This window comes from Podarcis pityusensis (assembly GCF_964106645.2).
Source record: "Podarcis pityusensis genome assembly, chromosome: 5".
NCBI lineage: Eukaryota > Metazoa > Chordata > Lepidosauria > Squamata > Lacertidae > Podarcis > Podarcis pityusensis.
The window spans coordinates 30335016-30552515 of NC_138032.1; the positions used below are offsets into that span (position 1 = coordinate 30335016).

General features: G+C 44.1%; 6 protein-coding genes and 1 long non-coding RNA gene across 10 annotated transcripts in view; 4 read left to right on the forward strand and 3 right to left on the reverse strand.

The window, feature by feature from the left end:
• Positions 1-14791: 14791 nt before the first annotated feature.
• On the reverse strand, positions 14792-39420 carry MOGAT1 (monoacylglycerol O-acyltransferase 1). Its single transcript, XM_081006949.1, has 6 exons — positions 38490-39420; positions 24561-24739; positions 23318-23522; positions 21399-21573; positions 18700-18899; positions 14792-15677 (listed from the first exon to the last, which is right to left on the reverse strand). The coding sequence occupies exons 1-6, from the start codon at positions 38989-38991 to the stop codon at positions 15523-15525; spliced, it is 1416 nt and encodes a 471-aa protein (XP_080863075.1). The 5' UTR covers positions 38992-39420; the 3' UTR covers positions 14792-15522.
• A 4853-nt stretch (positions 39421-44273) lies between these two features.
• Positions 44274-85361, forward strand: FARSB (phenylalanyl-tRNA synthetase subunit beta). Its single transcript, XM_081006927.1, has 17 exons — positions 44274-44424; positions 45683-45738; positions 46399-46553; positions 53992-54064; positions 54605-54720; positions 55945-56095; positions 57466-57574; positions 58068-58138; positions 58646-58707; positions 65120-65171; positions 65743-65804; positions 69393-69600; positions 70000-70080; positions 71249-71341; positions 72158-72275; positions 73909-74061; positions 84594-85361. The coding sequence occupies exons 1-17, from the start codon at positions 44367-44369 to the stop codon at positions 84743-84745; spliced, it is 1770 nt and encodes a 589-aa protein (XP_080863053.1). The 5' UTR covers positions 44274-44366; the 3' UTR covers positions 84746-85361.
• Positions 85362-89401: 4040 nt separating this feature from the next.
• On the reverse strand, positions 89402-119442 carry SGPP2 (sphingosine-1-phosphate phosphatase 2). Its single transcript, XM_081006966.1, has 5 exons — positions 119126-119442; positions 109843-110001; positions 95951-96130; positions 94538-94627; positions 89402-90021 (listed from the first exon to the last, which is right to left on the reverse strand). The coding sequence occupies exons 1-5, from the start codon at positions 119336-119338 to the stop codon at positions 89479-89481; spliced, it is 1185 nt and encodes a 394-aa protein (XP_080863092.1). The 5' UTR covers positions 119339-119442; the 3' UTR covers positions 89402-89478.
• Positions 119443-133148: 13706 nt separating this feature from the next.
• LOC308477657 (uncharacterized protein) lies at positions 133149-138947 on the forward strand. The gene has a single exon (XM_081006386.1). The coding sequence runs from the start codon at positions 133532-133534 to the stop codon at positions 134330-134332; it is 801 nt and encodes a 266-aa protein (XP_080862512.1). The 5' UTR covers positions 133149-133531; the 3' UTR covers positions 134333-138947.
• Positions 138948-142294: 3347 nt separating this feature from the next.
• On the forward strand, positions 142295-144828 carry LOC308477936 (RING finger protein 228-like). The gene has a single exon (XM_081007043.1). The coding sequence runs from the start codon at positions 142634-142636 to the stop codon at positions 143594-143596; it is 963 nt and encodes a 320-aa protein (XP_080863169.1). The 5' UTR covers positions 142295-142633; the 3' UTR covers positions 143597-144828.
• An 18324-nt stretch (positions 144829-163152) lies between these two features.
• On the reverse strand, positions 163153-190321 carry LOC308477930. 2 transcript variants are annotated; one of them, XR_013986764.1, is made up of 4 exons: positions 190194-190321; positions 189742-189799; positions 176756-176918; positions 163153-163329 (listed from the first exon to the last, which is right to left on the reverse strand). It is a non-coding gene; the product is annotated as an uncharacterized lncRNA (long non-coding RNA). The 2 variants fall into 2 exon arrangements; XR_013986765.1 differs by lacking the exons at positions 189742-189799; positions 190194-190321 and adding an exon at positions 181959-182075.
• Positions 187277-217500, forward strand: part of PAX3 (paired box 3) — a 104492-nt gene continuing 74268 nt past the window's right edge. The window contains exons 1-4 of one of the 3 annotated variants that reach the window (XM_081006946.1): positions 187281-188058; positions 190265-190500; positions 192793-192922; positions 195510-195644. In XM_081006946.1, the coding sequence (XP_080863072.1) occupies positions 187974-188058; positions 190265-190500; positions 192793-192922; positions 195510-195644 (586 nt within the window). In that variant the 5' untranslated portion in view covers positions 187281-187973. Of the gene's footprint in view, positions 188059-190264; positions 190501-192792; positions 192923-195509; positions 195645-217500 lie in introns of all 3 variants that reach the window. The other 2 variants (XM_081006947.1, XM_081006948.1) reach the window with 2 other exon arrangements.

The following is a 217500-nucleotide window of genomic DNA, read 5'->3' on the forward strand; positions in this document are numbered from 1 at the left end:
CAGCAATGTGCATTCATCCTTGTTTTTGCTTGCCTGATGCTTATATATATTTTTTAAAATAATTTTTATTAACCGACCAATCAAATCAAATCAAATCACATCACATAAATTCCGAATTACAAAGCTGAATTTTAAATTTTTGTTGAGGGGACCCATATTTCAAGATCCGAAGGGGGATTCTGATCATCTTCTTGCTACTGCGTTAATATCCAAATCAGTCCAAATAAAGTTCATAATTCTATCCAGTCTTATCTTGCTGTTTCCACATCTCATCTTGTTCGTATATTTTTTCTTTTTTTCTTTATGATCTCTTCTGATAATCTCCATAAGCAGATAAACACCAATTATATCCTGTGTGGATTTTTCCGTTCATCCAATCCTCATATCGAGATGGTTTCCATATATCCTCACTTTCATAAATAACATCGCTCTTTCCATCATTAATCTCAGGATCTGTCGTTCTTAAGTCCCACTGAGGAGTCTCACTCACAATATAAAAAACATCTCTTTTTCCTCCTCCCAGACTCAAGTCCTCCGACAGAGCTTGCCAACATGGCGACGGTATTTTTAACTGCGTCATTCCAAAGCTCTTAAACTTTACCACGCTCTTCTTAAAACATGCTTTGGTTAGAAAATTCATCTCCACACAGTCGTAAATCCACAGCTTAAGTCATTAAAACGGCATTTCTGACTTGTGAGGGGGGCGATTCTTGTTTAATCACATAGAGGAAAGAAAGGAAAGTTTTTCCCCTCTCCCATCCAGTCCCTTTGCCATACCGAGTCTTGGCATATCTTCTCATGATTGATTCTTGTTCCTCCGACTCGTCTTATTTATCAGAGAACTCTTCTGTTAGCAGTCTTTACTCCCCATCCTTCCTTGAAATATGTGCATTCGCTTCTTCCTAATTGTTCCTTTTGAAGTTCTTGCAGCTAGCGGCGCGGATCAGAGACAGCGTCCAGGAGCACTGAGATCCACAGGAGGGCATTCTGCCTAGTGCCCCCATCCCCACAAATTCGGGGGTGGTATAGGGCACAGCAGGCAAGGGCAGCCCCCCCCCAATCCTGGGGGGGTAGGGAGGCTATTTACTCCCATCACTGCCTCCTAATTACCTCCTGTGGGTCGGAGAGATGTTATTGTCAGCCATCTTCCGATGCGCCCCTAGTGGCCCCTAACTATATGTCCTCTTGTTCATTATGTGTTTTTCTGCATTTTTCACTGCATTGCCCCATTTCTTTCCTAACTGTAGAAAGTTGTTTTTTAATGAGTTGGGCAATGGAGTACTTTAATCCACTTTATTTGCTTCAATGGGTATGTTCTAATCCCTCCTGCAAAATAATGACAGTCTGGAGGTGACTTAAGAACTGGTTGTCGAGTCCCCCCCCCCCACTTCCTCTCACCAGATTCATAAAGTGTAATGTTTGCATTATCACCAACAATTATTGTGTCAATTGTCACTATAACTATTTTGCTTTTATGTAATTATCACTGTAGGTTTTATCTTGCTTTGCTTCACACTTAATTTCTCTCTAACCCCACTCCTCTTTATACTTCCTCCCCCAATGCCTGCCAATTTAGGATTGCACTTAATGCATTTGATGAACTGTTCATGATACATTATGTCAGCCTTTTTTGTTTCAGACAAGAATGGAGTCTGAAACTAAAGTTTTCCTACCAATAGTTTAGAAACTTGTACCATTTTGTAACTAAGCTACATTTTACTGCCTGTGCAACTTATTCAGACTCCTGTATGGAAAAGCACCTGAATCTGACATTTGAAGGGTTTTGTAAGTAAACCATTTTATAACTTATTAAATATGTGGTCTGGGGATGTGGAGGTTCACTGGAAAGGGGACATTTTTAAGGTTTTACATCCTATATTTCCATGCTTTTCTATACTGCATGTTTTGCAATGTTAAATCTCTGCTGGGGATCTCTCACCAAGGAGTACTTGCCCCAAACTTGGGTCTTGGCTTCCAAGTTTTCCAACAACCATCTTGTTTCCTTGCCCGTCTGTTTGCAAATAATTTCCAAAAGTCTGTCTCTCACACTGTAAGGCCTTAACTCCAACAGCACGACAGTAATTTTCCACCTGAATGGATGGCACAAACCCCAGAAACAGCCCTTTGAAGCATGGTGAGACCTGTTTTGCAAGTTGCCTTTTGAAGACTCAGATGTCAACAATAAGTGAAGTGTGGTCAGGAGGAAAAAACAAATAGCTTATTATACTATTTATAATTTTACCCTCCATTCCCTAGATTCTCAGATTAACTAGGTAAATGGCTAGTGTTGGACAACACCAGCGGTGATGAACCTTTTGCCCTCTAGAAGTTGTTGGACTGCCACTCCCATCAGCACTAACCAGCATGGCCAATGGTTGCATATGATGGGAGCAGTACCCCAGCAAGAGTAGAGTAGACTGGGAGGAGGGGGAGTGACATTTTAGCAGCTTTCACTTGCAAATATGATTACTATTTAGTAGCTGGTGAGCTAGATATCATTTTTAGAAAGAAGAGCTGGTACAAATTTATTCTACTTAATCATATCCTACCATTAAGAAAATATTTGTACAAGGCTGGTTATGACAGGGCCTAAAAACAGAAAAGAGTTTTGCAATCACAGAACCACAGTGGTGGAAAAAGTTTGAGTGTATTTGCGTGTAGTTAAATATAGCACTTGTGTCATGTTAGAACCAAGCAATAAGAAACGTGGTTAAGGTAAGGTGGTATGTTGCAATTTGAACAGAATTCCACTAGCCAAATCAGTGAAAAGTCATTCTGTAGTTATGATAGCTGCAATTTCTCCATTACAAGTTCATAGAAATTCAGCTATAAGATCTTCGGGGCAAGAACATATTGTTGGGAGTTTTTTGTGGGGAGGGTGTCAATCTGTATGATGCCTGGATCGCTTCTCACTCCTGGGGTCCTGGATCCAGCAAGGGTTAAAATGTAATGGAGGATTCCATTGTTGAACTAGCCAGGCTAGTTTCTTCGTGAGTGAATGGTCCTGAGGACCGTCATTAGTATAACAAAAGAAGTGGCTCTGAGCCAGAGAGCAAATGGGTGGACCCCCTCACTCACCTGGCTGGTAGTGAGAAAGACAAAAGCTGAGTGTACAGTGGTACCTCGTGTTAAGAACTTAATTCGTTCCGGAGGTCCATTGTTAACCTGAAACTGTTCTTAACCTGAAGCACCACTTTAGCTAATGGGGCCTCCCACTGCCGCCGCGCCGCTGCTGCACGATTTCTGTTCTCATCCTGAAGCAAAGTTCTTAACCCGAGGTACTATTTCTGGGTTAGTGGAGTCTGTAACCTGAAGCATCTGTAACCTGAAGCGTCTGTAACCTGAGGTACCACTATATATGAGCTGAGAGTGGGCTGCTGGCAGAAGCCAGATAGTGAGAGCCATGCTTGATTTCTGCCAGAATCCAAGACTGTGACTATGGGAGAAGCAAGACCTTCTGGGGCAGGCTTCCTCAAACTCGGCCCTCCAGGTGTTTTGAGAATACAATTCCCATCATCCCTGACCACTGGTCCTGCTAGCTAGGGATCATGGGATTTGTAGGCCAAAAACATCTGGAGGGCCAAGTTTGAGGAAGCCTGTTCTGGGGTGTTAGTGCTGTGAGCCTCTGGGGTTGTGTATATGTGTAAATAAACCATAAAGGCACCACAGTCTCAGCTGTCCCTCATTCCAAGGAAACTGAACCCTGCGTAAGCGCCTGGAACCCCTGGAATTTGTACTGTTCAGAGATTAGGGTGGGGTATGTAACAATATATTTTACATACTTTACTTGGAAAAGCACCAAATCCATCTGGAGTCTTCGTTTATTTCATGGCAATATCAGGCACCTTTCTCCAACAGAGTTAAATGTGATATGTGTAAGGATTTCCATATGCAGACCTGATTAGCTCCACCAAGGTTGCTATATTATGGGTCTTAAGACCATAGCATTGGCATTGCATGCCAACATAACTCTAAAGATAGTCCCCTAAGTGAAAAATGAAATATCAATAATCATGCCTTTTAACTTTTACACTGATGAAGCCAACAAGTAACCATTCAGCGCTAGCGGCTTTCAAAATCAACACTTGCCACCTTCAGTCCTTTGTTTAAAGCATAAATATTAAAATACTCTCACTATTTCAGAGTAAAAAACTGAAACAGTGCACAACACTAGATGCGCTTCACAGACTATCCCTTCTTATCTTCACTTGGTCCCATCACCTCCTGGCAAATAGAAGGGGAAGAAATGGAGGCAGTGAGAGATTTTACTTTCTTGGGCTCCATGATCACTGCAGATGGTGACAGCAGCCACGAAATTAGAAGACGCCTGCTTCTTGGGAGGAAGGTGATGGCAAACCTAGACAGCGTCTTAAAAAGCAGAGACATCACCTTGCCAACAAAGGTCCGTATAGTAAAAGCTATGGTTTTCCCAGTAGTGATGTATGGAAGTGAAAGCTGGACCATAAAGAAGGCTGATTGCCGAAGAATTGATGCTTTTGAATTATGGTGCTGGAGGAGACTCTTGAGAGTCCCATGGACTCCAAGAAGATCCAACCTCTCCATTCTGAAGGAAATCAGCCCTGAGTGCTCACTGGAAGGACAGATCCTGAAGCTGAGACTCCAATACTTTGGCCACCTCATGAGAAGAGAAGACTCCCTGGAAAAGACCCTGATGTTGGGAAAGATGGAGGGCACAAGGAGAAGGGGACGACAGAGAACGAGATGGTTGGATAGTGTTCTCGAAGCATGAGTTTGACTAAACTGCGGGAGGTAGTGGAAGACAGAAGTCCCTGGCGTGCTCTGGTCCATGGGGTCACGAAGAGTCGGACACGACTAAACGACTAAACAACAACAACAACAACATTGAGTGGGGTTAGGATTTCTGCCTAAATCAGCTTGACACTTCTGGAGTTACTGAATATGCTAATATAGCACAGCTTGCAGAGCATTGCTGAAACAAAATAATAAAGGTTGTGTTTGAATATGTCAATGTTTCTATACCTCGTGCTCAAACAATATTGTTTTATTGACTCTAACATGGTGCCGTTACCAAATGAAGATCATTACTCTGTGGTTAACTGTGCAGTTATTGTAACTGTTCTATGCTTATGGCACTACCCAGTTCATTGTTTGCAGAAGAACAAGTTTCTTATTTAATTTCTTTTAAGCTTTGTGTGCTCTTTATTTTATACCAGAAAAACGCCCGTGTCATAAAACAACTCTTCTCTGTTGCTGGGCAAGGCCCACTAGGCACACAGACTCTGCAGGTACTGGGGATTCTCTCCCCCCCCCATCCCACTAGCTGTGGAGCAGCTCCAAGGGTTTAAATATATGGGATTTTCGTGTATAAGCAGAATCCTTGGAACTGAACACCCACATAAGAGTGGGTACTATAGTTAAATAATGCAGAATTACCAGTAGCAGCCGTTTCATCTTACCATCCCACCTATGCTTGTGGCTTGAAAAGATTGGATAGAAATGAATGGAACTTCATTCTGAACAAATCATTTTCGGATCAAGCTATCCTAAAACACGGATGGTGCTGTGGGTTAAACCACAGAGCCTAGGACTTGCTGATCAGAAGGTTGGCGGTTCGAATCCCCATGATGGGGTTAGCTCCTGTTGCTCGGTCCCTGCTCCTGCCCACCTAGCAGTTTGAAAGCATGTCAGAGTGCAAGTAGATAAATAGGTACTGCTCCGGCGGGAAGGTAAACGGCGTTTCTGTGCGCTGTTCTGGTTCGCCAGAAGCAGCTTAGTCATGCTGGCCACATGACCCGGAAGCTGTACGCCGGCTTCCTTCGGCCAATAAAGCGAGATGAGCGCCACAACCCCAGAGTCGGTCACAACTGGACCTAATGGTGAGGGGACCCTTTACCTTTATCCTAAAACTGGTTGGTTTTCTTAAGCAACTCTGTTAAGGATGCCATACTTTGCCTATATTGATATGTCTTCAACTGGCAAAAACGCCAGGGATATAGTATAGAAAAATATGGGGCACCTTAATGGTGGTAGAGACAATTTGTACTTCACACTATGATATACCCAAGCCCATCCTTCCAAAAAGGGATTCTGGCCTGTGAACTAGAGCTTTGGATTACAGCCATGATGATTCACTTGGCATACAAGCAACCATTAAGAACAACTGCCTACATTTTGTAGAGCTGGCTTACTTTTAAAACAGGTTGAATCTTGCAGCAGGTGGAAATCGATGGAAGTCAGAATGTGTATTTTGCAGATGTGTATTACACACACCCATACCTTTTTCTCAGACAAATGCTGCAATACTCTCACCCGTAAGATTAGAAATAGCTGTCCACGTGCACTCTTAAGCAACAGCTGTCTGCCTCTTTCCCCAGATTTTCAGACCAAGGAATCCTTTAATTTGATTGGTTTGGAACATTCAGTACAGAATTTTCATTCTTCTCTGTGTTTGTGAATGGTTGCCAAGAACACCGGTCAGCGAAAAAACATAAAGGAGAATTGCCTAAAGAGGGGCCAGATCTGGATGTACAAGCATTGCAGTGGTTGTTTTGACAGAAGTGGATTATATGTTTTGTCAGAATCCCTATAACATTGTTAGCTCAAAGCACTAGTACATGAGTAGGCAACTAAGGCACGGGGGCCGGATCCGGCCCAATCGCCTTCTAAATCCGGCCAGGGAACAGTCCGGGAACCAATGTGTTTTTACATGAGTAGAATGTGTGCTTTTATTTAAAATGCATCTCGGGGTTATTTGTGGGGGCCTGCCTGGTGTTTTTACATGAGTAGAATGTGTGTTTTTATTTAAAATGCATCTCTGGGTTATTTTGGGGGCATAGGAATTCATTTTTTGTTTTGTTTTTTCAAAATATAGTCCAGCCCCCCCCCCAAAAGGTCTGAGGGACAGTGGACTGGCCCCCTGCTGAAAAAGTTTGCTGACCCCTGCACTAGTATAATGAATGCAGCTTAAATGTTTTCCAATAGAACTCTATAACGTTTTCTCCAGTAGTGTGCGTGTCTCTGCCTGCCCACTTCTGTACCTTACAGGCTATCCTCTGTCTGCTGTAAACAGGCAGCAAGCAGTCTCTAGTATCCGTGAATGAAACAAAACAGCAACAAAAAAATCCACCCCACTTGATGTCAGAGGAAAAAAATATAGCAAGCCTCCAGACATGCTCTGTAGACTCAGTCTGTAACCATGTTCAGCCTCAAAGGGCAGAAAGATCATTAGTCAAAGTCCATGCAAACTTGCATAGTTACAAAAAAGGTGCCCAATTGAAATCTTATCTTGAAGGAACTAAGTTCAGTGGGTGAGAGTTCACCTGATAAGATGGCAGTATTGGCCAATCCCCAGATGTGGATTTCTCTGTCAGGGCAGTAAAAATACATTATATTTGGCATACAATTCTTGGAACGGCTTAGTGGGACTTGATATGCCTATGTGGGCAGCTCCTAGGAAAGTCCAGTTAATCTTTTACATTGGTCAGTTTCCCCCTCAACATTTATACCCTAATTTGTGGTCAATATTACATTAGTCTGGGCACAACCAGTTCTCCCCAAGGGTCAGAGTTTGGCAGTAGCATTTGAGTAGGACAGGGGTAGGAAATGTTTTCCAGCCTCAGGGCCACATTTCCTCATAGGTATAATTGGGGGGCAGGGACCAGAGGCAAAAATCAGCAGGGCAATGGATGCAGTTTATATTTGTATGATAGGATACATTCAACTCATGCTGCAGCTGGAGGTTTTGAGACCTTTCCATCAAGGAAAGCAAAAAGCATTATCACAGTCCACAAGACACTTTCTAGTCAGTCAAAAGAAATCCAAGGCTAGCATGGAGTAGTAGATTGAGGAACATGGCATGGAAAGAGTCCCATGGGCCAGTTGAAGAGGTATTGAGGACCACATTTGGTTCATGAACCAGAGGTTCTCCACCCCCAGAGTAGGACATTGGAAGTAATCAGGTAGGCATTATTGGCAAAGTTGGTTGCCAATCATTGACAGACTTTATTGGCAAGTGTGTCTCAGGGGTGGGGTGTTGTTTCATTTTGTTGGATTAATGAAGTTGGAACAATTTACAGTTAACTTCTAAATTCAAGCATTATGACATCCTGAATGCCTCTTCCCTGCTGCTTGTAAGAACTGTCTTTGACTTGCATGTAAGTTCAGAAGAAACATAAAAGGTTCTGCAGTGCAATCCTACGCATATTTGCTGAAAGGTAAATCCCAGTATCAGCATCTTAAAAAGTAGAGACATCACCTTGCCAACAAAGGTCCGTATAGTAAAAGCTATGGTTTTCCCAGTAGTGATGTATGGAAGTGAGAGCTGGACCATAAAGAAGGCTGATTGCCGAAGAATTGATGCTTTTGAATTATGGTGCTGGAGGAGACTCTTGAGAGTCCCATGGGCTGCAAAAAGATCAAACCGATCCATTCTTAAGGAAATCAGCCCTGAGTGCTCACTGGAAGGACAGATCGTGACGCTGAGGCTCCAATACTTTGGCCACCTCATGAGAAGAGAAGACTCCCTGGAAAAGACCCTGATGTTGGGAAAGATGGAGGGCACAAGGAGAAGGGGACGACAGAGGATGAGATGGTTGGATGGTGTTCTTGAAGCTACCAGCATGAGTTTGATCAAACTGCGGGAGGCAGTGGAAGACAGGAGTGCCTGGCGTGCTCTGGTCCATGGGGTCATGAAGAGTCGGACACGACTAAACGACTAAACAACAACAACAACAAATCCCAGTATGTCAACAGGACTTTTTCCCAGGGTAACTGTGTATAGGACTGCAATATGTTTGCTTCTACATGAAATCAATTCATGTACTTGGGGGTTTAATGGTGGTATATGCAAGTCTGGAAGGGGAAGAGGAGCAGGATCACCAGTGGAATGCAAACTAAATAGAACGGATTGGTTTGGGTAATGAGATATCTTAATTAGCTAATCTGTGATCATATGTTGCTGTTTTTTGCACCAATATAGGTTGTTTTTTGTTGTTCTAGAGCAGTGGTTCCCAATTAGGTAGGGTTGCCATATTTTTAAAAGTAAAAATACGGATACTAGCAAAGTTGTTGAGGTGTTGTTTTTTTAGCTAATTGGGAATCACTGTACTACAGGATATTCATTCTTGCTTTTCATTCCTCTAAAATGAACGAATTATTGTAATGCAAGGAATACTGCCTGCCTTTCAGTATTCCTTACATCACAATATAAAGAATGCCTTGGGTGTACTAAATGCCCTAAAGGGCTTATGCAAGTTAATTACTCAGCCTGGTTAATCCTATGTAATACAGATTAGCACTGTCAAATATTGCTCCCATCAACTGGCTGTCTGTCAGTTCTTTTAAAACTAGACAACCATCTATCAATACAAGTATGAACATAGAAGAGGGGGGACTGGGGGGACAGGCTAGTATTTTCCCCTCCTAAACTGGTAGCTTTTCTTAATTTAGTTGCAAGGCTGCTTTATAAGCTTACAACTTCATCTAATCACCCACTTGATTGTTAGAATCACCAGTCATTAAATACAGATATAATTACACACACATATGTCAATCATTCTCATCATACAACTTATGCAAGTTGGTGCATATACCCAATTAGCATTTACTTAGATCATAGCGTTACAGATATAAGCTTTAAGAATGAAGCATGCTGTGTTGCATCGCTCACATATTTATTTATTTTTGCACTAGATGGTTTAAAAGCAACTGTTATGCAACAGGATTGTACAGCAGGACCATTAGTTCTGGTGTGTTTGATGGAAGGAGGAGGCCTTGAACAACTGCCTTGTAGAGTAGGCCAGATGTGTATTGACTATCTGGTAACAGTTGCCACACCACTGTCTCTCAAACTTGCAGGAGCAGGATCCTGGCATGCTCAAGAAAAACGGGGGGGGGGGGAAGGATCCTGAGACAACACACCCTGCATTTTCCAGCCAGATCCCTCTTAGTTCACTTGGGGAGTGAAGCCAGCACTTAGCTCTTAAACTCTCCCAGAGATCAGAATAGCTTCCTTTCCTCTAACACCCCAAATCTTATACCAAGTAGAATGCACCCAGCAGTTCGGGCACATGGGAGATTACAAAAATCCTTGAGTTTAGCAAACACACATTCTGGACTCCAACAACCCAATTAAATAAAGCTTTATTAAGAATAGAAGGGATGAAGGCAGATGGACAAACAGCTCAAATCCACCTACACTGACCTAGGAACTTACAAACAGGCTTCTTACTCCTCTCATGAGTAACAGAGCAAAGACGGTCAGTTGCAGGGTTTCTTATGATTGGCGTTGGATAATGGAATGGACCTTGGTGGAAGAAACAGGGGCAAAGGCTATATACCACAGCCCAATTTTGATGACTTTCTCCCTTATGTTGGTTTAAATGGCACCTGGCTCCTTGCTTAGCGGAAATAATCTCTAAGGTTTTTAAAATTTCTTGCAGACAGCACCTTTGTGGATTCAGGAGTTGGCTATGTACATTATTGGCCTCGTTCTTGGTGTTTCTAACATGAAACTCTGGTTTCCCTTCAGACCATAGGAATATTTTACTAATGTGAAAATCATACCCATAAGCCACTGCTCATGACACTGAAAGATGATTTAGCATAGGAATAGAAAGGGGTTTGCTTTGATGTTACAAAAATGAAGCAGAGAGTAGGTTTTCACTTTCTCCTCTCTCCAGGCTATTTCTTTCCTTTCCACAATTTGGCGAATAACAAATGGATGGTGAGAAAGGAGATATGCCATCTAGTGGAGCTAAAGAAATATAAAGCAGGTGTGTTTGTCTTGCATAACTGCAGGCAGAACCTTTTTTGTTGTTGTTGCTGTAAAATATGAGGTATACTGATATACAGAAGTGCTGCAGGTGCCAGGACAAAATACTTGCCATGAGGGACCAAAAAAGAGGTGCTGGTATTCTATACCAGTAAGTACTGTCTCAAAAAGCCCTGGCTGCAAGAAATGACCCACTCCGGCATTACTACACAAAGGTAAAGTCAACATGTTCCTTGAAATATGAGATTGGTTAGTTTTCTTCCTCAACATCAGGTGTGGAAACCTTTGGCCCTCCAGATGTTACTGAACTATAATGCTCATATGGGGCGGATGGTTCTGTCACTTTCAGTTCTCTTACTTGCTCATTTTTCCATTCTCAAATTCAGTTCTCTGCATTTCTGCAGCAATTTGAGATTTTTTCCCCCAGGAAGAACCTATCATGATTTTTAAAATTGCATTTTAATGTAAATTTCTCCTGAGCCCGGCTTCAGCTGGGGAGGGCGGGATATAAATAAAATTTATTATTATTATTATAAACACATTTCGTATGCTGTTTTGACCACTGTTTGGTTGACCTTGGTTGGTTGGAAAACTACACCGCAAAATTCAGTTAACTGCAAATTTCAAAGGATGCCTGTGTTTTCATATTGTTTCAGAAAGCTCAAATTCGGCTTTACATGCTACCTGAATCAAATATCTCCCCCATCCCTACTCCCATCATCCCTAGCTAATGGCCAGACTCACTGGGGCTGATGGGAGTTGGAGTTCACCCACTTTACTTCACTGAATATATCATAAAAGAAGTTGGTCAACAGGCTGTGTTTGCTTCAGAATCCAGCCACAATAGGAGGATAATGTTGTTGCAAAGGATAACATATTTAATATTTAAGACTACTTTGAAAATACACAACACTAATAATATTATCATCCCCTTCTCATATTCCAAATGACAATTCACTCTCTCCACTTCCATAGCAACAAGCTGCAATGTTGATCTTCCATTATTAAATTTGAGAGCCTTATACTAGGAAGCAGCTGTTCCTTTCCTTCATTCATTCAGTAATGAGACACCAATACATCAAGACATTTACACTGCATGTCTACTCTGAAGTAAGCCCCAAAGAGTTCAATGGGGCGTCCTGCCAGGTAAGTGGGAATACGATTGTAGCCTTAATCAAACCTCTTTCTTGCCTTTTCTTCATTTTCATTATATTACAGCATGCTGCATACATGCCATTGTGGAAAGAATATGAAAATCACCAACACCCAGCTCCTTTGAATGGAGCGGAACTACATGATGTGTCTGCAGATTATCTTAGTGGACTGGCTGCCAATATAAATAGCATAAAGATATTATGATAAACCCATGATGGAAAGACATTGGCTAAGCTAAAACCGCATGAAGCTAATCTCTTCATCAATGGGCTGCTAGATAATTATGAAAGAACACACATAAAAGATTGAGTAAGCACACCCACATATTCATATCAAAATGGTTTGTTCTTCTTAAGCTTCTGTTCAACAAAATAATCAATCTGTATTTTAAAAAGCCATAATACAGCAACAAGGCTGGAGCAGCGGAAAACAGCAGGTTGCATGTATGTATTTTGCAAAAGTGTTCAACACACTGCAAGGCCTGTAGAAGGGCTATTCTTGATTGTAGAAGGGCTATTCTTGATTGGCTAGGATTACCTATGTGATTAGTATAGGAAGCAATACTCCCACTCTGAACTGCTTTCACTTGGAAGGTAGCAAGTTGCCTTTTGCTAAGTCAGACTGCTGCCATATCTAGCAAGTGGTCACTCTCTTCTGGGAGGGCTTGGAGATGGTAAAAGAACTGTTTTTCCTTGGGGGTTTTAAGGGAAAGTGTGGGCAGTGGAGATGGGTCCATTAGAATGAACGGGACACTGTCCCACCAACATCAATCTGCCCTTAACCACTGCCACGTGTCAGCTTCCTTCTCTTCAGTTTCCCATGTTGTCCTTGTAAAACTCAGCAGAAGACTGGGCAGAAAACTAGAATGAGATGGCTCTGCTTGTCATTGACTCTGCCTACTGTCAGACTCCCTGCCTTCCGTTCTGCCAATCTCAGTGGGGCCAACCATCATTGATGTCTTAGGTATAGGGCAATCAGTGGCTGTAAGACCCATGACCCATGACCTCTCTCTCTCTCTCTCTCTCTCTCTCACACACACACACACACGCACACACACACACACACACACACACACACACACAGAGCTCCTTTTAAGTGAACTGGTGCATGAGGAAGTAATGAGCTTTGAATAATTTTGTGAACCAGCAGCGCTGAGAATGACATCAGAACCAAGAATGTGGTATCAAGGGGAATTTGAAGCAAATGCTGATAGCAAGCCAACCTTCTGTGTATAGGGAGAGCAGCTGCTAGGATGTCCAGCCTTAGCTAGCTTGTCCCTCAGCAAGCGTTCTCATCAGAAACTAAAAGGACTGGAGCAGACAATATATGCTCTTTTCTCCCCACTTCCAGCCTCCCTTTTCAAGCATGAGTGGTTCGTAGAGGGAAATAATATTGGCAAATTTTCATATTATCTCTTTATTTTCCTCTCAGTCTTGTTTAATTAAGTTCTTGCATTACATCACTCATGTCAAGCAGCTGTTCAGTTGCACTGGAATAATCTCAGTGCCTCCAAAGCATGATCCAGTTGTCTGGGGGCTCGATTCAAATGAAAAACTATAGCTACATGCTTGGTTAGTTGGTGCAACTCTCAGCAACTCTAAATTAGGAATTTAGAATTTGTGTGTACGCGTGTGTAATTCTGAACTGACAAATGCTTCCAGTGGAACTAATGCCTGAAATTGTACACATTCAGATCATAGAATCATAGAACTGTAGAGTTGGAAAGGATCACAAGGGTCATCTAGTCCAACCTCCTGCAATGCAGAAACCGTTTTGCCCAATGTCGGGCTTGAACCCACAACCCTGAGATTAAGAGTCTCAGGCTCTACCGACTGAGCTGTTTCACCAGCTCACTTTTCATGGTTTCCATTGATAATACTTAGACTTAATTTCCCCTCTGCAAAAGCTTTTTGATTACTAAAAAACATGCTTTTGAAAGAACAAAAAAATCAAGCAGATTTGATGGGGTCACTCATGTGACTTAACCAGGAAGCATTATCCTGTTTCTTAATTGATCCCAGTGCCATCCAATACACTGCTGTATTTAATTGGTTACAGGGAGAAGGAATATCGGACCCACAGGCCAGTTGCAGCCATTCAGGCCTTTATTACGGTATCTTGTTCTTGGGACTTTCCCCAGCCACCCCACTTGGCCCTCATCAGCACTGCTTTGCAGCCTCCTTGGAGTTTTTGCCTGGCTGGAATGTGTCCTTGAACTCATCTAATGCCTGGATGGAGCATCGTGAGGAGTGTAAGAGTGAGTGTAAAATCTAGCCTACTGTGGAAAGGTAATGAATGCCATCCATTGCTCTGGCCCTCTTCACCACTGTCATGTGACCCCCCAGAGTGAATGCAGGCTGGGAGCTGAAAAAGGTTCCTTGTCCTTGGGCTGCAATGATGTCATCCTGTTTACTCAATACTCTACTAGTGGGAATCACTATGTGACTTAAATGAGGAAAGACAGCAGTGCAGAGTGAGCGGAAATAGGTGCAAAAGCACTTGCCTCCAGGGAAAACAGTAATACAGAACAGAAAGGGGGGGGGGAGTGATTGTTTACAAATACTTTTTTCTGTCAAAATATTTCTGCCCCACTGAAATTGTTGCTCTCAACCTGAAAGCTAGAGAGTATGCAACACAGTTCTAATATTTTAAAAGTTACATTGCAAAGTATTAATTGCACCTCTTCCCTCCTGTCTCTTTGGTGAATGAGCTTTGAAAGGGAAAAAATCACAATGCATGGCTCCTTTAGAAGCAAAAGTGGTTTGTTTTCCTCTATTATCATTATCATTTGGGGGGGGGGTGCTGTGAAAAAACTTCCCAGAGAATCATCAATTTTGCCTCATCACACTACTCTTCTAAATAAATGCACCAATTACAAAAGTACAAAGTTCCCGTCCCGTCTTTGGCTTATTAAATCACTTCAAGTACAATACCATATGGCTTAGGAACGCCTAATATGCCACATATTGCATTGCATAGTTAAATACAGATCAATAGCTAGGCAACAAGCCATACACGAGCATTCATCAAAAACATTTAAAATTATTCAGTCAACTCAGATGGACACAATACACTTCTCTTTCAAAAAAACAAACAAACCAAAGGCTTCTCTGCTGCAACCACTCGGATACTAACTGAACTCTGCAAGAGCATACCTCTGCAAAATCCCTGCCTGTTTCAAAGGTAGGAAAAATTTCCTGGAGGAACAAGACTGAAGACATGGGAGCCCTAGACTTATTCCACGAGCGCTCTCTTCACATAGTACAGACCAATCATCCCTGCTTACAGATTGAGTCTGTCTCGGAAAAAGCACAAGATTAAAAAGCATTAGGATTCTTTGTAGATTTGCAATGTTTTGTTACAGAATTGCATCCATTGAGAGAAGGAATAAAAATGCATTTCCAGACAATAGAGCAAAACAGTATACAAAAACACAGAGAGAACTGCAAATCATTTTTTTTAAAAAAAGCAAATGCGTCACATTGTACCCAGCTACACAAGAAGACTGTAACTCTTGTAAGTTGTTGGAGAGAAGGGTTGGATGGGGTAAAAGGTTGCTTTTCACCAGCAAGCAACTCTTCTGAATCAGATTCTCCTTGTACTTGAACCTGCATTTAGGTAAATGTGAGAGATGCGTGCTCTGATATCCCATACTTTTCTTTGTTTTTGTCAAATAACTCCTGGAGTTCCTGCAGATATTTCTCATGAAGTTGATTAATTTCTTCAATGGTGGGATTCAGATTCTGTTTCACCGCAATAGGGTTCCCAACTGCAAAATCAAAAACAAAATAAGAAAATCCCAGTGAGAGTCATCTGTGTAATTGCTCTGATCTAACTATCTAATGATCTTTCATAAATTGTAAGGGACCTCTAGAGCTATCCAAATTCTAAACTTTCCTGCGTTAGCAGAGCATCACAAATGACCCTGTCAAATGTGGACAGTGGGAATATCTACCTATTGGTTTTTCAGTACAACTCACACTGAGGCATGTGGATACCCTTTACTATGTTGGTTTCCTGAATACATTTTTCAAAAATGGTTCTGTGTGATCATAGTACTGCAGAGCAACAGCAATGTCCAAGGAGGAAATATTGGCGAAATTGGTAGGATCAGTGTCACCACTTCATTAGAAGCTGTTAACAAAGATCTATACAACCTGGCTGCTTACAGCACTTCTTCATGTACATACAGTATGAATGGCAACAACAATTCGCAAGTGAAAACAAACAACATGAATGGTCACATGAAAAGTAAAATTCCCAATTTTATTTATTTATTTCGTAAAAATTATATACTGCTCGATATTTTTTTGTTGTTTTTTTAAAAATCAAAGTGGTTTACATCCAACGAACTGCTTTTCCAAACAGTCTCACATACTGAAGACAGATTCTTTTGCCGAAAGGAAGCCATTCTGAAAACAGAGTATGTCAATATGTCCAAAGAAAATAGATTTGCAAGTGGGAAGGACTTCTGCTGCAGCTCTGTTAATTACAGGCAACTGCCTATTAAGGAATGGAAGTATAGTGGTACCTGGGGTTAAGTACTTAATTAATTCCAGAGGTCCATTCTTAACCTGAAACTGTACTTAACCTGAAGCACCACTTTAGCTAATGGGGCCTCCCACTGCTGCCGCGCCGCCGGAGCACAATTTCTGTTCTCATCCTGAAGCAAAGTTCTTAACCTGAGGTACTATTTCTGGGTTAGCAGAGTCTGTAACCTGAAGTGTATGTAACCTGAAGCGTATGTAACCAGAGGTACCACTGTACTTTATTGGATACATTTTCCTTATTCAGTATTTATAATCAAATGACTGCTGCTATCTGAACAACCTGTTTCTTTATGGTGCCATCTAAACCTAGAACTAGTTTGTAAATTTGGGACACTATTATATGCATGGGATATGTTTACAAGTACTCAAAGATACAAAGGCATAGAAAACTTCGTAGAAGTTGTCCTTCTACTTACCTAGACGTTCACAGTTTAAAATGACCAGTATGCCAATTGATCACCTTGTGTTCTTGTTTAACAGAACTGTGTCTTTGTTGCAAATTGTTCTTGTATACTTATCAGTTTCCAAAAGTTAGTTATTTTGTTCAATCACATCCACCCTGCATTTCTTTCTCGCTATTTTTAAATCACTTTCATAAAGCAACAGGTTGAATCAGCACCTGGAACCTGCTCCACCCTAAAAGGCTCATGCATCAGTCAGTTTAAATTAAGCAGTCAGTGCACAAAGTAATGCACCTGTCCTTTTAAGTTCTAGTGTTTTTGCAGTTAGCATTCTTTCTTTTCTTAGCCTCTTCTCCTCTCTCCTACACCTCCTCGAATGATCTCTAACTTGTATTTACAAATGCAAATCTACCTCTCAACATATTCTGTGGCGTATCATACTGTAGCAAGCAATATGCCACTTTTTAGAAGAGCACTTCTCTTAATCAAAAGTTGAGCCAGAAGTGGTTTTCAGTCCTCTCTTCACTCCTGACAAAAGTGGTTAGAACATATCTTATGATTCTGTTTACATTTTAAAGCAGCTGACATAATACTTGCAGAAGACCTCAAGAATATGGTGTGTTGCTAGAAGTTTGCCATTTGAAAACTACGCAAAGTACAGGAATGGTGGAAGGCAATAAAGGAAAAAGTACAAACCGCTCAACATATTATCAAACTCCTGCAATAACCTGGTTTTGGTAGATAACCAAATGGGAATGTAAGTGGACATTTTTAAATCACTAATTATTTGGAGCTCAAGGAGACATGCATGGGGATTATTCCATTTTATCTTCATAATTATCCTATATAGTAAGTTCAGCTGAAAGATAATGGGATCTGTAATCATGCTGGGATATAATGGGATCCACAATCACTGAAGTGTACCCAGTGGGCTTCTTGGTTGAGTACAGTAGGAATCCAAATCTCTCTGGTCCAAGTCCTCCTCCTCCTCCTTTGGCGATCACTCATATCTGAGTAAGATTGTCTTCCATGAACATGGTCTTAACGGTGAGTCCGTAAGTGACTGTGGAGGCCAGTTCTGGATCCACATGTCCTTCCACAGTGGGAACATAGGTTTCCTGGCAGGAGTTGATCATGGGGAGGTTTTGCCAAACGTGCCATCCTCTTAGCACGTTTCTCCCTTTCATCCTGAGTTTGAGCATCTTCAAAGTCCATGACAATTTTGGTAAAGGCTGTTCTCCAATTGGAGCGCTCGTGGGCCAGAGTTTCCCAACTGTCAGTGTTTTATTGGATATGCAATCAAAGTATTTATTATCTCACTGCTGTATTGAAGTTACAAGAGAGCTTTGGTGATTTTAATATATCATCTTATTTGATTTGTTGTTGCAGTTGTTTGATTTGTATTTTACTTGTGAACTGCTCTGGGATCTTGTAAGAAGAGCAGTATATAAAAGGAAATAATAGTTAACACACATTTGGTCTGATCCACAAAGGCTCTTATTATGTTCTTAACACAACATACCACACCAACCGTACAACATAGGGATGCGGGTAATAAAGTATGAACTGAAGCATGTTATGTAGATTATTTTCTGCTGACAAATTCTATGAGCTACATATAAACACAACACAGTCAAAGGGCAGGGGGAGAGGAGGAAACCTATAAATAAAAGATCAGGAAAGAGACAAATGCTTATTTCAAACTTCTTCCTCTTCTGCATTTGGTGCTTAAATGGTATATGGAACCGTTTGCAAAGGCTAAGTGGCTACTATTTCTTGACACAGATTTGTATATTAAACATGTGCATATGAGATCAAAAAGAGAGCAAAAAGAACTTACCAATAGTGTGAACAGGTTTCCTGTAAGGCATCACCCCAAAGCTATATTGAAAGATTCCTCTGCCATGAAACAAAGGCAATGCAAACCCCATAATCTTCTGCAGTTTCTCTTGCAATGTTCTGAGCCTTGATCCTTTGGGGTTTGCAACTTGTTTGAACAGTTCATTTTCCCCAAAAGAAAACACTGGGACCAGTTGAGCTCTGCCAGAGAAAAGCAACAACGCAGTTGACATAACTCATGTCAATGGGTTGACAAGTATACCCATTTAAAGGAGCTGGAACATAAAGAAGGCTGATCACGAAAGAATTGATGCTTTTGAATTATGGTGCTGGAGGAGACTCTTGAGAGTCCCATGGACTGCAAGAAGATCAAACGCATCCATTCTTAAGGAAATCAGCCCTGAGTGCTCACTGGAAGGAAAGATCCTGAAGCTGAGACTCCAATACTTTGGCCACCTCATGAGAAGAGAAGACTCCCTGGAAAAGACCCTGATGTTGGGAAAGATGGAGGGCACAAGGAGAAGGGGACGACAGAGGACAAGCTGGTTGGACAGTGTTCTCGAAGCTACCAGCATGAGTTTTACCAAACTGCGGGAGGCAGTGCAAGACAGGAGTGCCTGGCACGCTCTGGTCCATTGGGTCATGAAGAGTCGGACACGACTAAACAACAACAACAAATAACTTTGGCACTAAATTCATGTTGCTACCTACTGCCTCCTAGGAAAAACAGGCAATAGGACTAAGCCTCCATTTACACAACTAAATGCAATATTAGTCCAGGACTAAACCAGGTTAGTCCAATGGGACTAACTAAGCAGATGCCATACATCTAGGGCTTTCTTTCAGCCAGAACTCAGTTCTAGCACCTCTCAGGTGGACGCCATTTCCATTCTAAGAGAATAAGGGAGGTGTTCATGGTGAGTTCCAGCACCTGTTTTTCTAGAAAAATAGCACTGCATAGATCAGAGGTCAGTGGCTAAGCTTATTTTGGCCTGAGGGCCCCATTCACCCTTGGCTAACCATGTGGAGACCACATGCCAGTGGGGACTATTGCCAAACCTAAGCATGGCCAGCCCATACGCTTGCATAAAATTTCTGGCATGGACACACAGGGCACATGCCCAGGCAGGCAGCCCTCTCCCCAGCCAAAATCAGTGAAGTATTGACCGCAGGGCAGAAAAAAACTTGCATGGGATTTTTACGAAATTGTAGTTGGTTGCCTCTTTTACCAAGATATAAAGTTAGAAATGACAGTAAATGCAAGAAATGTTGAAATCGGGAACAATAACCACAGGAAGGGAATGGCCCATAGGACTGCTGTTGGCTAATAGCTCACTTACAAAGAAATATTGCAAGCACACAGTAAAAAAAAGTCATGAAACAGGAAGTTGCTACAAGTGCAATTTCATACTTACGTATTAAATGACTCTTAGACATATATAGGACAGCTCTTTTCTGTGTGTGAATATTTGGTTCTTGTTATTGGAGGGGGGAATCTATTTCACAACACTGCACTTCTTCCCTCGTTTTTATATATGTGGGGTGGAGGATAATTTTAATTCAATTCACACTTAAAGCCAAATTGATCAATTTCTGACTTTCCAAAACAATGTGAGAATTCTTCATAATTTGCACTTATCCAAATTCTGGGATGCAATTCTGCAACCAACATTTACGAAAAGGCACATATTGGAGTGGGGGTGGGGTGGAGAGGGAAGAATATACTAGTGAAAATAACATACAGAAATGTTTTATATTAGGAGAAATTGTTTGCAAAAGTTGAAACGCCGTACAAAAACGTATTAGGAGAAATTCACATTAAAAGGCTGATGAATTTTCACGATGATTTTAAAAAGTCACAGATTGCTGCAGAAATATGGAGAACTGAATTGAAGGTGGGGAAAATAAGAAACTGAGAGAACTGAAATTGACAGATTTTGTATGCAATTTTCTCTAGCAATTGTAACGCATGTCAACGCACATAGTAGCACAGCAGGTGTGCTTTCATACTATGATGTTACTTGGCTGGGGAACTGCATTGCAAAAGTTGGAAAATGCCTTGCAGACAACCCCAGTGCTAGAGACAGACAGACAGACAGGTTGTGTATCCGCAGCAGTGACCAGAGGAGGGATGACTGCTGGGGAGGACTGCAGAGAGAAGAAATGCCATGGTGCAACTGCAGCGGCACAACAAAGCATGTCTATCTCATATCAGTCTCTACAGCACTGTAACTCTCCAACCATTTGACTTCACCCCCAAAGACGCACTCCTCCATTGTCTCCTGAGACAGACGGTGGCCAACGACAAGATATAGAATACTATCAAGTACAGTGGTACCTCGGGTTACATACGCTTCAGGTTACATATGCTTCAGGTTACATACTCCGCTAACCCAGAAATATTACCTCAGGTTAAGAACTTTGCTTCAGGATAAGAACAGAAATCGGGCTCCGGTAGCGCGGCAGCAGCAGGAGGCCCCACTAGCTAAAGTAGTGCTTCAGGTTAAGAACAGTTTCAGGTTAAGAACAGACCTCCGGAACGAATTAAGTACTTAACCTGAGGTACCACTATAGTTCATTTCATGTTTTGGGTACCTACATTCCATCTTATTTCAATTGACAAGTTCTCTAGATTCCCAGTTAATGTCCTGTGTGTTACCACTTTATCCTTAATGGGTGAGGTCTACACATAGAACTTACCCATGTTTCAAAGCCACCTTAATGAAGCCTTTCCTTTTGAGGATGCTAAGAGTTAAGCTTCCAGGACGGGCATCTAAAGACTCTTCTGCTCCTCCAATTACAATCACAGCAACATTTCCACCGCCTTCGTGGCTGAGCACATGAGACACACTCTTCTTGGATGCTGAAACCAGCCCTGAAAGTGTGAATAAATAAATAACAGAATACCCAATCAACCGATCAGTGTTGCATAGAAACCATTAGTCAGGTGGAATGAAAAAATCTGCTGAAGTTAAATTTGTGCTCCGTACAGTAGTTAATTCTTTATTATAAACATGCAAACAGTCTACAAATGACATATTACATAATGCAATCTAATAGTCACTAATTTACCGTTTATTTTGAAAAAATCCTGTATTAAGATTGTGCCCTTAATGAATTATAAGACAAATATAAATATGTTTTCTAAAAACTCATATTACAGTTTATTTAAATATCTACAACATAAATGATCATATTATTTAATTGAATATGATAGCAGTGGGAAAAGCTTAAAAAAAAATTAACTGAGGTTCTCATTTCATGTACTTAAAAGGGGCCCACTGACTCTCAAATTGCTCATTTCTCTGTCTACCTTCCCTTAAGCATACCAGCTCCATTAATTCTGTCACTGTGGCAGGCAAAAAAACCCAATTTTTATTAAAACTATTTTTGTTCTGTGGGAATTATGGGAGTACACCACTTAGCTGCTATTAATACTCTGATTAGATTTCAATGTTCTGCTCTTATGTCCTTTTTTTAAGCTATCCCAAAAGATGGTGGATTCATCTGTAGTTGATATCCAATTATTTCTTATATATGCTCTGTAACAAACTACCGTTTTAACTTATGAAACAGTAAAGCCTACATGTTGTTACTACTGAATTTGATGACCCCTGTTTGGGTGTTTCCCCCTCATGCACAGGGCCAGATTTAGGTTTGATGAGGCCCTAAGCTACTGAAGGTAATGGGGCCCTTTATATGTCCAGCTGTCCTTTGCCAACAACAAATTGTCTCTTTTTTGTTGTTGTTGAATATATGCTATATGGTAATTTATGGACCTAATAGGTATCTAACCAGTGATATTTTAGGGAGCAGGCTAGCAGGCGGGGCCCATTACTTACATCATAGGAGCCTACACAACACGAAACACTTGCTGTATGTATGTTTTGTTTTATTTGTTTTTTATCTTATATTTTGGAAATGTACATCCAGTTTTATTTTCCCTTTAAATTTTTTGGGGGCCTTCAAGAGAGAGGGGCCCTAAACTATAGCTTGTTTAGCTTATACGTAAATCTGGCCCTGCTCATGCAATTAATAATCATGTGAGGGGGTGACTGAAGCTAAATCCTTCTTCCCCATCTGCAACCCCCTACCCTCTCACTACCCAGACCTGAGGAGTACATCTGTAGAGCGGAATCTCCTCTTTCTGCATCCTCTGGTGATGTGGAAGATGGAGAACACCTGAATAGGGCTGTGAGAATCAGGCCACGTCCCAGAGCTTACTTTACGAAGTGAACAAAGTGTGCCAGTGAAAGCATTACATTGCTTCAAATGGCTGGTGAAGACGTGGCTTTTCGAAAAGGCCTTTGGTGAATGATCTTTTTGCGAGCTCAATTTCTGATGGCTGTTTTACAGTTCTGAATCTTTGTGACTTGTATTTTGGTGTATGGGGGCAGCAGAGGGGAATAATGTTCTGCTGCACAAGGAAAACTCCTGAAACTGGCAGAACATTCTCCTTAGTGATATGTTAAATACAGCCCACTGTTATTATCTGATTTGCTAAATGTGTTCGGTTGCTTTGGAAATCAGGTAGGGTCGCATTTTTAAAAAAAATACTGTACATCAATTCCATTTTTTGAAAAACAGACACATCTGAATTACTAGGGTTTACTGCTTACCTGCACACATAATATAGTCTCTGAAGAAAGGACACCTGAACCAGAAAGGCAAGATGTGTAGGTATGGAGTCAGACCAGGGAATAACTTCTTAAAACCTGTGTATTCTGTGCAAAAGTTTCCAAAAGCTCCAGCGACAAGGACGCCATGAGGATGAAACCCAAAGAGGTAGTTCTGGCTTGGATCCAAATCCGAGGTTTTTATGAGCTGAAATAAAGGCTCAGTAAGAAGTTCACTCTTCATTTAAAAGTTGACTGGCAATTGCATTCTGGCCAATTCAGATCCCACAACGAAAGCTAATTATTGCTTTTGCAAAACAAACCTGCTCCCCACCCCTCAGACATTTTTATGAGATGGAAAGTTATGGGGAAATGCTCTGGAAAGTGTGGGGTAAGAAGAGTTTGGATGAAGAGTTTGGATTTGATATCCCGCTTTATCACTACCCGAAGGAGTCTCAAAGCGGCTAACATTCTCCTTTCCCTTCCTCCCCTACAACAAACACTCTGTGAGGTGAGTGGGGCTGAGAGACTTCAAATAAGTGTGACTAGCCCAAGGTCACCCAGCAGCTGCATGTGGAAGAGCGGAGACGCGAACCTGGTTCACCAGATTACGAGACTTCCGCTGTTAACCACTACACCACACTCTCTTGATGTCCTGTTGCATAACCTCCACACCCACAAATAAGAAAGATTGCTCAAAGAACAGCTTCTCTGGAAGCGACCTCAATTTGGGTTAAAAATAAGAAATGGAGGTGGAACTTGTAGAGTATATAGACATAGAGATCTCAGCTCCATAGTGTTATAATGCAATCTATGCACATTTACTCAGAAATAAGTCCTGTTGTGCTCAAGCTGTTTCAAGTCAACCATAGTTGGTTTGTTAGGATTGCATAGCAAGCTGTAGTTAAGCAAGAAAAGGATTGAAAGCTTTCAAAACCATTTCTTCCAGTCACATTGGAGGACAGAAAGGGAGTGTGCAAAGCCCAAGGCTTATCTAGGACCATAATGTGGTGCTCAGCCATTGTTTAGTGCAACGTGTGGCCATGTTTCTGTGATGGCCTCTTCACATTGGTCATCCACACGTGCAAAGTTTCAGCACAGGAATAATAATGGAACAAAACAGAAGTGGAATCCTAACGAGATGCAAACTACATCGGCTTTCCTCACCATGCTCTGGGACATACGCAGAGTGCACAAGCATGCACACACAAACACATTAACTTTCACTGCAAAACACTTCACTCACCTGAATTGGAAAGTATTCCTTAAAGTATCTCCACACAGTCCAGTTTCTGACCCACTTGGATCTTCGCCCCCCAGTTTGGGGGGTTTCCCAGTCCAGGTAGAGCCAGAGCGCATAAAAAGCTGAGATAAACCAGTAATCTCCAAACACAAAGATCATGAAGATTCCACAGCAGCATTGTGCTAAAAACAGAGACACAGAAAACACAAAACATTTCATACGATGAATGCAACTCATAATTTTACCTCCTTGCCATTTTCTTCTCCTTTCCCATCATGATCCCTATGGCTGGCCAACAGTAGCCTCTTGAGGGTTCTCTCCTTGTACCTAATCCATGGAGGGTGCTTCCCCCATAGCCACACCAGCTTGCTGCTTTGCTTCTCTGCAACTCTCTGCTCTCAACTCTGACATACATCCTGCTCTCTGCCCCAAAACTCGTAACACTGCGATATTGCTGTTGACAGCAGTGGAAGGTTCTATTCTATCCTTTGCATTCCTGCAAACCCCCTGCTGCTGCTGCTGCTGCTGCTGCTGCTGCGCGATTTCTGTTCTCATCCTGAAGCAAAGTTCTTAACTCAAGGCACTCTTTCTGAGTTAGCAGAGTCTGTAACCTGAAGTGTCTGTAACCCGAAGCGTCTGTAACCCAAGGTACCACAGTATACCCTTTGAAATCCTTCATCAAATGCTGGGGTTTTTATTTTACCCTTTCAAAGGCTTCTCCTTTATTTTGTTTCATTTTTGTCATTCTGCCTGATAAAACGAGAAATCAGAGCACGGAGGCATAATGTCCTGCCTTGGATAATTTAAAATGATAAATATTAATCATTCTGCTGAGAATATGTGGTTCGGTACTACAATTCCATGATACTGTAGTTTCAAGCTGAAGCTGGGCAATAATTTATTTTTAGCTTTGGGAATAAAAAGGAACCTTTCAACCACACTAATGGTAAATTATTCTAATCCTGACATGTATACATGAATAGATGCAAAAGTCACTTTTCAGATATCCACAGTCAATATGCAGGTGTCAGGGGCCGAGTAGGGCTAACACGACAGTGGCAGATACAGCAAACAAGAGCCTCAGGAAAATAGGCAGCCAACAGTGCTGCCCTGTTCATGTCTACTCAGAAGTAAGCTCCATTGCTTTCAATCCTACATCAATTCACTTAGGGGTAAGCTCATTTAAATCAATGGAACATATTTCTAAGTGGACGTGGATAGGAATTCACCATTTTAAGGGAAATGAACTTGAGAAGAAATTACCTAAAGCCAAATTTTGTTTTTTTAAACTCTCAATTTTCTTTCTCATCCAAATCAAATACATTTGTTTCCCGTAATATAGCTTGTATCCAAAATGCATAATCCGACACAATTTAGAAATTATTTGGCAAGAGACAAGGAGACAGAAAGGAATTGGAAGAGTGGAAGACATGGAAGGCCAGATCTTTCTTGAGTAACACACTTTCAAAAGAGAGAGTCTTCTCCCAGTGCCAAACTTTAACAGATTTAGAGCCTGCACAATAATCCCATGTACGTGCAGAACTTAAAGCAAAGGGATCCTGAGAACATTTCAGGGGAGAGGACAGTTATGATAAACTTTCCTCTTGATTTATCAAGCAAGTGGTCACGAGTTCTTGTATTACAAATATCTTGCAGCACAAGTTTTGCAACTTATTCCCAAAGCCGAGATGTACGTATTCCATTTGTGGCTGAGCAAGTTCCTGACATGACAATGACTCAATATAGTCTCACTTGGCTTGACAGAATCACTACCCTTTCAGCTCCTTGGCAGGATTCCACATGGCTTAACATCAACATGACCTTGAGGTATGAAAGTCACACAAAGTTTGATGACTAGTACCTGGCAGGGCTATTCAAAGACTTCACAAAGGCTGCCACACAGTCCAGATAGCAACAAAAGCTGATAGGATAGGTTTGCTTTTGTACTAACCAAGGGCTTACCCTGAGATGTGCGTCCTGCTTTCCTTAGGGTAGGAAGCCAAATGAACTCAGAAACGCTAAGGCTCAAACTAACACACCCACTGTTCTTTCTGTGTTTGTCTGAATGACCTGTTAAGCAAAGTTAACAAAGCTCATGGTGTTAAAAAGATCAACAACAAACACACGAGAGAGTTCTTAAGCAGCTTTGATTAAAAGCAAGTTGAAGACCAAGTTACATAAACCTTGGACAACAACATATTTTTGGTGAAAGGCAACACAGTGACACAGGCAGTTCAACTGGTCAATCTCTGCATGTCACTCTGAGCAATGTTAGGGACCTGAAAGAGTAAATGGTCAGCCATTTAGACTACAACTCCCACCAGCTACACCAGCTACAACTCCCACCAGCTCCATCCAGGATGAGCTAGACCACCACTCTTGTTTGCATTTAATTTCAGTTTAGTTCCTGCACCTTCCCATTCAATATATCCCTGACTTTCTCCACATGCGTGATTTCTCCTACCCAATTGCAGGCTTTGGTTTTCCCCAGGGGTCAAACCCCTGCTAAACACCATGAATCTTAAGCAGGTGGCCTTGGACCAGTCACTATCTCTGTCTAAACTACCTCACAGGGTTGTTGTGAGGATAAAATGGGAGATGGAGAGGGTAGTTTGTTAAGGGTTCTGGGAACTCTAGCTCTGCGAGGGGAAAACTACAATTCCCAGAATTCAATTGGAATGGGGGTGCTTTAAAGGTGTACACAACCTAAATGTGCTTCCCATGACCAGAGACACTTTCCCTCAGATATTCCAAGACAGGGACTTATTATTGAAAATGCATTCTGAAGTTATCCCTCTGCTGGGTTTCACCTCTAGCACAAATGAAACTGAGGGCAGGGCACAAGCATCTTGTGGTTTGGGCAGGGTTTTTTCCCCTCTTTTTACAAAAGAGATTTGCATCAGCTTTTACGTCCCTAAGGGAAACAGGGTGGCTTGAAGGAAACAGGGCCATAGGTGACACATTAATGGCCAATGAGGAAGTGAGACTGAAATAAAACACCCCACATGACCTAGGAGCAGGAGTGGGGAAACTTTTTCAGACACCCCAAGGATATTCTGAGGGCTGTGGGTTAGGGAACCAAAAACACAATGACTTTAGATGTACTGTGTGTTGCAACAAGCTGTCTATAAGGAAAGAAGAGCTCAAGGATTCCAGTGTGTTTACATGTGTGCTCCTTAGCCTAGATCTTGCAATTCCTTCACCTGAACCAGAGTTTGTTGCTCCCTGCTGAATACTAGACTCACCAGCAGATGACAGCCTTGTAAAGTCCTTAATATATGTTGCTATGATTATGAACTTTGCACCCTCTGTGGTTTCCAGTACAGTCATACCTCAGGTTGAAGTAGCTTTGGGATAAGTATTATCAGGTTGCGTGCTGCGGCGACCCGGAAGTAACAGAGCGCGTTACTTCCAGGTTTTGATGATCATGCATGTGCAGATGGTCAAAATGACATCACACGCATGCATGGAAGTGGTGAATCATGACCCGCGCATGCGCAGATGTGCGGACGTGGGTTGCGTTCGCTTCTGGATGCGAACAGGGCTCCAGAACGGATCCCGTTCGCATCCAGAGGTACCACTGTACCTGTTCCTAGTAAAAAACTGTCTCTCGGGGGCTTGGCAACAATTTTGAGGATTCCCTTTAAATAAAGAGTAGTGGCCAGTTCACAGAAGAGCATCAGCTTCACTTCCATTCCTGATGTAAGTGTTTATTCATATAATAAACATATATAATCAGCCAATAATGGCAACATTCACAAACAAGAAGAAGATAGTGGGCTGGGGACCCTGCAGTGTGCAAGGGAAAAGCCTAGGAAGGGAAGTGATTCACAAACAAACCTATGAGAACTAAGGACTCAGCTACACTGGCAAAGAAAAATCACTTTATATGCATTGTTTATGCATTTTAACACTATGACACCAGATGGTGATGTGGAGTTCCATTTTTGCTAACCCGATTTCTCATACAAAGTTTGCAATGCGTTTAACTGAAATGCTTCTTCGATGTGTCTAGATCCAGCCCAAGTGTGCTCAGTGGCTGTGGATTGCGAACTGCCCAGGGTGGTGGAAAAGAATGGAGCAACGGGAATCCTGAATAGGGAGCCCAACACACTGCAACATTTATTTGCACTGCAATACCCACTTGTTATATTAGATGGCATACGCAAGCAGATTCATCATGAGATTAGAGATTCCCCAAGTTTAAAAAGAAGATAACTGTGCTTCTGTTACATGGCAGGAGATGTCATTGCAGAGCTTTCAGCAATGTGCAGTGATGGAGAGAGCTGTGTTGGCATTCAGACAACACCCCTATTTTCACCCTCAAACTGTATGGAACTGCAACATACATGAAAGCAAGCGCTTGGAGCCAGACTTCCAGTTTGGCTCACTTGTATAGCTCCTCATCTAAACAGCCTGACTCCAGTCAGACATACAACATAGGCGCAACATTATTTAGGATCCAACGCATAAAAGAAAAACCTAACAGAAAAGCACCACACAAAGTCATTGCACTGAAGCAAGTTGTCTCCCTTGTGCTTAATCCGCGCTGGGTGTTCAGCAAACAAAACATTATTACACTAATTGGATTAAGCAGGAAACACTTGTCCGAGGCTGTGCCTCTAGCTTCTATTAATGAATAATAAATGGTTTAGGAGCTGTCAGAGCATTGGATGGAATGACAGAAAGCCAATTCATCCTCACTGACAAAGAAGCGAGCCGTTTGGTAATTTTAGACTCCAGGCTTAATGGTATAAGAATGTGGAGAGGTGGGATTGCAATTCCTTTCGATGGCCGTGTTTCAAATGTGGCAAGCCAACCTTGCTGCATTTGAGGCAGGGGGCTCCTCCTCATTCTGCTGAGTGAGGCCCTGAACTTCTGCCCAAAGTCCTGCCCTGCACCACTGGGCAAGTTGAGTGGCATAATAATAATAATAATAATAATAATAATAATTTATTATTTATACCCCGCCCATCTGGCTGCCCCAGTCACTCTGGGCAGCTTCCAACAAAGTAGTAAAATACAGTAGTCTGTTAAACATTAAAAGCTTCCCTAAACAGGGCTGCCTTCAGATGTCTTCTAAAAGTCTGGTAGTTGTTTTTCTCTTTGACATCTGGTGGGAGGGCGTTCCACAGGGCGGGCACCAGTACTGAGAAGGCCCTCTGCCTGGTTCCCTGTAACTTGGCTTCTCTCAGTGAGGGAACCACCAGAAGGCCCTCGGCACTGGACCTCAGTGTCCAGGCAAAATGATGGGGGTGGAGACGCTCGTTTCAGGTATACTGGACCGAGGCTGCATACTGTGGTAAAGATTCAATCTTTTTTTTTTTTTTTTTTTTGCCAATTATTTGCAACATTTTATTCTCTTGTATGGAGTGTATGGGGGGTTAGGAGGAACACCTCTGGCGGGAGACGCATTGTGCTACTTCTGGGGTAGCTTGCCCACCTTTGGTCCCCATCCTGCACTCAGCTCTCACCTGTGGCTGCTAGAAGCTGTCAGCATGAGACAGCAGCCACATTCTGGGAAATGTTCCGACTGGCTGACTAAACCAGGTGAGGGTAGCCAATGGGTCTCAAACCCTCAGTGGGTTGGGGACTTCCCCTGCAGACAGGCTCCAGCAGATTGAGCAGACAAGACCAGTAGTGGGTCCAATGGTCAAAAAGGTGGTTTCTGCACGCGCCATAGAGGGAAGTGAGGATCAGGTGTGGCTCATCAACCCAGGAAGGTAGCCCATCTAGGCGAATGAAAATTCTGGTCCTAATTTTCCCTGAGGAAAAAAAAAATCTGTACCTGCTACCCTGTGGGGCATCTGCAGGAGAAGAAAAGGCTAAGGAGCAAATTCTACACAAATCCAGAATGGAGTCCCTAAGATACCTGGATGGTGTCTTGCATACCTCCTTCTGGCAACACCTGCAGCCAAGCTGGTGCCAAATGTATTGCTCTGCTTTCCTTTGGACCACATCAGTGAGGCCAAGAGAGGGGAATTGTCATCTGGACAGTCCAAGACCTCCATAATAAACACTGCCCAGGCTTGCACCCCAGAGAGGTCACTTCAGTGCTGCTAATGCAACAAAAACAACTTGGGAAGCAGCAGTTAGGAGTTACCGGTCTCTGCAGCCACAGCAGACGTTGTGATCTTCCAGCGGTTTGATTTCACCCCCGAGGCAGACTCCATTGACTCTTGAGACAGACAGATGCCAATAATTCCCTAGCAGTTATTCCGCTACATAAACCATTAGTAGATCTGGAAAAATCTATGCTCAGTAAGGCCCCATCCATATACAGAAACTTGCCTGAGCCGAGCAGGAATGATAGGAGACTTGATTTCTTTCATCTGCATGAAGCCCCATGCAGTTGCCTTCCTCATGTCACCATGTCCTTGATCTTTACAGATGATTAATAAGAGAACAACTGCTATCTTTGTCTGTTCTGCTTTGGAGAGCAGCCTCTGGCAGAAACTACATGTATGCTAGGACAAATGAGCCACAAGCTGAAAGTTCCAAGAGAGTATTTTCACAAATTCATGCAAATGGCTTTTTGCTATATTAGTCATGGAGAAGTGTTTCATAAGGACACAAGAGCTCTGCTATGAAGGGGACTCTTGCAGCTCTGACTGCTCCTATACTAGCCACACTGGTTGAAGGAAAGGTGCCTCCTGGTTGTTCATTCAGGCTCAGACATACAATGCGACACTCCACACATCACACACTTGGAATTTGGAAGCCAAGTTCTGCATTCTCTCCAGTGAGAAATTGCATTTGTAACATAGGCTCAAAAGTCTGTTGTAGTACTAACAACCGGAAAACTCCACACCAAGCTGTTCACAATTTACAGTGTGTGTGAAGCCATACTAGACTTCTCTGAAGTAAGTCCCTTGATTGGCGTTCCTCAGGGCTACCCCTCGCAAGGTAAGCAGCAGCAATAAAAGTAATGTAAACATCATCAGCACAATCTCTGGATGCTTAAGACTTTGGTAAATACTACATTTTGCTTTATTTGTTTTTTCAATAGTAGTAGTAGTTATTATTATATACCCTGCCCATGTGACTGGGAATACCTATTTGTAACAAATAATCACGAATGTTGCCAAATAAACTCATATTTAGTGGGAATGTGTCAACCATGGGATTGTTTGGTCATAAAAATAACAAACGGCCCCAAAGAAGCAAAGTCGGTAAGGTCCACATCAACCCTGGTGGCACATATTTTATGAGTCAAGCTTTTTTGGAAATGATAAAGAAGATGACTTTTTTAAAGCAATGGATCTATAGAATAACAAGATGCATCCTTCCACCCTTGACAGATCACTAGATGAGGGGCAAGCAACAGATATATAGAATTAATGGCTGAGAAGTAACGTCAGAATTGGCCATCAAAATTGGATGAGGCATAACTTAGCATCCAGGGCAACCTGTTTGCCAACAATAATATCAGTTTCAATTACAACCTGCTTTCAGAACTTTGGTACATAGTTTCATGTCACCACATATGTTCCTTGTACCTTACAACTCCACCAGCATAAGGGGGAAACAATATGTGCTGCTCATGCCAAGGTACTTTGGTTAATTTCTGCCCTACAGAAAATTACCATTTTTTCTGTGTAGAAGAGGCCCCCATGTATAAGATGACTCCTACTTTTGGGAGCCCAAAATTAAGAAATCAGTCTTTTAAATCACCTGAATGACCCACTGCCCTGGTTGATGGAAGTAGTGCTGTATTTTCACTGCATAATGGCAGGAGCCTGCATCTTGCTTCCCTCGCCTCGGCTTGGCTCCACAGCTACCTCCGCAGCCCAGCCTCATTGACTCAGGAGCTGCCAGGAACCCCTGAGCTGACGCATAGCTCACCACAGACTTACGGTAGAACTCCGTGTATAAGACGACCCCAAAGTCTGGACTAAAAAATGGAGGGGGGTGTTGTCTCATACATGGGAAAGTATGGTATGTAATTTAGCTCCTCCTGCGATCCTTTTGTAGTATAGTCAAATTGTGATAGAACACATATCGTACTTCAAACTTCCTCAACTGAATTGCCAAATGTCCAGTGCTTCACTTTAATGAAGAATGCAATTCAGAGCATGAAACAATTAATTAGCCTTTACAGTATTTGCTATGCTGCTGAGGGAGTAGTGTACATTTAATAAAACCACTAATTAGTTGTTTTTAGGTTGCTTCCATATGTAATAGTGACCTAGTAACCTATCCTGCTGAGTTTTGCTTTATACGTTTATGCTTAGGAAATGGATCACATTTCTTGTTTTGCAATCCTAAAGACATTCAATTGGAAGTATTTTCTGAAACCGGTAGGACTTACTCCCAGATCAATGGGTTTAGGACTGCAAAACTGAACAGCTGTACATAACTCATATTGGCAAAGATGATAGCTTCTCAAAAGGAAATCTACAAATCTTAATTTCCTATATATACAAAAAAGATTTAGCATATTGTGTTGACATTTTGTGTCCTCAGAAAACCTCAGTCATCATCAGGGCCTTTTTTGGAATCTTTTAAGCAAGAGATTTCAGAAGAACTATTTCAACAGTTATAAAACCTTTAGGACCCACATATCTATGGGACCGCCTCTCCTGGTATGCCCCGCGGAGGACCTTAAGGTCCACAAATGATAACATTTTGGAGTTCCCAAGTCGCAAGGTGGTTAGATTGGTCTCAACTAGGGCCAGGGCCTTTTTGATACTGGCCCCGACTTGGTGGAATGCTCTGTCACAAGAGACTAGGGCCCTGTGGGACTTGACATCTTTCCGCAGGGCCTGCAAGGCAGAGCTGTTTCGTCTGGCTTTTGGTTTGGACTCAGTCTGACCCTTGTTTCCCTCCCCTTATGGTTTTGATCTATAGGCTACTTTTAAAATGAGGCTGCATTTTAAATTGAATTTTAACCTGTATTTTAAATTGGGTTTTTTTCCTATTATGTTTTTACTGTAATTTTACTGGTGTTAGCTGCCCTGAGCCCGGCTCTGGCAAATTGCAAGTGGGCAGAGTGCTGTTGTGCTCCCATCCAGCTTGCAAGCTTCCCACAAGCATCTGGTTGGCCACTGTGAGAACAGAATGAAGAACTAAATGAGCCATTGGCCTGATTCAGCAGGCTTACTTTTCGTTCTTAAAAACTCTGGTGTGCAGGCAGCCAAGAGTGACCCAAGTTTATTCTCCTTCCCATTCTTTTCCATGGACTTTATTTAGAAAAATGTCTAGCCTAGTTTTCCAAAAGTGCGGGGTAGTTCACAAAGCAAACTTGTGGCTTTGGAAAAGTTTTATTTCCCATCAAAGGAAGTGCTTTCAGAAAGACAGCTTTTCAAGTCACAGGTGGGCTGTGCAGATTTTGTTGGTCCAAGCAGTAGACTGGAGACTAGCAGGATCTTTTCCATCTGGATGGTTGTATATAAAACTCTGCACTGGTTGGTATGGCTATTTTTAGTAACTCTTCTTTGCCCTGTTTTCAGTTAGTAGTACAGCATCAAACGATCTATGGTAATTCACACAAAAACTACTCTTAAACATTACAGCTAAACTGAAATATACTCAGAGTCGAGTGTGGATTTCATGCTCTTTATTCAGCTCATAGTAGTGAGGAATGAAAGTTTCCCCAAAATATCTGCTTTATATACATTATTTACACAATGGGTCGTACATGATTGGCTAATTCTGGGATTCTCCTGTAGGCCAATCAGGTTGCGGATTCACTTCCACCTGGAGCTGGATTGGGTGGCTCCTGCGGACCAATCATACTGCTGCATTGTTCTAGGACCAATCAGACTGCTGCTTTTTGGATCCTATTCAACTCAGTACATAACATAAATTGTAGTTGAAGCTTTAAAAAAAAAATCCCCAAGAAGGTGAAGGGAGGAAAGTAATGTGACAGAGAAGTCTCAGCGAACCAATACTTGGTTGGAAAATTGAAGCTCTGACTTCAGTTTGCTGTAACAAATGGCTCAACAGCTATGGTGAAGGATCTTAGAAGGTTATTTCCGATGGATAATGAGCTGATTAGTAGCCACTGGTTATGGTTATGTTATGTTTTTATAGGGGAGAGGAGGAAGGCTTGGCTACCGAAGCCCTGCACAATGAAGGAACAATAAATATTTGCTTTGCATGTTTTTTTGAAGCATACCTTTCTTAATGCCATTTCTAGTCATCATTCAGGAGTAGGGCATGGGTTATACTGTAGCACTTCACCATGGCGCTTCTATTATTTTTCTTTCCTTCTCTCCCCGCCCCCCCCCCCCAAATAGCTGCATCTGATCACGCAATAACTTTGGTATCTCTGACTCCACCTCTTCTCCATATTCTAACTTGTAAGATTAGTTTCTCCTGTTAGAAATTACCATCCTACACACACACACACACACACACACACATACTAGCTAAATAATTCCAGTACGTCTAGTACTGTTTCTAGTATGTCACAGAAGAGTCCTAAAGTCAGGCAGTTATAAATTACTCAGGGGGCAATCGTATGGCAAGAGTCACCTGGATGAGCTGCTTAGAATGCAGGTGAAGATATGCTTGCAAGTGGAATGTGGCTATCTCCGAATTTGTTTGTTTTTAAACATATTACTTATTTTTATTTATATCATGAAATTTATATACCACGTGATTGTAACTGCTGCCGCCCCCCAAAAAAACCCCAAGGCAGTTTACAGAAAGAATAATAGAATGAAATTATTAGTGAAAACAATTAAAACATCCAAAGAATTGGAAGCAGCAATAAACGAAGAACACATCAGCATTCTCAATATCTGGGTAAACAAAAATGTTTCTAGCAGGCAGCAAAAAGAGTACAACGAAAGCCCCTTTTCAACAAAATGACTCACCGCTCTGACTTCAGAAGCAGATTATAAGAAAAACAGTTGTAATCTTTTGTATTGTTAACCGGTTTTAGGCTGTAAAACTTAACAGGGCTTTCCTCATTTAGCTATTTGCTTGAAATATTTTCAGCCCACCCTTCTTCACAAGGGACCCCAGGGTGAGGTGCAGTAGCTCCATTTGAAAAAGAATAACCATCATCACAATGATAATCAGCACTCTTGCATCTGCTTGCCAGACAGGATTTTGGGTGGCTCTGAATTTCACAGGTTCCTTTTTATCTGAGAGGTATTGTAGCTCTGAATGCAGTGGTGTGTCCCTGCCTTAAGAAGATCTCCCTGGGCTCAGTAGTTAAACAACCATTACACTGGCAAATAGCCCCTTTGGGCACAAAGCACTAGAAAGGGCGGCAACAGTCCAGGCTTGCTTGGAGGCAACTTGGATACGTTCTAGTCTGGCTTCAGGGCTGGTCATACCACTGAACCTGCCTTAGTAGCCATGGTAGAAGACAGTTGTTGGGAGAAAGATAGGTGGAATGTGACCCTGCTTGCTCCCCGTGATGGACTGGCAGTTTTCAGTACCATGGTATCCTTTTGGAGCATCTCAGGGAGGTGGGAGTTGGGAACCCTGTGCTTCAGTGGCTCTGCTCCTACCTCCAGGGCCATTTCCAGAAAGGAGTTATGGGAGGCTGAGCACCATGGGAATTGTCCTGTTGTGCTCAGCAGGGTTTCATCTTGTTCACTAAAGCAGCGGGTGGCAACGGCAGTGTTAAGTTACCATCTGAAAAGAACTGTGATTTTTTGCTGGCTGGGTGGAGGGAAATAGTTTATTGTTATGAGAAAGTGACCCTCCAAAATTAATAATCCTTGGGTGGCGATGCTGCTGTGAAGTGTTAGGGGTTTCTTGACCACCACAAAAGTGAGAGGGAACCAAATTGCTGCCCTTAGTTGGAGATTTGGGGGTTGAACGCTCGCTGAAAAGTAAAGCCCGGCCCTTGGGAGAAGTGGATGGAAAGCTATTCTTTTTTTTACCCTGCTTACTCGGGGAGCAAGACAGCAACTGGGTGACATTGCAGAGATTGTCATCTCCAAGCCGGGCTGAGAGGCAAGACCTGCTTCTGGGGTGAAACTGACAGTGGGCTTGTGCCCAGTTTCGAAGCCTCCTCATTCTCTAGAGGTCTGTGACATCTCCTAATCGATTTCCACTTTGGGAATTTGATGGTGCTCTGGCTTTCAGACTGAGATCTGGTACAAGGCATGATGGACACGTCAACCCGAACCTGCGGAGCAAAAGGGGCACGAGGCGTCTTCTCGCAACCAACCCGCTTGACTAAATGAAGCGACTCCGCCTGCCCGCACGTGGCCAACTGGCCCCGACCCGCCCAATGGTTCCCCGGGATCCAAAATTAATAATTTGGAAATGTGTCACTAGGTGCAGACCAGTACTCTAGCAGTTTTTACTTCTGGGTATAGATAGTCCTATAAATATGTCCAAAAGACATCTCTGCTGATCATGGAATCCTAGATCATGATCTTTTGGTAATACAGTGGTACCTCGGGTTACATACGCTTCAGGTTACAGACTCCACTAACCCAGAAATAGTACCTCGGGTTAAGAACTTTGCTTCAGGATGAGAACAGAAATTGTGCTCCGGCAGCATGACAGCAGCAGGAGGCCCCATTAGGTAAAGTGGTACTTCGGGTTAAGAACAGTTTCAGGTTAAGAACGGACCTCCGGAACGAATTAAGTACTTAACCCAAGGTACCACTGTACTGTAATCAAAATGTCTTTGCTTAACCCATCAATCACCTAAATGGCACCACCTGACCTTAGTACGCCACTGAGGATGGCGCACTCCTGATTTCTCTTTGGGAAGGGGAAAAGTGTGCATCGCCACCCCTTCCATCCAGTGATGCTGTTTTCCCTGGTGGCGTTCTGATATGTTATTTTACCTGGCACAATCTGTGTGCTGCTTTCCCTGGCGCGATTGGTGGTATGTTTTTAGCAGTGCGAGACTCCCTAAAAACAACTTTGGGGGCGCCGGGCGGAAAATTTGCACCATGGCACTGTATATGCTAAAGATGGCCCTGAATAATTTTCTCATCCCAGCTCAGCCATTTGAAGTGAGGCCAAATGCAACTTCCAAAAAGGGTCATTCTGGGTGTGGGACCAGAGAGGAGGGACTTAAATTGGAGCCTGAACCTATTCAGCTCAGTCACATGACTTGTGGGGTAGCACTTAACACTGCTTTCCGTCAGCTTCTGTGCATAGGATTGCTCTCTTAGAATGCTAGAGCCTCACATCATCACAACCTTTCCGCGAGAGTGCGCAAAACTCATTGCAAATGTATAAAGTTCCAGTAGGCAGTTTTCCAAATCCCCACGTGGGACACTGAACGCATCTTGCCTGTTTCTAGATGGTGCAGTCTGAGCGTAAAGCACTTTTACTCTGAAGCAAGCCCCACTGCTTTAAATGGGGATTTCGTCACAAAGACGTGTGCACTGGCTTGCTGCCTTACTCTGGAGTAAGTCACATCAAGTGAGGAGGGGCTTATTTCCTAGCAAAAGCGTTTAGAACAGCAAGCCAACAGCCAGACTCTGCTCAGGTTTCCTAAATCCCCCTTTGTTTCAGTGCTACTTACTCCTTAGTAAGGCAGAAGGCTTACAACATAGCTGCTTGGAGCTGAACCTCAGCTTAGTGAGACTGACTTGCGAGTCAACTTGCACCGTGCATGAGCTCGAACCCTGCCCCACCCTATGCATGTTTACTCAGAAGTAAAACTTACTGAGCTGCCTGCACAGAATTCCATTATAGCCCGATCGTATATGCATCCCCTTCGACAGCTGGGTTAACTTAGTCGGTACAGTATGAGATTCTTAATCTCAAGGTCGTGGGTTCGAGTCCTACTTGGGTAAAGAGATTCCTTCATTATAGGGGGATGACCCTCGTGATCTCTACCAACTCGACAATTCCCAGCTTCAACCAGGCTCAACTCTCAGAAAAGCAAAAAAAATCACTAGCCTGGGGCGCGAACACATTCGTTTACTGCAGTTTCTGTTTACGTCCAAGCGAACTAGGCGAGGATCGGGCACCTAGACGGGGCGCAGACACGCTTACCTAGCAGCAGGAACGAGAAGACCCATTGAAAGACGGCGGCCGTCTGCAGCCTCCTCGCCAGGGGGATGTTGAGCGGGGCGAACTCGACCTTCATGGCGCGCCGCCGAAGAGGCTTCACGCCAGACGGCGCCCAAAGGGCAACGGTGAGCGCGGCTTCTCGCCTCCCCCGGGGTGGGTCCTCCTCGCGGGCCGGGCTGCGCCTGGCCAGTGGAGAGAGCCCATCGCCCCTTCCAAGTTTGGAGATCCCGAGGCGGGGCCCTGCCGCCGGCACGATCCCTGGAGCCAAGCGGGATCGTGAGTTGGAGACCTCGACGAGAGCTTTGCGCCTCGGTCCGCGCCTTCCCCGGCGCCTAAGCTGCAAGGATCCGCCCTGGCTGCCGGCCGGCAGCAAGGAGAGCGCTGCTTCCTTGGGCCGGTCGCGGAGTCCCTCGGAGGCGGTGTTGCTCGTGGGGAGGGAGAGCCTGTGGCCGGGGCAGGGGAGAGGGCATACGCGGCACAACATGGACAAACTAAGTTGGGAGGGCTTTCTTAGATCTCCGATCTATTTCACGCTGCCACATGATCCATTCCCTGAAGTCCTTATTGTAAGCAAGGAAAGTCCTGTTGCTTTCGAGGCAGTTAGCGTCCCAGTAAGCCCGTTTAGGATTGCACAGCCTTAAAAAAATAAATACAATCAGTTTATCCATTGCTATCATTTGTAATTGAAAAGTGTTTTTCATTTCATTCCAACAACGGGATGGGGTCAGTTACTTGTTGGGCGCAGCTCTCCCCCTCCTGCGCTCTTTTCTGGCTCCCCCATGCAATAAGCCGTCTCTTAGTTCAAAGATCCAATAATTTGTCTGCAAATGCAATTTGCTTCAGGGGCGTCGATTACTGCTGCAGAAAAGACAAATGTGTCTTGTTCGTGTTGCAAGCATCCCTCCTTGAAAGGGCAGATTCACAACATACATTTAAACATGGCTTCTCCCCCACCCAAAGAATCCTGGGAATTGTGGTTCGTTAAGGATGCTGGGAATTGTAGTCCTGCAAGGGGGGAATTACAGTTTCCAAGAGTCTTAAGAGGGGGAGGCAAGTGCTTTAAATGTCTGTTGACTGTGCTTTGAAGGTATGGTGAGGATTTGCCCTTTGTCATTCCTGAGGATGACTTACACCACAGAGTGGAAAGATGGTGGGATGACCAGATTGGTTCTCCTGGACCTCTTAGCACTGACTGGCCATTTGAGCTGGGCTTAGGAGGCTTGGTGTTAATGGAGACCGGTGACATGGGTCTGGGGACAATTTTTAATTGGACAACGTTGAGGGTGCAAATTTCCCTTTGCAAGTATATTGATTGACCTTGTATAAAACCATATCATAGGAGCCAACTCCTGGGGCCAAGGCCCATTCGCCCTCCCCAATAAAATAGTTGAAGAGGCTGGGCCACCCCAAAGTTGATGGGCATTGCCATTCAAATGGTGTGGGTGCGCCCCATCAATTATGAAGAGCGGAGCTTACTTGGCCTCCATCCAATATTTTATTCAAGTTGGCACCCCTGAACCATATACAGGCTCCTCCCTACTCATGCATGATCAGAACGCGCTTGACTGCTGACATGTGCCATTTGTGGCACCCAAAGGGGGCAGTTTGGAGGCAGACTAGATGGCACATACACTCATCCCACTGACACAGGTGGTAGCCAGTAATGGAACCCTCACATAAGTGGGGATTCCCCTGTACACAAACAGTTGAGGAGAATAAATCCATATATAACTTCATGAAGGCTGGCCAGTGTCTGCATAGCAATGGATTCCAGGTGATATTACAAGTTGGCTCAGTTTGCCTACCGATGGAATGCCCTTTCCCCTGATTTAGTTATCTTGACTTTATTCCTTTTGGGTTAATAGGAAATTTGGGAAGACATGAGGTTTTGCAAGTTAGTTGCATTCTCCTTTGTGAACATTTTAAAAAGAAATATACATACGTAGCATTGGAACTATGTATTTACAGTTCCAAAATTGAAACAAAAAGCTTCTTTATCTTGATCCTTGGCTAATTTTATCAGTAGCAACTCAGTATACCTTAAACAATCTTCATCTGCATGATTCAGCCTACTTGCTTAAATGCTTTGCATGATGACCTAAGTTGGGTTCTTCCTGCTTCCATTCATTGTCACTTACGCAAGGACTCATGCTCACACACTTCCCCTCTGCTACTGATCCACAAACCTGTCCACAGCCAAGGCAGGGAATTACATTTGCTTCTTCCCCATTTTGACTCCTGACTTCTCCTCTGCATCTTCCCTTATGTGGGGCTAATAGACGTGGAATCTGGGGGGAAACCAATAGTTTGTGCTTTTTTAAAAAAACACACCCAATTCTGGTCTTCTTATGCTCTAAAAATGTCTTTTTGCATCAAGTGCCAGAATGTAGGTGGGAATGCAAATTCAAATTGAAAGCAATATAATGCAAATCAATAACAAAATATTGTGGCACCTTAAAGACTTAAGAAATTGATTATGGCAGAAGTGTTCATGGACTGGAGTCCATCAGATGTAACTGATGGAGTGGACTGGAGTCCACAGAAGCTTATCATGACATAATAAATTGAGTTGCAATGTCACTTGGTTGTGTTTGCTGCACCAGACGAACACCTCTGCCTCTACAAAAGTTTCTACAATGTGGTAATGACATCCAGACTCAATATATTCATTATGCGTCCAGTTCCTAATCTGACATGTGCAGTCCAACACAGATCTCTTTAGGTCAGAGGTGGGGAACCCATGGTCTTCCAAATATAACTGGACTACAATTCTCTTACATGTTGGGAACTGAAATACAGTGACCCCCAACTTACATGCATTTAACTTGTGTGCATTCAGCTTAACACACTTGGCAAAAAATGTTTTTTGTTTTTTAAAAAAAGGGGGGGGGTGCAGAAACAGGGCAGGTGTCCATGCAAAAAAAACCAACCTGGCAATTCCACATGCCACTGAACCCAATGTTTTTACTTTTTTGTGATTATGGCTTTAGGCGTTACCCCTGGAACGTAACCCCCACATAAACTGTGAGCTTGTGGTACAACAGCATTGAGGGGGGACAATTTCACCACCCCTCCTTTAGGACTGGGGCAGATAACAGTGAAATCTAAAGCCAAAAAATGGCAATCCTACTTTGTTTTCAGGGCATTCCTCAACAGGCTTACTCAGAAGTAACTGTTGCTGAGTTCAATTAGATTTCCTAGTAAACGTGTTTAGAATTGCAGCATTACTGTGGGGTAGGGGAAAGTAACAAACTACAGTTCAGTGGTAGAGCACCTGCGTTGCATGCATGTGGTCATAGGTTCAGTCCCCAGCAACTTCCCAAAAGGTTGGTGAAGTTCCCTGATTGAAATTGTAGAAATGTGCTGTCAGCATAGGCAATACTGAACCAGATGGAGCAATAATATTACTTACTCCATGAAAACAATAGGACTGTAGACTCGGCTGCAGAGCATTGCTTTGTGTGCAGAAGGTTCCAGGTTCAATCCCTGGTGTCTTCAGGTAGGGCTGGGATTGTTATCTTTGGAACCCTGGGGAGCTATTGTCAGTTTTGACAGTACTGAGCTGGTTGGATCAGTGGTCTGACTTGGTATATGGCAGATTCCTATGTTCCTTACAAACAAATCAAAATACTATCATGTTATAGCTTTGGGAATTCTGTTTCTTACAGTGATTGTGTTCCCCCAAATTGGAGAATTGGGGACCATCCTGCTCAATGTGGAAAAATCAGAACGAGAGTGTCCCCAACAGAGGGCTGTTCACTCTCTGCTTGAAGACCCCCAGTAAGGGAGTTCGTCCAATTTTTCTACAGAAAAGTTTTACATAGGAAAGAAAGAAATGTGTGTGTGTGTGTGTGTGTGTGTGTGTGTGTTGCAGCATGGTAAACCAGCACAGGCATAACAATTAAGACTTGTTCTTTGGGCTATGGATGAGATTTCTTGGTTATTTCCTGACACTGTGGCTCTCATTGTTATGAGATCAATCAAGGATGGAATAAGGAACAGAAAATGCTGAGACATGTTTCAGTCTTATGACTTTAATGCTACACTGATTGGTACCATTACAAACATATCCATCTCACAAAATAGTAGAAGCAAAGACCAAAGTTTGCACTCGTCCATCAAACTTGTTCTAATGCATTTTAAAGATTTGAATTTTCTGTGCCCCCCCCCCCCCAGTTGTCTGGCAAATGCTTCCTGCTGCAGGAGAGGAGAAATAAACTCTCCAGTGCTGTTGTCTCCATACATGGTGTGAAATGGGTGTGATGTGAAAGAGAGGCTGAGAGATACGCGGGTATTTTGTGGGGGGGGGGGAGGCGGGGAGCAACAAGTATGGTAAGAGAAGCAGACTGGCTTATGAGGGTTGTTATCTTGACATTGCAGGCTGGGCTGGAACTGAAGCTGAGTGGCATATGACAACCCTATAATGCAAGGTAAATGCAATGTCACCTGCTGCTAATACCCTCATGTGGTAGGTTGGAAGAGGGTTTTAAACCACTTTCTATTAAAGAGCCAGGGCTAGCCCTACCTTTAAGAGGAGTAGCTGGTGCTTTGGGGGTGGGAGAGAGAGTGGTGGCAAGTGGCTGGCCCTGTGCTCCCTAAGCTATCTTGCTGTGCTCAGGAGCCTGCTGCCCTGTCACCAGTGCCGACATAAGCATCAAATGCCAGTTCAGTTCAATCAGTTTCTATATGTAGAAATAGGTCCGTACGCAAGTGCACCATCTTGTTCTTCACTTTGAACACTAAATTCTATTGATTTGGCCCTGGGGCTGAGACTGAAGGTGGCTGACAGCAGCTGTCATATAAAAGTTTTAAAAACTATTGCTGGCTCCATTTTTCTGGTTGAAAGAGAACATTTCAGATACAGGATTCCACTGCAAATGCCTATCAGGACATAGACACTAGAACAAAAAAATGGTTCAGTAGCACCTTAGAGACCAACTGGGTATAAGCTTTCGTGTGCATGCACACTTCTTCAGATACGAAAGCTTATACCCAGAACAAACTTAGCTGATCTCTAAAGTGCTACTGGACCATTTTTAAATTTATTTCGACTGCGTCAGACCAACATGGCTACCTGCCTGAAACTAGAACAAATATAACAGGATATAGAGACGTTTCACGTGAATTCAGTTTGCTAACTAATAAAGGCTGCACACCTTTAGCCGCTGGCCTGGGAGTAAGCCCCGCTGAACTCGATGGGGCTTCCTTCCTAACAGACATGCCTAGGACCGCACGCTGTCAATCATCTGTACCCATCCCACAACCACGATGAAAACACACTGGGGTACAAAAGCAGTTAATGCATAAAGTTCAGCCAAAAGCAAAACACAGCAAAGTTAAATTAACAACTCCCTCGCAGCTCTCTGCTCCGCAGCCAGCACGCAGCTAAATGCAGATCCGGTTCGCTCTATACATTTGCACGCAGAGACAGACACGTTGCCTCACTTCCAGGCGGCGGAACTAAATGAGTCCGGAAGCCGAAGTGGGGGGGGGGGGCTGCCAATTCACTTCCAACCCTACATAGGTCTATGGGCAGAGCGCGTTGCTGATGCAAACGTTATTTAGTTGTCCTCATCTTGCCTGATCAAAGGTCACCCAAACAGCAGGCGAATTCCCATCTGCTGACGGAGGTGTCGCGATAATGATCTAGCCCCTCGACTATCTTCATGACAGCCCATGTATGCGCTTGGATAAGCCGGGCGAGCTGGGAGGAATCGGAGCGCCGCGGAGCGGATCAGGCACTGATTTAGACAGCGCTCGTTAAAGAAGGCCCGACCTGGCGAAAGGGCTTTGCTTGCAGGGGCGCGCTTGGCGCACGCGCAGTGAGGTGCTCTTGCCCCGTCGTCTCTTCTGCCGACCATGCCGACTGTCAGCGTGAAGCGGGATTTGCTTTTCCAAGCGCTGGGCAGGAGCTACAGTAAGTGCGGAACGGCGGGGGCCGAGGGTGGTGGTGGTGGTTCTCGCCCCAGCGGGGTTTGGGCATCCCTCGATGCCGAGGGAATCTAGGGAGACGAGCTGGGGGAAATGTGTCCAGGATCAGGCCTTGAAAGGCTGCTGGGGGTCCCTGGCAGGGAAAGGGAAAGCAGGGAAAGGACAGGCTCCTGCAGGTCTGTCGGTTGGTGTGGGGTCTGGAGAAGGGAGAGGCTGGGTCCTGGTGGGTGGGTTGTGCGTGTGCCCCAGTCAGCTGCCCAGAGTGGCTGGGGCAACCCAGCCAGATGTGTGGGGTGTAAATAATATATTTATTATTATTATTATTATTATTATTATTTATTTGTTAAGATGCCTTTAGCTTCGGGTCAGACTGAAATCGCAGGCGTGCCTCTACCTTTCATAGAAGGAATGAAAGAGGTTTGGTTCATTCATTCCACAGCCAAAGGAAGGAAGCATTGAATTCCTGGACTGGATCTGTTCCATAGCTGTCAATGTTTCCCTTTTTTAAGGGAAATTCCCTTATTCCGAATAGGATTCCTCTCAAGAAAAGGGAAAAGTTGACAGCTATGATCTGTTCATGCAACTGTAGGAGTTGGGAAAAGCAAAAGGCGTCTTGCCCAGCCCTTGTTCTCGTAGAATCATAGAACTATAGAGTTGGAATGGTCCCTGAGGGCCATCCAGTCCAGCCCCTTGCATTGCAAGCAGGCTCAACACCAGGGGTACTTTTCCCATCTTCTTATTTTGAGGTACCAGTGGTTGAAAATCACAGCTGTACATACTTGGAAGTAGGTCGTAGCTTCATGTGCCTTTTGTTGTTCTTTTAGATTCAGATTTGTTTATGGTAGCTGTGGGCTTTCCCATTCTATAATAGAAACTGCACAGGTAGTAAATGTAATTAGCACAATGAAGAGGGAAAGAGGTATAATATAGAGTGTGAAAAGGGCTAGATGAGGAACACAAATGGGAGGTTATATGTAGCTGATAAGCATACTTGTCAACTGGCAATTAGTAACCATATGTTAAATTACTATGCTAGGAAGCACAAAGAGAGATACTATACCAAGTTGCAAAATGATATGTATGGATTACGTATAGATACCTTCAATGTTTTAAGGTAGGAGTGGGAAGTTAGATACTTTGCAACCGAGCAGGTGAAATCAGTTACCCTTTTCAAGGACTGAACCATTTTGACTTACTGTAAATATTAGCACATGCCAGAATTAATGAAACAAATTCCTTTCCAGCGGATGAAGAATTTGATGAACTATGCTTTGAGTTTGGATTGGAACTTGATGAAATTGTAAGTAATTATTTTTATTAACATATCTACTTGCAAAGACATTTAATTTATGGCATTTGTTGTGTAATCCAGCTGCCATGCTACAAAACTTTATTCCTGAATATTTAGGACCCTCTTCAATGAACAGCCTACTAGTATAGTGAAACTATACTTTTAGTACTTTTTATTCCATATAATATTTCCTAAGTTCAGGCTGTAGTTGAACTTGATTATAGTAAGTTAATGACTAAAAGTTCCTCCAAATGGTGAGGTCTGAAAAACCAGTCTGTACAGTATTATTCTTTTGCTGTCAAACTTAATAGTGTGTTAATGAGTAATGACTGCAATTAGTTGTCAGTAGAATTTATAGACTTCTTTTTTAAAAAAGGTCTTTGGCTTGTCACTGTTATGTAGTTGCTTCACTATACAAATTTTGCTAAAATATAGTTGTAACATATTTGGTATTCTGAGTAAAAGTAGTTAGGGTTGTGCTGTCAAACATTTGTATGTCTCTGGCTGGTATAGACAACCATTTCTTTTTAAAACTTCAGTACAACTGTGTTTTATTAGTGATCTGCATGTTTGTATGAAAGTCACATTAACCAAACTCATTTTATTTTTCCATATATGTATTACTGATTTCAAAACAGTTTCCTGTGAAGTATGCTTGTTTCATTTCAGACTTCTGAGAAGGAAATAATAAGCAAAGAGAAAGGTGGTGAAAAGGCTGAGGGTGCATCAGAAATCATTCTCTATAAAATTGATGTTCCTGCTAACCGATATGACCTTCTTTGCTTGGAAGGTCTCGTCAGAGGACTTCAGGTCTTTAAAGAAAGGTACCTTAGTATTTGGAGATGTTGCAAACCTGTTTTATTGGTTTACTAATAAGGGCTGAGGTAAAACACTTCCATTTGTTCTATTCCTGAACAGCATTTGTGTAACTAGGCCGTAGATGCTGAAGTTTCTAAAGCAAGTAAAGCATATCTACAGAGCACTCCAAATGCACTGCAATGCGTTAGGAAGCAAGAGTATTGACTTGCACACATACTCTTAAGTCCAACTCACACTATTTTCTAATGTTTTCAAGGAAAAGTTGAGTATTATTAGAAACTTGGTGATTTTACTCTGTTGTTCTATTTGTTTTATGTAACTTGTGTTTGCATTCATTGGATATCTGTTTATATTTGAGCAACATTTTCCTGCAAAATAATGTGTTGATAGTAGCACCCATTATATCTTACACACATTTCCTCAGCCACTTATTGAATCCAGTAAGACTTACTCTCTAATCATAGAATGATAGAATTGTAGAGCTGGAAAAGACCCCAGGAGTCATCTAGTTCAATCCCCTGAAATGTAGGTGTCAGGGGTTCAGGAGCAGAGGCAAGGGCAAGGGAGGAAACAGAGAGCGAGGGGGAGGAGGCAGAAGAAAAGATGAGTGATGACGACGACCCGAGATCTCCGAGTCTTTCCAGTGAATCAGAAGATTCACAGAAAGGAGCACCAGTGGCCAGGGCAAGGGGGGAGCCTAGGGGGACACCCCAGGAAGATAGAGCCAGAGGGGACTCAGAGGGGAGCAGTTGGAAATCGGGACCAGCGTCACCGCCAGAGAGCAGGGAAGAGGAAGGGCGCCAGGGATCAAGCGCTGGCAGCTCACAACAGGGGGGAGGGCACGAGTCAGGAGTGGCCACACCTCCATCGGGGAGCGAAGAAACGGTCAGACGGAAGGTGGAAGGTTGGGCGCGCGCGACAAGTTCAAATGCACAGGAAGGTGGCGCAGTAGGCAGCCCGGAAAGGGAGCCAGGTCCTAAAGCCCGCCGAAAGGAGGGAGAAGAGTCAGGGGGGTCAGCGTCAGAGGAATCCCGGAAGGAAGAGACCCCGGGGGGCAGAGGGACCCAGAGAAGAACAGTCAGGCGGAAAAGGTGGAGCAAGGCTAGGATATTAAGTTGGTGTACAAGGGGCGGAGACTCAGATGGAGCTTCGCCGATCTAACCATGAGACGTAGAGTTGCACGCAGCAGCTTGAGAATGGAAACTGTAACTCAATAAAGACTTTTATTTAATGATCGCTGGCTAGCGTGATCCTCTGTGAGCTAGGATCTGGAAGCAGCTCTGACAGTAAGCTCCATCCCTAGATTGTGGGCATCTACGTCCTCGCGGAGAGGAGAGAAAGCGGGTGCCTACTAGCGAGCTCACGAACGGCAGACAACATGACGGCCGAACAGCAGATAGTGGAACTCAGAGAAGCAGTGACACGACTGAATGCCGAGGCTCTTGCATCCAGGAAGAGAGAGGAGGACGCAGCTGCCGCCTACAGGGATCTCCAGGTCAGGTTGGAAGTGCTTACGAAGCAAGGGCAACTGACACCCAAACCGGAGGGGATTGGGTTGGGGAGACGAACAGGCGGTCTGGTCTCTCACTTCGATGGGAATTTGCAACAGTACCCCAACTTTAGAGCAGATGTAATGTGTGCACTGCAACTGCTGAACAAAGACTTTAGAGATGAGCAAGAGAAGGTGGGATTCATCATGTCCCATTTGCATGGAGATGCTAAAGCATGGCTGCGCAATTTGTGGAGAGATAAGGATCCGGCGCTCCAAAATGCGGATGCCTTTATTAAAGCGATGGATGGGTGCTTTTTATCAAGCATTGACGTGGATCTTGCTCGGCAGGAGATACATGGACTGAAGCAAGGGAGGGCCAGCGTAAGGCAGTACCATGCCCGCTTTTTCGCTTTGGTCAGTGCCCTGGAATGGGACAGAGATTCGGCTCCTGTAAGAGACCTGTTTTGGGAGGGATTGCACGGCTCGGTTAAAGATGAAATTGCGAGGGGGGAGAGACCCCGGACCACGCAGGAGATCGTTCAGAGGGCGCTGGCGGTGGGGGTGCGGCTGGAAGGACGTCCGTGGAGCAGGGACGAAGGGCGTGGAGGGCGCGAACCAGCCAGGGGCTCCTCCTTCCTTCCCAGAGAAGCAGCGCGTGCGCAATCCACGCCTCCGCCAGGAGGAGGAGCGGAACCTATGGAGGTTGGAGGTGCAAGGGCTCAGTCAGCAGCCAGAGCCCTAGCACCGGCAGCAGTGAAAGCGAAGCCTCCTAGAGGGAACAGGAAGTGTTACATCTGCGATGATCCACAGCATATGGCGAAAGAGTGTCCCCAGAGGCTCCACAAGCACACTGCAGCCTCAGCAATGGTAACTGCAGCAACGCAGCAAGGACAACCACAGCAGGGAAACGAAGGAGTCTGGTTGGAAGAAGAGGCACTGGGGCCCAGCCAGACGTGTCAGTGAAGCAGTCCCCAGAGATTTTACAGCCCATGGACCCCCTCCCGCCCAAACCGGTAGTGAAGCTCACCGCGTCGCTCCAGCTGCCCAATGGAATCACCATGGACGTGCCAATCACCATTGACTCCGGAAGCAATGCGGACTTTATAGGGCAGGACTTTGTCGACCGGCACGCTATACAGTTGCTGCCTGCCACGCTGCCCCTGCAGGTTGTCACGGTGGATGGCAGGGAGCTGCTAGGGGGGCAAGTGGTGAAGCAGACGCCACCAATGGTGATGCGACTTGGGAATCACAGGGAAATCATCAGCTTCAATGTCACTCAACTATCGGACACGCCCATTGTATTGGGCATGAGTTGGCTGGACAAGCACAGCCCGACGCTGGCTTGGTACCAGAGGCAGCTGACCTTCAGCTCTTCCTTTTGCGCTGAACACTGCATCGTGCCCAGGCAGGAAGGAGGGGAAGAGGAGTCACAGCTGCAGCTAGGCACGCTGCAAGCGGTTCCCCACAAGTACGCGGAATTTTTGGAGGTTTTCTGCGAGAAGGAGGCAGACAGGCTACCCCCCCACAGACCATATGACTGCAAAATTGACCTGCTGCCGGGGGCGGCGCTGCCCAAAGGGAAGCTGTATTCCATGTCTGAGGACGAACTGCAGGAACTCAAAGAGTTCATAGATCATAATTTGGAGCGCGGTTTCATCCGAGAGTCCAAGGCAGCGGGGGGCAGTCCGGTATTCTTTGTTAAGAAGCGGGACACGCCCCAAAAAAGACTTGTAGTGGACTTTCGCATCTTGAACAGTGTGACCAAGCCATCGGACTTCCCCATGCCCCGAATCGACGACCTCCTCGCAAAGGTACGGAAGGGCAGAGTGTTCACCAAGTTGGACCTGCGAGGGGCATACAACCTCATTCGCATGCGGGAAGGAGATGAGTGGAAGACAGCCATGTTCACGCCCCTGGGCACCTACGAATATAGAGTTATGCCTTTTGGATTGCAAAATGGCTCCCACGTTTTTCAAGCTTTCATGCATCACGTGTTGGCGGGGCTCCTCTACAAGACGTGCGTCTGTTTCTTGGATGACATCCTGATCTTTTCGGAATCGCAGCAGGAGCATGACAGACACGTCAAGGAAGTGCTGAGCAGGCTACAGCAACATAGGCTTTACGCCAAGCTGGAGAAGTGCCAATTCGACGTGACGGAGGTGGATTTCCTGGGCTACAAGTTGTCTGATAAAGGGCTCGCCATGGACAGCGCCAAGGTCCGAGCAGTGTTGGATTGGAAAAGCCCACGCAACCGGAAGGAGGTCCAACGGTTTGTCGGCTTCGCGAACTTCTATCGCAAGTTTATCAAAGGCTTTGCGATGCAGACAGCGGCCATCACGGACACGCTCAGCTCCAAGAAAAAGAAGTTCATCTGGACAGAGCAGGCGGAGCAGTCCTTTCAGGCACTCAAGCGTCTCTTCGCGTCGGAAGAGCAGCTGCTTCATGTCAACCCCAGCAGGCCGATGAGGGTGGAGACAGACGCTTCAGACAGAGCCGTGGGAGCAGTCCTGCTGCAGAAAGACCCGCAGGGGGTTTGGAGGCCGGGAGCATTTTACTCAAGGAAGCTCAACAAGTCCGAACAGAACTACACCATCTGGGACAGGGAGTTGCTGGCCATTCATGCAGCGTTCAAAGCGTGGAGGCACTTCCTGATCGGCGCCAAGCACACGGTGCAGGTCTGCACGGACCACAAGAATCTAGAGCACTGGCGCACGGCACAGTTCCTGAACCAGAGGCAGATACGTTGGGCTGAGTTCTTTGCGAATTTCGACTTCCGAATAGAATATGTCCCGGGGGACACCAACATCATGGCGGATGCTCTCTCCCGTAAGCCACAGTATCTGGAGGAGGCAACGCCAGCGGCCGCCATGCACATCTTCGCACCGACAGTGTGGGCGTGCGCGGCGGCAACAGTTGACCTGGATGCGGTGCGACGAGCGTTGCAGGATGACTCCTTCGCGCAAGCAAAGATGGCAGAGGTGCACAGGGGCACGGCAGCGACCGACGAGTTCCAGCTGCGAGATGGTTTGCTCATCCGTAAAGGGGCCATCTACGTGCCGGGAGACGAACTTCGCGCCAAGGTACTGCAGCAGCTGCACGACGCGCCCACTGCCGGGCACTTTGGCAAGGAGAAGACGGTGGAATTAGTAGCCAGAGACTTCTGGTGGCCCGGAATGAGAGGGGAAGTCGCGGACTACGTGGCGAGGTGTGACACCTGCCAGAGGGCCAAACCAGTGCACAGACCGCCGGCCGGACTGCTGGAACCGCTGCAAACTCCGTTCGAACCATGGGAGAGAGTGGCCCTGGACTTTGTCACGGATCTGCCCAGCTCGAGGGGCAAGACGGCTGTGCTGGTGGTGGTGGACTTGTTCTCCAAGATGGCACATTTCATTCCGTGTGCGAAGGTGGCCACGGCGGAACAAACCGCCAAACTGTTCATAGACCACGTGTTCAAGGTTCACGGTCTGCCGCGGTCTATTCTGTCCGACCGAGGGCGACAGTTCATCTCGAACTTCTGGCAGAGGCTGATGGGCTTCCTGAACGTCAAGATCAACCTGGCGTCGGCTAGACACCCGCAGACCAACGGGCAAGCGGAGCGGGTCAATGCCATCATGCAGCAGTACCTGAGATGTTATGCGAATCAACAGCCTGCGACGTGGGTGGATTACCTGCCTCTCGCCGAGTTCGCCTACAACAACACGAAGCACGTGTCCACGGGGGTCACGCCGTTCTTCGCCAACAACGGGAGGCACCCCAGAACCTTCCCGGGACTGGAAAGAATGGGGGAGGGGGAGCCGCAGACAGCAGATGCGTTCGCGTCGGAGTTGCAGGAGGTCCACGATCAGCTGCGGCGGCACCTGGAGCTGGCTAAACACGCATACAAGGTACAAGCGGACAAACACAGAAGGGTTGGCGAAGAGATCCATGTGGGAGACTGGGTCTGGTTAGCAGCCCACGCAGTGCCGGCCAGGTCGTTGGCGAAGAAGAAACTAGGGCATAAACAACTGGGGCCCTACCAAGTCGAAGAACAGGTCAACCCGGTGGCTTTCAGGCTGGCTCTTCCGGAGGGTTCCAGAATGCATCCGGTGTTCCACAGATCGGTGCTCACTCCCTACAAGGCACCTCACAGGTTTCAGGAACCAGGAACGGCACCGGGTCCGCTCCGAGAGAGAACCGGGCAAGGGGGAGTGGCACAGGAGGAGCGCATCAACGAAGTCACGGAGATTTTGGACTCCAGATGGGGGGAAGAGGGGGTAGAATACCTTCTCGCCAAGGAGGGCACCCCGGCCAGTGCCAACAGCTGGGTGCCGGGCTACGCTTTAGACGAACCTCTGCTCAAAGAAGAGTTTCATGCCCTCTTCCCACACAGGCCAATGCCAGCAGACTTTTTCGACGACTGGCTTTTCACGCCCACGCTTTCAGCCAGCACGTTCCGGGGGTTCGACTCGGACGAGGAACCGACACGAGACGCCCGTTCCCCGGAGGGGTCACCCTCGGGATCTGCTTCAGAACCCTCGTATTGGTGGGATGATCGACCAGAGGAGCAGTTCCGCAGAAGGTGGCTGGAGGGTCCAGGACGAGCAACGTCTCCAGAAGGCAACGAGGGAGAGATGGACATGGACGTTTTCGGGGACGACCCGGGTTTCGAGCACGGCGGCACAGAGATGGAAGCGGAGGTGACCGTCGTCAACGAGAGCAGGGAGGAAGAACCGGAAGACTTCGGATGGCGGCCCGCCACGGGAAGCGAACTGTATCCGACATTCGTCCCCCTGACACAGCAGCACCCAGATCCCGCACCGGAAGGAGGGGAGGGGGGAAGAGGGGGCTTCGAGGGGGGGATGGATGTCAGGGGTTCAGGAGCAGAGGCAAGGGCAAGGGAGGAAACAGAGAGCGAGGGGGAGGAGGCAGAAGAAAAGATGAGTGATGACGACGACCCGAGATCTCCGAGTCTTTCCAGTGAATCAGAAGATTCACAGAAAGGAGCACCAGTGGCCAGGGCAAGGGGGGAGCCTAGGGGGACACCCCAGGAAGATAGAGCCAGAGGGGACTCAGAGGGGAGCAGTTGGAAATCGGGACCAGCGTCACCGCCAGAGAGCAGGGAAGAGGAAGGGCGCCAGGGATCAAGCGCTGGCAGCTCACAACAGGGGGGAGGGCACGAGTCAGGAGTGGCCACACCTCCATCGGGGAGCGAAGAAACGGTCAGACGGAAGGTGGAAGGTTGGGCGCGCGCGACAAGTTCAAATGCACAGGAAGGTGGCGCAGTAGGCAGCCCGGAAAGGGAGCCAGGTCCTAAAGCCCGCCGAAAGGAGGGAGAAGAGTCAGGGGGGTCAGCGTCAGAGGAATCCCGGAAGGAAGAGACCCCGGGGGGCAGAGGGACCCAGAGAAGAACAGTCAGGCGGAAAAGGTGGAGCAAGGCTAGGATATTAAGTTGGTGTACAAGGGGCGGAGACTCAGATGGAGCTTCGCCGATCTAACCATGAGACGTAGAGTTGCACGCAGCAGCTTGAGAATGGAAACTGTAACTCAATAAAGACTTTTATTTAATGATCGCTGGCTAGCGTGATCCTCTGTGAGCTAGGATCTGGAAGCAGCTCTGACAGTAGGAATCTCAACTAAAGCATCCATGATGGATGGGCACCCAACCTCTGCACTTTAATACTTTCTAGCAAAAAAAGGTACCAACTGTTTCCAGTTGTGTTTAGATGCTTTAAAATATTGAATAACACTTAAAGTTTGGTTCTATTTATAATATTTAAGGCACAGACTGGCTCTTGTCCTATGTGCATGTGTATGCACAGCTGACTAGAAGGTGGCAGAAGGGAGTTCCGTATTTAGGAGTTGCATATGTTGTTTGGAGAACAACACGGATCCATGGTTCAGTGCTGTTACTTTTTTTTGGTATATGTGTTAAAATTGTTCTTGAATGTTAATCTCAATGCTTAATATTTTAGAATTAGGGCTCCAAGATACAAGAAGATCACACCACCTAATGGTGAAATTCAAAAGCTGACCATCACTGAAGAGGTAAATAAAACACAACTACATCTCAACATAACACTTCAATGAATATTTGTCATAAGTGATGATGATGGGGCCTCTCTTTAGGAATTCTGAAGTCTATGCTTTATTGGATTTAAAGTAAAATTTGGTGTTAGCCGTACTAAGGCTTTTGGTCACCATGTGTGTCTTCAGGAATATATGCATGTGAGAGGACAAATTAATCTGGATGTCATTTACTGTGAATATTGGCACAGTTTAAACCCCAAGCAAGGAGTTTGTACTGTCTCAGTGAAATGTTCCCTTGATAAAAAGCAAATGTAAAGCATCCTTGAGGGATCCCAGAGCTCATTCCGTGGTTCTTTGGATCCTGGTCAATCTTTTCTTGCTCCTAGGTAGAGTTTCATGATAGACTATGGTAATTTTTTCTTTGTGGAGTCCACCCCCCAAAGTGAAAATTAATTGCAAGATATTCTGTGTTTTGGGATCGCTTTCTAGTGGCACAATAGAACCCACCCCGCTTTGTCAAATTCCCTAATCTTCGTAATGCACCCTTACACATTGCAGACTACTCAAGTCCGTCCTTATGCTGTGGCTGCAGTGCTTCGTAATATAACTCTTGACAAGAACCGCTATGATAGCCTTATTGATCTACAAGAAAAATTACATCAAAATATATGCAGGTTAGTTGGCAAATCAAATCAAATCCGTTTATTGTGAGGACCATGCCTGTACACAAACATCAACACATCAATAGTTAAAAAATATTAAAATTCATTACATACTACGCCAACAAAACCTTCATCCCACAAAATAGAAAGAGAGGGAAAACAAGCAACGAGTTAAACAGACGATGAAGGGGTCTTTACATTGTCATCCATAAATCTTTCCCTGGCTTTCATGGCCTTCATCACAAAAACCGCTACCACATGGGTAATATGTGGGTTTGCACAGGTTAGTTGGCAATAATGCATACAGTTGAACAAATTACATTGTTGTTGTTTTAAATGATGAATTATCAGTCATTGGCAGCATTCACACATTGTGTAAAACCATATTTAAGCTTCACTATAATGTAAAGGCGGACACACATCAATCTTGTGTACAGTGTGCAAATCACTGCTGCTTCACTCCTCCCTTGCCATGTTTCTGGGAGCTACATCATGGTTTGGTTTGACATTAACACCCAATCCTGAGCTCACAATTTGTTTTCCTCAAGCAAGCCAGGAGCAGTAAGTCAAGAACAAATGGTTGCTACTGCTTATGGTATAGTCAGAGAGAGAGAAAAAAGCCATGAGCCTGGGTTCAGATACAGTGCTGCCTCACAGCAGCAAGAGTGGGGGACGAGCAACTGGATCAATCTCTTGGAAAAGTTCTGATTGAAGAAGAAGGTGGTCTTTTATGTTTTCATTATATTTTAAAGCAATTAGCTATTTTTTAAAAAAATCAAGGCTAATTGGAGAAGCTTCTTGGATAAATCTTTTTTTTAATGGTCTCTTTTGATATGCATATTATTGTGTAACATTGAAGGCTGTTTAAGACAGCTGGACCACTGAGCAGAAGTGATTTAATATTTCTATAAAGATGATTTATTTATTTATTTATAACCCACCCATCTGGCTGGGTTTCCCCAGCCACTCTGGGCGGTTCCCAACCGAATATTAAAAACACAATACAGCATTAAACATTAAAAACTTCTCCAAACAGGGCTGCCTTCAGATGTCTTTTAAAAGTCAGATAGTTGCTTATTTCCTTGACATATGCTGGGAGGGCATTCCAAAGGGCAGGTGCCACTACTGAGAAGGCCCTCTGCCTGGTTCCCCTCTGTGGTATCTGTATATTTTAATGAGGAATTTCAGGAGTGGGTGGAATCTTCATTGCTAATTTGTCTTGTTTTCATTTTATAGGAAAAGATCATTGGTAGCAATTGGTACCCATGATCTTGACACAATCTCTGGCCCATTTACATACACAGCTAAGCCACCATCTGAAATTAAATTCAAACCTTTGAATCAGGACAAGGAATACAATGCTTCTGAAATCATGGATCTGTACAGGGTAGGTGACTACAAATCTATAAGATGTATCTTTAGGAAAAATGCAGGTCTAGAGACACATTGTTCACAGTCTAGAATAGGGTGGTCTGTGAGGCCTTTTTTGCCAGCACTCAGCGGCATTCAAGAAAAAAAAAATTAAAGCATTTAAAATATATTTTTGTATCATTCATGAAAGCACATTTATTTGTGTATTTAATTTGTTTAATAAATTAACTATATTGTTACATGTGTATGTTTGTACACACACAATATTATTCATGTATATTAATATTACATATATTGTGAGCTTTTTAATTTATGATATGGAAATTTAATCCAGTGTGTGTTGAACTACTCTTGTGGCCCACTTGGTATGAAAATTTGGACTGCCCTAATTTGGAAGATCATGCAACTAGTTCTCTGTGTACAATGAGATTTAACCCCCCCCCCCCATTAGCTCCCCATACTACATAGGAAACCAGTTTTGGAACTGATAGGGAGTTTAAGAAAAATATGACTGAAGCAAAATACATGGAAGCACTTTACATTGGTGAACCAAACATCATAATGATGCTCAATTCACATTTTTTCCTCTGGAGAAACTTAAGCATATGTTTTTTTCTTCTTTTTTGTCCTGGGAATGAAACACATCTGTTAGAAGCAGCAGTGTTATGTTTTACGTTTGTTTAAATAATATCATGCTGCTACAACCGCAGGATGATACTGTGGGAATGTTCAGGGATGCAGGAGAGGATATATTGTTTGATTATATCCTTATCCAACTTGTGTTAACAAGTTCCACAATTTCAGCAGAGTAACATTCCGCTCTTTTAAATTTGCAGTGGGTGCGTTTTGCTCAGGCTCGCTAAAGCCTCTATAATAACTGTTCTGGTATTTTCCCCTTATTCCCTCATAAAATATAAGACACGACAGTCTTCTATAAAAGTATAAAAAGAGTTTACTCACATTCTGTTCACAATCAGATCCCAGAAGGCAGACTTAGCTTAGAAAAGTAACATACACTTGGAAACTATTCCATAAGAAGACAGTCCCTCTTGGCTGGAAGCCAAGAGGGCATCTTTGGCTAAGTAGTTGTTGCTTCTTTGATGCATGTGGTGAAAGAGAGAGAGATGGCTGCCCTGCCCTGTGGTTTTGTCATTACCTGCACAGGTGAGGCCACACCCACCTCTAGTTACATGCAGAGGAAGTCTGTCCCAGCCCAGAAGGAAACAGGAAGTTTACCTGCTGGCTGGACAATCATTCCTCCCCATGCGCAAACATGTTCACTCTAGGAATATTGTACTTGACTGCTCCTGTGTTTCACATCCCACAGATACCTTGCAGTAACTGTTTAGGAAAGAAATGTAAATATTTCTGCTTTATTTGTTTTAGACGGATAGTCATCTGAGGCATTATCTACACATTATTGAAAATGAACCCCTTTACCCAGTTATCTATGATAGGAATGGTGTTGTGCTTTCAATGCCACCGATAATTAATGGTAAGATTGTGCTTTTCTTATTTTGTGTTTATTTAGTATTGTCTATCTGCTACCTCATGACTTTCTTCTTCTGTTAGGGTCTGGTGAAGTTCATTATTTTGCTTATACCAATACAGTTATGATATTACCTCTTTGCTGAAACCTGTGTTGCATAGTAACCTTTTCTGTTTTTGAGAGTGTTTTTAATCTATTCTCACGGTCTGATTCTCTCAAATCTATATTAAAAGAAGAATATTAGCTCTGTTTTAAAAGTGTAGAAATCTGAGAAAATGAAATGTAGATTGTAAATGTGTAACAAAGTGTTGTTCAGAAATGTACATATTACCTCAGTATGCCTGTCAGGACCAAATTGTAACTCTAATTTCAGTGTTGAGGTGAAGTCTTTGCTGTATGGGGGAAGAAATTGGCAAGGTCTAGAAGCCTGCCCATATTTTAAATAAAAGCACTCCTGCAGCATCAAACAACTTCAAATGTCTGTATCTGTTTTTTCCAGGTGACCATACAAAAATAAGTCTTAACACCAGAAATGTGTTCATTGAATGTACAGCCACAGATCTTACCAAGGTAAATAAGCTTGATAAAGCAGCAAGATGCTGAACAGTATAATTCTGCTGAAAGTATAATTCTGATTTGCAAAGTAAATTGGAAATGGTTCATCTTTGAAGCTGACCTAAGCTGCTAGCATACATTAATCTCTAGAAATATATATTCGGCAAAGTCCATATGAGAGTTTAGGATGGTGTTTTACAGAGTCACCAGATCCTACAATCTCATAGTTGTTGGGCCGATTGTTCCTCTGGACATTTAATTTTAGAGCGATAATCCACTTGATGCTCTCGTCTGCCAGCCACAGGCATCTACTCACTTCATCTTCAGGAAAATCTGTTGACTTCAACCAATGGGATTGGGTTGGGTAACTCTTTATTGCCTCACTTTTTGGGGTTGAGGGGAGCAGTTAGTTTTAAAAGGCGATACACTGCTTTAGTATCTTATTGTGAGCTAACATTGTAGTCTTGTATTTTAAATATGTACATGAAACTAAACAGTATATATATAAAATATTTCTTAAAGGCGAAGATCGTCCTTGACATCCTTGTCACAATGTTCAGTGAATACTGTCAGAAGCCATTCACGTGAGTTAACCTTTTTTAAAATATATACATATATGTATATATATATATATATAGTATTAAGTTTCTTTTCTCATAACAAATAACCAATAACATTATTAAACAAACATTTTCCAATTTTCTCCCTCCCTGTTGACTTCCCTCAACTACCATTTCTGGTTTGTTACATCAAGTGATACATTCTGCTGTTTATATACTATAATATGTTTATTTAAATCCAGCCAACGAGACCATTTCTTCTTGTTTTTGCAAATATATTGTAAAAGGTTCCCATTCTTTTTCAAAGTCACTATTGTCCTTTTCATGCAATTTGTCTGTTAACTTGGCTAGTTCTGCATAGTTCATCAACTTTTCTTGCCATTGTGCTTTTGATGGTACTTCTCCAGTCTTCCAGTTTTGAGGTATTAAGATTCTTGCCGCTGTTGTCACGTACATAAATAGATTCCATTTTTCTTTCAGCAATTTTTGTCCTAAAATACCTGTGATGGGACGATGAGCTGCTTGTGTGTAAAATCCTAGTCCCTCAGAGTTTGGTCAAGTTTGCAAACCTCTGTCTGTAACGGAGCCCCTTAAACATGGCTCCGTCAGTCGCTGGCAGATTCCGACAGTGGTTGCTTTCGGAATCGCTTCCAACATAAAAGCTCCTTAACGGAAACACGTCTTCTGGACTCTCTGCGTGACAGTTTCCGGCGAGGAGTGGGTGTCCCTACAGGAGGTCCTGAAACCTCCCCACTGTTTTCGCTGGAAGTGTCTCTGAGCCATCCCTCCAGCTCCCTTTCCCTCAGCTCAGCTCCTCTCCCCCTACTGGTTCCCTCTTCAGCTGCTGAGTCTCTCCCAACCTGTGTGAGCCCTTTCACTTCCCTTCCTTCCGATGGCAGTTCCCTGACATCCACCTCCCCTCCAGGGCCCCCTTCATCCCCTCTCGCCCCCTCCTCTACGGGCGGTGAGGAGGCAAAACCCCGGAATGAACTTCCTTCATCTTCCGATGTCCCGAACACTTCTCTCCACCTGTTGCGGTTCCTGGTCTCGAAGTACTCCTCCTCCTCAGAGTCCATCTCCCCTTCCCCTTCCGATTCCGAGAATCCTTCCAACTCCTCCTCCTCATCGGTGGTCCCAAAGTATTCCCTCCGGAACCTCTCCACAGGCTGAGGTTTCCTTGGGAACCTTTGATGGAACGTTTCTATCAATACCTCGTCATTGATATCTTCTGCCATTACCCAAGTGTTTTCTGACTCCGGTTCTCCTTCCCACGCTACCAAATACTCCACCTGATCCCCCTTCCATCTGGCGTCGAGGATTTCTGCCACATGGCTGCTGCATTCCCTTTCTTCTGTGACCGGTCCCCGAGTGGCCATCCCTTCTCGTCCCCCCTCATACGGTGACAGTAACGACCTGTGAAATACTGGGTGCAGTTTCATGTGGTTGGGTAACCGGAGCCTGAAAGCCACTGGGTTGACCTGTTGAATGACCTCAAAGGGACCCAATCTCCTGGGTCTTAATTTCTTACAACCTCCTTTGAACGGCAACCCTTGGGTTGACAGCCACACCCTATCTCCCACCCTTATGGTTTCACCTTCCCTTCGGTTCTTGTCTGCCTGCCTCTTGTATTCTTCCTTCGCCCTTTCTAAGTTGAGTTGGAGCTGACGATGGATTGCTTCCATTTCTTCTACAAAATGCTCGGCTGCCGGGACACCCCATCTCTCCCCTTCTCCCCCTGGGAAAGCCCTGGGATGACACCCATAATTAGCCAAGAAGGGGCTCATCCCTGTGGACACATTCTCGGCATTGTTGTAGGCAAATTCCGCCAGCGCCAACTTTTCTACCCAGTCATTCTCTCTGTCATTGACATAACACCTCAGGTATTGCTGGAGGACCCCGTTTGCTCTTTCCGCCTGCCCGTTGGTTTCAGGGTGCCGGGCAGTCGAAAAGTTGACCTCCACCTGCAGTAAGCTCATGAGCTTCCTCCAGAACCTGGAAGTAAATTGTTTTCCTCGGTCTGAGACCACCCTCAATGGCACCCCGTGCAACCTAAAAATGTGTTCTACAAATAACTTCGCTGTCTCTTCCGCCGTGACTGCATGCGAGCAGGCTACAAAGTGGCACATCTTTGTTAGTAGGTCTACCACCACCATGATGGCTGTTTTCCCCTTGGACTTCGGCAGATCAGTCATAAAATCTATCGACACTGCCTCCCAAGGTCGTTCTGGGGTTGGTAAGGGTTCTAATAGCCCCGCCGGTGCCCGCCTCTCCCCTTTGGCTCGCTGGCATTGCTCACACCCTCTTACATACTCCCGTACATCTTCCCTCACCTTAGGCCACCAAAATTCCCTGGTGACCAACCACATGGTTTTGTGTTGTCCAAAATGCCCCGCCGTGGGGCTGTCGTGCAACTGCTTGAGTACCCTCCCCCTTAAGTCTCCTTCAGGGATATACAGTGCCCCTTTGTAATACAAAGCTCCATTTCTTTCCTCGAAACCCCCTGGTTCCTCTCCCTCACCCCTAAGACCTCTGAGCTTATTCTGGGCGTATTCATCATTCTCTGTTTCCTCTACCAGTTCTCTTTGTCCCACCAATGCCCCCCCCCACACCCAGCGGTCCTCTGGAATGACATGTCTCTCTTCGGGTGCTCCCTCCCCCTCCAAATATTCAGGTTTGCGTGAGAGAGCGTCCGCCCTAATGTTCTCTGGGCCTGGCACGTAACAAATCTCAAAGTTAAATTTGGAGAACTCCTGGGCCCATCTCACTTGCCGTTGGTTGAGCACTCGTGCCGTCCTCCAATACTCTAGGTTCTTGTGGTCAGTGCACACTTGCACCTTATGTTGTGCGCCAATTAGCAGGTGCCTCCATCTCCGGAACGCCTCATGAATGGCTAGTAGTTCTCGGTCATACACCGTGTAGTTCCTCTCGGATTTGTTCAGCTTTCGCGAAAAAAAGGCACACGGTCTCCACTCTGACTCCTCCTTCCCTGGCTGCAGAAGCACCGCCCCAATAGCTCTGTCTGATGCGTCAGTTTCCACTCTCATCGGTTTTTGTAAATCCACATGCAGGAGTTGTTGTTCCGAGGCGAAGGCCCTTTTTAGTTCCTCAAATGCTCGCTCCGCCTCCTCAGTCCAAACGAACTTCTTCTTACTGCTGAGACAGTCCGTAATGGGCGCCGTCAGGTGGGCAAAGTTTCGGATGAACTTACGATAGAAGTTCCCAAATCCTAGGAACCTCTGCACATCCTTCCTTGTTTTGGGTGTTTTCCATTCCAGCACCGCCTGGACCTTGCCGGGATCCATGGCCAATCCCTTGTCTGACAGGCGATACCCCAGGAATTCCACCTCCTTGGTATGAAACTGACACTTCTCCAGTTTCACCCACAGCTGGTTGGCTTGCAGCCTGCTCAACACTTCTCTGACATCTCTCACATGCTGCTCCTCATTCTCAGAATACACCAACACGTCGTCTAAGAAGGCCACACAATTCTTGTAAAGCAAAGGCCCCAGGACATGGTTCATAAACGATTGAAAGCACGCGGAGCCTCCTTGTAGGCCGAAGGGCATAACTAAATATTCAAATGCCCCCAAAGGGGTGAACATGGTGGTTTTCCATTCATCCCCCTTCCTTATTCGTATCAGGTTGTACGCCCCCCTTAGGTCCAGTTTAGTAAAAATCTTTCCCTTCCTGACCCTTGTCAAAATGTCGTCAATCCTGGGCATAGGGAAAGCCACTGGTTCTGACACTGCATTTAAGGCCCTGAAGTCACACACAAGCCTCGGCTTGTTCGTGTTTTTTTTATCCACAAAAAACACTGGGCTGCCCCCCACCGCCCTGGACTCTCTGATGAACCCTCTCTTCAGGTTCTTGTCAATGAACTCTCTTAGCTCCTGCATCTCTCTGTCTGACATGGCGTACAGCTTGCCTACAGGGAGCTGTGCCCCAGGGAGTAAATTGATTTGACAGTCAAAGGGTCTATGCGGGGGTAGTTGGTCAGCTTCCCTTTCGCTGAAGACGTCGCGGAGATCTGCGTATTGTCGTGGTACCTTCACGTTCTCCGTTACTTCAGTCCCTGCTAGGGTGGCTTGGGCCCCTGCCAAACCCTTTCCCTCTTTGCAGTGTTCTAAGCAATGTGCTGAACCAAAAGAAACCACTCTCTGATGCCAGCCCACCAGCGGATCATGTAACGCTAGCCAGCTCATCCCCAATATAATGGGAGCTCCTCCCAAGGTGGCCACATTAAACGCTATCAGTTCGGTGTGCCTTGCCACCTTCATTATCATTGGGACGGTCTGCAAGCTGACTTCTCCTCCCAACAGCTCCCTGCCATCGATCGTGGTCACCTGCAGGGGGTTGCTTAAAGGGATCGTCTGTATCTGGTGTTCAGCTGCAAACTCTTTGCTCATGAAATTGCAGGAGCTGCCTGAGTCCAACAGCGCCTTTATCTTTAGAGGGTGTCCGTTTGGCAGCTCTAGCGCCACTTCTATCACTAGGGCGGGTTTAGGAGGTTCTGGCGTGGGCACTTTCACTGCTCTTTGGCCTGGCTGCTGTGCCCCGACGGTGGCAGCCAGGCGTTGGCTTTTACTTGCTTCGGTATTTCTTCCTCTCTTCCCTCCACAGCTCCTACCATCCCTTGCCATTCCTTCCTCTGGGGGCAGACTCTGGCAAAGTGACCTGGCTGTTGGCAGAGATAGCATTTCCGGGCGCCTTTTCCCTCCTTCTTTCCCCCCTCACTGGGCTTTGAAACTGCGCGCGCGCGCGCTGTTCCGATTTCCATCGGCTCTGCCGGCGGGAAAGTTGGCTCTGGAATGTCTGGAATGCGGAACTCCTTCCAACGTTCCCCCTTCCCTTCCCGCCTCTCCAATGCTCTCGCCTCCTGGCGCGCTCCTATGGTCAGCGCTGATTTGGTCAGCTGGTCCATAGACTCCGCCCTGGGCGCCCGGGAAAGTTCGTCTTTCACAGCCGAAGAAAGCCCTTCTTCAAAGAGCATTTGAATGGGTTCCGCCGATAGATCCCACCCCAATTTATGGATCAACATGGTGAACTCAGTCCAGTACTCACGGACAGATCGGCTCCCCTGTTTGCAAGCCATTAACTGTCTGCGGACCACTCCCTGTTCAATATCGCTGGAAAACATCAGATCCATGGCGCGAAAGAACTTCATCGTGTCCTTTAGGACGTCACTATTCGCTGCCATCAGGGGTCTAACCCAGTCTCTCGCCCCCTTTTCAAGATGCCCAATCACGAAAGCCACTCGTGATTCCTCGTCAGGGAATTCATCAAACTGCAGATTGAGGGCATATTGCATCTCTGTCCGAAAGCCATGATAGTCTTTGGGCTCCCCCCCAAACTTCTGCACCAATCCTGGTACCTTTCTGACGAGCTGGGTGTCTTTCCCCTTTTTGTCTGCATCCTGAGCCCTCCTCTCCTCAAGCCTCGCCGTCTGCAGCGCTAGCTGGACCTCCAACACCCGGTACCTTTCTTCCAGGCTTGGACCCGCTCCAGCTCCTGCTTCTCCGGTTCCGGCTGGGTTGCTCATGATGCCTTCTCCTGCACAAGCTGCTCACGAAGACTGTCGGAATGCTGTGATGGGACGATGAGCTGCTTGTGTGTAAAATCCTAGTCCCTCAGAGTTTGGTCAAGTTTGCAAACCTCTGTCTGTAACGGAGCCCCTTAAACATGGCTCCGTCAGTCGCTGGCAGATTCCGACAGTGGTTGCTTTCGGAATCGCTTCCAACATAAAAGCTCCTTAACGGAAACACGTCTTCTGGACTCTCTGCGTGACAGTTTCCGGCGAGGAGTGGGTGTCCCTACAGGAGGTCCTGAAACCTCCCCACTGTTTTCGCTGGAAGTGTCTCTGAGCCATCCCTCCAGCTCCCTTTCCCTCAGCTCAGCTCCTCTCCCCCTACTGGTTCCCTCTTCAGCTGCTGAGTCTCTCCCAACCTGTGTGAGCCCTTTCACTTCCCTTCCTTCCGATGGCAGTTCCCTGACAATACCTAAGAGAAAAGCTTCTTGTTTTTTAACAAATGTAATCTTAAACATTTTTTAAATTCATTATATATCATTTCCCAAAAGTTTTTAATGATTCTGCAATCCCACCACATACGATAAAATGTACCTTCCCCTTCCTTACATCTCTGACAGTTTTTTTGTTCTGTTCTATACATTTTTGCCAGTTTTACTGGTGTAATGTACCATCTATACATCAGTTTCATGTAATTCTCTTTCAACAATATACAATTCGTAAATTTCAAATTCACTTTCCAATGTCTTATCCAGTCTTCAGATTGTATATCATGACCTAAATCCTGTGCCCATTTAATCATTACTGATTTGACTTCACATGAGTTAACCTTAGCACTAAAAACCAAAACCAAAAATGTTCGTGTCTTCTGTATCCCGCATGTTGAACATTGTTTGCTTTTCCCTCCTCCAGTGTTGAAGCAGCAGAAGTAACTTACCCTAATGGAAAAAGCTACAATTTTCCAGTGAGTATTGCAGAAGTGCTGTAACCGGAGCTTTGTTTTCATAAATGCAAACTAATAAATACACATTGATGGACCCACTTTTTGAAAGGAGTCATAAGACAGGGTGTATTTTCTCTTTCTCGGCTTGCATGTCTGCTTCAGAGCACTTTGGGTATCAACCCTTGCTTGTTCCCTTGCACTTCATAGAGTTCTTTTACTGGGTAATGTTCCAGCTATTTCCCCAAAACTGTCCCACTTACCATCTTCAAGTGCAGTGCCAGCCCAAGACGCTTTGCTACCTGCAGTGGAGCCTAAATAGTTCCCCACAAGGGCCAGTACTTTAAAATGACCTGTTGCACCAGCCTGTGTATTTTGCCACTCCCACCCCTACCTTCATCCTGCCACCACAAGCAGCTTGCTTCACTCTGTCCAGGTAGGCTTTCTGGTCTTCCGCCAACATGCTCTGGATTTTTCTTCTGGGTGCTGAGTGGCACATAAATCCCCTGTAGGTTTTTAATTATGTATGTAGGAGAGTGATACACTTAGAGAGAAAATCGATTTCTATACTTAAAACTCCCTCCCTTCTTTGCAGGAGCTGGCTTATCGTCGGGAAAAGATAAAGCCTGAAATACTGAATAAGAAAATTGGAATTAGGTATGCTAAATCTCTTAGCTGTCTTTGAAGGGTGCACATAGTTCCATTGACAGCATTTGTGTCACATTTTTAACGCTTGTTAGGTTTATACATTTTTAGGATCTGGTAAGAATACAGAGAGGTGCTTAAACCCTAGAGATCCATATTTTATTATGATATATAACCCACTTTTTGGATATACAGTTAAATATCAAAATACAACAAAAAAATCCAACTAAAATAAAATAGTAGCAGAATGAAAATTTGTTTGGTAGAGCCACAAATGCCGTAGATACCATTTTATTTAAACTTCAAGTCTGTTGTACATATTAATGAACTCAGTGCGTGATGCTACAGGCTAGAGAACTATCATGATGATGTTACAAAATACCACAGTGCCAACTAGTGCTCTGAATAAATGTTGCACCCACCATTCAGTAATCGTTCTCCTTGGATAGTTCTGAATGGATGTGTACTGTTGCTCCAAAGCTGTACCTTTTTATTTGTTGTTGTTGCTGCTTTATTTACATATCACCCTTTGTTAAAACAAAGGAGTGGTTGAACAACATGCATAACCTTAAAATGAGAAACACAGTCTTGATGCATCACTGAAACACAACCATACCAAACCTATATGTTGTTGTTGTTTAGTCGTTTAGTCGTGTCTGACTTTTCGTGACCCCATGGACCAGAGCACGCCAAGCACTCCTGTCTTCCACTGCCTCCCACAGTTTGGTCAGACTCATGTTTGTAGCTTCGAGAACACTGTCCAACCATCTCGTCCTCTGTCGTCCCCTTCTCCTTGTGCCCTCCATCTTTCCCAACATCAGGGTCTTTTCCAGGGAGTCTTCTCTTCTCATGAGGTGGCCAAAGTATTGGAGCCTCAGCTTCACGATCTGTCCTTCCAGTGAACACTCAGGGCTAATTTCCTTAAGAATGGATGCGTTTGATCTTCTTGCAGTCCATGGGACTCTCAAGAGTCTCCTCCAGCACCATAATTCAAAAGCATCAATTCTTTGGTGATCAGCCTTCTTTATGGTCCAGCTCTCACTTCCATACATCACTACTGGGAAAATCATGGCTTTAACTATACGGACTTTTGTTGGCAAGGTGATGTCTCTGCTTTTTAAGATGCTGTCTAAGTTTGCCATCACCTTTCTCCCAAGGAGCAGGCCCAAACCTATATAGCATCCCGTAAAAACATTCTAAGGTGCCATGTACCATATCATGATATTCCAAAGCACTTGCCATGTGTCATGTTAGTGGAACTCATTTGGGGACAGAAATGCAAGGTATAGTTTTCCTCATCGGGAGGAGCAAAGACAAACACTTGACAATGAAGTCAAGTATGGACCCATCCTGTCGGAATCAGGGGGTCAAAAGGCCAGCTGGCTCGGCCCCAGCTGGAGCATCTCCCCTCAGCCTTGCCGATGCGGAGATTCATTGACCTCTGCTCCGATGTACATCAGTGACTCAAGCTTGCAGACTTGAGCACACTTTACTCAGTGTGAACTGTGCAACAGAAGAGGCTTGAGGCTGTAGGCACATACTAAACTACGCATTTATTATACATAAATCAGGACAAAGAAAACATGGTATCTCTCCTTGCTGTCTTCTCGGAGAGAGACTAAAAACAAAAGCAATACAGAGCGGAAGTTCCGCTCACACAGGCAATCTGTGCTGGAATGTAAACAGACATGTGACAGGTAAAAAACCCATGTCTGCAGCAATGGGTGGAATGGAATCCCAACACATCCAACATTCTCTACTTGTATTACTGTTCCACTGATATACTTCTTTAGCTATAGCATTGCTACCAGGAATTCTGTCAATCAGTAGTGGCTCTATTTGTGGAAGGCTTTCCCCACCCTGGCACCTTCATTATACACCTTCAGGTGCCAGGCAAAAACGTTTCTCTTCAACCAGGCCTTTGGCTGATTAACATCCTATACCCTTTTAAATGTGTTTGTGGAAGGAGGTGGGGGAGCAGGGGTATTTGTTTGTGGTGGGGGGGTTGTTCTTGTTTCTATTATGTATTCTGTGTTTTTATATTGTATTTTTATGTTGTGAACTACCCTGAGATCTATGGATGAAGGGCAATATACAAATTAAATAAATTAAAGGCCAATCATCTCCCATATGTCAGTGCTCGGATTCAGGGGCACATGATCTCATCCAGCCATGCCGCATCTGAAATCTTAATCTGTACAACCGGAGCTGGGAATTGGATCTGGCTTTTGGGCCAGGTCCTTCCTTCCCATTTCATTTGCAGGTCAAATTAGTCAACCACCTGGTGTCACAAGGAGTCCGGCACGGCGCTTTGAAGTCCTGCTGATCAGCTGGTTGATAGTACTGAGCAGGGCTCTTGGCAGATCCCTTTAAAGACTGTCTATGGAGCTCCCCATGGGATTCCAGGGAGCTTGAAGTTGCCACCAGGATCTGCTTTCTTCTGGGATCAGCTGCACCGCTGTGTTCCCCTGACTGACAGTGAGAGCAAACCTCTCTTGTTAATGCACAATCGGGAAAACACTTTAAGGCTCGTGGTTTGGATTGGCAGCTGGCATCAGATGTGGGTTTGGTTTGGGGGAAATGGCCTTATGGGCAAAATTGGGACCCATGTTAAGGTGTATGTTCTACTGAACTTCTAAAACCTTTTTGCTCCTGCGATGGCTCTCTTCCATTTTGATGACAGTGCCACGAAATTTTGAGCTGTTGGAAATACTTAGGTGTCCAGTTCTAAGGTACTTGGGAGATTGGAGATGTTACGTTGTTTTGTATCACAACATTGGTTTAGATATGGAGGGGACAACCCTGTTGCCATTTGAGCCTTTAGTCATCAGATGCCGTGCGCCTTTATTGCCCTTTATTCCTGGGGCTGATGGGAGCTGTTGTCCAAAATCAGTGAGAAGACACCAGGATAGGGAACGCTCATTAATTGTATCCAAATATGTGCTGTCTGTCGCAAAGCAGCCTATTCCTATTTTAGGCTGGTTGACCATCTGTCAGGGACATTGAAGTTGCATAGTACCTTTCAACACTGAAAGTACCGTACAACACCATAATTATACACTGCTGCACTGCACCATACAACCCCTGATCTCTTGCCCTCAAGAAGTAAAAAGAAAATATATACCAGATAATATAATTCTAGCAGGAGCTTCAGTCAGGAACAGGCACTAGTCATCTTTTACTTAGGCTTCACTTTATTGGATGAAACCAGTCTGTTTGAGATCTGGGACATTTTAATTACTCCACACTTTCTCTTGTATGCAACTTTTCAAACTCCTATTTGTGTACTTCCTCTTATAAGTGTGAGAAGATAAATGTTGGTGCAGGTTGAGGGGGTAACGATATTTACTTGAAATGCCAATTATAAGCCAGTTTTTTGTTTTGTTTTTTAAAGAAAATTAAAAGGTCTTAAGGACTTGTTCAACACCAAGTATCATAAGGTTTGCTATTGTGCAGCAAAATACTACTATTTTATCTCCTGGATTGATTTGTGAGTTTTGGCATTTTTTTAGCTTGATCACTGTGAAAATGAAAGGCAGTGGCTTCAGAATGAAACCATGTGATATTTTCCTTTAAAAATTACTCTTGCTTATGTTTTAGTGAGACTCCATCAAACCTTGCAAAGCTGCTCACCAGGATGTGTTTGAAGTCACACGTCATAGCGAATGGGAACAATATAGAGGTTGAAATCCCTCCTACCAGAGCTGACATTATCCATGCATGTGATATCATAGAAGACGCAGCAATAGCGTATGGCTATAATAACATTCAGATGACTATTCCGAAAACATACACCATAGCTAATCAAGTAAGATTGCACCCTTAAGTAAACAGTCTGTATTGTCAGTTTAAAGGCTAGAAGTATGCCAGAAGGGTTCTTAGAAGAAAACTGCGCCTAAGAATTAAAACAATATTCTGTCATGTCTTCTAGCAATGGGAGTTTACTGTAGCAGGGATACAAAACAGATGCCCAACTGATCTGAGAAACTCCAAAGACCTGCAGTGGATGGGCTTGGGGAGGGGGAGGGCAACGTTTAAACCTGGAGGCCATATTAAATCTCTAACTGGGAACTGCATTTCCTCAGTCAAGGCCAGATGTAGCTGTTTGGGATCACCTTTTTTGAAAAGCCGTTCTCGCAGTCATCTCCATGATTTTATGATATTTGTTGAGCTGAAAGATGAAAAAATTATTTTCTGTTCCCTCTAGCTTCCTCTCAATAAGCTCACAGAACTTCTGAGACAAGATTTGGCAGCGGCAGGCTTTACCGAAGTGCTCACTTTTTCTCTGGTGCGTGTTAAAGAACTATTTAAGACTGCTATAATCTCATTGAGGATTCAGGCAGCAGCAGTGGTATATGATCATTTTGTCAGGCTCCGATTTGCTAATGTTTCAGTGTAAACAAATTTCACAGCAGTGAAAAAGGAATAGTTGCTCTGGTTTTTTGAGTTCTAAGACCCTGCCTGACTTGCCTTAGCCTTCTTAGCCTGCCTCTCTTTCATATCTGCCTGAGCTTATCAGCAGAATGAAGAGAGAAAATGAAGAATAAAGAGCCTTCCTTTTTGGAAGGTTGTGGCCAGGAAGAGAGCAAGCTGGCTATGGCACAAGGATGTTACGAGTGGTTCTGCAGAACTGAGGCCCTGTTGGAAACATCTTTTCTGGAGGGGCAGTAAGTTATGCTGGTCCTGTCCTTCTACATCAAAGAGAGTGAAGCTTGACTGATAGATCTGCTAATACCTGCTCCTCAGGCCCAGTCCAATAACGTCTGGAGGGCCATGCGTTCCACACCCCGGTCTTACAGAGAACATCTCACCAGCTCTTAAAACAGCTGCAATGTCCATTTTTAGGCACAGTTCACTGTTAAATATGTTAACTATTGAAACTGTAAGCAACTTGAGACCTGGCTTTCTGAAGGATCAGCCTTTGTCCTAAAAATCTGTCCAAAGCTATATATTCTTCATCAGAGGTTCTCCTTTGAGTTCTGCCACTATTTGAGGGGAGGTAGTTGGTGACCCAAGGGAGGACTTGGTGTGCTGCATTTGGCATGCTTTGTCAGTGAAGCTCCCTGCACAAGATGTTTGATGAATTTCTGGTTCCAGGCAAATGCTGCTTCTATTTTTCCAGTATCTTGAATAACTAGTTTCCATTGTTGTTTTATGGTTTGTCTGGATTATATTCAGATTACTTGTATTTTTAAGGTTGCACCGTCTCAGGAGCTTATGCCGAAAAATGGCTAACAAATGTATTAAATTAATAGATAACATAACTAGTGTTTAAATTCAACACTACATGTTCAAATTTAAAAAGTTAAACACAGACCTGCTCAGTTAGATTTAGTGTTGCCAGCCTTCATATCCTGACCATTCCTAGATATTTATTTTTTGCTATTAGTATTTTTTGAAATTGAGTTATATTTAACTTGGTTGGGTTTAAATTAATTTGTTTCTTTTCATATCAGTGTTCCCAAGAAGACATTGCTAATAAACTGGGAGTTGACATCTCTACAACGAAAGCTGTGCATATAGCAAATCCCAAAACAGCAGAATTTCAGGTGAGGATTATAAAGTGAGTTTTAGGCTAGAATACAAAACTGCTTGTTGCCTGTAACTCTAAATGAGTTATGGCCAATGAAAAACTTTGATTTACTGTGGCATATAAGTATGAAATATGTCAATCAGAAGCTGTTCAGAGGCCATGTTTTATAGCTTGCATTGTTTATGGTCAGTCCTGAGTATCTTTTGCAATATTTAATTTCAGTCTTGTATTCTCCAGTTTAATAGTATTGCTTTTTTTCACAGACACTTTGTTTTAGATAATTACTACATAGACAGTCCTGCAAATGTTGGTCTGTGTTGGCAGATTGTAAGCGGCTGGGAATTGCTGAAGTGTAGGGGAGAAATAAGAGAGAAATAAATATATTTCCTATTAATGCTGATACTTGACTCTTGTGTATGTTGCCACGTCTTGCTCTCAGTTGGAGATGTTCTTACCCATGGGTAGGCAAACTAAGGCGCGGGGGCCAGATCCGGCCCAGTCGCCTTCTCAATCCGGCCCTCAGACTGTCCAGGAATCAGCGAGTTTTTACATGAGTAGAATGTGTCCTTTTATTTAAAATGCATCTCTGGGTTACTTGTGGGGCCTGCCTGGTGTTTTTAACATGAGTAGAATGTGTGCTTTTATTTAAAATGCATCTCTGGGTTATTTGTGGGGCATAGGAATTCGTTCACCCCCCCCCCAAATATAGTCCGGCCCCCCACAAGGTCTGAGGGACAGTGGACCGGTCCTCTGCTGCTGAAAAAGTTTGCTGACCCCTGTTCTTACCTATAGAGACATGTTTAATATATAAAGTTCCCTATGTGCCCTACAGGTGGCGCGCACTACTCTCTTGCCTGGTCTTCTGAAAACTATTGCCGCTAACAGGAAAATGCCTTTACCTCTGAAACTCTTTGAAATCTCTGACATTGTAGTGAAAGATTCCACCATAGGTAAGCTAATCTCAGTAAATGCTAATGTCTTCAGAAATCAAGGGCATGATTGAGTCCTATCCTGAGCGTACTGCCCACATGTGATAGATCTCCTGTTTTCCCTCTGCCATGGGTTCATACATGGGTGTGCTCAGCCAGTGCATCAGGGGAAAGAGATGTACCATATCCCTGTTCAGCCTTTCCCCTCCGCTTGCTACAGCATAGAGGTATGCATTGGAAGGCATGAATAGACTTGCCATGGCCTGTGGCACTAGCCGAGTGCTCTCATGCATCCACATAGGTGCAGAAGGAGAAGCAGGGCTCTGTTGAATGTCAGGGAATCCCCTTGCAGGTGGCCACTGTGCTTTTGTGCTAGACTGATCATACCTCAGTTTTGAAATGCTTTTAGCATATACTTATTCAGTGGGTAAAGTTGATGATTATACAATAGCTCTCTGTTTTAATTGAAATGTCTCTCTTCTAAATTGATATTTTAAATCACGCGTCCTTTTACCTATTCTATCCGCCATGTTTCAGGAGCCCTATGTAGAGCTTTCCAATTAGATCATTCATGGGTCTTAACTAATCATTTGGAGACCTTGTATAACAACATGGTAAAAAAAAAGATGTACATCACCCAAATGCAAGTGTCCTATGAAATTTTGTTGCTAGAGGGCAGCGTTTACCAATTTTATTTCTCATTGTGTTTTTTGGCTCGCAAATTGTATTAAACAGGTTTTTCAGACAGTGCTTTGAAGTCACTACAATACATATGAAATTTATGTTAATATATTTGGCTGGTCCATTTTTTAAAACACAGCAGAATTGTTTTGTGGAATGACGCCATAGTTTTCGAGTTAGTTAGAATGAACTGAGAAAGCTTCGCTTAGCTTTGGCAGCAAACACTCTGTTTGGTCTGTAATGAATGAACTTCATAATCAAGTACAATATTTCAAATCTGGATGTCATGAGTGTGTGTGTGTGAGAGAGAGAGAGAGGGAGAGACATCTAGAGCTGTTAGTACTGCCTGGATATGACTCAGACTTTGGCCGAGTTCTCTCTGTGGTAATAAAGCTCTGCCTGGACTGTGTCATTTCAGACTGCAGGTGGAGGTTTAAATTTGTTGTTGTTACAGTATATGCTAGTTGTGTTTTTCATTGCATTTTATATGCTTCGTTCTTCCATTGATGAGGATGAGCCCGAGGCCCTTTGAGGCCTTGTTCAGATCACACTAAACTGTGTATAATTCTGGTATTTATACACTATAGCAAAAATCAGCATGCCAGGGAGGAGGCTAGGCTAAAATGCTTTTTCTTGACATGCTAGATTTCTATGAGTTGGAATGTTCTTTTTTTAAAAAAAGTCAAAGATTCAGTCTTGACAACGCTCACAACTAGTCTGAAATGGTACATTTCAAACACAGTTTTATACTGCAAAAGAACTAAGCCTCAGAAAAGACCTTTTATTTTTGCTTGTTCTTATTTATTTACTTTTATTTAATAAGTTACTACATTCTGTATTTCTCTTTTGATCTACAGATGGTCAGTGTGTAACTGTAAATAAACACTGATACAAAATTGGATTAAAGCGGGCAAGAGCTATAAAATGCTGTCTCTGCAAAGCCAATAATTTTGGTTTCCTCTTTCTTCTCCAGATGTTGGTACAAGAAACCATAGGCATCTTTGTGCTGTCTACTATAACAAAAACCCTGGTTTCGAGATAATTCATGGATTGCTGGATAGAGTCATGCAGCTGCTGGATATCCCACCAAGTAAAGAGAAGGGATATTATATTAAAGCAACTGAAGGTAAGGGAAGCACAGAAAATGCCAGGGACCCTTCAAATAGTTGCTGAACAGGTGGATCAGAGCCTTATATACTGCCTATCTAGTAAAGCAATTATTTGGAGACAATGACTTGTCTTGTAGTGCAAGCAGAAGGAAGCAGCAATGAATTTCCCACCCCCTCTAGCCCCTTCACCTCCCAAAAAACTCTCCTGAATAGAGAGAGATGGGGCCACATGGCCATTGAAGAGAGGTAAATTCCCAAAATTGGGGTAAGGAGGCAATGTTCCTTCTGGTCGCTCTGTAGTTCTTCAGTGCAGCGAAGTGATCTTTCTAACAATACAGATGGTAGGTATTTTATCACAAAGGTTGATACAGTGTTGCACCACAATTTTCCTCGTGGAACCTCAGGTGTTTGTGAAGTACAGCGGGGGTTTTTTACTTCATACCATTTGAATGAAACATGAGGAACTGAATGTCCAATGGACAGTAGCATGAGGCCATCCTTTTTTATCCATAAGAATGAGAGTCCCTAATGCACTTTTAAAAATGAGCTGTAAATAGCTCTCTGAGGTGTGTTTATATTTAAACTGGGGGGGTGATGGGCGATGACGAAGTGCCTGTGTCTCTCAAAGTTAGGTTGAGCTACAAATTTCTAGTAGCTTTTATAAAAGAGGGAGGGAAATGAAGCTTAGCTGTGTAGTTGTCATTAAAATTGCCCTATAAATTGCAATAAGGATGCTCTTTTGTTTAATTCTTGTACTTCATTCAGTGTGTGCGTTGCAAGTATGTGACTTCAGTTAAAACTTTGTACATTTTTAATATAAAAGCCTTGCTAAGATCTGTGTAATGATCTGGCTCATTTCATAATTTAGAAAAGGTGTCTGTTTACTGTATATGTTCGTTCTTGTTCCATATGTGCACACCACGGTTATTAGATCACCTTCTGTTCCCGTAATACCTAAATATCCATTAAGTTAATCTCAGGGTCACAACCTTTTTGCCCTTACAGCAACACCTGTGCAACAATTACAGATGCTTGAAAATATGGGTGAAATTGTGATGTTCCCCAGGCCTTCACACTGATGTTTAGTGTAACTGGAGCCCTGCAGTATATTGGGAGAGAATTTTAGCCTTGAGTGATCAAGTCTTATTAAAGATGAAACCATACTCCTTTATGAAAGGATTCTGGGACAATCCCAAATATTTACCATCTGACACTTATTAAGAGTCATAAATACATCTCCAAAATTTAGCACCCCTTTCAAAAACTTAATTGCAATTTTCTAAATTAATTTGTTAAATGGTATGAAACAAGCTTTCCGTTGAAATTAGCAGGCTATTACTGTAAACTACATTTTGCGTAGCTTAGAGACTGTCATGTGCTGTCTTTACATTCAGTGTTCCTTGATTGATCCATAAATAGATTAAATATACGTTTATGGGCACACATGGACGAGAAGCTTCCCCTTCCCGTACTTGTTTTTTCTGTCTAAAGGCCTGAATTGTTAAACTTTTAGAATATCAACCTTGAAATCTTAGTATTCAGGGTTCAAGTCCCTTTTCGGGCATGTCCTTTCTTCTGCCAGGTATATGCATGAGGACTGCCACTTTAGATCCTGAGAATTGTCCAAAGGTACATGACACAGTCTAACACAGAATCAAAGCATGTCTGGTCCTGTAAGCTGCTTGGATAGAAAGCTGTCTGGGAACCATATCTAAGCATCATTGAACCCTTCAGAGGAAGAGCAGGGTTAGGTAGGGTTAAATGGAAGAAATGCATTTTTAAAATCCTCCCATGATTTTCAAAAAGTAGAGATCTTTGCTCAAAACAGAAGGTGTCCCCCCCATCCTCTCCAGTTAAAAGGATCTCTCATAGCTAGAAAGAATCACAGCATAAGGCTTTAGAGGCACTCCTCTGCCAGTGAGATGATATCTACTCTTTTCATTGCACAAGCAGAGCTCCTTGGTTATGTAAGGTTCCTTCATCAGGTTTCAGTTGATTCTGTCACAAGCAGTCATGTACTGCAGACACTGCAGTTCAGGAAGGCCTCTTAGTGTTCTGGAGAGCATTTTGAGGCTGGCAGGTGGGCAGGAGAAAAATATCAGGCCTGCAGACTCTGCTATCTTTGTAGGATCTGCTTTGCATGAACATCAGGTTGAATGTGTGGCCCTAATAATGTAGATACGCTTGGAAGCCTGACAGCTGAGATGTAAATGCCTCATTCTAAAGTCTTGGACCTTCTTCAGTGCTCATTGGGAAAGTTGTGCAATAAAGCTGGTGATGCATCTCAGCAGTGTTCCACTTCTTTCTATTTCTGGGCTCCATTTGTTTAATTGAAGGTGTGGCGCAGTGTGGAAAATCCTAATGACAGTAAATCGCAATGACAGCTTTTCATTTAAGGTTTGGCTGGCAGTAAGAGTTATTTGCAATTTTTGAAATATGCGCTGCACATTTGTATTACCATAAAATGGAAAACAACTCTCACAACTACAATATGACCTTTGTTGTAATGTTCCAAGAATCTCAATGTCATTTTGAGATGTCCACCTGGCCAGACCCATTGATCATGCTTCACTTAGCACTTGATGAAAATGTTAAATAATAGTCTCAGAAGCAAACAGTCTCAATGCTGTTTGAGACCTTTCACAATAGGATACATTCTCAGTTTACTCCATTGATTATTATACTGGGGGACAGTTGGTAATTTGAAAGGGATTCCCCTGTCAGCATCGCCCTAGAGCCAGTGCACCAACTGGACTCTTGCACCTCAACCCCGACTGGGCTAGGCGAGCTGGGTAGCACCGCCAGAGACCTCCTTCTCACAGGAAATGGTCACAGTGCTGTGGACTCACAGCTCAGAGCTGAGAGCACCGGATTCACTGTCTCAATAATACAGTCGTTGCGCAGCAGAGTTTTGCAGAGTCTTGCAGAGTATAAACCACTCGGAGAGCAGCTCTGTAGAATATCTTCCTTTTATTCTGTAACTACAACTATGATACAAAACTATATACAGAGCTAAATATTCTAAGCATAAATCAATGCTACACTGAGAGTCTGCAGCTGCTCTTAGCAGCAATCTTATCTCTAGGATCTCTAACACTCTCACTTTCTCCGATACACTGACTGACTGACTCTCTCTCACACACACACTGATATGTTGCTGGGCAGAATAAGTAGATGGGCAGGACACGCCTCCTTCTCTCTGGAGAGTCAGCAGAGACCATCAGGAGATGATCAGGAGATTCTTGTGTATGGGAGGGGTGAAATCTCCTCATCCCCACCCCTTCCTCTCGTGTTCCCAGAGCAGGGATTACACCTCAGTTGTTGTTTTTTTCCATTTCTGAGCCTATGGCCATTTTCCGTATAATCTCCCACAGGTCATGCTGGGGCTCCATGCAGTGGTGGTAGTTAAATTATTGCCAGGTCCACAACTAGTTCTTTGATTGGCCACAAAGCAGTTTGCTGGGGAATAATTTCTGCATTCTGCCATTTTTCCTTGGAGTCTTGGAGATTGGTAAGATGTGTCAGAAGTTAAGCTGCAACTTTTTTTTTTTAAGAAAAAATAAAATAAAAGCATGCTGTTAGTAATAAACTCATAACAAAGAAACCAAAATATGAAACATTTGTATTTGATTTGTCACACTATAATCTATAGTTTGTAATGGTTTTTGCGTTACAAATGTGTTGCAGGCTGTTTTAGTCAGGCATTATGCAAACCTAATAAGCTAGTTTTCTGCCATATATATATATATATATATATATATATTTAAAGAACTGCAGCACAAATCTCTTATATTTCTTAAAGCCTGAAAAATGAACTACTGAACCTTATAAATCCTACAGTAACTTGAGTTATAGGAGCAACTGCAAGCTGGTGAACCAGCTTAAATGTTTATGTAATGGCAAGTGTTTAGGGTGATACAAAGGGAGAGAAACTCCCACCTACTGCTACATATAATCTCTCCTATCCTGTTATGAATTGGTTCTAACTGGTCCCAGGACATTGTCAGAAGGCACAAGATGAGGCAACCTTGCTTAAACTAAACAGTTCTGAGACTGGATGGGAGGCTATCTAGAAAGTTTCTATATACTGTATTGAGTTCCATCATGGAATAGAGGCAGGACATAGTTCATTTATTATTATTAATTTAAATTTTTTTACATTCATCTGTGGAAAGGGTAAATGTAGAGACTGTTAGAAGGAGGATGGAATAGAGGCAGGACATAGTTCATTTATTATTATTAATTTAATATTTTTTACATTCATCTGTGGAAAGGGTAAATGTAGAGACTGTTAGAAGGAGGTAGGATGAAAAGACTGCTTCTAGGTTGTGTTTCTTCCTGAATTTGTATTGATGTTCTGCAGTTTACTTAGTTCTCTCACTAGAGGTCATTTGAAATGTTTCACAGCCACAGGGGAAAGCTCTAGACACTCTGCCATGAGATCAAACACTTTATTGTGTTGAGATCAAAATCTGTCACTCTGTTCCCTTTATTGGGATTGGTGAAAGGAGCATAATGTGCTGTAATTCTCCCTACATAATGTGCTAGTTAGTGACCTCCCAGGACAGGGGTTTCTAAACTGTGGAGCGTGAACTGCCAGTGGTCCTTCAGAAGCTTCATTCAGGTGGTCTGCAGAATGTCTTTTATTTTCTGGCTGTTTTCCTCGACCCGAATGCAAGCAGTCATGTTTTTCCTTTGTTCTGACCAACGTTGAATAAAGCTGTAAATATGCTCTTCTGGGTGAATCTTCCGTTGTGGAAACTCTGCAAAAAGTGTGTGCACGAGTCTTGGAATGTGTCTGAGGCTCGTGTCGCTAATTGACTGATACTGTTCCAATGGGAGAACGGAGATCGTCCAGAGACGACGATGGAGAACTACCTGATTGCCTCTGTCTTGCTGGCAATATCCCAACACCCCCATCGTTCAGCCCGGACACTGAGGTTCAGCTCCAAGGGCCTTCTGGTGGTTCTCTCACTACAGGAGGTAAGGTTGCAGGGAACCAGGCAGAGGGCCTTTTTGGTACTGGCACCTGCCCTGTGGAAACACCCTCCTATCAGATGTCAAGGAATAAACAACTACCTGACTTTTAGAAGACATCTGAAGGCAACCCTGTTTAGGGAAGTTTTTAATGTTTGATGTTTTATCATGTTTTTAATATTCTGTTGGGAGCTGCCCAGAGTGGCTGGGGAGGCCCGGCCAGACAGGCAGGGTATAAGTAATAAATTATTATTATTATAAGAGATGGTGACTGACCCAAATCCACCCAGTGAGCTTCATGGTTGAGTGGGGATTTGAACCCTGGTCTCCCAGGTCCCAGCCCAACATGGCTCATGTTCATATCTTGATTTGATTTGTCATATTTTTGTCGTTCTCAGACAGTCCTACCTGTGAAGTGGGCTCACAAGAAATCAGTGGAAAGCTGGCACAGTGTTTGTGAGGCTTTGTCTGTCCCTGAAGCCACTGAAAAAATACTAGCATAGTTCTTGCTAAATATGTTGGTGTGTCAAAATTCTGACCCTAAAATATAATCTCCATGCCAATCTAGGCAAGTCACACGGTGCTGAAGCCATCAGCAAAATCCATCAATATACTGAGACATCTTCCCACACAAGCCCCAGTTGTGCTTTGAGACCTTCCCATTAAACTGTCAGCATCACCTTGAAGATATTCAAGAGACGAATTCTACCCTAGCATTTGGATCCAATGGACCAGTTGAACTTCCTTAGAATGAATAATTATTCCAGTATCACTTAGGGTCTATGCATGGGTTCATTTCTTGCTGAGGCTGACAGTATACTATTTGAGCAATTTTGACACTTCTGTTCAAATTGTTTGTAGATAGGCACCAAAATTTAGCGCTCTTCAGGCAGTGATGGTGAAGCAGTTATCTTCATATGCTAATGTTTCTTATTGTCTTCAGCACCACCCAATAGAAGCACCACAACATGCCTGTAGTGGAGAACTTTATCTTGTTTGGTACTTTCAAATCATATGAAAAGTCTTGTGCATTCAAGGTAACTAGCAAGTGTTTCTTCATCCATGGAGTACATCTTGTCTTAGGGATCACAAGGGTAGAGAACTTCAGTCATACTTAGGAAGAACAAACCAACCTCCGAAATACTGTCTGTTTACACTCCACAGAGAAGTAAGCTGCCTATAATATAAGCACCCATTTGACACCCAGCAGCTCTGTGTATAAGGTATGATTTATGGGTGGAAATTGTGGGTGCGTTCTGTTGCCTCAGTCCCCCTCTCACTCTTTCCACATGTTGGCTTTGTACAAAGTTTTGAGTCATCTGCCCAGAACTACAGTAATATGTTTTCCTTCAATAAGTTCATTGCAAGTAAGTAAAGAAGTGTGTAGGATTCTGCATTTGAAGAATGCAACTCTAGTATTTTGCCTGGGAAAACCAAGTCTGTGGGCAATTTATTTTTACTGTCTCTGTAAACCGTGGTTGCTTTTGATCGACTGCGATCTATTGTTGATAAGCTAAATTCTTTTACAGGGAGTTAACACTGGGAAAGTGCAGAAGGAAGGTAGTGAATTTCAGATGTTGGGAAATAGTTAATGGAAACTTTGGCATGTTTTCAACAACAAACTTCCTTATAGATGTTACAGAACAGTTATTTATTATTATTATTTATTGAATTTATATACCGCCCTATACCTGGAGGTCTCAGGGCAGTTCACAGAATACTTATTCAAAGAACTGCAGCACAAACCTCTTGCTTCTTGAAGACAGTTCAGGTCCCCTAACTCCAGAATGGACAGACTAGGTAATTATTCCTTTTCACTTTGTATCTTCTTACCTGTTGAGACTACTACACCTGTCCCACTGATTCAGATGTATAGTAAAATATTTTTCTTTTTGATGTTCCTTAAAGAGATGAAAAGAGATGAGAGGCTGCTCTTGAATTGAGGGATTAGGCTTGCATTTATTAAGAACTTTGGGGGCTATTAACTGTTTCACTTCCAGCATAAGCCATTTACTCAGATCAGATTTCCTGTTCTGCAAGTGGTAATTTTTTTTATTTCTTCTTTTTTATGACAGTGTGTAACTAATGCCAGTTTGGGAATATTTGAGTGCGCAGAGTATAGTGTTTTCTCTTGCAAAACCATATTTAATCATGGACAAGATTTATATGCCATATAGAATGACCAGTAACAGTATTGCTTTTGTGCAGCAGAGAATACATAACTTCTGTTTATGTATGGGCTCCTTTGGGAGGAAGGGCAGGATAAAAATCAAACAATAATTTACATAGTAAAATTTAGGAAAGCGTAAACACTTTGCTATGAAATGAGCAACAAATAAAGATATTACATTTTAATCCCTGAAAGATTGAAGACAATTCATGTATTTAGTAACATATTTTTTCTAATGTGAACTGACATTTCAGAGTTTTGACTGTCACATTTCGATACATATTACAAAATATTTGGGTGTAAACTCTTCAAAATCTAAGCTTTATGGATGTAACTTGCGTGGTTAGAGTTTGCTAAACTTCTGGAACAGGAGTAGCCATGGAGGATTTCTATAGGCTTTCTGGAGAACCACCAGAGAATAAGTTATTTGCTGGCATGACTATCACTGTTTCTTTGTGTACACCATATTTCAGTCATCTGGTTTGTTCCAGTTATGTTCAGGAAATAACCATTTATCTGAGGAAAAATGTGACCAGGACTTCAGTAGTCATGCTGAATAACATGTCTCCTGCTTCTCAGTTACTTAAGTGTTGACTTCTGATACTCTCCCCCATCCCCTTATAAGAATATAATTGTTATGATCGCTAAAGCTTTTCCCAACTCTGACCCAATATTATCCCTTTATTCTTCTTCTCCCAAACATGGGAAGAAGGGAAGGAATTGGGAAGAGAAGAAAAGCCATGCAAGGTGTTTGACCGGCAAGCACACAGAGAATTCAACAAGCCCTTTGAAGGTCAATTAGCCAGAAAATGTGCTAAAGACTAGGTACTTGATTGGATTAGCGGCCAAAGAATTATGCCCTGAATAATCAAAGCGGTCCTGCAGTCTGAACACACAGGCAATTATTGGTTCTTAGGGGCATAGTGTAAAAGCTTTAATAACAGATTCTTTGAACTTCAAAGCATTTTAGAAGCGACAATCTTACTATGAACTGTGATTTTTGTCTCTTGCTTGCATGTAGTGTTCCTACGACAAGGCTAGTTTTAGAGTTTCTGTTCCCACAATGCATGTGTGTGTATCTGAATTAATTACAAACTACTTGGTGCCTTGCTCATTTTTAGTTACAGATTATAGAGATGATATACCTTCAACTGATAAAGCCTCAACCTTTGGGACACTTTAAATATTCTCTGTCTGTGGCAATAAGAACTTGATTTTGTGGGCACCAAAGTAAAATTCAAACATCTGAATATTCTTACAATGGAAATTGGTCAAAGCCATAAAGAAACGAGGGGAAAGTGACTCGGCTGTGGTAAATTCAGAGCCTCACCTAACGTTTCTCAGTTACTACATCAGCTGAAAGGCTGCTCTTGGGGGAAGCAGGGGAATGGAGGGCAGGAAGCAGCTGCCATACTAGGAGAGAGGGCCAAGTGGCAACATCCTCATAGGGGGGTCTCATTGCACAAAGTAACCACCAGCACTGTTGGCCGACTGGGGAGGGAGTGCCACAGGGCTGTAGTGACAGCCCATGGCAGTGTCCAGATTTTTCTGGTGAGGCGCTGAGAGGGGTGCACCCCTGACCTGCGCCCTTATCAGGGGCCAACCTACCCAACCCCTAGATACACCTCTGGCGATCTCTCATCTTCAGAGATTGTGAAGGTTGTAGCTTTGGGCACAGTGACCATCCCCAAGTTTCTGCTCTTTTTAACACACTAAAGTCTTTGACTGTTAATACAGTTTTTGTTTGACAATAGACTCCTGTGAAACATCCACCACAATTTTCGGGGGTGAGGAAGGATTTTTAAAAATGACCTCATCTTATAGCGTTCTTCTCATGTGGGGACTGTGTTGCATGAACATTTCACTGCATTAGAATTACATGGTAAAGTTACTGTGTGACTTTACCGTGAGAAAAAGAATGCATGGATTGGTCATTTAGTTTATTAGTTTCAGAGGATTTGAATGGGTTACAGGAGATTTTGATTACACATGGGGGTGCAGCAAGAGACAAAATCACTTCAGCTGCAAGCGGGTAAGCCTTTATTGGTGCCATTTTGTCTGTTTAAGACTAGTAGTTCCATTTCACTAATAATCATTGGCCCACAGAACATTGCCCTGTACTACCCAGGACAGGATGGGGTTGTGCAGGGTTGTTAAGGCAGCAGAGAGCATTGTTGGCTGCCCACTCTCCACCTTAGAGCAGATTTATGCCACAAGGTGCCATAGGAAGGCACTGGACATAGTAAAAGATCCATCGCATCCTGGTCACTGTCTCTTCGAGCTCTTGCCGTCGGGACGGAGATACAGGACGATGAAGACAAGAACGAGCCGTCTTAAGAACAGCTTCTTCTCCAGAGCGATCTCGGCCCTGAATGGGAAGCCCGGACTTTGAAAGTCATCTAATCTCCCTTGCTGTATTATACTGTATTGATTAATTAGTGTTTTTATGGAGCAGTCAAGTAATTTCGTTGTCCCCGAAGGGGGCAATGACAATAAAGATATTATTATTATTATTATTATTATTATTATTATTATTATTATTATAATATTATTATTATTATTATTATTATTATTATATGAATGACCCCTTTCTCGCACCTACTTCCTTCCTTATTTTGTGGGAATCGGTGAATCAAGCCAGGAATCACAGTTAACTATAGGAGCCTGTTAACATGTGCATTTCGGAAACTACGGTTAATGGCTTCCAAACAAGCCAGGATAATAAGTCATGATATGAAGTTGTCTTAATATCCTTGTTTGCTTGGAATATATCCTTGTTTGCTTGGAAGCTATTAACCATAGTTTCCGTGCTTTGAATGTAACAGCCATTTAGTATTAAGTCTGGCTCCATGGCTTGTTTCTCCTCTTGCATGAAGAGAAGGTCAAGCAGCTGTGTACAGGGGCTCATTCATAAGTCTTATTTAGCTGAATTATGATTTGTCCAAGCATTGACATATTTTGTTTCATGATACAGCTTTGGTGAATTCATCATTCTTACTCTGTGCAAAAGCTTGTAACCTGTACACTGAATGTAGAATCAAAGAACTGTAGAGTTGGAAGGATTCCCAAGGCATCATCTAGTAGTTCAACCCCTTACACTTCACCCTGGAAATGTGAAGCATTGTCTACTTAAGGAATCATCCCCCACCCGCAAAAAAAGATTTCTTCTCTAGCATTAATAAAATTGGGCTATGATAAGAGAAGCAATCTTTCATTGTTTTAGCAAAAATTATTCTCGTGTAACACACGCTTCTGCTCTTGATGTTTACTTGAGGTTCAGTGCCCAGAATGGCTGGGGCAACCCAGTCAGATGGGTGGGGTACAAATAATAAAATAATTATTTATTAATACTATTATTATGAGAAACATTCATTTCTCTCTCCCCCCCCCCTTTTCTTTCAGACCCTGCTTTTTTCCCTGGACGCTGTGCTGAGATCTTTGCAAAAGGGCAGATTATTGGGAAGCTAGGAGTACTCCACCCTGACGTCGTCACCCAATTTGAGCTCACCATGCCCTGCTCTGCCCTAGAAATCACAACTGAGCCTTTCGTGTGAAATCCTGACAACAGCATGCTTCTTCAGTCCACATAGTTCTGTTTCCTCCCCCCCCCCAAAAGTCCACATAGTTCTGTTTCCATGATGGTCTGTTTCTACCATCGGGCACTGTCCCTAATTTTAATAAATTAGGCAATGAAATAGACAAGTCTTATTTTGCTCTTTGCTAAATGTTCCTTCAGTGCAATAATACTGCCTTCAGGGAGTTTTTAGGGCTTTTCTTAACAGATTGAGCCATCAGTCAGATGTAAAAAATAAAAAAGTTCAATATATTACCATGAATATATATGGGCAAAGAACATGATCTGTTCTCCAGAATGTTCCAGAGGCTGAATCTCAAACTGTAACAGATTATAGCTGCATAACAGGAATCACATTCTTTTATTGCATGAAATAACATAATTGATTATAGCAAATGTTGAACAAATGTGAACAGAACTGAGGAATTAAGGTTTCTTTGTATAGGGTTGATACAAACTCTTCAGGGTTGAGAAATGTGCATTTCTTGTAAAGTACAGCAGTTTTAAAGCAAGATTTCTATAATAGATACTGTTGTATGTTAACCTGTTTTATTGTAAAGAAGGGATCAAAATAAAACTTGAAGGTTCTGTATTTATATACACCTAAGTTCCCGTGAGAAAGACTGGTGTGGTGAGCACTGCTTCTGTCATAGGGCTGAGATTGCTCAAACTAGACCTGTGTGCCAGAACACCATTTTATCACCCTCCTGACTTCTCATGTGCTGGCAGAGAAACTGCCACTGTAGTATGACATGAGAAAGCCCCAGTGCATTTGGAAGCTATCACATCTATCTAAAGGAACTCTTTGGGTTGCCATGTTGAAAAGGAGGAAACCAAACAGGAGTGGAGGAGAAGTAGCATTATATGTAAACAACGTATATACTATAGACCTCCAAGCCAGACTGATGACTTGGATGATGCCTTCCAACAGCAGATTACCAAACATTCAAAAAGGAGAGAGAAGGCAGTAATGGGAGATTTCAACTACCCCGGTGTTTGTTGGAACTCCAACTCTGCCAAGAATGTAAGGGCCAGCAAATTCTGCAGTTGCCTCACTGACAAATTCCTTTCCCAGAAGGTAGAAGCAGCAACAAGGGGCTCATCTATCTTGGACCTGGTCCTCACCAACAGGGAGGAACTGCGACAAAATGGAAGTACTGGGAATATTGGGAAGAAGTAATGTGAGCAATTAGTCATTGTGTGAGCAATTTAAAAAGGATGCTGCACATGGGTTTCTCAAAAACAAGTAATGCCAGACAAATCTCCTTTTGATAGTGTTATAAACTTGGTGGATCAGGGGGTGCTGTGGATGTAGGGTATCTTGATTTCAGTAATTCTTTAACAAAGTCCCCTATGATACCTTTGCAGAGAAGCTGGTAAATGTGGGCTGGGCAGTTACTTGGATTTGTAGCTGGTTGGCTGACGGAACCCAAAGAGTACCCCCTAATGTTTCCTTGTTCTGTCCTGGGTCTGTTGCTGTTCAACACCTTTATAAATGACTTGGATGAAGGAACTGAGTGATACTCATCAAATTTGCAGATGACACCAAACTGAGAGGGGTAGCTAATGCTGCAGAAGACAGAATCAGGATTCAAGATGACCTTAACAGATTGGAGAACTGGCCCAAAGCTAACAAAATGAAATAGGGACTTAGGCAGGAATTACCAGCTGCACAAATATAAGATGGGGGACATCTGGCTTGCCAGAAGGCATGTAGTGGTCCTAGTAGACCACAAGCTTAACATGAATCAACAGTGTGACTGAAGCTGTAAAAAAAGCTAATGCTATTCTAGGATGCATCAACAGAAGTTATGTGTCCAGATCAAGGGACGTCATAGTAGGGTTGTATTCTGCCTTGGTTAGACCACACTTGAAGTACTGTGTCTTGTTATGGGCACCACAATTTAAGAAGGATATTGACAAGCTGGAACTTGTGCAGAGGAGGGCAATAAAGATGATCAAGGGTCTGGAAACCAAGCCTTAGGAGGAATGGTTGAGGGAATTGGGTATGATAAGAGGAGAATGGGAGGAGATACAATAACCATCTTCAGATATCTGAAGGGTTGTCATATGGAGGATGGAGCAAGCTTGTTTTCTTCTGCTGTGGAGGGTAGAACCTGAACCAGTGGATTCAAGTTACAAGAAAGGAGATTCCAACTAAGCATCTTTCTGACAGTAAGAGCAATTTAAGACTGGAATGGTCTCCCTCTGGAGGTGGTGGACTCTACTTCCTTGAAGGTTTTTAAGCAGAGGCTGGATGACCGTCTGCCATGGATGCTTTAGTTGGGATTCCTGCATTGCAGGCAGTTGGACTAGAGGACCCCCTTCCAACTCTACAATTCTATTCTATGAACAAAAAATATGCTGCATGAAAATAGTGGGTTGCCCTTCAATCTTCTGCCCACTTGGCATTTATGCCTGCCTGCCTTCATAGTAGCCTCCTACTTTATATAATACACTTGAAATGTATGTGACAAAATAAGCTTTAATAAAAAATAGTTTCTGGAAACATTTTCAGTTTGAATAAAGTCAGAATTTTCAGAATACACTTTACAACTTACAGTAAAATACAAAAATAGAAATTGTGCAGGTTGTGGTTTATAAATCGCAGCATATATACATGATCATAAAAGAATAAAATAGATGCATTTAAAAAAGCAGTTTTCGAGCTACAGCTAAATCTGAAGCCATTGCAAAGGTGGGGACACATAAATTTATTTGCAAATATATATATATCCCTGTCCAGGGACACAACCACACATTTTTGTGGAAGCTTGCTGTTACACCGATATTTTGCTGAGATGATGAGAATGCAGTAGCTGGCAGATGGGAGGCACCCTTATATTCTCTTACAAACCATATTCTTGCCTACCAGCTCAACAGATTCACCTCCAATTTAGATGCAGATTGAGGGGTTTAGCAAGTATACCATATATGCCAGCACTCCCTTGCAAGTGCATCTACTTTAGCATGATGAAGGGAACCCCACTTACATTGTAAAATTCTGCTCCAGGGAAGTTCTGTATTGTCATTAGAATCCCCGTGGGTTTCAGGTCTTTGCCTTCATACAACCCCCACATTTTACAGAACATGTTATTTAAGAAATGAGCATGGCGGAAAAGATGAGAGCCCTGTATTTCTTATAGGACATGTTCAAATTCCAGGACTATACGTAGGAGTTATACCCTTAATGTAATACTGAAGCTTAAGGATATATGAACAGTCTTAATGGATCAGATGGAAGGATCTTCTAGTTCCAAGATTCTTTTCTTACGGTGGCTAACCAGTTATAGGAAACCCATGGGCAAGACATGAGTAGAATAGCCCTCTCCCATCCTAAGCCTTTCCTAGTTTGGGGTTTTTTTTGTTTATATTAAAGTTAGGTTAACATTTAGACTCTAGTTAATTCTCAAATCTGCATGTCCAAGCAGCATTTCATTTAAAAGCTCTGATAAGTGTGCTATATTTGCTTCCCTACAGTGGGAATCTATGCAAAGCGGCAGGCAGATAGCAATTTACCAACACTTGGAATGGCAGCGCCGAAGTCAGACCAATGCTAGTTTCATCCTGTCCTCAAGCTCCAAAAAGGGAAGCAGTTGTTTCACAGTTCTTGCTGGAGCCTTCATTGCCAATGGGAAATACCACTTTGCACAACAGCAATTAGAGGAAAGAAAGAGGACATGAAGATCTAACTTTGTTATTAGTTAAAAAAATAAATCTGCAATCACATTTGCACTTGCCATCCGTTACTTGGTTCTTGCAATTCATTTCTTGGTGGCCTACAAGTTACAGCAGCAGTGATTGTTTTCAACATTCTGTGCCGATGCCGTAGCATACCAGAGCACAGCTTCAGACATGACACAGCTTAATTTAATAACATGGATATGTTAAGAGCACAACATAATTATACCCATACATGTGAATTTGTATGACTGGGAGTCTGTTTTGCAAGATATTACTCCAGTGTTTGTCATCCTGCTAGATGGGCAGCCAGATTCAGTGCCAACCCAGCTTCCCTGTATACAGCATCTTATTTCTCCCTGAGAGTGCTTATCTTCCTCCCAATTCTCAGACTGTTAAGCTTGTAAATATAATTACAGTGGTACCTCAGGTTAAGAACTTAATTCGTTCTGGAGGTCTGTTCTTAACCTGAAACTGTTCTTAACCTGAGGTACCACTTTAGCTAATGGGGCCTCCCGCTGCCGCGCTGCACGATTTCTGTTCTCATTCTGAAGCAAAGTTCTTAACCCAAGGTACTATTTCTGGGTTAGCGGCGTCTGTAACCTGAAGCGTCTGTAACCCAAGGTACCACTGTACTTTGTAGTTTTGCTTTGTTTTCTTTAAAAAGGAGGCTCTTCTCCAACCACCCTGATCTGGCTGCATCCCTTGAAGGGCTTATTTTGAGGTTTGACAACCCTGAAGAAACTCTTCAAACCACTAGATCTAGGAAGAGCAGATCTGACTGTCATGGCAGGCTTCTAGTTGCACTAAATGTTTAGCTCGGACAGCCATAGTCGCTGAAGCAGCCACAGCGTGTTAAAAGATTGCAGCGAACAAAAATTACTGGAAACTCAGTTTAGATCTCCACTATTATCTTTGTTGTAGAGCTATGCAGGAAGGCACGACACTTTGCTGCTCAAGTTTTTGCTTCTGCGTGCATTTTTATTGCACCCTATAATCTGGACTGCTTCTTTAAAAAAAAGTGTGCAGCATTCAGTTTAAGCCCAATAATTTATGCAGCAATGGCACAAGCACCGTAGCACTCAGGCCGATGGTAGAATAGGTTATAAATTTATAGGGCACTTCAATTTCTATTTGCTGCATAGCTTCAATGTCATTAATAGAAACCTTGTACCAAGAACACAGTGATTTAAGAGCCAGGCTTTTGATGATCTGCCGTATAATGAGCAGTACAGCAATTCCCACCAAAAACTGTGCAAGAACCATCAAGAGCATTTCGCCAGTGACCGAACGGATGCTGTGTGTCGCTTCTTCAGCCAAAACATTTGAAACGTAGTGGTTGTTTATCCAGAACCCTATAATTGCTCCAGCTCCAGCTCCCAGAATAGTGGTTGTGTCTGCCCTAGTGGGGCTATAGTAATCCAGTTTGGGGTAGTTGTAGCATAGGATGAGGGGGACAACGATGCAGAACATGGGGCACCAAGGGCTGGTCAGCATCAGGTGATCAAGGAGGTCCCAAGTTGGATAAGACAGAGCAGTTAATATGGCTGAGATCAGGCTGCCAACAATCACGTCCTAGAAAGACATAGAGGTGTTAGGCATACAGCGCATTCTCATTTCCTTCAAGCAGACCATCCTTCTCCTAAAGTAACTTTAAGAATAGGTATCTGATGAATTGCTAAAGATCACTGAGTTGTGATGCTTGAGCATATTACGTATATTGAACATGTAACTATGCTGAGCAGAAAACCTATGAAAAACAGAGCCAAATTGTATTGAAGTTAATGCATTTTGGAGCTTTGCAAGACCGCTGACAAATTAAATGGACCTTAAGGCTACCCAGGAAGCCTCAATACAGGCAAATTAAGCAAATTAATTTAGGTTAAAGGTATAACTTCATAACCAAAATAGTTTAAAATGCTTGTCTCCTCTTAGTGCCTTTTGCAAACCAGTTAGGTGGGACAGAGGAAGGTGGGGCCACAGTTTACTTACGGGCATATAAAGGAAAACATGCATGGTTGTTCAAGAATGAAGTACAGGGGCTAAAGATTAACTTTAATCAAATGAAATAATAAAATGCTGAAAATTCAGGAAGGGCTCTAAAGCCTCATAGCAACCCCTGGCCTCTGAGGCTATGGCCCTGGAACTTGTGTCATCTTGCTTTATGTATTACCAGGTTAATGATTAACAGATGAATCACTTCCTTTAGAATGCATTTGGATAAGGACTTGAACAATTGCGTGCCCGTTTAAAAGTGTGCATATAGGTTCATCTACCTGGCAGCACAAAAAATAAATTACCTTATTTAGTTGACAAACACGGGGGGGGGGGGGGAATGGGAGAGATATCAACCCAGAAAACTTTTTTCCTTGCAGGTGATTTCCTTGCCTGGTAACATTCTGTGCATTCTGCACCAGTTCTTTGCTAAAAGTTATTTTCCTACCATTTCATGTATTTGCATCATCAACAGTAAGACCTGCAACCATATTCCTATGCAGCAAAACTCAAAGGCTAAAACAAGAAGAAGGAGGACTTTTATCCTGAGTATTTATGTAGTACTTTCTCAATTTGTTCCAGAGAATCCAGACCACATTCTTCCCAAGCCTCTATGAATTTCTCTGTTTCCTCCATAATCCTCCCATTGTTGTTATCATTACTATTTTAAAGCTATTGCATTTATGGTCATATTTGAAACTTCTACTGCAGCACCAGCACAAAGGTGTTAGCTTTTTTTCCCTTGAAAAAGGGCATGCAGCTGAAGGAAGGAGGAAGCTGGAAGAATCAGAGTCTTTTGCATTTTCTGTCTCTTGGGTGCTTTCAAAGCTTACTTCAAGTCTACCAGATCTGACTTTAACCCAGAGCCCTTGTAAAAGCAAAGTGTGTTTACTGACACACTCATCCTGCTGTGTGTGGGGCTGGGATAGGGGGCAGAAGTGACCAGAGTGACGCTGACAGTGCTCACTCAAAAATATCTAAGTGTGTCCAAATACTGCCACCTCTGGTGCACACCGTACACATGGAGAACCCTATAGATATTTTCATTCTTTTTGCTTGCCAAAGGACAATGAAACCATCAACATAACCCCCAAATAAAAACCGGCGACAAATTCACTGAAGCAAATAGTTTCAGGAACGCATCTCTAAAGCAAGTTTAAACAACAGGTTTCTGTTCATGCCAAGCCCTTCCCCGCCCATAATCTGTTAAATCTCTTAATTTCAAAGGAGGATTATGTTTCCTTCATCCACTTTTGCACAAGGAGGAAGCTCTATTAATGAAAAGATTAAGGAGAAAACCATCGCAAAAGTAGATGAATGCAGTTCAAAGGATTTAAGTTATGCCTCTCCGTAGATCAGCACAGGCATCTTCAGGCAAAAACATATGTTAACACTGAAGTCTGGATTGCTGCTGAGCAGCCTGAAACCAGCTTTGTCAGGTCAGAGTGGAATTTATTAAGAGAAGAAAGAAAGAAAGAAAGAAAGAAAGAAAGAAAGGACGGACCGTTTAGAGGATTTCAGCTACTGTCAATTACATGCGAGAAGAATAACATGTTAAAATCATGTCAACACATCTGCAGTCCATGGTGAATGTAAAATGAAGAATATTGTTATCGGTATGCAGGGGGGGGGGGAGCTAAACCCTAGAAATTTTGATTTTGATTATTTGGAGTATTGAAGGGAAGATTGCAGGCCAGTGGATAAATACAGGCTAAGGTTCCTTTCCAAGCCAGGGACTCACCTGGGATAGAGGCATTAACATGACAAAAGGTGTTAATGGCCCTTTTTGGGCCTGGGCAGATAGAGGTTGCCAAGATGATGGGGTGTGTGTGTGTGTGTGTGTGTGTGAGGGGTGATAGGAAAAGAGTGCTTTTTAGTAAGATGTGCCGGGAAGAAGAAGAAGAGAGGGGGTGAAAAGAGAAGACTGAGATCCATCTTGGGATGGCAGGCTGAAGGCTGACTGGTTGTGATGCCTTTGACTCCAGAGTTGCACTGCTGTGGGAAAGAAGCCCTGCTTGAGATGACCATGCTGTAAGATCTCGACTCCCTCCATGCAGCCTGAAGGTGTAAATAGCTGAATCAATCATATTTCTTAAAGCTAAGACCGTCTCCACCACATCTTCAATTTTCCAAAGGAGCACAGACCCTGGGTGAGCACCTGGAAACCCCCTGAAATTTTGCTACGGCTTGGTAGAGAGAGTGTGTGTGGGGGTGACACCCAACTTTTGTAATAATATGCTATTTATTATTTAAACAAAATGTATATACCACTTGATGGTAAACAGAACCTCCAAGTGGTTCACCCTAGAGCTATGCACTAATGGCCTCTTGAAATTCTCTATCTTTGGTTGCAGATGCAAATATATTGTGGGCACCGTTGAATTTCTTAGGACAAGAGCAAAATAAGGAATCTCTCCAACAGTTTCTCAGGGATAGAATTCACCATTATTACAGACTTCCAATTTTGCTATTATTTTTTAGTTTTGTTTTTTTCACTGCAGGTGATAGTAGCAGCAACTGTGTTGATGGTCAGACCACCATTTTACATCCTCCATGATGCTGGAATCTACAACATTCCAGGGTGTTGTGAAAGAAGAGTGGAAGTTATTCTAGAATTAGGATAAGATTCAAGAAATCTTCTACATTAGATACAGATAACTAAGTTTATTCAAATAGATTTAAATTGTAGAACATTTTTTTGTTGCTACATTATTATTATTATTCTTTATTATTTTATATACTGCTAAATGCCACAGTAGGCCTCTAAGTGATTTACAAAAAATATATAAACCAATTATGCAACCATATTAAAATCTTTTAAGGCTACAATTCAACAGTCACGTACCTGGGACTAAGTCTCATTGAATGGACCTTACTTCTGAATAGGCATGCACACGACTGCACTGCATTTCATGTTCTTGTGATAGCAAAAAAATCTCACAGAACTATAATTTAAATCTATTGAAAGGAAGGGGACTCCCCTCCAAACCCAAATTAAAGTAGCTTTGTTCTTTCAAGAATGTCAACAAAGGCTTCTCTCTTCTTTACCACCAACCCCATCTGAATTTAGAAAAGTCTCTTCTTATCACTTATCAAGGGAAATATGCAGAGAATTTTTACTGACTGACTTTAGGTCATTAGTTAAATCTAGACTGGAGACATCCTCCCTTTCAAATTATTGGTTTGATCTACTGAGGTCAAGACCTTTACCAATGTGCCTGATGAGGATGGTAAACAAGCAAATGTCATGTGTGAATCCAGGAGGCTCATGGTATAGAATCAGCTAGTGGCACTGTGAAAAATGATGCACACCTCTTCTCACTACATAAGCTACATCAGGCCTAATTTTCAATGAAAGGGGTTACATGTAGGAGTAGTCATATAATATACTATGAGTCAAGATGACGCATTCCAGCAAGCAAATCACCAGCTTTGCAGCCCTTCCCAGTCACCAGAAATACTTGTAGCCCTGGGAGAAGGAGGAGCAGAAAGTCCAGCTCACCACTAAGCCAGCAAGCTATTGTACTTAATTCTACCAGTAAGGCTTTGCCCCAAGGGGTACCTACAGTAAATACAAGAGATGCCTAAAGAATGGTGCTCAATCTATGGGTGCAGTGAGAGAGGCTGACGATGTTCAAGAATAGGGTATTATTTATAAACCAGGGGCTGTGCCTCTGCTTCACTTACCAACCCCATCTACCCCACCCGCTCCACCAAAGCCACCCCTCCCTTTATTTATACCCGCCTTCTTCTGTCTTCCTCATCCAATGGCCAACAGCTATCAGAAGTTTACCATCATGCTGTTATTTGCAGCAGCCACATGTCAGCCACCAAGAGAACTGCAACATGACAACAGCCTTACTTGTTTATTATATGTTACATACATGAGCTTTGCATGGACAAGATAGGTCGAAAAGAAAGCAAATGGATGCAGAATAGGTTGAGCTGCAAGTTTATGTGCTATTTCTAGAAGAGGGCTTAACTACGATTTAGGCAGTTTTTGTGTGTCATTTGCTTTTAACGTGTACTGGTTTATGCTCATGCTTCAGGATATAAATCCCTAATAAATGGGCAATAAACTAAGGAGAGACCTTACCAAAACTGTGTGCATTCCGGTGTAAATTCTGCTGAGGCATACCAGAGTTGAAAATAAGAAGGCTCCCAGCAGTCCTAGTTCAAGTGGGTACTGTAAACATAAAAGGGGAGTGAAAGAAACATTAATAGCAGTTGCATATATCACAAAGAATCAAATAAAGCACCATCTGACTTTTATCAAAGGCCAGGCCATTCTAATTCAGAACCAACTGCATTCTGGAATATCAGAAGTTGGATGAATTCAAGTAACGTTTCCAAACAACCTGGACTGAAGTATCTAGCGGTGATAATTTGTAATGTTATCCTTAGAATAAATTCATCAGCTACAATTGTTGGAAAAGGATAAATATTTCAACCTCCACAGGTGCTACTGAGCCCTAGGAATGGAAAATGCAAAAGCTGCACTCTATTTAGACCAACACTGCATGAAGAAGACAACAGATAGTGAGGAGGACCTCACCCCTGTATTTGGACCTGTGCCGTTAGACCTGTTCATAAATATATGGAGTCAAGCAGTGGATGTAGCCACATTTGCAGATGGCAAAGTCAGCAGAGAATACAAAATTCAATTGTGAAGGGCTCCTAAATAAGGTCTCCAAACTGTATGGTTATATAACAGAATAGTAGACAGGAGCCAAATGGAACAGAATATTCTAACTTCACATCAGCACAAACAAATAAATTGGCTATAAATCCTTAGGAATGATCTGAGAGAAAAGCTCACCTCAGAAAGAGAGATTCAGATCACTGGAAAAGGCCCATAACAGAAACTATTGGGTAATGGCTTGAAAACAAAGTGGTCATGATGCCATTATGCAGATGAACGTGTAGAATGTGGGGTCTGGCTGCAGAGTAAGTGGGGAAAGGCTTTCAGATCATGCTGGATTCAGCCAGAGCTGCCCCTGTGTAGCAAGATCAGTGGGGCAAGTTTTCCTGAGACGGTGTGGGAGGGAGAGAAAGGGGACACACCAAGCCTACACTTCTTAGATTTAAGCCAGAGTTTTTGGGGAGCTACACTTTCTGGGGCTGGAAAGGGGTTAGTTTAACCTCCAGTTTGCTAGTAAAACTGAATTACAGTGATACCTTGGGTTAAGAACTTAATTTGTTCCGGAGGTCCATTCTTAACCTGAAACTGTTCTTAACCTGAAGCACCACTTTAGCTAATGGGGCCTCCCGCTGCCGGCGCGCCGCCAGAGCACGATTTCTGTTCTCATCCTGAAGCAAAGTTCTTAACCTGAGGTACTATTTCTGGGTTAGCAGAGTCTGTAACCTGAAGCTTCTGTAACCTGAAGCATCTGTAACCTGAGGTACTACTGTACTGTGTCATGAAATGATGCATGTCTAAAGAGTGTGTCACCAACACAAAAAGTTTGGAAAGCGCTGCCTTATCCAGTACACTACACTGCATGCCTACCTTGTACTTGTCCACAGTTGTAACCACAAATGTAAAAGAAATGGCGGTTGCTGCCATTGCATGTGTGGATGGCATTCCATACTCTGCAGTGGTCCTTTTTTCTAGCTTGACAACAGGTGGAGAACAAGGGCGGGGCCACTTGAGCAGGTCCTTTGAGACTTGGCCAATGTACATAACCACCTGGAGACAGCACACAGATAACAGAGATGTGCTTATTTCATTTCATTTATATCCCGCCTTTCACCCAAGTAGCACCCCCCTCTCAAGTCTCAGACACATTTTCAGTTACAGCAATTCACTCCTGTCATCTTGGCATGGTACTTTTGAGACCAGCATATAGGCATAGCTCCAGCTCAGCCAGATATATGCCAGCATAGCTCCTTGATCTCAGCTCAACTGGGGCTCAGCTAGCAAAGCTGACACTGAATAAAGTCCCCACAAAAGGATGTTCCAGGGGAATGGTGGGGACAAGACATTGGGTGGGGGGGGGAGAGACATGTGACTAAGTAACCCAGAGAAAGTTATACTGGCAAAAAAGCGGTGTACGTCAAACTCTGTTTTAAGAGGTTATTTCCCCTCTGCTAGGCTTGGGTTGGCTGAGCCCCTGCTCCTGTTTAGAGTTTGGAAAAGAGGTAAGTTACACCAGCATAGTTGCATAATTTACCTCTGCCTTTCTGTAGTTTATATTGCTGTGAATGAAATAACAACAGGAAATATTACTGGAGTGCATAGAAAGAAGCACGTTAAAAATGCTAAACTTCACAGCAGGGACCATCAAAACCAAAAGAGCAATTTCATCTTTAAAAGGGGGAAAAAAGGGCTCCACTTTTTATGAACATAGTTTCTTGTGCAAAGATATGTCTTGGTTAAAGATATGGCAAGCCATGAAGAGCTGGATTATTAAAGACTGAAAAAATATCAATTTGTGCTAGCACATCTCTGCAAGAGGAAATTTGTGCTAGCACATCTCTGCAAGAGGCACATCTCTGCAAGAGGAAAATCTTTCTCCCACATACTTTAAAAAGCCTGTTTTGAATAGGAGTTGTGTTCTCTGTATTTCCTTGTGCAACCTGGCAATGGGAAAACCAACTTCATTGATCCATGAGAGTTCCAGGAAACTTTGGGACACATACTAGTGCAATATATATATATGTTTTACACCACCTGCTTTTCAGAGTTGATCACTTTGTCATTTAGTTTCCTCCCCAACTACAGATCCCTCAAAACCATACTCCTTATCTCCAATAAAACAAATCAAGGAGATTGGAGCAAACTGCTCTAATTTTCACCCATGTGGCAACAATTTACAAATTGCTAAAGAACTGCTAAAACTTAGATACATGCCTGTTAAGGCATTGGAGGGGTGTGTGCTGCTGCAAATCTCTAAAGCCTACATATTTCTACACCAGTCTTAATTTAGTACAAATAAAGACTGCTTTGCATCTTCTAGCCAAGTCAATGCAGTCAAATAAGATCAATAATGTAACTGGAAAACTGCATGGCAGTTCATTCCATTTAGGTTACTTGCTCAGAACTTCAGTTTCTCATGAACGAAACCTGCTAAAACCATTCCTGTCATGTGAAGAATGAGGCAATATATAACGTCCAAGTTAACATTGGAAGAAGCTGATGAAAGCTGATGAAGCAACTTCCCTATGAGGAAAGCTTGCAGCATTTGGGACTTCTCAGTTTAGAGACAAGGTGAGTGGTGATACAATAGGAGTTGATAAAATGATTCACGGCATAGAAGTTCTAAGTGGTTTGCTATCCATGGGATTTGTGTTTTCTATCTCCCTGATTCTTCCCTACCAAGCACCGTATGAAATTTCTCTCTCCTTGGGACTCCCTATACATTCTCAGATGTCCCTCTCAAGGATAAGTTTCTTATCATCTCCCTGCTTTTATTTCCAAGACTCCTCCTGGCCTCCTTTTGTGCTTAATTCACAATCCTCCTTGATGAGCTAAAACCCCAAATATATTATACTGCCTTTACGCAGCTCCTTTTAAGTTGATTAAATCTTGATTAAATATGTCTGTGAAGGTCTTAAAGAATAGAGACATGGTGCTAAAGAGTCAATATTTGGCTGTCACATACAAGGAACTTTCCCAGAATGCTCTCACACACGCAGCAGTGAAGGTCACAGAACTATTGAAGAACACCCCATCCCCATCCCAAAATCAAGACTGAAGGCCCATGAACGGCAGCTTTTGCCTTCAATTTCTGCATGAATCACTCATTTCTGAAGTGTTACAATTCCTTTGATGACCATGGGACACATTTAGTAACGGACAGTGCCTGTAGTGACTTTTTCAACTGGGTCATGAGGTCAAGATCATAGCAAAAGGCTAACTAGGTCTTTTCTCATCAGGTCACATCAGCATATTTGGGGGGAATTTTAGCTTTTTGTGTGAATGCTCTTCTGTCATCATTTTGTCCTCACTTTTACAAATGAGTTTTGCTGAACAAGAAGCAACTGTTCTGGTTCAGAACCACAACTGCAGAATGGTTGAAGACAAGACACCGGGAGTCAAAACACTTAAAAAGTGAACAGTACTCTGCCTCACTACTGCTGTCACGTACAACGTAGCCAGCGATGATATCAAAGCAAATCACTTCTTGTATTTTGTTGGATGGCTGAGAATTCAAAAGCTGATGTCACAAGTTTGGTTAGCAGCAACATCTTTTAGCTGCCATTGGCTTTGTTGTGGTCGTTTAGTCGTGTCCGACTCTTCGTGACCCCATGGACCAGAGCATGCCAGGCACTCCTGTCTTCCACTGCCTCCTGGTCAAACTCATGCTGGTAGCTTCGAGAAGACTGTCCAACCATCTCGTCCTCTGTCGTCCCCTTCTCCTTGTGCCCTCAATCTTTCCCAACACCAGGGTCTTTTCCAGGGAGTCTTCTCTTCTCATGAGGTGACCAAAGTATTGGAGCCTCAACTTCAGGATCTGTCCTTCCAGTGAGCACTCAGGGCTGATTTCCTTAAGAATGGATCAGTTTGATCTTCTTGCAGTCCATGGGACTCTCAAGAGTCTCTTCCAGCACCATAATTCAAAAGCATCAATTCTTCGGCTATCAGCCTACTTTATGGTCCAGCTCTCACTTCCATACATCACTACTGGGAAAACCATTGGCTTTAGTCTTTGCTGTTTTAAGGCCACTAATTTGTAGGATAGCTTTAAGATGCACTCACATCACACAACTGGGCTGCCCAGCTGATGTTGACCATGGCATGACAGGGCCATTTCAATGGCAGTTACCTGTTTGTGGAATGCCCTCCCTGATAAGGCCTGTCTGTCTGTCTTCCTGATTATTGATTTTCAGGAAGCGGGGGGTGGGTGGGTGGGTGGGTTAAAAAGCTGTTCTGTTTATTCAGGCATTTGATGATTCCTGGCAACTGTGAAGACTGTTTTAAGGATGCATTTGAGTAGCTTCTATAATACATTCTTTCTTTCTTTAAATGCTTTACTGTTGCTAGTAAGCTCAATTTTGGGGACAAATATTCATGCATGTTCACACAAAAAGCTGTGAAATGGAATGGAAGAAAACTATGGCCAAGTGACTCTGGCTCATGACAAAGTAGACCTGAAATGCCACTCTTGAGGGCAGTCCCCCCCCCCCCCCGGTGTGTGAGAGAAGCAGAATTACTAATAAGGCTTTATTCAAGATAAGATAATATCCATTTAATATCACAATTATTTCTATGTTTGCTGCTCTGGGCTCCGACAGGAGGAAGTGTGGGATATAAATTGAATTAATAGTAATACAGTGGTACCTCGGGTTAAGTACTTAATTCGTTCTGGAGGTCCGTTCTTAACCTGAAACTGTTCTTAACCTTAAGCACCACTTTAGCTAATGGGGCCTCCTGCTGCCGCCGCACCGCCAGAGCACGATTTCTGTTCTCATCCTGAAGCAAAGTTCTTAATCCGCAGTACTATTTCTGGGTTAGTGGAGTCTGTAACCTGAAATGTATGCAACCTGAAGCATATGTAACCCAAGGTACCACTGTAATTGAAAGCATGAGCAATGAATGGTTTGTGGAACCACCACCTGCTATTGATGCACTTACTGTGTGTCCTGAAAGAGTGTGAAACTTCCATACAAGGAAAGAATCCTGGGCAGGAATTGTATGCCAGTTTGCACATGAAGGCCCATCCCTGGGGATGGTCGTGCAAAATTAGATGCTGGTGCCAGACAGGTTTGTTTTAAACTTTTTAATCCAACAGTTGTTCATTAAGTCTCTCTACAAGTCAAAACCTGAAAACCGTATTAGCAGGGCCGGGGAATCCTTTTCTGGCTAGTGGGACCTGATTTCCTTGGGGGTAAGCTTCTGCGGACCACGCGCCGGTGGTGGGGATGGTGCCAGGGGCAAAAGAGGGCAGAGCAACAAAATGTGAATTTTGCCTTTGGACTGTAGGCTGGCTTCTTCACACACACAAACAAAACGTGTGCTTAGGCAATCATTATGCAAGTTCGAGGACACATCCCAGCCAACGAAAAACTCACAAGGGGAGTGGAAAGTAGGGCTAGTGAGGGGAGTGTGTCTTTGGAAAGTGTGTGGCCTGGGGAGAATCTTACGGGTCAGGTAAAGAGGCCTGGAGAGTCACCTTTGGCCCCCAGGCCTGAAGTTTCCTATTCCCTGTCTTCTCACTATGCAATGTTTTCTTGGGACAGAATTGTCTATGATCCCATGATGGAGCTGATGGTGATTTTGCAAATATGAAGAGTCTTATGTCCTTTCTCAAAGCAATTTTTATTTACAGCTAGTATTCCAGGTCTCTCTTTTCTTCTTTTTAAAGACTTTCTGTCAAAGGTTGTTTTTTTGTTTTGTTTTTAAAGGGATGTCCGGCAGCTAGACTGGTGCCGGGGAGTGGCCGCCGAGACCACATAACACTGGTCTTGAGAAATCTGCATTGACTCCCAGTACGTTTCTGAGCACTATTCAAAGTGTTGGTGCTGATCTTTAAAGCCCTAAATGGCCTCGGCCCAGGATGCCTGAAGGAGTGTCTCCACCCCCATCATTCAGCCCAGACACTAAGGTCCAGTGCCAAGGGCCTTCTGGCGGTTCCCTCACTGTGAGAAGTGATGTTACAGGGAACCTGGCAGAGGGCCTTCTCGGTAGTGGTGCCTGCCCTGTAAAATGCCCTCCCAGCATATGTCAAGGAAATAAGCAACTATCTGACTTTTAAAAGACATCTGAAGGCAGCCCTGTTTAGGGAAGTTTTTAATGTTTAATGTTGTGTTGTGTTTTTAACACTTGGTTGGGAGCCACCCAGAGTGGCAGGGGAAACCCAGTCAGATGGGTGGGGTATAAACAAACAAACAAAAAACCAAATTATTATTATTATTATTATTATTATTATTATTATTATTATTATTTCATTACAGATCTTGACCCATACAGACCAACTACAGGGGGAATTTTTAAACAGCAACTAGAATACAAACAGTATGCTTTTCATGCTTCTTCATTTTTTGCACTGGAAGAGAATGAATTTAGAGCTCTTGGTCCCATTACCGCAGCAGCAAAATGGAAACATAATGGATAGTGCAAGATAGCAGGGCTGACAATTTCAAAGCAATGCATGGGGATTAAAATTGTGTGACTCACAAAAACTGAGGGGGAAAAGCATGACTAATTTTCTGCACAGCATTTAGAAAACTGAAGTAAAGCACAGAAACACCTCACAATGCTTTGCTTCCTCTTAGAGCTCGGTTTTAACTCCTTCATTTCCAAGGAAAGCTGCAGCCCAAGATCTAAAAACAGGAAGTGTTGTACGTATGCAAGAGACTGGAAGCTTAGAGGAGGGGGAAGGTACAAAGTGGTGTAGTCAAAGTATAGGTCTAGGAAACAGAAGGAGAAAGGGGCACTACAGTAAACAAAGGGGGGAAAGTATGGGAATACAAAAGGCAACACATTTCTCTCCTCTTCCAGCAGAAATAGAGAGGAAAGCTCCTGAACTTCTGAAATATATATGAAGGCAGCCTAAATGTGATTGGACCATTTTGATAGCCCAAGATTAGAAGCAAATCTGGTATATAGTCCATAATTTAGAGTACCAGTAAAGGAGTAAAAGAGCATGTCAAGTTAGACATGTGGCAGAACTTCCTTGTTCACTTATTTTAATTATTTTGGGTTTGGAGTGAGAGGGATTTCTTGCTCCCTCCCCCTCACTTTTGTGTTACTTTAGATATAAATGCTGCTTGCACCTTTGGTTTCATGTTCTCTCACAACTCCTATATACTTAAATTTCTAATCCATACAAGGAATTACTTGGTCTCAGATTTCAAATCCAAGCAGTGGAAGCACACACCCGACCTCCTTCCTTGCCTACCCAATACCGAATTATAGGCTCTTAACCAATTAGTCGGCGTTCAAATGCAACCTTCAACACAAAGGCTTTTTCCACTTGGAAGTGGGCCTAATTTTAGAGAGAGAAACATTTACTGTAACAGAAGACAGCTGCATTTAGATGTTTATGTGCTCTCCAAGATGGCTAATTAGAGTGCTGCTGAATCACCGGGATTCGTTTAACGAAGTCTCAAAAATAAATTTAAAATACTCCAAGATGCACCCCTTTTTCCAGATGTTGCTTCATTCTTGTGTAAATGTTTGGGTGGGTGGATAGGTAGAGCAGATCTTCTGCTTTTCCTATTGCTGTAAGAATGGCTTGTTCTCCTGATTGCATTGCCATTAATTATATTATATCATGTTGCAGGAGTTCTTATTCCATTGTGTTTATGACCTTCTATTAAGCTGCCTTGATTCTACCAACGATGGCAGAAAAGTGGCACATCAACTTGAAAGATGCCTTTCCTCCTCATGGCCTTCTCCCGATAGATTTTCCAGCACTTTTCAACCACCACATATTCACTGCCTCATTTGCGCCACGGATAGCACAATTCTTGTGGTCCCACACACTACTCTTTTAGTGGCACCTTTCCCTTCCCAATTCTTTGCCTCTATCTCAAGGACCATATTTCCCCTTGGTCAACCCTCTGGGAATGTGAATGCCACAAGTAGCTGTGGCCACACCACACTCTTGCATACGTGTACACACAGGGGCATAAGTAGATCAGTCAAGGAGAGCCAGTTACCAACTCTTATTTTCTCAAATGACCTACCTGGTGGCCCAGAAAGGTGCAATTTGCATCTTTTTCCAAGCTCAGAAAAGTTCAAACCTTTTGCCCCACCACAACATTGTGTCTTTATTATTTTTGTTTTGTTTTTCATCACCACCACCAAAACTGGTGGGATCTTGGGGTGCTGGAAACTTTTGCTTGAGGGTTAAATCAGGTTCCTGGGCCAGGTGTTAGCTGCCCATGCTCTATCCAATAATATTTTGGACCTTCATCCCTTCTCCAGCAGCTACGTGGCATTGGGATCCTTTCTCCAGGAATTCTGTCCCCTTCTCTGCATTAACTGTCTGGGCTTTGAGGCAGGGTGCATTTGTTGACTAGCGATTGGAGGCTGTGGGAATTCCTCTTGTGGCTGCATGCAATTACACTGATCGCATGATGTCAGGTTTCCTCTAAAACGCCCAAGAAGTGACACACACCAGAGGCAAATGGAATTAAATATTCCAAGTACGATACAAAATTGGAACACACAGTTGTAATTAGGGGACCTAATGCACAGGATTATTTGAGAACCCACAGTTATTAGCAAACTGCTGGTTCTTTTCTTCCTTGGGGAAGCAATGTATTGATGCTCTCAAGTTTGTGAAATGCTTTTCTATTAGAAAGCTCTTTTGAAATTTTGAGAGACTTCTTCTGGAAACTTATCATCTGACCTCATGATTATGAGAGTTATTTAAAAAACCAAAGAGCATGCCCACCTGAAGAGCTTGATGCCATTTACCAGCACAGATCAATGGGAAGGATCACTAATGCAGTGGTTTTTGTATTTGTACGGATAGATGATGTTCAGTTGTAATTTAACTCCCAATGGGGATTTTGTAGAAATGAATTTAGTGGCCAGCACCCAATCAGCTTGGTGGATTCCGTGGTCCTCGAGCTCTAATTCTTATTTTGAAGGAGTCTTATGAACAAGGTTTTCAATATGGACACACAAACACACACACACACACTTTTCAACAATCCTGCATACAAGAGTCTTTTATTTCATAAACATTTGTTCTAATTCTGTATCCTGCTTTTAAAAAAGAATACTTAGTTCCACTGCTGCCTCTGGCTTTTTAGTACTTTTTAAAAATATTTGTTATTAAACAAATTTAACAAATCAAATTATGAATCAAATGTAACCAATTACATTTCCCCCTCCCTCTCCCAGACTCCAAAGACTTCCCTCAGCTCCTCTCTCTGATTTGTTTATACATATTATTCTCTGCATGTTGTAAAATAGTACTTTTGAGACAAGCCTCATTTTAAAATTTGTGTCAAAATTACTCTTGACACAGTTGCAATGGTTGTATTTTACATCAAAAAGCAGGACACACACTTTTAAAATCTAATGATTGAATACAATGAGGCACATTCATTGTTGATGAAATCTTTGAGAGGTCTGAACAGATGCTCTGAACAGCAGAAATGAGATCAATCATGAAAATGCTGGAAAAAACCTCAGTACACACTTTGTAGAGACACTCTTGGTCTTCTGGGGTGGGGTAGGGTGGAATAAATCGTCCAACCACTAATATTTCTCCACCAGTTACTGCCAGGCATCTTGTTTTTCTGCAATCTATCCGTTTACATGAGACACTCCCCTGCCAAAGTCCACACTGCTCAGCCTTTCAATATATATGCAATACATATATATGCTGCTTGTGTCCCTGAGATGGCAGCACATGCCGGTGTGCATTTGTAAATCTATAAAGCAGGGAGGTGTGTGGAATTTTTGCCAGCCTCAGGGCCACACTCCCTCCTGAGGAACTTTTCATACACAAAGGTCAGTGTGGTTTCTAGACGACCTCCCACAAACTTCTTAGTCCAGTCAGGTAAAAGCCCTCACAGTGTGTGCAGAACTGGGCATGCTGTGGAGAAGGGTGAAGCCTGGGCAGAACTCCGAAAGCCAAAGATCGAGAACTGGAGGTTTATTCCTGCTATGGAGCCATTCCTGTCCCCGCAGGTTCTGAACAATATGCAGAACCATTATAGTCAAATAGCTTAACAATCTGCTTACAAGGTGTACCTGAGTACCACTGAGATTAAGCAGGTGGAAAATCTTTCTCCCACATACTTTAAAAGCCTGTTTTGAATAGGAGTTTTGTTCTTTGTATTTCCTTGTTGAACCTAGCAATGGGAAAACCAACTTCCTTGATCCATGAGTGTTCCAGAAAACTAACTTTGGGACACATACTAATGTGTTATTTATATATATTACACCACCTGCTTTTCAGAGTTTATCAGTTTGTCATTCAGTTTCCTCCCCAACTACAGATCCCCCAAAACCAGATTTCTTGCCTCCAATAAAACAAATCAAGGAGATTGGAGCAAAGCGCTCTTATTTTCACCCAATTTGCAAATTGCTAAAGAACTGCTAAAACTTAGATACATGCCTGTTAAGGCATTGAAGGGGTGTGTGCTGCTGCAAATCTGTAAAGCCTACATATTTCTACACTAGTCTTAATTTAGTACAAATAAAGACTGCTTTGCATCTTCTAGCCAAGTCAATGCAGTCAAATAAGATCAACAATGTAACTGGAAAACTGCATGGCAATTCATTCCATTTAGGTTACTTGCTCAGAGCCTCAGCTTCCGTTAAAAAACCTGCTGAAACCATTCCTGTCATGTGAAGAATGAGGCAATATATAACGTCCAAGTTAACACTGGAAGAAGCTGATGAAAGCTGATGAAGCAACTTCGCTACGAGGAAAGCTTGCAGCATTTGGGACTTCTCAGTTTAGAGACAAGGTGAGTGGCGACACAATAGGAGTTGATAAAATGATGCACGGCATAGAGGAAGTTCACAGAGAAATGTCTCCCCCCTCCCTTAACACTGGAACTTGTGAATGTTGGGAGATTTAAGACAGATAAAAGGAAGTACCGTATTTTTCGCTCTATAAGACGCACCAGACCACAAGACGTGCCTAGTTTTTGGAGGAGGAAAACAAGAAGAAAAAAAATCTGAATCTCAGTGCAGTGAAAGCAGCAATCCCTCTTGCTGTTCTGGCTTCTGTGATAGCTGTGCAGCCTGCATTCGCTCCATAAGACGCACACACATTTCCCCTTACTTTTTAGGAGGGAAAAAGTGAGTCTTATAGAGCAAAAAATACGGTACTTCTTCGCAAACAATGGAACTCACTCCCACAGGAAGGAAGCCGCAATGGCCACTAGCTTGGAGAGCTTTAAAGGGGGAGTAAACAAATTCATGGAGGAGAAGGCTATCAATGACTCTTAGCCATGGGAGGCAGTAATGCTTCTGAATTCCTTTTTGCTAGAAACTGCAGGAGGGGAGAGGGATCTGGGGCTCACATCCTGCTTGCATGATTCCCACAGGCATCTGGTTGGCTACCGTGAGTTCAGGATCCTGACTAGTTGGGCTGTTGGCCTCATCTATCAGGCTCTTCTCATGTCCTTATGAAATTGAGGTTTTCAAGACATTCCTGAAGCAGAGGATGTCAGGGCTGGTGTGAGAAAGCAGGTACATACCAAAATACTTTTTAGGTTTGTCTCCCCAAGTGGCAGACTTCATAGTTTTTGCTCTGAAATGTCAAATGGCATTATCTGAGGAGCATGCAGGAGTGCAGCAGCAACATCTCCCAATACCAGGCAGCGTGGAACATTGTTAAACACAAGTTACCTATAAATTCACTTTGTGTGTGTGTTAATTCTAGCAGAAATATAGTTTTCAGATGGAAGTGGCTACTGCATCATTCCCAGTACTTAAACGCTGTGATATAGTAACAAGCCTAAAAATGCCCCCCCAAAATTAGAAACCTAGAAAGCTGCCATAAACCAAGTTAGACCATCTATTCGCCTAGCTTGGTATTGTCCACACAGCCTGGCAGCAGATCTCCAGGGTTTCACGCTGGATTGAAACATGGCATCTCCCAATGCCATGTAGAGATGCAGGGAATTGAACCTGGAACTTTCTGAATGCAAAGGAGATTCTCTACCACTGAGCCACAACTCTACATGCTTTTTATCATGCAAATTAAGCAACTGGCTTGCCTGTGTGTTAACCAAAGAATGACCATTCTAATGCACCCAGCCTTGGGGAAAACTATTGAACGTACCTATATATTATCTCCAGCATGCAGGGAATGAAAACGGTGTCTATCTCTAGCAGGGAGACACTCTCCTTTGGACCCAGAGATATTGCCTAAAATAATGCATCTTACTCAAAAAAAAAAATATTAAAAAAAAATGGAACGTATTGGTCTCTCCCCCTCATCTTTTCTGTTTGAGATTTTCCAAAAAGCATCTGAACTACAAGGGAGAGGGAGAACAGACTCCATACATCAGTTTGGTCTTTCTTAGTAACACCCAGCAGGCTCCAGCAGAGGTCACTACTACACACAGCTGCAAAAAGTTTTAAGTTTATGTCAAGAATTATATTATTAAGCAGCTTCAAAATATGGGCATGAATGCGGATTTTGGAGAATGAATACAGAGCGGGGGGGGGGGAGCTCACTGTCTGCTTTCGGTCGGTTATCCCAAACTGTTCAGTGTCCAGTTCTGATAACATCAATGACAATAACATTTATTGATATCCCATCTTTCTCCCCCCCCCCCCCCAGAGCAAGACTCAAGGTGGCTGGTGGCTTACACAAATTGAAACAACACAGATAAAATACAAAAGGCTAAAAGATAATACAGTGGTACCTTGGGTTAAGTACTTAATTCGTTCCAGAGGTCTGTTCTTAACCTGAAACTGTTCTTAACCTGAAGCACCACTTTAGCTAATGGCGCCTCCTGCTGCTGCCGCGTCGCCAGAGCACAATATCTGTTCTTATCCTGAAGCAAGTTCTTAACCTGAAGCACTGTTTCTGGGTTAGCGGAGTCTGTAACCTGAAGCGTATGTAACCTGAAGCGTATGTAACCTGAGGTACCACTGTAGCTGAAAAGTAATTAAAATCTAACAGAACTTAAACCTTTTAAAATATAGATACCAAAAACAGTACAACATAGCAAAGCCATTTCTTAAAAACAAAATAAAAAACAGTTCCCAAAGGCCTTTTGGAATAAAATAGTCTTTGCTTGCCAGCGGAAGGACAACAAGGAGGGAGCCAGTCTAGTTTCTTTAGGGAGACAATTCCAAGGCCTGGGAGCAGCCACTGAGAAGGCCCTTTCCCACATCCCCACCAAGCGCGCCTATGAAGGTGGTGGGACTGAGAGAAGGGCTTCACCCAAAGATCTCAGAGTCCAGGCAGGTGAGTATGGGTGAATACAGTCCTCCAGAAAGCCTGGGCCTAAAACTCCTGAAAAGCTAGCAAGTCTAAAATCATCGATGAGGGAGAGCCAGGGCAACCAGCTGGCATGAGTACTTCAACTTAAAAAGCAAGGTTTGCCAGGTTCAGTTCAGCTAGAGCATATGAAGGCCAATTTACACTGTCTGTCACTGAGGTGGGTACAGCTGCATGGGAGGATCATATGATCTCCATTTTCATGTGGCAAGGTAGGTTTGTTTGTTTGTCTTTAGAACACGGAGCGTGGAGAGCATTTCAGAGATGTGTAAATGTGCAACAAGCGTTAACCCATGTGAAAACTGAAGCAATAAAATGGCTTGGGAGTTCTGTAACTGAGTGTTATATTGCCCCGATTCACTGAGGGAGGTCTGGGCACAGAAACAGGAATCCTTGCCAAGTATTCCCTGCTGGCTTCGACACAGTGCAAAAGAGGCTGCCAATGCACACAATTTATCTGCCCAGGTGTCTATCAGGTGTGTGTGTGTGCAAAGTTCAGTTGGTGGCTAGGGCTGTCGCCTTCAACAGAGCTCACCAACCAACCATCTCCTGCAGAGACATTGGACACACAGTATTGGGGGTGAATATCAATGAAGGTAAGCTCTACCTTTTCTCAAAAGGCTATTCAGTGCTGGTGCAAGAATGCCTGCACAGATTCTTGCATCTACTTCACAATGGAATCTTTGGGTTGGAGTTGAAAGTGTTGGATTGGTTGGTGCCATGTTTCTTTTTTACGGCTTCAAAGTAATATATTAAAACTATGGAATGACATCTTGTATAGGGCTGATTCAAAAATCAGTGAAATAAGTGCCACTGACTAATTTTGCACTACTTGATACCAAACAATGTTGAACTTAAGGATTTCTGTCACAACTGTGCAAACACCCCCCAAAAAAAAAACGCACACAGATTTTCAAATACTGCAAGAGCAAACCGTTATGTTTGCTAAATTTTTATCCTGGTGTATCCCAAAACAGTATGAACACATGCTAGGAATCAACCACCAACTGGATGCAATACCAGTTGTGTAAAGTGTGACACTTGTACATTCCAAACTGGGGACAAGAACTTTGAACTTCAGGCGAAACTTTTTGAAAAAATGAATTTAATACAAAAATTAAAATTGCATATAAATCAAGCTCAACCTATAAAATAAGTACTCTTTTTTAATGTTACCTTTTTAGAAGGCACACTTTCATCCTTTCTGTTTCTAGAGTGGTGGACATGCTATTATGCTGCAGTCAAAACAAAAGCATGTATTGTGGTATCTTAAAGACCAACCAGTTTTATTATGGTTTGAGGCATTTTTATTGACTAGAATCCATTCCCTTTAGATCCAAGATGAAGTAGAGTCTAGTCAATGAAAGCTTAAAATCTGTTAGTCTTTAGGGTGTCCCCAGATCTTTCGTTGCTAGAAATGTCAAAAGTTATACAGCTTGATTGGCAACCAGAAAGCTGGAGAAAAAACAGCTGATAATGTTATAACAACTTGCACATATATAGTAATAATCCGAGCAATACTTACAGACCACATAAGTATCAGCCTTCTGGCAACATAGGGGTTAATGCTCCAGTAACTGAATGGGAGGAATGTGATGTAGAAAACCTCTTGACCCATTGCAGCGGAAATCCTGAACAGGTAGTAGTAGAAATAATTCTTTACAACGTATTCTTGTGAACAGTCCTAAGAGAAATTGTTTTGTAAAGGTTAATATGTTTTGCTGAAGAGAAACCAATGTTACTTTGCTACTCTAACAGCCCTCCAGAAACTAATTTGTTATTCAAATGATCTCTTTGCATGTGACATTTGGGTCCTCATGTTTTAACACATGGGTGCAATGCATTTCCTGCCTAACTGACATTTTTTAAAAATTTAATTTGTTAAAAGTGTCTTTTAACCCACATTAATCTATTATATCATGCAAAACAAACAAAGCTGGTAATGCACCAAAAAATTTAAAAGCCTAACATAGCTCAAGAAGTAACAGTCTGCTTTTTATTTGCTCCTAAGCTAAAACCAACTAAATGATAAGCAAATAATGAATCAAATCCATGTTGTACAAGATACCATGATGATAATGTATTGTTCTGAATACATAACAAGGAGGAGAACCAAGACACCATAATTCAATTTGTCCCTGTGATCAGAACAAAAACGTATAGGGCTGAGTTGTTTTTTTTAAAAAACCCTCAATCTTCATTTTATTTTGTTTGCAATATTATCCAAATGTTACTATCTCACATTGAATGGCACACAATGAAAATCTTCTTCCCTGGACAAGACACATGCAACCAGTATTTATCTTCTCAACAGAAAAGCGTTTTTCTAGTCTGAGAATACCATTAACACCCACAAATCACCAAAATTCTTATGCGAGTGTTGATGTGTGCAGGCAGTGGGGGCAGAGGACAGGATACAGCATTTCCTTTAAGTTTTCCTTTGCTTCTCGTATTGGGAGGGAGGGGGAGCTGTTGGTTGGAAAACAAAAGGAAAACCTCCACTAAGGCATATGCCTTCCCAAACAGCCAACTGCTCTCAAAGGACAAGGGACACCTTTCTAAGGTGGCATGGATAGTTGCAAAAGCAGATGCAGACATCTTACTCTCAGTGACTGAGACAGCAGACTGAGCATTTGCTCACTGACATCCTTGCCTCCCCAAGGCACTATAAAGAGGGGCAAAGTTGCCAGTACAAAAAGTAGCATTCTTGCAAGTTTTGCAGGGCATGTGGCCAGGCACTTTTGAAGGCAGGAAACCGGATTGGGTGGAATTCTGGCCCAGGACAGGAAGCCAGTTCTTGGGTTCTCAATGCCAAGCTAGACGTGATGCTTTTCATTTTTCATCGTCACTAGATCTATTTGTCACCGGACAAAAGACTCCAGGATACAAGATTTAAAAATCAATACAAAAGGTAAAGGGACCCCTGACCATTAGGTCCAGTCGTGACTGACTCTGGGGTTGCGGCGCTCATCTCGCTTTATTGGCCAAGGGAGCCGGCGTACAGCTTCCGGGTCATGCGGCCAGCATGACTAAGCCGCTTCTGGTGAACCAGAGCAGCGCACAGAAACGCTGTTTACCTTCCCGCCAGAGCGGTACCTATTTATCTACTTGCACTCTGATGTGCTTTCGAACTGCTAGGTTGGCAGGAACAGGGACCGAGCAACAGAAGCTCACCCCATCATGGGGATTCGAACCGCCGACCTTCTGATTGGCAAGTCCTAGGCTCTGTGGTTTAAACCACAGAGCCACCCACGTCCCAGCTTTTGAATATAGCCATCAACAATTAATGAAACACTTATCCTGCTGAGGATAATATAAAACAAAAACAAACAAACATAAACATTATATAGGCCAAGATAAGAAAGACATCAGATAGGAACCACAAAATGGTGACTTCCCCATCAAGGAAGAAGGTGTGAGTGAAGATTTATGTCAGGAACATGGAAGGAGGGAATAAAGATCTACAGTGAGAACAGGGGGCACTCAAATCAACCTTACCCAATGGTTGAAGTGGGAACCAAAGGCCATCGTGGGAAGGGGCCCACTCTGAATCACACCCAGTGGGTGCAGAGCCCAGGAGCCCCCACCATTTCCTCCCAAAGGGTGGGATGAGACCAGTAGAGCCTCCTATTCACCAAGAAGCCACCAGGTAGAGGCGTCATTGTGGGGAAGGTGTTGAAAGGGAGGAGACAGATCTAGTCTCCAAGAAGCATGCCACAGCCATAGCTGCCACCACAAGAGCGGCAGCAAAAGATGGATTCCTTGAAGGCCAGATTTGCTGCTCCTGTGAATCCTTCCACCTGAGGCAGTCACCTCTCCTTGCCTCATGGATGGGTTGCCTCAATTTTATTTAAGTGAACAAGCTATGCAAATCTGATGAAAATTGGGGGGGGGGGGGAAGGAGAGAGAAGCTGTCCAGCCAGAAACCAAACAAATTCATAGTTATGAAATGCATTGTGTGGGGAAGTTTGAACCACATAACTTAATTGGCGTTAATGATATTTTCTTCCTGCTTGATTTTCAGAGTAATTTCCTTCAAGGCAACTCCATTTTTAATACTTCCTTTTCATTCCAGGCAACAGCACCACTTCATCACAGTGTTCATTTCCACGCATAATATTTACACAACAAGTTATTTTACATAACGAAATGGAATAAGCAAATAGACTGGAGACACTTTTGGGGCACGACTTCAACAGTGGTAAATTCATCTGAACTGAACTCTGAGGTCAGACTGGATAAGCAGCCTGAACAACAAAGCGAGTAGCAACAGCAGCTTGTTTCATAAGGTCTCTCCTTTTTGTACGATGGTCTGTAGCAGCGTCCGCTAACCATGTGTCTTCCAGAGATTTTGAAGCACAACTCCCATCAGTCCCAGCCAGCATGATTGTATACTCCAAAAACTCCAAGCACTGGAGGTAGGACTGGGATAGATCCCTGCCTGAAAGCCTGGAGAGCCACTAGCAGTCAGTGTAGACAATACTGCGCTAGATGGACCAATGGTCTGATTCAGTATAAAGGCAGCTTTCCATGGAGGAAGGATGCCGACAGAAAGTGTAAAGCTAAATGGAAACAGTGCCCTGGGAGCAGCAAACTGCCAGCCAGTCTGGTATGGTGGCTGTTCAAATCTCATTCAGCCACAAAGCTCAGTGTGTGACTTTAATGCATTCTTCTCTCAGCAAAGTCTACCACTAGGAATAGGTGAAACGGACAATTTTGATCTCTCTTAGTTTCTCTGTTTTCCATTCTTAAGTTCAGTTCTTTACATTTTCACATCAGTTTGTGATTTTTTTAAAGTCCTCTTGAAAATTCGTCAGCATTTAAGTGTGAATTTCTCAAAATAAACATTTTTTAATGCAGTTTAGCCTAATATGCACATTTTTGCAAGGCAATTTTCCCCAATACAATGCATTTTTGAATGTTGTTTTCATTTCATGCACACTTTAGTGTGGCATATGTATTTTTGAACACACTGCTTGGTGGGAACACTGCACTGCAAAATTCAGAGTAGTGCAAATTTTGAAAGATGATTGCGCTTTGGTTCATGCATTGTTTGCAAATAGTTGGTTCATGTATTGTTGGTGAAAATTGGGTTGGTTTGCCTTTAAAAGCAAAGTGAATTTCTCCCTCATCTCTCTACCTACCAGGGTAAGAACATTTTGAGGGCAAAATGTGGGAAATTATGTACAGTAGACCATCCTAGGTTGCTTGCAGAAAAGGCAGGATGAAATACTGCAATAAATAAAAACAAAATGTGTACATTTAAAAAAAAATGCACACCACTTACTAGCATAAAACACCTCTAAGCAGTTTACAAAGAACATTGGGCAGGAAGCTCAACAATGGTCAGAGACGACCTGGATACAGAAGTATGACATGATGAAAGGAAAGATGGAAAATATGGGAGGATGAGAAGCGGTGCAAAAAAGGAGAGAGATGAAAAACAATAGGCTGTGGGGAAATCCCACAGAACCTAGGGACAAGAGGAGTTGTGTGTGGTTAAGATAAAGGTGAAGGGAAAACAGCTAAAGAGCAGGGCAGCTGTGTTGGCAACAAGTTTTTAAAGACTTCTGTGAATAGCCTCCAGATATAAGCACCTTGCCATCATTGGCAGCAATTAAGCCTTTCTGTTTTCTTACTCCAAGAAGCATGTAGGGAATGCTCTCCTATTGTGATGCACATGAGTTATCTTGTAACATTATCCTGGACCAGCTACAACAAGACTTTGAGAGAAGCTTAAATCTCTGATGGGCAAAGAGCCACACACTGTACCCAGGGCTGCATCTAGATACCTGCAACTTGCAAGCTTACCTCCAGCTGTCACTGGATATTACAACAATTGTGAGTCGATTGTCCTTCTTCCTAAGAGGCTGTGGCAGTGTAGATGGGACCATTCCCTGTATATTTCACAACCTGTTCCCTTGAAAAGTGATGTGAAAACAGGACTGTAGGCACTCTCAATGGCACAAGTCTCCCACAAGAATGAAAAATGTGTGCATTCAAGGCTCTGTTCAGGTTCTAGGCAGCAGACATGTCTAAACTCACCATCCCTGTATTTTTCCAGAGATGCTACATGAATGTTTAAATCTAAATTCTTTGTGAGACTCCCATAGCAATCTAAAGATGGTTATACTTTACTGAAGGATGCAAGTGTCTTAAATTATTAAATTTCCCTTATGAAGTATTAAACACATGATCTAGTTACAAACAGTATTCAGTTGAGCTCAGCTCCAGATGTGGGAGGGACAGTAATTTCAAGAATAATTTTCAAAAGACATGTTAGTTTTCAATACACAGGGACTATTTGTCACCACGGAGCATTCAAAAATGCCTTCCATTTAGGAAAGTCTGTGTGCCACAAAATTCTGCTGCATCAGTTTATCAGATCTGGCTCAGCCTTCATCTAAAGCAGAAGATTATAACGTGTGGTTGTAAACCAGATTTTTTCTTCATGAACACATGCATTTCTACACAAATACCCCTACCTGTTCTGCTTTCAGCAATAAACATAATGCCATAAAACTTCAAACCTGCTTCTCCTCCTTTGCTTTCACCAGCACAAGAATTGCAATATTGTATTGAGTTTCTATAGTTTAATACCCAACTGAGGAACATGATTCGACAATACTAATCCTCAGCATTCATTTAGAGCTTTGTATCTTCAAAGGGTTGTACAACATTAATAAATTAAGCTCACCTACTCTAATGTAGCCATCACCCCTACTTTATGTAGAAAAATGAGCTGCCGAAGGCAAGTAAATAGGTGTTTTCAGATTTGGGATTAGAATTTGAGTATTACTCGTAATCAGACCCACACAATGCACAATAGCCAATCCTGACTCTACTTAGTCAGGCTTATTTTTTAAATTAACTATAATTTGTGTGCCAAATTAATATCATTCTGTAAAATGCTGAAGGCAATGCAATCCAAAATTAAGAGTCTTTCAGATATTATGGCCTCCAGGATTTGAAATACATTAGCTCTGCTGTGCAGTTACCAAATGGTGCAGAGCTGAAGGCAGGTAGGATTTTAGCATACCTTGCAGATTTAATGATTTTGAAATCATGTAAAAGTGGCAGCTAGGGTCTTAAGACACCTACAAGGCAACGCCAGTTTCCCATAACATAAGCAGACCCTATATGAGATCTTGCTAGATTTTAAGTGGAGAACTACCTTTCTGGGGGCCAAACTAGATGTAACAGTGGCAGACACAATCACTTTCATGCATCTATCCATAATTATATCTATCTAATTATAACCTCAAAAGGGAGAGAGTTGAATCATCATTTCTGAAGTCAATTGTCCAAACCCAAAGCCCAGCACCAGAAATGAACCAGGCATGGAGAAGAAACAGAATTGGATTCTTCCAATCAGCTACTTGCCACACCAGAGGAAGGAAGGGTAGAATTATTCCCCACCTCCTTTTGACAGGGCCCAAACTTTCTCCATGAACCGCAGCATTCAGATGTGAGTGCCTGGCTTTCCTAAAAGAGAAATTAAGTGACTCCCCATCTTTTTCATGGGGAACCGTTGGCCCTCCAGATGTACAGATACCATCATCCCTGGCCACTGGCCATGCTTGCGGGGGCTGATGGGAGATGCAGCTCAATAACACCTGGAGGGCCAAAGGTTCTCCATACCTGTGTTAGAAATTTGCTCTTTGGAGCTGCTCTGCATAGATCTAAGCTAATGTGTTGATTGAGGGAAGGAGGGAGGAAAAGCATCTTGGAGAACGGGTGGGGGAGAAACAAAATCTGCACACCAGCATATAGTATGCGTGTTATATATTTAAAAAGCACATGTGAAGGACAGAGTAAGTGGAATGGTAGGAAAGAGCAAGGCAATGGAGATCTTTAAGGTGGAAAGAAGTTTTTTTTATTGTTCCCATTATTCTGAATATGAAAAAGCTCATTTATCCCACTAGAGCGTGAATGAAGAACCTTTAAGATGCTAACTCTCCTAAGCCCCAGCTGACATGGTCAAGGATGAGAGTTGCAGACCACTGCCATCTGAAGGGCCATATAGTCCCCATCCTGGCTGTAGACAAGGGTTTCCCAAACTTGGGTCTCCAGCTGTTTTGGGGCTACAGCTCCCATTGTCCTCAGCTAGCAGGAACAGTGGTCAGGGAAGATGGGAACTGTAGTCCAAAAATAGCCAGAGGCAGGGAAACCTGGCTGTAGGTCATATAGCCAAAATCATTCGTTAAACATATCAAGAAAATTCCAATCTAGGCACAGGGGGATAAATATTATGCAAGAATCTCATCAAAGCCTAACTTGAAAACTCATATTTCCTCCCTCAGAGTGAATATACATTTAAACAAACAAGTCATTTCCAATAACAGCTGAGTTGCTGTTACTACTGTGCTTTCCTCGTCCCTGTTGTGCTCTCCCATAGTTAGTTTTTTGTGGCAAATCATAGTTTGCCATTATGTGTGAAACAGGAAAATACCATAGTTTGGCATTTTGCTAGGAGATGACCATTGGAGCCATTCATTAAAGCTAATTCAGCAGCGGGCACGGAGACAGATTAATCTTCTTCAAACATCAGATAAGTAAAGCGTTACAGTGCAACTAGATTACATTACTTCTTACATTCAAAAGGTATACAAAGAGAAATAGTATGACAGTTGCGACTATAACTATTGACGCAAGGGTTTTTCACATCAGAATAAAGACCGGCTTGCTTGGATTGGATTGGAGAGGATCTGAAAGGAAAAAATGGGAAAGCTATGGAACAAAAGAAGGGGGGGGGGAGGAAAATGAACTCAGTTCAGGGGGAAAGTAGTTGGTTGAGTAGTTGGTTTATTATAAATAAAATAATAATAATAATAATAATAATAATAATAATAATAATAATAATATAATAATTATTATCTCTAGATAGGGCTCAGAATGTTGCCCGCTAGGACACTGAAGAGCTGCACTTGGCATGAGACAAGTTCCTGTGTTCCTAAGAAGGAACAACAATAGCACAAGAAAGAAAAATTAAAGCTGCAGCCCTAGAAGCACTTTTCTGGGAATAAGTCCTTGGATCATAATAGGACTTGATTCCAAGGAAACATGTATGTAGGACTGCACTGTAAAGTGCAGAAGCAATAAGCTGGAAACAAATAAGATAATAAATTGAGCATGGGAGGACAGAATACAAAGGGAAGAGACTTTTGGAACATTTACTTGATAGATCCCTGCTCAGAGACCTCCAGCCTTTTGAGACAAGAGGATAAACAAATTGAAGTGGTCAGATATTACTAGGTCCACCTGAATAATGAAGTATTTCATAAAAGTCACACATACACCCTCTTTAGCAGTGCTACGCAGGTAGCACACTTGAATCTTGGTGCATCAGTGCCCACACAATCAGAATTAATTAGTTTGTGTCTCTTTTCAACAGAGTTCAGTTTGGGCACATCATAATAGCTATTATCACAGAGTAGTATTGTTTCTGTTTGTGCACAATGGTCTCCATGGAATTCTATGACATAGTATTGTGAGGTGGGAAGATATCTTAACACTTAAGCAGCCATGCCATGCGCAAGAGAAGTGTTACAGTTTCAAAGAGTAAGCCAACATTACCTTATCAAGTTCCTGCTTGTGTTAGTACAGAATCATTACAGTCTGGTGGTACAAAGGAAATCAATGGCTAGGATACAAAGGTTACTTAAGGAACTGTACAATAGGAAAGTTTCCCATTCTTTACTCTTCCCTATAACCACCTGCGATCCCCCCAAAAACTATTGCTTTGGGATCAACAGAACCTTTAAACAATCTGGGGTAAGGGCTAAATTGGAGGAATTCCTTTTAAGTTAACATCTTTTGATCCAAGCCAATAGGTTTATGATGTCACAATATCTGAGGTTTATTATAATTTTCTTCTGACATCATAGAAGTTAATCAGTTCTGGGAGCAGGAAGGAATACAATGTTCACATTTTCAGTTTTATTGAAGGGTGGAGTCCAATTCTTCACCTAGTTTCTCACTGAAAATGACATCACCCTACCTATCTAAGGTCAAGTTCAATTCTGTCACACTAGACCATGATTTTGTACTTTATTTTAAATGAATGCACATCAGCAACTCTTTGGAAAGTGTCAACTCATTCACAAATTCTGAAGCAAGTATCTCATCACCCACTAGTCCTTTGGGGGGGGGCCGGTTATCCTATAATCACCCAATTTGCTTTCATTTAAAATTAACCTGAAAAATAAAGCAGCCTAGGAAATTTGCTAGATGTTAAGTCAGGTAGGTATAACACTGCCAAATTCTTCTGCAACAATGTCGTTCCGTGATCTTGCAGAGTCTGCCTTCCATATCTGTGCTCTGCCATGTCAACAGGAGCTCAGCACAACCGAGGTCGAAGGCTGGAGTGCTCGGCTATCCCTGATGTCCTATACTTGCAACTCAATTATTGCTGAGCCAAGGAACGGGGGCTGCAGTTCTTTCCTCTTCCCCTCCCTTCCTCCTTCCTTTAACCTTCCTCACTTGAACAACAGGAAATCCATCTGCCTCCGCGAGAAAAAGAGGGGGGAAAGGAGCGAGATCGTGGGGCGAAAGACCCGGACAGGGGAAACCTGCGCCAGACTGAGACGAGTCCATTTCCTCGGGATAGCAAGCATTCCGCGCGCTCTCGCAACTCGCCTGCATTCAAGGAGGTGCCATTTCCTCCGTCCAACGTGCCAAGCTCCTTATCTGTCTCTAGGACGCGCTTCTGGGTCAGAGACTACAACTTGAGCCCCGGTACCTTTTCCTCTCCCCCTCCCCGCCGCTGTTTCAATTAACCCCTTCCTCTCCCTTTGTAACTTTCTTACCTTCCAGCCGTTGCTGGCGGCGCCGGGGGCCGGAGGGTGGGCGCGCTGCTTGGCCGGACTGCTGCGCCCATTGGCGACGTCCCTCGCGGGCAGGTGGAGGGGGCTGCCGTTCCCCACCTTGCCGGCCTGCTCCGCCCCTCCCTCGGAGGCCGGGAAGAGCCCGCAGCAGCGCTGGAAGCGGGCCACGGGCTGCGAGTCCAGCAGGCAGGCCATCCTCCTTCCCGGCGGCTGGGGACTCGCTTCCCCCGCCCAGGCGCGGCGCGCAAACCCAGCCCAGCCCGGTCGGCCGGCCACCGCGTTGCGGAGGAGCCAAGGAGAAAGGGCGGGGCTCCGGGCGCCCCGCGGACAGGTGCAGGCGGCGAGGCCCCGCCCACCCCTGGCCGCTGCCCACGACCCTCCTTGCCCCGCCCCGCCCCGCCTTGCATGACGAAGGCGGGAGAGGTGACAGGGTGATCTCTCAGTCGGACAGTAGCGCAAGATTCCTGCAGGAACCTGCTCTATGTGGAGCTGAAACCAATGCCATTCAAACCCAGCCAACTCCACACCTGCCTGCCTACCCTATCTTCCTTGGGAAATACTGCAAATGATCTTTCTTCTGGCTATATAGAGCATCTGCAATGGTGGTGGTTAGATGTTGGGCTGAGACCCAGGTTCAAATCGCCACTCCGCCAGGGGAACTTGGACAAGGCACTGATTCTTAGCTGAACGTGCCTTCAAGGCTGTTACAGGGACAGAGGTGTACCTCAGCTCTTGTGCCCTTGACAATGAGCTGTATCGGCACCCTGCGGCATCACTTGCACCCATGGCAATGAGATGTATCGGAGACCAAGGACCAGATACCCTGAAAGTTTCCTTTTTGCTGCCTTTCGCACTCTGCCAGTGACTTCCATGCAGAGGTGGTTTTAGGGCAGTACAACTGGTTCAGCACCACTGGGCACTACGCTACAGGGGGCGCTGTAACAATGCTGTAGAATGGAGCGTGAGAGACAGGGGCACCGAATTTTAGTACCACACAGGGCACCGCTGAAATTTGAGAGCCTAAAGTCCACAGCCGTCAAGATTGGGTCTGCTCTGCTCTGCCTTTCCTCCTCCTCTATCAGTCTGTCTACCTGCCTCCCAGCCTTCCTCCTTCCTTCCACTCACTGCTTTCCATTCTTCCTCCTTCTGCCTTTCCTTTCCTTTCCTTTCCCTCCTCTGGCAACTCTTATTACTCTCTCCCGCTTTCTCCCCTCTGAGTCCACTCACACTTCTAATAGCACTGCTGGCCAACTGAGAAGGAGGCCCCACAGAGCTGTTGCTATGGCCCATACCAGTGACTGGATTCCCCCACCATGGCACCTGGAGGAGCCTGAAAACCTTGTCCAGATGACCAGAGCAGCAGAAGGGCAGTCCAGGCAGTGTGTGGATGGGCAGGCTGACTTCTAGCCACTCTAAGCCAGAGTGGAGAGGTTCGATTTTTGTGCCCTCCTTGGGCCTGGGCCTTTGGCGAGGGCCAACCAAACCAACCCCTAGGTGCAACCTCTGTGTGAGGACAAAGAGGAGGGATTCAGGGACATACTGTCCTAAGTAATCCTGTGCACTCAGAAGGAAATCATTTAATGGTTTGGTTACAGCATAGTGCTCATAACGCCAAGGTTGCAGGTTCGATCCTTGTATGGGACAGCTGCATATTTCTGCATTGCAGGGGGTTGGACTAGATCATGAGTTGACAAACTAAGGCCCGGGGGCCGGATGCGGCCCAATCTCCTTCTCAATCCGGCCCGCAGACGGTCCAGGAATCAGCATGTTTTTGCATGAGTAGAATATGTGCTTTTATTTAAAATGCATCTCCGGGTTATTTGTGGGGCATAGGAATTAATTCATTATTTTTTCCCCAAAATATCGTCTGGCCTCCCACAAGTTCTGAGGGACAGTGGACCAGCCCCCTGCTGAAAAAGTTTGCTGACCCCTGGACTAGATGATCCTCCAGGTCCCTTCCAACTCTACAATTCTATGAGTCTAAGTTTAGTGAGGCTTGCTGCCGTGTTAAGTTGTATAGGGCCGTAGCCTTAGTTACTGAGCATAAGAAGGAAGTGCAATAGTAATGTAACCAACAAAATCAATGGGTGTGCTAGGGCCAAAGACAGCTATGGAATCCAGGTAAGAGACTTGCTAAATTTACAGCATGAGCCAAACCGTTTCTGCTCAGATTCCCCCTTGAATTCAAGGTAATTGGAGTTGGGACTGCAGCCTTAGTTAAAGTTCATTCACTAGCATGTATAAGTTACAGTGTCTCAGGCAGAATCAGGAGAAGTGCTGTCCAATAAGTCTGACACAGCTGCGTTACATCTGCCACTTGGGACCAACATAAAGCAGTGCTTTGCATCGCTATGCTCATCTTGAAATAATAGGATCACCTTTCATTTGTCCTGGCTGATTAAGTAACATCGAAGGCTCATCAAGTGGTGCTTTGAGTCTATTGTTGACTTTCTAGAAGAAGTCGCTCTTTCCTTTTGCAGGTGCTACTTATCTGCCAGCCTACTTTGGGCTGTGCTGCTGCTTTAACTGGGGCTAAGCAAGACTGCAATGCAGATGCGCCTGTTTACAGAATACTGCTCTCAGCACAGCCTGGTGCCCTCATTTTGATGCTGTTGTTTTTCCAAAGCTTTGTGCTGTGCAGTTCACTGTGGTCCTGGCATTCTGCCACACAGAATAGAGAGGGCCATTGCTCAAAGCGTAAGCAGAGACCCTAAGGTCCAACTCTATTTACAGCCATACTACTGCCCCAAAGAAAGCTCATTCACTCAGCACCTTCCCACTGATTAAGGCTGCGATTCTATTCATGCTTTCCTGGGAATCCCATGAAATTCTGTGGGCTTCCCTCTGAGTACGCTTGTATAGGATTGGACTGTAAAGGTGCATAACCCAGAGGACAGTGTGCCACAATCAAGGAAGCCAAATAAATATATAAAAACATCAATATGCCTGTAGAACAGACGGTGCCAATTAACACAAAAAAGTCTTGTGTTATATGCAATTCCTTTGAAATAAATTCAATATTTTGCTGACCTTGCTTTAGGAAACCAGAGTTAACTGAGTTTAACTTAAGCTTAATGTGAAATTATTTAGTATGGTATTGCAGCATAAATGCAATCAGGACACTTCCAAGAAGCATTAATTTAAAATCATGGAACATTAAGTATCTGATCCATCTTCTTTTATATACATTTTTGTGTGTGGAAGCTTTGCAAAGACACATTACAGACATTTTCCTAGAAACCTCAGGAAACTTAATGCCCCTCTTTTTTAAATATAAAAACAACAACTCCAGCTCTTTCCCCAACAAATCTGTTTGTAAAAAGGAGTACCCACAGAATGGCCTGGAAGTAAACATACTTCTACTGTTGAGTTAAGCAGGTTTAGCTCTGCAAACTGCCTGAAAAGAACCCCCTCCAACCATATGCAACTCACTCTGCTCCCCTTAGAGCAACATTCCCCAACCTGTGCCCTCCAGGTGTTTTGGACTACAACTCCCATCAGCTGCAGCCAGCATGGCACCAGGTTGGGGAATGCTGCCTTAGAGGGAACCAAGTTGTGAGTGGTGGTGATCACGACAGCAGAAAAACCTGAAAAGTCTGGTTTCTGCAATTCTTGGAAAACAAAGCCACCAGCATTTGTTATCCCAGAGGGCTACTTTCAGATCTCTCTCCCTGTATAAGAACCAGTTACGTAACTATAGTGGACAGAGAGGCAGACACAGACAGGATGGAATTTGCTACTTGGTCACATGTTTGCTGAATAACCATAGGAACAGGAAGCTACCATTGATCTATCCAGATTAGTACTGTTGACTCCAATTGGAAGTGGCTCTTCAGGGGCTTAGAGAAGGGTCTGCACCATCACTTCCTACCTGATGCTTTTACATCACAGGTGAGAACCCTGCTTCTCAGGGGCCACAAGTTATTTAGGCCTCATTTTATTCAGCCCCAATGTCTCCTGAAGCGGCCCCACTCTCACATCCTGTCAGAGTTCCTTCCTGTGCAATTGCTCCTTTCTATGTAATTCAGAACAACTGGAAAGGGCAGTACAGTGGTACCTCGGGTTACATACGCTTCAGGTTACAGACTCCGCTAACCCAAAAATAGTACCTTGGGTTAAGAACTTTGCTTCAGGATGAGAACAGAAATCGTGCTCTGGCGGCAGGGCAGCAGCGGGAGGCCCCATTAGCTAAAGTGGTCTTCAGGTTAAGAACAGTTTCAGGTTAAGAACGGACCTCCTGAACGAATTAAGTACTTAACCCGAGGTACCACTGTATTTTATTGAATAGAAATAAATCAATGTTTGCTTTTTGAACTTTTTTTTCTTGGTTGCAAGACTTTGGGGGAAAGAAATAGTGCCCCATCTATCTGAGAACAAGTTGGTAGGTGTCTGTGTGTGTAGCACATTAAAGTCAGAAAGGATTCCTCACCCCCACAGTAGCTGTATGGTCAGTTGTATTGGAGAAAAAAATCGAAATCCTCTGTATGCTTATTTTACTGTAACCTTTTCCAACCCAGTAGAGCTTATCTGCATAGACCTGAATAGGACTGGGAATTCTAATCTGAAGTAAATTTGAAGCAGGGCGATCCGTTATTTGGGATTAGTTCATCAAAAAAGGTATGTCTTTGCCAATCAGCAGCTCAAACTCTGCCCACCAGCTGGCATGCAGCCCCTTACAAATTAACCCCTGAGGGGATGCAGCCCTCCACAAAAAGTAAAGTTCCCCACCCCTGCTTTAAATAGATATCAGGGATTAAACCTGCATAAAAAACAGTGTGCATTATCACTAAACTATGGTCCATCGCCTTGGCTACTCAGTCTCTCTCAGCCTCACCTTCCTTATAAGCTTGTTCTCTTTCCAAAATTTTTTTTATTGGTTTTCACACTATTATAAACAAACAAACAAACAAACAAACAAACAAACAAACACATAAGACAAAGAAACATAAATCATAGCCTTATTTAAAATTACACTTATTAGCATTGTTAAGTGACTTCCTTGCATCCCCTTGGTTGAATTTCATTGCATATCCTTTTAACGGTTTTTCAAATCACAATTCTTATAAAATTTAACTTGAACATTAACATCCTTAAATCTTCACATTATGAAATTAAACATATTAATTCATCACTTAACATAAATAAAGTCCTAAGCTAATTAAGTATCTGCAAGCTGTTTTCAGTTAATTTAACTTAACATATTTAACTAGGTAATCCTTAAATTTAATCCACTCTTCCTGATACTCCTCCTCTTTCTGGTCGCGGACTCTTCCGGTTGGGCTTATAAGCTTGTTCTCAAGATGAATGGGGAGGGGTATAATATATACTACCCTCAAGGACAAAAACAAATAAATATGAAATGTCACTCAGTATAGTTAGAGGACTAGGCACGGTTAGCAAATAAATGGGGCAGGTCCACACCACACATTTAAGCACCTTCAATACACATTTCAGGCATGTGATTCCCCACAAAGAATCATGAGGATGGTAGATTTTTCTTCACAGAACTACAATTCCTAGCACTCTTTACAAACTACAGTTCCCATGATTCTTTGGGGAAAGCCATGTGCTTTAAAATGAGTGTTGATTATGCTTTAAATGTATGGTGTGGGTCTGCCCATAGACCCCGTGTTCTAACCTCTGATGCTATATTTTCCAGGGGTCATGATAGAGGTGTATATGATGGTGCATGCTGTGTAGAAAGTGGACAGGGTTGTTGTTTGCCCTCCCACTCTCAGGACCATCCAATCGGATGGAATGTTGGAAGATTCAGGAGAGATAAAGAAAACAAACTTCCTCAAGCAACACCTGGCTTAAACTGTGGAATTTGGCTTAACCCACAAAAGGTACTGATGACCACCAACTTGGGTGGCTTTAAATGAGGACTGGACAAATTCATGAAGGACAAAGGTATCAATGCTTACTAGCCATGTTGGCTATAGTACCTTTACATTCAGAGGTGGTTTGCCTCTGAATACCAGTTCCTGGTACCACAAGTGGAAAGACTGCTGTGCTCTCAGGTCCTACTAGAGAGGTTCTCCAAAGTATCTGGTTGGTGACTGTGAGAAAAGGATGCTGGAATAGGTGAGCCTTTGGTCTGACCAGCAGGCTTCGTCTTACGGGTTTTATCTGTTTCTTTTATGACTGTATCCAATGGGCAGAGGATTCCAAGTGCATGGACCTTACTCATGTCCATAATTTCAATGGGTCTACTCTTGAGCATGACTTTGTTAAATACAACCTGTTCACAAGGGGGAAATCTCTCTTGATTCTGAAATTAAATGATGACTCAAAACAGGAAATCAACCTATTTGCTGCAATAATTAGGATGCAGGTTTGAGGAGCTCTCAAAGGTTTAAATATTATTGCGCTTATACGACACATTTCCTCTAGAGGTTCAAAGTGGCATACGTGTTTGCCCTGTCTCTCCATATTATCCTATAACAACCCTGTGACGTGGGTTAAGCTGAAAGGTAGTGACTGTCTCTGAGTTACCCAGTGAACTTCATGAGTGAGTGGAGATTTGAACGCTGGTCTCCTAAGTCCAACACTCTAACCACTACACCACCCTGGCTTACCTCAGATAGCAGATGACCACAGCAGTATGAATTATACAGACTACTTTGTGCCCGCTTTTTATAGAGTAAGCCCCCCAAATTAAATCTGTTCTTTAAATAGTTTTATTCAGTTTTTGCTTTTTTTGATCTAATAGTTACTGGGATATTTTTAATTCTGCTCATTAGCATGCTTATTTTGCATTTGGCATCCACTTCTATTTCAAGGTACCATAAGAACAAAAGAAGTGAATTTTATTGTGAGGTAAACATATCCTGTGAAATAGTAAAAAGGGTGAGCAGTACAGCAGCTGCCTGCTGCATATTTATCTGCTTCAGATAGAAGCAATTAACTTTCCTGTTTATGTGGTAAGTAACCAGATAATACTATGTAATTATGTATGATTTGCATTGCACGAAATGGTATGGGTAATTTCCATTGAAGTTTTGCAGGCCATTTAAAATAATTAATCTCCTCCAAATTGTTTTAATGTTATGAGGAAATATGGCTGGTTGAGTTTTAACACAATTCTGGAAAAAAAAGACTTTCCAAAGCAATTTCCCCCCAATGTGCTCAGTGATATGGTTGCAAAATAATAATTTTAAAAGGTAGGATGGAAGCAGTGGAAGTAGCAATTGTCTTAACCACAAAAGCGAAAACATATTTTACAAATTCTTCCTACGCTATCCTGAGCAATGGTGAAATAATAGGATTCGTTACCTTTTTAAACCTCATCCTTCCTTCCAAAATCATCTTCAGTTTTTTTAATCCAAGGAGAAGTGTTTCTCGTATTATGCAGAAGCAGCTGTGTGTTTGCTTCTGCATAACAGTTGCTCAATGGTAGAGCATCTTCCTTGCATGCAAAAGGGCCCAGATTCAATCCCTGGCATCTCCAGGTAGCACTGTTAGAGCCCCATGTGAAACCCTGGAGAGTCATTGCCAGTCCGTGTAGAAAGTACTGAGCTAGACAGACCAATGGTTTCATTCTGTATAAAGCACCTTCCTTCCCACATTGCTATGTTCCTGTGATATTATTTGAAGAATGAAAGGACACTCACAGAGTCCCCTTGGCCGCCTCATAGGTAAGTGCATCAAAGATCCTACACCCTACTAGGGATGGGAGGAGAAATTTGAAATAGTTTACATTTAAAGCCAAGCCTCCCCACCACCACTCAAGCTGGAGCAGAATTCATGCAGAGGTCATCAAAGGCTCAGACTGAAATCAGAGGACAAAAAATGCCAAACCTGTTCTAAGTAGTTGATACAAGGATTCTCCTCCATTGGAGCTGGGATAACAAAGCATCTGGATGATTTAAAAAGCAAAACAAAACCTTGACTGGTCCAGGGATGGGTGTGGCTTGAGGCTGTTCACCTCTCTTGTAGAACACTGGAGAAGAATGCAATGGCAAGTTGTGTTCTTCTTCTCTGCAATCCAGTCTCCATGACTGCTTCAGCAGCAAAGAGTGGTTGAACCAGGACCTGCTCACAGTTCATTGCCAACTGGAGAGAAGGACAAGATGGCACCCTAGCCAATTCCACATACAAATGAGTAGCTGAATCTTACTTCAGCACTGGTGATGGGACAGCGTCCTACCCCACACCTGAGAGTAACAGCTTATTTTAGGGAGTTCAGAGGGAGGCTGCTGAAAACCCCTTTCCTCCATAACTGCTACCTGAGACAGCTTCCTTACTCTGTCAATTGATAGGGCCGGCTGTTGGTTGATCAGACTTGGATCATCATCCTCTTTCTGAACAACCACAGATGGGCAAGACTCAATTGCAGACGAAGCTGTTTGAAATAAGTGCACAACAACTACAAATCTTAGCCCATGTTTAGGGGTGAGGAGCCTCTGTTCTGTTCTTCTCAACCAACAACAGAAAGCTCCTACCCTGTTCAACCCCTCTATTTCTCAATTTCTGCATCCAGACACATGCAGATGTTTATTCAAATAATGCTATACAAAGATGTTCATACAAATAAGATTTCATTGTTCAAATTCATGGATGAGACTGGCTCTGAAACCATCATATGGTCCAAATACTTCCCGCCTCTCTGCAAAGCTAGAGTCCTCTGCCTTGAATTTTCTCAGCCTATTCATAACAGTTTTTGGAGATTTTCTCTGGAACATATGGAGCCAACTGCTTTCTGAATTAAGAAGACAAATTGTGGGAACTGAGAGCCCAAATGACAAATGTTTCCTTTGCATGTTTCTCCAGCAAAGGTTGCAATGATATGCACAGCCAAGAGCAAATGAATACTTGTTTGGGTGAATGAGAAAATCTTATGGAAAACCCGAGGCCATCATGAATTGGAAAAGCAACTGAGCTATAAAAGGTTTTATTTTCAGGGTTTCAAAAATAGCTCAGTACTGAGCGTAAAGGGATAGAATGGAAAGTCAGGCTCAGCTGCCATTCAGTTTAAACAGTGGAATGAATGAGACGGTACTGAATAATATATATGGAGGGCTTATGGGAATATTGACATATTCAATCCTTCTTCCTTTGCAGTCCCAGTTCTTTTCCTGCAATTTTAAATCCAGTTAGGAGTGTGCACACTTGTGTCCCAAATATGGGAAATGATGCTCAAAAGCACTTTTAACTATAAATTATTCAGAAATATGTATGTTTATAGACAGAAGCAGAAGTTTATCATGTAGGTCATTGTGAGTGCTTAGGACTTGTAATATATGGGATGAAAACACAGAGGTAGCCATTATAATCATCACAAGGCAGTTATGCCCCTTTTCTCATTCTTGAAAATGTGAGTAAATATCATGAATAAAAGATAAGGCAGGTTCCCCTTCACCACGTAAACTCTAGCTGTGGTCAAGTCATGCAGTCAAGCAGCAAAAAGGCAGAATATAAATGAGTGGTTCCTTAATCCCAAAAATATCTTCCAAGAGTGTCTGATTTCTTCCTTGGTTCACAGTAAAACACTGTGATGTAATGGTTAGAGTATTGGATGATGACTTTGGAGATCAGGGTTTGGATCCCCACTCAGCCATGAAGCTCACTGGGTGACCTTGAGCCCGTCACCATCTCTCAGCCTAGCTTACTTTTCAGGGTTGTTGTGAGGATTAAATGTGGAGAAGGAGAACCGTGTAAACTGTTAGAATTCCTGCTCCATGATTGCAGTCATGGGATTGTTGTCTATCACATGACGGTGTATGTTTTGACTCCACAGAGTGGGAAGTGATGGAGACAGGTTGTTTGTGTTGCTGTGTTCCGTGAAGTGAGACTATTGTCCTTTTTCTCTTTGCTGTCTGATGCTAGAGAGAGAGGGAGCCATGTTGCAGTGCTCTGTGTGTATTTATATGTAAATAAAGTAGATTAGCCAAAATGCTGAGTTGCTGAGGTCTGTTACGCAAGCTGCGAAGACTTTGCGGATCCCTAAGTGTGTCGGTGTCTGTTGGCATTGGTTGCTATGATGTTCAGGCTGAAGAAAGCTTATGAAGCTCCTGAACGAACGACCAGGAGGGAGAGAACATGCCAGTTGGGCATGTGTCTCTACCAGGGTCCTACTCGAGTGTAGGACGAGCTCCTGACATAAACAACCTTGATATCATTGGAAGATAAAGGTGGCATATGCGTGAAATAAATAAATTACTTCAAAATAAATCAAAAGCAGAGGTCTCTGTGGTTGATAAAAATTTATTTCTATCTGCCTGCATTATGTACAGAAGAGGTGAGATGGCAAGACTCTTCCACTGGCTCAGCTGGAACCAGCAAACCACATGACACATCCCTTTCCAGAAGTGTCTATGTGAACTGTGCACCTCAGAGAGAGACAGCAAGGCTCGCTGCATCAGCTTAGCTAGGCATGTGAATTTGCTTTATTTTAGCCTCCTGTCCATACCTATTCAGTGGTAAGCTGCCATGTCTAGCTCTGACCAGGGCCAGACACTGAAGCCTCAGAGAATGAACCAGGCACCCTGTGGTTCAAAGATCTTGAGGAGAAGGAAGTCCCCTAAATCCAATGCTGAGCATCCCTTTCAGTGGCTTTCTGGGTTGATATCCAATGAAGAACCCCAGGAACTGTCAGAGGAGGAGGTGGAGCCATCCGCCAGTCCTTGAGCACCAGTGTAAAAAGCTTTGGTTTGGGTTGAAGAACAACGATGCAGCATACATCTTCAGCCCCAGAGTCATCAGCCTACACATGAGTAAGAAGTCCCTGATGCTCCTTTGCTGCCAGCGGCTGTGGTTAGGGTGTGGTTGTTGAGGTGGGAATAGTAGCACATTCAATACTTCTTCCTTTGCAATCTCAGTTCTTTCCCTGCAATTCTAAATCCAGTTAGGAGGATACTCCCTGGATCATGCAATAAGCCATTTAAAAACAAACAAACCATGTACAGTATTAAAGAAAATAAAATGACTGAAAGTGCGTGTTGTTCATTCCTGTTATGCGTAGTAATGCACTTCTCATTTCCCCAAGCAATGAAAAGCCCAGAGTTAGCATTACAGGATTTTATTTCTTTATCACTTTGTGTCCCTGAATCTGCTCCAGAGGGTTGGAGAAACCCAATAGCATATTTAGGGTGTGTGTGAAGAAGTTACATTGCACAGCTAGAAGTGATTGTACAGGCATAACCATTAAGTTTAAAACCGCCCACTGTTTCCACATCAGATTCCCGGAACAGTAGGATTCCTGCAGCCTCCCAGGCTTTTTACAGTCCAGCTAAGAACATAAGAGGCGTTTGCTGGATCAGGCCAGTGGCCTATCTAGTCCAGCATCCTGTATTCATGATGGACAACCAGATGCCTGTGGGAAGTCCACAAACAGGACCCCAGCACAAGAGCCCTCTCCCCTCCTGCATTTCCCAGCAACTGGTTTTCAGAAGTATCAATGTGTCTGACTGTGGAGGTAGTGGCTAGTAGCAATAGTTGGCCTTGTCTTCCATGAATCTGTCTAATCCTCTTTGAAAGCCATCCAACTAAAAACCCAGCAGTTCAGATTCAAACTCCCATAAAACTGTTTCTCTGCACCTTCCATCTTCCAAACATACCAACCATGAAGCAGCATTAATATTCTCTCATGAAAGTCCACAACCAATGAAAAAGAGAGCAAAAGTAGCTGCATTAGGCTGAATTATGAAAAGAATTCCAAAATGCACAGCTAGGCAACATCTTTATTGGGAATGTCCCAAATATCCCTAAAATGTGACAAGCTTTCAAGTTCTCCAGATCTTGTAGTTAGGCAAGATGCTACACAAGAAGGGGGAGACGGGTGTAAAGCTGGTGTTGCATCCATGAGATCAGCTTGTAGATTTAGGCCCAGGAAGGAGACTGTAGGCTGAAAAAGTTCCTCCCAGGTGCTACAAATATTAGGTCACACCGTTGGATTCTGGGACAAAGAAGCAATGGCTGTTTGTCATCTTTGAGAAACTGAAGTCAATTTGTTTTTTCAATGATAGGCTCATTCTCCATAAACGGCACAGCCAAAATCATAATAGGTTGGGAACAGCATTTGTACTTACCTGTTGAACTTACTTCATCCTAAAATGACTATCCAGGCTCTCCATCTGCCTGCCTGCCTGCCTGCCTATTTATCTATTTGTTTCTATTATAATCATGAAAACCTCTAACTGGTTAACTTAAAGTAAAAATCATTTTGTGACAATCTCTTGGACAGAGCATGCTAGCCTTTATTTAGGTTTCATCACAGAATTTGCCCCAACCTTGAGGAAGCCCAGTGGTAGAGCTCATGCTTTCCATGCAAAAGGTCCCAGGTCAAATCTCCAACATCCTGAGGCAGGGCTGGTCAGGACTACCTACCGGAAACTCAGGAGCTTTCCAAGTGGGCCAGGGACAGCCTCTGGGTTGGAACCCAGGAGAGCTTCTTCAAGTTAGTGTAGACCAGCCTTTCTCAACCTTGGGTCTCCAGATGTTGTTGGACTATAACTCCCATCTTCCCTGATCACTGCTCCTGCTAGCTAGGGATGGCCAGCTGGTCTGTCCCAGGAAAGGCAACTTTCCTGTGCTCCTAATGCCTGTTTACAGAAGTCTTTCATTGACAAATTTTGGTCAGAACTCTTGAAACAATGTTTAAGCTTGTGCATCTTTTCTCTGAAATCAACACAAAAAGTTTCATTTCTCATATGAATCCCCTCCTCTCCATCACCAGGAGAAAGTGTATCTTTCAGGAGTAATGTGTGAAGAAGTCATAAGACTTAGTCAATCAAGCACAAGGACACAAAACAAAATGTCATAGTGTGGTTACGACATCTACCAGTGTTGCAGATGCAAACCAGGTTAGCTATTCGGGATCTGAATGCCACTTTCATCAGACAAGATGGGGCAGAGGATGCACAGGTACACTGGATTTGATTGAAGGTTTGGCTGCTTTAATAATATTGAAGGGGCAGCTCTTTGAACCACATGAGTAGTAAGGCAGAACTGAAAGAATGTGGATGGGAGCCAAAACGAACCACAATGCTCTTCCTACTGTGCACTCTCAAAGGGATGGAAACCTCTGGCCCTGTGGTGGTGGTGTACTTCAGCTCTCGTCTTCCCTGGCCAGAGGAGAGTGAGTGGAGATATGGTAGCCATCTTCATACAGTGGTACCTTGGGTTAAGTACTTAATTCATTCCGGAGGTCCGTTCTTAACCTGAAACTGTTCTTAACCTGAAGCACCACTTTAGCTAATGGGGCCTCCCACTGCTGCCGCGCCGCCGGAGCACGATTTCTGTTCTCATCCTGAAGCAAAGTTCTTAACCTGAGGTACTATTTCTAGGTTAGCGGAGTCTGTAACCTGAAGCATGTGTAACCTGAAGCGTATGTAACTCAAGGTACCACTGTTTATTTAAAGGGCTACCATACGATAGATGGCGCAATATTGTTTTCTCCTGCTCTGGAGGTTGTGACCGGAACCAATGAATTCAAGTTACAAGAAAGGAGATACTGACTGAACACTAGGAAGAACTTTATGAGGGCAAGAGCTGTTTGACAGTGGAACAGACTTCCATGTGAGGTTCTGGACTCTCCATCCATGGAGGTTTTTAAGCAGAGGTTGGATGTCCCTCTGTCATGTATGAGCTAGTTGAAATTCTTGCATTGCAGGGGGTTGGACTAGATGACCCTTAGGGTCCCATCCAATTCTATGATTCTATGATGATGTGAGTTGGACTCCAACAACATCTGGAGGGCGGTAGGTTCCCCAGTCCTGCCTTGAGCAGGTCAGCATCATATGTGGGTGATTTTCTGTGCCTCCTTCCCACCTTCAGATTTTAGGAGGGGTTCCAGAAAATTAACACATATCGCACACTTTCACAGAACGTCCGGAGAGCCAGCCCTCCTTTGTCGAAATTCAAATGTGTGTGTGTGTTTGTTTTTTAAAAAAACAACAACCAAAATCCCTGCCACATGCAGGCTTTCTATCCGCAGGGAAAGGAAGGAGATGGAAGGGTTACATAGTGAATGATCGTTTCCGGGAATTGACGCTGGAATCACTGCTTGGCATGTCCGTAATCCATGCAGAACCCCCTGGAATGACATCATCGACTAGCTCATGATGGGGGGCGGGAGGGGGAGCATCCTGTGGCTACACTTGGAAAGGACCGCTATACGATCCAAGAGACCCGGAAGCAGTGACGGGGGAGGGGGAACCACGCAACCTGAAATGCATTGAGAGAGGGACAGAGAGACGACCACCTGTTTTGGCTTCAGCGCTCCGTCGCCGTCAATACCCCACCCCCCCGCCCAGCATTTGCTTCTCCACCCACGGAGCTGTGGTTTTTCCCACCACCCCGTTTTCCCGTGGAGCCAAGCCAGCCGAGAGGAAGGCCGAGCAGGGCAGGGGGTTTCCTGAGAGGCGCCCCACCCCCTCGGATGAGACGATGGACGACACCGCAGACGATTGCGGCGACAACAGCTTGGAGGCAAAAGCAGGTCCGGATGGGGAGCCGGGAGGTCCCCAAGGGGAGCCGGCGGGGATGTCTGCTCCTCCCAGGACGGAGGAATGCCGAATCTGCTACGGCCCTTTCGACGTGGAGTGCCGCCCGCCCCGACAGCTCGAGTGCAGCCACACTTTCTGCCTGGATTGCCTGAGCCAGGTTCATCAAGCCGAGCGCTGCAGGCGCGGCCTCCGCCACAGTAATCCCGGCGCGGCCACCATCACTTGCCCGCTCTGCAGGCACCGGACAGCCCTGCCAGACGGCCGCGTGTCCAACCTGCCCGTCGACCGCGCACTGGCCGCCACAACCTGCCCGCTGCCTCCAAAGCCCTTGCAGCCTGTTCGGCCTTCGCAAGCGGCGGTCCAGCCTGCCCAGCAGCGCCCCCTGCCGGACCAGGGCGGCGGCAGGAGCAGCAGCGACGGGACGGCGCCCCAGCCGCTTCCTTCTTCAGTTCCCGACGGAGAAGCGGAGCCGGGCTCGGGATGCCACACTTGCCACGGGCGCCCCCAGCGGCTCGTGGAGAAAATTCCTTGGGTGTGGGTCGCCTTCTGCCTCCTCTTCGGGGCGTTCTTCTCCATAGCGTTCATTAGCGCTCTGCTGTGGAACTGGAGCCCGTGGGTCCTATTCCTGGGGGCCTCCCTCTGCTGCATCTTGCCCTGTTGCCTCATCCTCTGCTACACAGAGATTAGGAGATACCAGAGGGAATCCCCTCCTTGCCCACCCTGCCTGGTCCTTCCCTTTTAGGTTCTTGCATCTGAAGACGTGCTGGTGGACTTCTGGCCCATAAAGCGCTTAATGGGGACCGGCCCTACCGTTAGGCAAAGAGCGTAAGAAGAGACCTGTTAGATCAGGTCAATGGCCCATCGCAGACCAGCATCCTATTCTCACGGTGGCCAGCCGAATGGGAAGCCTTTCCATTCCACGCACAGAAACCAACCAGGCTAGCAGCAGCGTCGTACTTCAGCACTGGTGAAGGGACAGCAGACTAGCTTAAAGGGTGTTGGCCAGGGCATGACGGGGCTGGATGGCATGCACAGCTCTGCCCTTCAGCACCATCCCACTGCTCCCTGCCCACACCTCACTCTGCCTAATAGGCTGGCCCTATTAGGGGAGCCATGTACACTCAGCAACGATTGTTATGTTTTTTTATTGCCAGGGAGTGGGAAAGGAGGTCCATGCTGGTGTTTCTGCCTAAGCTGCCAAAATCACTTGACTGTGCACCCTGAATTTGGAGAGGGGCACTTTATGCTCCGTCTAAGGCAGCAGATGATCTATAATAAATATGTTAATCTTGAAAATGCCACAAGACTTTGGGTGGTTCCCATTTTCTGACTCTCATTGTAATGTGAACCCCACCCCTCCAGTACAAGTGGGAGATAAAAGTAGAAATCAATGGAACAGATTTTAATGTCTTTCCATCCCCAGACAAATAATAAAAAGAGGGGCATTTAAGCCATTTCTTTATCATCACCATCCTTTGAAAAATTGCCCTGCCATTGCAAATACCAATGCAAAAGCATCCATTCCCGTGTTGGAAGGGGTTGTGGCTGAGAGATAATGGTTTACAACAGCCCTGTCAATTCTGAAATTATATTGCAGTTAGGAGTTGAATTCATTGTGTACAACAACCCTCCCATGTTGCCCAGTTACATCATATCGCCTGTTACAAGTTGGGAGTCAGATTAGGTTACAGTACAACTGTGTGAGGTAGTCCGCTCTATTATTCCCCTATTGAAGGCTGGGGAGCTGCTCTGAGAGACACTAGTTTGAGATGGCTTTGCACTGTATTCTACTGTTAATATTGCTGGTAAGAAGTGGGGTTGAGGCTCACTTATTCACAGCCAAAAAACAGCTCATGCAAAGTGTAACCCAGTCCTTCCAAGTCAGTTCCAGTGCTCCACTGCCTTGCCTGCAGAAAAGGCACACTTTTAAATATTCCACAACTAAATAAAAAAAATAAAAAAATCAAATGGTTCACATAAATTAAATGTGAACTTTTATTTTTGCTTGTACCTTTTTGTTTTGGGGTGAACAGGCTGGAGCCTGATCACAGATTCAGTAAAATATTTGATTTCTCCATTGATTTCTCTGGCCAGTTCTCACTTCTGCCCTGTGAGAGAAGAAAATGAACTTTTAAAAGACTGTTGAAATCAGAAATTAAAGGGATTTGTCTCCATATAGAGAATTATCAGTGTTGTTGTTGTTGTTAATAGGTTTATTACTCACTTGTTACCAAGATCTCAAAGCGGTTTATACTTAAAAACATAACACCATTAAACATTCATATAAATCATTAACATTTTCATTCAAAAATCCACAAGGCATATAGATGCATCTACAAAAATAGCATCTTATAGCATGAGTTACATTGTAGAAAATGTATATAAATGTGTATGTATGACATCTTGCAGTGTGGCAATGCTCCTCTTCAGGGTTCCAGCCACTCCTTTCTCTTCTTCTCACCAGCAGTCAGACAGTATTCTGTGTGTACAGTCTCCATTGGACGTTTTGTTTTTTTGGTAGGGAAGACATTTGCCCCATAGTTTTTCTCCCTAAATATTTTTTGTACTTCTCCTAAATGTGTTGATATCCCCTTCTTGTTTCTTGGTAATGACACTTTGGCTGCATAAGAACCAACACCTGAAGAACTGATTTTGCTATTAATATCTACAAGGGGAACCTGCAACAAAAAGTTGCAGCATGAAGTGCTTCTGCTCATGGCTGGCTAGCTGCAGCCCTGTCTTCTTCCAGGACAATCCAGTCCATTTCTACTCCTCCCCTGGTTTTCCTTCCCTCTTGGCAACATCCAGTCAGCATTCCACTGCCAATGAGTATACTCTGTCCTCCCTGTGATGTTCTTTCTATACTTCTGCAAGCCTTGGGCTTCCCCTAAACCTGCTCAAAGCTCCCTCTTCTGCATGGACGGTGCCTTTTTGGGTACATACAGTACTACATAAGGACTAGTACTCAAAGAACTGAGATTGCTAAATATATTCAAGTGGGGACTTGCAACCAAAGGAAGCCCCTCACCAAAGCAAATAGCTGATTTTCCTCAGGACTGCAGCAGAGGAAGAAAGAGGGTTGTCATAGCCTCAATTCATGTGTGGCCTGATCCCATTGTCACTCCCACAACAGATGCAATTTGCATTTTTTTCTTAAAAAATCGAATTTTCTAACTTTGGAGCTGTGTATCCACTGGAATTTAAATGGATCATTGTGTTGATCAAAAGTAGGGCTGGGGAAACAGGGACCCTCCAGTTGTTGTGGGACTGCAGCTCCCATCAGCTCCTACCCACAATAATAAAAGTCAGGGATGATGGAAGTTGTAGTATGTATCTGTAGATGGGAGGGCCGCTGGTTAACAACCCTTTACCTCAAACTCATAACCTACCAAGTTGCAGGGATAAAATTTAATAAATTGAACATGGACTATTGTGTTTCTGTACAACATTTTGAGCATGCAGTAGGTATCTCACTGAGGTTAGAGTCTCCCAGTCTTGCTAGAACTTTGAACAACAATGAGTGCCTAAAGCAAATGTAAACCCCATTCCTGTTTCTGAAGAAGCAGCTACACCAAATGAGGTCTGGGACTCAGAGTGCCTTGTGGGCAAAGTTCCAGTTGCGATTCTCCCAGCTTATTTCCAAGAGGGAAGGGGGAAATGCCTTAGATCCACCTAATTTCCTAAGGAAAACTATGACAATGGCCCAGTGTGTCTTGAAGCTCCTATAGTTTCCAAGCTGCTGTGTCAGAGTGTGCTGTACATTTGCTGACCCCTAGTCAGCATATTGGACTAGGACCTGGGTTCATGGCTCCATTCATGAAGCTCAATGGATCATCTGAATAAGGGGGCGAACTATGTATTATACTGCCTTGAATTCCTTGGAGGATTTAAATGCAATGCTAAACTAAATAAATAAAGAGAAATACGGTAAAGATTAAGGATAAATGCTATGTAAAGGAGCTCTGTAAACTGAACTTGTATACTCAGATGATAAGTACCTGTATATTTTGCATTGTAACTGTTCCAAACATATCTACCTTAGGTTTACACGTAATGCCTTTTGAAAGTAAAACTCCAAATGCTGCTTAATCTGAAGTCCTGCTTGCTGTGCTTTGAGATTTAAAACTATAAATGCTCTAAAATATTCCTGTCTGAATCTGAGATTTCATATGCATGATCTGAACTTTGGGAAACTGTGTAACATTTGCAGCCTGTTAGCCATGTGACTATGGCTAGGGTTTGCTCGTACACAACTTGTAAAATAAAAGGCTGTACATGGGAGCTTGAATTCAAGGGTCCTTTTAAACATTCATTTTAGATTATGCAGAAGGAGGGAACACCCCATGCTTAGAGTGCATGCTTCAGTGTGCTGTTTTTTCTCTGTAATATTTATGATACTTAAATATGTTTGATTGTGATTGTCATAACTGCAGTCCTTTTGTACATAGCATACGCACCCTCTGATGTCATTCCGTTTTTTGGGTGGGGGGAAGGGGTGTGTCGTGGAGAGTTAAGACGTTAAATTGTTGAAGTGCTTATAAATAACCTTACCAATGTGTTACCTTCAGAGCCCAATGGGGCCAGGTTACTTTAAGGAACACATTAGCCTCTCAACATTTAAGTCTGTGGAACTGGCACTTTTATAAGTGCCAAATAATGTCCATTGTTTCATTGCAATGAATCAATCCGTGCTTTTTCTCTGGAACTCCTTGTCTAGTAATATTAGGGGCCATTAGTATACCACACATCCAGGAAAATGTATTTCAAGCATGTGGTTTCATACTAGTTTTCAAAGAATGCATGTGTGGTGGGGAGGCCCTGGGACAGCCTCTGGTGATGGAGCCACCATCGAGAGCTGATGAAACCCCCAGCCAATCAGGAGTGAGAGAGAGGGACTTTCTGTCACTGTGGGCAGATGATGTCTCTGACTGAGAGGGTTCAGATAGGGACTATCTGTCATTGAGGATAGAAGGGACTTTCCATCAGTGTGGGCATTGGGGGGTTCTGACTATCTCTGTGGGCTCAGACAGGGATTACCTGTCAGTGGGTATAGATAGGGACTAAATGTTACTGTGGGGAGCTGGGAGCTTGGACTATCTAAGTGGGGTGAGCCAGGTAGTGCAACTCAGTTTGGATTCCCTGAGAGGAAGCTAAATCTTGGAAGGGGCTACGTGGGTGTTGCTAGTTAGGACACTGATAGCTATTCCAGGTGGAAAAAGTCTTCCTGAGACTTGGTTTCAAAACTAGTGCTGCTTTGAAATTCTCTGTTATGAATGTGTGTCTTAAAAGAAGCTTTGTCCTCACTTGTGAAGCTATCACACTTTAAACCCTCATAGAGTGTAAATAAATAAACAATTCAGTTTTGTTGCAGAAGTGATTTCTCATACTTTCACCCACTGGATGGGGGGAAGAGTGGTTATCAGGCAGCCTTCACAGAAGCACAATACCTTGCTGCTGTTTAATAATAATAATAAAAACACTACCAGAAATAGTTAATCATAGACCTCTCCTGAGGTTACAAAAGGGAGGGTTTTTTAAATCTATGAACACACCCACAAATCAGTCACGTTACCCAGCACCCACCTTCAGTGAGGGTGTCTGTCACAGCATGTCATAGCCTGTTTCATATTTGTTTTCACCATCTTTGGATAGGTCACAATGGGTTTTTTATTATTCATTTTGCCTCAAGGCAAACAAGAGAATTAAAATTCTTATTTTTTGTATCACATTAGCAAAAGCTGTGATGGAGTGTGATTCGGTTCCATTAAAATAAATGAGCCCCTTGCAGTTAGGATGTGGGTTGCATCTCTGCATAAAGGGAGCACTTTAGAACGGGATCTGCCAAGGAAATGGAGTGTGCGATTGAAGGGCAACAGTGAGTGAGCCATTGCAAATTTTCCAAATAAGGCGGAAAGATCTCTCATGTAACATTTTATGTTGCTACTATTTGATGATATTCTGCTAAGCTGTTTTGTGCCCCATTTGTGGAATGGGTGGTTCTGGTTCTGGGCTTAACCTTGGGTGTCTAGGTGATGGCTGTAGCCAGATGCATCTTTGCCCAGCTTAGGCTTCTCCACCAGGTGTGTCAGTTCCTGGAACTTGAAGATAACACACGCTTTCAAATGTGGACCACTGCAGCACACTCTATGAGGCTGCCTCCTGTGTCCAGGAGCTTTAATAGGTCCACAAAGCAGTGAATAACAGAGCAATGCAATCCTCCCCTTGTGCTGGACTAGGGATGGTGGGTTTGGTAGGTGTCCTTCTGCCCAACTACCCTGGCTCAGCCAGCCTCCCACTGGTTGCAAGATGGGGAAGTGCCATGCTGGCAGATTCCCTGCTGGCGGGAACCAGCGGAAACCCCCCAAATGGGGTGTTTGGAGGGTGGGGACGGGACAGATCCTGAGCTGTTTCCTTAGCTGCCATGTGAAGAAATCAGCCCTGATCTTTCACCTTCCACCATGGCTGCTGTGATAGCTCAGTTGGTTAGAGTATGGTGCTGATAAGTCAAGCTTGCAGGTTTGTTCCCTGTATGGACCAGCTGCATATTCCTGCATTGCAGGGGGCTGGACTAGATGATCCTCAGGGTCCCTAACTCTACAATTCTACGATTCTATGATCAGTAGGGCTGAGGATGTGGTAGTAGCCCAGCCATTATGCCAAGCACTGTCAATGGGGGCAGGTTAGGATTGTTAGCCTGAAATTGTTCACAGCAGGCTGCCTGTTGGGAACATAGAACACCATGTTATTGATGATAGCTTCCAGTTGGTTTCAAATCAAAATACTGATGATTACTTTATGTATGGCATGGATTGGTAATCTGTGGTCATCCAGATGTTGGCTGAGACTGATGGAAGATGGAGTCTAACAACACCTGGAAGGCCACAAGTTCTCCATTCCTGCTTGATGGTTTGGGGTCAGGATATCTGAAGGATCCTTTCTTCTGTAACTCTGTAACTCTTTCTGAAGGGAAGTCTGCTTTGATCTCTTGCTAATGCCCCTGAAGCATTTTTAGGAAGGCTTTTGGGCACTAAGTGTTTTAAGTCTGATTGGAAAATTGTTCTAATGTTGCTGGAAATTGGTCTTAATGGATGTTGTTATTTGTTGTCTGTGGCTTTGGATTATTCTGGGTTTTGTTTGTGTTTCTTTGCTTTGTATTAGAATTTTGTTTCAGTCTTTTCTTATTAAGATCTGCCTTGAACACAGCTAGAAGAAAGATGGGGCAAAATGTTTTATATGCTTTAAAAATGAAAACCAACCAGTCACAATGCTACTCAGTGGAGCCAGAAAAAGGTGCATAAGAAGGTACCTTTGGTCCATACAGTCTAGTGCTGGCTGTTCTATGGCAGGCAACAGCATCACTGCAGGGTCAGGGATACAGATGTGCAGTTGGTAATTTTAGGCTCTGGGCTTAATGCTCTGCCCTCTTCAAATGGCAATGTGTATGAAACGGAGGTAGTTGTGTAAGCACCCCTGCCTTAGAACATCTACCCTCAGCCCAAGGTAATAAAAAAAATACATGCCAAAATTGTATGTGCTATTAATAACAAAAATAATGTTGTTCCCCTTTAGGTGGTGGTTGTGGGTTAAACCACAGAGCCGAAGGTTTGCCAATCAGAAGGTCAGCGGTTCGAAACCCCGCCACGGGGTGAGCTCCCATTGCTCAGTCCCTGCTCCTGCCAACCTAGCAGTTCGAAAGCACGTCAAAGTGCAAGTAGATAAATAGGTACCGCTCTGGCGGGAAGGTAAACGGCGTTTCCATGCACTGCTCTGGTTCACCAGAAGTGGCTTAGTCATGCTCCCTTGGCCAATAAAGCGAGATGAGCGCCACAACCCCGGAGTCGGCCACGACTGGACCTAATGGTCAGGGGTCCCTTTACCTTTCCGCCTCTTCACTCTTTTTTGACAATACTGAATTTTATAAATCGTAATGAAAAGTTTGTTTTACCCCCTTATGTGCATGGCATGATTTGCAGCCACTTATGAAGTGCAGCCATTATTTAAACATCCATACAGCGGAACCCAAACTTTTACCAAGTGTGGCTAATAATGCAAACATGGGGCTTAGTGGATAAATTAACAGCAAGATACCTAATGGTAGAGAAACAACAACAAAAGCAGGCAGCTTTCACAAAAAACGTGTTTCAGACTCGTTTATATATAGCTCAGTTGGTAGAGCCTGAGACTCTTCATCTCAGGGTTGTGGGTTCAAGCCCCACATTGGGCAGAAGATTCCTGCATTGAACTAGATGACCCACGGAGTGTCTTTCCAACTCTGATTCTCGCTCTCTCCATAACACTTCTAAAAGAATAGTGCTGTTAAATAAGCTTTATTTCACACACGGTTCCAAAGGAGCATGGGAACCTCCTGGCACTCGCGGGCGGCTATGGACGGGCACCTTTATTTGAATGCGTTTTGAATTAGTGAATTTAATGTATTGTGCAACTAATCTGGCGCGGGGGGGGGGAGGCTCTCTTGCCTCTTTACCTTTCTCTGTTATACCTATATAAATATGCACACGCATTTGAAAGCACTTGCGCGCACACACACGGGATGGGGGTGGAACGCCTTGTCCGCATAGCAGCACTTCGGTGCGGGTCTCGCTCCCCGCCGTCTCCCCTTCCTCCGCTCCTGCCGGCGCTCCCCCCAAACCCGCCCCCTTAAGCCAGGCGGCAGCTTCCGGCTTCCCTCTCCGAGGAAATGAGCTCACGCTCAGGCAGGCCGACCGCTTCGGAGAGGGAGTGGCGGGGCCGCCGCCGCCGGAGAGAGCCTCTGCCCGCTCGGGCCACGGGAGGGGGGGCTACCCGCGTGACGTCACCGGGCTGGGGAGAAGCAGCCTTAAGAGGGGCACCGGAGGCGGGGGAGGGGAGGGGAGTCGTGCTGAGATCCAAGCCATCCCGAGGGGGTGCCGAAGCCTCCTTCGCCAGGCAAAGGAGAGAGGAAGGAAGGGGGAGCATCACGCGCAACTGCGGCCAGCTGAGGATGTGAAGAGCCTGCGGAATCCCGGGGAGGGGGAAAGTGAGCATCTCCCGCCCCGGCCCCCTGATGCGCGGAGGAAAGGAGGACAGCATGGACCAGCAGGCAGAGCAGGAAGCCTGCAACCCAGGCGAGCTCGAGGGAGGGGCTCGGCAGGATGGCAAGGAGGGGGAGGCGCTGAAAGGGACCGAGGCGCAGCCTGTTCCTCCTCCTGCTGCTGCTGCTGCAGAAGCTGCCATCCGGGCGCCTTCCGCGCCGCCTTCCGCGCCGCCGCAGCCCGAGGCGCTGCTCAGCTCGGGCGAGTACGAGTGCCGCATCTGCTACAACTTCTTCGACCTGGAGCGCCACGCGCCCAAGCTGCTGGAGTGCCTGCACACCTTCTGCCAGGACTGCCTGGCGCAGCTGCACCTGCGCGGCGGCGAGCACTCTCCGCGCGGCCGGGGCGCTCCCCCCGACTCCCACCTCACGTGCCCGGTGTGCCGGCACCGCACGGCCCTGCCCGACGGCCGCGTGCAAAGCCTGCCCGTCAACACCAAGCTGGTGGAGGGCATCTTGCAGCAGCTGCGCGGCTGGGCGCCTCTGCTGCGCGACCTGCGCGCCCAGCGCCTGCTGCTGCTGCAGGTGCCCCGGCCCCCCGCCCGGCAGCCCTCGCCGTCGTCGGACCGCAGCAGCGGCGCGGCCACCATCACCGTGGGCAGCCCGGACGCCTCTTGCTCGGAGGACCCCGGCGACGGCCACTGCTGCGCCTCCTGCCGGCGGAAGGCGGGATGCGTCTGCCTGGTGTTCACCTTCCTGGCCATGGTGCTGCTGGGCTTCGCGTGGATGGAGTGGCTGACGGGCTCCATCTTCCTCGGCGTCGCCCTCGTGCTCCTCTTCGCCTCCACCGTGCCTTTCATGTACAGCTACAAATCCAGGAGCGAGCCCAGGACTATCTTCTTCGCCAGAGCGACGGCCGGCGGCTCCAGGGAGGTGGCGTCGGGGCGCAGCACTCCCGGAGGCCGCGTGGCTGCCGAGAGCAGGAGCCGCTGCTAGACTGGCGGGGTTGGGGCGGCCTCCCCGCTTTTAATTTATTTATTCCTTCCTTTATTTCCGGTGCATGATAAGCTGCATGATGTTTAAGCAGGTGGGGTCTTCCCCGCCACATTTGCACAGCCGGGCGGGAAAAGCTTTCTCTTCCGAATGTCTCTCACGTCGGGCGACTATTAAAGGCATAGGAGCCTGGTTAGAACAAGAGATGTGGCAACCCGGACGCTTGCGATTCCTACCCTTGGCAGGGTTGCCACCTTTTCCCCTGGCAAGGTTTCTGATTTGCATGCTAGGTAGGAAGTTTTTTGGGGGGGAGGGAGGGGTCCATAGCTCTCCTTTGCATGCAGATCACAATCTCAGCACTATTTAAAGGGACCTTGAGTAGGTAGGCAGGGAAAACTCCAAAATCCACGTTAGGGCAATGTATTTATTGGGCCAACCCTTATGACACAAAATAGTGTGTGAGATTTTGAGCTCTTCCATGTGGTTAGATGGGTGAAGAGTTCTGGAGAACTTGGAAGTTTCCACACTGCTCTGGTCTAATAAAAGCATTGCCTTAATATGGTTTTTGATTCTTCTTCTTATGGGCTACCCTTTGCTCTGTGTAGGGCTGGGAAAGACTCCATAGAAGTGAAGTGGTCAATACTTGTCCAATGGCAGTTTCCCACATTCTTGTGGGAAGGCCATGAGGAAGAAATCTCCCAGCTTGCCACACAAGCTGGGAGGGTCCCAGAGGTTGGAGAAATAAAAGAATGAAACTTTCATCCTCCTGAAGGAATGATGGGCTGGAAAAGTCTTAGGCCAATGACCTCTCCTGCAGAGCTCCTTTTTGCATCTGGACTGGACTTAGCCCTGCCATCTATTTGTTGTGCCAAAGTTAAAACTCCAGGAATGTTCAAAGCAGAGTGAGTTTCTGTAGAGTGCCTTTTCTCACTTCTTCCAAGGACAATCCTCATGCACACCCTAGATTAGTCGGTGCACCTTCCAAGGCAGGCAAATGCTTTCCTCTCTCAGAAATTATGCACTGCTTCCCCAAGACATACTGAAGAAATGTGGTATTTGTTTTGTGGCACCCCATGCAGTTGATCATGATGTAGAATCAAATGCGTTGCTATATTTTTATGGTTAAAGCTGGAGCAAAGCTGGGGTATGGGATAGGCCATTCAAATAGGCAGCTCTTTCATGTCACATTCCTTTATTCTTGTTCTTTGAAAATGAAATAAGTGGTTAGAAAGTGATTGCAACTGTATGTCTTTCTGATGTGTAAGGTGTGGCAAAACCAGACCCACTTATTGTTCCTTGGGATTTCTTTACCATTCATATTTCCACAGAGATGAGAAAAGAATTGGAGCTAGCATTATGAAATGCAAATAAGAAATGTGTAAAACTGCCATTTCTTATGTTACCATTTCTTTAGCAGATGCGGCGCTGGGGTGCAAATATCTGCCTAGCGCCCCCAAATTACTACAGATAGTGTGGGAGGGGCGAAGCTGCAAACTGCCAGCCATTGGGTGGGGTGCAACTCTGCCCCATGCTGCTGCAGGAGAGCAATCCCCGTATAGGCTTGGGAGGGAAGCTGTTTGCCTGCCAGCCATATGGTTGGCGGGGCACAGCTGGTGGGCATGCAGGGAAAGGGGAGCCCACTGGCAAAGCCGCACAGCTCCCCCACTTGCTGGGGCGCCCCTGAGAGGCCAGCACCCTGGCGTGACGCACCACTAAGCCCTATGGGAAAGACGGCTCTGCACACGTACAGTACTTGAATGAGACTATTCCCAAATAAGAAAAACCTGGATAAGGCTGAGGAAGTGGCTTGGTGTTAGGGGTTGTATGAGTTCAGAGGAAATGCCCTTCCACTGCACCTGTAAGACAATGAAGAGGACAGTTCACTTCCTGCTCCAACTACACAATCAAATAGATAAAGCAGAGCTAGAGCTGTTGCTGTCATCATCACATGGGGGTTCCACTGGTGCTCACTCTTCTTGTCAACGCCACTTACTCTTTACACCTTCCCAAAATTTCCCCCAGCTCCTTCCACTCACTCACTGAGCTCATTCCACCCCCATGCTGTCCAATTGTCAATCCCTGATGTCATAGTGAGGTCAGGACTTCAAAGTGAAGCACAGAGCTTTCAGATTTCAGTGAAGGTCTGAAGGAGAAGGTCTGAAGGTCTGATTTCAGTGAAGTGGGAGTGGCTGGATGTGAGCTCCCATCTGCCCATCAGATTGTCAGCCCCACCCAACTCAAGGTTTAACAGAGCTCACTAAACTGCTCTGTGAAATGCCTCTCCTCCCTACAGGTGTGTTTAATGGGGACATGAGGTGCTTTGCCCAGTGAGCTGCTAAACTGCTGGGTTAAGGGCTCCTCAGCTCTCCATTAAACCTTGCTGTGGGTACATTCAACCAATGCTCTATTAAACACTGTGCCTGGGCTGGCCTGTTGTTTCTCATGCTGCACTTGGCATGGCCGCCAACATGTTACGTTCTAATGTATATAGGGAGATACTACTCTGCTAGCATCTTTTGAGTTTCTGACCAATTGTTTGACACCTTATTCATTTTTTTTTAAAAAAGCAGTGTTTAAAGTTCCTTAAGACTATTTATCATAATCAGCAAGTATTTATTTATTTGTTTAAAGAATGTTTGCCCTACTCTTCAGCCAAAAATAAATAAATAAAGGCTTGCAGAGGAGGCATCTGAAGGCAGCCCTGTTTAGGAAAGTTTTTAATGTCTGTTGTTTTATTGTATTTTTAATATTTTGTTGGAAGCCGCCCAGAGTGGCTGGGGAAACCCAGCCAGATGGGCGGGGTATAAACAAATTATTATTATTATTATTATTAGTAGTAGTAGTAGTAGTAGTAGTACTCCAGATCAATAAAAGCAAAACAGTGCCTTCCCTCAACTAACAATCTGGAACAGCGGTTCTCAACCTGTGGATCCCCAGATGTTGTTGGGCTACAACTCCCATCATCCCTGAGCTCTGGCCTTGCTAGCTAGGGATGATGGGAGTTGTAGTCCAACAACATCTGGGGACCCACAGGTTGAGAATTGCTGATCCAGAAGACAGGACAAAAAAGAAGAGGCAGACAAGTAGATAAGGCTCCCCTATGCAGACAGAAAGCGCTCAGTTTATGGAGTGCAGTGGGGATGGACAACGTGGAGGTGGAGACCACGAGCTCATCCCTGTTCCCTCCCATGTCACATAAGGAACATAATGCCTGAAGAAGGCTCTGCTATTTGTTAGAATTGGAACTAAGATAGATGCTATGTTGGGTGTTATCCAGGTCCATACAAATCAATGAGACACATTTGTCAATAGTTTTATCAGGATGTGGACCACACCTGTTGAGGAGAGGAAGCACTTTAGAATAACAAGTGCTATAGAATAATACGATCTGAAGAGAAGCCAGAGTATAGAGATCAGTAGTTGTTTTTTTAAGTACACCCAGGGAAAAATACTAAAAGTGTGCTATTGATTTGTTTTTGGTTTTTTTGTTATTTTTGCACCAAATGCACTTTTTGGGTTGGGTGGGTCAGACATCCAGGTACCAGCCTTTCATTGTATTGATTCATCATATATTTGGGGGCTCTCTGAAGAATGCATGCCTTTTCCCCACTGAAAATACTGTGTGTGTTTTCACAGTAGATAATACTAAAGTTCTGTCTGTGGCAATTAGTATGTGATTGCTAATTCACATGTGCAAGCCATTGCTTGATGCTAAAGTTAAAAGGGCTACTGCCACCAAAAAGTCACATAGGCCTTGTTCAAACGTGCATGCTCATGGCTGCAGTGTTGTGGTGACTTTCGTATGTAAACAACCCATTACAGATGTAGAATCATCAGTAGAATCTTCAGAACAGTGATCTCACCTCAGACATAGTTCACACATTCTGTTGTCAGTACTCAAATTAGGTTTGTGTGTGAAGCTACAGAAATAGTGATGAACACACAAATGTGAATTTCCTCTGAACATGCATGTGACATAGATTTTTGTCTACATGTCTCTCAAACATGGTAAAATTGCTCCTGGACTGTAACACTTCAGGCTGATGTGAGACTCAAATGATAAAATACCCTCCCATTAATTCATTTATAAAATCTCCCTTCACAAAGAAAATTTGATGTCAGGGAATCTCTACAGTTATCAATGTGAAGGGGACTTCCTTTTTTTTTTGTCCCACCTCCCAATTGAAATTTGAAATGTCCAGGAACTGCATTACCATATGATTGGCTTTTTTTGTGTTGAGAAGCCCTAAAGTGTGTGTGATTATGATAGATTATTTAATCTTTATCAGGTTTTGTTTTTGTTTGCTGCTGACTGAATAATTGGCTGTGAATAGTTGGCTTATTCTTAAATATAGGGCCATAGACCTATATTAAAGGTGAGTTAGCTCAAATGGATTCTGTCATTACACTATGCCTGCTTCTTATACACTTTCAACGTATGTGGGTTTAGCTATTCTCAGGCAAAGTGGGGATGCTATAACGAGACCTTGCAAAAAGTCAGATTGTTTCACAAGGTCTCATGCAAGCATCATTAGCACTCCCAGAGATGGCCCACTGAATGAGTCTTGCACAGGAACCAAGAGCTTATAAACTTTTTCCATGTTGGGTCTGCATGGGACTACGAGAGATACTTTCTCTTCCCCTCACCAGCTGCCTTGTAGAAGGCAGGCTGGCTAGTTGTGAGGCAGTTAGGTGGATTTCTATGGATTATAGGGGTGTACACAAGTCCCAGATTTGTCTGTTCATTATAACAGCCACATGGAGTCTATGCAACTGAAGCTTACCATGCAACTGAAGCTACCATTCAATGTTACAAGTAGACCACTGGCAACCAATACAATCCACATAGAATTGGAAAGGTTTGGATGGAAATATTTACCATTTTTGTACCATTGTGATATGTGGGCAGATTCTAGTTTTTCTTGCTACTACACAAAAGTAAAATAAAGCACTCCCCTTCTTCCAGTTTCCTTTAGTGGTGAAGGCTGCTAATCATAGACGGTCATCGCTTAACATGGGTGATCACTCCTTCTGTAGCAAAGTACGGTATTCACTGATAGGGAGTTTTTAAAAAACGTATTTTATACTCTACAAGTAATTGTGTGTTGCTTGCTGCCTTGAGAACCAGCACTTAAATCACAACTGAATGGACATGTGAGTGAGGATAGCCTGTTTACACTGTGTTGCTTTGAATGAGATATGTATTCTAATGTGCACTGGCATCTTATTTGTGTGGTAGACCTGAATCATAATAAGTGAACTAGAAAAGCATTCTTTGCACATCAAGGGAGCAATCCTATAGCAAGATCTGGCGGGATGAACATGGTCAGGAACCAGTGGATCTCTAGCTGAGCTAGGAGATTCCTGGTACAGTCAGGCTGTGCTGGTGTAGCTCCCTATCCTCAGCTCAGACAGAGATATTCTGTCTCCCTCATTCCAGCTCAGCCAGGACAAAGCCAGCTAAGTGGAGCCTAGCAGGTCTTAAGCCAGTGTCAAGCCCTGGGAAAGGGGCATTCTGGGGGTGGGACCATAGAGCAGGGATTTGGGCTTGATCTTAAGCCCATTCAACTTGGTCATGTGACCTGGGACCCTGACATCAATTAAACTGGCAAAAAGAGTGGTGTAACTATGGTTTGTTTTCCCTCTGCCAGTCTTAGGCTGCCTCAGTCAGCAGTAGCCCTGCTCCAGAATGAAGCTTGGATCCGCCATACTTAACCCTGACTGAGCTTAACATTACACCAGCATCTTGTGCATAGGATAGCCCCTTTATAATGTGCTTAGGGTGGTTTCTCCTTCTTGACATGCTTAAATGCTATAATACAGATTTATACCTAAGCTACTTTTTGTACCCTTCAGATTTGGATTTTTACTTAACTGCTCTCTTTCATAAGCGATTATTGTACATTTAAAAATGCCACCAGTGATTGTGCAACCTGCTAATTAGCACTTGATATGCAAGTATTTTTGTGCATTGCAGGGTATGTCTTTCAGTGCCCAGTTTATGTTTTAACCTCATTAGCTTGTTAATTTATTATTAGGAATGAATAAGTATTTAATGGCAACAATACATGAAAGTTGAGTCAGATACATTTCTCTGTGTGTGGTTATACCTCTGGACTGTGAGTGATTCCTTGGTTTTGCTCCCTGTTCTGTTCAATGCATAGATGAGACCATTGAGTGAGACCGTATGAACACATGGTGTTCAGGAGCTATCAGTACTATGGTGACACTCATCAGCACCTCTCCTTTTCATCTGATCCAGAGCCGAGTGCTTTCCCAGTGTCTGGCCCTGGTTAGAGACTGGCTGCATAGAAAACATTGGAAGTTAGATCAAGCAGGGGCAGATTAAGGTAATCTTTCATAATATGACGCCCTGTGTGAGGCCAGCATTTGGTGCCCCCAAATGGATCTTCACAATTATGGATCTTCTCAATTTTGTTGTTGTTTTTTCATTTTTTGTTATCGATTTTCCAAATTTATAACAAACATAAACAAAGAACCAGACACAAATCCTAATTATAATAGTTCCGCTTTTGCTAACATTTTTAGGTGACTTCCTCGAATCCCCCTGGCTGAGTTTCAATGTATACAATTGTAACAGTTTTCCAAAACTAATTTCTCATAAACTTTACTTGGTCAATTAACATCTTTCTTTCTTTTCATATTAACTTTAAACATATTATTCTATAACATCACATATTTAAATCCTAAGCCAATCTGGTACTTGCAAGTATTTCTATTTAAGTTATCTTAGCATATTTAGCTAAATAGTCTTTAAATTTCATCCATTCCTCCTGGTGCTCCTCCTCCTTCTGGTCACGGACTCTTCCGGTCAGGTCGGCTAGCTACCAAAAGTCCATTATCGTCATCTGCCACCTCTCCACTGTTGGCACTTCTTGTGTTTTCCAATTTTTGGCCAACAAAATCCTAGCAGCAGTTGTGGCACACAAAAACAATCTAGCATCTTTCTTGGGCAATTCCAGACCTATTATTCCAAGAAGAAAGGCTTCTGCTTTCTTAATAACATTTTTTCCAATTCATTATAAATCTTCTCCTAGAAGTCTTTCACCTTGGGGCAGGTCCACCACATATGATAAAAGGTACCTTCTTTTTCTTTACATTTCCAACATAGATTATCACTATTGTGATAAATCTTTGCTAGTTTTACAGGGGTTAAGTACCATCTATACATCATTTTCATAATATTTTCCTTTAACACCATACATGCAGTGAACGTGACCCATGGATCTTCTCAATTTTGTGCCTGCTTGGCTCAGCATCCTGGGTGGGGGAACCACCCACACCTCCCTAAAACAGGTGCTGAGATCAATATTTCCTTGTAAAAAGATACTGGAACGTTCGTAATCGATGGATTCACCCTGCTCTGGAGACTGAGGCATGGTGTCATAAGATGTTCCTTGTTTTACTAGTCTACACACCTAGACGGTGGCATTGGCCAGAGGTACCTTCCACCTACTACCATGACCCACCCATTTTGAAGGGGATCTCCATAATTAGGAAATCCATGCAACCCCATTCTTCATGCCCAGCCCTAAAGAGAGCATCCTACACTCCAACCAGCCATTGTCTTTCAGTCAGACACCACACATTAAAATACATGTACAAGATTGGGACACTACCTTATGAACCCTAGTGATCCAAAAGGTGGCTAATAATTGTGGGAATGTTCAGGGAGGCAGGAGAGGGTATATGGTTTAATAATATCCTTCCTAACTTGTGTTAGCAAGTCCCTTTACTTAGCAGAGTGCATTCCCCTTTTTAATACACAGTGGTTAGCTTGTTGCAGGCTAGTTTTAGTCTCTCAATAAGAATGATGGTAAGATCCCTTCTTGTCCCTCTTAAAAGGAATAGACACAACAATCTTATTTAAAGTCAGTAAAAGAAAGTTTACTCACAGTATCATCAGTTCACAATTGGATCCCTGGAGGCAGACTTAGGTTACAAAAGTATATATACACGTGGAAAAGTATATATACACGTTGGCTGAAAGCCAACAGGGCATCTCTAGCTGAAGAGAAGTTGCTTTTTCTAAGAATGGAGTCAGAAAGAGAGAGAGAGAGAGGGAGGGAGGGAGGGAGGGAGGGAAAAAGAAAGAGAAAGAGAAAGAGAAAGAGAAAGAGAAAGAGAAAGAGAAAGGGCTGTGTCCCAGGTGCTTTTGCCACCTGGGCAGGTATGGTCATGCCCATCTCTAGTCACATGCAGAGGAAGTTTGCCCCAGCCTAGGAGGAAACAGAAAGTTTACATACGGGCTGCTGCAAACATTCCTCCTTATGTCCACTCTAGGAATGTTGTACTTAACTGCTATGTGTTTCACATCCCACAATAATAAGATAGAGACTGCAAGGCAATTTTGTTTTCAGAAGATTTAGTATAGAGCTGAGTACATGTCAGAATCCAAGTTCCCAGAAGTAGAATAACTGAAGCAGTTAGCACAAATGTTGCTGATTATTTCACATCATGATGGCTCCTGAGGAATCAGTCCATGTTCTAATACACTTTGAGCAAATCAAAGTGTATTTGATTGGTGCCCTATTGGCACCTGTGAAACCAAGTTTCTCCCGCAGCCCGTGTTGCAGGGTGGCTGCTGCTGTTTAGGGTTCCAGCCTCATTAATGACTTGTGCCCCCCACCCCTTATATGTTTCCCAGAGGGTAGCTGAAATGGAGCAAGTGGCTATATGCCCCAAGAGAAAATATTTGGCACAGAAGAGAGAAAGAGGCTTGGAGATGTATAGCCATGGAAAAGGCTGGTGTAGACAGTATGGCAGGACTGGGGAGGTACTGGGACCAGAGAAGGTTCTCCGTGGTTGGGAATTATTATAAAATAATAAAATAATAAAAATAATGCAGACACAGGTGTTAGAAAATATTGGGTACTAAATCAGGAATCCCACTTTGCGGGAGGGCATTAGCAGCGGGGGAGGCACTTCCAAACGCACAATTTCAGAGATATGCGATCACAGGGGCGCTCATATTCGGGGAAGGGGCGCGACCATAGGTGCCATAGGTGCTAACTCCCATGAAGGGGCAGGGCACCCACAAATTTCGGTGCGAGGGCCATGCACGCTGCATGGCACCCACGGCCCCGGGGCAACCACGGTCGCGAGGCCAAACTGGCACTCCTGGGCGCTACTGTGTAACACCGTCGGTAAAGCTCGACGGCGGGGCGTGGAGCCTCGAGAGAAATCTGGAGGAGAGGGTGTGGGTGTGTGAGAGGAGCCAATAGCAGTAACAGCCAAAGATGCACGCCCGTTTACAGCCAGCTGCCCGCACGCATCATGGAGTGGGGAGAACCGCGTCGCCTCCAGATCTGGCCGTTTTGCACCTGCACCCACGTCGGGAAAACGAAGCCTTCCGATGAAACGAAGTTCTGACGGCAGAACAGGCGGAGCAAACAGACCAGGAGAGCAACAGCCGCCAGCATGAGGAGGACGAAGCGATCCAAGAACCCCAGCAGCGAGGGCGGCCCCGTCTTTCCTCCCCTTTCCGAGAGCGCAAGCGCCGCATCTGCAGCATGCCTTTCGACGGGGAGGCCGCGCGCCCAGGCTGTTCGCGCGCCTGCACTGCAGCGCGAAGCAGAGGCAGCAAGAAGACCAGCGCGGAGGATCTCGGCGGCGTCCGCGTCACGTCCTTGCCGGGCAGGCACAGGCCGCCCCTGTGGGATGGCGGAGCGCGCAGCTCCTCGACGCCAAGCTGGCCCGCCCTCGCCTTCTTCGCCGCTTTACCGTCCGCGGCCGCCACCTGTCCCCTGTCCTAATGTCCAGCGCCCCCTGCCGGAGCAGAGCGGCGACTTGTTCGGCGGCAGCTGTCTCTGCAGCCGGCAGTTTTCTTGCCGCGGCCTTTTCTGCAACCAGGGCATAGATAGAAATCATAGAATTGTAGACTTGGAAGGGACCACGAGGGTCATCTAATCCAACCCCCCTGAGCTAGCCAGAACATTCCGGCTGGGTCCCTGCGCCTTCAACTACGAGGGTTACATGCAACTCTTCCTGGCCTCTCCGTCGCTGTCGCCCTGGCCTTTCTCTCCAACGGGCCTGCCCCACTACACAGTCAGCTAGTGGCCCGGGAAGCGCTGCTGCTGGCCCGGGAGGAAGCAAGCAGCAACACCACTCAGAGCAATCCTAGGCAGAAGAAGCTGCCATAAATCAAGCCAGTGTCAATTAAGATGGGGTTCTGCGTCAGCCTGGGAAAACAAGCCTTTAAAACAGTGTTCTGCATTCGATTGTCAGGCCACATGACTGAGCTGAATGGGATCAGGACCCAGTCCAAGAAGTCCCCCCTCTCTGCTTCTGCCCCCACCATGCCCCCAGAGCACTCCTTGGGGGAGACTTTCATCAGCCTTGGTTTAGCAGGCTTTGACTGGGTTGGGTTGGGTACTAGCTCAGGGGTCAGCAACCTTTTTCAGCTGTGGGCCGGTCTACTGTTCCTCAGACCATGTGGTGGGCCAGACTATATTTCGGGGGGGAGGGGGAATGAATGAATTCCTATGCCCCACAAATAACCCAGAGATGCATTTTTAAATAAAAGCACACATTCTATTCATGTAAAAACACGCTGATTCCTGGACCGTCCACGGGCTGGCTTGAGATGGCAAATGGGTGGCATCCGGACTAGCTGAACTCAGCTGAACTGGAGAGCCACTGCATCTTGTCATAGGGTTGCTCCCTTAAAACATGCACCTGAACAGATTTTATTAAGCCTGGATGGCATTGAGTACCAGCATAATAACACTTTATATTGAGCCTCCTGAACTGGTAAATTCAGAGCATTTTGTGCTCAGAAATGCTGTGTCCCAAGTCTCTTTCCCACCATATCCTTATCACTGAGATTTTCTTACTGAAAGCAATTAATATTTTTATGACTTTTTGCCATCAAGCCTTTTGCCACAGAATCATAGAATCATAGAGTTGCAAGGGACCCTGAGGATCATCTAGTCCAACCCCCAGCAATGCAGGAACATGCAGCTGTCCCTTACAGGGATCGAACCTGCAACCTTCGCGTTATTAGTACCATGCTGTAACCATGGGGTGTGTGTGCGCCGTATTTCTATGGTATTTGGACAACAAGGCTCTCATTTTCATGCTTAATACCTGAAGAGATTGCTGTACTTAATAGCAGCAAAACAATACCCTTGAGTCAGTTTTTGTGTTTGTTGGGGGGGGGGGAGGAAGAGAAACAGAGACAGAGAGTCTTTCCTGAACTCCCAAGTGATCAGGAGAGATTGCTTGACTCTGTCCCTTTTTGTCAGTGTATATATGAGGCCACGGGATGAGATCATCTTGAGAAATGGTGTTCAGTGGCCTCTATACTCAGATGACATCTAGCATTCTCTCTGGGGTGAGTTACCAGCTTTCTGGAAACATAATATCTCAGTGCTCCTTTCATTAGCTGCCTCTTTCTTTCCAGACAGAATTCAAAGTGCTGGTGACAACATTTGAAACCCTAAGTGGTCAATATATTAAATAAACTGTCTCCACCTCTACCTTTAGCATTGATTACTATTATAATTTGTTACGGTTATCAGTATGCCAAGTCAAGACTGGGAGGGCTCGTAGCATTCAAATTTAGCAATTCAGAAGTGATGCTATGTGTTTGCATCCACTGAGCACAGCAGGGTGTTTGGAACTGCAGAACAGCACAGAATTTAGCTGCATACACACTTCATGAATTCCATTGGGAGGCAGCTGCATAGTTTTATGTTCCAGACTAAATGTTCATACAGGTGGGAGTTCTTTACATGGTAATATGTATTACTTTGTGTACTTTAAAATGTGAGGGAGCGGGTGGCGCTGTGGCAGGAAGGTAAACAGAGTTTCCATGCACTCTGGTTTCTGTCACGGTCCTCTGTGCGCCAGTAGCAGTTTAGTCATGCTGGCCACATGACCTGGAAAGCTGTCTGTAGACAAATGCTCAACAAACACACACAAAATGTAACCGCCTGTGCATTCACATAAACAATTCTCTTCGGTATTTTTATCACAGTATTAAATATTTCTCTTGCACATAATCAACACATAAAGTACAACAATATAAACGGAAGTCCCAATAGATCAGTTCATTCATAGAGTCCAAATGTCTGCTAGTTTCTGTTCCACGTATGTCTTTGTATGTTCTAGATAATATAAATGAATATAATATCGTATTTCAACATATTTTAACAAATAAGAATATCATAGAACATGTATAACTGATGAAGCCCAGAAGGGCAAAACAAGGCATTATTCTGGAAATCCTTGTCAAAATTCTGTGGAACTGTAGTAAGCTCCCATTTGGATTTTATGAACATACAAAGACATACGTGGAACAGAAACTAGCAGACATTTGGACTCTATGAATGAACTGATCTACTGGGACTTCCGTTTATATTGTTGTACTTTATGTGTTGAATATGTGCAAGAGAAATATTTGATAGTGTGATAAAAATACAGAAGAGAATTGTTTATGTGAATGCGCAGCCAATTACGTTTTTTGTGTGTTTGTTGACTGTATTTTACGTAACGCTAAGTTTGATGTTATTTTGCATGTAGACAAATGCTGGCTCCCTGGGCCTGAAAAGCGAGATGAGTGTCGCACCCCATAGTTGCCTTTTGACTGGACTTAACCATCCAGGGGTCATTTCTCTTTTTACTTTAAAATGTGGCAGATGGCCAGTTCTACTGTGTTTGGCGATCCCCCTTTACCTTCTGCTGAGTGCAGTCCTGGACGTCTCCCCCCATCCCCAAGTCCTGCCCTGTTGTAATTACATCCTGATTGACCATGTAATTGCAATTTTAATTGTGGCACAACTGGTGCCACAAACTGATGCTCATTGGGACCAGCAGGGCAGAAGGCAGGGAGCTCAAGAGTAGGTGGAGCCAGAGCCAATGGCAGGGAGATCCATTAGCTGATTGGTTGTTGTGAATAAGAAGACAGGCAAGTTGGGGCTGGCTGAGGGCAGGCTGAGCTTGCTGGGGCAGTGCCCCATTCTCCCTAGCTGGGCACAACCAATTAGTTAATTGTCTTTGCCCTTTGTTTCCTAAAATATGCCCAAACTCTCCAAAGACCTACATGGGTATTTACCATGTAGTTTTGGTAAATGGTGTTTCCGTGCACTGCTCTGGTTCACCAGAAGCGGCTTAGTCATGCTGGCCACATGACCCAGAAGCTGTACGCTGGCTCCCTCGGCCAGTAAAGTGAGATGAGCGCCGCAACCCCAGAGTCGTCCGTGACTGGACCTAATGGTCAGAGGTCCCTTTACCTTTACCTTTGGAAATGTCTCAGGGCTTTTAACTACCTTAACACACTTACCTTGGATTTTGCTGTAAGGCACTAGATTCTTACTTTCTGGAAACTGGAACAAAGCAGAAAGTGAAGTGTCACTGTAACACTAGAGGGAAGGTGTGGCACATGGCAGATTGATTCATTCATCCCACTGCTTGCCATCTCTCACAATGCTTCGGTGGCAGAGACATCATCTACCCTACATATAGATAGTGTTATGGACTGGCTGAATGCAGAGGAGTGTTGGGAGGCACCATCTGGGGAACCCCAAGGGAACCCCCAAAGGAAGAAGACTTAGAGCCAGGGGATTGGTGTGTGGGATGATGATTAGTTTTTCCCCCCAATTCCCCCCCCCCAATTTTCCAAAATTTTAAATAAACAAACAAATACACATCATAACAGTACTTAATCCAATCTTAATAACATTGTTAAGTGACTTCCTCAAATTCCCTTGACTGAATTTCAATATACATCATTGTAACGGTTTTCCAAAACAAAATCTCATAAAATTTACTTAATCCTCTTAACATCGTTGTTTCTTTTCATCTTTGCTTTAAACATAATATTCTATAACTTCACATATTTAAATCCTTAGCCTATCTATTTTTTGCAAGTATTTCAAATTAATTTATCTTAACATATTTAAGTAAATAATCTTTGAAGTTCTTCCATTCTTCCTGGTGCTCCTCCTCCTTCTGGTCACGGACTCTTCCGATCAGGTCGGCTAGCTCTGAAAAGTCCATCAGGGATGATGATTAATGGTCAGAGGGAGAAGAGGGGGCAGACTGGGAGGAGGAGGAAGCTGAAGAGGCAACAGGCATTAGTGAGCAGGAAGAGGCTGGGGCAGAGATCAGTCCAGAATCAGAGGCAGGAGAGAAGGGGGTCCAAGAGACAGAGATGAGACAGGCTGCTGAAGAAGCCAGGTAGTCTCTGTGCCCCTACCCATGCTATGATTAGCTCCCCTTCCCACTGGTCTCCCAGAACATGTAGAGGAATGAAGAGGGAGGAGCAATAATAATAATAATAATAATTTTTATTTATACCCCACCCTCCCCAGCCAAGGCCGGGCTCAGAGCGGCTTACAAGCAATAATAAAAACAAATTGAATGATTACAACTTAAAAACAAAATTAAAATACAACATTAAAATATGGAAACATTAAAATATTAAAATGTAGCCTCATCGCAGGAGGAGAAGGAAAGGAAAAAAGAAAGAAAGGGAGGGAGGGAATCAAATTGGCTCCAAGCCAAAGGCCAGGCGGAACAACTCTGTCTTACAGGCCCTGCAAAAAGTAATCAGATCCTGCAGGGCCCTGGTCTCATGAGGCAGAGCGTTCCACCAGGCCGGAGCCAGAGTTGAAAAGGCCCTGGCTCTGGTTGAAGCCAATCTAACTTCCTTAGGGCCCGGGACCACTAGGGTGTTGCTATTTATGGACCTTGAGGCTCTCCGTGGGGCATACCGGGAGAGGCGGTCCCGTAGGTACGAGGGTCCTAGGCCGTGAAGGGCTTTAAAGGTCAAAAGCAGCACCTTAAATCTGACCCTGTACTCTACCAGGAGCCAGTGCAGTTTGAAAAGCACTGGGTGAATATGCTCCTGTGGCAGAGACCCCGTGAGGAGCCTCGCTGCAGCATTCTGCGCCCTCTGGAGTTTCTGGGTCAGCTTCAAGGGCAGCCCCGCGTAGAGTGAATTACAATAGTCAAGCCTGGAGGTGACCGTCGCATGGATCACTGTGGCCAGGTCGGGGCGGGAAAGGTAAGGGACCAACTGCTTGATGCGGCGAAGGTGGAAAAATGTCGCCTTGGCTGCTGCTGTAACTTGCGCCTCCATGGAAAGGGAGGCGTCAAGGATTACACCCAAACTCTTAATGGAAGGCAATGGCACTAATTGGGCCCCCGCAAGAGAAGGGAGTTGGTCCCTCATCCCCATGCCATCCCGACCCAGCCATAGGACCTCTGTCTTCGAAGGATTTAGTTTCAATCGGCTCCCACGAAACCATCCAGCCACAGCTTCCAAGCATCTGGTCAGTGTGTTCGGGGCCAAGTCGGTGTGGCCATCCATCAGCAGATAGAGCTGAGTGTCATCAGCATATTGGTGACAGCCCAGCCCAAAGCTCCGGATAATCTGGGCAAGGGGGCACATAAAGATGTTAAAAAGCATCGGGGAGAGAATTGCGCCCTGCAGCACTCCACACACCAAGGAATGGCACGACGACATTCCCCCCCCCCAGTGCCACCCTCTGACCCCGACCAGAGATAAAAGAGCACAGCCAGTTACGGGCTATGCCCTGTATCCCCACGTCTGCGAGGCGGTGGTCCAGAAGATCATGATCGACCATGTCAAAGGCTGCTGACAAATCTAAAAGGATCAGCAGTCCTGACCCACCTCGATCCAGTTGTCTACGGAGATCATCTGTGAGGGCAACCAGAGCCGTCTCGGTCCCAAAACCAGGACGGAAACCGGACTGAAATGGATCTAAAGCCGATGTTTCCTCCAGAAACCTACCAAGCTGTACAGCAACCGCTCTCTCAATTACCTTACCCAGATATGGAAGATTTGAAACTGGGCGGTAATTGGATAGGTCTAAGGGATCTAATGAAGTTTTCTTTAAGAGTGGACACACTACTGCTTCCTTCAGTTCCCCTGGGAATGTCCCCGTGTCAAGGGACAAATTGATAATTTCAACCAGGGGGGTCCGCGCAACATCTGGACACTCCCTAATCAGCCAAGATGGGCACGGATCAAGGAGGCAGGTGGTGGGCCTACCAGCTTGGAGGAATCTATCCACATCAGCAGGGAGTATCTGATCGAAATGGTCTAGCACTGGACCTGAAGTCAGTCGAGGGGCCTCCAGTTCAGTCACTGTATCTAAATTGGCAGGGAGGTCACAGCGGAGCAACAGGACTTTCTCCGCAAAAAAGCTCGCGAATGCCTCACAGCTGTGGGTCGAATTTGTGCTTAAATTTGGTTGTCCTCCTAAGGACGTTATTGACCTAATTATTCTAAAAAGTTGTGCCAGGCGAGAGCTAGCGGATGCAATGGAAGCTGCAAAGTAAGATTTCTTAGCAGCTTTCATAGCCATCTCATAGGCTTTCATAAGCGTCGTATAAGATGTTCTTGAGGCTCCGTCACGAGTCCGTTGCCATACTCGCTCTAGCTGTCTGAGATCCCGCTTCATTTTCCAGAGCTCCTCAGTAAACCAAGGGGCCTGGTTTCGACGGGGTCGCAGAGGGCGCTTAGGTGCGATCTCATCAATGGCTGCCAAGAGCCGGTTATTCCAGTCCTCAACAAGGTCATCTAATGAGTCGCCAGGAGGAGCAGGGTCCCGCAAGGCTTGTCGGAATCTATCAGGATCCATCTGTTTTCGCGGACGAGCCCAAGTAGGTTCGCCACCCGAGCCGGGGAGGAGCGGGAAGTCAATCTTGGCTTTCAGAGCATAGTGATCAGACCATGGCACTTCCACAGCGGGGAGCATGATCACATCTATGCCAGCCCCAAAGATCAGATCCAGCGTGTGGCCTGCTTGATGAGTGGGGCCCAAAACAAACTGGGAGAGCCCTAGTGTTGCCATGGAAGTCACTAGGTCCAGAGCCTGTGAGGAGGGAGCGGCATCGGCATGGACGTTGAAGTCTCCCAAAACCAGTAGGTTTGGGAACTCCAAGGCCCAGCCCGCCACCACCTCCAGCAGGTCTGACAGGGTGGCTGCCGGTGTGCTGGGTGGTCGGTACACCAGCCAGACAGCCAAGCTCTCCTTGGTGCCCTACACAAGACCAACACATTCTATGCTGGAGATCGCCGGTGATGGCAGAGCTCTGAAAGAGCAATCCTCCCAGATTAACAACGCTACTCCTCCCCCCCCGACCCACAGTCCACGATTGATGGAGGACAGAGAAACCTGGGGGTGTTATCTCATGTAGGGAGACTACTTCGCCTTCCCGTACCCAGGTCTCCGTCACGCAAGCCAGGTCAATCCCCTGCGAGACAAAAAAGTCACGCATGGTGGCGGTTTTGTTGCCTATGGACCTGGCACTGCACAGCACCAATGACGGAGGTGGGTAATCCTTGCTCTCCCTACCCTTATCCCTTGGGATGGGGCGTAGATTGGAAGGGGTTCGAGGATCACTGCATCTCGAAACCCTTCGCCGATAGAGATATCTAGCCCCACCGCCATTCCTCCCTAGCCCTTCAAAGGAGCCTGAGATTCCTTACAAAGTGGAGGATGAGTCTTAGGGAGCAATGGAAACACAGGGACCTTCAGTCCTCACAACAGCCTCATTGGGGCAAGACCTATTGGGAAGAGTTGCTGTGGTCACCAGGCCTGCACTGTTTTGGTTTTTCTGAATAAAGAGTCAACTTCACTGATGCTGGGTGTTTTATTACTGACCTACTCCTGACTCTGCCTCCTGACAGATAGCAAATCAAGACAGCATATCAAGGATATAGATATAGAATTTTACAGTCGCACACATACTTCTGAAGTGGCACAGTCTGGGAGATGTGTGACTGTTCCATTCTGCTGATGGTGTAGATTTCACCTTCCAATTAGGAGAAGGGCAGAATAAACGGCAAGGTGGGTATTAAAACAAACACTTAATAAGACAAAAAGTCTTCAGGCCTGCAATGTTCTCATGCTCTCTCTTCCACTTTGAGGATGTAGAATCAGCACCTACAGCTACACTATTGGGGATGGGATTCAATCACATCCCAGCAGATGCAGGCTGCACAATTAAAGCTGATTTGAAACGCCGTGCTTCAAAATCAGCTTCCCTAAAAGGTCATACTTTTCCTTATACAGAAAGATACACATAAAAATGTGCGATAGCACTTACTTCTTGCAACTTTGTCTAATCTCCCCACAAGCAAATCAGGTTGAATGCTTATGAAACAGGTCATCTGGAAGTGACCTCAGAAGTTCAAATGGCACTGTTGCTGAAGGCTGCCCTCTGTCGGCCATTACGTAGCAGATTTTTTTGTTTATAGAAGAGAAGATCCTTTTCTCCAATAATACCATGCCATCCATTCTATATGAATCATACTGCTTCCATTGTTAACCAAAATATTTCACGATTAGGTTAGGTTAGGTTAGCATATTTTATTAAGCCAGAAGAAGTTTTCTGTATCCAGAAATTTGGGTTACAGTGTTAAAGTATATTTACTGATAAGTAATTGGCACTGAAGGGACGCGGGTGGTGCTGTGGGTTAAACCACAGAGCCTAGAGCTTGCCGATCAGAAGGTTGGTGGTTCGAATCCCCGCGACGGGGTGAGCTCCCGTTGTTCGGTCCCAGCTCCTGCCCACCTAGCAGTTCGAAAGCACAGCAGTGCAAGTAGATAAATAGGTACCGCTCTGGCGGGAAGGTAAACGGTGTTTCTGTGCGCTGCTCTGGTTCGCCAGAAGCAGCTTAGTCATGTTGGCCACATGACCTGGAAGCTGTACGCCGGCTCCCTCGGCCAATAAAGCGAGATGAGCGTTGCAACCCGAGTCGGTCACGACTGGACCTAATGGTCAGGGGTCCCTTTACCTTTACTTAATTGGCACTGTGTTTGATGGTATATATTCTCTGGTAAGTGTATTTGGAACAGCAACTTTTTAAAATGTTATAGTGCAATCCCATAGACAGTGGGGCTTACTTCTGAGTAGATATGCATAGGATTATGCTATCAATAAGCAAGAACAACAACACCCTAAAGGTGTCCTTGATTAATTAGGCAGTAGACAGACACACACACATTGGGCATACAAAAAGAAGATTGCAAGCACCATATTTAAAAGAAGCATTGTCTTTTTTTTCTAAGATAGGAATTCCTCTTCCACACAGGTGCGCATCATTTACAAAGTACAGTAAGTATTCTCCTTGATTCAGAACTATTGGGTTTGCCATTATGCAAAAAGTATGCCATGAACAAATAAACCCAGGTCCATTTACTATGAAACTCCAAATTTGGACCCACCCACCCCCAAAATGCTCATGTTTTGTGGTTTAACCCTGAACAGCACAAAATGCACCCCAAACTCTGGCACAGGTTTGGAGAAGATCTGACCATTTTGGGAGGTATTAACTGCAAACTCCAACTGGATATGTCAATGCACACTTGTGGATGGCAGCACAAAACTAACACAAAACTTTAGCGTAGGTCTTTAGAGAAGGCATTTACAGGTATCTTAAACGTATCTTTAAAACTCATATTATTAGTATTTTAATTTTTTATGTTTTAAAAATTGTGTGACAACACTATTGGAAACCAGTGTGTAAAACAGGCAGTCCATCTGTTGTCTTGCCAGCCTGCCAGCCACATCAATGCTTAACATAGTAGATGGATTGTATCACATTTATTACACCTGTGCGCTGCCAGCTAATGTTGATGACCATAGTCCAGTGCTCTACAATGGAGATCATAGACGAGATGATGGTTGATAGTACAATATTGCTTCTATCTAGATCTGGTAAATAGTCTGTGGGTCTGAAAATGTAGAGGTATAAAGATGATCTTCTGACAGAAGGAACAGAATTCCTGAAACTCAAACAGAATGCTTGCTTTCACCAAACAAAAGACTCCTGAGCTAGGGACTCCCTTTCTGCAGTAAACTGAGAGGTGATTGTCTTCTACTGGGATTTAAAAATCACAAATGGGAGCCAAGCTGATGGAATCAGCTCAAGAAGCAGAAAGTCCGGCAGCCGTGTAGATTACACAGTTAATCCTCTAAAAATATGCTCTGTCCTTTTAAAGACAGAAGGGGCAGAGGGGGGTGAAATTGTGACCCCTCTTGAGGTCAAAGGGAATTTGTGATTGACTTGGATGGGGCCAAGATTTCACGCTTTCTCTCCAGCAGAAAATTCATATAGTTCTCCCAACAAAGTACTGTTATTGTAGCACTACTGCCCTACTAGTAGTTTCCCTACCAGAAGTAACCTAAATATTTTATTTTCTCATACGGTAGGATTAAACTCAGTTTTTTAAAATGTAGTTTCCATAACGATTCATGAGGCTTTCTTCTCAGTAGTGGAATGCCAAGCATCTATTTTCCTCTTGTGATGAAGCATTACAATGTATACAGAAAAACTTTGCTGCTCCAAAGCACATGACGTCACTCCAAAACAAACCCAAGGGAGGATACTGTGCTTAAAAGTGAATGCGAGAAGAACGTGCAGTTCCACGCCAGTCAAAGTATTACTTGGGACTGAGTGATAATGTGATACCCATGATAAATTGAACAGTAAAATAACCAACCCACCAAGTAGATTGGAGGGGATCCAAATGACCCACTGTTGTAATTTCTGGCTTCTACTTTCTTACGTTTCTAATTGCAAGAGGCAACATCAAAATTTTGTTGCTTTTCTTCAGCACACATTAAAAAAAAATCGTTTATTCTAATACTATGTGAAATTAGATGTTAATTTGCTGGATTAAAAAAGTAACTGATTAGTTGTGGTGCAATGGGTCAGTGCAGCTGGCTGTTAATCAGAAATGCTTAGTCCCCATTTTACTTAAGGGGAGAGTTATTGGGTCAAAGCCCATTAACAACCCGAATCCCACATGGTCTTGGAAGCCAGTCTGTTGATCTCAATAGAGCCCAATTTCCAAATTGTGCTTAGAATGTGCACTAGCTCAAGAACACCAGGATCTCACTTGGAAACAATCCAAATGGAATCAATGGAGCTTCAAAGTCAGTGGATGTGCAAGTCAGTCCTGGGGATCTTTAGTTAACTTTTTGGTCTGCCACGTCACATTAAAAAAAAAAATCTCTTAAGTGGGTTACAAAGTCCTAAAAATATGTTATTTATTATTGCATCTCACCTTTTCCTCCAAGGAGCACGAGGTGGTATGCGTGGCTCTGTATTTGCCTGTGGGTTAAACCACAGAGCCTAGGACTTGCCGATAAGAAGGTTGGCGGTTTGAATCCCCGCAACAGGGTGAGCTTCCATTGCTCGGTCCCTGCTCCTGCCAACCTAGCAACTCGAAAGCACGTCAAAGTGCAAGTAGGTAAATAGGTACCACTCCGGCGGGAAGGTAAACGGCGTTTCCATGTGCTGCTCTGGTTCTCCAGAAGCGGCTTAGTCATGCTGGCCACATGACCCGGAAGCTGTACACCGGCTCCCTCAGCCAATAAAGCGAGATGAGCGCCACAACCCCAGAGTCGGTCACGACTGGACCTAATGGTCAGGGGTCCCTTTGCCTTTACTTAACCCTGTGAAGTAGATTAGGTTGACCCAAGAGCTGAACTTCATGGTTGAGTGGGGACTTGAAACCTGTTCTGCTTCATCCTAGCCCAAACCCCAACCACTACACCTCAAATAAACATCACAAGTAAAAATCAAATTTTAAAAGAGAACAATTTTTAAAAGAGATGCACATATCCTCTTAAACATGAAACAAAAATGATAATAATAATATACTATTATACAAGGTGTGACTGGAAAGTTCGGTGAATGGTCACAGAAATCGGACAGTGATAAATATTTGAACATACAATTGGCATCGAAAACCCACGAAATGCTCACAATTGCGTACGGAGATGAAGTTGTAACTCGAAAGTCATGTGTGGTTTAAGCGTTTCCGTGAAGGGCGGCAAACCATCAAAGATAGCCCTTGGTCTGGCAGACCGTCAATGAGCAAATGTTGATCGGCATTTGACCGTCTGAATGATGGCAGAAGAATTGCATATTCTGCGTGAAATCGTTACTGAGGTTACTGAGTTGTCCCACCCTTCATATTCTCCCAATCTGACCCCACTGGATTTCTTTCTTTTTCCAAAACTGAAATCTTTACTGAAAGGTCACAGATTTTCTAACATTTTACATGTCCAAGCTGCTGTGATGAGGGAACTGAAAGCAGTCCAAAAAGAGGACTTTTCCAGAAGTTTCCAACAGTTCTACCAACGTTGTCAACAGTGCATTGTATCAGAGGGGGCCTACTTCGAAGGTCTGTAAGGTATGTAAGTTTGAATATTTCTCACTGTCCGGTTTCTGTGACCATTCACCAAACTTTCAGGTAACACCTTGTATAATCACTATAATAACTACTAGCAGATCCAAAATACTGTGGGGTGTGAAACACAGAGCAGTCAAATAAAACATTCCTAGAGTGGACATAAAAGGGGGTGTCTGGACCAGCCAGTCAGAACTTCCTGTTTCCTCCTGGGCTCGAACAGACATCCTCTACATGTAACCAGAGTTGGGCGTGACCTCACCAGTGCAGATAACAAAATAGCACAGGGGAGGCAGCCATCTCTCTCTCTGACTTATTCCTTGAAGAAGCAACATCTCCTTAGCCTGAGATGCTCTCAGCCAAGAGAGGACAAAGGAACTACAGCCATACCTCGGGTTAAATATGTTTCAGGTTGAGCGTTTTCAAGTTACGCTCCCTGGCGACCCGGAAGTAATGGAGCACGTTACTTCTGGGTTTCGCTGCTCGCGCATGCACAGACGCTCAAAATGACGTCACGCGCATGCGCAGAAGCGGCAAAATGCGACCCGTGCAGTCGCGTGTTATGTTCTACTCAGGGTGCGAACGGGGCTCCGGAACGGATCCTGTTCGCATCCAGAGGTACCACTGTACCTGCTTATGGGATAGATTCCACATTTATATATTTTGTAACCTAAGTCTGCCTTCTGGGATCCTTCTGTGAACAGAATGTGAGTAAACTATTTTATATACTTTTATACAAGACTTTGTTGTGTCTATTCTTTTAAGAGGGAATAAAGGGGAATTACCAGGAAACTTATTTTAGAGGCTTATGCAAGCCTGGCAATGAAGTTATCTGCTTTGCAATTTAAAAAAAGGGGAATGTTACTCTGCAAAATTATAGAACTTGTTATCACAAGTTGGGAAGGTTATAATTAAACAATATATCCTCTCCTGCCTCCCTGAACATTCCCACAAATACAACAGACACAACCAGCTCTACCCACCAAGTATACAAGCATGTATTTATGTAGAGCACCCTCACTTCTGTTGCTATCCATTCCTAAATTAAGCTCCCACCAAAAGGTGAGGTCAAATGACATCACCACCCTTCTGGAGCTCTCTTCTTTTCCCAGGCAGCACCCAGAATCTTCCCACCCCCAACGCCTCACCCATAAAGGCAACACACCAAGTAAGGGATGTGCAGCCCTTGCAGTGTAGCCAAAAAGGATAAGTTTGTAAATGGGAAGTGTTCCCAGCAAACCTCTCTCTCTCTTTTTACCCAGCAGTAAATCCCACCCAATTCAGTGAACTTTACGAAAGAAAGAAAACTCCCCATGGAAATAAAATGAGCTGATTCCACATTAGACAGGCCACGGAAGTTCAGAGACTTCCTTTTAAGTATTTTGCATGAGAAGGAAGGCAGCCCTCAGATGTTTACGTGAGGAAGTGTGACACCTTGCGCAATTTTAAGATCCTGTGCACACGACAGCTGCCATTCTGCACACTTACCAGGGAACCCTTGAATCCCGACTTGGGAGGAAGGCTGGATGTAAATATATTAAATAAATGTCAAAGAATCATAGAGTTGGAAGGCAGCACAAGGGTATTCTAGTCCAACCTGCTACAATGCAGGAATCTTTTGCTTATTGTGGGGCTCAAACCCATGGCCCTGAGATTAAGAGTCTCATGCTCTACTGACTGAATAATAATAATAATAATAATAATAATAGGGCTTCCTTCTGAGTAGAAATTATAGGACTGCTTTGCTACTTCTACTTAGGAAGAAACCATTATAAACCAGTATAAATAATATAAATATTCCCAGTGGTTTCTCTGAGAATAAAGTTAGGATTCTTGCTCATACATGGGATCTCTCTCTCTCTCTCTCATCTCTTGCTGAAAGATTGGGCAAAAGAGGTTTAAGAACAAGATGGTCCTATTGATTTGGAAGCAAGGCATCCTCAGAAAAAAGGGGGGAACGAGTGGGTGCATTTTGAGGAGGATTTCTTCCAATGTATCCATTTGTGTTTTTTATTATTTTGGTTTTTTTATGTGTAGCATTTATTTGAATAGCCCCCCCTACCCCCCAACAGGAGGAGGAATAGAAGGACTATTTTAGGGATCCTCGTCAGCGTTCATGTCACCATCGTCTGATTCTGCCCCAATCTGAATGATATTTGTAGGGACCCCCACAATTTCATCTCTGCGCTGTAATTTAATATGAAGACGCTGTTAGGAACTAAAAAACCAAAAACTTTCAAACATTATAGCCAACCAGGCCACGTTTGCCTATGATTTCGTTAGCCGTTCTTTAGAGCTTCCTTGCTGGTGAGCTGTTGCTTGATGCGGCCAGACTGTGTGCTCTTCAGCAATCCCTTCATGCCCTCAGTAGCCTTAGGAATTTCAGCAGGAGTTGGGGGAGCCAATTCAACTTTAGCATAGTACCAAAAGTGGCTAGGCGAGGTTTTGAATAAGTAATAGCAGCAGAGACAAGCTTGGGCCCTTTGGTGGTGATGGCCGTCGCCAGCTTCTGCGCCATCCCAAAAGCAAGCGGAGGACGGAGGAGGACCGGAGAGGAGGAGGAACCCAATGTATCCATTTGTGGTGTGACCAAACACAGCTTGTTTTTCTTCTGGTCTGCCCGTTGTGTTCCTTTTGTGATTTATTCTTTATTTTGGTTGCCCGCTGCGGTCTCGCTGCCTTTCTGCGAGAGACTAAAATAAACATTTTGAATTGGTTTGTGATTTCAGGTCGTGACCCCACTCCGAGATTCCACACCAGCCCGCCTTGGCGCTTCCATGCAGCTAGTCGGCGCTCTGCCCAGCAAACCAAACACCCATTCATAAACAGACTAGGTTCTTCAGCCCTGAGACAGCGCCGGAGATAAACTACACCGGCAGCGGCTACTGTTCTTGGGCTGGCCTCGCTTCTCGCACGGATCTCACTGCACCAAGGCTGCTCGAAGAAGGGCAGGAGGACATCACAGGCAGTAGCTGATTTAGTTCCGCGGACTGAAACAAACAAACAGGCAGACACAAAACCCAAAGGCAGAGCCTTTGGCTGGACCAGGGTGGATGTCAGCTTTAGCGTTACACAGATTTCTTCTTCAGGCAGAGGAGTTCAAAGCAAAGCACATTAGAGGTGGATGAGGATAGGCAACATTTTGCTAAGACCCTTCTTCAATCAGCCTATCTTGCAATTAAATAGCGCAGGGTCACTGACGCAGAGGAAAACATTGCGCGGCACTAATGCAAAGCAAATCGAAGAGATTTGCTTTAAAACACATCCACTTTAAAAGTATTCAAAAAACTTCGACGCAGTACTGACTCACGCTTCCTTTGTGTACCGTTTGCTAGCTTAATTTTTGGTGGCTTATCACAGACGGTCCTAGTCACACGGACGATAAGGTCTGACTGCAACATCAAGTGATGTCTTGCAGGTGTGACAGATTCGTTTCCCACCTAGAATTCGTTCTCCATCTAGAATAGTGCTCCAAATCCATTGATTGTCATCTGACTTTCGGACCTTAGGTCTTCAGTAGCCTTTGGTTTTGTGCATTTCGACTTCAAGTTCGCCTGTTTTCTAACCACTCCTTGAGGCATCCAAGCAGAAGTTTGCTTAATGGCCCTGTTAATGTCGAATTTGTTGAAATATTTATATTGCTTACAAAGTTATTCACAGTTTTTAATGGGAGTGTAAGAGTGCCAGCCTTCTCTTTGCAGGATTCTGCTTCATAAGTTATAAAAAATGTATTCTTAAAACATATGGTTACACAAGCAGCGCCTTATATAAGCCCTTTGTGGCCAATTGCCCTCTGATCTGCCCGCCAGAGAGTGGTTCGCAAGTGTTAAAATGTGAGACTCAAACCTTTCCAACGTTCAGTTAAAAGTGTCAACATGGCATTATAATATGTCAACGAAACAAAAAGTTGTAAGGGGTATTACCACACCAGTTAAGGATTAAAAGCAGCGGTTATTTTGGATGTGCTTCTAAAGCCCATTATCCACTTGCATGGGCTTTGTGACCACAGGAAGGGAAATACAGATCTAGAACACCACAGGCAGAGGTTTGCCTAAATATTGGGAATCATAGGTGGGGAGAGCCCTGTTTCACTCATGGGCTTCCTGTGGGAACGTTCAGGGAGGCAGGAGAGGATATATTGTTTAATTATATCCTTCCCAACTTGTGTTAACAAGTTCTACTATTTAGCAGAGTAACATTCCCCTTTTTAAACTTGTACAGTGGATAATGTCTTTGCCAGGCTTGTATAAGCCTCTAAAATAAGCTTCCTGATAATTCCCCTTTATTCCCTCATAAAAAGATTAGACACGACACAGTCTTGTATAAAAGTATAAAAGAGTTTACTCACACGCATTCTGTTCACAGATGGATCCCAGAAGGTAGACTTAAGTTACAAAATACATACACCTGGAATCTATCTCATAAGTCTAGTAGACCCAATCTGAGTCTCACAACTCAAGTTGATTAGTTTTTTGTTGCTGTATGAATTTCAAGAATCCCAGAGTTTGAGATTCAGTAGCACAGGTGTTAAAGAGGTGAAGTGTTGTGCTAAATTGACTCTTCTGCTGTGGCAAATGTAATCTCCCCTTTTTTTGCAGAGGTCAAGACCTGAGAGGAATAACAATGAGTTCACGAAAGTACTTGGGTGGATAACAAAAAACGCAAACTCACGGGGAAAATGTGGCAATCTGCCGTGGAACAACCCCCTTGAAGACAACGATAGCGGTTAATCAGACCTTGTTGCTGGTTGCGAAGGGGTCCCCATAACAGTTCAAGCTACAGGGCCCCCAAAATGTAGGTCCATCAGTGCACAAGCATCTGGCTGGGCATTGTGAGAAGAGGATGCTGGACCAGATGGATCTTTGACCTGATTCAGCAAGACCCTTCTTACTCTATAGGGAAGGCCAAACTTATGCACACATATACACTTACCCCACAGGCACTTTCATTCTACTTCACTCATCATTCACACACTTGCACACCCATCAGAGCATGAAAACACACACATGCAGCGCACATGTACAGCACAGTCTCTGGCTTATTTATTTATCGTGTTTATATCCCACCTTTGTTCCAAGAAGCTCAAGATGGAGTCCATTCTTCATCCCTACTTATTTATTTTCCACAACAACCTTGTGAGGTAGAAATAAATAAATAAAATTGTCCAGTAGCACCTTAGAGACCAGCTAAGTTTGTTCTGGGTAGAATCTGTGGGGTAGGTTAGGCTGAGAGGCAGTGACTGGCCCAGGGTTGCCCAGTGAGCTTCATGGCTGAGAGGGGATTCCAATAACCCTGGTCTCCCAGATCCTAGGAGATCTACTTACACCTAGATGGACATTATGCTGCTCACCAGTGCCAGGTGAAGAGCCTACTGGATCATACCAACGGCCCATCTAGCCCAACCTGTGGGAAACTTGCAAGCAGAATCCGAGCAGAACAGCACTCTCCCCTCCTTCGGTTACCAGGAAGTGGTATTCAGAAGCATTACAGTGGTACCTCGGGTTACAGAGGCTTCAGGTTACAGACTCCACTAACCCAGGAATAGTACCTCGGGTTAAGAACTTTGCTTCAGGATGAGAACAAAAATCGGGCAGTGGCAGCGTGGCGGCAGCAGGAGGCCCCATTAGCTAAAGTGGTACCTCAGGTTAAGAACAGTTTCAGGTTAAGGACGGACCTCCAGAACGAATTAAGTTCTTAACCCGAGGTACCACTGTACTGCCTTCCACCATGGACGCAGAGCATAGTCATCAATAGCCGTCTCCTCCAAGAATGTCTAAACCTCTTCTAAAGGTCCAAACCTCTTCTAAAGCCATCCAGGCCACCACTACCTTCTGTGGAAGTGAGTTCGTAGTTTAACTATGTGTTCCGTGAAGGTCTTTCTTTTCTCTGTCCTGACTCTTCCAACATTCCGCTGCATTGAATGACTACGAGTTCTAGAGAGGTAGTAAAACATTTCTCTGTCCTCTTTCTTCATGCCACGCATGATTTTATAAATACAGTTCGGCTGCCTAATTAAAACCCCGAATCTCCCCCATCGTTTGCGAATTTGAGCTCTGCAATCCGTCCAGCTTCTTTGCCCGCTCTCTCTCCCCCCCCCCCCCCCCAGTCTACAGGACCGCAGAAACCCTGCACGGCATTTTATCCCACTTAGCGTTGCCTACAGACGATCTCTATTTCCTCGCGTCCCACGCTCTCCTTTTCAAGACCAGCCTCTCCTAGGAATCGAACCAATATTCCACAGCGCTTCCTAGCCTGGATCTGCTTCAGGCATGATCCATTCTTCAAAGTGTGTCTGTAGAGGAAAGCTATTTCTATAAACTCTTTTCACCGGGTTGTTTTGCTCTGTGTTTTATTTACTGATGTTGCTATTTTAACGGCCGTGGGACTGTTTTATATATTTCGCAAAGGGCATAGATCTCTCATTTTGTCATGAAGCGGCCAATCCATCCATCGGTAAAATCCAGCCTCCTTTCCCTTTTCGCCTTGGAGCTGATGAGAGGGAAAGCGAGATTGGGGAGAGATTCTTTGGCAATTCTTTGCAACATATCTGGCTCCCCAATTGTGTCTCCGCTTGATTTCTTCGCTGATGATGGGATCCCGGAAGGCTCTTCACCCTTGAGCGCACCTGCCTTGTCCACAGCCCGCGAGCAACAGGGAAAGCCCAGCTAACCTCCTGTCTCTCTCTTATGACCAAGATGCTTCGGTTCCTGAGTTCTTCTTCTTCTTCTTCTTCTTCTTCTTCTTCTTCTTCTTCTTCTTCTTCTTCTTCTTCTTCTTCTTCTTCTTCTTCTTCAGCGAAGGCGGTCCTTCGAGGGAGCGCTGCGAAAGTGTGTCAGGGCCATAAAAGCGCGGGGCGCAAGCTTCAAAGGGCCCCCTGACGACTTCCCAACCTTTATTTATGTGGCTATTAATGCAATCTCCATCGCGCAGATATACATCTTTATCCTTTCAACTGATATGCTGGGAATCAATTAGATATGCAGATTACATTTCATAAGATCCCAAATGTTAATCTTCCCCCCACTTTTTTCTCTCTAGGTCCTGACTGTTAATTTTTTCCCCTTTCTTTCGCCATCTCATATTATGTTTCGGCAGTCGAGGGAGGTGAAAGGAACCCTCCGAACAATTAATCTTCGGGCTACTTGATTGAGAAGGACTTTTTTTTAAAAAAAGGCTAAAGGCAGGGGGAGAAGAAGGCTGGCTCCCCTCTCTTGGGGAGGGGGTGTCACATTTACTCGGGACGGGGAAACAGGGAGGGGAAGCGGGTTGCCTCTTAACCAGCCGGCGGCAGAGGGAAGGGCTGCGCGCTTTATGGGAGTCTATCCAGGAGAGTTTGGAATTCCAGCCCAATGGGTCGTGTTTGACTGGTCCCATGCAAAGGGCCTCGGGGTTCGGCAGGATTTATCCCTAAATATTTAGATTTCAGCCTTGGAAACATTTTCCTTCAAGCACACCCGGATTCTCATTCTCTCTCTCTCTCTCTCTCTCTCTCTCACACACACACACACACACACACACACACAAACCTGTACGTGTTGCTTATTTAGTTATATAGCTATTTCTATACCGCCTTCTCATTATGAAAAGTCATGGCTACCTACAGTAAAAGCATTTAAATAGCATAACATCCAGAATAAATGACCAGCACCGATTCCAATTCATTTTTTCAAAAATGATTGGATTTCAGTGGGGGCAGTGTTCGCAGTGGTCTGGCCAGTGTATAAGGGAGACCTTCAGGTGACCTGGTCCTAGGCATTTAGGATGTTCACAGTAATATCTGGAAGCTTAGCTTGGTAATGTATTGGCAGCCAGTCCAGTATTTGTGTTTGTATACACGCACACAAACACACACGCACTCTTTCTCACCTTTGAGACACCGAAACTCCAGGCGGGCATACAGCGGTATCTCAGGTTACAGACTCCGCTAACCCAGAAATAGTGCTTCAGGTTAAGAACTTTGCTTCAGGATGAGAACAGAAATCGTGCAGCGGTGGCGCAGCGGCAGCAGGAGGCCCCATTAGCTAAAGTGGTGCTTCAGGTTAAGAACAGTCTCAGGTTAAGTACGGACCTCCGGAACGAATTAAGTACTTAACCCGAGGTACCACTGTACTTGGTTGTTAAGCATTTTCCACCGAAACAAAGATGAGAGTTCCCCATTTAATGGCTCATGTAAACCTACACATTGTTACCTAAGACTGAGTTCTCTTGAACTCAAAGAAAGCAACTGTAGCCTAGTTCGTCCATTTAAAAAAACAAACCATCCAAAATACCTGGAAAACCATCACTCAAAAATCTGTCCTTTATTAGGACCAACCAAAATGTCACACACTTGTTGCAAGCTTTTGAGTATTTAAGGCTCTTACCGAAATAATTTAGACATAAACACGTTAAAAACTCATCAAACACTTCCCTTTCCGCCCCCAACGGGTTTTTTGGATAAAAAAAAAAATCGAGCGATTAGGATTTACTGAAAAGTTTTTCAGCTTTTTGATTTCTGTGGCGTCAGTTTTCTTGCGTTTTCTGCCTGCTGTGGAACTTGCAAGTGAAACCGGATCCTATCTGTGTATGTTCGCTGGAAACAAAGTTTCACTGAGTTCAGCAAGGCTTGCACCTAAAAGGGGTGCATAGGATTGAAGTTATGCAGCCTAATCATCATCATCATCATCATCATCATCATCATCCCTTCTACACGCTTGCCTCAAGGATATGTACCACGGCGATATACAATAAAAACAGAAAACGTTTAAAACACAAAACAGCCGTTATATTTAATACAGAACCAAAGTAATACAAATTAGACACTCCTGGAAAAGACTCATTTATCCAGCTGTCTTCAATTCTTCAATTGTTTCCGGAAAGTGAAGATAGCGGCCAGCGGACGCCTGTCATATCTGAACAGGAACATACTATTCCACAGAACAGGGACAGCCACACTAAAAGTCCTGCTCCGAGTTACTGTGGACTTCTGACATCTTTGCAACCTTTCAGGAGAAAGTTTCACACAGCGCTCTACTGAATATTTAAGAGATTCTGCATGTTTCCTCGGAAATAAGTCCCACTGAAATCAATGAGATTTATCCCGTTATAAGTGAGCATACGCTGCAGCTTTAGACAGCAATTCCATGCATATTTAAGGGAAAGTGTGCCTAGTTTATTCTATTTTCTAGAATAATTCAGGCTGTGCACAGGTAGTCTGTCCCGCACCAAAGAGCCTTTCTGTGTTTATTTTTTAAACAGTGACTGCAGACCTGTTCCTACTGCAACCAACAATTAAAATTACCATTTACCAGTCCTTTGGGATTGCACGTGGCCAGGGATTGCTTTATAAAGTTTCCTCTTGTTGTAAAACCTAAGTCAGTCCGCTGTCCTTGGAGGAAAGGTGCCCCCAACAGCCCAGACTGCAAATCTTTGTACACTTAAGAGTAAGCGCTGTTGAACTGGGATGCAAGGATACTCAGATCTCATATATACAGCCGTGTAAGAGTGCTTGGGGATTTCTAACGTACCATTCCTTGGACCGCAGGCCCCCTTTATTTCAATAGAACATGCGCCCTCAAGTGCGTTTTGGGACGCGAGCTGACGAAAGCATCGCACCAAAAGGACACATTCTCGGAAGGGAATCCCAATAAATCCGTGAGGTGTGTGTATTATCTTTGCCCTCAACCAGAGCCAGGCGAATGAGATCTGATATGTTGGGTATAACTGGAGTGATGGGTTCGATTGCTGGAGAAGATCGTCTCATTATGAAGAACGTAGGGAATTTATTATCTGGGCGCTGCAGGACGTGGCGAGGTTTGTCCCTCGGTGGCGCTTGATCGCGGCAAACGATCCAAGGACCGTTGCTCAAAAACCTCGTGCAGGGCCGGCCTGACGAATTTCCTGCTGCTTTTCCAGGCGAGGTTCCCTTTGAGGAGAGATGGTGCCACTTGACCGGAGTCATAAAAATGCCGCTAGCCTGGTGAGCGTCGGTTGGCTGTGGAAATTGACTTCGCTTGGAAACAGAGGGGTACCCTAAGACCGCTGCGCTCGTTTTATAGTCCGCTAATCATTACTTTCTGCAGAGAGGGGTCCATTTATCTCTCTCTCCCGCCCCCGCCCCACCCAATCCTGAAAAGGAATTTTTATTTGCAGGCTAAAGCCCAGATTCCAATGCATATGCTCCACGGAGAGTAGTAATGCTTTACGCACAGCTACATAATAATTACGTGATAAAACTAAGAGAGGGTAGCTGATCCCCCCCCCCCGTGAAGCTTGCTTTTCACACTGCCCTAAGGACGTTTACTCAGGATTCCCCGCTATGCATTTCAGTGAGTTTATATATATTTTGGGCTGAGATATTAACGTAAGGCTGCAACCTTATACACATTTACCAGGCATTAAGTCCAACTGAACTCAGTTTATGAGCGAATATTCTGAGGGTTACGCGGGTGGAATCTCAACAAGTGCCATAAGCTCAGACGTCTTAAATTGGCAATTGTCTCACTGATTTCAGACCAGGATATAATGTGAAAAACTGAACTGTGAAGCCTGAGCTTATGCCTAACTTGATGGAAGTAATTTCCACGGTGTTCAATACACACGCCCCCAAGTTAGTCTGCGTAGAATGGCAGAACTTAGTCCCTAGCTGTATATTTAGGGTCTGCTGTTTTCTGCTAGTTATGGATTTCCCCCTTCTGATTCCTTGCAAAAACTGTAATAAATAAAGAGAGGACATGCAGCTCCAGTGACAGTGCACTGCAAATATATTTGTGTGCATAGGATAGTCCTGTGCAAACTAATTCACACAAGCTTATGTATAAGGCCTGTTATATGCAGACTTACTTCCGAGTAAACATGGATAGACTTGGACAGCTTGCATTTCTTCAGCTCTTTTGCTCACAAAAGGTAAATCTGCAATCCATGCACATTTACTTTGGAGTAAACCCCACTCAATTAAGGTTGTAATCTTATACTCACTTACCTGGGAGTAAGTCCCATTGAAGCCCGTGAGGCTTAACTTCCATGTTTAAGAATAAGTTGTAAGTGGGACTTTTTTTAAAGTAAAGCTTGCATGGAACATCTTGAACATCTCATTGAACTCGGCGAAACTTTCGCATTTAATATCAGTTTGTAAACATATTTACCTGTGGAAGAAAACCAAAGAGTAGTAGATCCAATTAAATGGCATTAGTGTCAATGGAATTAACTTTCTAAGGCTGACTTTCCACCTAATAAACATGCATAGGGCTTGAGCTGTTATTGGTGGATCTATCTGGGAGTTAGACATGGTCAAATCTTGTTTGGAAGTCCTGTCCTAAAAATATTGCCTGGAAGTTTGTCCCGTTGAAATCAGTGAGCGTTACTTCCTCCAGATAAGATGTTTAATACAAAAGAGGACGCCGAATTTAAGATCAGCTTCCCAACTGCTCGATTGTTTTCCTGTTTACAGCTTCAGCCTCAGTGCTTGCAAATAACTGGGTGGCAGTGGTGGAGAGATTCCAAACCCTTGCCCCAATCCCAAACACGTTAACTTGGAAATTAAATTCCTATTGAGTCCAGTGGAACTGACTTCAAAGCGCGGGAGATTCATGCAATTTGCTGGGAGTCAAAAGTTAAACCTGCGTCTCAATTCCCACTACTGTTTACGACGCCGAAGCGTTTGGGGCGTGCAAGTCTAAGCAATGTGGCAGGGAAATCAAACTCTGTGGGACTGTTAGCTCCACGCAAACTTGCCGAGGATCGCTCGGCGTGCCTGAGAACGTTTAACCTGCAGATGGATCCAGGGTGTGATTTTTCAGAAGTCCAACATTCCAATCGTAAGTCAAGTCCAGCTTATTCCAATGCAATGAGACTTACTTCGCAGGAAGCTTGTACAGGATCCCTGTATGGAAACAGGACCAAAAGGTTTACATCTACTTAGCCCACCTTTAACCGGTTAATAGGGATGGTTGTGCTTCTTCATACACATAAATAAACGAAAATACGAAATCATTAGGCTGTGACCCTAAATAACAAAGGAGTAAGCCCCATTGATCTCAATGGGACTTACTTCCAAGTAAGCACTGATAGGGTTGGCAAATGTAGTTCCTCACCCTGCCGCCGCTGGGAATTCTTTCTAAAGTTCCTATTTCCTAATTTGAGGCAACTGGGTTCAGAGAAGTCTATGCTTCCTTAGGTAAAGGTAAAGGGACCCCTGACCATTAGGTCCAGTCGCGGAGGACTCTTGCACTTTGAGGTGCTTTCGAACTGCTAGGCTGGCAGGAGCTGGGACACGAGCAACGGGAGCTCACCCCGTCGCGGAGGATTCGAACCGCCAACCTTCTGATCGACAAGTCCTAGGCTCTGTGGTTTAACCCACAGCGCCACCAGCGTCCCCTATGTTTCCTTAGCAGGGTCCATTTGTTTGCACTGAAAACACCCACTTTTTTCGCTCAAATCGCAGCGTTAATTTCCTCTAGACGTTACACTTTCATTTGGGAGGCAGGAGCGACGTTTTCATACGTATTTAGGAAGCCAACGAAGTGAAGGCAAGCGCCGAACCAAAATAGCTTTAGCCAGCGCACGAAGAAATGCATCCACTTGCGCCCCAAGAGCTGCAGATCTGGGGGGGGGGGCGGAATCCCCATCAGCAACCCTTACTTTCAAAATAAACAAATAACTTTTAAAAGGTACTTTGCATGCCTTGTTTTTCATTCAGTCTGCCGTGAATCTATATCGTGGGATAAAAGCAGGAAATAAAAGGAGAGAGAAAAATGAGGGAGTCGCTCAAAAAGAAACACCCACAAAAGCAAACCAACATCCACCACGCTAAACGGTCCGCTAAACTACAACCAGTAATAACTAAGACTGAACTGAAATTGTGTGCTTACGATCCAGCTAAAACTAAGCTTCGAAAACTAAACGGGGGGGGGGGGCTTTCTAGGTGCATGTCTAACTCTCCCTTGAGATCAACATAAATTGAAAGTTCTTGACTTGGGCTATATTGTTTTCTGCGTGAGTTGTGCAATAAAGAGAGGCACGTTTCAGAATCGTGCTCTTCTCTTATAAAACTGCCTGGTCCATAAGGGAATCTTTCGCAGGACCAGCCACGCCAAATCTTTCTTTCTTCTTTGCAATCTAAAGCCTAAACGCAGCTACCCGGAAACAAGATTCCCTTAATTTTGAGGGGTGGGGATCTTACCTCCAAGTTAGCAACTGGAATTATTCTTTGCAAAAACTTACAGATGCTCCAAAGGTTAGGAGGCGGGAGGTGATTTGGCAGGTTATTCTTGTCCCGAACAGCTTAGAAGTTCCTTTATGCTAGACTTATATTTTTTTATTAAAGAAAAATCATGAGAAACTGGAATAGGAAAGCTTTCTGCTGTATTTGAGAGCGGGTGGGAAGCCTGCTAAATAGCATAATTGATATTTTTCCTTCCAACAGGGGAGAAACATACTAATGTTACCGTCCATAAATAATTGCCTGGGTGTTGTTAATAGCTCTAATTTTCCCTGCCCATTTGATGTGCTGCAGGTTTAATATTGAGCACTTACTAATCCAATTAAAAGTGCACCTGGCCTGGAAGAGCTCTATAATTAGCAGGAGCATTTTTAGCTATTTCCACTGGAAAGGCGTGAAATCCTCTCCGCTGGGCTAATATGGGGGTCCAGGCATTCGTGGCTAATCGTTCGCCTGGAATGTGAACAAGTTCCCGGGCAGGGGAAGAAGTTGAGCGACTTTTGTCTCCTCTTGGGAAATGAAAAGCCATAGGCCCAAGGGGGCCAGCCCTTTCTTCGCTCAAATAGCCGGGACGGGACGGGATCGGGTCCCCAGGATCTTGCTGGTGGCTTGGGGGCGGGGGAGAGAGGAGAAGATTTTTACGCACAGCAGGGGTAGCCAGAGCCATTCATGCCAAAGTGCACGGAGAATTCCAATGGAACGCCGGAGGGCCCGATTCAGCCAATGGGAGCCTTTCGAACGTCCCGAGGACTCCCTCCCGCACCGCGCTTCCTTGGTGTAATTGTTTTATTCGTTCACATTTTTTTTTGTTTAGGCAGCAGAAGCCTAAATAGAATATTTGCTTTTGGGGGAGGCCATCATTTCTCAGAGGTCTCCGTTTTCATTCACAATATTATCACCAACGACTCACCACAGATAGCCAATAACACACACAGAGAGACGATTCTTGGCATTTTTTCTCTGCAGAATGATGCTAAATGTGCTTGTTCCCCTTTTCCTCCCAACCCTCCCCTCCGGGTTTCGCAAACTTTCTGGTTGGTGGGGCAATTCTGAATCCCCATGAAATGAAACCCTTTCTTTGTGTCCCGTGAAAGGAACGTCTGGTTGTGTAAGACAAGCATAGTCGACAATTTGCCATGCACGGCCCTGGGAGGACGGGTCCACTTTGTCCGATGGGAAACTCGCGAAGGGATGTCTCCATCTAGCCGGTAGCCGGCCTCGTTTGGAAAACGTGAATAATTGTCCGGTCAGCCGTTCGTAGGACCACGAGACCATAGCCTTGCCCGGCTTCTTTTCACTTTGAGAAAGGGGAAGAGCCGAGCTGTTTATCTGGGATGCAGTCCTCGCATCATTAAAGCCAATGATAGAATTCCTATGACTGCATTGATTCTGGACTCCACTCAGAGTTCTTGATAATTAGATCACCGTAAGATTGTGCACAACAGACCTTCAGAAATTCAGATCTTATCCGTCCTGTCGTGAGGCTCCTCGGAAGGAAATTATCTGAAGGTTTCAGCCATACTTCTTGTTCAGAGTTTATGTCAGGGTTGATACCTCAGAAGTGAAGCCTTTGGTTATTTGCAAATGATCTGCAACTACAATCTGGCAGGTTGTACATATTCTGAATTTGCTAATTTATGGGGAGAAGCACTTAAATTAGAGACTTGTCTCCGGAGGAGATGGCCTTTACTGTTTTGGGGAAGATTATTAACCCTCTTCAGGCGTTATGCTGATAGTGGCAGCACCAGGAAATGAAAATTGGAGGGGGGGGGGATCATAGCTGTCAACTTTTTCCTTTTTTTGCGAGGAATCCTATTCGGAATAAGGGAATTTCCCTTTAAAAGGGGGAAACGTTGACAGCTATGGGGTGGACAGCAAAGTCAAAGTGTATTTCTAGGTGGGCGAGTAAGAAAAACAGCAGCACATGTTAATAACAAGAGTTCAGAAATGGAGCGGGGCACGTGTTGGGGGGGGAGGGGCTGTTTGCTGACATTGAATGTGAACACGCGATGAGAGGGGATGGGAGGGTTCGGCGCGAGTAGACCCTTCTGCTAGCGTCCACTCAGAGCGCGTAAACGTCTGAAAGGCGGCAGGGAAACCACGCGATCGAGAACCCTCCATATAGCGTGGAAGCCTGCGCAAGGTCTTACGCCCTGGCGTGTGAATAACTGTAGAAGCGCTCACACGTCTGGAGGGAGGATGCCTCAGAACGGGATCCAGAGAAGTGGAAGCCTGTGCTTGCGGAGGCTCCTTGTCTCCGAGTACACGTAGAGAGAAATTGTTCTAGAGGCCACGCCTCCACTCTCGCCTTATTTTATGTAAAGCGCTTTCAGATTTTGATGATTAAGCAGTATATAAATCCTGATAATTCCTCCCCAGCATATCGTTTGAAAAGGACTTCTGTAGCTATAAAATAGCCCCAATCAGTACAGTGGTACCTCGGGTTACATACGCTTCAGGTTACACACTCTGCTAACCTAGAAATAGTGCTTCAGGTTAAGAACTTTGCTTCAGGATAAGAACAGAAATCGTGCTCCGGCGGCGCGGCGGCAGCAGGAGGCCCCATTAGCTAAAGTGGTGCTTCAGGTTAAGAACAGTTTCAGGTTAAGTACGGACCTTCGGAACGAATTAAGTACTTAACCCGAGGTACCACTGTACTTGAATTTCACTTTCACCCGGGTTAACTCTTAGATAACATCCGCTGGAGTTCCAGAAAGACTGCTTTTAGGCTTGCAGTCCTAAGTCCCAGTGACCTTAGCAGGGGAGAGAATTAAGCGCCTGCTTAACTCTCTCGCCCATTAAAGTCCACGGAGCTTCAAGGTGCTTCAAGGTGGCCGAACTGCGCCCGCCTCCATTAGACAGGAGCTGCAATTCCCCATACGGATCATGAGGACCTGTTGCATGTCCATCTTAAAATCCAGCTTTGCCGCACAGATGCCCGGGCCTTTTCTCTTTATGTAACTACCGAATACAATCCTGAGCTTCTTGTAACAAACGGAAGGCCACTTGGAAAACGAGGCTTGAATTCCTGCATGCTGAGCTATAAAACTGCATGGAGACCTGCCGGAGACCGGCGCCCCCCTCTCCATTTTTTTGCGCTCGGAGGGGCCTGAAGGGCAATAATGTTCCAATTAGAAACTGCAGCTCCAGCCAAGCTCTGCTCTATGGAGCTATTCAGCAGCGTCGCGTTGCGCCTGGCACGGCTGGCGCGATCGTGGGGGAAGATATCTTAATGTTAGTGGTGGGGAGGGAGACCCGGCGGATTCAAGCGGGACGCAACAACAGCACAGGATCCCCGGAGCTGGCAGGCGGCTCACACCGGGCTTGGGGGTGGGGAACGAAGGGTGAGAGGCTGGTGGCCCACAGCGTGGCTCAGTGGCCACAGGCTCGGACCTAAGTGAAAAGGAGGCGGCGGTGAGAGTGAGCAATGCAGAGAGGACACTGTTGGGCAATCCGGTTCGCAGCCTGTTCCGGGCGTCGCGGCTTTCCTTGTGTGTAAATCCCTCCGGACGGATTTCCAGAGAAATGGGGTTAGGATCCAAGAAAGTGTTACTGGGACCTACACTCCTCACCTAACGCACCGGAAAACAAATCCCGGTATAATGAGCGTCTGCACCCGAGGGCCTTCTGGCGGTTCCCTCCCTGCGAGAAGTGAGGTTACAGGGAACCGGGCAGAGGGCCTTTTTGGTAGTGGCGCCAGCCCTGTGGAACGCCGTCCCATCAGATGTCAAGGAAATACACAACTATCTGACTTTTAGAAGACATCTGAAGTTTTTATTGTGTTTTTTAATATTCTGTTGGGAGCCGCCCAGAGTGGCTGGGGAAACCCAACCAGATGAACAGGGAATAATAATAATAATTTGAAAGGCTGGCCACTTCGAGGATGGGGCGAGTCTCTTTTCTGCTGCCCACAGTCCATGTGTTCTTCTAATGAGAAGAAAGTTGTTTTTCACTCACGCACTGGGAGGAACTTCTTGAGAGCTGTTCAGAAGGGATTGCCTTGGAAGGTGCTGGATCCTTCTTCCCCATATGTTTTTAAGCAGAGGCAGTAGAGGTGACTTTCAGGCAATGGGTTAGGCTAGAAGGTCTTTGAGGTCCCTTCCCACTATATGATTGTGTGATTTCAATGGAATCTACTTCAACAATGATTAAGATCGCATCCGGAACATGGAAATTCTGCCCGTTTCCAAGTACGTTGATTCAGAAATCATTTCCTGAATATTAATGGTAAATAGGCACAGGAACCTTATAATGCAATTCTAGGCATATTTACTCAAAAGCAGGTCCCACGCCGTTCAGTAGATCTTCCTTCCTGGTAAATATGCATAGGATTGCAGTCTACCAGCAGTCTTATGCATGGCTACTCAAGAGCATGTCCTGTTGAGTTCATTGAGCCTTACTGTCAGGTAAGTAAGTGTGTACAAGGTGATTTAAACCTTCATTGTGCTTTGAATTGGGCCGCTTCAATATAGTAAGAACCAACAACAGGATTGCAACCTTGCTTTATGGCACAGTGGGATATATAGGAAGCTTCCAATTAAATGTGTTTTGGAGAGGGGTAGAATCCAAAATTGCATTCTGCAGCAGGGTTCATTTCGTCTGGGGCTTCACTGTAATAGAAGGGACACTTTCATTTTATGTGTAAGTTTTGGGCATAACTTTTTACGCCCGAGCTGCCCAATTCTACCGTTCACGAGTTTGAATTTCAGTGTTCTTTTAAGGCAAATGCAGACTTTCTTCCGACCTGTGCTTTGGGCCTGTCGGCTGGAGGGGGGATGGGCACTTCTGGGAGCTAATTAAAGAACAGAGGTCACAACAACCCACCTGGAGATTCTCATCCACGAGCCCCAAAGGAAATATTGGAGCTTGCGCAAGAGTACTAGCAGGTCGTATTCATTTCAATGCCAGAGGGTGGGGAGTTAGGCAGGATCGCTTCCCGAAGCACTGTGTCCAAACCGGAACCAGCTTAGTTTGGCTTTTAAGGGGCAGCCAAATTTGGTTCAGAGTTGGTTTTGCACAGGCAAGGTAAGGTGGCCTGGCAAGATGACTCCCTTTCATTATCTCTGCAGGATCAATTGTGATGAGCTTATGTTATACACGCAGACAACCCCCCCCCCCCAACACACACACCAGGCGAATAATATAGATCTCGGCGTTGGGAGCAATGAGATGTCATTAGGGCGGAACTAATAGTAAATTAAAACAATTTTCTTTTTAAAACGGTGGAAGACAGAGGAACAATATACCGCACTTCCAGCTTTTCAGGCTTTCCGATGCAACTAAATTGCAAGGAAATCAATGGGGATTTCGTGTCACGTAAATAGTTGAGGATCAAGATGGAGAGCTGACGATTTACTTTCAAGTTAATAGCTGAGGATGGAGAGTTGACGAATCTGTTGACGAGTCTATATATGCTAGGTGTATAACACGCGCTCTGGTTCCATTCCTTTAACGCACGTCTGATATCTGCGCACTTCAGGCTGAAACGCAGGCAACAGTCTATGCACTCTTACTGGGGAGTAAGTCTCATTTAATTCAACAAGACTTCCTTCCGACTAAACATCAGTAGAATCCCGGCTGCATATTGATCTGTATCGATCGGGAATCGTAAAACAAAACAAAACAAAAAACACATTGGGAGTTCTGTTGACTTCAATAGGACTACTCTGAATCAAATCAGTTAATAATTGCTGCCATTTAGAGTTCGTATAGTGCAATCCCCCCCCCAAATGTTCATAGGTGTAGTAATTACCCTGTGTGCGCGCCCATGTGCTTGAGTTGGTTAAAAAATAAAACGACATCACACCCATGGAAAGGAAGATGATTTTCCTTTAGTCACAGTGTTGACGAGGAACACGGAAATAATGTATGGGGAGATATTTTCTGCGCAATGGAGGATCACTGGGGCTTATAAACACCTAGGAGTAAGTCCCAGGTGAGTCCCTTGGCCCCCTGGGGCTTACTTCTGAGTAGACATAGATGAGATTTCACTGTAAGGCTGCAATCCTATGCACACTTTATGAGGTGTAAGTCCCAGTGGCGTTACACCTCTAGGACTGTGCTATTAATTCAGCAGCTCTGAAATCAATGTTTGGCATCCACCCTGATCTTAAACGCAATTCGGTTCGATGGAAACTGCTTCCAAACAAACAATGTGTCTCAATTCAGTTCACATGTATTCACTATCCTGGCGCTTCAAGATCTGTTGCCTGGGCCCTTCAAGCAATACGGTTCTCACATGATCACTCAGTCGCTTTCAAATGCCGTGGCAAAAACAGGAGGGCTCGAGTAAAACTTGGGGATTTTCAGAAAAGGCTAGAGGCGTGTTTTTCGAAACTTAATAAAAAGCGATCTTTGCAAACCAGTGTTGCGCGCAGGTAGGTTGGAAAATTCGAAGTATTTTGTGAAGCAACAATTCTTCTACCATGGCGTATTTCCCAGATCCGGTTAGTTTCCCCGACTGCCCTAGGGTGCCTGTGGAAGAACAAGGCACAGGCACTTCCATCCTAAATCCGCTACTTGGGAGTAAAGGCCATGCTTGGATTGGGTCTGCTCTCAGGCCATGCTATGTGGACGACAGCAAAAATAACGGCAGGTTTTATTTCTTTTTCAACTTTTGTGAAAAATATATTTAGGGGCACATTTTCCTTACTTTTCATTACCTTTCAGGGCCTGGTTAGCGCTTTGTAACGTACAAAAGCCACACATCAATACAGTGTTCTACGAATGCGTCCCTCTTAAAAGTGGCTAATAATCTGCTGTACCTTTATCTGTTTACGAATTCTGTGATTTTGAGAGGCACCGGTCGGGAGACTTTTAACTAGGAAAGCAAAATATATTTAAGGCAAAATAAACGCGCGCACCCGCGAGCGCACGCACCCATATAATAATGACTAGACTCACATTGCATTGGCTTCAGTACTTTGAAAAAACCCCCACCGTACACTGGACTCCTTTTGCACATGGACTCCTTTTAAGTTATCACTGGGGGAGGAACTGACCCGCCTTTTAAAGACTTCTACCAGCTTTTACTTTATTCTATATTTACGGGTAACTTTTCATTGTATGACTGGAAGAAAACCGGGCAAACAGAAATTATAAAATGTATCATAAGTTGAGGAGTATGGTGGGGAGGGACTTGAAGCCTAAAACTCATTGTTTCCTTTATTTCAAAGGGGGGGAAACCTGAACGATTCTCATCCTTTTGATTGATTAAGGTCTTGAATAACTTGAGGCTTGAGAGTGACAGTTACTGAATAGACTATTGCAAATAAAAAAAGCCCTGTGGAAAGCCGGGCTGGCACTTCAGAGTGCAAAGGAGGCGAGTTTGCTGGCACTTACTAAGTTATAAATAAAAGGACATGCACAATAGTACCTTCTTTAAAGACAGACAGTCTTTACAACACTCCTGGCGTCATATCCTGCTGTGGTCACTTCAGCTCCTAGTCAGTCTTTTCTCTCCCTCTTTCTTTTTCTTTTTTCTTTTTTTTAAAAAAAACCCTTCCCCTCCCCCAGCAGTTTAGTTTCAATGCTATAATAAATTCCTGGGAAGATCTGCTTCTTAGCAAAGTTCACTTTGGCAAACATATATAGGAATGTGCAATATATATGTGTGTGTGTATATATATATACAGCACACGGCCCCGTAAATATGCACAAAGACCAATTCCTACCTATCTTTCCAGTTTTAAAAAGCAAGAATCCGTTTGGGAGGATCTATAAAGATTCCTGTTGCCGCCGTCGCTGTCTTGGTTTTTGTTTTGTTTTTAAAAATACGATTGCACCAAAAGCTGGGTTTCCACTCCCTCCAAATGCTGCTTTGAAAAGTTTGAAAACAGAAGGGAGGGGGTTGAGTGGGGGCTAAGTAAGAGAGAGAGAGAGAGAGAGAGTTTTGCTGGATGCCAGACACACGCCCAGGGGAATCTAGTCTGGAGTTTGAAAGGACAAAGGATAGTCTCGAGAGAAACGCTGGAGTTTCTCTTGAGTTTCCCTGCGTACAGCTGCGCATTTACAACCTCTCCGCAGAAGAAAGAAAAGGTGGCCCAGAAAGAGAGAGGCAGAGAGGCAGAGAAAGACTCTGACTTCAAGCCATGCAAGAGGTTGGCTACTTCCTCATTGTAATCTCTCGCACAGTGGCATTGTGCCAAGAGGAGTTGTAAAAAAAAAGGAGAAAAAAGGAAGGGACCGTCCTTCCCCCCACCTTCTCCTCCTCCTCCTCCCTCCTCCGCCGCTTCCCTCCCCTGCTCCTCTTGCATTTTCTCCTGTCCAGCCATTCTCTGAAAGAAAAGGCACTTCATCAAGGGAAGAGAGAGGCAAATCCCGGGTCACCCTCCTAAGCCGGAGCCCTTCGATTGTCAGGAGGAGAAGAGAAAGTTGGCGCTGTCGTCCAATCAGCTCGTGTCTTCTCCAGACGGGACAGTCTCCAGGCTGGCCAATCGCGGCGCAGAGATCCTAAGGAAGCTTGGGGTGAAAGAACTAATAAATACTCCGGAGCGGAGCTTCCTTTCACTTCGTATCAACAACAGGAAGAAATCATTCCTGCCACTCAAGCCCAGTTCGTAGCAAAGTGAGCTCATCCCACGGCAGGGACCAGGCACCTCGCGGCTTCCTCGGCAGCCTTTTTCTCCGGGCAAAACTTTCCCCACCTCCTTTTCCTTGCTCACTCTCTCTTTCCCTCGCTCTCACTTTCTCTCTCGGCCACATCTTTGCCTCGAGATACCACGTTTGATTGAGAAACAGACCAGGGACAACGACCCCCCTTCCCCCCTTCCCATAGCTTTATCCCTTCCCCCTTTTCTCCTTCCCATCCTTTTTATTAATATCTTTTTTAACAACAACAACAACAACAACAACAACAACAAATCTACTCGATTCATTCTCTGCGGATCTTTTCCCAGAGCTGATCTGCGTTTGCCCTTTCCTCTTAACCTCCGCCATACCTGGATATAATACGCTGAAAGAGAGTCAAGCTGCCCTCAAAATGACAAGTCTGGGTGGAGCTGTCCCAAGGATGATGCGACCAGCTCCCGGACAGAATTATCCTCGCAGCGGGTTCCCATTAGAAGGTAAGACCGTGGAGCAGGAAAATGGGATGTTGGGGTGGGGTGGGGGTGGGGAGGAGGGGGGGGGGAATCTGTGGCCTGCTTTGGTGCCAATGAGGCCGACTTGGGTATGCCTGGCTGTGGACCTGAACTCCTGAGTTTCTTGGAGTTGAGGAAAAACAAATTGATGTGCACACGCTTAAAAAGGAGCGGGTCGTGAGCAAGAGAGAAGGTTTCAGCTGCCATTGTAGGCACGCTTCCTGGGAAGTAGGTGCCAGCGAAATTAACAGGGATTCCTTTCCAAGGAGACTGGATTGGAGCGTAGCCTAGTTTCAACAGCATGGAAAAGCACAGACAGGAATGTCCTCCTTTCTCGACACACCCACGAATTATACGCATTACTTTTTCGTCAACTTTATTTTCGTCAAATTTGGGGGGGGGGGGGAGGAGAGAAGATAGGGAAAAAACCCAGGAAGGTCACTGGAGAAGGCAGAGGCAGCGCAGATTCCAAACGAGTTTATTTCCCTCTTTGCTTTTCATGTGGGTTTCACTTGGAGGGTGGAATTGTCACCTGGCTGGTAAGCGTTGTAGGTGAGCGAGTCACTAAACCTGGTCGCAGTGTCAGAGCAGGAGGACACCCAAATTTCTAACTCCGCCAGAAACTCCCTTGCATAAGGGAAGTTTACAGGACTTTCCTCCGGCTCTGCCTTTACAAGCACAAGCCAGTAATGCCACCACAAAACTAGCAATTCCAACGACTACTGTTTAGGGACAGTAATAGGTAGAAAAACGCCTTAAGTGCTGTCAAGCAACTCAGCTCAAACTCTCACTTTCGTGCATGTGGGCACACACCCGCGCAACACGCAGCAGGATTCGTGTGAACCTTCGCAATTTGTTCAAAACATGTCAAGAAACTCCCTTCCATTAATTGAATCTTAAGAGCTTTCCAACTAGGATTTCATTATTAAATGTGGGGGACTTTTCTGTTCCCTCTTGCAAGAGAGACTGAAAACAGGTGGGATCTTTTCCCAGCCTGTTGATTTTCGTATAATCAGCTCAGACAGGACCCAAGGAAGTTGGCAACTCTTCAGCGAGTTTATGAAAACGTTAAAGGTGGTTAAGCAAGCGATGAAACAATACTGTACAAATTGTTTCTGGGCGAAACGAGTCAGTGTGATCTGGAGAAGCGATGCACAAGCAGGTGGGCAAGAAAGAGAACTAATCGGAAACAAGCAAACAAATAAACAAAACACCAAACGTCTTTCGAAATCGGGTTTTCGTGTGACTCTTAATATTAACATTTCTATTCCTCTCCCAAACGCATGTTACCTACCACTTCCCTTCCAAAACTGCCCCGACATATGAAACGCAAACAATATAAGTAAATATTAAAGTTGTGGGGTTTTTTATTTTAAAAAAGACTGTGTTTATTCAAAATGGGGCAGATTGTCACATTCTAGCAGACTTCAGGAGACCCGTGGTCAAATGTCTACGATGCTTAGATTCTTCCTACAGTGAGAAGCAGGAGCACCAGTTGCAGAAAAGTTGCTGTTACTTATATTTACCCTCTTTTCTGGATCTTTTTGAATCATAAATTGCTTCTTTTGAGGGGGGAATTGGGGATACTCCGATTACTTAGAGCACTTGTCAACACTGTATGTTTTCCTTCCGAGGAAAAGAAAGAGCGATTTAAAAGAAGGAAAATACCTGCGGTAGCCAAAGACTTCCAAACGCAAACCGCGGCTTGTCTTAGGGAGTTTTCAACCTAGGAAGAAATATTTATTGAACTGATACCCAAAGCACTTTTTCTCGGAAGAAAATTCAGTGGAAGCCGACCGAGAGTAAATATAACCTTCGCGGTTCGGTTTTTAAAACCGATCAAAATGCCCCAGAACTACATATCTCTTACAGATATAAGAAAGTCCACAGTTTTGCCACGGCTTAGCCTCTGTTTGCTACGACAGAGACAGGAAACGGTATCAGGGAGTAACTACCGGTAACCCGTTTGTTAACCAATCCTGAACACGTGCGCGAAAAGTTCCAAGCGAAAGTGTTTCAGGATCCGTGTGCCAGGCTCAAACGATGCCACCAATCGCAAGAGGGAGGGAAAGCTGCCTGGAACGCGCGTCTCTCTGTGTCGTGTGTAACTGTCGCTGTACCTTGGTTGTACGTGAGGTAGGCAGTTCAGATACCGAAGGAGCCTTCTCTTCTTTGTCCCCCTTCTGTCCAGTGTCGACTCCGCTGGGCCAAGGCCGAGTCAACCAGCTCGGGGGCGTCTTCATCAACGGCCGGCCTCTGCCCAACCACATCCGCCACAAGATCGTGGAGATGGCTCACCACGGGATCAGGCCGTGCGTCATCTCTCGCCAGCTGCGAGTCTCGCACGGCTGCGTCTCCAAGATCCTCTGCAGGTACCAGGAGACCGGCTCCATCCGGCCGGGGGCAATCGGAGGCAGCAAACCCAAGGTGAGGAAGGCGCAGTGCCGCCAGATCAGGCGAGGGGGGGGGGGGGGGAATTGGCGGGGCAGCTTCGGGTCCTGAAGAACTCAGTTGCGCTTTTATTCAGAATCTGGTCAATCCAAAGGCCTACAAAATGGGTGCATCACCCTCTCCGTCCCTTCCAGTGCATGCTCCCGGGCGCGTGGGATCTTGTAGCAAGACATCCGGATTGGGATTATATGGAATAAGAAAGGACTGGGTGGTTCTGTTAATTAAGGGGGGCGGGGGACAGACGTGCAGAACTTCAGCTCTAAAGTTCCAACCAGTTCTGACCTCCTTGGCTAGCGCACAGGTCCACGTTGGTGCACTTCCTTCGCGATCCTGACATCGCTGTGTCTGGGATTTGCAGCGCCGACTGTTCGCTGCTTCAAACGGGCCTGGCAGAGCGCAGGAGAGCTAGGCTCGGAACGCAACGCATTCCTTTTTTCTCACTCTCCTGGTTGGAACGCTCTCGGTTTTCCTTACACCCCTTTACAACCACCCTAGCCCTGCGGAGATACAGATCCCAACCCCCTTCTAGCGCGTGCATATTACTGCACACTTACCCAGCCACCCTCAAGAAGCATGCGCCGTTTTTTCTAAGTAGGATCTAGAAAAGTAAACTCTAGAAAAGTCCAACTCTCTCCTGGCCAAAGTAACTTTCAGACAGAGAGTTGTTAGACCTTGCGGATCCCTCGAAGCAGTGGCGGGTGATGGGGGGGGGGGGAGGGGGCTATAGCCCAGAACCGGGATCAGCGCTCTGCGATGCTAGCGAAGGCTGGAAACCTAAGCGACTTTCTTTAACCAGGGCAGGAATCCGCGAGGCTGATAATGGCCTTGGGACAAGTGTGCCAATAAACGCGGAGGTCTAATTGATTTTGGATCACACCACTAACGAGAGTGGACTGTATCCAAGAGAAACTTGAATTTCAGTAATTTACCTTTCCATCTACCCGTCTCTGTTGTCCAACTTCTGCTACAAACGTTGCATTCTCATCTCACCCGTAAATATACTTCCTCCTCCCTCTCTGGAAACTAATTATCACCGAATTCAATGTAATCCGGGTAAATGAATTTTGGAGCCAAGCGCTTTATTCCTTCCTTAGCCTTCTCCTCCGAGGCGCATTGCGCAGTCTAGCGTATAAATTACTAGTTTCCCAAACTGTTTATATACAAACGTTAAGAGGTCAGAAAGATACTAAATCGAACAGTCACGTCCCCCGCTTCCAGTCTGATTTTAATGTTAATAAAAGTTTGCCTGCGAAACCATTTCCCAACTTTGAATAAATTTATTCTGACACTGGGTTTTGTTTTTTGCCCCGTCCTCGCCATTCCCTCCCCATCCCCATCTTAAATGGCAAAGGAACAGATAGGTTTGAAACCTCAACGCGAGTACACAGCAGTTTAGGGTGGTTTTTTTGTGTGTATTTCTATACATAAAATTAAAAGTAATCTTATTTCATCTTTCAACAGAAGGGGATATTAATTTCCGCTTAATAAAAGGCTTCATGCATGCAGCAAATTTTCGTGGATCTTTAGAAATAGGACGTTGGCTGCAGCAGCCTCGCTTTTATGTTTTCCGGGATTTGGCTGTTTTTGCTTGGCATAAGTTTATATGAACTTTCAGAACTTTTATTTAAATGATGTTTTGTTGTAATCATAAAGTGAATGGGATCCCCCCACCTTCCCTTCTCCCCCCCCTTCTCCCCTGTTGGCATTTCATTTTTTACACCCCGATACATTACTTTGAAAGGAGTCCTATTCGATTCCGATCGACCTTGATTGCCAACCTATGGCTTTAGGAAGCTACCGGAGGGTTTCCTGTCTAATTTTGCTCTGAATCCTTTTGCAAGCCTGTTTCATGTCACACAGAAGACAGCGTTTCTTGGGCTCTCAGTTTTCTTTTTCAAACGTGAGTCCTGATTCTTTAGCCCCCTCCCCTCCCCCCCATGATCAGTTCCTTTTATGGGGAGTGCTGCTAATTTTAAAAGCCCATGTTCGAGTCATTTCACATTTTGCTTCAGCTGTTTTCTGTCAAATTGGCACCCCAGGGTCTGCAAAGCCGAGGAGATGAAGGATTTGTTCAGGAAGTATCCGGGATTGGTCCTGACTTTCAGCAGCATCAGTCTGAAGGGATTCCACCCCTAGGCTGAGCCCTCGATGTTCATTCATCCTCGTAGGGCGCCAGGTTCTCTCTCCCCCCACCCCCGCTTTCTTTCCCATCTCTGTCCCCGCAAAGTGTCCCAACTTTTGTTCCTTTCTGGGTCGTTTCTATTAAAGCAGGTGACGACGCCGGATGTCGAGAAGAAGATCGAGGAATATAAACGAGACAACGCGGGCATGTTCAGCTGGGAGATCCGGGACAAGCTGCTGAAGGACGGCGTGTGCGACAGAAACACCGTGCCTTCAGGTAAGTCCGAAGGGGACTCATTCAAAATGCCCTTGGGGTTTACCAGCTTCCGGATCCTTCACCCACTTAAGCCGGTTCTACAGATCGATGACGTCTGGCATGGCAGGAAAGGGCCGTAGCTCAACCTCAGAGCATCTCCTTGGCACCTCCAAGAAAGGGTTGAGAGCCTCTGCCGGCCAGTGTAGACCATACTGAGCTACCAATGGTCTGCCTAAGGCGATCTATCTTCCTAAAATATATTGATAGGGAAGTTGATTCAGTTGATTCTGGTACACCAGCTCCCAGGTAAGTGTGCGGAAGGTGCCATTTAAATTAGGGGAACGCCTCTAAAGAAAGAGGCTAGTGCCCTCGAAAACTTCGCTGGAATTGTCAACCCAGCCCTGAAAATACTTCCTTACAGCCAGTCGTTTTTACAGCTCGATCCTAAGCGGCTTTACTCGCAAGGAAGCCGCACTTAGTTCAGTGGACGAAAAGTCTAAGAAAGACCAGAGCTTTCACTCCCATGGATTTCATTGGAACTTTCCCCCACCAAATAGCACAATTAAAGATGCAGGCCGGATCGAGGTCGGTTTAAACACCATATATATATATATATATATATATATATATATATATATATATATATAATATTGTTTTAGAAGCTCGCCCTGCCTTCCTCCCCCCAGCCCCCCGCCCTGAGTTCCCATAAGAGACATCAAACGACGCTGCTCTCGACAGACTGCAGGCTTTCACGGGCCCTGTGGGGCCTTGCGCGACTTGCTGGATGAGTGTCTATGATCTGGCTTTATCTTATAGGCACTGGATGAAAGAAACCGAGGGAAAGGGATCGCGTAGCGTTGGGGAAAAGGCTGCGAGCCGGGCTAGGTAGTGGGACGTAGTAAAAGAAGACAAGCAATCTTCGTGGCTTGTCATTTCCTTGAGTTCTCATAAATCCGAGTGATCCGATTAACCACCATTGAAGCACATGTAGCGTCGAAGCATCGGGCTGGGAAGGTTTGTTTTTAATTAACATCCTAGAGCATCGCTTTCCGCTTCTCTCTCTCTCTCTCTCTCTCTCTCTCTCTCTCTCTCTTTCTCTCTCTCTCTCTTTCATTCCTTTCCTCCCAGAGCAACAATCCTGGGACGAGAATGTTTAGCAAGCCAGGGATTGGAAAAAATAAACCCCTTATTTTTTTTAAAAAATGGCACAATGTATAAGAAGCAGAAGGACATTCTTTATTTTTTATTTACCGGTATTTTGCTCATTGGGAATGGAAAAGGGCTTTTGCAAACGGTGCGACGCGATTGTGCTGTCTCGTTTTCCACTCCGCGCATCCTCTGAGAAAGAAAGGGGGGGGGGGGAATCACTCTTCCTCGGAAGAATTCCAGAAGTCTATCGAGGCGTTTCGCGCTGAACCGTCGCAAGAAGTGGATTGTAAGCTATTTTAGATCAGGAAGTGGTGGCGGGGAGTAGGTGGGCGAGAAGCCTTTGGGAACGTGGAAGGACTGATTGGTGGTGGCCCCCCGACATAGTCAAGACTTGGAAGGAATTAGTTCTTTGATGGTTCCAGCGCGGAAAAAATGCGGTGCGCTGAGTTAAAATACCCAACTTTCCTTCCCCAGGCAAGTTCATGCTTATAGCAAAAAGAAAGGAATTTAATAGCCTGATTCGCAACCAGTTTTGGGAAGCGAAAGTTTTGGATTTGAACTCAAGTTCATCCCAAAACCTTTACAAAGTTCCATTGAGATCGATGGGAGTGAAAATCCATGGGAGGAGAAGGACTTTCACTCCACCCAGCTAGATGCACCCGTGGCCCGTAGGGTTGATACATATATTCTGCTCGCTGCTGTTTTGCAACAAAGGTTGAACCTAACTCGAAATGGCTTCGACGTGAGGCTGCATTTCTATGCACGCTTTTTTGGGGTGGGGGTTAAGCCCTAATGAACACTTACTTCCAAGTAAACTTGCAGAGGAATGGGCTGCAAAGCTTCCAGAGCTCCAAGATCCGGATCCTCCGCAAGTTTATTTGGAAGTCAATCTGCACTGCGCATTCAGAGGTGTGCTCAGTGTGGCTCCTCTCAAGGCAGTGTTCATACAATTACAACCTTTTACATGATGATTATTATTTTTTAATGTAGGGTACCAACCTCTCTTTAAATCTTTCGTTTAGTTGGATTGGAGATCCTGATTTCCTCGCGCTTCAGCTGTTGATCATATTAACGCTTTTAAATGCGCACGGGGTCTTTCCTATTTATTTCTTCGTTTGTTTGTATTGGGGGTGGGCGGGAAGAATTATACATTCACTCCTTCAGTTTTTAAAAAAAAAATATGTCAAGACTGTTTACAACAGAATCGTAAAAATGCAATAAACGGCCGAGCAGTCGTAATCCTTTAAGCTACAAATCAGAAGGAGCGCTAAACTTTTCTGTGATGAGCAAGGGATCCGAAAGGATTCGCCCCGAGACTGCCAAACGCCACTAGTCCCGAAGGAGGTTCATTGCCAACCCCTCAGCACATAAGCAAAGGATGCTCTCCATAGTTAGTTGCAGCTGCTGCCGCCTCCATCCAGCTTCTGCCTTCAGTTATATTTCCCCCTCTTTCCCCAAGTGAGCTCCATCAGCCGTATTCTGAGAAGCAAATTTGGGAAGGGAGAAGAAGAAGAAGCCGAGCTGGAGAGGAAGGAAGTGGAGGAGAGCGAGAAGAAAGCCAAGCACAGCATCGACGGCATCCTCAGCGAACGAGGTAAAGGGCGGCCGGCTTCTTCTTCTTCTTTGAGGGGACCAAGGCGCCGTTAGAGAGTGCAAAGATGATTGATCAGGGCCTATAGCTTTATGGGACAGAGGAAGGTGTAGAAAGGCCGAACTCTTTGGCTAGGGGAGCCGTCGAGCATGTTGATCGAAGGGGGATGTTGGGGGGCGTCGAAAGGGTAGTACTGGCTGCTCCGTTTCCATTTAGGAGAATTTCCGGGAGAGACACTTCGGTGGTGTTTGGCTTTGGAGGGGAGGGTTGGAAATGGGCTTACCCAAGTGTCGTTCGCGATTGTGAAAAGAGGACCCTCTAAGGGTGAGACTTTTGGGCGGCAGCAATAGGTAGATTCAAGAAAGAGAGAACCGCGAACAGGTCCCTAGCTCCCTAGCCTCTGAAAGCTTTCCTGGTTGAAGAGAAGTTGGTTGAGATGACTGCTCTCCTTGTCTGCCTATCTATTGAAGGTGCACGTCAGCTTCAGCGAGATGTTGCGACTCTGTCGGCCAACAAGTGGTGCAGTTGGGTAAATTTTGATTCTGGGACTTAAGGGCCTTCGTCACTCCGGCACTTACTTAAAAACATGGTGAGCCCCTTGCTGCGTTTCCCCTGTCTACTAGCTCATTCCACTGTGCGGGGGCCCTGGACGTCTGCCCCAAAGTCCCATCCTGGCGGTACAACTGTCTTAAATAGGTTTATTTGGGAGTTTTGCAGGATGGAATTATGTATATAGGTTTAGACCTTGTGTTTAGACAGACTCTAGTTTCGGCCTAACTGTATTTATGCTACCTTTTGTCTGGGAGTCGCAGTACTATCTTTGGCGAGATCTCCGTCCGGAAGAGGACATCCCCACTGAAGGAACATGTCTTCCGCGGTTCCAACAGTACAATGATACTTGGTGTACTCCTCTTGTCCTTTTCTTGTGTTTGGCGCCTGACACAGGCAGAAATGAAAGCAGATAGAGATTCTTCCTAGGATGGAGAAAGAGCAGGGATCAAAGCTCCACTTCTGTGTGAGGAGGCTGCCCAAGGCACAGGAGCAGGGCCAGGAAGAAAGGTGGCAACCTGATCGACCACCTAGTCAGCCTGTAACCTGCAGCCGGGTTTCCCCCTTCAAATGTAAACACACTGACTACAACTCATTTTGATATTTTACGTCTGCTTGAAGTCCCACACCCATTCGGTGCGTTCAAAATCTCGGGCTGAAATCTTGAGCACAGTTGCCCAGGGGAAAGCACCCGATGAACTCAATGGGACTTACTTCTGAAGAAACAGGGAGTTGGGGTCGGGCCCTAAATGCTACTTGTCAGACAAAAAAAGAAACAAAGTCCATCCTTTCCGATGGCACGACTTCCAAATTGGTGTCCTTGCAGCTTGCTTGCGTGCCTGTTTGCTTGCTTGGAAGCAAGTCCGTTGATTTCCGTCGAGCTTCCGTCTGCATCCAGGGTCGTCGGCTGCTTTTTAACCGAAGTAAGAGAGCTCAGGGCATGGGCATAGCCAGGATTTTTTTTTTTGGGGGGGGCAGGCATTATGGGGGAGGCAGAACCGAGTTATCTGTGATGCAATTGGTCAGTTAGGTAACTATTTTTTATTTATTTACTTGATTTAGGGGGGGCAGCTGCCTCCCTGCCCCCCCTCCCGTGGCTCAGGGAAGAGTTATTATTCTCCGGCTCATCCGTGTTAGGCTGGGATGGGACGGAAAGATGACAGTCTGTCTGACCCTGAGTAAGATTTGCTCTCATCTCTCGTCTTCTCTACCCCCGTTGCTAGGAAGTCGATTTTGCTGGGCTCAGTTGCAAATTAACACGCTCGCTTGGAACTAACTTATCTGAAAACGTCGGGATGCGCGCTTTTTGCGCTGCAGAACCAGCCTGGCAATGTGTTTTAATGCAGGAATGGGGGGGGGGTGCGTTGTAGGCCTCCCGGTTCTAGCAACGTTTACGCGCAAGGAAGTAATAGTGCGATCCTATCCACGTTTACTCAGAAGCAAGTCCCCTGGCGTTCGATAGGCCTTTACTCCCTAGTAAGTGCGCCTGGGATTGCAGCCCAAGGGAGTCCCACGGAATCCCGGGGGCGCTTTATTTCCAAGCTGGAGCGCTGAGCATCTTTGCCAGAGAGACAGCGCGATCCTGCGCCCAGGAAAGCAAGTAAGCAAGCGAGCAAGATTGAATTTAGCCGGTGAACAGGCATAGGAAAGCTTTTCTCTGACTAAAATTTGGAACAGGCATGAATAGACGGAACCGGAGGTTACACCAACAACAAAGTTATCGGCATGCGTGGGTTATGGAATGGGCTGCCAGAAACGCTCGATTCAATTCTGTGTATTTCTGGGTGAGCCGAAGAAAAAAAGAGAGAGAGAGAGAGAGAGATGGATGGAGGGCACCCAGTTGTGTGAATTCCATGGCCTCTAAACAGCTCAGCTGGAGAGTTCTAGTTTCTTATTCACTTTAATTTCATGTTATTAAACAACTTGCGATCTCGCAAATTCGACCCAGAAGTGGGAAGAGTTCTGAGTCTGATGTTCCGATCAGCAAGCGTGTGTGTGAAATCTAGAAGCAGATAAGGATGCACGTCCAAAACTTCTTTCCCCTCCCCCACAAAGCAAGGCTCCCTCCCCCGCCTTTTAAATCTCACAGTATTCAGTTGGCGTTATTTATGAAGAGTTCGCAATCTGGGGGGAAAGAGGCTCTCAGTAGGGGTAGGAGTGGGGGTGGGAAGGGGGGAGGAGAGGAGGTTCGTTGTCTGAACTCGTTGTGAAAAGCTAGTTGTTCAATCGTGTGGCCAGAGCCGTTTAGTCCCTTCCCCCCTGTGTCCTTAAATCTGAACAGTATTTTGGGTTAGTCAAGCTGAAGTCATTAAATAAAAAGGGACAGGGGAGGGAACCGGGGGGGAGGAGGAGGAGGAGGAGGAGGAGGGAGAGAAGTCCTTGAGAGAAGGTCGCGATCCTGCCCGTCCCCCCCCCTCCCCGGGCTTCATGTCAAACGAGAGATCCTGCCCGTTAAAGTAGGATAGTAGCTTGCTTAAGCCATCTTTACTACTATTGTAGTGGGCTTTGCTTACTTTGAAGTAAAAATAAATAGGCTTGAGATGCCAGGAACGCAGGAAGATACCATATCTATATATCAATATCTATATGCTGCTCTGCTCCAAAGGCTACCTGGGTTGCTGATTTATAGAACTTCCAAGTTTTATTCTAGCCACAGAAGGAAGAAAGTGAAAGAATAAAGAGAGATTTTTTTTTGAAGCAAGGAACTCTCTCTCTCTCTCTGTACACACGTGCGCGCACACACACATTTAATGTGAAAAACAAACCATAGCTAGATTAATACACAGTCTGGGGCTATGATTCTATTTTGAACCTCTGCTGTGCGTGCTTAGTCTGTTGCAAATCCTGCTTCAGTCAGATCTACTACATATAGAAAGATTGCAGCTTTGCAGGAACACAGTAACAGTAATCAATGGAACTGACTTCCAAGTTAAGTGCATTTTGGGTCAGGGTGCAAGACAGATTTCCATCTGCTTCAGTAGGGTGCTTCTTCCCCACCCCACCCCCAAATTTAGAGTCTGTTGCAGTTGCCATCTAAAGGAGGGGAGGATCCTTAATCCACTTCTCTACAGGTTGTCTGTTGTTGATGTTGGAGCTGGTTTTCCAAGACCTTATGGCTTGAGTCGGCAGACGGGGCTGTTGCCAGTGCCAGGATGACTTGTTGTTTGAGGTTCCCCTCGCACTCCTCCTCCAAAGCTTGCCCCTTGCACATCCACCGTAGGCCCTGGAGAACAGGAGACAAAAAGTACCAAATGAGCTGGTCAAACATTTGTACAACTTTTCCAGCTTTTACAAAGAAGGCCTTCTATACACAATCTACACTTGGAGATGAACTTGGAAAACAAAGAGGGGAGAGTCCATTGAAACTCGCACTTTAGCTCTGGCCAGACAAAGGTTCAGCTCGCAGCAGCTTGATGTGGACAAAAGAAGGCAACCTTTTTATAATTCAAGGAGAAAAGAAGAGAAAACAGGCCCTACAATAGGGCCAGAAAAGACATTATGGGCTTGCAATGAGGGATGAATTATTCAATGAGCCCCAATAGCCAATGCTCTGAGGAGTTTTATGGACTCTCCACCGTGGAAAAAGTGGCTATTTTCACCTACAAAATGTCTCTAGCCTTTCTAGACGGCTAGAGATGCCGACAGCCATTCAGGAAGGACAACTGAAACCATTCTTTAAGACTATAGCATCCCTCCACATTGTAAAAAGAGAGGGGAGGGGGAGGTGACACCCTCAAGCCTACTAGAGATTTAAGGAGAGCTGCATCTTCACAGTGTTCAAATGTATATGTCAAGAAAGAGAGGCACAAATGGAGAAAAACAATGCCGGCAGGTTCATGGGTTTATTTTTTTATTTTCTTTAAGGCAGATTGGTCACTGAGCAGGAGGCCTCTGCACTGAATGTAGATTTCCACTCTCTTAAATCTTAGCAGCGGAATAAAATGTGGGGTGAAGAAAGGATGGCTAGGGAAGAAATAGCTAATGTTAATGGCCAACACATTTTTATTAATGATAATGCCTGTTTTCATTGCGTTGTGCCCAGTCTTGAGCTCATTTATTTGAAAATGATTTAAAATTTAGGTAAGGATCTTTGGATGGAGATGTCTTGGTTCTGGGCTAAGTCATGGTGCCAAACCTCAAGAACACCGAATAACTGTTATTTATTTTATTCAGTCCTTAACAAAATGCATTTCAGATCATTTTTGGCTTTTCAGAACACATATTCCCCAAAATGGAGGCACTCCAAGTGACAAACAGTTTTTTGTTTTGAATCAGGAAGTTTAATCATAAACATATTTGCAAAGGCTATTGGAAGTCTTGCTATTTGTTCCTTCAATATCTGTGAAATAAATGGATTTTATTTTGTCAGAGCAAAACTTAAAGGATAATTGTATTTTTTTGTTTCTTTTAACTCTAAATGTGTCTTTAGTAAGCTGATAACTACTGCAACTAATAACAGTGAGAAAAATGGAATATGGTTAATTTTCTTAGCCTCAAGAAATGGAGATTTATTGTTGCCATTATTTAATATTGATGGCTGTTTCTAAATGCTCAAAAGAACTGGTATCAGTGGATTTGTTTTGAAAACATTATGTTTGAAATGAATCTTTAAGACACTTGCCGGAATCTCAACATGTTTGTGCAGAAGTAATTATTATTGAGTTGGAGTTCAGATAACCTTACGAACTGCATCACAAGCTTTCTTTTAGATTTCCTTTATGAAGGCATTGGTTTATGACTGGTCTTGCTCTTGGTTCTGTGTTGGAAACTTTAGAATTATGAACAGAAACTTCTGTGGTAGAAACTCCAGGGTTATGAACGGTGCAATGACCTCTCATGAAATGTTTGTCCAGCAACCTCGATGAAATGTAGGCTTCACAAATTTCAGAAAGAGCTGGCTTTCTGCATCTCCAACCTTTTTTTTAAAACAACAACAACAACACGAAACAAAAACAGTTCTGGGAAAATGTAGAGAACTTTGCATAATTCACAGCTCAGTCTTTCACTATAACTTTGTTCTCAGACATGTTGACATCTAGGGATGAGATGAGTTAAGACAGAAATTGATTACATATTTTTCTTGAAATTTTAAATTGTACTCTTCAGTGCTGGATGTGGTTGAAATATTTTACTAGCACACAAAGAGATTTTGCTGTACACTAGTACATATTATTCAATTCCAGCCTTAATCTCGAAGGAAGAAAGTATTTGTTAGTGTAAGCAGCTGCTAATTTGGGAAAGATTCCTACGATTATGAGTGATTTAAGAAGAATAAATAACAACGCCCTTTCCCGAAAGCCAGTTTGTCCTAGTGGAGGTGTGATATTTGTTGTGTTGCTGGTTGCAGGAAACTCAGGCTCAAATCTCTGATTTTCCAGTTTGGGCATGCTGGCATTACTTTGCATATCCCACGTTGTAGGGTTTTTATTCAGGTAAAATAAAAAACAACAGGACAGATTTCATTTTTTTTTCAAAATACAAGTATTCAGATACCCCCAGTGAAGTGGACCCGATTATCTGATTATGTGTGAGCCTTCCTAGCTACATTTTAAAAAATGCACACTAGTTGTTGTTAAAGTTTCTGTAGCACCCATAAACAGGGCGGTTTACATTATAAAAAATACAAAAATACATAACATAGTAACAAACAAAGCAATAACACCCCCCCCCCAGTGCCATAGATTGTTTAATTAGCCACAGGCCTGAGAGAAGAGGAATGTTTTTGTGTGGTGCCTAAAGATATGTAATAAAGAAGCCATGTAGGCCTTCCTGGGGAGAGCATTCCACAAGTGGGGAGCCACCACAGAAAAGGCCTATTCTTGTGTTGCCACCCTCCAGATCTTTTGCAGAGGAAGCACACGAAGAAGGGCCTCAGACAATGATCCCAGGGTAGTTGCCTGTGTGTTAAAAATAACATTTATTGTTCCCAATTGGACCATCTCATATATAGTTCTAGAATAGGAATGACTACTCTTATTGGACCTGAGGACCACCTTCACCTTTGCCAAACCCTCCCTTCGAGGGCCACATGTCAGCATTAGGTGTTGCCACCTCCAGTCTGCACACACAACACTGGGAACCCACATTGTGGACACACACAGTAGAACCACATACACAGTCTCAGATGTTCCCTCTGCAGCTGAGGTTTAAACCTCTTCACTTAGTGCAGCACAGTCACAACTTTAATTTATTTTCTTTTTGCCAAACATCAATGGATTCTTGGGGGGCAAGAGGAAAATAAGTTGCTTGAGGGGTTGAATCAGGCCTGTGGACTAGGTTCTCTCCCCACCCCTTCACCAACCTGTTATAAGGATCCCTGTTCACGAATCGTGTTCTATGGGTAACAGTGCTGCCTCCATCCCATGAGTTGTGTTTCATCGACCTTGCAGTTGAAAGGACCTTTGGTTGTGCTTTCTATAATGGTCTCCTAAAGAAAAATAGTTCTGTGGTATTCTTGGTTTAAATTCTTGCTTTTTTGAAATGCACTCCATAAATTCTATTTCCTGTAGTTACAGTGTATGAATGCATTTCGTTCCTTGGAGGGTTGCAATATTTCTTGTGGCAGCATCTAAAATTAGATTTCAGTGTCTTCAAACTAATGCTATTGATTGTGAAGGATATGACTAAGATGCCTTAACTAATTATTTGTGCGGACCAGTGTATAGTCTCTTTTTTTAAGCGTATAATTTTTTTTGGAGTGTTATCACTTTTGGCAAAACAACAAAGTTCTGCTTGATTTCGAGTCGGTTTGTTTAGGGTCTCCATTTGAGACTGCTGCTTATTGGAAGGCCTATCCTATCCCTCTAAACCAGCCGTCCCTAACATAGTGCCTTCCAGATGTTTTGGATAACCCACTGGGGTGATGGGAGCTGTGGTCCAAAGCATCTGGAAGACAGCAATCTAGGGACTGCTCCTCTGAACAAAAGCCCCTCCAACCTTAGTTCAGGGTGCCAACAGCCTGCAAGGCTTACCCTTGTCTCTGGTTCTGCATGTACTGGGAGGGAGGGTCTGTATACTGGCAATCTACTGGAAGACAAGGCAATTGAATATCTAAGATGGGCAGTCCCCAGCTCCCAGTATGTGAAATGTGAGTCCCTTCACGTGCACGTATGTGAAGTTCCTTTTCAGCAATAATACATGGCTTCATTTCAAATGACCATGCCGTTTGCAGGCCTGGGATCAATCATGTAGATATTTCCTGCCCACTCATTGCTCTCGGCTGGGTAAGGATTGGTGTGGGAGGAACCCCTGCTATAAAAATGTGAAGTGAGTCTCAAATAAGTGGCTGCCATGTTGGTGTTGGTACTGCAAGAAGGGCACCTGTATCAGGACTGGAAACCTGCTTGTCTGAGTCCAGAGTGGTTACAAAGAAAACTTCAAAGCAGCACATACTGTAGACATGGATGGGGAAGACTCCTGAAGATGTGGCTGTGAATTGGTTTACTGCTCATGCATTTCTTTCTGCACCTCTGCAATACATTGTAAACCTGCACACTGTAAACAGATCACCACTAAGATCCCAAAATACATTGCAATAAGTTTCTAGTGCCCTGCCCCCAAATTTACCACTGTTAGAAAAGGGATGGGGGGGGGGAATCAGCATCACTGCCGCCTATGACAAACAATTACGGAGAGTTGCACCATACTAGAATCTGCAACCACGGGCACATATGGTGGTGCATCTGAGGGACACATTGATAGTCTTCTTGCAATTGCTACGAGTCTCTAAAGAAATAAAGTGGAAGAGAAGCCTTTGTGTTGACCTGAGAAGCATTCAGTGACACATGGCGGTGGTTTTTTTAAATGAATAATTACTTGACCCTGTATTGTTCTGGCTTACCTGGGGATAGCTCCCTTGTCTGTTTCCAAGTTTGGGAAACGATGTGGTTTTAGCCTGGAATGGAAGCTCTGGTCAAGTGAAAAGGAGATAGACAACCATCCTCTCTAGGCCTTCTCCCGGCTCCTTCTGAAGCATGTGCTCGGGAGACATTGCTGTTTCTTTTATTGCTGCGCTGGGTGACTCCTCCTGCTCAGCGCTTGAATGGCACTCTCTGTTCTCTGACCCAGTGGAATTGGCCTGCAGGCATGGTCACAATGAATTGTTCCCTAGTCATGTGCACTATTCCAAAGAGCTCTACTCATCCCAACCCTCTACCCTTGGCTTCAGTGAGAGAGCAATTCAGGCTGGAGCAGACTAAATTGCCTCCTTTCTTTCTCTCTTACTTTCATCTCGGCCAAGCCCTCCCTCCCTTCTCTTTATTTCTTCTTTGCCCGAGGCACACATTAGTGCAATTTCTTCAGCCACCACTATTTTGAAGGGGTGTGTGTGTTGTGGAGTGGAGGGTTCTTTCTTTCTTTTTGAGAGAGAGAGAAAAAAAAAGATGCGGACACAAAAGGCCCACTCAGTAACTAAAAAGCTGAGACCAATGCGGCTTCTCTAGCTGGGTGATGCTTTTCCTGTTTGTGAGTTTGGGGAAACATTTTTTGCTTTGTGCTCTAATAGAACCAGAGGACAGATGCTGACTGTAAACGGGACACGCGACAACCGGCCTCTAGCTTAAATATTTTGAAGCAGCATTACAATTACTGACTTGATACGCCAACTTTGAAGTGGTTGCACATGATCTAAGAGACTGTTGGGCCTCTATGGATGATCAGATGTTTAGGGTTTTGTTGCTAGACATGGGTTTTAAAGGATATTTTTTGGCTCATTAAAGCATATAAATATTTTGCAATGACTAGTCAAAGCGGAGATAACGTTGTCACATCCAGATCCCAGGCTGTCATTAATCATTTTCTTTATTATCACAGAAGAGCTTACTGGTCCTGAATGGGGGAACAGATCATTTTCATTTTCTACTGCTACTTCTTTAAGGATTGATTCATGTGTACTCCATTCAAGTGGCAGAAGTGATCAAGTGACAAGCTATGTGTGCCATATTTGTGTGAAGATGTGGTGGCGTCAGGAAAGAAAGAAAGAGGGGAAGCAATTTTCTAGGTGCGAGAGTTGTGTCCCTCATGCTAAGATCACAGAAAGAAAAATAACAGTATTTGCTAATGACAGGAGTCCAGAAATAGGGGAACAAGTGGGGAATTGTTGGGGTGTGGGTGTGTTTGTCCTTCTGTAGATATGCTGGTAGGCCTTCCTTGATACATAAGAAGAGCCTGTTGGATCAGACCAAAGGCCCATCTAGTCCAGCAGACTCTTCCTTCATGGCCAACCAGATACCTGTGGGAAGCCTGCAAGTGAAACCCGAGAGCAACAGAGCTCTTCCTACCTGCGATTCCAAGCAACTTTTTATAAGAAAGCTGTGTGTGTGTGTTGTTACAGGGTAAATCAGCTATGTTCTTAACATGAACATCTTCAGAGAAACCAGGGCTGACCCAAAGCATACTGTATTGCTGTCTGACTGAGGCTAAGGACAAAACAGTGTTGAATCTTGTTTCAGCACTGGTGGAAGGTCTGTGTTGTCCCGAGGGTGGCAGTCTAGCTCAGTGGGGATAGGGCACCCTTAGTTCTGTCCTCTGGCACCTTGCTGCCACCCCCTGTTCCTCAGCGTCAGCTGCCTGAGGGGGCTACCTTACTCTGCCTAATTGAGTGAATAAAACTATTTCACAGATCTTCTTTGATAATCTTGGCAACTTTGCTGAACTGGGAGGATTTAAACAAAGCAACACCACTGTTGGAATTGACAGTCTTGACTGTATGAATGATTTTGTTTTTTTAAGTTTCTCTACTCCTGATAGAAAGGTAAACTCAGTGGTCACAAATCCTTGTAGAGTGTAAATGCTGAGGCAAATCTGGTTTTGCTGCAATGTGAAGTGTAGGGTGAACCACCAAATATTCCATTCAAAGCATTCTAAAGTATTCAAACACTTGCTGTATTCCATTCTAAACCTTTTTTTGGTAAATTCAGCAATACACAGGACGTAATGTTTTAGGAGTCTAATCAGACTCACACAGAAAATCCATTGCAAAACTAAAGGTGTGTGTGTGTAATTCTAGGAAGTTTCTGAGATGCATTGAAAGATTGAGATATTTCCAGTAACTAGAATACTGTAGGCTTGGCAAGGGCCTAGTTCACCTTAGATTAGGTTTAGTTTAGTGTTTAATATTGTAATATGCTTTAGGGAGAAGAGATCAAGCAAAGTTGAGCTTGATAGATCGTCAGGAGTCCCCCAGGGGCAGTTTATAAAACAGCAGTGGGAAATGAAGCAGAACTACAAAGTACTCAATGGTTAATTTAAGAAGAAATTGAGTGAAACACAAAGCAATAAATCAGAGCAATCTTGTCAGTGTAGGCTTCTCATTGTAAAATGCCATCTTCTATTGCACGGAACAAGAGTAAGGACTGAGCAGACAGGCTATCCAATTTGCAAGAATTTGAAATTGCTTGCCAAATTCAGGGATCATTTTGTTAGGAAACATGATATACAGCAAGACAGTGTGTCCCGCAAGGCTTTGTTTAATAGCCAGTGGGGCACCCCTTTCTTGTCTTTGCCCTGAGGTACTCTGTCCTATCACATGCTGTTTCCCTAATTCAGTTTTGAAATTCATGTTACTAGAGAAAATCAAACTGAAATATTGTGAAATCAACATTAAAAACTCACAACAGACCAATGACAGTTTAATAGGGTGATGGGAGATGCCTGTTTAATTGGTTGCACATCAAGATGCCCCATGAAAGGCTACATGATAATTCTAAGGGCGTGGAAGTTTTCAGAGTGATCCAGAGTTTACACCTGTAACTAAGGAGGCAGTAAAAGGCAATTAAGCAGTCAGTTGGATATCTTATCTTTCTGGGTGCTCCTCTTGTTATTTACAAGTAAGAATTACAATCTGAAAAGGAAGTTCCAGCATCCCTGGCAAATATTAATTATGTACTAATTTGGGGATAACTTTAAGTGCTACTAACATGGTAGTAGCTCACTCTCTCCTGGCTGTTGATGCTCCATTGTAATTCCTGAGATCAAAGAAGGGTCATTTCAATTTATCTGTCTTGGAAAATCCTTCTTTGTGTCCTTAACCCTCCATGGATTAATGACTGCATTGCCTATGGCGATCCATGAGATTAAAGAGAGTCTGTATACATATCCTTCATTTTAACAGTCAATGTAATTATACATATATGAGGTTATTCTATTTATATCCAATTCATTTTGGGTATAGATGCCGGGCAACCCAATTAATCTTCAGTTAAAACAAAGTTTCATTGTCACTTATTTTGAAATTACATGAGCAGGCATTTTTTTGTGTATTAGTAGAGTTCTTACAGGAACAACAATGCTTTTAAAATTTACTTTTAACTGATTTAAGCCAGTAATAATGGTAGCCTGTAAGTTCAAGAGCCTGATCTTAAAAATGCAGTGAGACTTAACTTATTGAGCAAATGTGTTTAGAACTGAGCTGCAAGAAGCTAATGTAAGTTTATATTAAAGTTGGTTTGGCATATCATGTGATTAATACTGGAAACCAATGAAACTACAGATGGCCATAACCACATCATGTGTCCTTTCCATGTTGGTTTTGCATTTAGAACGTCACTAGAGCAGTGTGCGATGAAACCATGTGGTAGGGACAGCCACACTCCTCAAGCAACTTAATAAAGGTTTGATCACCAAGAAAAAGCATCCCGCATGTGTCCAGCAAAGGGCATCCTCGGCCCAATTCTCAGCACATCATGCTGGTAGGGTTGTTTCTATGTATGCATTGTGTCTCAGATTAGTGTTCAAATTCCAGGGCCTTAGAAAGTGCCCATCAGATTCTGACCCTGAGCAAGCAGTGATGATCAAGCAGGTTTCAGGTTTACACTGGGTGGTTCAGAACAGTCGATGCAACTGCTCTAGCATAAGTAGGTTGAATAACTCCTGTACTGTATGCAAGTGGACATTAAAAATGGTCTCAGAAGATATAGGCATTTAGAAGTTGGCCTACTAGCCTGCATCCATGATGCTTATTCCTGGGTCAGATGGGGTCCTGCAGCTTGCATATACTGGGTGAGGCAGTCCAGATTAGTCCCTTGCTTGCTTTGTTGGGGGCAAGTGCAGAACTGCACAGTGGTTTGCATGTCTAGCATCTTTGGGAGGAAGTTCTGCTGCCTTTTCCCAGGGACTTACAGCATTTCCAATTGTACTCAAGGTGACATTCAGGTGGGAATACAGGCAGCTGGGTGGTGGATGCGGTCTCAGTGGAATTTTGTCAATGCAACATACAATACATCCACTTACGTGCTTATGCGTCATTTCCTGAGGATTCATGTACTGCCCCCTTGCAGAATTCTGTGCCACAAAGCTAACAGGAGTAGTCCTGTGGAAAACAAACAGGTTTTAGCACTGGAAAGTAAGCAATTTCCGAGCTGTGTAACTCAAACAAGCATTTGTCTTATGAAGGGTGAAGTATGTGCCTTATGCAATCAAACTGTGAATGTACAGCCTGATGCAATGTATACAGCTCTTGACTCCTATTTTTGGAAACAATGACACAGAAGCTTTTTATCAGGTGGCATCTTCAGGGGTGTGGTGTGGTGGAACACAGCAAAACACAGGGTGAGAAAGGCTTCAGAGAATCTGAAGATCAATTTTTGGTAGTATACTCTAATAGCGTAGAGCTTTAATCGTTACAAGAGAAGTTGTGATGGGTAAAAGTTAGGTTCTAGACAAGTCTGCTTTTACAAACATCACTTTTAAAAGTCGTGGATTTGCATTTGCTTTACTTCAAGCAATTCCTTCAGTGGAATGACACTCCTTACAAACATTTGTTGTGTATGTTTGTGTTCAGATTTAATGCAATCATTAGTTCTTTTCTCAAAACAAAGTATTCATAGAACAGAAGGTTTTGAGTGAAGGCCTTCAGTTCCCAAAGTGCTGGATACATCACTGGGCTTCACTGGTATGTCTCATTTCTTGATTAAAAATTGGTTAAAGAGTCAGTCCTCTTATCTGGGAGTAAACACAACTGAATCTAGTTTAAACATGAAATACACACTGTAAAATACTTGGGGCACAATCCAGTCAAACACAAATATTTTCCAGTCCCATTTGGATAGATTATGCCATTTTGATTTTATGTTGGTGTGCAACATACTGATGTCAATTGGGATTTCCTTCTAAGTAAGTGTGCATTGGACTTCAGCTGTGATCCTTAGTCACTTTCTTAGAAATCAATTTAAATAGTTCTGCAGAAGTGAAGAGAATGAAACAGCTTCCATCTAGACTTCAGCACAGTTTAACAACTTCATGGATTGAATTTCCTTTATTTCTCTTTCCCAAATGGATAAGTAATACATGGTTTCATGTCCATATTTATTTATTTGCAGTCCTGCACGTATCAGTTACAGAGGGCCTTGTTAAGAATTTGTATATCCATTGTGTGTCTCTCTTTTTTTAAAAAAAAAGTTCAAAAATGGATATGCAGCTATTTCTCTGTGAGACTTGTAGTAGCACATCATGGTGTTGTGAATATCACATGAAAAGTAAACAATGGGCAATAGACATTCTGGAGGTCAGACAGCTTGCTGACTTGACACAGAACAAAGTCTGCTGACTATGACTGTTTTAACAAATGACACTACAAAACATTTTTGCTGCTCCCTCTTCATCTTTGTGCCTTGTGTGAATGTTGTTGATACAGCACAAAGAAAAGAACCATTTTTATATACATTCCTGTTCAATATAAATTTTACTTTCCAGTTAATAATAATAATAATAAATTTTTTTTTAGCAAAAATGCCTTACGTCAGTTATAGTGAGCAACCTATTTGGACTACTTACATAGGAACATAGATGGAAGGACCCATTATTGCCAACAATGGAAGAATGGCTGTTAAAACTAACAGACTTAGCTGAGATGACAAAATCAAATTTAATCATTGTTAACATCTGTTAAATATTGAAAACCTCTCATAGACTTTTTGTGTGAAAAAGAAAAAGAAAATGAAAAAAATGTCATTTGGATTTGAGGATTGACGATAGTGTTTGTTTATAGAAAGCGGCTTCGTTGGGTGTTATATTGGAGTCGACAACGTGAATACTGTTTATATATAGTGGACAGATGAAGAATTGGAGGTCCCTTACCTTCTGAATTTTATTTGTGCTCTCTCTCTTTTAACTTCTGTTCAATTTCCTTTTCCTTATTTGTCTCTTTCTCGTTCTTTATTCCTTTCTCCCATCACTTCTCTTTATCTTTTTATTGTATTTAGATCAAAGTCTTAGTTTGGACAAAAATGGGAAACTATATTTGATAATGAGTTTTGTATTTTTCTCTATAAACCCTAATAAAATTTATTTTTTTAAAAAAGAAACATGGGAAACTGCTTTATACTGGGTGAGACCATTAGTGCATTTGGCTGGCAGTAGCTCTCCAGAGTTTCACTAAGAGGGTCTCCCCCCAGTGATATCTGAAGATGCTGGGAACTAAATTTGGGCACTTTTGTGTGCAAAACACAATCCTTTACCCCAACTTGAAGTCTTCTCCCCAAAGCACCAGCCTTAATTCTTCTCTAAGCATTGTCTGATTATCTGAATATATTTTGTTAAGAAACCAACCAGCCAACCATTGTACTTCAAGTATATTAGTACATTTTCTTGGTGTTTTTAGACTATCCATAAGCTCTTGTCCTGCTCCTACTCCTTTTGAAGTTCTATGGAGCAGCCATGCAGAAAGAATGGAGTTTGTACTTCCATCCACATGTGCACATTTGCCATTTGATGTTCAATGCACAAAACATCTACCAGTCAAATTCTGTCCCCCACCCCTGTTTTAAATTCAAAGGGATATCGTTTTCTGCTGTGGTTCAATTTTGACCTCGCATTGGATGTTTCACAAGTATGCCGAGATTGTGGGTGTTATCTCTTGAGAGGCAATATTTCCTGATAAAGTAAAAGCTAATTGGTTCCGTTAGTTGTAAGATGCAAACGCGCCTGACTGTAATGCTACATCTGAAATAATACTTTATCTATGTGAATGATCCTGGCATATCTATATGATATCAGCACATTAAGGTTACTCTGCCTGCCTCCCGAAGATGTATTAACAGTGCTGTCCTGCTTTCCATTTTTAAAGGGCAGAATGAGAAGCCTGAGGCTCTGTGCTTGGCCAGATGAACAAGTGGAAAGGAAGGGGTTGGCCTTTCCTTTCCTTGCCAACTCAGCAGTGGAAGCCTTTGGGAGAAGTCTACCATTTTCTCTCTCTTCCACTTTTGTCCTGTCTACTGTCCACACATGAAGACATTAATAAAAGACTACAAAGTTAGTCTAAATGAGACTGATTTGAAACTTTGTCCTGAAACAGTAACTGCAGACCTTTCAAATATCCCTATTTTCCAGTCTTGGATTTGCAGAAACTTGTTCCAGTTTCTGATCTGATCCCATAATTTCTTAGGACATCCCTATTTTCATCTGAGAAATATTGGAGGGTATGGAGTTATGCGACCCCTGACTATACAACCTTTAGAAGACATTTGAAGGCAGCCCTGTATTGGAATGATTTTAAAGTTTAATGGGTGGTGTATAAATAATAGAATTATTATAATTATGGAATAGGATGTCCCTATTTTCATCAGAGAAATGTTGGAGGGTATGTAACTGTGATCAGCCATGGATCATGTGAAGTAATAACAAATTAGAGTGCCTTTGAGCATATGCAAAGTGATTTCATTATATATTTATTCTGTCAGCTCTGCTGAATGTGGTGCAAGTCTAGCTGCATTGTCCTTTTCAGAGTCTGCCTATTGTTTTTCCTCCATAACAAACTTGAGCAGATGGATAGAACCAATGTCAGGTCTGGTCAGGCTGGCATTTCAACTTCTAGCCTTTCCCCTCCTAAGACACTAGCTGCAATGTGACCCTAAGAATAGGGTAATGGACTGAAATGGAAGAGATATCATTTTTCACTAGGCCTCTGGGCTGCTGAATGAGGATGGAAAGAGTCTTTCCCTCCTCTCCCCTGCTGAGCTTGATGCAATGGCTTCTGTGAAGTATTGGTTGATGGAAGGAGGAGTCAGGCTTCTCAGCAGTGCTGATGAAAGCCATGCACCCCTTCTCTTCCCACATGTATTTCACATAATTGGGAAAGAGTTTTTCTGCTCAGGTTCCACTTATGGGTTTCCCACAGACATCTAGTTGGCCACTGGTAGGATGTTGGACTATAGATGGGTCATTGGCCTAATACAGCAGTCCCTTCTTTAAGGTTCTTATCACATCTCTATGAATCCAAATAGAAATCATGTGATCATTTTCATATTATGGGTTTTTTGAATGCTTTTTTATGTACTGTACATGTGAATAAATCTCTATACACACAAAAAAGGAACTGTTCAGAACTGGGTGTGGTGGGAACACAGAGGTGCTGTTTATGCTTATTGAATTGCCATGGTAACATATCTGAATCTCCTCTGATGTTGTGATAATGCTCTAACCAAGAACACTAGAAATTTTTTTTGGGATAGCTTGGGAAATGAGTGAAATCTGTGAGCCTCCAAGAATGGAGATATATACCTGCTCATTTATCAAATGCATGTGATAGGCAATCTGTGCATCTAATTACACAACTTACTGGCAAACATTATGTGCCCCTAAAGACTAAGACTTGTGCTCAGTTTTTTTTGTCACTCTCTCCCATCAGTGTACAAAATCAAATAGTTTGTTGGTCAGGACAAGCCACAAATTGCCAGAGATCTGCCCACAGTTTACTATGCCCTAAAACGAGGTGTGATTAAAAAAAAAAGTAGCCTAGGAATCTTTTGTTGTTGAGAATAATACACTTGGTACAATGGAATGCTTTTCTTCCAGTTATGTATGGGTGAGTGTCAGTCAGTCCCAGAAGAACCTCAGAGACTCACAGGAGAGTTACTAGGCGCTTCCATGAATTTCTGTAACTTTGAAAGAGGCATGTAAATTTTCCAGTGTGAAGAAGGAATAATGCTAAGAAGGAACAATACCCCAAATATTCAACTCTTCAGGTACATGCTATTCTCCCCAATTAGATTCAGAATTGAATCCAAACATTTAAACCATTTAATTATGTATTTTATTAGATTTTTTTCTACTTGCCCTTTACCATAAGGTCCCTGGGATGGGTTGCTACAATAAAATATACAATTATTAAACAGTTTAGCCCCTTCCCCCAGAACAAGAAAAATTAAAAATTAATTAAAAACATTTCCGTATATTAAGAAAGTACAAACATTTAAAAACGACTCCACATATAGATGTAGTTGAAAACGGTTCCTATACAGATGTAGAACAGGATAATGAACACCACTCAAAAGGCTCGTTGGAGGAGGAAGATCTTCAGTAGGTAGTGAGAAGAAACAGTGCAAGCATCTGTTCCAAACCAAGTATCCAATCTGAAGTGGAATGTGTAGTCATTCATTCATAAATGTGGTGGCAAAACTGGAACACAGTAGCAAATATTCATTCTCTTGAACATGGAGTCTTCTTTATGGTATTAGTCTTGAACATTTTTAACTATCCCCACCCCCAAGGATATTGTGAATTAGCCTATGCTGTGGGATCTTTGGATGAGAAAGTCAGGATAGAAACAAGCGAACAAATGTCCAGTTATGACTGATTGTATGTTGGTAGCAGAGTTTGAAAACTCTCAGAATATGAAGGCCCAACTTTTAAAAATGGCATTAAAATTGAATTATATTTTTGTAGCCAGAAATGTGAATTTGGTGGTTTCCAACCTGTGACATTTAATTGAGCTGCACAGGAGGCCACATTAGCATTTGCCCCCCCCCCAGTAAGCTGATGTGTCATTGGATGAATCAGTAGCTATGACATGCCCCAACTCCTTCTCAATATTCCATAGGGTGTTTACTTTTACTCATAAGGTGAGACTCTCAAATGGTATGTGGCTGGAAAGGGAAACCACAGTTCAAAAAGGCAGGGAGAAAATAATTCAGTGTGGAGTGACATCCCAGTTTTCACACTCATGCATTTCGCAATGTGGGTTGGGGCAACAGGGCAGCACTGGGTAATGCTAAAAGGAAAGCTGTGGCAAGCAAGGCTCACCTGCTGCAACTGCTATGCCATATTACACATGATGCTTCTGACCTGCATATACACCCAGAACACATTCAGGGACAATCTTATGGCAAGATCCGCCAGGATGAGCAGCTTAGGACACAGCAGATCTCTGGCTCAGCCAGCTGTTTCCCCAATCCCATCTGAGCTGAAAATACATCAGTATAACTTGCTCAGCTGGGGCTCAGCCAGCTGAGCCAAAGTTTTCCGAGCAGAGGCCAGTGTATGTCCTCCCGAAAGGTTGATCATGGGCACGGTGGTATGAAACTAGAGGGAGAGGGGCTTGGGCTGGAGACTAAATTCGTTTAGCTTGGTCACATCACTTGGTGTCATTGCTGGTCCAGCAGCAGGAAACAGAATACAAACAGAAACCTATGGGCAAGACTGGCCCTGGTAAACTCTTGCGAGACCTGATGATCTGTGCCTCCTACTTTCCCCTAAGTCTCCTCCCCAGCTAGCAGTCTTAAACTCCATCAGAGAGGGGCTCCATGCACTCTCTGAGCTCTTTGCTCTGCTGTGTGCAAAGCTCTCCATGCCCTTGGATACAAGGGAAATGAATACAGTAGGACTGGCTGTGAATCTGTTGAAGCCTCAGCCCCCACTTCCTCCCCAGCTGCCTGTCCTACATCTGCACTGCTTTCTGCCTCTTCTTCTTCTCTCTTACTCAAGCCCGTTGCTTGTTCAGCATCCAGCCTTTCTGCACTCCCCTGTCATCCTCTGACCTGTCTTCTGTGTGCCACCACCAACTCCCCTGGCTCTGAGCCTTCCTCTTCCAAGGCTTTCCTAGGGAGTTCTCCAGCTAGTGCCTCCCACCACTTCTCCTCATCCAGCCAGTCCCTGACACTTGGCAACTGAGCATAGAACACTGTTTTTCATCTCTGCCAGACTTTGAATCTGGTGTAACTTTGTGCCGGCTTAACTTACACTGGTCTGCTTTATGCCGGTTTCTTGTGCATAAGTTTGCTCCTTACGTAGAAGGTGTTACATATTTTTCAAGTTGTGTTCTTAGCATATATAACTCACAATTCTCCTAAAATTCATTCTGTTGTCTCACCCACTCCAACAGCTAGTTAGTGAAAGTAGGGAAGTTTGCTTACATCAAAATCTTAAACACATTGACTTAGACACTTACTATAATTACTTATTTTGTTTCATTTATAAATCACTTCCTATGAAGCATCTTGAAGCAATTTCAGAGCACAATAAAAATAAACAAAACAACTGCACATGTAAAAAAACAACAACATTATATATATGACAACAGTTAAAACAATTGCATAAAGAAAAACAATCCAAATCCAACCCCGCTAATTTTATTGGTTTCAATAGAACTTGCTTCCATGTCCGTATGTATCATAAGTCCTTTATATAATAATATCATGTGCAGCAAACATGCATTGAGATAGTGTTTAGATTTGCCCAGTATATACATGATAATGGTTAGGAGAAATACTTGCATAATGTGAAGAGGAAGAGTTAACTATATGAAACCTTTCAGCATGCTCCTGTTAAATTTGAGAGCGATTACAAAACGCCATGTTAATACTTTACAAGGAAGTAAAGATGATCACATATGGGATTTCTTTTGCTGATTGTGCTTCCATTTCAAAGTGCATGTACAGGTGAGCACATGCCAGTGGGGGCTGATGCCCAGTGGGACAAGTAGCAGGGAAGGGAGGGAAGCCAACAGGAGATGGAGCCAGAGACAATAACAAGCAAAGCCAACTAATTATTGAGTTCTACTCTTTTTTACTTCCTCGTGAGTTCTACAAAGGCAGCACTGAGACGGAGGAGGAAGTTAATAGCCAGTGCTGCCCTCAGGACTGGTTGTAAGGGTGGCTGGGGGAAGGTTAGTAGGGGAGTGCCCCATTCATCCTAATGGACCATTCTCCATTGACACATGCATATATATGGGGTGTGTACATGTATGATCTTCTGCACTGGTTAACCAAAAATGAGTTGTCTTTGAGGTAAAACCCACACAGCTGATGACACTGTAGATGCCCCAAAGGTCAGAAAAATAAAAAAGCGATGCTTCTTTTCTCTGAACTGTTTTTAAGCATTTCACTTCTGAACTAGGCATTGAAAATGACTGAGCTGAAGTTATTGACTCTGCAAAAGAACCTTGCAAAGTAAAGCCATTTACCTGCAAGTCAGTGGTTCAAATCTGCCTGGAGAGTGAACACTGTCGCATTGGCAGAATAAAGATACTTTGCAGCCAAGTAGTTTGGGAACGCAATCCAGCCCTGAACTGGAGCCCTGGTGGGTTCCAAAAGAGGCCACAGACAGACAAACCAGTTTTGAGACACAGCTGCCATTCACGACTAGCCAAAACTGTTATGAAATGCCCCTCACTGTTTCCTGATGGGTCTGAAACACTTGTTTCACTCACAGTATTAAGGATGGTTTGGCTCTGGCTTTGCACTAGTGACCCAACTGCCGGAGGCGTTGGCTGTGTTCTTATTTTGCAACATGTGTTAGGTGTGTCACAGAACCGACTGACTGTGGGTGTGCTTCTTCTAAGGTATTTTTCCTTTACTATTAAATAAGATGGATTGCTTGGTTATCGGGGAAAGCCCCTAATATTGCACCAGAGTCATTATTCCTGGCCTGTACAAGTTTGTTCTGGGTATAAGCTTCTTCAGGTATCTGAAGAAGTGTGCATGCACATGAAAACTTATACCCAGAACAAACTTAGTTGGTCTCTAAGGTGCTTCTGGACAATTTTATTTATTTAGATATAAATATATTTATGAAACCTAATTAGGCTATCAGTTAGTGGGATCATTTGTAAAAATAATCTAAACAGCTTTATTACAAAAGAGGTGCCCAGCTGCTTTTCAACAAATTACCAGGAGAAACCAGTTCTGAATAATGCTAGAAAACTAATATTAATGGCCACACCCTGGCTTTAGTTACACCTTTTTGAATTATTGTTAAATCCATTTTTGGATATCCCCAATTTACTCATACTGTGAGTCAGGTCAGAATAATCTCCTGATATTTGTGTTTGATATAGATTGAACAAGAGAAGTAATTCAGGGACCTTTTCCTAGGGCAGGTCATGTAGCCAAGTTTGAAAACATCCATTACAGGATTTTGTTTCCTGTAATTATTTCTCTTTGGTGTCTCTTATTTTCTTCCTTCAGCAAAATGCTGGTAGAGGTTTGAGGATGAGTTAATATTCTATTTAACTCCAGAATACATTAAATCAAGTTGTGTACTGGAGCTTCACATGTGTTTTCTGTTAAAATATTTAGAGTTCTTTGTCGTTACAATGCAG

Bases quoted from the DNA above. Each gene is read 5' to 3' on its own strand.
- MOGAT1 (XM_081006949.1), bottom strand. From the start codon at position 38,991: ATGTTGTGCCGCGTATGCCCTCTCCCCTGCCCCGGCCACAGGCTCTCC. The intron at 21,574-23,317 runs GTAAGCAGTAAA...TCACACTTTCAG, and splicing joins AGACTATATTATGTGTGCAG to GGCTGGTTTCAGCATCCAAG. The intron at 18,900-21,398 runs GTAAGTTCTATG...TTTCTCTGGCAG, and splicing joins AAGGTGGCTTTGAAACATGG to AGCTCAACTGGTCCCAGTGT.
- FARSB (XM_081006927.1), top strand. From the start codon at position 44,367: ATGCCGACTGTCAGCGTGAAGCGGGATTTGCTTTTCCAAGCGCTGGGC. The intron at 54,721-55,944 runs GTTAGTTGGCAA...TTCATTTTATAG, and splicing joins TTACATCAAAATATATGCAG to GAAAAGATCATTGGTAGCAA. The intron at 69,601-69,999 runs GTAAGATTGCAC...TGTTCCCTCTAG, and splicing joins CATACACCATAGCTAATCAA to CTTCCTCTCAATAAGCTCAC.
- SGPP2 (XM_081006966.1), bottom strand. From the start codon at position 119,338: ATGGCCTGCCTGCTGGACTCGCAGCCCGTGGCCCGCTTCCAGCGCTGC. The intron at 110,002-119,125 runs GTAAGAAAGTTA...AATTTCTCTTAG, and splicing joins CCGCCAGCAACGGCTGGAAG to GACTGTTCACAAGAATACGT. The intron at 96,131-109,842 runs GTAAGTATTGCT...TGCTGTCTCCAG, and splicing joins GGCTGATACTTATGTGGTCT to GTGGTTATGTACATTGGCCA.
- LOC308477657 (XM_081006386.1), top strand. From the start codon at position 133,532: ATGGACGACACCGCAGACGATTGCGGCGACAACAGCTTGGAGGCAAAA.
- LOC308477936 (XM_081007043.1), top strand. From the start codon at position 142,634: ATGCGCGGAGGAAAGGAGGACAGCATGGACCAGCAGGCAGAGCAGGAA.